At 37.6% G+C, this 288,358-nt stretch overlaps 13 protein-coding genes and 1 long non-coding RNA gene across 41 annotated transcripts in view; 10 read left to right on the forward strand and 4 right to left on the reverse strand.

Moving 5' to 3' along the window:
- Positions 1–330: 330 nt before the first annotated feature.
- LOC127497496 (B-cell receptor CD22-like) lies at positions 331–32,775 on the reverse strand. The gene is made up of 12 exons (XM_051866013.1): positions 32,694–32,775; positions 32,375–32,444; positions 24,461–24,621; positions 24,109–24,175; positions 23,384–23,725; positions 23,040–23,285; positions 22,035–22,289; positions 21,706–21,948; positions 4,041–4,128; positions 3,855–3,900; positions 2,260–2,510; positions 331–2,016 (listed from the first exon to the last, which is right to left on the reverse strand). The coding sequence occupies exons 4-12, from the start codon at positions 24,161–24,163 to the stop codon at positions 1,959–1,961; spliced, it is 1,584 nt and encodes a 527-aa protein (XP_051721973.1). The 5' UTR covers positions 24,164–24,175; positions 24,461–24,621; positions 32,375–32,444; positions 32,694–32,775; the 3' UTR covers positions 331–1,958.
- Positions 32,776–44,910: 12,135 nt separating this feature from the next.
- On the reverse strand, positions 44,911–66,892 carry LOC127497115 (B-cell receptor CD22-like). 2 transcript variants are annotated; one of them, XM_051865341.1, is made up of 11 exons: positions 51,024–51,730; positions 50,676–50,742; positions 49,935–50,291; positions 49,591–49,836; positions 48,574–48,828; positions 48,213–48,467; positions 47,884–48,126; positions 47,724–47,811; positions 47,539–47,584; positions 45,970–46,220; positions 44,911–45,710 (listed from the first exon to the last, which is right to left on the reverse strand). In XM_051865341.1, exons 2-11 carry the CDS (start codon positions 50,728–50,730, stop codon positions 45,653–45,655), a joined length of 1,854 nt encoding a protein of 617 aa, XP_051721301.1. In that variant the 5' UTR covers positions 50,731–50,742; positions 51,024–51,730; the 3' UTR covers positions 44,911–45,652. The 2 variants fall into 2 exon arrangements, with proteins under 2 accessions (XP_051721301.1, XP_051721399.1); XM_051865439.1 differs by lacking the exons at positions 49,591–49,836; positions 49,935–50,291; positions 50,676–50,742; positions 51,024–51,730 and adding an exon at positions 66,655–66,892 and having other exon boundaries at positions 48,574–48,626.
- Positions 54,709–63,032, reverse strand: LOC127500485 (B-cell receptor CD22-like). The gene is made up of 14 exons (XM_051871682.1): positions 62,276–63,032; positions 62,048–62,104; positions 61,502–61,843; positions 61,158–61,403; positions 60,554–60,808; positions 60,210–60,464; positions 59,846–60,103; positions 59,497–59,754; positions 59,177–59,413; positions 58,994–59,093; positions 58,844–58,889; positions 55,929–56,006; positions 55,781–55,836; positions 54,709–55,545 (listed from the first exon to the last, which is right to left on the reverse strand). Exons 2-14 carry the CDS (start codon positions 62,100–62,102, stop codon positions 55,512–55,514), a joined length of 2,220 nt encoding a protein of 739 aa, XP_051727642.1. The 5' UTR covers positions 62,103–62,104; positions 62,276–63,032; the 3' UTR covers positions 54,709–55,511.
- On the reverse strand, positions 63,235–68,567 carry LOC127498824 (B-cell receptor CD22-like). Its single transcript, XM_051868628.1, has 9 exons — positions 68,365–68,567; positions 68,013–68,079; positions 67,275–67,628; positions 66,931–67,176; positions 66,228–66,470; positions 66,068–66,155; positions 65,883–65,928; positions 63,862–64,112; positions 63,235–63,600 (listed from the first exon to the last, which is right to left on the reverse strand). The coding sequence occupies exons 2-9, from the start codon at positions 68,065–68,067 to the stop codon at positions 63,543–63,545; spliced, it is 1,341 nt and encodes a 446-aa protein (XP_051724588.1). The 5' UTR covers positions 68,068–68,079; positions 68,365–68,567; the 3' UTR covers positions 63,235–63,542.
- Positions 68,568–84,140: 15,573 nt separating this feature from the next.
- On the forward strand, positions 84,141–130,156 carry LOC127508350 (CMRF35-like molecule 8). 3 transcript variants are annotated; one of them, XM_051886191.1, is made up of 11 exons: positions 84,150–84,293; positions 84,415–84,717; positions 85,301–85,369; positions 86,707–86,784; positions 124,176–124,502; positions 124,624–124,713; positions 124,821–124,952; positions 126,010–126,059; positions 126,274–128,135; positions 128,218–128,535; positions 129,583–130,156. In XM_051886191.1, the coding sequence occupies exons 1-9, from the start codon at positions 84,254–84,256 to the stop codon at positions 126,598–126,600; spliced, it is 1,416 nt and encodes a 471-aa protein (XP_051742151.1). In that variant the 5' UTR covers positions 84,150–84,253; the 3' UTR covers positions 126,601–128,135; positions 128,218–128,535; positions 129,583–130,156. The 3 variants fall into 3 exon arrangements, with proteins under 3 accessions (XP_051742161.1, XP_051742167.1, XP_051742151.1); XM_051886207.1 differs by lacking the exon at positions 124,821–124,952 and having other exon boundaries at positions 84,147–84,293; XM_051886201.1 differs by lacking the exons at positions 124,176–124,502; positions 124,624–124,713; positions 124,821–124,952; ... (2 more) ...; positions 128,218–128,535; positions 129,583–130,156 and adding exons at positions 88,275–88,601; positions 89,036–89,143; positions 89,259–89,354; positions 91,615–91,667; positions 91,795–94,782 and having other exon boundaries at positions 84,141–84,293.
- Positions 95,208–148,641, forward strand: LOC127508426 (CMRF35-like molecule 7). 13 transcript variants are annotated; one of them, XM_051886330.1, is made up of 8 exons: positions 95,208–95,343; positions 117,375–117,698; positions 137,072–137,158; positions 137,483–137,560; positions 137,890–138,006; positions 138,095–138,129; positions 138,244–138,408; positions 139,686–140,293. In XM_051886330.1, the coding sequence occupies exons 1-8, from the start codon at positions 95,304–95,306 to the stop codon at positions 139,902–139,904; spliced, it is 1,065 nt and encodes a 354-aa protein (XP_051742290.1). In that variant the 5' UTR covers positions 95,208–95,303; the 3' UTR covers positions 139,905–140,293. The 13 variants fall into 13 exon arrangements, with proteins under 13 accessions (XP_051742290.1, XP_051742346.1, XP_051742355.1 ...); XM_051886321.1 differs by lacking the exons at positions 95,208–95,343; positions 137,072–137,158 and adding exons at positions 117,060–117,256; positions 118,029–118,115; XM_051886319.1 differs by lacking the exon at positions 95,208–95,343 and adding an exon at positions 117,060–117,256.
- LOC127508209 (GTPase IMAP family member 8-like) lies at positions 107,500–115,205 on the forward strand. 2 transcript variants are annotated; one of them, XM_051885984.1, is made up of 8 exons: positions 107,500–111,642; positions 111,744–112,052; positions 112,162–112,260; positions 113,248–113,481; positions 113,927–113,986; positions 114,348–114,464; positions 114,559–114,593; positions 114,708–115,205. In XM_051885984.1, the coding sequence occupies exon 1, from the start codon at positions 107,500–107,502 to the stop codon at positions 108,346–108,348; it is 849 nt and encodes a 282-aa protein (XP_051741944.1). In that variant the 3' UTR covers positions 108,349–111,642; positions 111,744–112,052; positions 112,162–112,260; positions 113,248–113,481; positions 113,927–113,986; positions 114,348–114,464; positions 114,559–114,593; positions 114,708–115,205. The 2 variants fall into 2 exon arrangements, with proteins under 2 accessions (XP_051741944.1, XP_051741942.1); XM_051885982.1 differs by having other exon boundaries at positions 111,016–111,642.
- LOC127508470 (CMRF35-like molecule 3) lies at positions 117,067–156,721 on the forward strand. Of its 10 annotated transcripts, XM_051886478.1 has the most exons (10): positions 143,194–143,237; positions 143,881–143,941; positions 145,967–146,430; positions 146,588–146,698; positions 154,554–154,781; positions 155,080–155,166; positions 155,434–155,511; positions 155,811–155,927; positions 156,010–156,044; positions 156,159–156,721. In XM_051886478.1, exons 3-10 carry the CDS (start codon positions 146,391–146,393, stop codon positions 156,489–156,491), a joined length of 1,029 nt encoding a protein of 342 aa, XP_051742438.1. In that variant the 5' UTR covers positions 143,194–143,237; positions 143,881–143,941; positions 145,967–146,390; the 3' UTR covers positions 156,492–156,721. The 10 variants fall into 10 exon arrangements, with proteins under 10 accessions (XP_051742445.1, XP_051742467.1, XP_051742422.1 ...); XM_051886485.1 differs by lacking the exons at positions 143,194–143,237; positions 143,881–143,941; positions 145,967–146,430 and adding exons at positions 117,067–117,146; positions 142,046–142,155; XM_051886535.1 differs by lacking the exon at positions 154,554–154,781 and having other exon boundaries at positions 143,195–143,237; positions 146,588–146,908.
- Positions 156,722–157,616: 895 nt separating this feature from the next.
- Positions 157,617–176,684, forward strand: LOC127508595 (CMRF35-like molecule 8). Of its 3 annotated transcripts, XM_051886708.1 has the most exons (7): positions 157,617–157,761; positions 165,329–165,439; positions 174,186–174,398; positions 174,527–174,616; positions 174,719–174,865; positions 175,038–175,087; positions 175,317–176,684. In XM_051886708.1, the coding sequence occupies exons 1-7, from the start codon at positions 157,722–157,724 to the stop codon at positions 175,509–175,511; spliced, it is 846 nt and encodes a 281-aa protein (XP_051742668.1). In that variant the 5' UTR covers positions 157,617–157,721; the 3' UTR covers positions 175,512–176,684. The 3 variants fall into 3 exon arrangements, with proteins under 3 accessions (XP_051742668.1, XP_051742660.1, XP_051742676.1); XM_051886700.1 differs by lacking the exons at positions 157,617–157,761; positions 165,329–165,439 and adding an exon at positions 170,221–170,390 and having other exon boundaries at positions 174,075–174,398; XM_051886716.1 differs by lacking the exons at positions 157,617–157,761; positions 165,329–165,439 and adding an exon at positions 173,695–173,917 and having other exon boundaries at positions 174,075–174,398.
- A 7,227-nt stretch (positions 176,685–183,911) lies between these two features.
- LOC127508231 (uncharacterized) lies at positions 183,912–202,238 on the forward strand. Its single transcript, XM_051885993.1, has 10 exons — positions 183,912–184,071; positions 184,240–184,563; positions 185,456–185,773; positions 185,870–186,196; positions 186,575–186,609; positions 194,657–194,867; positions 197,408–197,500; positions 200,898–200,993; positions 201,201–201,247; positions 201,343–202,238. Exons 1-10 carry the CDS (start codon positions 184,032–184,034, stop codon positions 201,652–201,654), a joined length of 1,803 nt encoding a protein of 600 aa, XP_051741953.1. The 5' UTR covers positions 183,912–184,031; the 3' UTR covers positions 201,655–202,238.
- Positions 202,239–250,855: 48,617 nt separating this feature from the next.
- LOC127511291 (polymeric immunoglobulin receptor-like) lies at positions 250,856–288,049 on the forward strand. The gene is made up of 7 exons (XM_051892082.1): positions 250,856–250,933; positions 251,021–251,314; positions 251,403–251,720; positions 251,824–252,138; positions 252,217–252,528; positions 287,237–287,588; positions 288,028–288,049. The coding sequence occupies exons 1-7, from the start codon at positions 250,891–250,893 to the stop codon at positions 288,047–288,049; spliced, it is 1,656 nt and encodes a 551-aa protein (XP_051748042.1). The 5' UTR covers positions 250,856–250,890.
- LOC127508781 (uncharacterized) lies at positions 252,827–257,548 on the forward strand. Its single transcript, XR_007928931.1, has 2 exons — positions 252,827–253,253; positions 256,959–257,548. It is a non-coding gene; the product is annotated as an uncharacterized LOC127508781 (long non-coding RNA).
- Positions 270,375–278,682, forward strand: LOC127508573 (CMRF35-like molecule 5). The gene is made up of 6 exons (XM_051886662.1): positions 270,375–271,166; positions 271,335–271,664; positions 272,884–272,967; positions 275,263–275,361; positions 275,585–275,637; positions 278,279–278,682. Exons 1-6 carry the CDS (start codon positions 271,127–271,129, stop codon positions 278,543–278,545), a joined length of 873 nt encoding a protein of 290 aa, XP_051742622.1. The 5' UTR covers positions 270,375–271,126; the 3' UTR covers positions 278,546–278,682.
- LOC127508636 (uncharacterized) overlaps positions 288,034–288,358 on the forward strand; it is a 47,728-nt gene continuing 47,403 nt past the window's right edge. Inside the window, exon 1 of the mRNA XM_051886764.1 lies at positions 288,034–288,333. Within this exon, the coding sequence (XP_051742724.1) occupies positions 288,324–288,333 (10 nt within the window). The 5' untranslated portion in view covers positions 288,034–288,323. The remainder of the gene's footprint in view (positions 288,334–288,358) is intronic.

The raw sequence follows: 288,358 nt of genomic DNA on the forward strand, positions 1-288,358 counted from the left end.
GACAACTGTCAAGTCAGTAGACTTCCCCATGACTGCTGTTGGGATTACTGACCTAAACCCAGTATTTATACCTTAAGAATGGTATGTAGGACCAAAATCAGCTCAAATGAAATAATTTATTGAAATATGAAATTAATTTATAGGGAATTATAAAGAGTCATTTAGTTTAAGACTGAGCAACTGAATCGTCCAGCGTTCATCTGCTCGGGCCGTAATAAGCTCTTGTAGCGGATATGAATATCCACTATCGTAAAAACACTGATTAGAGCCCGGTAACTTTAAGATCGACAGTTTAAGACATAACATTTTCGAGCACATAATACAAGACACTTTCTTTTAAAATCTACAAGAGACTTTATTGATTATTCTAACTAATCTAACACAAACACACACACACACAAACATTCATACACGTTGCAGAAAGAAAGGAAATGAGAGAGAAAGAGTTTTAAGAGAGAATGAAATGATGAGCAGGATTTCTAGCAAAATATGCACTTCAAAAGACCTGACCTGAACGAACTATGAATCATTAATTTAAGCACCAGTTCAACTTTAGAATCTGGAGGTACTTGCTTGTAGGCTTAAATGGGAAACTCCTCGTCCTTAGTTTGGAGAGAAGGGTTTTCCGAGTCGATGATTTGTTGCAGGGTCTTTTTAAGTCCGGATTGTGGTTAGGTAAAAACCAATCACGTTTGAGCGTGCTGGCAAATGAAATGAAGTCTCTTGTCGTGGCTGGAGTTAAAGTTGAGGCGGAAAAAGTCATTGCTTAAACTTTGCGGCAAATTTAGAACACGAGACTCTCAACGGAAAAGAAAGTTAAGTAAAAGAAACGAAAAGTGAGTAAAAGTTGGATGGCTTGAATGAGCTGCTTGTCTGTCCTTTGTCAGCTTGGTCTTGTCTTTGTTTTGTTCTTCTTGTTACTCTTTACTTTTTTGTTACTAGTTCTTTGTCTTGTGATGTGACTATTTAAACTTAGGTGTTTGTCCCACCTCTGTGAGGAGTTCTGACCAATTAGATATCGTCTTGTTTCAAAGGTGGATTTTCTCTGCCCCCAATCATAAAATAAGCGTTATCTCTGGTCTCTGGAATTGCCGGCTTTGGCAGAGTGTAGCGTTTTAGACATAATTTCTATTAAATGGAATATGATACATTTTACACAGATTTCATTCAAGCCATGATTTAAATGAGAAGAAGAGATTAAAACATATATCAAACACAAAATACTTTCATTCAACCATTCAATAGTTATACAGTTACATGACATGGGTGTTCTAAAACATAACTGGTTACATGTAGAATGTGTGAACATGATATAACATTTATGCAGTTGAAAGATGTTTGATCAGTCCGTTTTAGTTGTAGAAACCTTCTTTGTGGGTTTTTCTGTAAAGTTAGGAACAGTTAGAAACAGGCCTACATTGTCTCTCTGTCTCTTTTGATCTGGAGATCAAAGACGCTTTATCTTCCGGTGACCATTTGGTTGCTACAAATGGCTTGAGTTTTGTCACCTCTCCTTCAGTCAGGAAGCATTTGTGCCATAAAAATACCTAGCAGGGATTGTTCTGTAGACGGACTGGAGCCGAAAATTAGATTCTCTGAGCTTAGGTTTCTGGAATTATGTTTTGAAAGAATCATCTGAATGATTCATTTGTCTAGTTCGTCCATGGTTCCTACAGGTAATTTAATAGAACTTGAAATTAAATATTCTAATAATTTGAGATACTGTTTTTTTTTTTTGATTTTGATGAGCAGTAAGCTGTAATCATCAAAATGAAAACAAAAAAGTCTGGAAATATTTTACTTTATGTCTAATAAATCTAGAATATATTTAAGTTTTACTTTTTGAATTAAATTACAGAAAAAAAAAAAAAAAAATTACATGATATTCTAATTTATTGAGATGCACCTGTAATTATTATTTGTTTTGGTCTTTGTCTTCATGATGGTCTCTATTATCATCATTTGACACGGCTGTAGATCACAGAAGCCTCTTCCACAGATTCAACATTTGATCGCCTAAAGAAAATAAAATAAAATAAAATAAAAAATAGAAACAATGATCAGTCATTTTAAAAGTAAAGACAACTTGTATATCACGTTTCTGTAACCTCAGTGAGACACAAAGTTATTAAGAAAAATGTCCAGATTTAAAGAACTATAAATTCTCCTTTCATCACAATCATAAAAGTAACATGCGGATGAGTAGATGACAAATGTTTTATTTTGGGTGAACTGTCTCTTTAAGCTGGTTCTTCTCACCTCACAGCAGATTCAGGCTGGTGAATCCTGATATTGTCGTACTGGCTTTCGTTCTCCTCTGATCTCTTGGTCTGTTTGTTTTTGTGATGTTGTACAGTTGCGTACTGGATCTCCTCAGAATCTCTGCGATCAGGAGCGTTTCTGTCTCTTCTGGGTTTGCTGAAAGCAACAGTGGTGTACTGAGCGTCGTCAAAATCAGCTGATTCAGAAACATGAACGTCTCTCCCTGTTACGTCAGAGTACAGATTGTCCTGCAACAGAAGAAAATTAATTGTCTATTATTAACATTTTGGGTCAGTTCACACAGTGTTTTTTCGATTTCAGTTCACTATTTTTTCATTGTTTTCTATTGTTATGTAATATGCATAAGAATACAACCTGTCTCATTGTTTTGTTGTTGTTTGACATATTTAGCTAATGGTCTATATTTTGTTTATTTCCTTGAAAGACCTTATATGAGCAATCATGCAACAGTTATATGTGTATTTTTTCTTTATAATACAATATAATATTTGCATGTTTTATGGTATTCGCCCAGTCATAGAACTGAGGAGAACACATAAAACAGGCCTTTTAGAGGGGCGTTCCCAGTATGAATGACCTCATTTGAGGAGGTCAATAATTTTGATAAACTTTTGATATTTGGACTTTAACTTATAAAGTAATCGTAGAACATTTATACTGCTAGACAAACTAATTGTAATCAATAAATTGATTTTTATTTTTATAACAACGTCTGCCTCCTGGGGCATTGATTTATGATGTTGAGCCCGAACAAACCCTGGAGAAGTCTTCTGTCCGAATGTGAGTATATTAAAGTGCTTATAATTTAGGTCAGATTTGACTGATTTACCTAGCCTGAGAATACAGGAGTCAAATTAAGCCTGATTTATACTTTCGCCTGGCTCCGTGAGCCTCCGCTGACTGCGCACGCTCCTCCACAAATGGACGAGGTGTTTATAATTGACATGCTCGTAGTTGTACTATTCTTTCAAACAACAGGGGGCGACTCAGAGTAATTGTCCTCTAAACCATCAGGAAGCAGCGGTGAGAATATGTAAGGTACACACGACATGTGTTCACCAAACCCACGCTACAAAAGAACCAAAGAATCGTGTAAAATCCAGTAAACCTTCAGGTTATTACTTGTTACATTAGAACAAAATATTTGGAAATGAGAAAATATGTATAAAACTAAACAACAATCTCTTAAATATTTTGTAATTTCATTAAAAACATGTTCCATGAAACGCGATTGGGCAGGTTTTATTGTGAACACCTGGCAACCCTGTCCGCCAAGCCATGATGATGTCATTTTTGCCACACACACCCAAGCGAACTTGCCGACATGTCAAGTATAAATCAGACTTTATACACTGTAAACAATATGTAAACACATGCTAGATGGATGTGTTTGACTGTTGCACTCGTGATAAAACGTTCTATAAATGCTCAAACTAGAAGAAATCAAACATTAATAAAAACACTTCACTAAAACTTCTGTTTTTTGTTCCACTGTATCGTTCCACTAATATGTACCGTATGGATGGCCCTGTTTAATGAGATTATTCACATGTTGAGTCTGGATGATTTACCTGTTTCACTGTGAGGTCTTCAGTGTTTGCATCTCTTCGTTTTCTCCTGTAATAAAAAAACAATAAACTTAAGCGGCCTTTTAAAGACTAACTGCTTATCACATCACATGAGGCATTTCTAACAGCACTAGTCTGAAAGTGAATTACTGTACATGCACACACTCACTGTAATTGAGAATGACTTACATTATAAACAGAATGATGATGATGATGAAGAATCCTACACATGCCACTGAGATCCCCAACCAGACATGCCAACCGAGACGATGATGAACTGAAAGATGAAGAATCTGGGTTAAGATTAACTCTCAAAGCCACACAACTGTTGATAAAATAAAATCTTCACCTGTGACAGTTACAGCGTCTGATCTCTGAGATCCATGTTGATTGTGAGCCTGACAGTAGAAGCGTCCACTCTGTAGTGCACTGAAACTCTGTCCAGATCCAACATCTGAGCTTTCATTCTCCTTAAACCAGCTGAAGTTCAGAGCAGGAGGGTTTGAATCACTGCTGCAGATCAGAGTCACTGAATCTCCTGACACTATTTCACCAGATCCAGTTATCAACACTGAGACACTCCTGGGAGGGTCTAAAACAGAAAAAAACATATATAATCATTAACAATTACAATAAATTTTAAATGTAACGTCACAGTTACTAAACCATCATTAACTCACACATGACGTTTAAAGTCACAGCATCAGAGTATTTCTCTCCATGTTTGTTTCTGGATCTGCACTTGTATTCTCCACTGTCATCAGACCTGATCTTTGAGATGCTGTAGATTCTTCCAGATCCTACAAACGTTCTTCCTTTAAACCAGCTGAAGTTCAGAGCAGGAGGGTTTGAATCACTGCTGCAGATCAGAGTCACTGAATCTCCTGACACTATTTCACCAGATGGACTGATGGACACTGAGACGCTCTTTGGAGGATCTAATAGCAATTATCAGACTATTTATTTAAACTTTTTTAAATTACTAATGTGAAATAAAAATATAAAAACAGAGAATTAACATCTAATGTTTTATAATAAACTCACACATGACATTTAAAGTCGCAGAGGAATATTTATCTTCAAGTTCATAGGTGGACTTGCACTTGTATTCTCCACTGTCATCAGAGCTGATCTTTGAGATGCTGTAGATTCTTCCAGATCCTACAAATGTTCCTCCTTTAAACCAGTTGATTTCTGCAGGAGGGTTTGAATCACTGCTGCAGATCAGAGTCACTGAATCTCCTGACACTATTTCACCAGATGGACTGATGGAGATCACTGGATTCTCTGGAGGATCTACAGGAGAAATATGTAATATCAAGACGCCACATGAAAAATAAGAGTGTGAATAATATGTTCATGATATATGGCATTTTTTCTATTCTTAGTAATGTTTGAGCCTTTGTATGTTGATACTGTTTTCTTTGCCTTTTTAGATTATATTTATTATATTGTTATGTTAATTATTCATATTCTATTCATAATTTTATATGGTATTTAATTAATGTGTTTTATTCTTGATTCTAATTTTTAACATACTCTGGATTTGTCACAAGAGTAATTTTGCTGTGTCACACAATGACAATATATAAAGCGTTTGAACTTGAACATGCATGTACATTACAGTATGGCCTCAGAGTCAAAAATATGAATATTACATATATAAACGTGACTAGTTGGATTTTGCACACATGGTCTGAGTCTAGGAAATTTACATTCAATCATCATTGACCCCACCAATGTACTTTTATTTCTGTTTTTACAGAATTTCGCATAAACAACATGAATTCTTGGATCCAACATGAATGGGGACATAAAAGTGAAGCTTGTTATTTCATAGAATCATTTTTAATCATTCTTCCATTAAAATGTATGCATTATTTGAGCTTTAAAGGTGTTTAAAATCACATATATTGTTCACATCTTGTGCTGTGCTGTTGAAACAGTATTTTAACGTTGTTTTAATGATCAGCCCAGTTTACTTCCACTTTTAATCAAAAGGAGGGACAAATGAACTCTACTGGCTTTAGAAATAAAACTTCAAAGAATATACTTACATCTGATATTGAGTTGAACAGCAGGAGATCTGTAACTGTGTCCATCTACACCACAGCTATATCTGCCTGTATCTTCTCTGCTGACTCTCCAGAGGTTGAGCTGGTTTCCAATAATTCCTGTAGTTACTAGCTGTGAGTTTCTGTACCAGATGAATGTTGCTCTGTCAGTCAGAGTGCAGCTGCTTTTACATGTCAGACGGACTGAATCTCTCTCTGTCACTCTCTCAGGAGACTGAGACACCTGAAGATCTGAACACAACACACATTATATCTAGTGCTGCTGTCATACACTGATTATTATTCAACATAATGTACAGAAGAAGAGAGAAACCTCATGAAAGTCACCTGTGACAGCAAGAGTCACTCCTGGATCACCAATCCATCTACCATCAGGTTTATTAGTGGTGAATCTGAAATAGTACATGCGTGAATCCTTCAGTGTCACATGACTCAGTCTGATGGTGCAGTTCTTCTGTTTATCTCCCAGATACTGAAGCCTCTGACTGTATTCAGGGTCCTTAGACAGATCTGGATACTCATCATTTTTCTCCTTAATATTTGTTTTGGTCCAGAACACTTTCCTGATCTGATATCCAGTAGGGTATGTATAAGTGCAGCTCATTATCACTGATGAGTTCTTTAGTGCACAGATGTGTGAAGTACTGTACCACACACTCCACTGGCTACAAACTCCTGAAACACAACATTGACAAGAAAATAATGAAAATGCCCATCTATAAAACCTTTATTTTACAAAACTGGTGTTTATGTAAATGAAGAACTACACTTATGTGTAAACTCTACAGACAGACAGAAGGTGATGAAATACAGGAAGCAGAAGAGTAAACGCTAAACATGAAAAACAGTTTCAGCAGTCAGCATTATGTCAGCAAAAACCTAAATAATATAATTTTGTTTGGATGCAACAAATAAATTTCAACACATTTTTAGTAGATATTTTACTGGTGATCCACTAGGGCTAACAGCAGGACTAACTTGACCAGGCTGATCAGTCACAATCTTTGTTTCTAATATTGAGTTATTATCAGTCACACAACATTTACAGGAGAGACTCACCTGAAATCATGAGCATAAAAACCAGAAGAAGAGAAGGAGCCGGTATCTGTGACATCACTGCAGAAAACTAAATCATTCACAACAGCACAACACGTCATCTTTAGCTTCAAAAACACAATAACAACTTCAGTCTATTGTACTGTAAACACTGTAAAAAAACGATAAAACTACTTTAAAATCACGACTGTTAGTAGTTTTCACTGTTGAAACTCATGTAAAGACGACACTGGGCACACATGAGCTCTGGATGTTCAGAGGTTATTATGAAAGAAAATGTTTCTCAGAAGTTTCTTCTGTGAATGGAGATTCATTAGTTATTCAATATTCATCACTGAACATGTGTAACTCTTACCGTGTTGTAGTTTCAGACACAGCAAACAGACTCCAGGAGAGTGAACTGCAAATGCGAGCTGAAAACTTTCTCCTGCTGTTTTTGCAATTTTTTTCCTTCCTCTTTTTAAAGTCTATTTTAGTGACCGGCCCCATGCCAACACAGGAACAACCCAAACGAAACTACATGCAAAGAATAAAAAAGTAAAACATGATTTAAGAATGATTAAAAAAAAAAAAAAAAAAAAAAGTGTATGAATGCACGACAACAGAGCTTTCATAATAATATTCAAATGAAACTCTCAGTGTGAAGAGAATCTTCCTGTCATCATGATCAGTATTTATGAGGTTTCTGAATAGTCAGTGTTTGAAGAGGCGTGTCTGCTGAAAGAGACACACTGCTATGATTGGCTAACACTTGCATTTGAAATAAGTAGGGCTGCCTTCGACTAAAGATTTTTCTGGTCGACTAGTAGTTGTTCATTTTAACTGATTAGTCGACTAGTCACACTTTTATTAATAAACCATGTAAATCATAATAATGAGCCTTTAATTGCCTACATAGCCATCAGTGCTCAAGCACACGCATACTGAGTGACAGTTTAACATGAAGACACCGGTGCAATCACAAAAGCGGTTCCCTTCCGTCTAACTCAACTTGTAAAATGTCATCTAAGTTTTAGTAAGAGTCACACCAATGAACCTGATTTGATCTTAGATGGAATAAGTATATTTAACAAACAAACAAACAAACAAACAAAAATAAATAAAACATGTTCCTAAAGTCAAATTTTACTGGGAATCTCTTATTGAGTTTATAGACTGGACAGAAGTCTGGCTGTTACATCAGAAGTTTTGCATTCCCAATAAGACTAAAGTTGTTTATTTTAAGATCTTGCATAAAATATTTCCTGTGAATGATACTGTGGTAAAATATATGGATGTTGACAGTTATTGCTCATTTTGTGGGAATAAGGATGAAACACTGATCCATTTATTTTTTCAGTGTGACAAAACTCAAAACTTTTGGAATAGTTTATATCTTCATATTGTTAACACTTTGATTCTTCCAAATGCTTTCAGTTAAAAGATATAATCTGTTAATATAAAGGTACAACTAATACTCCAATGAATTACATTGTTATTATTTTTTATTTTGTTTGGAAATGTTTTTATTTATAAGCAAACAAACTCACAGACTACTTTTTCACATTTCTTAATTGAAATTGACATTTCTCAGATCTCTTAGGTTGATTAAATACAAGAAAAGTGACAGATTCTTGAAATATGATATTTGTTTGTTTGTTTGGTAATGCCACTGATGGATAATGTTTGTGTCTGTGATGACGCTGTTTGCTTCCAGTTCCTCACACACATACACCACTCGAACCTTCCGTAAAATAATCTTTCATTGAAGTCGGAAAGGGTGAAGCGAAATACAACGACATTCGCGGGCTTCACTGCACATGATGCTCTGTGAGAGACGCGCGCTTTGTTTGATGTTGCTGTGCGCGGTCTCGCCTGTCGGTATTTTCCTTACAAATGCTCTACTAAGTCATGTCGTTTGGAATGCAGTGGACTAATATATTTAAAATATGAAACTCTCTTACAGAAGGCTGCTTTCGATTTCAAATGCTGACGCTTTGTTTGTGAAGTGTGCTCGCGCAACTCCGTGTAAGTGGTTTAATGTACCTGCGTCTCAAAATGGTTTTATGACGCAAAAGTCGTTTATTTAATTATTTATTATACTCGTTATAATCACGGAAATTGAGAATCGTTATCATTTTGCGAGCAAAGTTGGAGTGTTTATTAATACTTCAGGTTATTTCCCGCTATAAGGTAAAAATATAGCCTATAATCATTCATAGCTGACTCATTCCATTTATACCGTCTTGTGACAGGGGCGCAGGAGACATTTTCAAAGTGGGGGGGAACAAACTGTAAGCAAAAGCCCAGATAGTAAGATCAGATTTCCAGATATTGGACCACCACTTCAGGCTCACCATCGGACCACCATCATATATTAAACTTGCTCTCTTCCACTCTCGTTACCCACAACTGAGGTGCCCTTGAGCAAGGCACCGAACCCCCAATCACTCTCCGGGCAGCGCAGCAAAAACGGTTGCCCACTGCGTGTGTGTGCACTTGGATGGGTGAAATGCAGAGGACAAATTCTGAGTATACTTGGATACACGTTCTGCTGTACAAGAAAGAAGATATTTTGAAGAATGTTTGTATAATTGTTTGCACAACTGTTCAGCAGAACAAAAAAAAAAAAAAATATATATATATATATATATATATATATAAGTTACGACGCTCAAAGTTCAATGCAAAGGGAGATATTTTCTTTTACAGAAATCACTTTTTACGGACTACAACAAACGGCTGGTAGGGACTACAATGAGCTTCTTCTTGGGTTACTGACATCACAAACCCTAAAATTTACATAAACCCCGCCCCCGAGAACACACAACAAAGGGGGTGAGGCCATGTTGGGCTGGGTTCTCCAGCTTTGTTGTTGTTGAGCAACCGAAGCGTGAGCTGTTAAAGCTCCGCCCTCTTCTGGAAAGGGGGCCGTGAGCAGCAGCTCATTTGCATTTAAAGGGACACGCACAAAAACTGTGTTTTTGCTCACACCCAAATAGGGGCAAATTTGACAAGCTATAATAAATGATCTGTGGGGGATTTTGAGCTGAAACTTCACAGACACATTCTGGGGACACCAGAGACTTATATTACATCTTGTGAAAGGGGCATAATAGGAACCCTTTATGCCAGGTTTACACTACAGGACTTTAAGCCCGATTTAAGCCCGATTTGCAACGAGCTTGCCGACAGGTTGGGTTGTGATCGGGGAAAATCAGCGAGTGATCGGCGCTTGCCAATCTTTATGTGTGAACTACTCATCAAAAAGGCTCGCTGACACGTCGCCGACACCTCGCAGACACCAGACAAATATCCAGCATGATAAATATCTGGAGCTGTCGGCCGACTTGATATCCTGTGGTGTCACGTGTCGCGACGCAACAGCCAATGAATATACATTGATGTCTATGGAAGCAGTAATAGCAATCCATTATTCATATCAGATAAACATTGTGTAAGTAACTATAAAGCTCACTCACTCTATTGTTCTCCTAGTTCACCGGCCACATGTATTTCAGGACAAATGGATGAATTCACGTTATATATATTAAGTTCAAGGTCATTACATAGGTTTTTAAATGACAAAACACTCACTTGCACATATTTGAGAATCGGAATATCAGATAGTTGATGACATGGTGAGAAAAGCAATACATCTGTCATACAGTGTGGCCGGCTGGCCGCGGTGTGTCACGTGACAACCATGGTGCGTCGTCTAAAACTACAGTCGCCTTAACTCTGGGAGGTCAGCCAGAAAAAAAATTAGACTTATGTGTGAAAGGGTTATTTTAATTTTAATTAAATTTAATTCAAAATTTAATCTAATTTTATCCCAACATCCATTTTCAAATAAAGTCGTTGGGTGACAGTTGTTGTCAACTCGTGTAGTGTGTAACCTCCTGTTGTGGATCATTTACGTAGTGTGAACACCACAATGACTTCAAGACTCCACAGCCAGTCATGTAGTCTGAACAGCACAGCTCTTTATTTTAATGTTTCTCTGGCTGCTGTAACTGTGTGTTTCTGAAGCAAATTTCTTATAGCAGCAACTAAAGCAAGCTCGTACCTCCATAACGGTGACTTCAAACTTTATTATTTTCAATAAAACAGCACTAAGGCTTCCTGGAGGCTAGCTGAGGGCTGCCCGTGCAGGGCCAGAGCTAAGGGGCCAATGTTTTGCCAATGAGCAAATTCCCTAAGTGGGCCCATAAAGGGCCAGTGCAGACTTGTTTGCAGGCTGATGTCATACGCCGATCGGTCTGCACAGCGCCGATGCCTCTCGAACAAGCCTATTGTCTTCTGAGGAAATGAGCCAAAAATATTACTGATCTGGCGATACACTGATGTTTGTCCAATCAAATGCTCTGATGAGTGAGAAAGTCCCTCCCCTAAACCACCCAACACTGACAAGTAGCAAGTAGCAAATTCATGTTCAAGACTGTGACGTAACTAAAAACTATTGGATATTTTTAAAATGGACAAGCCCATTGACGCGCCTCACCCAAACTTCCTGTTTCAAAAGAAATACACCAACATACCACAGAAAACTGCTCATTAATCACTAATTATACGATCCAAACAGGTCACAAACTTCAGAACAAAATGAAACACTCTTTATATCTAAATTAAACAGCAACTAGTTGCTTTAGTGCATCATAAGTTGAAATGAAACAGAGACTCACCGTGAATCATGAGCAGAAAGATCAGAGGAAGAGCAGGAGCCATTCTGACCAACATCAGCATAAAATATATATCTATAATACACCATAAATCATCACTCATATACTCATAAACAGTGTATGTTCATCACTCTAAACAGCTCTTAGTGTTAGTAAGATCTTTGAACATCTGAAGATTATTAATGCTCAACATCAGTGTGTGTAAATGAACTGATCATTAGATGTACAGAAGATATTTCTCATGTCAGGAATCATGTGTTATATGAGCTTCATCTATAGAAATAATCATCAGTTTTTATTTAAGTATGAATGTGTTTGTCTTACCGTGTTGAAGCTCATCAGATCAACAGCAACCAAATGACTGACTGTTTTAACAAAAGCACTTTAGCTTCACAGTGAAGGACTTCCTGTGGTTAACACTTTATTAATGACAGGGCTGAAAATATCAGTTTCCCTCCTCCAACACTGAACTATAACAAAAGAAAAATAAATATATTTTCTTTAAGTTAATTTAAATATAGTTACTCAATATATTTAGAGAAGAGGATTGTGTAACCACTTGTCCCACTGGATATTTCACACTTATTATGAAGGTTAGTTGATGTTTTTGCTTTCAGAAAGATTTTTGTCCTCTTTTGTCTGTCGCCCCCTACTGGACATCTTTGATTATTGTGTCACGTGATTCATGCTTCTGTACAGCATTAGAGGCAAGCAGGTGATCAGAGGATTTACTGATGTGCAGAACTTAAAGGGATAGTTCACCCAAAATGAAAATTATCCCATGATTTACTCACCCTCAAGCCATCCTATGTGTATCTTCTTTCAGACGAACACAATTGAAGTCCAAAAAAGGTGTCTTTAACTACTATGTACTTCCATTTAAATTAATAAATTGATACAATACACTTCTTGTGTATAATCATGTTTTTTACATTGTACTTATATTAAAAAAAAACCTGCATGTAATTACATCTGTACTTAATTTCTGTAATTATATTTATAATTACACTATTGACCCATCCTTTACACCTTAACCCACCCTTAAACCTACCCATACCACTAAACCTGTCCCTAACCTTACCCGTATCCACATCAAAAGCAGCAAAAGCGTACAATACAATATGAACACAATGATTACATTTGTTTTGAATGTATTTACAATGAGTGTATTTATTTTTGGATGTAAGTACACAGTAGTTAAGGCCACCTAATATAAAGTGGGACCAAAATATCCATATTTAACACTTTAGAAGCTAAAATAACTAGCTTCCGGTAGACGGCCTACATAAGTCAACTTGTGCCACGAGAGTAACTTCTGATGTGATGTATGATGCAGGATGTTGAGTGTTGTAAGCGGTTAAAACAAATAGGGCTGGGCAACAAACTCAAGCTCCTCTTCTCTTATATCGAAATACTCCGACATTTCTCTTTAAAATTTATCATTTTAGACTTCTAATTTGTGACCAGTGTTTTGTTTTGCTCTATCCTCTGTGCTTCTGATTCGTCAGTGCATCATGCGTCAGGTCAGAGATTACTGTTTTGGCGTAAGTCGATTTGCGTAGGCCACCTGCCGGAAGCTAGTTATTGAATTATTTTAACCACATTGCTTTGCTCCAGAAGGCCTTTATTAACCCCCTGGAGCTGTGAGGATATTATTTATGATGGATGGATGAGCTTTTTTAGAACAAAATCAGGAGCGCCATTCACTACCATAATAAAGCTTGGAAGAGTCAGGATATATTTTAATATAACTCTGACTGTGTTAGTCTGAAAGAAGATAGCTATATACACCTGGGATGGCTTGAGTGTGAGAAAATCATAGGATAATTTTTATTTTTGAGTGAACTATCCCTTTAAGACATATTTTATTAAAAAAAAAAATATATATTTGACTTTTCTGTAATTCGCTAAAGTCCAGATGAGATTTAACTATGCAAAGTCCTTCAGTATCTGTTAATTGTACATCAGACTCTTTTATTTATTTATTTCCCATTAAATGACCGATTCATAATTTGTCAACAACTATCAGTATTCTATTTTGAGGAGGTTTCTTATGATCAGATGTCGTGGAGCACTATAGACTCCAAAACAAAACTGACTGCAGTTCAACATTAATAATAAATCAAGCAAGAACAACTGAAAAGCAATGAAATAATGCCCAATGTTTAACAAAAGTAACGTCACTGAATGAAGTAGTTTTAGCATTTTTCATTCTCTCAGTCTCTCTTCCAGAAATGAAATGATGAAAACAGACCAAACAGAGGAACCAGGAAATCAGAGAAGTTTCATCATGAACTCTAAATGTTTAGCTGCTTCTTTATGTATCAAGATAATTGGATTAGAACAAAACCTTTCAAAGAAAGAAAGAAAGAAAGAAACTGACAAAGCAAACAACATTTCAAAACAATTAAATTAGACACAAGCCAAGAAAAACAGACAACTTGGAAATTCTGGAACAATTAAACAATAGTGGTGAGAACAGTTTTCTACACTATAAACCTCTAAACAGAATTCAGTGACATCAGCAGTCGCTTCTACAAATGTGAGAAGATTTACTGCACAATTAATGAAATCCACTGAAAACAATTAATATTACTTTGATTTGCAGTTAGGCTACTTATTTCCCTCTATGTTTAGGTTGACCAGGTGTTGGGAAAACCTCCCCATTTTACGGCAAACTCTAACAGTCTGCAAACATACTGCAGAAAGCCTGACCATCACAGTCTGCAGGTAACCAGAGCAATTGTGCAGTAATTATTTTCACCAGCAGAAGGCGCTGCGAGCTACACTGATTGCTTAAAGGATTAGTTCACTTCTGAATGAGAATTTCCTGATAATTTACTCACCCCCATGTCATCCAAGATGTTCATGTCTTTCTTTCTTCAGTCGAAAAGAAATTAAGGTTTTTGATGAAAACATTCCAGGATTTTTCTCCTTATAGTGGACTTCAATGGACTCCACTGTTGAAGGTCCAAATTACAGTTTCAGTGCAGCTTCAAAGGGCTTTAAACGATACCAGACGAGGAATAAGGGTCTTATCTAGCGAAACGATCTGTCATTTTCTAAAAAATTAAATGTATATGCTTTATAAACACAAATGATCGCTTCCGTATTCTTCAAAAAGCTTACGCTGTATGTCCTACGCCTTCCCTATTCGAATTATGGAATGAATGCGGCGCCAGTTCCATTTTTTCCGTAAGTAGAATAGGGAAGACATACATCAGGGTCCCGGGCCATACATGTGACAGGACATCCACCCCCAGCGGGGTTCTCCTGTCCTTGACTGAAAAAACAGTGGGCAGTGCATGTTTTCTGCAGATGTAAAAAGTTTCACATAAGCCCAGCAGAACCGATCCTATATCTGTGACACTATTACAGGGTGGAAGCGCTACTCCCTGATCTTCAATGCTCTTAAATGTTTGTTGCCCCATATTAAGAACATCTATGTCAATTGCAACAGGGAAAGAGATTGAGTAACTCCTTGCCTGTGAATGACACCACAGTTGCGTTGTTCTTTCAGACTAACACATGGGTAGGGTTTTGGTCCTAAAGAGCCGCTGTCCTGCAGAGTTTAGCTCCAACTCTAATCAAACACCGAACAAGCTAACCAGGATTACTAAGGCTTTAGGCAGGTGAGTTTTTTTTCAGGTTTGGAGCTAAACTCTGCAGGACAGCGACTCTCTAGGGCCGAACTTGTCTACCTCTGGACTAACACATTTCAGCGCCAGAAGGACCGCCTTCAACTCCAAATAATTTATGTGACGCTCTTTCAGTACTGACGACCACTCCCCTCTTACAGAGCTTTCATCGCACAGAGCTACCAATCCATGTCAGGATGCATCTGTCGTCACCACTATACAAGACGATTCCCTCTGCCAACAGATCCGAGTTTCCACAGGGGATCAGAGCTTGAACGATGACTGCTATCATCGAGGCCATAAGCCCTAGCAGCCACAGAACTGTAAGGAAACTCACTTGCCCAGCTGAAAAGGAGTCAATAGCTGCAAAAATCTGCTGCCCTCCATGCTGACAGCACAGCTGTGTTCTGCACTGAATCTATCTCTAAAGCAACATATAAAATCATCTGGCTCAGTACCAATGAAATCTTTAGAGAGATTTATTAAGAACACCAGAGCTTGAAAATGGGAGACAAGTGCTTGTGTTTGTTACACTGCTTGTTCCCTGCTGTCTGCTGAACTGCAAAGAAACTTGTACGCAATCCGCTCGGAGAAAAACCTTGGAAACTTTCTGCACCTTGTAACACCTGAGGTGCCTTGCTAAACAAAAAACTAGGATGTAGGACAAATCTTGGATAGGGTGCAAGCCCCCAATTTTCTTTGGGAGGAGGAAGTAACGGCTGTAAAATCATTTTTCCATTTTCCCCTGTGGAACCACCTGAAGGGGGAAGCGTGACCACTTGAAACATGTCATCAGAGAATTCCTCACTCCCAACAAGTGAGACAGAGTCCTCATGGCACTCAACGTCCTGATCAAAGTCAGGGGCAAATCAGGTCTTCCTTCAAAATCGGGTCTACATTAGGATCCCAAGTGATTCAAATGGCTCAAATGACTTTTAATAGGTACTCTCAGTGCCTGATTCCTATAAAATCACGTTATGATAAATGCTATTTGACCTGTTTTATAATGACTATTAATGTCTGTATTACTTATCTTATTTACTAGCATAGCATACAGATACCTGCTTAGCCTGATGGCTTAGTTTATCCAAAATAAATTGCCCAGCTGTTGAAGAAAATCACTCAACTGTCATTGCACAGTCACCAGTCAGAACTAATGATGGAGCAGAACTGTTGAAGGAGGTTTTCAAGGCTCTGCGATGGAGGAGTTACATAAGCGTTTGAGTATTCATACATTTTGTTATTATTATACAGAGTATATGAATGGTTATAGCAATGAATGCTGCATTTGTAAATTCTATTGTATGAAAAGGAATGGCAAAGTAAAACTGTTGAGAATCAGCTGAGGCTCTGTCATTTCTTAGTTTACTTTATTTAGCTCAGGAGTGTTTATTATGTGGCTGCGAGTGGGAAAGAAAGCGCACGAGATGAGACATTTCAATTGTTAAAGGGGATGTCAAATGCATTCTGACTTATAAAAGAGAAATGTCAAAAAATGAGTTGGGCATATGACAGAGTAATTCTGTGCCAAATACACTCTTTCAGGGTTCGTATTTTTTTAAGTTTTGGAAGGTTTTTTTTTTTTTTTTTTTTTTTTTTTGAGTATGGTCCTGTATGATGTCATAAAGGCAGGGATTCCTTGTATGGGTACTTCTCCCGGAAATGCACACACACACACATCAACCAGAGCGAGAGCAAGAGAACGCCCATCAATGTGCTTCATCTCGGGTTACGAATGTCATCGGCAGCGCTGCACAGGACTTGCTCGAGAAAGATTTGTCATTTTGTTTTTAGACCACGAAATCAACAATGTCACCAAAGAAGTGTGTTTTTGGCTGTGAGGGAAAGATAACATCACGGCATTTCGGTGACGAATGTTTTTTAAACAAGGTTCAGTTTGACATGGGATTTGCAGATCGTTTGAAACTGGAAGATGGAGCGGTTCCAGCGATAAAAGATCCCGGTCAGGAGTCAGGACCGCAAGCGGTAAGTAAAACTGCATCAAATGTCTGTGTTGTTGGCAATCGGTGCGTGAGTGCATCTAATGCTCGTGACTCTTTAGCTCCGTTCACGGCACGCTTCCAGGAGCTTGACTGTTTTTGGAAAGAAGTGGTACAGCGTATCTGTCTTTTATAAACCTGATAAAACTAAAGACTCTTCAGAGATATGAAGGATGCAATACTACTCTATACTACTCAAGATTCACATGAGATTGGCAGCAATTGTGTGTGTGCGTGTGTGTGTGTGTGTGTGTTATGTCCCCTTTAAGAGAATGAATTAAGAACACATTTATACATAGTTAACCAAACCATAATTTATTTTCATACTGCATGACAATTACAGTACAGCTTCAAATCTATTATTAATCAATCAATAGCTGCAATAGTCAAACAAGTAAATAATAAGCATATAAGTTTTGATTATATTTATTAGATTCATGTGCGTATATGTATTTGTATATTTTACATTTTAAAGTAAAGTAAACTAGTGGCAATGAAAGCTGACTGTGTTGTCTCCTCTCAGTGACTGCAAGAAGCTGAACAGTGTCAGCTTAGTTTGTCCTGTTCTTTTGATGATGGTGTAGGGTGTTCCAAATGAACAGTTATTGTCAGTGAAGTCCACTTCAACGGATATTCAGTGCTCAGGGAGCAGTGAACACTCAGTAGGGACCATGTCAATCAGAATGCACCTTTTGGTTGCTCATTCATCACATGGTCACACATGAACACAATCCATTACTATCTTTTACAAAAGTCACTTCACTGCAGAATGTAAACTCTATAGTGGTGTTTACACAAAGTCCTTAGTTTTTATTGGGAGTTGTGATGTGGGCGTGTCCAGTGCTGCGACAAAAGTTGAGTAAAGTTTAACTTGTGCTTTATCTTAACGTGATGTCTTACTATCGGTGCGTTCCAAACAGGATATTTTGCCCTCCGAAGGGTACTTTGGAGTGAAAACAATCATGGCCGCCATATTGAAGGGTCGTTCCAAACCGAAGTGCTCAAAACTGGCCACTTCAAAGGGCCCTTCGGAATGAAGGATTTCAAAAGGTACAACTGCTGGACACTTTGGGCCCCCATGATCCTTTGCACAGGGAAGTTGTTTGACGTCACAGAATAGGTAGGAGGTTAGGAGTTCGATTTTACCTATAAATGTATATATAGTATTTTTCTATACTACTGCAATATTTATATGAGTTAGCTTTGGTACATTAATATGGTCAAAATGACATTGTACTTCAACAAAAATACTTTACAGCTTCCTTTATCAGTCCATTCAAATGTTTCACATACATAGACACAATATACATTATATTAAAAGAAAACACCGGCAGTAGCTTATAATGTTACTACATTACATGAATGCGTATTAATGCAAAGAGTAATCTAGGGGAAAAAAGATGAAGGCGCCTCCTTGATTGTCTCGTTAAGATGATGCTGAAGTGTGTTCCAAAAAAAATAGTTTTTTTGACCCCTACACCCTTCATCCCTTGGAAGCTCTCACTCCGGAGGGTAAACCCTTTGAAGGGATTAGGGCATAGGGATGAGCCCTTCCGAACGGAATGCAGGGTATGTGTGGAGGAGCATTCATTTGTTGTTAGTTCTTATAGGTTATTCACTGTTACGGGTGCACTGATGATCAATTCTGTTTTCTCTATTTCCTGTGACGGATTGTTTGTAGAAAGAGCGATTAGCGGGAGCCTACTTTCTGTTGACCGTATTGCATCGATTTCTGCTGTATAGTGTTTCCATCAAATAAAATCAAATGTAAGCTAAGTTCAGCAGTAGCTCTTTTGATGATGACCGACAGCGAACGAGTCATGAAGGACTATCCCACTATCTTGCTCATATGTTGCGACTGGATGCTGCTTCAATGTGGCTACAACAGAAATAAGATGAGGGAAACACATTTACACAAACATTACAAAAAAAAAAAAAAAAAAACACATATAATAAATCTACAGTGCAACAGTAAAATAATTATTTCACTTTTTTATGATTTGATTACTGACAGCTAAATGACTGTTGCAACTGAAAGAAAATACTGTTTAAAATGTATTGACTGTATATTTTCTTCTTTACTGATTATAAAGAGAAGATCACATTGAGGATCTCACACTTACTGATTCTCATATTCAGAAGAGCCTGAATGGTGAACAGCAGGTCTGGGATGGACAGTCTATGTGAAAGACACATTGACTATTAGACAGATTACCTGACTTTGAAAGCACAAACTCTGTCACATGTGTAGTTTTTGATATTTTACTTACTGTGAGTGTGTTATATAGATCAGAAGATCTTGACTTCGGGTCAAGAGCTGCATATGTTCCTGTGCTGGGAGAATCATTCTACAGGGAAACAGAGAGAAGGACTTACAATACAAAACAAGTGTTTTTAAATAGTTACCATGACAGTAAGTGTCCCTAACAACACATACACAAAAGTGTCCATCTAAAACAACTCTGGACCTCGAGATCCACTTTTTTCTGCAGAGTTTAGCTCCAACCCTAATGAAACACACCTACCTGCAACTCTGTAGTAATCCTGAAGGCACTAGCTGCATCTGAAAACCTTGGCAGCTGATTGTTGCCCCGCTGCCCTATCAGGTAATGACTTAGCAGGCAGCATTTCCTCACACAGGTACCTCATGAAACTGATTTCAGACAGACTAATGAGGCAGCATAACGGTTAAACGATCAACAACAAAACAGAGGGAGCTTTGGTGACAACAAAGTGAGTATTTAATTACTACAATACTAATTTCTCACTAGAAATGTCATCAAAAGTGGAAAAGGTTGGTCAAAATGTACATTTTACGCACAAACTGGTCACCAACCTCTTCATTTTTTAGCTCATCTGCCATGGAACGCAACATGCAGGATTGTGGGATATTAAAGGCATGAAGGGATACATCTGTGCTGCCTTCAAAACTCGTTCAGATGAAGGTATCTCAGGAGACAGGATGTGGAACGATCATTGGATTCGGATGTGACTCGTTACCTTCCTACTTCCGTATCCTGCCTGCAGAGGCGGCATTTTTCAGTTTCCGGACGCAGACCTTGAGTAGCTTGTTCAGGTGTGTTTGATTAGGGTTGGAGATAAACTGCAGGAAAGTGGACCTCAAGGTCCAGAGTTGATCTAAAGTGTAATCACTCCACAGTCTCTTTCTCCTCACATTTTGACTACAGCAGTAAACACACGAGTGTGATAATACACGTGTTATACATGTAGAAAGAAGATCCAACTGATTTACTGAATTATTTGATCATCTCACCTCATACTCGTGTATTACAGATCTTCTGTTTTTCCTTTTCCTCTGACTGTTAAAAGACAACACAAACAAGCCATTTATTTTAATAATGTCCTTTTGTATTTATTTAAAAGCATTTTATTTCTACTCTTTATTGATCGATTTTGTTTACATTATGAATATGATGATTATGATGATGATGATAATGAATAATCCTCCAGATGTCGCTGCGATCACAATCACATTCCTACCAGCACCATGATGAACTGAAAGAGGAAGATCATCATGATTAATTCTCCAAACCGATGAATGATGTGAAGATACAGGAGTGTCTTAAAGGATTAGTTCACTTTCAAATAAAATTTTCCTGATAATTTACTCACCCTCATGTCATCCAAGATGTCCATGTCCTTCTTTTTTCAGTCGAAAAGAAATTAAGGTTTTTGATGAAAACATTCCAGGATTTTTCTCCTTATAATGGACTTCAATGGACTCCACAGTTTCAGTGCAGCTTCAAAAGGCTTTAAACGATACCAGACAAGCAATAAGGGTCTTATCTAGCGAAACGATCGTACATTTTCTAAAAAAAATAAAATAAAATAAAATAAAAAATAAATAAAATAATAAAATAATAATACAACTGTGTATGCTTTATAAACAAATGATCGCATTGCAAGTGCTTCTGCTTTCCGTATTCTTCAAAAAGCTTACGCTGTATGTCCTACACCTTCCCTATTCTACTTACAGAACGAATGCGGCGCCAGTTCCGTTTTTTACAAAAGTTGAATAGGGAAGGTGTAGGACATACAGCGTAAGCTTTTTGAAGAATACGGAAAGTGGAAGCAATTGCAAGGCGATCATTTGTTTATAAAGCATATACAGTTGTATTTTTTTAGAAAATGACCGATTGTTTCTCTAGATAAGACCCTTATTCCTCGTCTGGTATCGTTTAAAGCCCTTTGAAGCTGCACTGAAACTGTAATTTGGACCTTCAACTGTGGAGTCCATTGAAGTCCACTATAAGGAGAAAAATCCTGGAATGTTTTCATCAAAAACCTTAATTTCTTTTCGACTGAAGAAAGAAAGACATGAACATCTTGGATGACATGGGGGTGAGTAAATTATCAGGAAATTTTCATTCAAAAGTGAACTAATCCTTTAATAAAAGCTTCACCTGTGACAGTTACAGCGTCTGATCTCTGAGATCCATGTTGATTGTGAGCCTGACAGTAGAAGCGTCCACTCTGTAGTGCACTGAAACTCTGTCCAGATCCAACAGCTGAGCTTTCATTCTCCTTAAACCAGCTGAAGTTCAGAGCAGGAGGGTTTGAATCACTGCTGCAGATCAGAGTCACTGAATCTCCTGACACTATTTCACCAGATCCAGATATCAACACTAAGACGTTCCTGGGAGGATCTGAAACAGAAAAACATATATAATCATTAACAATTACAATAAATTTTAAATGTAACGTCACAGTTACTGAATCATCATTAACTCACACATGACGTTTAAAGTCACAGCATCAGAGTATTTCTCTCCATGTTCATTGATGGATCTGCACTTGTATTCTCCACTGTCATCAGAGCTGATCTTTGAGATGCTGTAGATTCTTCCAGATCCTACAAACGTTCCTCCTTTAAACCAGCTGATTTCTGCAGGAGGGTTTGAATCACTGCTGCAGATCAGAGTCACTGAATCTCCCTCCATTATTTCACCAGATGGACTGATGGAGATCACTGGATTCTCTGGAGGATCTACAGGAGAAATATGTAATATCAAGACTCCACATGAAAAATAAGAGTGTGAATAATATGTACATGGTATATGGCATTTTTTTCTATTCTTTGTAATGTTTGAGCCTTTTTAGATTGTATTTATTATATTATGTTAATTATTAATATTCTATTTATAATTTTATTTGATATTTAATGTGTTTTATTCTTGATTCTAATTTTTAACATACTCTGGATTTGTCACAAGAGTAATTTTGCTGTGTCACACAATGACAATATATAAAGCGTTTGAACTTGAACATGCATGTACATTACAGTATGGCCTCAGAGTCAAAAATATGAATATTACATATATAAATGTGACTAGTTGGATTTTGCACACATGGTCTGAGTCTAGAATTGCTTCACATTCAAGTAAATGGAAATTTACATTCAAGCATCATTCACCCCACCAATGTACTTTTATTTCTGTTTTTACAGAATTTCGCATAAACAACATGAATTCTTGGATCCAACATGAATGGGGACATAAAAGTGAAGCTTGTTATTTCATAGAATCATTTTGAATCATTCTTCTGTTAAAATGAATGCATTATTTGAGCTTTAAAGTGTTTAAAATCACATATATTGTTCACATTTTGTGCTGTACTGTTGAAACAGTATTTTAACGTTGTTTTAATGATCAGCCCAGTTTACTTCCACTTTTAAACAAAAGGAGGGACAAATGAACTCTACTGGCTTTAGAAATAAAACTTCAAAGAATATACTTACATCTGATATTGAGTTGAACAGCAGGAGATCTGTAACTGTGTCCATCTACACCACAGCTATATCTGTCTGTATCTTCTCTGCTGACTCTCCAGAGGTTGAGCTGGTTTCCAATAATTCCTGTAGTTAATGGCTGTGAGTTTCTGTACCAGATGAATGTTGCTCTGTCAGTCAGAGTGCAGCTGCTTTTACATGTCAGACGGACTGAATCTCCCTCTGTCACTCTCTCAGGAGACTCCACCTGAAGATCTGAACACAACACACACATTATATCTAGTGCTGCTGTCATACACTGATTATTATTCAACATAATGCACAGAAGAAGAGAGAAACCTCATGAAAGTCACCTGTGACAGTAAGAGTCACTCCTGGTTTACCAGTCCATTTACCATCAGGTATATCAGTGATGAATCTGAAATAGTACTCGTGTGAATCCTTCAGTGTCACATGACTCAGTCTGATGGTGCAGTTCTGCTGTTTATCTCCCAGATACTGAAGCCTCTGTCTGTATTCAGGGTCCTTAGACAGATCTGGAGGCTTTACACCCCTAATAAAGGCTTTTGTCCAGAACACTTTCTTGATCTGATATCCAGCAGGGTATGTATAAGTGCAGTTCATTATCACTGATGAGTCCTTTAGTGCACAGATGTGTGAAGGACTGTAACTCACACTCCACTGGCTACAAACTCCTGAAACACAACATTGACAAGGAAATAATGAAAATGCCCATCTATGAAAACTTTATTTTACAAAACTGGTGTTTATATAAATGAAGAACTACACTTATGTGTAAACTCTACAGACAGACAGAAGGTGATGAAATACAGAAAAAGAAGAATAAACTCCAACCATGAAAAACAGTTTCAGCAGTCAGCATTATGTCAGTAAAAACCTAAATAATATAATTTTGTTTGGATGCAACAAATAAATTTCAACACATTTTTAGTAGATATTTTACTGGTGATCCACTAGGGCTAACAGCAGGACTAACTTGACCAGGCTGATCAGTCACAATCTTTGTTTCTAATATTGAGTTATTATCAGTCACACAACATTTACAGGAGAGACTCACCTGAAATCATGAGCATAAAAACCAGAAGAAGAGAAGGAGCCGGTATCTGTGACATCACTGCAGAAAACTAAATCATTCACAACAGCACAACACGTCATCTTTAGCTTCAAAAACACAATAACAACTTCAGTCTATTGTACTGTAAACACTGTAAAAAATGATAAAACTACTTTAAAATCACGACTGTTAGTAATTTTCCACTGTTGAAAATCATGTAAAGACGACACTGGGCACACATGAGCTCTGGATGTTCAGAGGTTATTATGAAAGAAAATGTTTCTCAGAAGTTTCTTCTGTGAATGGAGATTCATTAGTTATTCAATATTCATCACTGAACAAGTGTAACTCTTACCGTGTTGTAGTTTCAGACACAGCAAACAGACTCCAGGAGAGTGAACTGCAAATGCGAGCTGAAAACTTTCTTCTGCTGTTTTTGCAATTTTTTTCCTTCCTCTTTTTAAAGTCTATTTTAGTGACCGGCCCCATGCCAAAACAGGAACAACCCAAACGAAACTACATGCAAAGAATAAAAAAGTGAAATATGATGTAAGAATGATTAAAAAAAAAAAAAAAGTGTATGAATGCATGACTGCAGAGCTTTCAAAATAATATTCAAATGAAACTCTCAGTGTGAAGAGAATCTTCCTGTCATCATGATCAGTATTTATGAGGTTTCTGAATAGTCAGTGTTTGAAGAGGCGTGTCTGCTGAAAGAGACGCACTGCTATGATTGGCTAACACTTGCATTTGAAATAAGTAGGGCTGTCCTCGACTAAAGATTTTTCTGGTCGACTAGTAGTTGTTCATTTTAACTGATTAGTCGACTAATCACACTTTTATTAATAAACCATGTAAATCATAATAATGAGCCTTTAATTGCCTACATAGCCATCAGTGCTCAAGCACACGCATACTGAGTGACAGTTTAACATGAAGACACCGGTGCAATCACAAAAGCGGTTCCCTTCCGTCTAACTCAACTTGTAAAATGTCATCTAAGTTTTAGTAAGAGTCACACCAATGAACCTGATTTGATCTTAGATGGAATAAGTATATTTAACAAACAAACAAACAAACAAACAAAAAAGTAATAATAAGCATTTTTGACAAATTCTTCAGAATAAAACATGTTCCTAAAGTCAAATTTTACTGGGAATCTCTTATTGAGTTTATAGGCTGGACAGAAGTCTGGCTGTTACATCAGAAGTTTTGCATTCCCAATAAGACTAAAGTTGTTCATTTTAAGATCTTGCATAAAATATTTCCTGTGAATGATACTGTGGTAAAATATATGGATGTTGACAGTTATTGCTCATTTTGTGGGAATAAGGATGAAACACTGATCCATTTATTTTTTCAGTGTGACAAAACTCAAAACTTTTGGAATAGTTTATATCTTCATGTTGTTAACACTTTGATTCTTCCAAATGCTTTCAGTTAAAAGATATAATCTGTTAATATAAAGGTACAACTAATACTCCAATGAATTTTTGGAGTTTATTTTTTTTGTTATTATTTTTTATTTTGTTTCGAAATGTTTTTATTTATAAGCAAAAAAACTCACAGACTACTTTTTCACATTTCTTAATTGAAATTGCCATTTCTCAAATCTCTTAGGTTGATTAAATACAAGAAAAGTGACAGATTCTTGAAATATGATATTTGTTTGTTTGTTTGTTTGTTTGGTAATGCCACTGATGGATAATGTTTGTGTCTGTGATGACGCTGTTTGCTTCCAGTTCCTCACACACATACACCACTCGAACCTTCCGTAAAATAATCTTTCATTAAGGTCGGAAAGGGTGAAGCGAAATACAACGACATTCGCGGGCTTCACTGCACATGATGCTCTGTGAGAGACGCGCGCTTTGTTTGATGTTGCTGTGCGCGGTCTCGCCTGTCGGTATTTTCCTTACAAATGCTCTACTAAGGCATGTCGTTTGGAATGCAGTGGACTAATATATTTAAAATATGAGACTCTCTTACAGAAGGCTGCTTTCGATTTCAAATGCTGACGCTTTGTTTGTGAAGTGTGCTCGCGCAACTCCGTGTAAGTGGTTTAATGTACCTGCGTCTCAAAATGGTTTTATGACGCAAAAGTCGTTTAGTCGTTTATTTAATTATTTATTATACTCGTTATAATCACGGAAATTGAGAATCGTTATCATTTTGCGAGCAAAGTTGGAGTGTTTATTAATACTTCAGGTTATTTCCCGCTATAAGGTAAAAATATAGCCTATAATCATTCATAGCTGACTCATTCCATTTATACCGTCTTGTGACAGGGGCGCAGGAGACATTTTCAAAGTGGGGGGGAACAAACTGTAAGCAAAAGCCCAGATAGTAAGATCAGATTTCCAGATATTGGACCACCACTTCAGGCTCACCATCGGACCACCATCATATATTAAACTTGCTCTCTTCCACTCTCGTTAACCACAACTGAGGTGCCCTTGAGCAAGACACCGAACCCCCAATCACTCTCCGGGCAGCGCAGCAAAAACGGTTGCCCACTGCGTGTGTGTGCACTTGGATGGGTGAAATGCAGAGGACAAATTCTGAGTATACTTGGCTAAACGTCACATCATTAATTTCTAATTTCTTTCTTAAATAAAATAAAACAGCGACAAACTTAAAAGATAGAAATAAAGTTAAATAACAAATATAAAAACATCTACAAAGAGAAACACATTTTACAGCTTTCTAATTTTTTAAACATAACTGTATTTAGGTATTGTTTAACTTCTGATTTAAATAAAAAGGCTTATTTCCTCTAAATTTACATTTATGAATACAAAATTTAGCTAAAAGAAGTTTCACATTTAAGTCTGAGTGTAACTTCACAGAGAATGACTGAGACCCCGTCCACACGAAGCCAGATATTTCCCTCTCCGATCTTTTTTTTTCCTCGTCTCAAGAAATATATGCGTACACACGAAACCACTGAAACCGGCTCAAAACGATGTAGTATACATGCCAGACCAGTATGTGGCGCTGTAATTCTGCCACAGAGATACACTTAAAACAGAGAATAAGACTTGGAGCATGCGCTTAAACCTTGCGCGCTGTATACAAACTTTAGTAAAGCTTAGAAATAACGCTTTATTTTGGCTCAGTAGCTTCTGCAGCACAAACACAAGCATCTAGAGTCTGCTATTGTTGTTGCTGTTTTGTGCTGTTAGGGCGTCTGACTAAGGTCCACATGTAGGGTGATGACATCATCGTTTCACAAAACATACGGATGGGCTGTACACACGAAAACACAAGGGCTGCATTTTCAGATTTATCCACTCTGGGACCCGGTTTCAAAAAATATCGGATTCACCTTCTGAAACCGCTGGATTCGTCTGGACGAAACGCCTATCCGATACAAAATTTTTGCGTATACACCTAAACGCGTCTCTGTGTGGACGGGGCCTGAGTAAACCAGGCTTATAGACAGAGTTAACAAGGCTAATGAGCAACAGCTGAATGCAATGAGTGATGATGAGTCCGGGCAAAGCATTATGGGGTATGTAGTCCATGACTGAATAGCAGCGGTCTGGGAGGAGAGCCCTCTGGTGGCTGTTCTGGGTACACCAGCTGGTGACTCTGACAACATGATGGACTATTCACTACTCAATTTTTTTTACTTTTTTTATTTTATTAACTATATTATTTTTACAATTTATATTATATATACTATTTGCTATTTTATTTATTATTAATAATAATAATAGTATGCTATACAATAAAATTACATCTGTCCTTATATTACACTTATATTTCATACAATTTATAGTTGTATAACCTGTATACATTTCTTTGTTCTGCTGAACAAGAAAGAAGATATTTTGAAGAATGTTTGTATAATTGTTTGCACAACTGTTCAGCAGAAAAAAAAAAAAAAAAAAAAATTATAAGTTACGACGCTCAAAGTTCAATGCAAAGGGAGATATTTTCTTTTACAGAAATCACTTTTTAAGGACTCCAACAAATGGCTGGTAGGGACTACAATGAGCTTCTTCTTGGGTTACTGACATCACAAACCCTAAAATTTACATAAATCCCGCCCCCGAGAACACACAACAAAGGGGGTGAGGCCATGTTGGGCTGCTTTAGAAAAGAGGAAGAGTTGTTGTAGTAGAGTGTTGTTGCCATGACAATCCTCATTTTGGCTGCATGAGATTCTCCAGCTTTGTTGTTGTTGAGCAACTGAAGCGTGAGCTGTTAAAGCTCCGCCCTCTTCTGGAAAGGGGCCGGGAGCAGCAGCTAATTTGCATTTAAAGGGACACGCACAAAAACGGTGTGTTTTTGCTCACACCCAAATGGGGGCAAATTTGACAAGCTATAATAAATGATCTGTGGGGAATTTTGAGCTGAAACTTCACAGACACATTCTGGGGACACCAGAGACTCATATTACATCTTGTGAAAGGGGCATAAGGAGCAACGCAACAGCCAATGAAATATACATTGATGTCTATGGAAGCAGTAATAGCAATCCATTCAAATATAATTTGCCGACGTTTATTCATATCAGATAAACATTGTGTAAGTAACTATAAAGCTCACTCACTCTATTGTTCTCCCAGTTCACCGGCCACATGTATTTCAGGACAAATGGATGAATTCACGTTATACAGGTGCTGGTCATATAATTAGAATATCGTAAAAAAGTTCATTTTTTTATTGTAAATTATTTTAAAAAATGAAACTTTCATATATTCTAGATTCCCTACATGTAAAGTAAAACATTTCAAAAGTTTTTTTTTTTTTTTAATTTGTTGATTAGAGCGTACAGCTAATGAAAGTCCAAAATCCAGTATCTCAAAATATTAGAATATTTACATTTGAGTCTCATTAAATGACCATCCCTACAGTATAAATTCCGGGTATCTTTTGTTCTTTGAAACCACACTAATGGGGAAGACTGCTGACTTGGCAATGGTCCAGGAGACAATCATTGACACCCTCCACAAAGAGAGTAAGTCACAGAAGGTCATTACTGAATGGGGTGGCTGTTTACAGAGTGATGTATCAAAGCATATTAAATGCAAAGTTGACTGGAAGGAAGAAATTGGGTAGGCAAAGGTGCACAAGCAACAGGGATGACCGCAAGCTTGAGAATACTGTCAAGTAAAGCCGATTCAAACACTTGGGAGAGCTTCACAATGAGTAGAATGAAGCCGGAGTCAGCGCATCAAGAGTCACCACACTCAGACATCTTCAGAAAAAGGACTACCAAGCCACTTCTGAACCAGAGACAACGTCAGAAGCATCTTACCTGGGCTAAGGAGAAAAAGAACTGGACAGTGAACAGTGGTCGAAAGTCCTCTTTTCAGATAAAAGTAAATTTTGCATTTCATGTTGAAATCATGGTCCCAGAGTCTGAAGGAAGACCGGAGAGGCACAGAATCCAAGCTGCTTGAAGTCTAGTGTGGAGTTTCTGAAGTCAATAATGATTTGGGGGGGGCGTGATGTCTGCTGGTGTTGGTCCATTGTGTTTTATCAAGTGCAAAGTCAATGCAGCCATCTTCCAGGAGATTTTGGAGCACTTTATGCTTCCATCTGCTGACAAGCTTTATGGAGATGCTGATTTCCTTTTCCAGCAGGACTTTAGCACCTGCCCACAGTGCAAAAACCACTTCCAAGTGGTTTGCTGACCATGATATTACTGTGCTTTATTGGCCAGCCAATATGCCTGACCTGAATCTATGGGATATTTTCAAGAGAAAGATGAGAAACAGTCGATCCAACAATATACAGATGATCTGAAGGCTCAATAGTGCCTCAGCAGTGCCACAGGCTGATCACTTCCATGCCACACTTCACTGATGCAGTAATTTGTGCTAGGAGCAAGTCATTTGCTGTAATATGTCCTGCCGATCAAGTATTGAGTGCACAAAAGAACATACTTTAAAGAACTTGAACTTTTCTGTTTTGCAAATCCATTTTTTGATTGATCTTAGGAAATATTCTAATATTTTGAAATACTGGATTTTGGACTTTCATGAGCTGTACGCTCTAATCATCAAAATTTAAAAAAAAAAAAAACTTTTGAAATGTTTTACTTTACATGTAGGGAATCTAGAATATATGAAAGTTTCATTTTTAAAAATAATTTATAATAAAAAAATGAACTTTTTGATGATATTCTAATTATATGACCAGCACCTGTATATATTAAGTTCAAGGTCATTACATAGGTTTTTAAATGACAAAACACTCACTTGCACATATTTGAGAATCGGAATATCAGATAGTTGATGACATGGTGAGAAAAGCAATACATCTGTCATACAGTGTGGCCGGCTGGCCGTGGTGTGTCACGTGACAACCATGGTGCGTCGTCTAAAACTACAGTCGCCTTAACTCTGGGAGGTCAGCCAGAAAAAATTTTAAACTTATGTGTGAAAGGGTTATTTTAATTTTAATTAAATTTAATTCAAAATTGAATCTAATTTTATCCCAACATCCATTTTCAAATAAAGTCGTTGGGTGACAGTTGTTGTCAACTCGTGTAGTGTGTAACCTCCTGTTGTGGATCATTTACGTAGTGTGAACACCACAATGACTTCAAGACTCCACAGCCAGTCATATAGTCTGAACAGCACAGCGATCTGCCGACGTTTAAAGTCCTGTAGTGTAAACTTGGCTTAAAGGATGATCTTATAGTTAGGGGTCCAAGCCATGATATTAATGTTGCCCACTAGAGGGAGCCACAGGATAAGGAATCATTTAAGCCCAATCCTTTTCCATCTGTTTCCATCCATTGGAATTGAAATAAATGTATTTAGTTCAGTTGTTTAACTATGGTGTACTGACAGTAAATCTGTGAAATACTTATAGATAATTAAATATTTATTGCTTTTAGACCCCAATAAAACACATTTTTCAAGTTGCCAGATACAGTTAAATATAATGCTGTCCATTTAAAATGAAGAGACAATTTTACGTCTTTTTTACTATAATTCAAAATTTCTATAAAGACATTTATTGTTGTGGTATGAATAATAAAACAAGCATTTGTGTGTTAAACTGCATGCATAAGGTAAAAAAAAATGAAAAGGGCCTTAAGATAAATACTTCAGATTTTGAGCTGCAAATTATCTTCAAAAGAGAAAAAGCTAAAGGCACAAGAGAAAAAAAAAATGTCAGCATGACATCAGAGCGAGTCGTACTACACTCGGACACATTTCTAACTGGCACGAATCTCACGGATGATTGGTTCAGCGCAGATTTTGCTCACCTCAAATGAGCCTAGTAGGCTTGTTCGAGATGAATGGGAACTGTGCAGACCGATCTGCGTATGACATCAAAGTACCACAAGGGCGATTCAAAAGCATAAGGAATCGTTTGCTCTCCTATCGCTCTCGTGGTACTTTGCCCTGCAAACAAGCCAACATTGAGAATTTGCTTATTTGCAAAACGTTGGCCCCTTAGCTCTGGCCCTGGACAGGGCAGCCCTCACTTAGCCTCCAGGAAGCCTTAGTGCTGTTTTATTGAAAATAATAAAGTTTGAAGTCACCGTTATGAAGGTAAGAGCTTGCTTTAGCTGGGCTCTTGACCCTTGACTTCTTTATTTTAATGTTTCTCTGGCTGCTGTAACTGTGTGTTTCTGAAGCACATTTCCTATAGCAGCAACTAAAGCAAGCTCTTACCTCCATAACGGTGACTTCAAACTTTATTGTTTTCAATAAAACAGCACTAAGGCTTCCTGGAGGCTCACTGAGGGCTGCCCGTGCAGGGCCAGAGCTAAGGGGCCAATGTTTTGCCAATGAGCAAATTCCCTAAGTGGGCCCATAAAGGGCCAGTGCAGGCTTGTTTGCAGGCTGATGTCATACGCCGATCGGTCTGCACAGCGCCGATGCCTCTCGAACAAGCCTATTGTCTTCTGAGGAAATGAGCCAAAAATATTACTGATCTGGTGACACACTGATGTTTGTCCAATCAAATGCTCTGATGAGTGAGAAAGTCCCTCCCCTAAACCACCCAACACTGACAAGTAGCAAGTAGCAAATTAGCAATTCATGTTCAAGACTGTGACGTAACTAAAAACTATTGGATATTTTTAAAATGGACAAGCCCATTGACGCGCCTCACCCAAACTTCCTGTTTCAAAAGAAATACACCAACATACCACAGAAAACTGCTCATTAATCACTAATTATACGATCCAAACAGGTCACAAACTTCAGAACAAAATGAAACACTCTTTATATCTAAATTAAGCAGCAACTAGTTGCTTTAGTGCATCATAAGTTGAAATGAAACAGAGACTCACCGTGAATCATGAGCAGAAAGATCAGAGGAAGAGCAGGAGCCATTCTGACCAACATCAGCATAAAATATATCTATAATACATCATAAATCATCACTCATATACTCATAAACAGTGTATGTTCATCACTCTAAACAGCTCTTAGTGTTAGTAAGATCTTTGAACATCTGAAGATTATTAATGCTCAACATCAGTGTGTGTAAATGAACTGATCATTAGATGTACAGAAGATATTTCTCATGTCAGGAATCGTGTTATATGAGCTTCATCTATAGAAATAATCATCAGTTTTTATTTTTAAGTATGAATGTGTTTGTCTTACCGTGTTGAAGCTCATCAGATCAACAGCAACCAAATGACTGACTGTTTTAACAAAAGCACTTTAGCTTTACAGTGAAGGACTTCCTGTGGTTAACACTTTATTAATGACAGGGCTGAAAATATCAGTTTCCCTCCTCCTACATGAGAACAACACTGAACTATAACAAAAGAAAAAGAAATATATTTAAATATAGTTACTCAATATATTTAGAGAAGAGGATTGTGTAACCACTTGTCCCACTGGATATTTCACACTTATTATGAAGGTTAGTTGATGTTTTTGCTTTCAGAAAGATTCTTTTGTCTGTCGCCCCCTACTGGACATCTTTGATTATTGTGTCACGTGATTCATGCTTCTGTACAGCATTAGAGGCAAGCAGGTGATCAGAGGATTTACTGATGTGCAGAACTTAAAGGGATAGTTCACCCAAAATGAAAATTATCCCTGATCTACTCACCCTCAAGCCATCCTATGTGTATCTTCTTTCAGACGAACACAATTAGAGTTAGATTAAGAAAAAAATATCCTTGCTCTTCAAAGCTTTATAATGGAGAATCAGGAATGGCGCTCCTGATTTTGAAGTCCAAAAAAGGTGTCTTTAACTACTATGTACTTCCATTGAAATTAATAAATTGATACAATACACTTCTTGTGTATAATCATGTTTTTACATTGTACTTATATTTAAAAAAACAAAAAACAAAAAAAAAAACTGCATGTAATTACATCTGTACTTAATTTCTGTAATTATATTTATAATTACACTATTGACCCATCCTTTACACCTTAACCTGCCCTTAAACCTACCCATACCACTAAACCTGTCCCTAACCTTACCCGTATCCACATCAATAGCAGCAAAAGCGTACAATACAATATGAACACAATGATTACATTTGTTTTGAATGTAATTACAATGAGTGTATTTATTTTTGGATGTAAGTACACAGTAGTTAAGGACACCTTATATAAAGTGGGACCAAAATATCCATATTTAACACTTTATAAGCTAAAATAACTAGCTTCCGGTAGACGGCCTACATAAGTCAACTTGTGCCACAAGAGTAACTTCTGATGTGATGTATGATGCAGGATGTTGAGTGTTGTAATCTTAGACGCCTCTCGCTGTTAAAACAAATAGGGCTGGGCAACAAACTCAAGCTCCTCTTCTCTTATATTGAAATACTCCAACATTTCTCTTTAAAATTTATCATTTTAGACTTCTAATTTGTGACCAGTGTTTTGTTTTGCTCTATCCTCTGTGCTTCTGATTCGTCAGTGCATCATGCGTCAGGTCAGAGATTACTGTTTTGGCGTAAGTCGATTTGCGTAGGCCGCCTGCCGGAAGCTAGTTATTGAATTATTTTAACCACATTGCTTTGCTCCAGAAGGCCTTTATTAACCCCCTGGAGCTGTGAGGATATTATTTATGATGGATGGATGAGCTTTTTTAGAACAAAATCAGGAGCGCCATTCACTACCATAATAAAGCTTGGAAGAGTCAGGATATATTTTAATATAACTCTGACTGTGTTAGTCTGAAAGAAGATAGCTATATACACCTGGGATGGCTTGAGTGTGAGAAAATCATAGGATAATTTTCATTTTTGAGTGAACTATCCCTTTAAGACATATTTTATTAAAAAAAATATATATATATTTGACTTTTCTGTAATTCGCTAAAGTCCGGATGAGATTTAACTATGCAAAGTCCTTCAGTATCTGTTAATTGTACATCAGACTCTTTTATTTATTTATTTCCCATTAAATGACCGATTCATAATTTGTCAACAACTATCAGTATTCTATTTTGAGGAGGTTTCTTATGATCAGATGTCGTGGAGCACTATAGACTCCAAAACAAAACTGACTGCAGTTCAACATTAATAATAAATCAAGCAAGAACAACTGAAAAGCAATGAAATAATGCCCAATGTTTAACAAAAGTAACGTCACTGAATGAAGTAGTTTTAGCATTTTTCATTCTCTCAGTCTCTCTTCCAGAAATGAAATGATGAAAACAGACCAAACAGAGGAACCAGGAAATCAGAGAAGTTTCATCATGAACTCTAAATGTTTAGCTGCTTCTTTATGTATCAAGATAATTGGATTAGAACAAAACCTTTCAAAGAAAGAAAGAAAGAAAGAAAGAAACTGACAAAGCAAACAACATTTCAAAACAATTAAATTAGACACAAGCCAAGAAAAACAGACAACTTGGAAATTCTGGAACAATTAAACAATAGTGGTGAGAACAGTTTTCTACACTATAAACCTCTAAACAGAATTCAGTGACATCAGCAGTCGCTTCTACAAATGTGAGAAGATTTACTGCACAATTAATGAAATCCACTGAAAACAATTAATATTACTTTGATTTACAGTTAGGTTGACTAGATGTCGGGAAAACCTCCCCATTTTACAGCAAACTCAAACAGTCTGCAAACATACTGCAGAAAGCCTGACCATCACAGTCTGCAGGTAACCAGAGCAATTGTGCAGTAATTATTTTCACCAGCAGAAGGCGCTGCGAGCTACACTGAGTGCTTAAAGGATTAGTTCACTTCTGAATGAGAATTTCCTGATAATTTACTCACCCCCATGTCATCCAAGATGTTCATGTCTTTCTTTCTTCAGTCGAAAAGAAATTAAGGTTTTTGATGAAAACATTCCAGGATTTTTCTCCTTATAGTGGACTTCAGTGGACACCACTGTTGAAGGTCCAAATTACAGTTTCAGTGCAGCTTCAAAGGGCTTTAAATGATACCAGACAAGGAATAAGGGTCTTATCTAGCGAAACGATCTGTCATTTTCTAAAAAATTAAATGTATATGCTTTATAAACACAAATGATCGCTTCCGTCTTCCGTATTCTTCAAAAAGCTTACGCTGTATGTCCTACGCCTTCCCTATTCGAATTATGGAATGAATGCGGCGCCAGTTCCATTTTTTCCGTAAGTAGAATAGGGAAGACATACATCAGGGTCCCGGGCCATACATGTGACAGGACATCCACCCCCAGCGGGGTTCTCCTGTCCTTGACTGAAAAAACAGTGGGCAGTGCATGTTTTCTGCAGATGTAAAAAGTTTCACATAAGCCCAGCAGAACCGATCCTATATCTGTGACACTATTACAGGGTGGAAGCGCTACTCCCTGATCTTCAATGCTCTTAAATGTTTGTTGCCCCATATTAAGAACATCTATGTCAATTGCAACAGGGAAAGAGATTGAGTAACTCCTTGCCTGTGAATGACACCACAGTTGCGTTGTTCTTTCAGACTAACACATGGGTAGGGTTTTGGTCCTAAAGAGCCGCTGTCCTGCAGAGTTTAGCTCCAACTCTAATCAAACACCGAACAAGCTAACCAGGATTACTAAGGCTTTAGGCAGGTGAGTTTTTTTTCAGGTTTGGAGCTAAACTCTGCAGGACAGCGACTCTCTAGGGCCGAACTTGTCTACCTCTGGACTAACACATTTCAGCGCCAGAAGGACCGCCTTCAACTCCAAATAATTTATGTGACGCTCTTTCAGTACTGACGACCACTCCCCTCTTACAGAGCTTTCATCGCACAGAGCTACCAATCCATGTCAGGATGCATCTGTCGTCACCACTATACAAGACGATTCCCTCTGCCAACAGATCCGAGTTTCCCCAGGGGATCAGAGCTTGAACGATGACTGCTATCATCGAGGCCATAAGCCCTAGCAGCCACAGAACTGTAAGGAAACTCACTTGCCCAGCTGAAAAGGAGTCAATAGCTGCAAAAATCTGCTGCCCTCCATGCTGACAGCACAGCTGTGTTCTGCACTGAATCTATCTCTAAAGCAACATATAAAATCATCTGGCTCAGGACCAATGAACTCTTTAGAGAGATTTATTAAGAACACCAGAGCTTGAAAATGGGAGACAAGTGCTTGTGTTTGTTACACTGCTTGTTCCCTGCTGTCTGCTGAACTGCAAAGAAACTTGTACGCAATCCGCTCGGAGAAAAACCTTGGAAACTTTCTGCACCTTGTAACACCTGAGGTGCCTTGCTAAACAAAAAACTAGGATGTAGGACAAATCTTGGATAGGGTGCAAGCCCCCAATTTTCTTTGGGAGGAGGAAGTAACGGCTGTAAAATCATTTTTCCATTTTCCCCTGTGGAACCACCTGAAGGGGGAAGCGTGACCACTTGAAACATGTCATCAGAGAATTCCTCACTCCCAACAAGTGAGACAGAGTCCTCATGGCACTCAACGTCCTGATCAAAGTCAGGGGCAAATCAGGTCTTCCTTCAAAATCGGGTCTACATTAGGATCCCAAGTGATTCAAATGGCTCAAATGACTTTTAATAGGTACTCTCAGTGCCTGATTCCTATAAAATCACGTTATGATAAATGCTATTTGACCTGTTTTATAATGACTATTAATGTCTGTATTACTTATCTTATTTACTAGCATAGCATACAGATACCTGCTTAGCCTGATGGCTTAGTTTATCCAAAATAAATTGCCCAGCTGTTGAAGAAAATCACTCAACTGTCATTGCACAGTCACCAGTCAGAACTAATGATGGAGCAGAACTGTTGAAGGAGGTTTTCAAGGCTCTGCGATGGAGGAGTTACATAAGCGTTTGAGTATTCATACATTTTGTTATTATTATACAGAGTATATGAATGGTTATAGCAATGAATGCTGCATTTGTAAATTCTATTGTATGAAAAGGAATGGCAAAGTAAAACTGTTGAGAATCAGCTGAGGCTCTGTCATTTCTTAGTTTACTTTATTTAGCTCAGGAGTGTTTATTATGTGGCTGCGAGTGGGAAAGAAAGCGCACGAGATGAGACATTTCAATTGTTAAAGGGGATGTCAAATGCATTCTGACTTATAAAAGAGAAATGTCAAAAAATGAGTTGGGCATATGACAGAGTAATTCTGTGCCAAATACACTCTTTCAGGGTTCGTATTTTTTTAAGTTTTGGAAGGTTTTTTTTTTTTTTTTTTTTTTTTTTGAGTATGGTCCTGTATGATGTCATAAAGGCAGGGATTCCTTGTATGGGTACTTCTCCCGGAAATGCACACACACACACATCAACCAGAGCGAGAGCAAGAGAACGCCCATCAATGTGCTTCATCTCGGGTTACGAATGTCATCGGCAGCGCTGCACAGGACTTGCTCGAGAAAGATTTGTCATTTTGTTTTTAGACCACGAAATCAACAATGTCACCAAAGAAGTGTGTTTTTGGCTGTGAGGCAAAGATAACATCACGGATAACATCTATTCAACAGTGCTTTGATCTGCCTGCATTGACACTATTCTTTAAGAGCTGCTGTGCAGCCAAATAATGTACCAGTTATCAATGTAAAGCTGCTTTGACACAATCTACATTGTAAAAAGCGCTATATAAATAAAGGTGACTTGACTTGATCACGGCATTTCGGTGACGAATGTTTTTTAAACAAGGTTCAGTTTGACATGGGATTTGCAGATCGTTTGAAACTGGAAGATGGAGCGGTTCCAGCGATAAAAGATCCCGGTCAGGAGTCAGGACCGCAAGCGGTAAGTAAAACTGCATCAAATGTCTGTGTTGTTGGCAATCGGTGCGTGAGTGCATCTAATGCTCGTGACTCTTTAGCTCCGTTCACGGCACGCTTCCAGGAGCTTGACTGTTTTTGGAAAGAAGTGGTACAGCGTATCTGTCTTTTATAAACCTGATAAAACTAAAGACTCTTCAGAGATATGAAGGATGCAATACTACTCTATACTACTCATGATTCACATGAGATTGGCAGCAATTGTGTGTGTGCGTGTGTGTGTGTGTGTGTTATGTCCCCTTTAAGAGAATGAATTAAGAACACATTTATACATAGTTAACCAAACCATAATTTATTTTCATACTGCATGACAATTACAGTACAGCTTCAAATCTATTATTAATCAATCAATAGCTGCAATAGTCAAACAAGTAAATAATAAGCATATAAGTTTTGATTATATTTATTAGATTCATGTGCGTATATGTATTTGTATATTTTACATTTTAAAGTAAAGTAAACTAGTGGCAATGAAAGCTGACTGTGTTGTCTCCTCTCAGTGACTGCAAGAAGCTGAACAGCGTCGGCTTAGTTTGTCCTGTTCTTTTGATGATGGTGTAGGGTGTTCCAAATGAACAGTTATTGTCAGTGAAGTCCACTTCAACGGATATTCAGTGCTCAGGGAGCAGTGAACACTCAGTAGGGACCATGTCAATCAGAATGCACCTTTTGGTTGCTCATTCATCACATGGTCACACATGAACACAATCCATTACTATCTTTTACAAAAGTCACTTCACTGCAGAATGTAAACTCTATAGTGGTGTTTACACAAAGTCCTTAGTTTTTATTGGGAGTTGTGATGTGGGCGTGTCCAGTGCTGCGACAAAAGTTGAGTAAAGTTTAACTTGTGCTTTATCTTAACGTGATGTCTTACTATCGGTGCGTTCCAAACAGGATATATCGCCCTCCGAAGGGTACTTTGGAGTGAAAACAATCATGGCCGCCATATTGAAGGGTCGTTCCAAACCGAAGTGCTCAAAACTGGCCACTTCAAAGGGCCCTTCGGAATGAAGGATTTCAAAAGGTACAACTGCTGGACACTTTGGGCCCCCATGATCCTTTGCACAGGGAAGTTGTTTGACGTCACAGAATAGGTAGGAGGTTAGGAGTTTGATTTTACCTATAAATGTATATATAGTATTTTTCTATACTACTGCAATATTTATATGAGTTAGCTTTGGTACATTAATATGGTCAAAATGACATTGTACTTCAACAAAAATACTTTACAGCTTCCTTTATCAGTCCATTCAAATGTTTCACATACATAGACACAATATACATTATATTAAAAGAAAACACCGGCAGTAGCTTATAATGTTACTACATTACATGAATGCGAATTAATGCAAAGAGTAATCTAGGGGAAAAAAGATGAAGGCGCCTCCTTGATTGTCTCGTTAAGATGATGCTGAAGTGTGTTCCAAAAAAAATAGTTTTTTTGACCCCTACACCCTTCATCCCTTGGAAGCTCTCACTCCGGAGGGTAAACCCTTTGAAGGGATTAGGGCATAGGGATGAGCCCTTCCGAATGGAATGCAGGGTATGTGTGGAGGAGCATTCATTTGTTGTTAGTTCTTATAGGTTATTCACTGTTACGGGTGCACTGATGATCAATTCTGTTTTCTCTATTTCCTGTGACGGATTGTTTGTAGAAAGAGCGATTAGCGGGAGCCTACTTTCTGTTGACCGTATTGCATCGATTTCTGCTGTATAGTGTTTCCATCAAATAAAATCGAAAGTAAGCTAAGTTCACCAGTAGCTCTTTTGATGATGACCGACAGCGAACGAGTCATGAAGGACTATCCCACTATCTTGCTCATATGTTGCGACTGGATGCTGCTTCAATGTGGCTACAACAGAAATAAGATGAGGGAAACACATTTACACAAACATTACAAAAAAAAAAAAAAAACACATATAATAAATCTACAGTGCAACAGTAAAATAATTATTTCACTTTTTTATGATTTGATTACTGACAGCTAAATGACTGTTGCAACTGAAAGAAAATACTGTTTAAAATGTATTGACTGTATATTTTCTTCTTTACTGATTATAAAGAGAAGATCACATTGAGGATCTCACACTTACTGATTCTCATATTCAGAAGAGCCCGACTGGTGAACAGCAGGTCTGGGGTGGACAGTCTATGTGAAAGACACATTGACTATTAGACAGATTACCTGACATTTGAAAGCACAAACTCTGTCACATGTATAGTTTTTGATATTTTACTTACTGTGAGTGTGTTATATACATCAGAAGATCTTGACTTCGGGTCAAGAGCTGCATATGTTCCTGTGCTGGGAGAATCATTCTACAGGGAAACAGAGAGAAGGACTTACACTACAAAACAAGTGTTTTTAAATAGTTACCATGACAGTAAGTGTCCCTAACAACACATACACAAAAGTGTCCATCTAAAGCAACTCTGGACCTCGAGATCCACTTTACTGCAGAGTTTAGCTCCAACCCTAATGAAACACACCTACCTGCAACTCTGTAGTAATCCTGAAGGCACTAGCTGCATCTGAAAACCTAGGCAGCTGATTGTTGCCCCGCTGCCCTATCAGGTAATGACTTAACAGGCAGCATTTCCTCACACAGGTACCTCATGAAACTGATTTCAGACAGACTAATGATGCAGCATAACGGTTAAACGATCAACAACAAAACAGAGGGAGCTTTGGTGACAACAAAGTGAGTATTTAATTACTACAATACTAATTTCTCACTAGAAATGTCATCAAAAGTGGAAAAGGTTGGTCAAAATGTACATTTTACGCACAAACTGGTCACCAACCTCTTCATTTTTTAGCTCATCTGCCATGGAACGCAACATGCAGGATTGTGGGATATTAAAGGCATGAAGGGATACATCTGTGCTGCCTTCAAAACTCGTTCAGATGAAGGTATCTCAGGAGACAGGATGTGGAACGATCATTGGATTCGGATGTGACTCGTTACCTTCCTACTTCCGTATCCTGCCTGCAGAGGCAGCATTTTTCAGTTTCCGGACGCAGACCTTGAGTAGCTTGTTCAGGTGTGTTTGATTAGGGTTGGAGATAAACTGCAGGAAAGTGGACCTCAAGGTCCAGAGTTGATCTAAAGTGTAATCACTCCACAGTCTCTTTCTCCTCACATTTTGACTACAGCAGTAAACACACGAGTGTGATAATACACGTGTTATACATGTAGAAAGAAGATCCAACTGATTTACTGAATTATTTGATCATCTCACCTCATACTCATGTATTACAGATCTTCTGTTTTTCCTTTTCCTCTGACTGTTAAAAGACAACACAAACAAGCCATTTATTTTAATAATGTCTTATTGTATACATTTAAAAGCACATCTTATTTCTACTCTTTATTGATCAATTTTATTTACATTATAAATATGATGATGCTGATGATGATGATGATGCTGATGAATAATCTTCCAGATGCCGCTGCGATCACAATCACATTCCTACCAGCATCGTGAGGAACTGAAAGAGGAAGATCATCATGATTAACTCTCCAAACTGATGAATGATGTGAAGATACAGGAGTGTGTTAATAAAAGCTTCACCTGTGACAGTTACAGCGTCTGATCTCTGAGATCCATGTTGATTGTGAGCCTGACAGTAGAAGCGTCCACTCTGTAGTGCACTGAAACTCTGTCCAGATCCAACAGCTGAGCTTTCATTCTCCTTAAACCAGCTGAAGTTCAGAGCAGGAGGGTTTGAATCACTGCTGCAGATCAGAGTCACTGAATCTCCTGACACTATTTCACCAGATCCATTGATCAACACTGAGACGCTCCTGGGAGAGTCTAAAACAGAAAAACATATATAATCATTAACAATTACAATACATTTTAAATGTAACGTCACAGTTACTGAATCATCATAAACTCACACATGACGTTTAAAGTCACAGTATCAGAGTATTTCTCTCCATGTTTGTTTCTGGACTTGCACTTGTATTCTCCACTGTCATCAGAGCTGATCTTTGAGATGTTGTAGATTCTTCCAGATCCTACAAACGTTCCTTCTTTAAACCAGCTGATTTCTGCAGGAGGGTTTGAATCACTGCTGCAGCTCAGAGTCACTGAATCTCCTGACACTATTTCACCAGATGGACTGATGGACACTGAGACGCTCTTTGGTGCGTCTAAAAGGACAACAATTAAATCATCTCATTCAAACACAATCTCTAGTGGTTTTTATTTTTTTGTGTGTGTGTGTTTTTTTTTAAAGTACAAATGAATCTGTACTCACACATGACATTGAGCTCAACAGCAGGTGATATGAGATTGTGTCCGTGTACAGCACAGCTATATCTGCCTGCATCCTCTCTTCTGACTGACTGCAGCAGGCGTTCATTGTTTCTGTCTCTTCTCTCAGTTAATGGCTGTGAGTTTCTGTACCAGATGAATGTTGCTCTGTCAGTCAGAGTGCAGCTGCTTTTACATGTCAGACGGACTGAATCTCTCTCTGTCACTCTCTCAGGAGACTCCACCTGAAGATCTGAACACAACACACACATTATATCTAGTGCTGCTGTCATACACTGATTATTATTCAACATAATGTACAGAAGAAGAGAGAAACCTCATGAAAGTCACCTGTGACAGTAAGAGTCACCCCTGGTTTACCAATCCATTTACTATCAAGAATGTAAGTGGTGAATCTGAAATAGTACTCGTGTGAATCCTCCAGTGTCACATGACTCAGTCTGATGGTGCAGTTCTGCTGTTTATCTCCCAGATACTGAAGCCTCTGACTGTATTCAGGGTCCTCAGACAGATCTAGATACTCTCCATCCTCTTTTACATCACCTTTGGTCCAGAACACTTTCCTGATCCAATATCCAGTAGGGTATGTATAAGTGCAGCTCATTATCACTGATGAATCCTTTAGTGCACAGATGTGTGAAGGACTGTAACTCACACCCAAATCACTCCACTGGCTACAAACTCCTGAAACACACATTAAAGGGATAGTTCACATAAAAATGATTCTTCCATAACTGACCTGACATGTTAATCTTTTTTTCTTTTTCTTTTTTTTGTTGCTTTACTGACATTCACTGAAATTTGAAAAAAAAAAAAAAAAAAAAAAAAAAAAAAGGGTTTTAACAGAGGGTTCAGTAGCTTTTGAACACTGTTGATTTGTAAGGTAGCCCAAATTAACAATTTCCTTTAAGAAATGACAAACAAAAATAATATTCTCCCGCAGGAGTGACTCACCGTGAATCATGAGCAGAAACACCAGAGGAAGAGGAGGAGCCTTTATCAGTGACATCGCTACAAGAACAATAATACAGTATAACACACACACACACACACACACACACATCATGAGAAAAACAAACTTTAGGTTTAAAAATATGCAAAATACTTTAATATATTGAAAGTATGAAGCATATTCATAGAGAATATGTCCTACTGAACAGGTCAGTGGTTTCTACAACAGTATTAATCAGACTATATTCACACAGTAACCAGAGTAACTCTTACCGTGTTCTGGTGAGTCTCTCCAGCAGATGTTGAACTGATGAATTTCTCAGTTAACACGGTTTATTTTAAAATGCTTCACAAACAGAAAATGTTTCTTCCTCTTTCTTGACTCCTGCCCACACATGCAACTTTTCATCATGATCCAGTGACATTTACTGATTTCTAAGAAAAAACAAAAAAACAAAAACATTTTGCTATAAGAAATTTGTCCACCAATTTGATTGATCAGTGAATCATGCACACAGATTTATTAACATATTGGACATATTTAGTTTCATTAATGCTTGCACATATTACAGTGTTTTCCATCTGCTTACACACAAAATCTTTACTTGTCACACAATTTCTGAAACCTGACACTCAAACAGCAGAACCACACACCAAATCTGCAAAACCATACACTAATTCTTGGCCTTCGACTCATTTTTCAATTTCATAAAACACTTTTTACAAAACACAACACACAATTCTCGATGTAACACACCAAAATCTAACCTGAAATATCTTGATTTCCTTTTTCAAACGCAGCCATTGTTTCTGTCCAACTACACATGCTTGATTTATTTCTTTTCTTTCGTACTGTGTAACACTGTATTACCAACCACAAATACAGTAAATAAAATAGTTTGGTTTCAATCTTGCTTTCATGTTTACTGTGAATTTTTCAACATCTCTCTGCCAATTACTTTTAATCTTGTACAGAAATGTTCACAGGAGCTCATGAAAGAAGAGCTTTAGGTTTTGAATAACTGTGTATTTACTGTAATATCAAAAACAGAATATTATGGCAAATGTGTTTGTGTTAGAGATGTTTGTGATATTTTGAATGCAGTGCTTCATTTTGCAAGAGATGTGAGGCATTTTGCATTTTGTGTGTGCAATTCTTAGATTTGTGTGTGAAGTTTTGAAAAAAAAAAAAGAGGCAAAGTTTTGAAAATGTGTGTGTCAGCAGTTGAAAAAAACTGTAAGATTGAAGGGATGTTCAGGAATATATAAAAATTAAACTGGGTTTTTAAAACCATAAAGCCTTTCTTCCTGGAAACATTTTCTGAAGAATTACTGAGAAAGACACTCAATACAGAAACTTGACTGGATGTCGACACTTTGACCACAGACAGACAAACTATATTTTGTAATTCTAGAGAGATTTTTTTTTTTTTTTTTTTGCCTTTAGTTTATTGGTGGAAAGAATAGCATCATGAAGTGGTGGGCAGTAGAGGTGGGTGGGACAGGAAATGACTTCATCCAGAATCAGCTGACCCACACATAAGCACCAGCCCATAATGAAGAACACACAGACAGTGTCTCAATATACGTCACCGATCAAATTCTCAGCTAATGTTGCTTAATACAAAGCACCTAAAAGGACATGTTGATTGAAAAAAGAATGAGATGGGAGGAAACATTATATTTCAAAGTTTTTACATCTGCTTACAAAAATTTCCCAGGAAAGAGAGAACACAAAAGCATTGAAAGCAAAAGCACATGTCCCTTTAGGGGCTCTGTAAAACGTTAGTATTTTCATTAAACCAACATTTTTTTAACACACTTGCACAGAAATAACCACTCTCAAGCTTGAATTTGGTAAAACTGATGTGGATTTTTTATTTGGTCACAGAAAACATTTGAAATCAAAAGTTTAAATCAAATTACCAGCCTCATTTAGTCTCATCAAACACTGTGTTGTGGGTTCTTGGCTCTTTCCTTTGTATTCTTCATCTTTTAAAAGATCATATTCACTGCATTCCTGTCATCTATTTACCTGAATAATGAATAAATAACTGAGCATGATGAATTGACAGGCCTACTTTCAGAACATTAATTATTATTTGTTTCGGCCTTTGTCTTCATGATGGTCTCTATTATCATCATTTGACATGGCTGTAGATCACAGAATCCTCTTCCACAGATTCAACATTTGATCGCCTAAAGAACATAAAATAAAATAAAGAAAAAATAGAAACAATGATCAGATTGTATGACGATACAGTCATTTTAAAAGTAAAGACACCTTGTATATCATGTTACTTAAACCTCAGTGAGACACAAAGTTATTAAGAAAAATGTCCAGATTTAAAGAACTATAAATTCTCCTTTCATCACAATCATAAAAGTAACATGCAGATGAGTAGATGACAAATGTTTTATTTTGGGTGAACTGTCTCTTTAAGCTGGTTCTTCTCACCTCACAGCAGATTCAGGCTGGTGAATCCTGATATTGTCGTACTGGCTTTCGTTCTCCTCTGATCTCCTGGTCTGTTTGTTTTTGTGATGTTGTACAGTTGCGTACTGGATCTCCTCAGTATCTCTGTGATCAGAAGTGTTTCTGTCTCTTCTGGGTTTGCTGAAAGCAACAGTGGCGTACTGAGCATCGTCAAAATCAGCTGATTCAGAAACATGAACGTCTCTCCCTGTTACGTCAGAGTACAGATTGTCCTGCAATGGAAGAAAATTAATTGTCTATTATTAACATTTTGGGTCAGTTCACACAGTGTTTTTCGATTTCAGTGCACTATTTTTTCATTGTTTTCTATTGTTATGTAATATGCATAAAAATACAACCTGTCTCGCTGTTTGACATATTTAGCTAATGGTCTATTATTTTGTTTATTTCCTGGAAAGACCTTATATGAGCAATCATGCAACAGTTATATGTGTATTTTTTCTTTATAATACAATATAATATTTGCATGTTTTATAGTATTCGCCCAGTCATAGAACTGAGGAGAACACATAAAACAGGCCTTTTAGAGGGGCGAATGACCTCATTTGAGGAGGTCAATAATTTTGATAAACTTTTGATATTTGGACTTTAACTTATAAAGTAATCGTAGAACATTTATACTGCTAGACAAACTAATTGTAATCAATAAATTGATTTTTATTTTTATAACAACGTCTGCCTCCTGGGGCATTGATTTATGATGTTGAGCCCGGACAAACCCTGGAGAAGTCTTCTGTCCGAATGTGAGTATATTAAAGTGCTTATAATTTAGGTCAGATTTGACTGATTTACCTAGCCTGAGAATACAGGAGTCAAATTAAGCCTGATTTATACTTTCGCCTGGCTCCGTGAGCCTCCGCTGACTGCGCACGCTCCTCCACAAATGGACGAGGTGTTTATACTTGACATGCTCGTAGTTGTACTATTCTTTCAAACAACAGGGGGCGACTCAGAGTAATTGTCCTCTAAACCATCAGGAAGCAGCGGTGAGAATATGTAAGGTACACACGACATGTGTTCACCAAACCCACGCTACAAAAGAACCAAAGAATCGTGTAAAATCCAGTAAACCTTCAGGTTATTACTTGTTACATTAGAACAAAATATTTGGAAATGAGAAAATATGTATAAAACTAAACAACAATCTCTTTAATATTTTGTAATTTCATTAAAAACATGTTCCATGAAACACGATTGGGCAGGTTTTATTGTGAACACCTGGCAACGCTGTCCGCCGAAGCCATGATGATGTCATTTTTGCCGCACACACCCAAGCGAACTTGCCGACATGTCAAGTATAAATCAGACTTTATACACTGTAAAATATGTAAACACATGCTAGATGGATGTGTTTGACTGTTGCACTCGTGATAAAACGTTCTATAAATGCTCAAACTAGAAGAAATTAAACAATAAAAACACTTCACTAAAACTTCTGTTTTTTGTTCCACTGTATCGTTCCACTAATATGTACGGTATGGATGGCCCTGTTTAATGAGATTATTCACATGTTGAGTCTGGATGATTTACCTGTTTCACTGTGAGGTCTTCAGTTTTTGCATCTCTTCGTTTTCTCCTGTAATAAAAAACAATAAACTTAAGCGGCCTTTTAAAGACTAACTGCTTATCACATCACATGAGGCATTTCTAACAGCACTAGTCTGAAAGTGAATTACTGTACATGCACACACTCACTGTAATTGAGAATGACTTACATTATAAACAGAATGATGATGATGATGAAGAATCCTACACATGCCACTGAGATCCCCAACCAGACATGCCAACCGAGACGATGATGAACTGAAAGATGAAGAATCTGGGTTAAGATTAACTCTCAAAGCCACACAACTGTTGATAAAATAAAATCTTCACCTGTGACAGTCACAGCGTCTGATCTCTGAGATCCATGTTGATTGTGAGCCTGACAGTAGAAGCGTCCACTCTGTAGTGCACTGAAACTCTGTCCAGATCCAACAGCTGAGCTTTCATTCTCCTTAAACCAGCTGAAGTTCAGAGCAGGAGGGTTTGAATCACTGCTGCAGATCAGAGTCACTGAATCTCCTGACACTATTTCACCAGATCCATTTATCATCACTGAGACGTTCCTGGGAGAGTCTAAAACAGAAAAACATATATAATCATTAACAATTACAATAAATTTTAAATGTAACATCACAGTTACTGAATCATCATTAACTCACACATGACGTTTAAAGTCACAGCAGAGTATTTCTCTCCATGTTTGTTTCTGGACTTGCACTTGTATTCTCCACTGTCATCAGAGCTGATCTTTGAGATGTTGTAGATTCTTCCAGATCCTACAATCGTTCTTCCTTTAAACCAGCTGAAGTTCAGAGCAGGAGGGTTTGAATCACTGCTGCAGATCAGAGTCACTGAATCTCCTGACACTATTTCACCAGATGGACTGATGGACACTGAGACGCTCTTTGGAGGATCTAATAACAATTATCAGACTATTTATTTAAACTTTTTTAAATTACTAATGTGAAATAAAAATATAAAAACAGAGAATTAACATCTTATGTTTTATAATAAACTCACACATGACATTTAAAGTCACAGAGGAATATTTATCTCCATGTTTATTTCTGGATCTGCACTTGTATTCTCCACTGTCATCAGAGCTGATCTTTGAGATTCTGTAGATTCTTCCAGATCCTACAAACATTCCTCCTTTAAACCAGCTGAAGTTCAGAGCAGGAGGGTTTGAATCACTGCTGCAGCTCAGAGTCACTGAATCTCCCTCCATTATTTCACCAGATGGACTGATGGAGATCACTGGATTCTCTGGAGGATCTACAGAAGAAATATGTGATATCAAGACTCCACATGAAAAATATATTTACGTGAATAATATGTACATGGTATATGGCATTTTTTTCTATTCTTAGTAATATTCAAGCTTTTGTATGTTGATACTGTTTTCTTATCCTCTTTAGATTACATTTATTATATTGTTATGTTAATTATTCATATTCTATTCATAATTTTATTTGGCATTTAATTAATGTGTTTTATTCTTGATTCTAATTTTTAACATACTTTGGATTTGTCACAAGAGTAATTTTGCTGTGTCACACAATGACAATATATAAAGTGTTTGAACTTGAACATGCATGTACATTACAGTATGGCCTCAGAGTCAAAATATGAATATTACATATATAAACGTGACTAGTTGGATTTTGCACACATGGTCTGAGTCTAGGAAATTTACATTCAATCATCATTGACCCCACCAATGTACTTTTATTTCTGTTTTTACAGAATTTCGCATAAACAACATGAATTCTTGGATCCAACATGAATGGGGACATAAAAGTGAAGCTTGTTATTTCATAGAATCATTTTTAATCATTCTTCCATTAAAATGTATGCATTATTTGAGCTTTAAAGGTGTTTAAAATCACATATATTGTTCACATCTTGTGCTGTGCTGTTGAAACAGTATTTTAACGTTGTTTTAATGATCAGCCCAGTTTACTTCCACTTTTAATCAAAAGGAGGGACAATGAACTCTACTGGCTTTAGAAATAAAACATCAAAGAATATACTTACATCTGATATTGAGTTGAACAGCTAGAGATCTGTAACTGTGCCCATATACACCACAGCTATATCTGCTTGTATCTTCTCTGTAAATTCGCCCGAGGTTGAGCTGGTTTCCAGTGATTCCTGTAGTTACTAGCTGTGAGTTTCTGTACCAGATGAATGTTGCTCTGTCAGTCAGATTACAGCTGCTTTTACATGTCAGACGGACTGAATCTCCCTCTGTCACTCTCTCAGGAGACTCCACCTGAAGATCTGAACACAACACACACATTATATCTAGTGCTGCTGTCATACACTGATTATTATTCAACATAATGCACAGAAGAAGAGAGAAACCTCATGAAAGTCACCTGTGACAGTAAGAGTCACTCCTGGTTTACCAATCCATTTACCATCAAGATTATAAGTGGTGAATCTGAAATAGTACATGCGTGAATCCTTCAGTGTCACATGACTCAGTCTGATGGTGCAGTTCTGCTGTTTATCTCCCAGATACTGAAGCCTCTGTCTGTATTCAGGGTCCACAGACAGATCTGGATACTCATCATTTTTCTCCTTAATATTTGTTTTGGTCCAGAACACTTTCCTGATCTGATATCCAGCAGGGTATGAATAAGTGCATCTCATTAACACTGATGAGTCCTTTAGTGCACAGATGTGTGAAGGACTGTAACTCACACTCCAATCACTCCACTGGCTACAAACTCCTGAAACACAACATTGATAAGGAAATAATGAAAATGCCCATCTATAAAAACTTTATTTTACAAAACTGGTGTTTATGTAAATGAAGAACTACACTTATGTGTAAACTCTACAGACAGACAGAAGGTGATGAAATACAGGAAGCAGAAGAATAAACGCTAAACATGAAAAACAGTTTCAGCAGTCAGCATTATGTCAGCAAAAACCTAAATAATATAATTTTGTTTGGATGCAACAAATAAATTTCAACACATTTTTAGTAGATATTTTACTGGTGATCCACTAGGGCTAACAGCAGGACTAACTTGACCAGGCTGATCAGTCACAATCTTTGTTTCTAATATTGAGTTATTATCAGTCACACAACATTTACAGGAGAGACTCACCTGAAATCATGAGCATAAAAACCAGAAGAAGAGAAGGAGCCGGTATCTGTGACATCACTGCAGAAAACTAAATCATTCACAACAGCACAACACGTCATCTTTAGCTTCAAAAACACAATAACAACTTCAGTCTATTGTACTGTAAACACTGTAAAAAATGATAAAACTACTTTAAAATCACGACTGTTAGTAGTTTTCACTGTTGAAAATCATGTAAAGACGACACTGGGCACACATGAGCTCTGGATGAAAGGTTATTATGAAAGAAAATGTTTCTCAGAAGTTTCTTCTGTGAATGGAGATTCATTAGTTATTCAGTATTCATCACTGAACAAGTGTAACTCTTACCGTGTTGTAGTTTCAGACACAGCAAACAGACTCCAGGAGAGTGAACTGCAAATGCGAGCTGAAAACTTTCTTCTGCTGTTTCTGCAATTTTTTTTCCTTCCTCTTTTTAAAGTCTATTTTAGTGACTGGCCCCATGCCAACACAGGAACAACCCAAACGAAACTACATGCAAAGAATAAAAAAGTAAAACATGATTTAAGAATGATTAAAAAAAAAAAAAAAAAAAAAAGTGTATGAATGCACGACAACAGAGCTTTCATAATAATATTCAAATGAAACTCTCAGTGTGAAGAGAATCTTCCTGTCATCATGATCAGTATTTATGAGGTTTCTGAATAGTCAGTGTTTGAAGAGGCGTGTCTGCTGAAAGAGACGCACTGCTATGATTGGCTAACACTTGCATTTGAAATAAGTAGGGCTGCCCTCGACTAAAGAATTTTCTGGTCGACTAGTAGTTGTTCATTTTAAGTGATTAGTCGACTAATCACACTTTTATTAATAAACCATGTAAATCATAATAATGAGCCTTTAATTGCCTACATAGCCATCAGTGCTCAAGCACACGCATACTGAGTGACAGTTTAACATGAAGACACCGGTGCAATCACAAAAGCGGTTCCCTTCCGTCTAACTCAACTTGTAAAATGTCATCTAAGTTTTAGTAAGAGTCACACCAATGAACCTGATTTGATCTTAGATGGAATAAGTATATTTAACAAACAAACAAACAAACAAACAAAAATAAATAAAACATGTTCCTAAAGTCAAATTTTACTGGGAATCTCTTATTGAGTTTATAGACTGGACAGAAGTCTGGCTGTTACATCAGAAGTTTTGCATTCCCAATAAGACTAAAGTTGTTTATTTTAAGATCTTGCATAAAATATTTCCTGTGAATGATACTGTGGTAAAATATATGGATGTTGACAGTTATTGCTCATTTTGTGGGAATAAGGATGAAACACTGATCCATTTATTTTTTCAGTGTGACAAAACTCAAAACTTTTGGAATAGTTTATATCTTCATGTTGTTAACACTTTGATTCTTCCAAATGCTTTCAGTTAAAAGATATAATCTGTTAATATAAAGGTACAACTAATACTCAAATGAATTACATTGTTATTATTTTTTATTTTGTTTTGGAATTTTTTTTATTTATAAGCAAAAAAAATCCCTAACTCACAGACTACTTTTTCACATTTCTTAATTGAAATTGACATTTCTCAGATCTCTTAGGTTGATTAAATACAAGAAAAGTGACAGATTCTTGAAATATGATATTTGTTTGTTTGTTTGGTAATGCCACTGATGGATAATGTTTGTGTCTGTGATGACGCTGTTTGCTTCCAGTTCCTCACACACATTCACCACTCGAACCTTCCGTAAAATAATCTTTCATTGAAGTCGGAAAGGGTGAAGCGAAATACAACGACATTCGCGGGCTTCACTGCACATGATGCTCTGTGAGAGACGCGCGCTTTGTTTGATGTTGCTGTGCGCGGTCTCGCCTGTCGGTATTTTCCTTACAAATGCTCTACTAAGGCATGTCGTTTGGAATGCAGTGGACTAATATATTTAAAATATGAGACTCACTTACAGAAGGCTGCTTTCGATTTCAAATGCTTACGCTTTGTTTGTGAAAAGTGCTCGCGCAACTGGTGATTTAATGTACTTGCGTCTCAAAATGGTTTTATGACGCAAAATTAATGTAAACAGAGCCAGTTTTGTCTTAAGGGATTAAATGGACAGGACAAACCGCATTACTGATTAGGGCTGGGTACTGACACAATTTTCACGATTCGATTTGATTACTATTCACATGCTTTCGATTCGGTTCAATTACGATCACGATTTGATTCGATTCAATATCGATTATTTTGGATGTAGTATTTAAGTTGGCAAATGGCAAATCTCTCAACTAATGATCAACTAATGCTGAGCATAATGATTGAGCTATTACACGAGACATGATACGGATTTAGGTAAGTTGTACTGTATATTTTAACATACCTTCAGATGTTTAGTCGTGTTTATTTCGCGCTGTAACTGGTATTAAAGCGGAGGAGAGGATGTTCACATGCGCTCCGTGCTGCCGTTTCTCTTTAACTGAGGCGCTAAAGCGATCTGTCACGTCACATTTAACTGCGCCAAAACGGTATTTATTTTTTGAATCTCATTATAAGATGGACGTCATTTGAAATCTGAGACTTTGCTTCATATCAAAAGTAACAAAGCACAAAGATTATTGTGATTTATTGGATGGGAGGCGCTACATATTCTGCTCATTCATCAACTGAAAATAGACTAGACTAATCGATTTAAGAGTAAGATTAAAATGAGAATCGATTAAAATCGAGAAATTAATATTTTTACCCAGCCCTATTACTTATTATATTTCAAAAGAGATCCGTGCGTGAATGCAGCTTATTAGATCTTCCGCTGTCTATGATATAACAATCAAACGACAGTAAACATGAGAAAGAAATCGTTCAGATAATCTTAAATACTGAAAGCACTCTTTGTTTTTTGCTTGTAATACATAAGCATGTGAGCATTCATACAATTAGTTATTATTATACAGAGTATATGAATGGTTATAGCAATGAATGTTGCATTTGCATATTCTATATTCTAATGACAAAGTAAAACTGTTGAGAATCAGCTGAGGCTCTGTCATTTCTTAGTTTACTTTATTTACCTCAGGTAATGTGGCTGCGAGTGGGAAAGAAAGCGCACGAGATGAGACCGCTACATTTCAGTTATTAAAGGGGATGTCTAATGCTATTCCGTGCATTCTGACTTATATCACTGATAAAGAGTTGGATTCTTATGCTAAACATGGCCAAAAGTTTAAAATGTATGACAGAGTATTTCTGTGCCAAATACACTCCTTCAGGGTTCGTATAAGTTTCAGAAAGTTTTTTTCAGGTATGGCCCTGTATGACATCATAAAGGGCGGAATTCCTTGTATGGGCACTTCTCCCGGAAATGAGCGCCACACAGCGCACAGCGGCAGCACTACACAGGGCATACTTGAGAAAGATTTGTCATTTTGTTTTTAGACCACAAAATTAAAAATGTCACCAAAGAAGTGTGTTTTTGGTTGTGAGGGAAAGATAACCTTGTTCAGCTTCCCAAAGAACCCCGTGTTAAGGGAACAGTAGAACTCGGGCAGCAACAGAGTTGTGCGAGTGTGTTTGTTAGTTCCCCACATTTCAGTGACAAATGTTTCATAAACGAGGCCCAGTTCGACGCTGGATTTGCAGATCATTTGAAACCGAAAGATAGAGCGGTTCCAGCGATAAAAGATCCCGTCAGGAGTCAAAACCGCAAGCGGTAAGTAAAACTGCATCAAATGTCTGTGTTGTTGGCAATGGTGCGTGAGTGCATCTAATGCTCGTGACTCTTTAGTTCTGTCCACGGCACGCCTCCAGGAGCTTGACTGTTTTCGGAAAGAAGCGGTACAGCTTATTGTCTTTTATAAACCTGATGAAACTAAAAACTCTTCCGAGATATGAAGGATGCAATACTACTCTATACTACCCAAGATTGACATGAGATTGGCAGAAATTGTGTGTATGTTTTATGTCCCCTTTAAGAGAATGGATTAAGAACACATTTACATAGTTAACCAAACCATAATTTAGTATATACAAACAAGTACAAACAAGTGTATAATAAGCATTTAAGTTTTGATTATATTTATTAGATTCATGTGTGTACATGTATTTATTAATTTTACATTTTTAAGCAAAGTAAATTACAATATTTGTGTTATATCATAATCTGTGTGACCCTGTTGCTTTTCTTTAGCCTGGGACACACCAAGCCAATGTCAAAAAACTAGTGGCGATGAAAGCTGACTGTGTTGTTGCCTCTCAGTGACTGCAACAAGTTGAACAGCCAGCTGATCGTTGGGTTAGTTTGTCCCGGGCTTTTGATAATGGATATTCAGTGCTCAGGGAGCAGTGAACACTCTGTAGTGACCATGTCAATCAGAATACACCTTTTGGTTGCTCATTCATCACATGGTCACACATAAACAAACCATTACTATCTTTTACAAAAGTCACTTCACTGCAGAATGTAAACTCTATAGTGGTGTTTACACAAAGTCCTTATTTTTTATTGGTAGTTGTGATGTGGGCATGTCCAGTGCTGCGACAAAAGGTGAGTAAAGTTTAACTTTTGCTTCATCTTAATGTGGTGTCTTGCTATGTGTGGAAGAGCATTAATTTGTTGTTAGTTCTTATTGGTTCAATGTCAGGTGTGCACTGGTGATCATTTCTGTTTTCTCTATTTCCTGTGGCAGATTGTTTGTAGAAAGAGCGAGTAGCAGGGACCTACTTTCTGTTGACCGTATTGCATCGATTTCTGCTGTATAGTATTTCCATCAAATAAAATCAAATGTAAGCTAAGTTCAGCAGTAGCTCTTTTGATGATGACCGACAGCGAACGAGTCATGAAGGACTATCCCACTATCTTGCTCATATGTTGAGACTGGATGCTGCTTCAATGTGGCTACAACAGAAATAAGACAAGGGAAACACATTTACACAAATGTTAAAAAAAAAACAAACACAATAAATCTACAGTATAAAGGCAAAATAATTATTTCAATTTTTTATGATTTGATTACTGACAGCTAAATGACTATTGTCTGTTGTAACTGAAAAAAAAAAAAAAAAAAAGATTAAGGATATTTTCTTCTTTACTGATTATAAAGAGAAGATTATATTGAGGATCTCACACTTACGGATTCTCATATTCAAAAGAGCCCGAATGGTGAACAGCAGGTCTGGGGTGGACAGTCTATGTGAAAGACACATTGACTATTAGACAGATTACCTGACATTTGAAAGCACAAACTCTGTCACATGTATAGTTTTTGATATTTTACTTACTGTGAGTGTGTTGTACACATCAGAAGATCTTGACTTCGGGTCAAGAGCTGCATATGTTCCTGTGCTGGGAGAATCATTCTACAGGGAAACAGAGAGAAGGACTTACACTACAAAACAAGTGTTTTTAAATAGTTACCATGACAGTAAGTGTCTCTAACAACACAGATGCAAAAGTGTCAATCTAAAGCAGGGGTCCTCAACTCTGGACCTCGAGATCCACTTTCCTGCAGAGTTTAGCTCCAACCCTAATGAAACACACCTACCTGAAACTCTGTAGTAATCCTGAAGGCACTAGCTGCATCTGAAAACCTAGGCAGCTGATTGTTGCCCTGCTGCCCTATCAGGTAATGACTTAACAGACAGCATTTACTCACACAGGTACCTCATGAAACTGAAAAACAACAGCAGAACTTTAGACCGTGCATTCCTCCCTGCCCTTGTTTTATCACGGAGGGAGATGCACACAAGTTTTGTGTTTGTTGTTTGGGAGCGGAGCATGCACAGTCAGCCCTTGAGAGTGCTGACTGCCCCATGTGTGAAGCATTTCCCATCAAAACGCTCCGCTCCTGGCTGGCCCTTTTTTCTGAAAGTGGCCAGTTTGGCGTTCCCCGCAGCTCAGGTCCCGCGGCTGCTGAGGCAGCTCGGCGTCTGCAGTCGTGGAGTTCGCAGATGGACCTGGCGGTGGGGGGTGAGATGGCTGCGGCCCCTTCTCAGCCCTCAACCGCTGGGCCCAGTGCTCAACATCGGGATCCGGAAGCCCGCTCTGCGGCTTCTTCTGCCCCGTGCAAGCCATTTGCTAGTCCGTCTGGTTCTGAGGAACTGGATGGTCTCAGCATTGACTGTGAGATGAGTGATTTGGGTGACTCGCCAGCCCAATCACCACAGTATGAGGAGCTTGTGGAGGTTCAACATTCGTGAGTCAAATTAAGTCCGAGGACTGGTTTGTCACGATAGACTTAAAGGACACGTATTTCCATATATTCATCCTTCCGGAACACAGGAAGTACCTGAGGTTCGCTTTCGGGGGCGTAGCGTACCAATATCGGGTCCTTCCATTTGGCCTAGCACTCTCTCCTCGCACATTCACAAAGTGCATGCTCTAGCACCTCTCAGACTTCAGGGAATTTGGGTGCTCAACTATATAGACGACTGGCTGGTGTTAGCTCAGTCTCAAGAACTGGCAGCACAGCATCATGATGTTGTGCTCAACCACATGAAACGCCTGGGGCTGAGAATGAATATGAAAAAGAGCATGCTAACTCCCGTCTAGAGGACGGCGTATCTAGGAGTTATATGGACTCGGTTACGATGCGGGCACAATTGTCTCCCACACGTATCACGTCAATTCTGGCGATGGTGTCCAGAATCAAGCTAGGCCAATCCATCACTGTAAAACAGTTTCAGAGACTGTTAGGGCTAATGGCAGCAGCGTCCAACGTGATACCTTTTGGCCTATTGTACATGAGACCCTTACAGTGGTGGCTCAGGACCAGAGGGTTTTCCCCGAGGGGCAACCCATTTCGTACGATCAAGTTAACGCGCAGATGCCTTCGTTCCCTGGTCACATGGAAGAAACACTGGTTCCTGTCTCAGGGCCCTGTATTGGGGGCGTCCTGTCATCACAAAATAGTTTTGACAGACGCATCCAACACTGGGTGGGGGGCGGTCATGGAAGGCCACTCTACCCAATGTCTGTGGAGCGAAAAGCATCTTTCTTGGCACATAAATTGCCAAGAGATGTTAGCGGTTTGGCTAGCCTTAAGGCATTTTCTCCCAGACCTCAGAGGCAACCATGTCCTAGTTCGGACAGACAATACGTCAGTGGTTGCCTATATAAATCACCAGGGAGGTCTGAGGTCACGCCCCTTATGCAAGCTGGTGCATCAGATCCTCCTTTGGTCTCAGGGAAAATTGAGAGCAATGTATATCCTTGGCCATCTGAATGTGGGAGCAGACGTCCTGTCGAGGCAGGGGCTGAGGCCCGGGGAATGGAGACTGCACCCCGAGACGGTGCAGCTCATTTGGAGGAAGTTCGGATAGGCCCAGGTGGATCTCTTTGCGAGCCAAGAGAACTTGCACTGTCCTCTGTGATTTTCCCTTGCTCATCCAGCTCCCCTGGGTCTGGACGCTATGGTACAACCGTGGCCGAGGCTGCGGCTGTACGCATTTCCCCTGATCGCTCTGCTTCCGGGAGTTCTAGAGAGAGCTCGGCAGGACGGGGTTAGGCTGCTTCTAGTAGCCCCGTGAGGCCATATCGATGGCATATGAGGTGCGTGGTTTGTCTTCACCTCTGCCTCTTATGGCCCATTCCACACGGAATATGGCATCGTCTTTTGTACTATGGTCGGGGGCCTCCCTCCAAGATATTTGTGATGCAGCGGGTTGGTCTTCCCCACACACTTTCATAAGGTTCTATAGTTTGGACCTGCTGGCCACGCCTGGTTCTCAGGTGCTTATGTCCTAGATTGTGCCATTTCTGCTTCACATCAGGACAGGCATTCTGTCAGTATGGCGACATGGGTATTCGTTCCCCAAAGCGTTGCCATGGCAACGCAGCGCGAGTTCCCTCGAAAGTAGCTGAAACAGCTGTGTTTGCCGGCTCCTTTATAGTTGTACACGTCTGAAGGTATTCACCAAAGCATTGCAATGGCGACGCAGCGTCTCGTCCCCCTCTCAGGGAACCATGGTTACATGAGTAACCTGAGACATTTCTCGCTAGAAATGTTGGAGCTAAACTCTGCAGGACAGTGGATCTCGAGGTCCAGAGTTGAGAACCCCTGATCTAAAGTGTAATCACTCCATGGTCTCTTTCTTCTCACATTTTGACTACAGCAGTAAAAAAACATGAGTGTGATAATACATGTACATGTAGAAAGAAGCTCTAATTGATTTATTGAATTATTCGATCATCTCACCTCATACTCGTGTATTACAGATCTTCTGTTTTTCCTTTTCTTCTGACTGATAAAGGGAAGCACAAACAAGCCATTTCTTTTAATAATGTCCTTTTGTAATTATTTAAAAGCACATTATATCCCTACTCTTTATTGATCGATTTTATTTACATTATAAATATGATGATGCTGATGATGACGATGATGATGATGAATAATCCTCCAGATGCCGCTGTGATTACAATCACATTCCTACCAGCACCGTGAGGAACTGAAAGAGGAAGATCATCATGATTAACTCTCCAAACTGATGAATGATGTGAAGATACAGGAGTGTGTTAATAAAAGCTTCACCTGTGACAGTTACAGCGTCTGATCTCTGAGATCCATGTTGATTGTGAGCCTGACAGTAGAAGCGTCCACTCTGTAGTGCACTGAAACTCTGTCCAGATCCAACAGCTGAGCTTTCATTCTCCTTAAACCAGCTGAAGTTCAGAGCAGGAGGGTTTGAATCACTGCTGCAGATCAGAGTCACTGAATCTCCTGACACTATTTCACCAGAGATGGACACTAAGACATTCTTTGGAGGGTCTAATACAGAAAACACAATCAATTTTTAGAGGACAATGTTTAGAGGATTTAATGTAAAAGTTACTGAATCATCATTAACTCACACATGACATTTAAAGTCACAGCATCAGAGTATTTCTCTCGATGTTCATTGATGGATCTGCACTTGTATTTTCCACTGTTATCAGAGCTGATCTTTGAGATGTTGTAGATTCTTCCAGATCCTACAAACGTTCTTCCTTTCAACCAGCTGAAGTTCAGAGCAGGAGGGTTTGAATCACTGCTGCAGATCAGAGTCACTGAATCTCCTGACACTATTTCACCAGATGGACTGATGGACACTGAGACGTTCCTGGGAGGATCTGAAATAGACAAAAGAAATTGGTTATGTTTTGATATTGTTTATCCACTACTTTGTTTGTTACTACGGTTACTGAATCATCATTTACTCACACATGACATTTAGAGTCACAGCATTAGAGTATTTCTCTTCAAGTTCATAGGTGGACTTGCACTTGTATTCTCCACTGTCATCAGAGCTGATCTTTGAGATGTTGTATGTTTGTCCTGATTTCAGATATGTTGTTCCTTTAAACCAGCTGAAGTTCAGAGCAGGAGGGTTTGAATCACTGCTGCAGATCAGAGTCACTGAATCTCCCTCCCAAATCTGACCAGACTGAATGATGGAGACTGAGATGCTCCTGGGAGGATCTAAAACAGAGAAACATAGATCTCATTAACAATCACTATAAAGCTGCCTTCACAGACTCTGTTTAGAGGATTTAATGTCAAAGTTACTGAATCATCATTAACTCACACATGATGTTTACAGTCACAGTATCAGAGTATTTCACTCCATGTTTATTTTTGGATCTGCACTTGTATTCTCCACTGTCATCAGAGCTGATCTTTGAGATGTTGAAGATTCTTCCAGATCCTACAAACTTTCTTCCTTTAAACCATCTGATTTCTGCAGGAGGGTTTGAATCACTGCTGCAGATCAGAGTCACTGAATCTCCTGCCCAAATCTGACCAGAATGAATAATGGAGACTGAAACTCTCCTGGGAGGATCTAAAAGACAAAAGAAATTGGTTTTGTTTTGACATTGTTAATCCACTACTTTGTTTGTTACTACGGTTACTGAATCATCATTAACTCACACATGACGTTTAAAGTCACAGCATCAGAGTATTTCTCTCCATGTTCATTGATGGACTTGCACTTGTATTCTCCACTGTCATCAGAGCTGATCTTTGAGATGCTGTAGATTCTTCCAGATCCTACAAACGTTCCTCCTTTAAACCAGCTGATTTCTGCAGGAGGGTTTGAATCACTGCTGCAGATCAGAGTCACTGAATCTCCTGACACTGTTTCACCAGATGGACTGATGGAGATCACTGGATTCTCTGGAGGATCTACAGGAGAAATATTTAAAATGTTATTGTCAATCCCCAATTCATCACTAATGGCATCAAAGTGTCAAGAAAAAAGTTGTAGCTTTTACATGGATATTGGATATGTGAACATGGTCATGGGTTGCCTGACCATGATTAATTTTTACACTAACTCTGATTCAATTAATCTCAAATATGTTCAGACACTATTCTAATCAAAATGTTTGGAGATTATATGACTGTAGATGTGACTGTGTGCAACAGAAAGTGTCAAAGCTATTAATACAAAGAAAAACCTACAACATTTTGCCCTCATACTTTATATTTATGAAACCTTAAAAAAAGGACATACAGTAAATAAAATACATACATCTGATATTGAGTTGAACAGCAGGAGAGGTGTAACTGTGTCCATATACACCACAGCTATATCTGCCTGTATCTTCTCTGCTGACTCTCCAGAGGATGAGCTGGTTTCCAGTGATTCCTGTAGTTACTAGCTGTGAGTTTCTGTACCAGATGAATGTTGCTCTGTCAGTCAGAGTGCAGCTGCTTTTACATGTCAGACGGACTGAATCTCTCTCTGTCACTCTCTCAGGAGACTCCACCTGAAGATCTGAACACAACACACACATTATATCTAGTGCTGCTGTCATACACTGATTATTATTCAACATAATGCACAGAAGAAGAGAGAAACCTCATGAAAGTCACCTGTGACAGCAAGAGTCACTCCTGGTTTACCAATCCATTTCACATCTTTATCAGTGATGAATCTGAAATAGTACTTGTGTGAATCATTCAGTGTCACATGACTCAGTCTGATGGTGCAGATCTGCTGTTTATCTCCCAGATACTGAAGCCTCTGTCTGTATTCAGGGTCCTTAGACAGATCTAGAAACTCTCCATCCTCTTTTACATCAACTTTGGTCCAGAGTACTTTCTTGATCTGATATCCAGCAGGGTATGTATAAGTGCAGTTCATTATCACTGATGAATCCTTTAGTGCACAGATGTGTGAAGGACTGTAACTCACATGCCACTGGCTATAAACTCCTGAAACACAAATTAAATGGATTGTTCACCATAGTTTTTATTTGTTTTTGTTTTCTTTAGCTTTACTGATGTTCACTGAAATTTGTTTGTGAAAAGGGTTTTAACAGAAGGTTCAGTAACTGATGGAATAAGATTAATTCCAAAATTAACAAATTTCTTTGAGAAGTGACTTAAAAAAAAAATTCTCCAGCAGGAGCAACTCACCTTGAATCATGAGCAGAAACACCAGAGGAAGAGGATAAGCCATTATCAGTGACATCGCTACAATAGTACACACACACACATCATGAGAAAAACACATTGTATTTAAAAATATGTAAAATTCTTTAAAATATTGTAAATATAAAACATATTTAGTGAGAATATGTCATAGTGGTTTCTACAACAGTATTAATCAGACTATATTCACACAGTAACCAGAGTAACTCTTACCGTGTTCTGGTGAGTCTCTCCAGCAGACGATAAACTGATGAATTTCTCAGTTAACACTGTTTATTTTAAAATGTTTCACAAACAGAAAATGATTCTTCCTCCTTCCCCACTCCTGCCCACATAAGTAACATTAGACAACTTTTCATCATGATCCAGTGAGTTACTGATTTCAAAAAAAAAAAAAAAAAAAAAAAGTCCCAAAGCATTTTGCTATAAGAAATTGGCCACCACTCTGATTGATCAGTAAATCATTCACACAGATTTATTAACATATAGGGCATATTTAGTTTCACTAATGCTTTGAACACATTAAGATTGAAGGGATGTTCAGGAATACATCACATAGAAAAATAAAACTGGGTTTTTAAAACCATAAAACCTTTCTTCCTGGAAACATTTTCTGAAGAATTATTGAGCAAGATTCTAAGTACAGGAACTTATATTGAGGAAGACTGGATGTCTTCACTTTGACCGCAGACAGACAAGTTATATTTTGAAATCCTTGAGATTTTATTTTGCTTTCAGTTAATTGGTGAAAAGAATAGCGACAGGAAGTGGTGGCGAGTAGAGGTGGGTGGGACAGGAAATGAACTGATCCAGAATCAGCTGACCCACACATAAGCACCAGCCCGTAATGAATCAGAGCACATGTACGACCCACAGACAGTGTCTCAATATACGTCACTGATCAAAATTAATTCTCAGTTAATGTTGCTTATTATGGAGCCCCTAAAAGGACATGCTGACTGAAAAAGAATGAGATGGGAGGAAACATTATATTTCAAAGCTTTTACATCTGCTTACAAAAAATTCCCAGGAAAGAGAGAACACAAAAGCACTGAAGCATAATTTTTCATACTTTTTTTTCATCACATGTCCATAAAACATCAGTATATTCAAACTCATACAACCAACATTTTTTTAAAACCAGCATTTTTTAACACTCATACAAGCTTGAATTTGATAAAACCGATATGATTTTTTTATTTGGTCACAGAAAACATTTGAAATCAAAAGTTTAAATCGAATTACCAGCCAGTGACATCACAAAAGGTTTTCTAGTCTCATCAAACACTGTGTTGTGGGTTCTTGGCTCTTTCCTTTGTATTCTTCATCTTTTAAAAAATCATATTCACTGCATTCCTGTCATCTATTTACCTGAATAATGAATAATAAATAACTGAGCATGCTACATTCACAGGTCTACTTTCAGAACATTAATTATTATTTGTTTTGGTCTTTGTCTTCATGATGGTCTCTATTATCATCATTTGACACAGCTGTAGATCACAGAAGCCTCTTCCACAGATTCAACATTTGATCGCCTAAAGAACATAAAAAAAAAAAGAAAGAAAAAATAGAAACAATGATCAGATTTTATGACGATACAGTCATTTTAAAAGTAAAGACACCTTGTATATCATGTTACTTAAACCTCAGTGAGACACAAAGTTATTAAGAAAAATGTCCAGATTTAAAGGACTATAAATTCTCCTTTCATCACAATCATAAAAGTAACATGCGGATGAGTAGATGACAAATGTTTTATTTTGGGTGAACTGTCTCTTTAAGCTGGTTCTTCTCACCTCACAGCAGATTCAGGCTGGTGAATCCTGATATTGTCGTACTGGCTTTCGTTCTCCTCTGATCTCTTGGTCTGTTTGTTTTTGTGATGTTGTACAGTTGCGTACTGGATCTCCTCAGAATCTCTGCGATCAGGAGTGTTTCTGTCTCTTCTGGATTTTCTGGAAGTAACAGTGGCGTACTGAGCGTCGTCAAAATCAGCTGATTCAGAAACATGAACGTCTCTCCCTGTTACGTCAGAGTACAGATTGTCCTGCAACAGAAGAAAATTAATTATTGTTTATTATTCACATTTAGGGTTCACATAGTGTTTTTTTTTCTTTCCATTTCAGTGTGCTACTTTTCCATTGTTATGCATAAGAAAACAAATACCCTGCCTCATTGTTTGACATATTTAGATAATGGTTTATTATTTTGTTTATTTCCATATATTTTACATTTTATATGTATTTTCTTTATAATACAATGAATACAACATTTGTATGATGTTTTATAGTATTCGCCCAGTCATAGAATGGAAAATACATAAAATTTGACTTTTTTAAAGGGGCGTTCCCAATTTGAATGACCTCATTTTTAAAGAAGTCAATAATTTAACTTTCAGTATTTGTGACGACAGTGACATCAGATGCTGCTTTATGACCACCCTTTAACTTATAAAGTAATCATAGAACATTTATACTGCTAGACAAACTAATTGTAATCAATAAAGTGATTTTTATTTTTATAACAACGTCTGCCTCCCGGGGCATTGATTTATGACGTTGAGCCCAGACAAACCCTGGAGAAGTCTTCTGTCTGATTGTGAGTATATTAAAGTGCTTATAATTTAGGTCAGATTTGACTGATTTACCTAGCCTAGTCAAATTAAGCCTGATTTATGAGGTGTTTATACTTGACACGCTCACTGTTGTACTATTCTTTGAAACGACAGGGGGCGACTCAGAGTAATTGTTCTCTAAACCATCAGGAAGCAGCGGTGAGAAGATGTAAGGTACACACATGACATATACACTTCACCAAACACACCCTACAAAAGAACTAAAGAATCGTGTAAAATCCAGTAAACCTTCAGGTTATTACTTGTTACATTAGAACAAAATATATGGAAATGAGATCATATGTAAAAAAAACTAAATTAAACAACAATCTCTTAAATATTTTGTAATTTCATTAAACATTTTTAATTTCAGGAACATTTTTATTAAACATGGACCTTTATTTTTATTAAAAAGGTGTATTTCAGCAATTGTAGGCTCATTTTGTCAATGTATGAAATTAATTTTGACAAGCGCACACTGGGTGCCTGTGAGATTCTGGTACAGACACACCTGCTCGGCCAGAATCACCTCAAAGTCGAGCATCTTTGGATAGGGGGCCGTGCGCAAAATTACAAAAAAATGCTGTGCACACCGCCACGCGAATTTGGTTCGCGCACTTCTGCCGACAGTGTTGCCAAGGTTTTTCCGCTGAATTGGGCTACTTTAACACTGTTGCCGCAGGTTGTTTTTTCATGTCCGCGGGTTGACGCGACCCCAAATAACATGATATTTAGCCCCTGGAATGAGAATTTTTACCAGGGGAATCCCACCAAAAAATGCAGATTTTATCCCCCAGAACACGATATTTACCGGCGGGGGACCCCCTGAAATAGCTAGTTTTTGGCTAGTTTCGAGTAGCAATTGGGCAGGTTTTATTGTGAACACCTGGCAACCCTGTCTGCCAAAGCTTTGATGATGTTATTTTTGCCACGCACACCCAAGCGAACTTGCAGACGCATCAAGTATAAATCAAACTTTATACACTGTAAACAATACGTAAACACATGCTAGATGGATGTGTTTGACTGTTGCACTCGTGATAAAACGTTCTATAAATGCTCAAACTAGAAGAAATCAAACATTAATAAAAACACTTCACTAAAACTTCTGTTTTTTGTTCCACTGTATCGTTCCACTAATATGTACGGTATGGATGGCCCTGTTTAATGAGATTATTCACATGTTGAGTCTGGATGATTTACCTGTTTCACTGTGAGGTCTTCAGTTTTTGCATCTCTTCGTTTTCTCCTGTAATAACAGACAATAAACTTAAGCGGCCTTTTAAAGACTAACTGCTTATCACATCACATGAGGCATTTCTAACAGCACTAGTCTGAAAGTGAATTACTGTACATGCACACACTCACTGTAATTGAGAATGACTTACATTATAAACAGAATGATGAAGATGATGAAGAATCCTACACATGCCACTGAGATCCCCAACCAGACATGCCAACCGAGACGATGATGAACTGAAAGATGAAGAATCTGGGTTAAGATTAACTCTCAAAGCCACACAACTGTTGATAAAATAAAAGCTTCACCTGTGACAGTCACAGCGTCTGATCTCTGAGATCCATGTTGATTGTGAGCCTGACAGTAGAAGCGTCCACTCTGTAGTGCACTGAAACTCTGTCCAGATCCAACAGCTGAGCTTTCATTCTCCTTAAACCAGCTGAAGTTCAGAGCAGGAGGGTTTGAATCACTGCTGCAGATCAGAGTCACTGAATCTCCTGACACTATTTCACCAGATCCATTTATCAACACTGAGACGTTCCTGGGAGGATCTAAAACAGAAAAAAGAAAAGAAAAAACAAACAAACAAAAAAAAACAGAAAGAAAACATATATAATCATTAACAGTTACAATAAATTTGAAATGTAACGTCACAGTTACTAAATCATCATTAACTCAGACATGACATTTAAAGTCACAGCATCAGAGTATTTCTCTCCATGTTCATTGATGGACTTGCACTTGTATTCTCCACTGTCATCAGAGCTGATCTTTGAGATGCTGTAGATTCTTCCAGATCCTACAAATGTTCTTCTGTTAAAATGTATGCATTATTTGAGCTTTAAAGGTGTTTAAAATACACATATATTGTTCACATCTTGTGCTGTGCTGTTGAAACAGTATTTTAACGTTGTTTTAATGATAAGCCCAGTTTACTTCCACTTTTAAACAAAAGGAGGGACAAATGAACTCTACTGGCTTTAGAAATAAAACTTCAAAGAATATACTTACATCTGATATTGAGTTGAACAGCAGGAGATCTGTAACTGTGTCCATCTACACCACAGCTATATCTGCTTGTATCTTCTCTGCTGATTCGTCCGAGGCTGAGCTGGTTTCCAGTGATTCCTGTAGTTAATGGCTGTGAGTTTCTGTACCAGATGAATGTTGCTCTGTCAGTCAGAGTGCAGCTGCTGTTACATGTCAGATGGACTGAATCTCCCTCTGTCACTCTCTCAGGAGACTCCACCTGAAGATCTGAACACAACACACACATTATATCTAGTGCTGCTGTCATACACTGATTATTATTCAACATAATGTACAGAAGAAGAGAGAAACCTCATGAAAGTCACCTGTGACAGTAAGAGTCACTCCTGGTTTACCAATCCATTTACCATCAGCCTTATCAGTGATGAATCTGAAATAGTACATGCGTGAATCATTCAGTGTCACATGACTCAGTCTGATGGTGCAGTTCTGCTGTTTATCTCCCAGATACTGAAGCCTCTGACTGTATTCAGGGTCCTCAGACAGATCTAGAAACTCTCCATTATCTTTTGCATCACCTTTGGTCCAGAACACTTTCATGATCTGATATCTATTAGGGTATGTATAAGTGCAGCTCATTAACACTGATGAGTCCTTTAGTGCACAGATGTGTGAAGGACTGTAACTCACACTCCAATCACTCCACTGGCTACAAACTCCTGAAACACAACATTGACAAGAAAACAATGAAAATGCCCATCTTTAAAAACCTTCTTTTACAAAACTGGTGTTTATGTAAATGAAGAACTACACTTATGTGTAAACTCTACAGACAGACAGAAGGTGATGAAATACAGGAAGCAGAAGAGTAAACGCTAAACATGAAAAACAGTTTCAGCAGTCAGCATTATGTCAGCAAAAACCTAAATAATATAATTTTGTTTGGAAGCAACAAATACTTTTCAATATATTTTTAATAGATATTTTACTGGTGATCCACTAGGGCTAACAGCAGGACTAACTTGACCAGGCTGATCAGTCACAATCTTTGTTTCTAATATTGAGTTATTATCAGTCACACAACATTTACAGGAGAGACTCACCTGAAATCATGAGCATAAAAACCAGAAGAAGAGAAGGAGCCGGTATCTGTGACATCACTGCAGAAAACTAAATCATTCACAACAGCACAACACGTCATCTTTAGCTTCAAAAACACAATAACAACTTCAGTCTATTGTACTGTAAACGCTGTAAAAAACGATAAAACTACTTTAAAATCACGACTGTTAGTAGTTTTCCGCTGTTGAAACTCGTGTAAAGACGACACTGGGCACACATGAGCTCTGGATGTTCAGAGGTTATTATGAAGGAAAATGTTTCTCAGAAGTTTCTTCTGTGAATGGAGATTCATTAGTTATTCAATATTCATCACTGAACAAGTGTAACTCTTACCGTGTTGTAGTTTCAGACACAGCAAACAGACTCCAGGAGAGTGAACTGCAAATGTGAGCTGAAAACTTTCTTTTGCTGTTTTTGCAATTTTTTTCCTTCCTCTTTTTAAAGTCTATTTTAGTGACCTGCCCCATGCCAACACAGGAACAACCCAAAAGAAAATACATGCAAATAATGAAAAAGTAAAACATCTTTCAAGAAGAATGATTTTTTTTTTTTTTTTTTTTTTTTATGAATGCATGACAGCAGAGCTTTCATAATAATATTCAAATGAAACTCTCAGTGTGAAGAGAATCTTCCTGTCATCATGATCAGTAATTATGAGGTTTCTGAATAGTCAGTGTTTGAAGAGGCGTGTCTGCTGAAAGAGACGCACTGCTATGATTGGCTAACACTTGCATTTGAAATAAGTAGGGCTGTCCTCGACTAAAGATTTTTCTGGTTGACTAGTAGTCGTTCATTTTAATGGATTAGTCAACTAATCACACTTTCATTAATAAACCATGTAAATCATAATAATGAGCCTTTAATTGCTTACAAAGCCATCAGTGCTCAAGCACACGCATACTGAGTGACAGTTTAACATAAAGGTGTGGTGCTATCACTTGCAAAAGCGATTCCCTTCCGTCTAACTCAACTTGTAAAATGTCATCTAAGTTTTAGTAAGAGTCACAACAATGAACCTGATCTGGAAAAAAGTAAAAAGCATATTTGACAAATTCTTCAAAAAAAAAAAAAAAAAAAAAAATCTTAAAGGCAACTGAGCATCTCTTATTGATTTTATTTTTGGTAATGCCACTGATGCATGTTTCCTCTATATGTGTGTATAATGTTTTTTTTTTTTTTTTTTTTTTTTTTTCTTATTTTGTGAAACTTTAAATGAAGATTTGATGTAATTTAATTCCTGTACAGAGGGCGCTAATTAATGCAGTTTTATTTTATTTTATTTTTTTTCACATAATTTTTAAATTGATTATTAAAATCTATCTGCATACACTCATGACATAAAAGCAAGAGAAAACCTTTATTTATTCTCATTTTCTCTTGCTTTCTCTTGCGTTTGTGTGTTGTAAAGTCAAATGTTTATGTGTGTGTATGGGTGGGCGTGGGGGATTTGGGTGAAAAAAAATCTGATTGGCTAGTTTAGTTTGGTCACTTTTTCCACACATGAACAATGACATCACAGATAGTTAATGTTTAAAAACGGGCTCAAAATGAGTAAACGCTCTCTAAAACAGCTAAATTCGATTGAAACATTTGCAAAAGGACTAAAACTATTGAGTTGGGATAAAGAAATGAAGCCTCTTAATGGGTTAGTTCATCCAAAAATGAAAATAATGTAATTTATTGCTCACCCTCATGTTGTTCCACACCAGTAAGACCTTCGTTAATCTTCGGAACACAAATTAAGATATTTTTGTTGAAATCTGATGGATCAGTGGATCAGTGAGGCCTCCATGGCCAGCAATGACATTTCCTCTCTCAAGATCCATAAATGTACTAAAAACATATTTAAATCAGTTCAATATTAATATTATAAAGCGACAAGAATATTTTTGGTCTTTATTTTTATTTATTTTTTATTTTTTGGCGCACCAAAAATATTCTCGTCTCTTTATAATATTAATATTGAACCACTGTACTCACATGAACTGATTTAAATATGTTTTTAGTACATTAATGGATCTTGAGAGAGGAAATGTCATTGCTCCCTATGAAAGCCTCACGAAGCCATCGGATTTCAACAAAAAAATCTCAATTTGCGTTCCAAAGATTAACAAAGGTCTTACGGGTGTGGAACGGCATGAAGGTGAGTAATAAATGACAGAATTTTCATTTTTGGATGAACTAACCCTTTAAGAGGCTTCATTTCTCCATCCCAACTCAATAGTTTTAGTCCTTTTGCAAATGATTCAATTGAATTTAGCTGTTTTAGAGAGCGTTTACTCATTTTGAGCCCGTTTTTATCAGATCAACAAAACAATACAATAAACAAAACAATAATTATAATAATAGCTACTAATGATACCTACTGCGGCAAGTAAATATAGGGGGATACCCTGGGGGAGATACCCTGAGATAAATACCCTGAGATAAAATCCTGCAGGCGCCCCTGGTTTGATGCACTATTAAAATAATATTAATAATAAACAGAAAAAATTTCCTGGCTCTTCCAAGCTTTATAATGGCAGTGAATGGGGCTTGAGATTTTGAAGCCCAAAAAAACTGCATCCATCCATCATAAAAGTAATCCATACGGCTCCAAGGGGTTAAGAAAGGCCTTCTGAAGCGAAGCCATGAGTTTTTGTATGAAAAATATCCATATTTAAACTTTTGGTTTGAGGGTGAGTAAATCATGGAATAATTTTTATTTTTGGGCAAACTAACCTTCTAACTGGCTTTAAACTAGTTTAATAGTTTAAATTAGAGACATAAGTGGTTTGTATCGGCGGACTCTAAACTCGGACGCTCCTCACTGGATCTCACTGCGCTGTTTAGTGCTCACATAGTGGAGACAGTCAGCATAAAACTGCATTTGCTCAGAGATCGCACTACGTTGTCATTCAGGCAGATGTTCAGTGCGGCACACGGCTCAAACGAGTAGTTTTGTGGATGAATGGATTGATGGATGGATGGGTTTGTGGTTTGGATTAATGGATGGATGATTTTTTGGATGAATTGATAGTTGGATGGGTTTATGTGTGGATGAGTGGATGAATCAATTTGTGCATTAACAGATGGGGTAGGAATATGCAATTGAATTCCCATATGTAAAATAATCAGGCAACAGTAGGATGGATAGATAGAGTAACCTTGAGGATGGCCAGACTTTACCTCCACTGTCCTGAAGAGGGAGCTGTTTTTCAGATCTTACTTCTGACACTGTGTTTGGGTTTACTTATCCATGTGCATTAGGGAAGAGTAACTCTATAAACACACACACACACAGAATATCTATCCATTATATATTTAGTGTGGGAACAGGTAGTGGGAGTCGAGGTTGAAGCAGGCAGTCATGAGAACCGTCACCTCCATCAGTTTCTCAGGTATACGGTATCTGTCATTACACTAAATCAGTAAGAATTTCACTTTTTACTTTCACTTTTCAATTTTATTGATAAACAACAATTCAGCATGATAACTCTGAATCGGTCTCTGTCAGCAGTGCTTGGTCTTTCAGTGCTGTGGCTGATGGAGAACTCACTGGCTCTTACCGTCACTGGATCTGTGGGAAGCAACATCTCAGTCACCTGCAGATATCCTGAAACGTACGAGAATAACAGCAAGTACTTCTGCCAGATGAGCGACTCGATTGCTCAGAGAGATCCTCAGTGTGTTCAGACGACCCGGAGAGAGACGAGGTCTGAACGAGGGAGACTGACAAATTAAGTTATTTTTCTCACACCTTGCGATTGTGGTTTAAAATCACTTGGAACTTTAAAATGGCAATGACTAAAAACACATGAACATGATAAACTTTCATGGCATCATAACACTGCAACATCACAGCAATGTAACTGTGATAGAGAAGATAATACAACATTATGACCTTTATGCTTAAGGGTGTTTTTACACCTGTAGACTGTTTGCTTTGTTCTGAAACAGGGACTTAGTATGTTACAATGTTGCATTTTCTTCATGGTTCGGTTCGCTTTCACAAAGCAGCATTTCAAAGTGTACCAATATTTGTTTATGCAAGTCACATGCGAGTACAACTGTCATCTTATTGGTCAGAGTTTCCTCGCGTCATCAGTCAAGATGATTGACAAGTAGGGCTGGCTATCATTCAAAATTTTTCTGTATCGATACTGATACTAGATACCTGGACTTCGATACTGGTTCCTGAACAATAATTTTTCCGACATCAATTTTATTAAATCTATTTTAACAAGATTACATTACCTCAAAAAACGGCATTTATCTCACCTAATGTTATTTGCTCATTCAGTGTATTTGTGTTTTTACAATGGGGTTACAATTGTTAGGTTTGAGTTTACACACAACACAAGAAAACTTGATTTAACCCGAGCCACCGCCACCTGGTGGCCTTAGGAAAACAGTGAACAGTGGGTAACATGCATTTAAGCGGGCAAATATAAGAGAAAAATAGCAGTCATTTTGATGTGCCACACTTCGTGCAGCCAGTAGGTGGCGCTTTGACTATAACTGAATAGGGATGGGTACCAAGAACCGGTATTTTTTTTGGACCGGTATGTAATTGGGTCGATACCAGAGTACCTATAAGCTTCAGGACAAACGATACTGTTATCGATACTTGTGCTGTTGTATCTCCGTATATTACGGTGTTATTGGTGAATTAGAAGCCGCTGCTTATCAACAAAGGAGGCAACACTAGTAATATAATGAATCATTTACAAACAAAACACGCCATCTACCTCAACCAATGAGCTGTACGTCTCCATCATCTCCCAGCTCCAACTCCCCTGCCTCAGACGAAGGTAAATTTCATTATAAAATAAGTCTTTAGTTAGTACAAGTTAGGGTTGGGAATCGAATACTTGAGGTCAGGAATCAGATATTTGTTATAAAATTAAAATCGATTCCTTTGTGTGCATTTCAATATGACTTTTACACCATTCAAGCTCGAGATGACTCGCACGCTGTTTTCTGTGCTGCGCGCTTGTGTAACAGTGTCTTAAAGTGACAGCACTAATATTCCTGCTGCCGTCTAATCAAACAACAAAAGACAAAGAGAAAATTCACTCGTTCTTGACTTAGTAACTTTTGTAACTATATTTGTAATGTATATTTTGTTTATAAAGTGCAGTGTTTATACAGTTTCTGTACTCAAATGGACTTATTCTGGACTTATTGTCCCTTTTTAATTACTGAGTGTTTTACTTGTATTTAATAATGCTTAAAAATTTACGTTAGGCTAGTTGTTTTTGCTGAGGTATTTTTAAACCATATAGGCAAAGGTTCCTTGTGTAAGTGTTCTTTAGCCTGTTGATTTTTGTTCATGACTTGCTCCCTGAGAAAGCGGAGACTCCAGAATTCTCTGTTACATTCTGTTGTGCTCCTGCACATGCTATTCAAATATGTTGTGCTGTGGAATGCTGAGGAAATCTCTCTCTCTCTCTTTGAAGGACATTTTATTTTAAAAATGTGCTTTATGTGCCTTTTTCTATTTGCTTAGAGGCATTTGTAAACTGCAATGCTAATAAAACTTATAACAATAAAATAACTTAAAATTGTCAACATCTTTTCACATTATGTCTTTTTGCACCAAATTATAGAGTAGTATCGATAACAGTATCGATAACAGTATCGATAAGTATCGGTATCGATAAGCAGTATTGGTATCGATAAAATTCAAACGATATCCCATCCCTATAACTGAATATTGTCTTGTAGACGTCTTCAGGCTAGGACTATTATCAAATGTGCAGTTTGGGACAGATTAGACATGAGTTACAACAACTTCCTGTTTCATGGCGAAACATCGAGTTTTGTCAGCCTGCCACAGACATGCCCTTCAACAAAAACTCAACTTCCTGTTTCGCGTTAAGGTTTAAGGTAGGTCTAACAGTAGCCTATTCAGGTACAGGAATATGTGAAGCCATTTGCGCCAGAAACCAAAATAACTAGTCACTATTTGTGAAATTACGTCTCACAGAAAGCATTACTGATCACATTACTGCTCTGATAATCTGTGTGGATTAATTTCCTCATGCAGTCCACAAACTATACTGAATAAATGTTTACCGGAATTTCCTGCATTATAAGCGCAAAACTTGTGGGAATGAGTAAAAATAAGAGCAATACCCACATCCTGCGCTGAAATGTGAGCCCAGTGCATGCTTATTGGCCTACTGAAGGCTCAGTGAGCTTATTGTGGTTTTAATTTAGAAAAACGGGGACACATGCAAATACTATACGAATGTAGCAATCATTTCCAATGTTAACTTTTGTACAATGTTCAAAAATAATACTGCGGCAAATTCAAACACGCTCTCTCTGGATCTCCCTGCGTTGTTTAGTAGGCTAAGGGGCCTTTCACATGTCTAAGAACGCGTGGAAAACCTCCTTCTTTCCCGTGGCGTCTGTCGTTACTAAGCAATCATGATCTGCGCACTCCATGACAAAATGGGTTTCCAGCACTGAAAATTACTTGCAGTAGCTAGATTTATTTAAAAAGAGCTATCCCTGTACAGCTGTGATCAGATATTCCTCCATCTTGGCTGAGCTTTTGATGTTGCTACAGAAATGGTGACGCTGATTGGATGGTTCTTGTCACATGACCTGCAGTGTGCTTGCAGCATTCTGAAGAGTTGAGAATTTTATCTCGCTGCAGCGTAGGCACGCATAAACATTTAAAATAACGAACTTGAGCTTGCAAAAGACATGACATGCGAACGTCCACTAGCTGTGTCGAGACACACACACACACACACTATACAAATGTTGTAATGCAGCTAGAGAGGGAACCGAGGCTTCGTCGGGACAGCGTTCTTGCACAGAGAAGCACAATTACACAACATTTTAAGATGAAGAGGCTCTCTTTGGTTTTCAACTGCAGTAACTAATGTGCTCACTCACAGAATCAGACACTGCTGCTGCTTATATAACACATTATAGTGTCTAGTTTGTTGGTGCATTGGGTCGGATTGCTTTTACACCTCAAGAGTTCACCCCAGAGTTCGTTTGCAATCGGGCCAAAACCAGGCTGTCTCAGAGCGATTGTTTTGTTGTGGATCTGAATGTGAATGCTGTGTTCATATATGCCAAAATGAACCAAACCAAGGAGAAAACGCACCAGGTTCTGAAACAAACGCTCAGGTGTGAAAGCACCCTAAGTTTGGAAGAGGGTGAGTTTGACCTCCTACTACTCATTATTAAATATTATTATTAAACATAAGTTAAACTTTGTGTGAATGCAGCAAGAGTCTAACTGCTGGAAAACATACCCTCATGCTCCATCTAAAACTATTTTAAAAAGCTTTTTTTTTTTACATTGTGCTTGTGGTTTTTCAGACCTTATGTAAATTGAGACATGACATATTTGTTGAAACAAACTACTGAAACCTAAAATCTTGATGATCTGTCATCAACCCATGTTAATATTATTTTTGCAATCCCAATTTGTCTGGCATCATGGAGAAACACTGACCTTTATATTTTTTGGTGTGAACTGGCCTTTACAAGGATTGTTGAGGTGTCACCGAGACTCACATTGGTTTCAGATGGGATGTGATACAGCATCGTCTTCCTCTTACACGTCTCATTATGAGTCAGTGTGAGAACTAAATTCACACGTGTGTGGTGAATGAATGCCAGCTGAGGTTTCAATATACTGAATGATCAACTATAGTCCTTTCACTTTTGTTTTCTGTGCAGGGGATCCCCAAGAACAAACCAAAAACCACTTCCTGGAAGAACGTGGCGGTGAGGTTAAGAAACACACACACACACACACACACACACACACACACACACACACACACACACACACACTTACAGCATGTGGTTTGGCTTTTTTCAGTGAACTCATTGTGGTCTTTGCATCAACAGAGTCTCACTACAGGTTCATGATGATGGTGGCTTTGATGTGTGTTTTTGACCTGTTTTTCGTGTGTGTGTTTTGGTCTGTTTCAAGTCTGGAGACAAGACCATTACAAAGAAAGAGCCCATGGATATTTCAATTAATCGATAATTACATCTTGTTTTGATTAGGTTCTGCTCCCCACCGAATAAGGACAATATCAAACTCAGTGCAGGTGACAAGACGTTAAAATCTATAATATAGTTTTTAATATCAATATTTAATATTTTTAAAATTAGATGTTAATTTAATTTTATTTAAAGTTTTAGTCATTTTATTGTGCTTTTATCATTTTTATTAGTTGTTATTTTTTAAAATCTATTTTTACAGCATTTATTCATTTTTATTTCATTTGAGTTATTTTGTTCTGTTAATATTTTTCTCAAGTATTATTATTTTTTTTTTTTTCGCGGTTCTAGTTTTAGTTAAAACTGATGCAGTTATCTGCTTTATAATATATATATATGATCAGGCATAACATTAGAGGCTGAGAGGTGAGGTAATCAACACTGATAATCTCTTCATCATGTTAGTGGGTGGATATATTAGGCAGCAAGTGAACATTTTGTCCTCAAAGTTGATGTGTTAGAAGCAGGAAAAATGGGCAAGCGTAAGGAAAGGTGTCAGAATACACAGTGTTTTGCAGTGCCCATGCTGACCTCTGTCCACCGCCGAAAGCACCAACAGTGGGCACGTGAGCATCAGAACTGGACCACGGAGCAATGGAAGAAGGTGGCCTGGTCTGATGAAACACGCTTTCTTTTACATCACGTGGATGGCCAGGTGCGTGTGCGTCTCTTACCTGGGGAACACATGGCACCAGGATGACCTATGGGAAGAAGGCAAGCCTGGCGGAGGCAGTGTGATGCTTTGGGCAATGTTCTCATATAAAAAAAATACATTAGTAATTTAATAAAATTTAGTGTTTTTGAACCATACTATAGTAAAGGTACTACAGTAAATTGTATTAAAATACTATAGTAATTTATAGTTAACTTACCATAGAAAATGTAGTAAGTTGTCTAGTAAATACTATTGTTTTTGAAACATACTAAAGTAAAGTTACTGCAGCAACTTGAATGAATTTGTTCTATATAGTAATAGTTGTTGTGGTAAATCTACTGTAGTAATATAAACAAATTACTTTACCCAATACTGTAATAAATGTTCTACTATAGTATTGTATTCTTCAATACACTGCAGTTTACTGTAGTAAAAACTAAAGTATACTACAGTATTTATACACAGTTTACTCAAACAGAGTGAACGGACACACAACTAGAAGTGTGCAGACACACACCAGACTCAACACTCTCACAAACCTGAGGGAAGATTCTGTAGAAAGAAGAAAACGGTCTGACACACCTCATGATTCATTTATGTGAAAGACAAAAATAGAGAGAGGAAGAGAGAGTGAGAGAAACACTGACAGATCTCTTTAGGACTGGTGACGACATTAGATCTGGTAATGAACGCTTGTGAGCTTTGTTGATTGTCATCTTGTGAGAAGTTTGTGTAATTTAAAGATAAGGATAGGATAAAATGACAAGAATGAACAATAGAACAAACAACAAATAGAGCAGATGATGGATGGAACAAACAGATGAACGATGGACTGAGTCAACGACAGATGGAATGAACGAACTAGAGAATGAACATATGACAGAATGAACAAACCACAGACTGTACGAACCAGTGATAAACTGTGTGAACAGTGGAATGAATGAATGAATGATCAAATTAATGAACAAATGGTAGACAAAATTAATGACACAATGAATAAACAAATGCTGGCAGATGATGATGGATAATGATGGCATCCATCCATAAAAAAAAAATGAATCCGACTCCAGGGTATTAATAAAAGTCTGAAGTGAATCAATGCATTTGTGTAAGACAAGTGTCCTTATTTAAAACTATTTAACGAGCTTCCAGCGTGACAGCCGTTCGCATTTGATGTACGTCCAAAAAACGTTAACTTCCACACCGTAGTACACAATGACATGACGTTCTACAATGTGCCATGACGTACGCTATGTTCTAAGATAGACAGAACAATATAGGATGAATGAATAACTGTATGAACAACTGAATGAAGGAATGAATGAACAAGAGATAAACATAATGAATCAGACAGAATGAACAGATAGTTGAATGAGTGAACAACTGACAGAATAAATATCAGAATGACTGAAAAGTCAAATTATAGACAGTCTGAACAACAGACAGAACAAATGATAAAAAGAACTAACCACAGAAGACCTAATGATTGTGAACAAATAAAGGAGAGAATGACAGAATGTTTGAACTCGACCGAGGACAGACAGATTACACCAGTGTTGCCAACTGCTTTCAATAGAAAGTAGCTAAAACTGGTCCCTAAATGTCACTAAATAACATCATAATGGCGAGTTCACTGATCTGGCTAGATTTGTCACTAAGCTTTTGAAACAACTCTCAAAAGGGGTGGGGAAGTGGCTAAATCTAGTGACAAAATTGATAAATTGGCAACACTGGATTAAACATATGAAACACAGAAGTTGGATCACCCTGATTTCTTGTCTTGGTCCAGTTCTGTGCTGTGATATTTGCAGGACTGTTTGTGCTGCTGACGATCACTAAAACACAACATTTGAACTAAGTTAATTAATATAATGTATGAGCAGTTATTTGTGAATAAATAAACATTCTCTTCCTGGTTTACTCTGGTACCTCGTGGTTAGGGGTGTAAGAAAATATTGATACACGTGAATATCGTGATATTATAAGAAATGGGTCCTAGCGATTGTAAATAAAAAAAATAAATAAAAAAAAAACTGTAAAATAATGGTTTTCTATTTTAATATACTTTAAAATATAATTTATTCCTGTGATCAAAGCTGAATTTTCAGCATCATTACTTCAGTCTTCAGTGTCACAACAGCATTTATTCAAAATAGAAATTCATTATAATATTAATATGTCTTTACAATCATGTTAAATCAATTTAACACATCCTTGCTAAATTAAAGTATTAATTTATTTCAAAGAGAAAGAAAAAAAAAAAAAAAGTACTGGCCCCAAACTTTTGAACGGTAGTGTATATTGTTACAAAAGGGTTCTATTTTAAATAATATATTCAGATAGAAAACCATTATTTTAAATTGTAATCATTTCACAATATTACTGTTTTTTCTGTATTTTGTATCAAATAAATGCAGGCCTGATAAGCATAAGTGTCACGTTGCTGGCAAACAGACAAGGAAGACGAATATAGTCAGGGGTCAAATTGGGATTTGTTATGTGGGGGGGCTCTGTGGTTTCAGGCTTTCGAGGCGTGCATGTGTATGCAAAGACTACAAAATCGTATCAGCTGACAAACTAAAATATAACAAGTTGAGAGAACCCTCTGCTATGAACAATAAAATGCTGATCAAAATCATTCTATAGATGCTTGTAGTGTGCAAAGCTGCATCTGATGACAATAAAATCTTTCTGTAGGCCTGTGCCTTCTCCTTTGTGTCAGTATCAAATATAAGAGTAATGCTACCATTAAAGGAGAGAACATAAATACAAAATAAAGAGTTCGACATTAAGCCTTGTTTTGTGCTTGTCCTTTGGACAACTAAACTGGTCATTTACTTAGCTTAAAAAAGTAGCTTGTCTGGGGGGTAAAAAATAGGATTTTTTTGTGTGTTGTAAATATAATTTATTCTGAAACAAGCAACATTCTCATCAGTGTTTTATCAGCAGTGACATATTTAAATCTACATATTTTTGCTAATTTCCCTGGGGGTATTTTATTACATTTACATTACATTTACATTTACTCATTTGGCAGACGCTTTTATCCAAAGCGACTTACAAGTGAGGAATGCAACAAGCGAGTCGTCATGACGAGGCAAATAGACACAAAAAGTGCTCACAATACAAGTCTTAGGTAATGCTCAGAGTATCATAAGCTACAATAGAGAGGGATTAGAGGAAGTGAAAGGATAGGTATAATTTTTTTTTTTTTTTTTTTTTTTTTTTTTATTAAGATGAGGTTAAGTGCTCACGAAAGAGATGAGTTTTCAGCTGTCTTTTGAATATTGCCAGGGATTCTGCATTCCGGATAAAGGCAGGAAGATCATTCCACCAGCAAGGAACAGTGAACGAGAATGTCCTGGAGAGTGATTTTCGTGCCTCTCTGTGATGGTACCACAAGCCTTCGCTCCTTTAATGAGCGTAGGCTTCTGGTAGGAGTGTAGACTCGTAAGAGTGAGTGGAAGTAGGAGGGTGCAGAGCCTGTGGCAGATCTGTAAGCAAGCGTCAACGCCTTGAATTTGATGCGAGCAGCAATTGGTAGCCAGTGAAGAGAGATGAAGAGAGGCGTGACATGGGCTCTTTTGGGCTCGTTGAAGACGAGACGTGCTGCAGCGTTCTGAATCATTTGTAGAGGCCTGGCAGTCCAGCCAGAAGAGCATTGCAGTAATCAAGCCTAGAAATGACCAGGGCCTGGACCAGAAGTTGTGCATGTTCTGTTAGAAAGGGCCTGATTTTCCTGATGTTGTATAGTGCAAATCTGCATGACCGAGTGGTCTTTGCAATGTGGTCTTTGAAGGTCAGTTGGTGATCAAGGATTACTCCAAGATTTCTGGCCGAATTTGATGGGGTAATAGAAGATGTGCCTAGCTGGATGCTGAAATCATGATTTAGAGTCGGATTGGCAGGGAAGACGAGAAGCTCAGTCTTTGCCAGGTTGAGCTGTAGATGATGTTCCTTCATCCATGTCGAGATGTCCGCCAGACAGCTTGAGATTCGTGCAGCTACTGTGGGATCATCTGGTTGGAATGAAAGGAAGAGTTTTGTGTCATCAGCATAGCAATGGTAGGAGAAACCATGTGCCTGAATGATGGGACCAAGTGATGTAGTGTAAATGGAGAAGAGGAGGGGTCCAAGCACTGAACCCTGAGGAACCCCTGTGGTCAGTTGATGAGCTTTGGATACCTCCCCTCTCCAGGCAACCCTGAAAGACCTTCCTGTGAGATAGGATTCAAACCAGAGAAGTGGAATACCTGTGATGCCAAGTGATGAAAGGGTGGACAGAAGGATCTGATGATTCACCGTGTCAAAGGCAGCAGATAGATCAAGCAGAATGAGAACTGATGATTTGGAACTAGCCTTTGCAATTCGCAAGGATTCAGTAACCGACAGTAGTGCAGTCTCAGTCGAGTGGCCACTCTTGAAACCAGATTGATTGACGTCCAATTGGTTGCTCTGTGAGAGGAAAGATGACAGCTGGTTGAAAACAACTCGTTCAATTGTTTTTGCTATGAATGGTAGGAGAGAAACAGGTCTGTAACCGTCTACAAGAGACGTGCTTAATGTGGGTTTTTTAAGCAGTGGGGTTACCCGAGCCTGCTTGAATGTGTTAGGGAAAGTGCCAGTGTGGAGGAATTAATATTCCTTACATTATAATAATAATAATTCCTATAATTCCTTAATTAATAATAATAATAATAATTAACCTTTATAAAGGGCATTAGTTTATTGAACTGTTGTATGAAATTAGTGTCAATTTCAATCAAGGTGATATTCAGGAATTCAGCACTTTCGGTCGTGTGATGCTTAACTTTATCATATGTCGTAAAAAGCTAGCTATAAAAAACCCACATATTGATTTTTTATTGCAACATGATAACTGAGTTTATTTGTGTGAGCAGAGCTCATTTGTTTTGAATTCTCCTCAAGAGGTTACGTGCGCCTCAACAGCGCAATAGGCTATCGCCGCCAATATACATTACATATATTACTGTCCACTATCAATCGCCACTTAAGCTAAATGAATCATTCTCGCATTTTGGTTGTTATTGACATTTTAATCAAGCTACTTATCTGGTTAGGCATGTAAAATTCTCTTTCACATCAAAAAATCCACTTGTCCCGCAGTCCCGGACAAGCGTGTCAAGCCCTGTGTAGCTATGTGCCGGGGCTCAGCCCCGGATGGCCCCGGCCCAATTTAACCCCTGAATATAGTCCAATATGAAGTTTTATTGACAATAATTCAACGGAGTGGCGAATGGGGAGCACACAGCAGCTGCAATTTCTCACAGCAGCTGCAATAATTAAACGTATCATTTTGATGACGGATTGTAATCCAGAAAGATCCAAATGAAAATCATCAGTGACAACTGGAGATTCAGCCGTGGTCAAAAAGCAAAGGACTTTGGACTGTGGAGTGGATACAGAAATTGGAATCTACTAGCTAATAAACACTAAATACAAAGTCACGCAATGCTGATGTTGTGAGAACAAAGTATAACAATAATAATAATTTGCACAGTTTGAAGCGATTTGAGCTAAGCGATCGTTAGATTTAATCACCATTGGCAGCACGATTTATTGTAGGCTAATGCTTTTCTCCAGTTGGTCAGAACAAAAGTGGCAGACATGTTACTTACTTGTTCAGATGACATTTTCCAGTGAAAATTCCTACTTTGGTCATACTTCAAGACTACAATCTGTGATTCTGAAGTACAGTATCCACACCGGTACGGTGAAAGACAGCAATCATTAGATTCATCCACGCTGACGAGCTGTGCCGATGCACAACCCATGTAAAGATGATAATTACACATATAACTGCAATAAAGCTCCGGAGGTTGACGTCACGCAATCTAAACTCCGCCATTTTGGCAGGCCATCAGGAGAGCGCTAGAGCGGCTGTAGCATTGGTATTGATAGTGGTCAATCAATAACTTAAAACCAGACATGTTTAAACCTTACAAACCTTACTATTTCAACATGCTGGACAGCTGCTGTGCTCCAGGATGCCAGAACAGGCGGGGGAAAGCAAAGGGGGAATCATTTTATCATATTCCTAATTATCCCGATAGATGACTGAAATGGTTCACTGCAATAAAATGTGCTAACCAACACAACAAAACAACAGATGGTTGTATTTGTATTTTTTATTTGTCTTATATCTCATTGTCTCAAGTGTTGTATAAGGGTTTTTATGTTTAATAGTAACCCTAAAATGATATAAAAGAGTTTAAGATGTGTTAAATAACTGGGCTCATAGGCTATATACGAATTTTTTGTATAATGTAGCGTTACACATTATTCCACCGGTCGAACATAAAACACAATTTTCACACACATTTTCATAAAAATGTCAAAAATAATTATTGATTTTTTCAAGGGGCAACTATGACACCTCATTTGGATACTTTCATGTCTGGGAAAAATTTGGGACTAAACGGGTTAAGATTTCATGACATTTATGATGTCTACTGTATGCACAGTGATATAACATTAGCTATGCTATATACCTACAAACAAGGACAGCTAGATGCCGATTACGTTACCTAACAACACAGTTGACTTACCCTTCCAATGACGACAAAGCAGGTTTTAGCCGGCAGACTCCAAAGTTGAATATTAAATCAGAAAATTAGATTGTGTCCATTTGCACCCCTCCAGGTTTTTGTAGGCTTTTAAAGAGTCTCTGGAGTAGGACAAGGGAAAGTTGATGAGGTAGTTGTACATATCAGGATACTGCAGGTCAGAAAAGCTATCCGTTCCTTTATTTATACACGTTAAAAGCACTTCGGGGACATTATAGGGATCTGTTATGTTTAATCTATTATATTTTGCTATGTACATGTCTATGTTTTTTTTAATTAAAGTGCTCAGTGAACTCTGTTACCTTGAAACTGATGCTGGCGCCATTCATTTCATATTTGCTCCCGGGTGTCGCTGTCTGCCAGCTGGTGGTGTAAACATAGTGGGTCACGTGACTGCCGGAGCTCTATTGCAGGTTTCAAACAGAGATGGCAACTAAGAGGCACAATCTTACGGACAGCAGCTTTAACATAGATGATACCAGACAATGAACTGAACACAGGCAGGAACTTAAATACACAGAGGTAAATGACGAACAGATTGTTAGTGGCAGTAAATGAGAACAGGTAACACATGTGACTAATGAAAACAAACAAAGGACCATGACAATAAGAGACTTAAAAAACATCAAAAATAGTAATGTGTCCAAACTTTTGGCTGGTACTGTATATGAAGAAAAATCACTGAATTGTAGTCTTGAATAAATAAACTTGAATGTCTAATAGTTGAAAACTGTAAGCGTGGACATTATTTAGCAGTGCTGAGATCAGCACGGAAGTGTGTGAGTAAAGATCTTGTTACGTCACGTCTGGATCACTGCAGATGTCTCGAGGATGGAGAGACAAAAGCAGAAGTAAATACTTTTATCATACCACAAAGAAGGAAGGCAAACTATACTGTAGATTTCACTGTTTTTAGCTTTTATGAACGTGCAAAGTATATGGTACTTTTTTCAGCATGTGGAGCTTTCTAGTTGTCCTGTCCTGCATATTTACAGGTGAGTCAACATTCACTAATCTTTTGTAAGATGACGAGCATATTCATGTTCATGACTCACTCACGATATTGATTCAGTTGATCATGTGATGTCACATCATGTGTGTCTCGTTCATTTCCAGTGGTTTCTTTGAATCCTGTAACTGCTCCAGTGGGAGGGAACGCCACATTTCGGTATCATTTTCTGGCCAGTGTAAACATCAAATATTTCTGCAGAGATTCTTGTGAGGATGAGTTTATTCTCATTCGATCTAATAAAAAACAAAACCCGACTCGCACAGACAGATTCACTCTATATGATGAAGGCTCAGACTTCACTGTGACCATCACACGCCTGCAGCTTTCAGACTCTGGCACTTACATTTGTGCAGTGGACAGACTTATTAAAGACACTTACAAACATGTGACTCTACATGTATATGAGGGTAAGTTATTCACTGAATAAATTTCATCAGAGTTTTATGAGGTGTTGGGTTCATATTGTATCTGCTGTACATTTCTAATTAGTTGTCGTCTATAGTTAAATGTTACACTCTAAAAAATGCTGCATTATGGAGTGCCACCAGTGCTGCACATTTTGTATGTCTCCCTATTTCTGACACCCATTTCAGGTCTTGCAGTCTCTACTAATGAGCTCATGAGTTGAATCAGGTGAGATACATGAGGGAGACACACAAAACGTGCAGGGCTGGTGGTACTCCAGGTTTGAGAACCACTGAACTAAATTATTTTGTTTGTGTAAACAGTACTTTGTGTTCTCAGTCAGTTTAGAAATGAATCTTTAAATCGAACTGCTGAATGAGGGCTTTAAGGAATTGAAGTTATCGTTACTGGAAAAGTCATTTACCTTTCATGCTATGTAAGACTTCATTAGAAGTTGGTTCAGACTACTGTAGAAATATGAACTCCAACAGCAATACCAGTTTCCTGTTATATCAGTATATTTCATGTTTATTTCAGGACATCCACTTATTTTTCATTTTTCAATAGTATTTCCATTATCCACAGTCTCTATATCAACACCTGTTCCATCAAGTGCATCCAGTCCATCTGCAAGAACAACTAGGAACACAATAGGTAATTGCCATCCATCCATCCATCCATCCACCTTTCAGATGAACACAATCTGAGTTACATTAAGCGGGTCATATAATGCCACTTTTACAAGATGTAAAATAAATAATCTCTGATGTCCCCAGGGTGTGTATGTGAAGTTTTAGCTCAAAATACCCCACAGATAATTTTTATAGCATGTTAAATTTGTCACTTTTTGATGGTGAGCAAAAACACTCAATTTTTGTGTGTGTCCCTTTAAATGCAAATGAGCTGCTGCTCCCAAGAAGAAGGCGGAGTTTCAAGAGCTCATGTTAGCAGCTCCGATTACCTCAGACTCACTGAAAATGTCAGAAACTGTTTAGCCTTTTGTGTTCAAACCGGAGTCGGACAATGATGGAGAGACTCAAGAAGTGGCAACATGTAGAATGCAACAGGACGTTTCTGATTGTTTGTTGATGAATTTATGTTGCTGATGTGGAGTTATTAACTATCTTAAACTTAATGATTTTTATGTGATTGTATATAACTTTGCAGATGTTGTTTATGCTCTAACAGCAACATCGCACACTAACTAAAGTTAAAAAAGTGAAATCGCAATGAACCACCCCTTTAAAAAATATACTGGCTCTTCTAGGCTTTATAATGGTAGTAAGTGGGATTCGAGATTTTGAAGCCCAAAAAAGGGCATCCATCCATCATAAAAGTAATCCACATGGCTCCAGGGGGTTAATAAAGGCCTTCTGAAGCTGAGCAATGGGTTTTTGTAAGACAAATATCCATGTTTAAACTATAATAACAAGCTTCAGTTATGGTGGAAGAGTAAACTTTGCAGAGGATAGAGCAAAACAAAACACCGGTCATGAATTAGAAGTCTAAAACGAGAATTTTTAAAGAGAAATGTCAGAGAATTTTGATATAAGAGAAGTGAAGCTTGAGTTTGTTGCCCAGCCCTATTTGTTTGAGCTGTGAGAGGCATCCAAGCTTATGTTACGCCTACGTTATACGTTACGTGTGAGGTTATGCTTTCGCCATAATGACTTGCATACAGGCCGTTTGCCGGAAAAAAGTTTTAAATATGGAAATTTTTCTTACAAAAATGCATCACTTCACTTCAGAAGGCCATTATTAACCCCCTGGAGCCGTGTGAATTACTTTTATGATGCACTTTTTTGGGCTCTCATCACTCCCATTATAAAGCTTGGAAGAGCCAGAATTTTTTTTAATATATCTCTGATTGTGTTCGTCTTAAAGAAGATAGTCATATACACCTAGGATGGCTTGAGGGTGAGTAAATCATGGGATAATTTTCATTTTGGGTGAACTATCTCTTTAAATTCATTCATGTTTATATATTTTAGAGAATAATGGAAAATCCGTGACGATGCAGTCGTCTGCAGACACATCACCAGAAACCATGCATGGATCAGCACTGTCTGGTAAAAGGATAAATATAGTACTACTCGAAAATAAGATTGGAAAGAAGGAAACGTTTCTTTTTATGTGCTCATTTCTGTCCTCAGGTCCTTTGTTTTATGTCGGAGTTGGTCTTGGTATTCTCGCACTGATTTTTACAGTCGTCATCTTCATATTTATCCAGCTGAAGTATAAGCAGAAGCTGCACAATCAGACAGTCTCAACTATTCCTCTGTGCTGTTTATCAGAAACCACAACTGCACTGTGAAGAACTGCGAGATGTTTGAAATGAACTTGAATGAAACACTTTATTCATCTGTTCAAAATTCACACCAATCAAACATCACTGATCCAAACTCAGTAATCTATTCCAGAGTTAGTAAAGGACTGTAGATTAGGTAGATCTGACAAGTGCGCTTTTAATTTATATTTTAAATAGCTTTCTGTTGTTGAAAATGCTGTATACTGTCTATTGAGTATATACAGTACAGTATAGAGGTGTTCGCTAGAACATTGTTTCACATCTACATGAATGGTTTTGTACAGTAGAAGTCAACTAAATGTACTTTAAATTATGGGTCAGTATATGACAGTTAAGGTTATTTAAATGTGTGGTTAATCGATTTTGGATGCTAAAATACATTGTTGTTTTCCAGTTAAAGTGCAGAGACTACAAATAAGCCAAACATAGTCTAACTTTTGCATAGGTGACTCAAATGGGATTATTTTTCCATTTGGAGAGACTTAAGTGTACAATGCACCTGAAAAGTAAATATTAAATTATTTTATGATTTATGATTCATCATGCCCTTGAGTTACTGTAATTATCTCTGTGCTTATGTTAGGGTTATATTAGTGCTTAAAATGGTTCACCAATGCTTTTGGATGAAAATATGGGGTTGTTTCTCTTAGAACTTCACTGTATTCATTATACAGTGATCGCACGACTTATACTTGATAATCTTTATAGTTAACAGTTAACAAAATATCAAGTGGCATTTAAGAAACATGCAAGTGATTAAATGAGTGAAATTAGTTAAGATCTACAGATTCTGCAGAGTTTGCTATTTTATCTAATGCATTGACATTAACACATTTTAGGTGTGAAGTGTCTAAATACTTTCTGAGACCCCATAAAAAATAACACTGACACATTGTTCTTAGGGCTGTGGTTATATTGTTTTGACATGCACTTAATGTTTTAGAGATATTTTAGGATGTGGAAATTAAAGGGAAAGGAGAAGTTAAGCGTTGCGCCATACTGTGTGTCAGTAAGGAAGAAAAAAACGTTTGTCAGTGTTTAAGGATTTTCTTTAATCAAAAAGTGCCGTAAAACTTCATCATGTGGAACTTTATTCTTCTTCTCTGGTCTTGCATTCATATCGGTGAGTTCAAGATTTGTATGTGTGACTGTATTATGAATTCTCTGATTTTCACTGGTCTTGTATTTTTACAGCAGTATTTCTTAATACAGCAAATATGCTAATAATGGCTAATGATATTTGTGTTTCAGCTGTTGTTGTAGGAGCTCCAGATACAGTTACAGGACACAGAGGAGAGAGAGTTGAGATCAGATGCTCATATGAATCTGGATATGAATCAAATTCAAAGTATTTTTGTAAAGGCAAGTGTAGCTTTGGATTTAAAAACATCATGGTTGAATCAGGATCTGCAGCTAAAGACGAGAGATTCTCTCTGACTGACGACACGACGAACAGAGTTTTCACCGTCACCATCACTGATCTGAGAACAGAGGATGAAGGACAATACTGGTGTGCTGTGAAGAGGGGGACTTTAACTACTGATGTCTATTCAGAGATTTTGTTGCTGGTTAAACAGGGTAAGTGATTAATGTGACTTCTACTAATTTATCTATTGTAGAAATGTACTTGGAAATCAGCAGCGGATATTAGAGGTCCCGCTGTGCACACAGAAACTTGCAATTTTTTTATTAATTTAATTTATTTTAATAAAGTAATTCATACACACACATTTCTCCCTCTTTCTCTATCAATAATTCTTCCAAGTAAATGAGTAATTAATTCAAATAAGTACAGTCTTGCTCTACTTCATCTGTGTGTGTCTGATTATCTCTAACCATAATTTTTATTCTTTTGGGCCAAATTTTGTGCTGCAAACATCAATCACAGCTTTAACTTGTCAGAGCTGGTCATGGTATACCTGGTGATTGTATAAATTTTAATTCAAATTAAGTGTGCTAATGTATTAGTATAATAACTGAACTCTCGTCCATCCTTATTGTCACCCCTTTAGATAAGAAGACGACTGAAGTTTCAACTATCAGCCCATTTTTATCTACAAGCACATCAGCTCCATTGACTCCTCAAGTCCCTTTACCCCAAACTTCTTCACTTGACACAGGTAAACGTCTCCACACACCTCACTGCTTTTTCTCTCACTCATATAAACATCTTTCATTTAATCCTGTGAACCAGTTGAGTAGTTTGTTTTGTCTTTTTTTTTTTTGCGTTTTCAGGTTCATTTGGTATCATCATCGCAGGAGTTTTGGTTTTTCTCCTGATCGGTGCTGTATTGCCTATTGTGGTCGTACGAAAGAAAAAGTTGACTTGTGGTAATATTTTTCAATCTCATTTATTTCTATAGAACACTTAATAACAACACATGTTGGCCGAAGTGCTTTACATACCAGGACCTAACAAATCCTACACCTTAAGAGCATAAGACATAAGTCAATAGCAAGACATGCATACATAAATTCCACAGATTAAACACAGTTAAATGCTAGCAAAAAACATTGAGAGTGGTACAGGAACTAATATAGAGAGGCAAGTTATTCCACAGATGAGGAGTTTCAGGAATAGTTAACTTAAGACTCTGTACTGATCTTAACAGTCTAGAATGTGTGTTTCTGAAGAAGTGAAGTAATATAACTGGTTGCCAAGCCATTCAAACCCTTAAAAACAAACAATAAAATCTTGCGCTGAATTCTGACTGGGAGCCAAGGTGGGGATGCCAACTGCAAACGTGATAATAAGGCATCAGAGACATCATAATACAACACCTGACAGTAGTCCAGTCTTGACGTAATAAATGCATGCATAACAAAGACAAAAAAGGTTTTTATCTTGCAGTAGCCCTTAGTTGAAAGAAGCCACCTCTAACTTCAGTTTATATGCTTATCAAACTGTAACTCGGCATCAAAAATAACACCAAGGGTCAGATTTATTAACAGCTTGCGATAGCACAAAACCTCTTTTGGTGTTAAAAAACTACCGTCAGGATTTACTAAAGACACAAGGTAAAAAATTAGTGCTGAAAAGGCATGGACATGGTTATTTTTGCAGATAACCTTATTGCGTACTATGCATTTGTAGAAGTTTCCCTTCAGATGCAAAATTTATAGGAGGAGAGTATTTAAATGAATCACGTAACATCATTTACTAAAGTTTACGCTAGTCAATTTACTGGTATTTGCACCCCCCCCCACCCCCCCCCCCCCAAAAAAAAAGTTTTGCGCTGTTCTTGGTAGATAATGTTGGTCATTATGGAAATTATCCGGCTGCATCTGTGTTCTTTAATGTGCACATTGTCAGTAAATCACCTGCAGAACTTTACACTCCCATCGGCGGTTTTATTGGATTATAGGGTAACTGTTTAGTAAATCTGGCCCTAAGACTCCTTACTTGGCTATGTATCTTAATTTTAAAGAGGCCTAGTTGATTAATTAAACTTGTTGGGCCAAAATGATACTTTAGTTATTGATTCATTCAAGTGGAGAAAATTGTCTGCCATCTACTCCTTAATATCATTAAAACAGTCAAAGAGTGAATGTAAAGCCAAAATATCGCTGTTTTAGAGGGAGATAATGTTGAGTGTCATCTGCATAAAGGTGACAGGATATACTGTGTTTCTGAGAAATATCGGCCAAAGGAAGCATATAAATAGAGAATAAAATTGGGCCCAATATAGATCCTTGGGGAACCTCGCATTTAATAGAAGTAGAAGAGGAAGAAAAGTTTCGCAATCCAACAGAAAGCATTTTCCCTTTAAGATAAGAAGCAAACCAATTAAGAACATTCCATTGAATCCCTGCCCACAATCTTAAAGTGTTAGTTCACCCAAAAATGAAAATTATTTCATTTATTACTCACCCTCATGTCGTTCTACACCCATAAGATCTTCGTTCATCTTCAACCACTGATTCAAAGCAGTGTTTTGAAATCGGCCATCACTAGATATTGTTGAAAAATTGTCATTTTGTTTTTTTGCCTCACAAAAAAGTATTCTCATCGCTTTATAATATTAAGGTAGAACCACTGTAGTCACATGAACCATTTTAAATATGTTTTTAGTAGCTTTCTGGGCATCTGAAAGTGTTAATTATCTTGCTGGCAATAGAGGCCTCACTGAGCCATCGGATTTCATCAAAAATATCTTAATTTGTGTTCCGATGATGAACAAAGGTTTTACAGGTGTAGAACGACATGAGGGCGAGTAATTAATGAAATAACTTTTATTTTTGGGTGAACTAACCCTTTAAACGTACTATCAGGATTTCATGTAAGTAAATCTAAGATTGCACACTTTCCTGAATCAACAACCAGAGACAAATAATATGAATGATATATGAATAGGTAAAATCAGATTTACTGATGTTGCACTGTAGACACTTATATACTGTTTCAGTCCCTAATGATGGAAAAACTGCATGAAATCACATCTAATCTTTCAGATTAAAAAAATTGGAATAAAAAATTATTTTCTTTCTAAACAAAACAATTGAGACATTGACACAAAGTCCAGATTCAAGCTAACATGAAGGACTGAATTTTTCTGAGTTTTGAAACTTACGTAACATTCATCTATCACAGGTCTGGTCTCCTCCTCCACTGAAGCACTTCGTCACACATTTAGAGGAGAAGAGGTCAGGAGTCAGGATCATCTTCATTGAACATTTTCTTCATGAACTGTAGTTCTTCTCATGTAAAAGTCAAGGTTCACTTTCTTGCTCAATGATGATTAAGCAATCATTTTCTTGTTCCAATTTACAGAATGACTATGAAGGGAACCCGACTGTCCTGCCGAACTCACACACAGCTCAAAGTGATAATATTTCTGCAGCAAATGAGTTTCACAGACCTGTGAACACAGAACCAGCCAACACTGACCTCGACTACACAAATGTTACTTCTGCAGCGACAAACAGTCAGAATCTGGATCAGATCTACACAGAACTCAACGCTAGTAGACAAAGTCACATTTATCAGTGTCTTAGAGCTGATTCTGCTAGAGAAGAGTCGATCTATCACAACACTGATTGAACGATTGACTGAACACAATTGAACAATCAAAACTCGAATTTTGCTTTACGCTGGGTTCACACTACACAATATTTTTCTCCGTTGTGATAGTCACTGTGTCAGATTATGCAATTTTGATTCCTAAATTCTTGTCATGGACAAGAAACATGTAAGACTACATGTTGCTTCCCCGCAAATCATCGCTTGCCGTCTTTAACAAGAGTGATATCAAGAAGTTGTGTATGGGTGTGTTTGCTGTGTATGGAAGAGCTTCTGTGCTGCTATTGGTCAATATTAGAGATGTATCAGAACTCGTCGTGGAGGACTGAAATAAATAAGCATGCTAGTCTTTCTGTGGGGACATCATGAAGAGTCTCAGACGCAGCGTTAGTTGTCGTTCACTGTGACACACTATATGGGGTAAAACGATTGATTCTTGCTCCCCGACTCCCATTGTCATTTACGAAACACCACAACACTCTACATCAAATAGATTGTGTCTGATATTGTGTAGTCTAAACCCAGCTTTTGTTGCTTATGAATGTTGCATATAATTTGAAAAATGCTACAGCAGTCTTAATATTCTAGGTCTGATAAATATAAATGGGTGTAAATATATTTTTTCTTTTCTTTGTCGTAAACTCAAGCAGTCATTGATAGTAAACGTACTATAAAGAGCGATGTTCACTAATTAGGGAGTGGTTAATCAGGACTATCACTTAATGATTGGCTGATGACTGATGACATCACAAGAAACAAAGCTTTCTCAAACTTTTCCTACACTCTAAAAATGCAGTTGTTTCAACCCAAATATGGGTAAATTATAGACAATCCCAACCGTTGTGTTAAATTTTAAAATGATTTTTTTTTTTTACGCAATGGTTGGGTTTGTCCATATTTTACCCAAATTTGGGTAGAAACAACCCAGCATTTTTTAGACTATAATGGCTTTTCTGAGCTGACACTTTAAAGATAGTGCACATCTACTGTAACATTATGAAAAATCTTCAATGTAAATGTTGCAAATGAAAAAAAAAAAAAGTGTATATGTATTTTATATATGTATAGGAAGCACGTTTTGAATGGATGTCAATGGAGAACGATACTTTACAGCCAGGTGGTGGGCTAATGAGTTCTTGCTAACCAGCCAAACCATGACCATTCGGCAAGAACAGGGTTAGATTTGACAAATTAGCTTTTGATCGAGAATTTAAGTGACTTTTAATTGAGTTGTAAGATGTGTGGAGATGCTGTATGCGTTATACATTTCTGACATGACAACTCTCGGAGCGTTTGGCATGGTAATGGGTATGTCCAAGTTGATATGTTTGTTCTTGGTGGAATAGATCTGCTGCTGCTGCTGAGCAAGTACAGGACTTTCTACTGCCAGTACACACATGACATGCTGCTGCTGTACAATATAGCGTACATGAATTACCCGTAGCAGATCTATACAGGTGGAGCTGGGGGAGGGGGAGGGTTTCTGAAAGCGCGCCGCACTGCTAAGGCAAATGCTACGAAGTGTTTGAATGTTGAGTATGCGAACTTAATGGCTACTGAAACAGCAGGAAGCAATCAGCTGTACCCTATAGAGAATGATGTGATTGTAAGCCGATTGAGTAAAGGACCTATTAGTCTGCGCCATCTAGAGGAAGTCTCCATGTTCAGTCATGGAGGGCCGATGTCGTGCAAAGTTTAGCTCCAACCCCAGTTAAACACACCTGAAGGTAATCAAGGTCTCACTAGGCATACAATGGGTGCTTCTCAATATCCCACCTCGCTCCTCCGTCCTCCATCCTATGACCCGGAAACAGATCAAGCTCAGTATACATTCTCCTCCCCCTTCATATCTGTCACAATAATTTAAATGTATGCTTTACTTTTGAAGTTTAAATAAACTTTACATCTCACGTATTTTAACGGGGCATCATGCTTTATTAACATATTATATATATATATATATATATATATATATATATATATATATTTTTTTTTTTTTTTTTTTTTTTTTTTTTTTTAAATAACCAAACTTTAACAACACGTGGGTAGATCCCTCGAGTACAGCTGATGACGCTTTGAAGTGACGCTAAAGGGAGCGAGGATATCATTACACTTGATTCAATTCCTCCATCCTCGAGTCTTTTCCTTGCATCCTTCCCTCACATCCTGAAAGGGTGGAGCTAAGACGCGAGGAAAGGAAACAAGGATGCACAAATAAGAATTGAGAAGCACCATATAAACTTTCAGGCAGGTGTGTTGGAGTTGGTTGGAGCTAAACTCTGCAGGACAGTGGCCCTCCAGGACTGAGTTTGGAGACCCTTGATCTTGAGCAGGGGTGCCCAACCCTGTTGCTGGAGATCTACCTACCTGCAATGTTTAGCTCCAACCCTGATAAAACACACCTGAATCAGCTAAGACCTTCAGGAGCACTTTATAATTACAGACAGGTGGCAGGGTTGGAGCTGAACTCTGCAGGGAGGTAGATCTCCAGGAACAGGGTTGGACACCCCTGATCTCGAGTTTCATGACAGAACTTTGTATTTATACCAAGCTTTTTCTTTTTCTTTTTTTAAACAACTACACATGTAAATGAATTAAAACGACAAAATCCAGGTTAGTTCATCTTTCATACGTACACATAGTCTGTATTATGTCATTATGAAGTCTAAAGCAATGTCACTTTGTCATTGTCTTGTGTCTGTAGCCTCCATGATTAAATAAAGATGGAAGTGTAATGCATTGCTTTGGTTCAATTTCATGTGTTGTCCATCAGAGGTCAGTGTGGAAAGGAATCAGTTGCTGAAGCATTTTGCGCTCTCAATTTTTCACTTCAGGCAGAAAGGAATAGGATTTCTAACTGGTGTTAGCATTTTCCATTCTTGGGTACTGTACTTAAAGAGCGACTCCAGTGTCATGAAAGAGTTTTAGACCAAAAGAGATGTAAAAATATCACATTCAGTGCATTTTATAAATTGTGGAAAAACTAATGCATGGATATATACATATTTGAGGTGATTGTAGTGAATTTACTGATGAACTCGAGGGAAATGCTGTCCCACGACTGAACTGTAACTGCCAAAAGTAAAACATCACAAATATCCTGCAGAGATTGATGCGGTTAGAGATACAGAAAGGGGAAGGAGATTGCATTTAGGTTGCTGATGCAACTGTTGTTCACTCAGTACGGGAGAGAACGACAGTAATGTTTGTCACACAGAATTTGGTCTTTTATTTCAGTAAATCGCTCGTCAAAGTTCATCATGTGGGACGTTCTGCTGCTCTTTTCCAGCATCTGTACAGGTGAGTTTGAGACTCTGAGCTCTTTTACACACAGTTTGACATAATCTCTTGATTTTCCTCTGTTATCACATGATCATCAGACTCATATGGATGATATTTGTAAGTTATTTTTCTGGCCTGCTGATGTCTCTTGCTGATATTTGTGTTTTCAGCTGTTGTTGTAGGAACTTCGGAGACATTTACAGGACACGGAGGAGAGAGAGTTGAGATCAGATGCTCATATGAATCTGGATATGAATCAAATTCAAAATATTTTTGTAAAGGCAAGTGTACGATTGGAAATAAAAACATCATGGTTAAATCAGGATCTCCAGCTAAAGACGAGAAATTCTCTATGACTGACGACACGACGAACAGAGTTTTCACCGTCACCATCACTGATCTGAGAACAGAGGATGAAGGACAATACTGGTGTGCTGTGAAGACGAATTTGCCTGTTGATGTCTATTCAAAAATTTTGTTGCTTGTTAAACAGAGTAAGTGATTGTGAAATTTATCTTTTGTAGAAATAAATATGGAAATGGGTCAGCAGCTTCATATTACTATATAAAGGTCAATCTACTGCTTAATACTTTAATGCAGTTTTCAGATGAGTGTGCAAGTGTATAAATGTAATAACCAAATTCAGGTTTCCTTTCAACCTTCAGAAATAACCACTGAGGTTTCAACAATCAGCTCATTATCAGTTGCACGTACATCTGAAATGAATTCGTCCAGCAGAATCACAGACCATCAGATCTTACCTAACACAGGTGAGCATCTAACCACATCTCACATCCTGTCAGAACAGGAAGTGAAAGGTCTGACAGACGGTTGTCATTTTAACATAACTTTTAATAAGCCTCATATCTGTCTTTTTTAAATGCAGCAGTCATTCTGTGAACCAAACTTTATTCTGATTCCTCTGACCTTCCTCTTGTGTTTTTCATCTTCAGTTGTGAATATCATCAATGCGGAGGCTTTAGCTTTACTCCTGATAGCAGTTCCACTGATTATAGTGGCTGTAAGAAAGAAAATGAAGAATAAAGGTAATATTTTACACTACATACTCAGTTGGATTTAGCATGACATGCGTGAGCACTGAATTCAATTGAAAGATAATTATAATTTTTCAAAGAAGTATAACGTTGATCTGTTGTCAGGTCTGCTGTCGTCCATCGAAGAGTTTAATCCAGTGTTTTATGAACAGGTGAGTCAGCAGAAACTGATGATTATTGTACAGTTTCACTCAAAGACGTGCATGAATTGCATGTACGGTTTCTCTGAAACACTTTTATTTCTTGGCTTTAACACCGTAATGATACTGAAATACGACTAATTGCAGTGATCTACTACTTTGACATTGAATCTCTATCAGCTCATGTCAATGATGTGTTAAAACTGTAAATAGATTCACATTGATTTAGTTATTTTCTCTATTGACGAACTCTTGTTTCCTGTGACTGTAGATCAAAGACGCTGGACGTCACTGCAATCCAGAGGACAGAGACACAATTACAACTGTTGTTTTTAGATGTGTTATTATGTCATATGAGAGTCAAGCACTCCACAAACTCCAAAACATACACAAGTTCATTATAATAATATAATATAATACAATATAATATTTATCCTTCCTCCTTCCTCATTATTTTATGTTCTTCATTATACTATATGGACAAATGCATTGTGCCAAAATCAGGCTGATATCATGTAGTCTGAACCCGGCATTAAACATTTGTTGCATATGAATGTTGCAGTTTTTTTTTTTTTTTTCTTTCGTAAACTCAGTAAATGTATTGTAAAGAGAGATGTTCACTAATTAGGGAGTGGCTAATCAGGACAAAGTCACCATGATGCTACTGATTAGCTGAGTTGTGACATTAAAGACAACACACAACTGTAATATCATCAAATATCTTCAAATTAAATGTTGCAACTAGAAAATACATGCACTTTGTTTGTTATATCAGTCATTATGAAGACTTCAGTAGATTAATGTTAGACTGTGCATCACTTTGCCATCATATGTTGTTTCTGTAACCTCAGTGATGTAATAAAGATGTATGGAAGTGTAATACGTTGCTTTGGTTCAATTTCATATGTCCATCAGAGGTCAGTGTGGAAAAATATCAGTTCAAGTTTATCTTCAGGCAGGAATATGCTTTCTAACTGATGTAAACATTACCATTAGTAGGTTATGTACTGTACCTTAAAGAGTGATTTCTGTCAGATTTAACCCATAAAACATTGTTTTGTTGGTATCCATCAATTTATTCAGCTTGATTAAATGACACTGAATATTTTAGACCTGTTAGATGTTACGTTTTTTTTTTTTTTTTTTTCATTGTAGGCCTATTGACACCCCAATATCATGAAAGATACAGTATTCAACAAAAAGAGATCTAAAATATTGCATTCAGTGCATGGGGTTTTCATCAATTGTGTAAATGGATTTTTAAATACATATTTGAGGTGATTGTAGAGTTTCCTGTCCTGTGACTAACCTTTATGCCAATAGTGAAACGTCACAGATCTGAAGATGTCCTGCAGCTGCACAGAAAATGTTCATTTTAGTTGCTGATGCTACTCAATACGCAAGAGAAAGACAACGTTTGTCACACAGAATTTGGTCTTTTATTTAAGAGAAACTCTTGTCAAAGTTCATCACGTGGGACGTTCTGCTGCTCTTTTCCAGCATCTGTACAGGTGAGTTTGAGACTCTGAGCTCTTTTACACACAGTTTGACATGATCTCTTGATTTTCCTCTGTTATCACATGATCATCAGACTCATATGGATAATATTTGTCTCTTGCTCACACATAACAGCTCTATATAATGATATTTGTGTTTCAGCTGTTGTTTTAGGAGCTCCAGATACAGTTACAGGACACAGAGGAGAGAGAGTTGAGATCAGATGCTCATATGAATCTGGATATGAATCAAGTTCAAAGTATTTTTTTTATAAAGGGGAGTGCATCATATGGTATATAAAGCATGAATGCTTTATATCTGGATGATGTAATTTCCTCACCTGACACAGGTAAATGTTTCTCCACATCTCACATCTTGTCAGAACAGGATGTGAAATGTGAGGCAGTTTTTTCGATAAGCCTCGGCTCATATCTGTCTTTTTTCATGCGTTAGTCTTTGATATGGTCATTCTATTAAACCCATTTTCATTTTGATTTTCCGATATTCTGATTCTTCTGGCCATGTCACCTTGTGCTTTTTAGGTTCAATTGCGATTCTCCATCACTGCGGAGGCTTTGGTTTTACTCCTAAGACTTCCATTGATTAAAGTGGCTGTGAGAAAGAAAGACTAAAGGTAATATTTTACACTAAACACTCGATTGACATGCATGAGCATTTAAATAAATTCTAAGATAATTATAAATTATTTTGTATAAGTATCTGTGTTTCCTAAACTATTATGTCATATGAGACTCAAGTATTTCTTCATCAACTCCTCAACACAGCTGAGTTCACTTCAACTAATATAATATACTATATTGTAATATACACCGATGAGCAAGAGATGATCACCTAATATGCTGTTGCTCCTCCATATGCTGCCAAAACAGCACTGACCCACCGAGGCATGGACTCTACAAGACCCCTGAAAGAGTACTGTGGTTTCTGACAACAAGACATTAGCAGCAAATCCTTCAAGTCCTTTGGATAGCAAGGTGGAGCCACCATGGATCAAATTCCTTACCATTTAATCTGCCCGGGTAACCATGACAAAAAACTATTACAAAGAGAGACTTTTTGGATTTTTGAGCTGAAATCATTAACCCCTACTAGATTGAATGAAGAGATGGGTCTTGCATGTTTTTTTTTTTTTTTTTTTGTGTTTTATTAATTTATTTATGTATTTATTTATTTGTAATTGAATTGGTTTTTGGTAATCACCTACCACCTATTAATTAAGCTCAGCTCGTAACAATTTGTAATTGTGCCTGTAGAAGAGTGTTGTTGCTATTTGTTTCATGAGCACTGAAGAAAGCATGAGCTGAAACATCTGCTCTTTGCTCTGTTTTTGAAACTTTTCACTTTTTTGCACTTTTTTCACTTTGCATATGTTAAATTAAAGAAATATTTTTGATAGACCCTTGCTTTGGTCTAATTGTATGTTTTTCACTGTGCGGACAATTTTGGCTATTTGACGTATAACTGAGTGAAACAGCTTCTGGAACAAGAAGAAATGTTGGGTGGGGCTTGATTTTGTTCATAAGGAATTGATTGGATGGTTGTGGTTTCCTATTGGTGGAACTCATGTGAGTGACAGGTTGGCCCGCCCTCGTGCCAGTAAACACGTCATCAGAGAAGAGATTTCGCTGCAGGAGGATGGGGAAGTTATTTTGATTCAAGATTACAAGGGAAAATTAAAAAAAAAAGAAAAAAAAAGGAAGTGCACGAATGAATCATTTATAATAAACACTGCAATATTCCTTAAAAAATAAGAATTATAGTGACTTTAACTGTGATGGGGAGTCGCACATAATTTTTATTTTTTAATATAGAAAAAATAAGTTTTTTTTATTATTATTTCAGTGTCACAACAACATAGAAAAGATGTATTTATACACAATACACAATCAAATTCAAAACATCAAAAATTACCACCTTTATAAGTGTTTTTTTCTTTTTTCTAAAAGGCTGATATGACTATTTACAAAACATATGAATGACGGTTGTCAGGATTTTTATGTACATGGTATTTTTACATTAAAATAATAGTGTGTATAAAGTTGTACAGCCAATGAGCAGCACTGAGATGATATTCAAGGGGACAAAGTTCATAGTTCACTATATTCATTTCTAGTTTCCTTCTAGACTTTTTCAGACCATACAGTCAGACAAAAGTAGAGACTCTGAATGACAATAACAAACTGCAAGAGACATAATGGCATCAGCATATGAAGGTCAGTCTAAATTAATTAAACGAACATGATACTCACAGCTAGTTTAATACAATACTGAGAACTGAATTATATAATGTCATTGTTGTTTGTAGTATTGACAAAATTAAAAAGTAAGACAGGTAGTATAAAGTGTAATATCCATTAGTATTCAGTGGTCATATTACAAAGCTTCTGATTTACAGCTGTTCTATACATTCAGAATTTACAGGTATTTCATTATACATTAGTTTTAACAGAATTATTGTCACTGTCCTGATGCTGCTGTCGTCATCACATCAAAGATCTATCTATCTATCTATTATATATATATATATATATATATATATATATATATATATATATATATATATATATATATATATTTGATATGCTGCTTCTGGAGGGATTAAAACACAATGTCTGTGATTTTCAAGTAAAACATTAGCTATATGGCTCAGGTAATAATTGGATCCAAAAATTACTTTATTGCATGTCATTCATGCAATTCATTTTATATAAGTTCAAAGTTAACCAACAGCTCACTATCATGTTGTTAGGTCAAAGGGTAATAAGCTGATGGAGCAACAAAATTTGTGCTGTTCGAAGCTCTAAATCTATAAACATATTTCACATTTGAAGCATTGGAGCTCGATTTGTTTTTGTCAAAGTGATTAAAGACATCCGAAGCTGAGAAACACATGACTGCATCATTATCTGGTTCAAAAGAAGTGAACCCCAGTGCTGTTTATTTTTTATTATTACATTGAAATGTTTTAAAGGGTCATGCATTGTTTTATTATGTTTCCTGATGTGCACTTATAATGTTAGTATGCTTTTTACATCAAAAATTGTCATAATTTAGAAATGAAAGGCATTTTTCCTACCCTGATTTTAGCCCTCTGGTTTGAACGCTCTGTTTTAAGGGGCATGTCTGCTGTGAGACTTTAGTGTAAACGCCCACTGCTGTGATTGGCTAACGTCTTTCCATTTGAAATAGCTAAGTATGACTCTCTCGAAAACTTTTAGCACGTTTTTACTAGCATTACATTTAGATCTATAGCATTATATTTAGATCGTGGCATGAAAGGTTGCAGTGATGAAGACTGTAGCCGGTCGCATGAAAGCAGTGATCTCGTCATTGTAACTCAATTTCTGCACACTAACGAATGTTTTCACCATAACTAACAGTGCAAACACAATGCAGTGCAAACTAAGAAATTCTTTTAATGAAACGGGAGTTTTGGCGTGAGTCTAGAACTGATAAACTCACGCAGTTGGATTGACAGCTCCAGCGCGCTGTTTGATTGACAGCTCCAGTGATTATAAAGGGAGCGTTCTTTGATCTCTTTCTTTATTTAATTTAATCACCGTTTAAATAACAGATTATTTTCATCCTACTAAGAGAAACAAGGTGAAGTTGACCGTTTAGTCACGGGTTTGATTTACTGACACACAGACAAAGAATATCTGACTGTACATGAATCATATCAGATCAGGCATTAGAATTAATAAAATTACTTACATGTTGTTGCATTACTGTCGAGTCCATATTGTAAAAGTCTATTTGCAAAGCCTGCGCCGAAATGCGATTGATTTACCAAAGAATCCAAGGAGAATTTACCGAATACAAATAAATAAAGCTCAACTGAGACATTCTCCTCATCATCTCACTAACACGACAGTGGGCGGGGCTAACGCTGTAATTGTAAGGCCGGCCCAACTGGCCCAACAACCGTTTCCCATAAGGCGGGGAAGATTTAAAGCGTGTTCGGTCTTTTCGGTGTGGCAAAGAAGTTTAATTCCAATTAAACTTTTATCTGACATTTTGTTATGACCCTGATTGATTATGCCAATTGATTATTGGTCATTTGTATAATAGGTAGCTACACATTTGATTATTCTATTTAACTCTTTATTGAAATTACACTCGTTCATTCAGATTCCTATAACTTTTTGACTCTCGCACCGGCCGGGGAATACGATCTCCTAATCACAAACTCGTCAGTCTTGGTCATTAGACAGCTTATTTCTAAAAGTATGTTATTCAGTCCCCACAGATCTGTACACACTTAATTAAAGTAAGACTATATCTAACCAGAAGTCGTGACCATTACCATAGAACCAAGCTGACCAATTTAACTTCCTCTAATGGTAACTTTATATAATCATGCCGTGGTTTCCCCTGTACACTTAGTTAGAATAATATTACAATAATAAGAGGTTGAGACTCACCCTATTCAGATTAGTCCAACAACACTCTGTTGTTCTGAACAGAAAACCCATTATTAGCCTATACAGTCTAAGTATACATGACTAATGCCAATGTGCTAGTCTAGATCTAAAACTTTAGTTGGCATGGCCCGATACTCCACAAACTGAGCTTTAGTCCGTTACTAACCTGAGCGTAGATTTGTGGTGTTATGGACTTAACGTAATCTACTAGAGTTATTAATTTCAGAGTAATTTAGAATAAAATCAAATGTAACAATTTATTAGTCAGGTAAATGTATCATGCCAATTACATAATCGATTAAAAGATAATTGATACAAAATATCAAATGCTCAGAAATAAAGAGTAAAAGATGAATACCTGACATCAGAAAGATACATAATGCTGAGTGTCTGAAGGACAGAAAGCATTACGGGCCGACAGAATCGTGCCCTGAGCCTCCTGCAGCATCTCTTTAAATACTCAGACCAAGCTAGAAATCTCTTTCAAATGGAAACATGAGTTCACAATGGGAATTTGCATTACTCAAGTCCAGACCCCATCTTTTGAGGACAGAAGGTAATTTGCATGAAAGACCAATTGGCCCTCCACAGAAAGCAAAATATTTCTAAACTCTTCAAACCTTTATTACCTTTTGGTTTACTTCTGTGGGAATGAGACCTTTGTACCAGTCGCACTGAGACATTTCAAATGATACCAAACATGTATAGCATTGTGTGATAATTATTCACATTAAACCATATAGATTTTGGGTGAATTTTAGGTCATTTCAACATGTGAGATGTGAGAAATGGGTGAAGGGAATGAGATGTAAACTGGGACAATACTGAGATTTGTTTTGGATGGGGATGCTAATTTTGCAAGACAGAGTTCAAATGTTAATCTCCTTTATTTTCTCAGAGAGTAGCCCTCTCTTGGTCCAGACAGTCCAGCATACATAATGATAAAGTAGGCGTTGATTTCTTCTGCGAAGGCGGCGTTTCACCTATCTATGATAGGCACATTCCAGGATCAGTCGTTCGCTGGGCCTGGTGTCAATAAAAGCTTTTATTGGAATAACAAGAAATTTTTCAGAATATCAACTTACATAATATTCTTATAGTACAATGACCTCTTATATATCAAAAGCTCAAGGAAAAGTTGATTTCTAAATTCATGACCCCTTTAATAGGCCTATAATAATGCAAATACAATCCAACGACATAATCCCTTTGAAATAAAATATATAAAATAAAACACAAAATGCAGGACCAGATGTGAAACCAGCAGCCGTGATGGGACAACATTTTAGTAGATGGTGTACAATGTGGGCATATGCTGGTCAAAACGATGATATTCATGTTGAAAAGCTTCAAGCAGGCTGATGATTCTGCTTACAGTTAAGGGGGAAAGCATCATTTGAAACATTGTTTTTTTTATGTGCTTACTCTTTCGCATTTAAAACCATTTTGGACAATAGAATCTTGTTCAGGTTAGTCACATTTTCTCAGCAGCAATATGAAGGAACAGCTTCAGGCTGTCCACACTGAACACATTGCAAATCCACTTGACCTTTGAGTCAGAAACAGTGCGAGCACATTACGTCAGAATTAGAATGAGGCATCTATTTCATGTCAGCGATTCCCCAGGTGCAGACAGTGTCACTGAATATAATGTTTTCTATTTGCTTTTGGCACAAAGTGATGCACCGCATGCCTTCTCTGTAGAGTTTAACAGACTTAAAAGCAAAATGTGTTACAACCATATCTGGTCTCCATTACTCATAATTAAGTTTCCAGCATTTTATTCTGTATTTGTCTAATTCTTACATGCAGTTTCGATGACCTCAAATACTGAAAAACAAATTCTAAATTGTGCTACACTGTGGCAGGAGCCTGAGTTCATGTTATTAACTGGGTCTGACAGAATACAAATCAATAATAACTCAAGCTAATGGCTTGAACTGTTTGACAGGTGATTCTCAGGATCTGAGGATTGTGCTGCTGGGAGTCTCTGGAGCTGGAAAGAGTTCAACAGGAAACACAATACTGGGTGGAAAGGCGTTTAAAGAGAGCAGAACCAGAGAGAGTGAGATACAGACAGGAATAGTAGAAGACAGAAACATCTCCATCATCGACACTCCAGGATTCTTCAACCCTCACCTGACTGATGAAGAGATGAAGAACCAGATGATAAAGTGTCTGTTTCTCTCTCATCCTGGTCCTCACGTGTTCCTGCTCGTCATCAACCTGGAGAACTTTGAGGAGGACGAGAGGAACATTGTGACGCAAATTCAGGAGAACTTTGGAGCTCAAGTGTTTAAGTTCACTCTGGTTCTGTTTACTGGAAGAGAACAAATGTCAAGGAAAGAATGGATGCTTTTTATTCTTAGTGCAAAATTTCAAGAGCTAGTCAGTCACTTCAGAGATAATTATCATGTGATCAACAGTAAAAATATGGTTAATGAAGCTGAAATCACAGAGCTTCTACAGAAGATTGATGAATTTATCAAACAGAATAATCATCAGCATTACAATAATGAAATTTACTCAGTGTCTCGAACAAAAAGCATAAGAATAAAGAAAAAACAAGAGGAAGAAAGAAAACAGCCAGGGTTGAAACAAAGTCAAACAAAAATAGCATGCGAGACTTTTACAGCCCATGGTGTAATGAAAGAGAAAATAACACATACTGTGAGTGAACAAGAAAAGGAAAGCATAAGGGAAAAGAAACAACAACAACAAGAAAATACATACAGGGAAAATAAGCAAGAGAAAGAGGTGAGACAAGAACGAGCAAAAATAAAGTCAGAGATTTTTGAAGTGGAAAATGCAACAGAAGAGAGAGCAACACATGCTCTTTCTTATGTCAGACAAACAATGAAATCAACTCACATATATGAAAACCTGGATAATTATTCATTAGACAGATACTATGAATTCTCTAATGAAAGAATGAGAGACAAGACACCAGGAAAAATATGGGGAATGAGCCATAAGAACACATACAAGACACTGTCAGAAAACGGTAAGAAGATTACACAAAACTCTAAACACATAAAAACTAATGTCAAAGGTGAATTCACTAACAGTGGCACTACAATAATAATAATAATAATAATAATAATAGTAAACATATTTATAAATAAAAAACTATCATGCTATTGATATATTCTTTTTAAATTAATACATTTTTTTTTTTGGAAAATATGTTGTAATAGTGAAAATTAAAGGGGTGGTTCATTGCGATTTCACTTTTTTAACTTTAGTTGGTGTGTAATGTTGCTGCTTGAGCATAAACAGTATCTGTAAAGTTACAGCGCTGAAAGTTCAATGCAAATGGAGATATTGTCTTTTAAAGTTATGGCAGTTTAATGCCTACAAAAACGACCGGTTTGGACTACAACGAGCTTCTTCCCGGGTTGGCGACATCATAAACCCTGCAATTAACATAAACCCTGCCCGCGGGAACACGCAACAAAGTGGGCGAGGCCATGTCACGTGGCATTATGGAAGCAGAAGAGTTGTCTACACAAGACATGTTAAACTGCGCCCCATAAACACAATCAAGCCTAGAAAAAAAACAGTGAACCACCCCTTTAAACGACAATCTTATTTTTGTTCTCTAAAACTGTTACGTCTCAGAGTTCAAGATACATAAACTTGAATGCAGAGATGTCTGATTTACTCAAGTAAAATATTTCATGTTAATTCCAGATATTGACAATGTTCACAAGCCACTGAACACTTTGCTATCCTCTAGATTTAAAGTGTTGATGTTTATGGAAAGATTGTTCCTTTAGTTACTTGTTTAAAAACAGGTATCTATCAACAAGCAGACTTAAAGGGTTAGTTCACCCAAAAATGAAAATTTTGTCATTTATTACTCACCCTTATGTCGTTCCACACCCATAAGACCTTCATTAATCTTCGGAACACAAATTAAGATATTTTTGTTGAAATCCGATGGCTCAGTGAGGCCTACATAGCCAGCAATGACATTTCCTCTCTCAAGATCCATAAAGGTACTAAAAACATATTTAAATCAGTTCATGTGAGTACAGTGGTTCAATATTAATATTATAAAGCGACGAGAATATTTTTGGTGTGCCAAAAAAAACAAAATAACAACTTATATAGTGATGGCCGATTTCAAAACACTGCTTCAGGAAGCATCGGAGCACAATGAATCAGCGTGTCGAATCATGATTCGGATCGCGTGTCAAACTGCCAACGGCTGAAATCACGTGACTTTGGTGCTCCAAACAGCAGATTCGATACACTGATTCATTATGCTCCGAAGCTTCCTGAAGCAGTGTTTTGAAATCGGCCATCACTAAATAAGTCGTTATTTTGTTTTTTTTGGCACTCCAAAAATATTCTCGTCGCTTTATAATATTAATATTGAACCACTGTACTCACATGAACTGATTTAAATATGTTTTTAGTACCTTTATGGATCTTGAGAGAGGAAATGTCATTGCTGGCTATGTAGGCCTCACTGAGCCATCAGATTTAAACAAAAATATCTTAATTTGTGTTCCGAAGATGAACGAAGGTCTTACGGGTGTGGAACGGCATGAGGATAAGTAATAAATGACAGAATTTTCATTTTTGGGTGAACTAACCCTTTAATTATCTAATTTCTAGATAATGTCTAGATAAAAACTGTTGTGAATATGGACTCTTGTATATATCAAAATCTAAATTTGCCACTTGTGGTCATTTTCTTCAGTCACACCTACTTGGACTAATGGTACTAAATGATTTGGACAACAAGAGTGATGACCTAAAGGTGGCGATATAATGATAGGCACATTCTAATATGTAAATAAAAAAATAAAAAATAAAAAAAGTCAGAATTGCAAAAATAAGAATTTCATAGTCAATCATTTTAAGGCTGATGATCAAATTAATGTTTTTGTTTACAATTCAGGAAATGTAATATCCTGTGCTATTGGTCCGATTTGCATAAAATTTGCTCATTTTCTAGAGAAAGTCTAGAGTCTATAAATCTTTAGTAAATGTTTACAGCTGTCCTATATATATTTTTTCTTGATCATGTCAGATCTCAGGATCGTGATGGTGGGAAAAACTGGAGCTGGAAAGAGTGCAACAGGAAACACCATCCTGGGAAATAGGGTGTTTAAAGAAGAATTTTCTACTGACTCTGTGACTAGGAAATGCAAGAAACATCAGAGGATAGTTTATTGTCGAAAAATCTCAGTGATAGACACACCAGGACTGTACGATACGTCAATCGGAAATGAGCAACTGAAGAAGGAAATAGAGAAATGTATAGAGATGTCTGTTCCTGGGCCTCATGCGTTTCTGCTGGTCATTCGACTGGATGTGAAATTCACAGAAGAGGAGAAAAACGCAGTGAAATGGATTCGGAAGAACTTTGGAGAAGATGCTGAACGTTACACCATTGTTCTGTTCACTAGAGGAGATCAGTTAGATAAACCTATAGAGGAGTTTCTGGCCAAAAACAAGCAGATTAATGAGCTAGTCAAACAGTGTGGAGGCAGGTATCAAGTTTTTAATAACATAGATGGAAAACAAGCACAGGTTACTGAACTGTTAAATAAGGTCGACAGCATGGTGGAGAAGAACAATGGAGAGTATTACACTAATGAGATGTACAAGGAAGCTCAGAGAAAGATAATGATGAAGAAGGTTCAGGATGCAGCTTTAGTGGGAGCGAGTGTGGCAGGTGTAGGAGCAGCAGTAGCTGGAGGTGCAGTACTGGTTGCTGCCACTGGAGGAGTCGCACTGCCTGCAGTTTTAATGGCAGGAGGAGCAGTTCTAACAGGAGGATTGGGTGCTGCTAAAGCTATTGCGAATAAAGTTCAAGGGAATGAAATGAAATTCCGTACATCAGGACATGGAACTCATTTCGGAAAATGAGGGGGGAAAATATGTAAACAGGAAAATACTCTTGAGTGACTATTATCTGACAATGTCAGATTCTCATTGCTGATCACATCTGAAACCTTGTCACTGATTTTTGAGTTTAGTGTTAGTAGAGCCTCTAAACTTTCTACTGATCTTGTGATACTGCAGCGTTTGCTCCAGCAGTGTCACAATCTGATCATTTGAAGAATTAAAATCATTCTGGACAGTAAGTTTTGAGCTACAGCATCACTCACACACACACTGACATCAAGAATCAGTGTATGAATCTCAACAATGATGACAATCAACAAAAAGCTTCATGCTGCAGTGCATTCTGGGTGCACCAAAACTCATCCATGGCTCCCAGCATGCATTGCGGCATGAATTTAGTTGTTTTGTCACTGTGATGGAATTTTGAATTAATCATAACTAACATTTCCTTTTCCTTGCAGGAATAACATTTATATGCTTTTGAAACCTAAATGTCCTCAAACTTTGGGCATAAGTCAGTGTGTGTCTGAATCACGTCCAAATATAAGAAAAGGGGAAATGAAACTTAGGGACAGCTAGACAACCATGTAAATACAACCATGATAGCCCCATGATATTGAGTAACCAACGAACTAATAAACACATGATTTGGGCAGATATTGCTTTACCTAGTAACATGAGGGTTTGACATATGAAGAACCAATCATATTGTAGGATGCTTTGCCATGCTCCTACCCTATATGAACTGTTGTATTCTTTTTGCTGGTGGGATTCTCTGTGATTGATACGAGGTCCTCCGGCCGTGATTAAAGCATATTCTAAGGCATAGTCTGGAGTCTGTTTGGATTTAGGCTGCGCAGCAGACTAGGCACTAGAGATCTTCCACACCCGTAAGACCTTCGTTAATCTTCAGAACGCAAATTGAGATATTTTTGTTTAAATCTGATGGCTCCGTGAGGCCTACATAGCCAGCAATGACATTTCCTCTCTCAAGATCCATTAATGTACTAAAAACATATTTAAATCAGTTCATGTGAGTACAGTGGTTCAATATTAATATTATAAAGTGATGAGAATATTTTTGGTGCGCCAAAAAAAACAAAATAACGAATTATTTAGTGATGGCCGATTTCAAAACACTGCTTCAGGAAGATTTGGAGCGTTATGAATCAGCGTGTTGAAATCTTTTTTCAAACAATTTCCATAAAAAAATAAATAAATAAATAAATAAATAAATAAAAAACATTAATTAGAGCTAAAAGAAATAAAGTCAAATTGGTGTGTAATAAGTGAAGCATCTACACCAGTGAAGTGTTTGTGGAGTTGTCTGATCATCCTCTGCTCAGATTTTGAGAAATGTCATTGATTTGATTTGCAGTTGATGTTTCAGTGGCTGACATCAGATCAATTATTATTTGCAGTAGAAATGAATTGAAATAAGAATAAAGTTCTCAACCGAAACATGGCTAAAACAGTTGAAATAAAAGAATTATTTACAACTGACAAGAACAATTTAAATAATTATTTATTTGGTTGAATTATTAAAATAAGCCACATTAGGTTACATGAACATTAACTTTGGTATTGAAAACTATTGAACTGTAAGTTTAAATAACTAAATTTGTCAAGTTGAAAATACTTAATATTCTAAGTAGTTAGAACTTAAACAAGTCAGTGGAAATTATCAAAAACTTAAGTTGAGTGAACAAATAAACAATTTACAGGGAATGTTTGTACGGAAAACTTAAAGTTCACCTCACTTTCATAAAGTTAATCCAACTAAACTTTATAAGTTCAAACAACATTCAATTTGGCAAGTTGAACATACTTAATATTCTACGTAAATACAAACATGACTGAGTCAGTGCAAAAAGATAACACAAAGAGTAAAAAAAAGAACACAAAAAACTTTTTTTTGTTTTTACGGTGTATGTAATATGAGACTCAAGTATTTCTTCATCAACTCCTCAACACAACTGAGTTCACTTCAACTAATTTAATATACTATATTGTAATATACACATATGAGCCAGAGATGATCACCTGCCTAATATGCTGTTGCTCCTCCATTTGCTGCCAAAACAGCGCTGACCCACCGAGGCATGGACTCTACAAGACCCCTGAAGGAGTGCTGTGGTTTCTGACAACAATTTATAATGTTTTGGCTCTTAAGTGTATACTACATTCATAAGCATATTAAGAACCAGGAGAAATCATCATCATCATCTTTGTAATTTTCATTGTGAGCACGAGTCCTAATTAAGCTTGTTTTGTCTGGCAGTTTTAGAGTTGATGCCATTATGAATATATTTTAGTTCATTATTTTGTATTTGTGTAGTTTTTAATGTATAGCATTTCCTTGTTGGATGCTCAGTTCAAGGTTTATCAGGTTAGTTTCATCTGTTCACCCCTGTTGGTAAATGTTGTAACTGCAATAATCCGCTGCCAAAGAGCATCTTTCTCCATTGAGGACCATTCAAAAATAGTTGTACATTCTGATAAATCCTTGCAAGCAACTTAAAAATGGCACATATTTTTGGAGACTCTAATAATAATTCATAGCTTATTTAACATAACACTTGAAAGCCTTTTGCTTCAGTTTAACATGATATGCTGCTGTATGAACACACATTTGCCAAACAGGAAGTGAAACTACAGCCACAGAAACAGCTTTGATGCTTCTGCTAAACTCATAAACTTCATGCAGCACGGCAAGCAGAGGATGCGGAGAAGATCTGAAGGTTGCCCGTTCAGTGGTGGTAAAGTTGCAATTTTCTTCCAAGTTGAAATAAAGAAATTACAGTCTGACTCTGTTGGGAGATTTCTCTCTCCCAGGAAGACAGTATTCTGTGGTCAAGGCCTGCCGGGCGATGGTCTAACACATAGTTTGTTGGGAGTGTGAGTTTGCATATATAATGATTAATTTGTGTGTCTGATTGGTCCAGCCGTTACAACGTTTTTTTTCATAAGTGGATGATGTAATTAACATGGTCTAAAATATTACAAAATGTCATTTTGTAGCATAAAAGGAACAGAAAGTTACTTAAACATATCAAACACTGAACGGAAACAGAGTGGACGGGAAATGGGTTGTGGTTTGTGAGTTCACAGCTTATTTCCTGGTCAAAACTGAGAGGCGTTTTCACACCTAACCCATACATGGAAACACAGACACACAGTCAGTGAACAGTAGAGTTTGACTCTCAACACGTGAGATGAGCAGCGAACAAAACTGAGAGTTTTGAACTGATTTTCTGAACTGAACTGATGAAGAAATGAAGTTTCCACTGACAGTTTGTGTGTTTTTGCTGACGGGTAAGAGCTCAAGATCTGTAACACAAGTGTTTATTATCAATTATTATGTCGTGTTTTATCAGTGTACATGAGTAAAGCAGTGTGTGTGTGTGTGTGAGCAGTGAGCAGGTCACTGTCTGTGGACATTACAGTGAGAGGAACGGAGGGAGAACCAGTGAGCATTAAGTGCCCTTATCCAGGAGGATATGAAAACTCTTACAAATACTTCTACAAAGGAGTTTACAGAGAGAATAACATTATACTACAATCTCATGGAAAAAAGTCCTCACCCAGATTCTCACTGAAGGATGATCATAAGACCAGATCATTTACAGTGACCATCAGAAACCTGAAGATGGAAGATGCTGGAACATACGGCTGTAGAGCTGGATGGGGAGAATATAAAATAATCAAGCTGATTGTGAATAAAGGTGCCTGATGTTCATTATTAAACAACAATCTGCTTCATCATTCATGTTTATGCTTCGTGCTGTTATTAATATTTTTGTGTCATTTTAATGACGTGGCCTTGTTTCTCAGCTCCTCAGAAGCCAAAACCTGTCCAGATCTCAACATCCACCTTTCGTCCATACACAAACACCAGCACTGAACACACCAGCACTGAACACACCAGCACAGGTACCTGTACTCATACAAAACACTAGCTTCAACCTCAGACATCTACACTCACATGCATTTTGGTGAAAATATTGTTAATGTGAAGTTACTGTGTTTGCATACATAAGTCATAACTTCAATAAAACATTAATAGTCTGATTATACTGAATACAGAGATATCAAAGCTTCTATACACAAATCTAATGCTGCATTCATGATCATGATGCAATTCATGTAATTACGAGATTAAAGCTAGTTCCCACTGCACAGTTTGTGTTTTCCTCAAACTTGCATCAGCTTGGAAAGTCACTATTTCATCAAATCTCCAACTTCTGTCATTTGACATCATGTAAAAACAAACTAAATGGCAGTGGCTTTGATTGTCAGAGATTAACACCCTGTTTACACATGGTATTATTCGTTGTTCCGACAACTGGAATGTTTTGAGCTTGTCCAATTTCAACCACTTCCAGAGGTAGTTGAAAACACATTCGACTGGGTTGTGTTCATGGTGTAGATGCTCATGTGGTCGAATATGGTTGAACAGCCAAAACTCTCCACCTACTGACCTAATGTGTAAACATTATGGGAAGCGCTCTAGCCAGACGGGATTAAACTTTGTCAGCTGAAGACCCAAATTTGGTTTGAAAATGAAACACGTACCAAGCGCAATGTTCTCTCACCATTCCTGATTTCTAACACACGCTCACAGCGTTCGGCTGGCAGAAATGAAAGCTGCTGCTCTCCGTATGTTTTCCGTCATCTCCGGTCTCATTCATACATAAATTACATGAGCTTATTTCATCTAATAGATCGAAAGATCTGAAAAAGCCCATACATTTACCCGCCCATAGACTCTCCCCTCATAGAAATCAGGACAGAAATGGTTGAAATTGAACATAGGAATGAGTCTCCCTCGTCTACTTGTGAACCGATCAGCCAAAATGCATCTTAATACCAGGTGTAAACAGGGTCTAAGATGCTCCTCTGCACTTCATTCAAATGTAGAACAACTGAGCCTCAGACGTCACTCCCACAAACCGTTGGCTGAACATCTGATGCATATAGCACACTTAACTGGAAACACTTCAGGAGTTTCGAAGTCGTCATGTGTTTGGTTGAATTTTGGCCTGGAAACAAATGCTGTGATGGTAAACCCCCTCATGGAAGAAGAACGCCACCATGTTTACAACTGTGACAACGAGCGTTTTCCAGGATCAAATAGACGCTGGATTTTCAAAAGTATGTGAAGTTCGCCACTCCATTAATACAGAACCAAACACAACGTTCTTGAATGAATATTTTATTAGAAGCACGGCTGCCTGTTATTGTAGGGACATCAACTTTACATTTTAACGCCCCTAAACATGATGCGGAATAAAACGAACTGTGATTGGCTGCGTTACATGTCAGTCAAATGTCCTTTTGGGCGGTCCTTGGCCACTGAAAGCTGCAATAGAGTCCTACTGCGATAGAGGCTACTGAACATTTGACATTTTACAGCCAGTGTTTTCTTTAGCACTTTATTTGTTCTACAGTTTCTGATGGTTTCTTTATATTCTTAGGTTTCTTTATATGCAGCAATAATATGGGGCAAACAATGTTATTTGCTTGTTTATGTCTTCATTTCGTGAGCGGAACATTCACACGTCACTGGTGTTTTTCTCTCTGTCAATGACTCAAACAGAAAGTGAGACAAGAACAGCAACAGGAAATACTACAGTTGAACTCCGTCAGCAAACCGCTAGTAAGCACAAACTACACTACCCATAATGCAACTCACATCACATGATCACTCTTTGAAAGTAATTGGTGTGAACATTTGTGGAGACACATTTTATCTCCTGTATAAACAAAATGATGCACATATCAGCTTTCATGTGGTTAATTGTGTTTGAAATCAAGCGTAAAGAGAAGTGTTTTCTTCTGAGGAGTCGAGGTTTACCATTGCAGTTTCACTTCAGTTACACAATAAAACAACTATATACAACAACAATATTTTTAATAGAACAGTAAATAAAATGATTTATAACAATTATTAGATCGTTATTGTTCATTTAACAGTATAATCAGAATCAGTGTTGTTTTATGTAATATCACATGTTTAGTGATGCGTTCAGACCTGCTTTCTGTTGCTGGCGGTCTGGGTTCGGTTCTGCTGGTTCTGACTCTGTGTTCTGGAACGTTCCTCATCCTGAAAAAGAGGAAAAGGAAAAGTGGGACAGGTAATGCTTCGTTTGTGATTCTTCTTCTTATTATTATTATTAAAGTCCTGTTTTAGTGTATGAATTGACTTAGTCCTTCTCTGTTTTCATGCAGCTTTATTTCAGCAAAATGTGCAGCACAATACAGAGGTGGGTGTTCAAATCTTTACCTGTAGAAGTTCAGAAATACATGTGAAATGATTGTTTATTGATTAACAGAGATTATTATCTATATAAACTGGTAAATTATTGATTGTTTTTCAGACTGACCGCATGTATGAAGAGATTCCAAACAGTGACGTCGCCGCGGTAACATCTTCATCCAATCAGACGCCTGCATCACACCTCAACAACCGCCCAGTGGTCTCTACTGTTTACGCCACAGTAACTAATCAGCAGCCTGATTCAAACCCTGGTCACACCCACTCAACCAATCAGGTGACAGATTCAGACTGTGATTATTATGCCAATATAAAGTCACCTGACCCAACACAGGACAGCAGGACAGAACTGATCTACGTGACAGCAACACATCCACAAAACATCACAACAAACGAGGGACCGATATATTCAGTGATCACCCATGCTTAAAAGACTTTACACAGACATTGTGAATGATAAAAATAAAATCTGTTAATCTACATTTCTTTACTGAATCGATTTTTTGACACTATTTTCTTTACTGTTATCAGTAGTGAATAACATTACTAACCAGAAAAGTTACTAACAACTAAAAATAATGTAAATAAAATGTAAAAATAACATGAAATGTGATATTCTTTGTAATTAGTACACCACATCCACAGTTCAATAAAGCCTAAAAAAAAATATATATATATATATATATATATATATATACATATATGAATGATGAAATATAGCTGCTAGCAGATTATGGGGCCATACACAAAAGAGTCAAGGGAGAATGAGAGCATGACCATGACCATGCAAAATGCAGTAACCTTGCCAATATATTGCATAAAACACTACACAGCTCCTTCAGGATGGGGTGCTGATGACACAGATCAAGTTTTGTAATGATATGCTATTGTGTTCATAAAATACAGCATATTACTACAAAATTCTGAATGGCCGACATGGTAAAAATGGGTATCATTTGACTCGATATGTCACACTGAATGTAAAGAGATCAATCTTATGATCTTTGGTCATACATTTCAGAAGTTATAGGCAAAAATATCAATGTTCCATTATTCAGCAACACTAGGTGGCGCTGTGCCGAAACTCCTCACGTACCCTCAGAGAATGATGGCTATTAAAGGAACACTCCACTTTTTTTGAAAATAGGCTCATTTTCCAACTCCCCTAGAGTTAAACAGTTGAGTTTTACCGTTTTCGAATCCATTCAGCCGATCTCCGGGTCTGGCGGTACCACTTTTAGCATAGCTTAGCATAGTTCATTGAATCTGATTAGACCGTTAGCATCTTGTTAAAAAATGATCAAAGAGTTTCAATATTTTTCCTAATTAAAACTTGACTCTTCTGTAGTTACATCGTGTACTAAGACCGACGGAAAATGAAAAGTTGTGATTTTCTAGGCCGATATGGCTAGGAACTATACTGTCATTCCGGCGTAATAATCAAGGAACTTTGCTGTCGTACCATGGCTGCAGCAGGTGCAATGATATTACGCAGCGCCTGTGACCCCCTGCTTGCACAGGGAGCGTGCCTTGCAACCATGGAGACATTTGTAAGAGACGCTGCGTAATATCATTGCGGCTGCTGAAGCCATGGTACGGCAGCAAAGTTCCTTGATCATTTCGCCGGAATGACAGTATAGTTCCTAGCCATATCGGCCTAGAAAATCGCAACTTTTCTTTTTCCGTCGGTCTTAGTACGCGATGTAACTACAGAAGAGTCAAGTTTTAAATAGGAAAAATATTGAAACTCTTTGGTCATTTTTTAATGAGATGCTAACGGTCTAATCAGATTGATTGAACTATGCTAAGCTATGCTAAAAGTGGTACCACCAGACCCGGAGATCGGTTGAATGGATTCGAAAACAGTAAAACTCAACTGTTTAACTCTAGGGGAGTTGGAAAATGAGCCTATTTTCAAAAAAAAAGTGGAGTTTTCCTTTAAGTGTACCATTTTTTTTTTTTTATATATATATATATGTCAAAATACGGCCCCATCTGATGGACACTTTACTATCCCATGAGGCCGCGGGAGAGGATTTGTGAATGGAGGTGAAGCGACACTGGTAGGTCACATGATAATGACAGCATGGCGAATATAGTATATCCAGATTAGATTCATGGTACACACATTCATTCTATAAAGTAATTACTTACGCAAAATAAGTACCTGCTCAAGAGAGTATGTGATTATGGACGTAGCTAGAGTATGTACTTGCTTCCAGAAGATTGAACACAAAATAACATAAAATATCAAATATATGCCATACAATGCAGTTATAATATTCAGTAAGCAACATGACTGGAGTGTAAAACACATTTTACATACTGCGTAAATGTCACACATACTCCTTCCCCCTTCTGAAGAAATGGATCATTCCTTCCTCCATCTCTCTCTGCAAACACTGCTTAATAAAGTTCTGTTTAATAAAGTTTGGTGAATTGGTAAAACATTGCAGATGTCATGCAGAGCTGATGTGGTTAGAGATACAGAAGGGGAAGTAAGTGTTCATTTTAGTTACTGATGCAACAGGTTGTTCAATCGGAAGAGAACGACAGTAACGTTTGTCACACAGAATTTGGTCTTTTAAAAGAAACGCTTGTTAAAGTTCATCATGTGGGACGTTCTGCTGCTCTTTTCCAGCATCTGTACAGGTGAGTTTGAGACTCTAAGGACTATTACATGTTTATTTGTCTTTTTTTCTCACATCATCATTAGTCCCATATGAATAATATGTATAAGTTATGTCTCCTGTTCACATTTGTGTTTCAGCTGTTGTTGTAGGAGCTCCAGATACAGTTACAGGACACAGAGGAGAGAGAGTTGAGATCAGATGCTCATATGAATCTGGATATGAATCAAATTCAAAGTATTTTTGTAAAGGCGAGTGTACGATTGGAAATAAAATCATCATGGTTGAATCAGGATCTGCAGCTAAAGACGAGAGATTCTCTCTGACTGACAACACGACGAACAGAGTTTTCACCATCACCATCACTGATCTGAGAACAGAGGATGAAGGACAATACTGGTGTGCTGTGAAGAGGACTTTAAATACTGATGTCTATTCAGAGATTGTGTTGCTTGTTAAAGAGGGTAAGTAATTCATTTTGTTAATAGCAGAAATAATAAACTGCAAGGCAACAGGTCAAGAGTGATTGACCAAGTCATTAATCTTGTAAGTTCACTCATATTGTTCTGTTGAGTTAATGTCTGCTTAGACTCGAGTTTGTTGAATATGAAATACAGCAATAATCCACCAGTGGTTGTGTGTTACAGTGACTTTAATTAATGAGCACAACACAAAAACAGAGTGATAAAAACAGAAATTAAATGTAAGCTTATATGTACTTCAAACTGAATTCAGTGTTTTTAAGTTAAATTCAGTGTCAGTGTTTTAAATTGATCTTTCCTGTGACACTTCAGATAAAAACACCACTGAAGTTTCAACCATCAGCTCTTTTTCAAAAACACAGTTGTATTTCAGCACAACAGAACTGAATCCACAATCAGGTCAGTTCATCAGTCTGTCACACTATATGACTCTTTTTTCTTGAATATTGTGCATCTAAATGTACTTAAAGTATTTAAATATGTTACATGATTCCTTTGAGATGAAATGTGTGTTAAAGGTATGTCCTAAAGACTAAAGATTCAATCCACAGACTTTTTCTCCCTGTTGTTAAAAATGTACAAGTTACTTAGGATAAGAAAGTGTCTTTACAATGAACATAAAATGTAAATGTGGAGCTTCGTTTATGTGTTCATGATCTTACTGCATGAGCGGCTCGTTCACACGTCACTGGTGTTTTTCTCTGTCAGTGTCTCATTTAAAGTTAATCAAATAATATCTAGGATCAAAATATTAAAGAATAATAAAAAGGAACAACAAATCAAATCACTGTTGGAAATGGGGTTTGTGGAGTTGGGAATACAAAATCTCAACTCAAAAACCAAAAATGAGAGAGAGAGGCAAAATCCATTAGCCTCTTAAATAGAGTGTCATAATCAGCACTGGAGTCCCACCCATCAGGGAGGAGCCTCTGTCCCTGCAATCTCACAACACAATACAAAGGAAAAAGGGGCAGGGCTGTAACAATCACATGATCACTGCTTTGAGAGGAAATGAGTTTGATGTGTAGAGGCACATACTGATACTACACATACTACAACTTGCTTTGACATCAACCATAGACAGAAGTGTTTCCTTCTGAAGAGTCGAGGTTTACCATTGTGATTTCACTTCAGTTACACAATATAATGACAATAATACAACACTTTATTATTACTGTGTTTCAGTGCATAATTTAAAACCTTCACCTTATTTTTATTATTCTCAGGTTAGTTAGGTCAAATCTGACCTAAATTTTAAGGATTTTAAAATAAATTCTGTCATTTATTACTCACCCTCATGCCGTTCCACAACCGTAAGATCTTCATCCATCTTCAGAACACAAATTAAGATATTATTGATGAAATCTGATGGCTCAGTGAGGCCTCTATTGAGAGCAAAGCCATTCAAACTCTCAAGGTCCATAAAGGTACTAAAAGCATACAAACCCGATTCCAAAAAAGTTGGGACACTGTACAAATTGTGAATAAAAAAGGAATGCAATAATTTACAATCTCATAAACTTATATTTTATTCACAATAGAATATAGATAACATATCAAATGTTGAAAGTGAGACATTTTGAAATGTCATGCCAAATATTGGCTCATTTTGGATTTCATGAGAGCTACACATTCCAAAAAAGTTGGGACAGGTAGCAATAAGAGGCCGGAAAAGTTAAATGTACATATAAGGAACAGCTGGAGGACCAATTTGCAACTTATTAGGTCAATTGGCAACATGATTGGGTATAAAAAGAGCCTCTCAGAGTGGCAGTGTCTCTCAGAAGTCAAGATGGGCAGAGGATCACCAATTCCCCCAATGCTGCGGCGAAAAATAGTGGAGCAATATCAGAAAGGAGTTTCTCAGAGAAAAATTGCAAAGAGTTTGAAGTTATCATCATCTACAGTGCATAATATCATCCAAAGATTCAGAGAATCTGGAACAATCTCTGTGCGTAAGGGTCAAGGCCAGAAAACCATACTGGATGCCCGTGATCTTCGGGCCCTTAGACGGCACTGCATCACATACAGGAATGCTACTGTAATGGAAATCACAACATGGGCTCAGGAATACTTCCAGAAAACATTGTCGGTGAACACAATCCACCGTGCCATTCGCCGTTGCCGGCTAAAACTCTATAGGTCAAAAAAGAAGCCATATCTAAACATGATCCAGAAGCGCAGGCGTTTTCTCTGGGCCAAGGCTCATTTAAAATGGATTGTGGCAAAGTGGAAAACTGTTCTGTGGTCAGACGAATCAAAATTTGAAGTTCTTTTTGGAAAACTGGGACACCATGTCATCCGGACTAAAGAGGACAAGGACAACCCAAGTTGTTATCAGCGCTCAGTTCAGAAGCCTGCATCTCTGATGGTATGGGGTTGCATGAGTGTGTGTGGCATGGGCAGCTTACACATCTGGAAAGGCACCATCAATGCTGAAAGGTATATCCAAGTTCTAGAACAACATATGCTCCCATCCAGACGTCGTCTCTTTTAGGGAAGACCTTGCATTTTCCAACATGACAATGCCAGACCACATACTGCATCAGTTACAGCATCATGGCTGTGTAGAAGAAGGATCCGGGTACTGAAATGGCCAGCCTGCAGTCCAGATCTTTCACCCATAGAAAACATTTGGCGCATCATAAAGAGGAAGATGTGACAAAGAAGACCTAAGACAGTTGAGCAACTAGAAGTCTGTATTAGACAAGAATGGGACAACATTCCTATTCCTAAACTTGAGCAACTTGTCTCCTCAGTCCCCAGACGTTTGCAGACTGTTATAAAAAGAAGAGGGGATGCCACAAAGTGGTAAACATGGCCTTGTCCCAACTTTTTTGAGATGTGTTGATGCCATGAAATTTAAAATCAACTTATTTTTCCCTTAAAATGATACATTTTCTCAGTTTAAACATTTGATATGTCATCTATGTTGTATTCTGAATAAAATATTGAAATTTGAAACTTCCACATCATTGCATTCCTTTTTTATTCACAATTTGTACAGTGTCCCAACTTTTTTGGAATCGGGTTTGTATTTGAAACAGTTCATGTCAGTTCAGTGGTTCTATCTTAATATTATAAAGCGACAAGAATACTTTTTGTTTTCCAAAAAAACTAAATAACGACTTTTCAACAGTATCTATATGGGACAATTTCAAAACACTGCTTCATGAAGCTTCTGAGCTTTATGAATCTTTTGTTTCGAATTAGTGATTCGGATCTCCTATCAAATGGCTAAACTGCTGAAATCACGTGACTTTGGTGCTCTGATCCACTGATTCGATTCATAAAGCTCTGAAGCAGTGTTTTGAAATCGGCCCATATAGATATTGTTGAAAAGTCGTTATTTTGCTTTTTTGGCGCACAAAAAGTATTCTCGTCACTTTATAATATTAAGGTAGAACCACTGAACTGATTTAAGTACGTTTTTAGTACCTTTATGGACCTTGAGAGTTTCAATGGCTTTCCTCTCAAAAGAGATCTCACTGAGCCATCGGATTTCATCAAAAATATCTTAATTTGTGTTCTGAAGATGAACGAAGGTCTTACGGGTGTGGAACGACATGAGGGTGAGTAATTAATGACAGAATTTTCATTTTTGGGTGAACTAACCCTTTAAGGTCAGACAGGGAGACTTCGCCCTGGTTTGTTCTTGCTCCAATGTTCTGGGAGGCAGACTTTGTCATAAAAATAAAAGTAAATATATATATATATATATATATATTAATCAAGGCAATATCAGCCATGGTTCTGATACTCTTCAGGTGGTCACAAAGCAACATGTTATATTCAAATCTTATATTCATTGGATTATAAATAAAATACTTATGTAGCAGTTACATTGTTACATCACATACATAGCCTACTATATTAGCTAAATACATCAAACAATGAGGCAGGGTCATTGTATTACTATGCATATTACAAATATTACAATAATATATCAATGATCAATGATCAATGATCAAAAAAGATTATTGTTCATTTAACAGTATAATCAGAATCATTACTGTGTAATATCATGTGTTTAGCATTGCGTTCAGACCTGGTTTCTGTTGCTGGCGGTCTGGGTTTGGTTCTGCTGGTTCTGACTCTGTGTTCTGGAACGTTCCTCATCCTGAAAAAGAGGAAAAGGAAATGTGGGACAGGTAATGCTTTGTTTGTGATTATTATTTTATAAGTCCTTTTTTAGTGTATGAATTGACTTAGTCCTTCTCTGTTTTCATTCAGCTTTATTTCAGCAAAATATGCAGCACAATACAGAGGTGGGTGTTCAAATCTCTTTTAGAAGTTCAGTAAATATGATTGTTTATTGATCAATAGAGAGTATTATCTTTGTAAACTAGTAAATTATTGACTGTTTTTCAGACTGACCGCATGTTTGAAGAGATTCACAACAGTGATGACGCCTCGGTAACATCTTCATCTAATCAGACGCCTGCATCACACCTCAACAACCACCCAGAAGTCTCTGCTGTTTACACCACAGTAACCAATCAGCAGCCTGATTCAAACTCTGGTCACACCCACTCGACCAATCAGGTGACAGATACAGACTGTGATTATTATGCTAATATGAAGTCACCTGACCCAACACAGGACAGCAGGACAGAACTGATCTACGTGACAGCAATACATCCACAAAACATCTCGACATATCCACAAAACAACGCAAGAAATGAGGGTGTAATATATTCAACAATAAAACACAAATAAAAAGAGACTGGTAAAATCTACATGGGTTTAATGAGTCAATATTTTTACATACTTTTGTGTACAAAACAGTTAATAAAGTGTATAATGTATTAAAAAAAGGTCATAATTATGCTTTCACAAGCTGCTAACAACAACAAATAAATGAATATAATTTTAATATTTTTTGTAACTAACCTTATTTGCAGTTAAAGCAAATCAAGTCTTTTTAAGTCTCCTCTCCTGTAGCCGCTGTGTGAAGTGATTCTGTCATGTTATGGAGCATCGGTTTTTGTATACATTTCAATCAAAACTCCACAAAGAATCCTATAGATTTACTTTTGCTGTAATATTGTGCTGTCCTATTGAGGGGGCCACAGAATAAGAAATCTTTGAACTCCACTTTTATGTCTTTGAATTGGGATGCAGCTAATATTAAATGCACATTTGAAACAGTTTATTGTACAGGTAAGTTAAGTGTAATCCTAAACAAATGTGCAGGTGCATTGTAAAACATGCAAATACAGACAGCAGCTCGCACACCACATGAAGAAACATTCAGTGCAGAAACTTGCGGTCAATGCTGTCCTGTGATTTATTAAGAAAATAGCTTAAAAATGGAAAAGTTCTAGCATATTTTCCTTTCTGTTTTTGAAGTAGCTTAAACCCACACTATTAGTAGAGAGATGCTGCACAGATAATTCATACATGCTTTTTCACTAATGCATTCAAATAAATGTAATCTTGTCTGATTTAGAACAGACCAGAAATCTGTAAGAAATATAACAACCCATAGACAAAATAATTGGTAAATATAAGCTGTTATGTTGACTCCGACAGCCTCGTCAACAGCACGCGACATGTGGCATGGTTGCAAAGCATTCCCATCTCATGTTTTTTGTGAATTACGTCATCAGTGATTGGTCGCCGTCAACATGACTTTATTTACATAAGAGTCGACTTGAAAAAATCTGAGGTCTTTCAACCCCTAATACACATGCATTCACTAACTATAAATTCCACTGTCAAAGGTGCTCAGCTGTTTTAATCCTTAAATACCTTCATAACATCTCGCCCTCTACAGGTGATGTCAAAGCACTACACAGAGCTTCATAAATCTCCAAGTAAACGACTCAGTTTGACTGAAATCAGCTGAAAAGAGACGGTGAACTCACAAAAAGACTCTTATAGTTTCACTATCAATGTATGGCCTTGGTCACGTCAATTACACTCTTGTTTGCTTGATAAATAACTTCATTCTCAGGTGAATGTTCAGGCAGATTTCATATTGACCTGTCCTGTGGTGTGATGTTTTATACTCCATATGAAACTATTTTGAACAGCATTTTGCTCATTACATTAATATTTAAAGATAGTTCAGGAGCATTTAAAATGAACTAGTGAAGGTTAGAAGGGATTAAAACTCCAAAGAAAATCATATTCAGTTTGTCAGAGTAAATGTGCTCTTTTATGATGTCCTGTAGAGCTGATGTGGTCAGAGAGGCAGGAAGCGGAAGGAAATGTTAATTTTAGCTGCTGATGCTGCATGTTGTTCACTGTGAGAACGACAGTAACGTTTGTCACACAGAATTTGGTGTTTTATTTTAGCGAAACGCTTGTAAAAGTTCATCATGTGGGACGTTCTGCTCTTTTCCAGCATCTGTACAGGTGAGTTTGAGACTCTGAGCTCTTTTACACACAGTTTGACATGATCTCTTGTTTTTCCACTGTTATCACATGATCTACATAATCATTCTGTTTCAGCTGTTGTTGTAGGAGCTGCAGATACAGTTACAGGACACAGAGGAGAGAGAGTTGAGATCAGATGCTCATATGAATCTGGATATGAATCAAATTCAAAGTATTTTTGTAAAGGCGAGTGCATCATTGGATTTAAAAACATCATGGTTAAATCAGGATCTGCAGCTAAAGACGAGAGATTCTCTCTGACTGACGACACGACGAACAGAGTTTTCACCGTCACCATCACTGATCTGAGAACAGAGGATGAAGGACAATACTGGTGTGCTGTGAAGAGGACTTTGTCTTTAACTGATGTCTATTCAGAGATTTTGTTGCAGATTAAACAGGGTAAGTGATTAATTTTATTAGAAGTGTAGCTAGAAGACAACAGAACAAATTAATGTAATATGTATTTTAAACTGAATTTAGTGTGACTGATTTTAAGTTGATCTTTCCTGTCATCCATCAGATAAAAAGACCACTGAGGTTTCAACAATCAGTCCATTTTCAAAAACTTCATCATCATATTTCAGTACAACAGAACTGAATCCACAATCAGGTCAGTTCATCTGTCTGTCGCTCTTTATGACTATATTTGAATATGATGCATGTATATATCAGTTTAAAGACATTAAATGTGTGTTACATGTCATGTCTCACATTCAGGGTCTGTCATCTACGTCTGTGTTGGGTTAGTCATCATGGTGATCGTCTTCCTCATTGCGCTGACGGTGTTGTGCAAACAGAAAAAGAGCAAGAATTTACCAAAAGTTACACAATTAGGACTTCCCCAGCATGGTCAGCATGGATCACACACAAACACACACTCATTTACTTAGAGATTCTAAATGGCAATATGCCATAGGCTTTTAAAGGTGCTGTATGTACATTTTATTTTTATTTTACTTAAGCATAAAAATGACAAAATACATTTGCAGATATTTAGGAAACATGCCAAGTTTACATACTTGTTTCTCTGAAAAAAAAAAAAAAAGCAATGCTACAGCCAGTTATTTGAAATGTGCCTGCCATGTCTGTTCCTGTCTTTCTGATCCCGCCCACTAACAGTTTACCCAATAGTATTTTGACACCCTGGGTTGCCAAACACAGCATATTTCAGTCATGCAAGCCAGCAGATGAACTGGGTCAGAGACAGATTCAGAGATAGATTCTTCTCATAGATTCTACCCAACATAAATTTATTCGCATCCATCTAAAAAGCTATTTTAGATAAATCAACTCCTTAATTTACAATTACAATTATAATTGAATGAGTTACAATTTACAATTGCACTTGTTCATGTCCTCAATCTGGCAACCCGCGTGAACGTAGAGTCTGAGGAGGAGGGGGAAAGGGAAATAACTTCATCTAATATTTTGAATGTGGACTGCAGTACCCATTTAAACCACAGTCTGTCAATATTACATACTGCTCCTTTAAATGCAGCTATAAATACCATCTTAATCCCACTACAATAAAACATCCTAATGCCAACAGAAAATGTTGTAATACTTTGTTTTAACTAGATCTCATGAGAACTAGATCAGATTGATCTAGATTGTTTCAGATCTCATTTTTTTTTTTTTTTTTTTTTTTTTAGAAATAATGTAAACGTAAACATAAACTTCAGCCAGCAATTTACCAAAATGTAAAATAGTTACAAATTGCCATGAGAGTGTGTTTTTACAAATAAGGTAATCATGGATGTCCAAAATAGGAGGATTTGACAGGTTTATCTCACTTTATTTAGGGGACCAAAATCCCCTAAAAAATGATTAAGCAGTTAACACAAGTTTCTCTCTTCACTTTCTAACATTTAATGTTTGAATATTAATTCTTCCCATGTTTTGACAGTCTCCGTCGGGCTTTTGCCTTTGAATACAACCGCTGAGAACACTGCAGAGGTGAGTGATGATGATCTTATGTTTATGAGCTCCTGAAAACACCTGCCTGAAGGTCTTTATGATTGTTGCTCATTGGTTTGGAGCTGCCGACTCTGGACGTCTTTCTCCTGCTCACCAGCATCCAAAACTCAACATATATCTTCTAGTGATAACAAATAATGTTGCGGTGTACAAATGTGTCAGGGTTTGGAAGATAAAATTAATTCTTTTGCAGGACATTGACTGGAATGACCATAATTATCAGGAAACCAGCGAGTTTCAGTGCAAGAACAAAGACATCTCTACTATCTACACTACAGCAGAAAGTCCAGATGATTCTCATATCTACTCCACTGCAGATGCACTAGATGATTCAAATAAACCAGATTATTCAACAATCTACTCCACTGCAGATAATCCAGAAGATTCAACAATCTACTCCATTACAGATAAACCAGATGATTTCACAATCTACTCAAATGCAGATAAACCAGACTCAACCGTCTACTCAACAGTAGATAAGCCAGTTTCAACCATCTACTCAAAGGCAGAGTCCAGATGATCCAAAGATCTTCTCAACTTCAGAAAGTCCAATGATCCAATGATCTTCTCAACTTCATACTGACCAAATGATCCAATGGTCTTAAACTTCAGATGATATAATGATCTTCTAAACTTAAGATTGGCCGTATCATCCAATGATCTTCTCAACTTCAAATTCACCAGATGATCCAATGACCTTCTAAACTTAAGACTGACCAGATGATCAAATGATCTTCTCAACTTCAGAAAGTCCAGATGATCTAATGATCTTCTAAACTTAAGATTGATCGTATCATCCAATGATCTTCTCAACTTCAAATTCACCAGATGATCCAATGACCTTCTAAAGTTGAAATTGACCAGATGACCCGATGATCTTCTCAACCTCAGAAAGTCCAGATGATCTAATGATCTACTCAACAGTAGATCGACTGCCTCTCAGCATCTTAATGTAGTGGAAACTGAACCCACAATGCAACAGTGATGGGACAAAAAAATCCCAAATTTTAAGAAGACATTTTACATATATCAGGGTTTAAATAATGTCCTCATCTGCTTGACTTTGATATAGACAGTCAGTCCATATCTATGTTCTTCAGCTTTTGTAGGTTTATTGTGAATTTATTTCATTCTTTTACTATTATATTGTTTGTTACACAATGAGCAGTAGCAAAAGTTGTATGTTATATTATGCACATTACATGTGTTATTTGTTTATTTATGTGAAATACAGACAATGTTGTATTTTATCATATGGGTTTACAGGGATATAGCTCAATGAATTTAATTAAACATAATTAAACAGTATGTTTATGGCAGTTGTCTTACACTGGAGTGACACACAATGAAGTGTTTTGACTTATTACATGACAAGGAAATAGACACAGAGAGACATAAACTCAAAAGATCCTCACAGCTCTTTTCAAGTCAATATAGATGAATCTTCAGTATATGGACAAATGACTTTATACTTTATTTCTCTTCAGGTAAATGTGTCTTCTTATTGAATAAATGTAATTAATTCAACTCTAATCATTAACTAAAAACATGAGCTTAATGGTCGCTTGATTTTTAGCATGCATGCTGTAAAGTGTGAGTGTGTTTTCTGTAGTTTCTGCAGAACTGAAACAATCCATGTGGAAATTGAGGGTTTTCTTTGAATACGAGAGACGGGAAGTAAACTGAAATTGTGAGAAGTGTGTTCGGTTAACTACTTCATGTTACTAATGAAGGTTTTTTCATTCAAAAGCCACAAGGAATAAAGAGGAACTCGTGCCACATAGCTCACAGTATGAGATGAGTCTTTATCAACAAAACACTTTATAAGTCAATAGTTCTGTGTTCTGATTGCTTCTAAAGCTGTTTAGTCTGAACCTGACACAGAGCAGCAGAAGACAAAAGCAGAGGTCACAAGAACACAAGTCTGCATCTCATCACATTCATGACAAAAACACAACCAGAAACTACCTGAAACACACCAAAAGCTTCAACAGATCATTTAATAAGAGAGAAGAATGAAGATCATCTCAACATTCACACTACTGATGATTCCTGGTAAGTATCTGAAGAAATCAGCTGGTCTCATTTAAGCCTCATAAGGGAAATTTTTAATACATTTTATTTTGATCTGTTGTAGGAGTCGTGAGCTCCATCAGCGTGACAGGATATCCAGGAGGAAAAGTCAACATCACATGCAAATATGATGAAGAGTATACATTAAATATAAAGTATTTTTGTAAAGGTCGGTGGGCAACATGCTCTGACCGCATCAGAAGTGATAAGAAAGATAAATGGGTTAATTCTGGAAGATTCTCTCTGTATGACAACACAAGATCAGCAGCTTTCTATGTGACCATCAGAAATCTGAGTCAATGGGATTCTGGAACATACTATTGTGCAGTCGATAAATATGGGATAGATTTCCACACCGAAGTGAACCTGAAAGTTGGAACAGGTGAGTAACTGAAATGCACTTAACCCATATTCTGACCATGACCATCACAAATGCTGTTATTTTTGTAGGTAATTTGGTGCACAAATTATACTTTCTGACCCTATTGGCTGATATTTGCTCTTGTTTACTTACTTAATTTTAAGATTTTTCATTTTGCATCTCAAGTAAATGAATCTTGAATTAAGAATGTCAAGTCTCTTTTTTATTTCTAAAGCCCTTTATACAGTAGAGATCGTAATAATAGATTATATAATAGTAGATTCACAGAAATAAACAGAAAAGCAACAGAATCAATGATGCAAACTTCATCAAATATGAGACAAATTCAAATTCTGTAAAACGGCTATATAAAGACAATAGTGTCATTATTCAGCTAAAGTTAGTGTTGGTTCAGATTCAGTACAATGTAAAATTAATTGCAAGCAGCTCTACTGAAGACACTGGTGTTGTTATCAAGTTCAGACGTGTAGATATTTGTGTTGTCAAACAAAAAAGATACTGAGGAAGAACAACTATTATTTTAAGCGATTTGGTGCACAAATCACATTAAAGTGCAAATGTCGGCACTAAGATAAAGACTTTATTAGTCAAAATGAAATTCAGAACAAATATAAAGTTCAGTCATGAAACTCTAACAATCGCTGATTGGTTCTTTCAGTACTGCGACACCAACCAAACGGAGGTACTTCCTCATTTACGTAGCTTTATTTATATCATATCCTAGCTGCGATCAGCACGCTGCACAATATGAGAACCATCCAAACCTCCTCCCCGGTGCCACCTGTAGAGATCTGCTAAGGGGGTTCTATCATTCTTCAGCAGCCTTTCCTTTGTTGTTATTTTGACTAAACTGAACAATTATGTATTTGCTCAGCAGCAGCAGCATAGCAGACCTCGTTCGCCAAAATCAAGCCTATGTACATTCCGTGCTCCATGCTAATACAATGCTGGTTGAAATCTGTTCACCCCGAGAGTTGTCATGATTGAACTGCAGATACAATATTAGCTCAAATGTGTTTCAGATGTTTTGATCTTCTGTTTTCTCAGATCCGTTTTTGATCATCGGTCTGTCTGTCGCTCCAGTTTTGATCATCATGTCATGCAAAGTGATTCACTGCAAGAAGCGTCAGACTCGAGGTCTCTCCACAAAGCCCTCTGATCCTCTGGTTTATACTATTCCAGAATTACCCATAAACCCCTCTGATTCTTCTAACACGGTTTAATCTACTACCGCAGAGGTCTTCAACCCTACTCCTGGGGACCCACTGTCCTGCAGAGTTTAGCTCCAACCCTAATCAAACACACCTGAACCAGCTAATCAAGCTCTTCTGGATTGCTTGAAAATCACAGGCAGGTGTGCTGAAGCAGGTTGGAAATAAATTTTGCAGGACAGTGGGTACCCAGGAGCAGGGTTGAAGACCTCTGTACTACCAAATTACCAATAAACCCTTCAGAGTCTGAATGAAGAAGGATGTTCAGATTGTAAAATGGTGAGCGTCAGTCAGTGATTACAGCAAATACATGTTAGTGATAAACCGTTTTCAGATTGTTATTTGCTCAATAAACACAACTTCTTACTAGTGATTTATGTAATTAGCTCAATAAACTTATCCTAAATTTGCATGTATTGTTTGTGTATAACTAAGAACAAAATTTTCAAAAAAATCACTTTCGCGATCAAAGGGGCAGGGGCTCAAGCCCCCAGGAGTTGGGCTTGGCCCCTTAGTTCCAGTGAAAGGAACTCTTAATGCTTCAGCATACCAAGACATTTTGGACATTTTCATGCTCTTAACTTTGTGGGAACAGTTTGGGGATGGCCCCTTCCTGTTCCAACATGACTGCGCACTAGTGCACAAAGCAAGGTCCATAAAGACATGGATGAGCGAGTTTGGTGTGGAGGAACTTGACTGTCCTGCACAGAGTCCTGACCTCAACCCGACAGAACACCTTCGGGATGGATTAGAGTGGAGACTGCGAGCCAGGCCTTCTCGTCAACATCACTGCCTGACCTCACAAATGCGCTTCTAGAAGAATGGTCAAAAATTCCCTTAAACACACTTCTAAACTTTGTGGAAAGCCTTCCCAGAAGAGTTGAAGCTGTTATAGCTGCAATGGATGGGCCAACTCCAAATTAAACCCTACGGATTAAGAATGGGATGTCATTGAAGTTCATGTGCATTTAAAGGCAGGCGTCCCTAAACTTTTGGCTATATATAAAAGGGAGGCCAGCTAGTAGTTGCTGTGCGAGTAAACCTCACTCTTCTGATCTCAAGAGATGCTATAGCAACTCACGGTAGAGGTGCAGCCTTTAGCCTCCTTGTTAGAGCGTCCAACTCCCACGCTGGAGACCCAGGTTTGAGGCCATCACAAAGCAGGGCGAGTAAGACCTGGGTGAGGGGTTACATATATATCAGTGTGCAGGGAAATTTCTCATACCCATTCTTTTGAAGTGTAGTCCCGAAAAATCTTCATTTGAAGGGCTATCTGGCCCTTCCCCTTACCCCTCAGCCAAAAGAGAATCAAGACACCCCTACCCTTTCATGTGAGCGTGCAAAACAAAGGGGTAGGGGACAGAGAAGGAGTAAAATGGGATTGGGCCTTAGTACATTGATCAAAGCAAAGCTGTTTATTGTTGAAGATCATTATTTTTCACAAGTGTATTGAAGGATTACGTTTGTGTTGCTAGTTTGGAGTTATGATCACTGTGGGGTATCTGTTAGAATGCACGAGTCTTTGTTCTCCATTTATGTTCACTTTATTCCAGCTTGCTTCTTTCAGGTTACAGGTGGACAGACATGTGGTTCTACATAAGGAACTAATAATAAATAATAGATTTTCTTAGTACAGTCAAAACAAGCATTACTCAGTAACAAAAATACAGCAAATAGTTATTAGATTGTCTTGTAATAGAAATATTCAATAGACAATAATATGCTCTTAAAGAAAACTATATGCAAGCATCAAACTGTACCACACGTCCTCACTTGTAATAACAGTAATAACAGTAAATAGTCCTACTTCTAGAGCAAAACAACAAATACTTAACGATACTTAATGATAATTACAATACAAGGCGTAAATGGTAGAATTAACTGTATACATCGCATTTATTCTTTTTTTTTTTTTTTTTTTTTTTAAACTGGTTATGTCTGTTGTACTTCCCTACATGCTCTTTTATTCATATATTTCCACTCCCACACCCAGTTACACTTACAGTTACACACACACACACACACACACACACACACACAAATCTTACTGGCTGTTATGTATGTTTTGTTGGTCTTTGTATTTTGCATTTAATTTCTCGTCTGTAAATATTGTAATTGTCTGTTTGCATAATAATAATAATAATAATAATAAAAACTAAAAAAAAAAACTTAAAAAAAAAAAACTATACATCGCAAACTGACAGTAAACAGAAAATGCTGCGTCATTCAGTCATCCAATGGCGAACAGTAAACGGCCTGAATGCACAATAAAGTTTCTCATCCTCACAAAACATTATATATATATATATATATATATATATATATATATATATATATAATGTATAATTATAATGATACTTACAGTTTTCTACACGCACAAATCCACCAAAGCAAGATTTAACAGTATGAACAACACTTAAAGAGCTGGTTTCCTTCTGCCTGTCGCTCCACCACAAACTAAAAACAACTTTTGTCTGAACGTGAGTAAAGGCGGGTGCACACTGTACGATTTATAATAGTCCTTTACGATTGTTCCTTGTCAGACTGTACGAACATGATCGTCATGTCACACTGTGGGATCTCAGCTGTCCTACAGACCTTAATGCACCAGAGAAACAAGCGCGCCTCCATCTTTATAATATTGTCTTTGAACTTCCGTTTTTGCGGTAGCTCTGTATATTTCTATGGCATCGCTGTTGAAGAATAATTAGCTGGTGAAGTGTATTTACTTGTTGTAGAGTTAATTAAAGTTGTCGTGAGCATTGTAATATTTAAAGCAGATGTCTTAACAAATGTCAGTAGACCCAGAAGATTTTAAAACGAGCAGTTCATTTATAAATACGTAAGATCGCTGTGGAAATACAAACCGGAAGTCAAAAGACAACGAGCGCAGCGCTGAAAAGGGGCGGGGCTACATAAGGTCTATATGTCAGACTGTAGGACAGTCAAGACCGGGTGTGCCTCATACGTCGTGAAAAGTGAAGCTGCGGGCTCTTTGATCGCCCCCTGGTGGCTGGATGGAGTACAGGTCATAAACCTCGCCCTCTCCATTCAAACGAATGGGAATGAGTCAAAACAAAAAAATAAATTACGCTTTAAATAAAGTTTTCCGAAAGATGGTTTTGGTAATTTAATTTAGTTGTTATCATGCTGATATATATTCAATTGTTTGTTTTTGTGATAAGTTTGATTTTAGCTAGGAATTTGATGCTATAGAAACAAGGCGTGTCGTCATGATTGACAGTTGTGACTGACAGTTGTGACTGACAGCTTCTCTGAGGACTGTCGGAGCTTCGAGGGGAGATTGAAGATATATAACTATTAATTTTTGATTTCTGTGTTGTTTCACACCAACAAAATGAGTTGTTCAGCAGTAAACTGTCCTGACCGACCTACAGGATCTGACGGATCACTAAACTTTTTTCGGTAACGTTAAATGTGGGCGTTATAAGCTAATTAATAAATGTTATTAACTAAGATAACACACTAGCGTTAGCCATGACGGGAAAAAGCAGGTGATCATTATCTGGCAGTTACTAATTATTTTTATGGGTATAAAATAATAATTAGCAGGACAAAACTAATGATAGCCTACTCTAATTAATTATAGAGCACTGTCTACAGCAATCGATCTCCTGTAACGTTAGTTCAAAATTTAAAAAGGCAGGACCGTTTCTGGCATTTTAGAGTTGTTTCTAGTGGCATATTATATTGAGTTTATCTACTCAATTTGCTGTTTCAAAAATATTATTGCTCTAGAAACAGAATAGCCTATTATTTTATAGGTAGAATTTTAAATTGTGTATAACTTATATAAATTTTATATTATATAAAAGCCTATTTAAAATACATAAATGATGACGCAGTCGTCTAGGCGGAAGTTTGATACCGCGACCGCCTCTTGAAAAACGAAGACAATTTGACGTTCGTCGTAGAAGACAATTTGACGTTCGTCGTAGAACTCACACTAGCGATCAAAGACTACAGATTTTTGTCTAGGATTATAGGAATCTTTTAGGATTCTCAAAATTTGTCTCAGATGACCAAATCGTGGCCAAAATCACAGTGTGCACCCGCTTCAATTCAGGCAGGTATACAATAACAGTCAGTCGGCGCCCTGACTTGCACTTTCCTTTCCGACAACATGCATCTGCTTACATATGGAACTGCTCGATTTTGCTGCTTCGCCTGTTTTGATCAGGAGATTCTGTACTCATTCAGAAGATGTGTAATAGCATATAACAGTGAAAATGCAGAAAGGCAGAAAATCTCGCAGGGAAGCATTTTCTCATAAGTCGTCAGTGGCAGGGAAAGAAATGTAATTGTTGTTAAAAAGGATCCTGTGAATTCATTGATGTTAACTAACTTATGATATACTAATTAAATTAGTATGTGAATGATGTGTAAATTAAGTCTTCAATTTGTCTCTGTTAATGTGATGTTTGGAGTTATTAAAAGTTCACCTTAAAGTGTAATTGAGATCTTACTGTAACGTATAGCCTACCAGTATGGCTGAAAATTTTGTTTCTGGGCCTTACAGTTCAAAAGTTATTAGCATAAACACAATTTTGAACTTTCCAGTGAATGGTTTTTATTGGTTGCTTTAGATTCCACAGCAGAAGAAGACTAACAATAACAATAGATGCCAAAATTAGCCCCTGATTAGCCTTCTGTTTAGTTCAGAGAGCTATGCTATACTGCGCCCTCTAGAGTTGATGTTCAATTGTTCAACACTACAGGTCACAGTCTACATTGGCCTGTTGCACAAAGCCGGTTTCAGTTTCTACCCAGGTAAGTTCAAGATTAATTTGAGCAAACTCTGTTTTTTTTTCGGGCTTATGAAGGTGGATTGTTTTTAGCGGGTTTCATTGCTATACTTACGCTACATGGCTGACCAGCTCCGGAGCAGGTTTTATTCTGAGTTGGAGATCACAAACCCAAACTCGACCAATCAGCTGTGAGTAAAGTGACATGTATCTGATGCAATAAAGCCACTCCCCCTGTATCTCTCGCTCCAAATTAAATCAGTTTATAGTGAAAACATTTTAGAGACAAAATTGCTCAACATTTGCTGTTATTCATTATATTTATATTACATAAACTTATGAATAATTCATTACATATTCATATAATTAGGCCTATTATGTTAATTGAGAATATTAAACTTTGCTTTTAAATTAAAATAAATATAATACATGCATAATATATAAAGCTTTTAAAAAGATTAAGCATACATGTATTCTTTTGAGCTCTTTGTGAAACTATATTAATTATTTGGTCTATTTGTTTGATTCACATGCATTGATATAGTCAGATATTTTCTTTCAGCTTCCTTCTCAAACTTTCACTGCAGCACCAGTGTTTATTCCTGCTTTGTAAATGCGTTTAATTTCATATTTTTCATAACGATCTCTTAGTCTTCGGAAGAGACATGAACGAGAAGTGAATCAAACTGTTGTTCTCCTTGTTCCGTGTGTTTGGCTGGATTAAACCTGAGTTGACAGAGAAAGTTTATACCGAGCGTTGTGCAACAGTTGATCCTGATCTAAACCAGGTTGGATTTATCTGGATTTGTCAACTCCAAACCTACTCTGAAACTCAGAGGTTGTTCAACTAGCTTCATGCAACAGGCCACATGTGTCTTTGAATCTTATGTACTGTAGCAAATCTTAATCTAAAAAAATGACTGAAATTTGTTGTAAACAGTGAACTCAAGAAAAATATTTTATTTTTGTTCATTCATATTAATAATGTAAACATAGAGAACATGCTTTTTGTCAATGTAATGATTTCCAGGGCCCGTTTCAATAAGGAGGTTCAACCAACTCTGAGTTAAAACTTGAACTCTGAGTTAGAGTTTCCCATCTCAGGTTAAGTTGAGTTTTCGGTTTCAGAACAGCTGAATTGAGTTAGTTCAGTCAACTCTGAGTAGATTACTCTGAATTAAACATGTGCACCATGACTATGAAAAGACATGATCAATGGAGCTCCAATATTATGATTAACTTATTATATTATTAAGTTTAATTCTTAATCACTGTTATAATATCAGAGGTGAAAACTGGCAGAGCAGAAAGTTATTGAACTAATATTAATTTCCATGGTATCCCACGGTCCAAAAAAAAAAAAAAAGTATAAAAGTATAATTCAATCAGGTAAAGCTTTAAGCATAAAAGGCTAATGGATGTAGGCTACATGACATTACATACATTTGACATATTAAATAAATGTTATTCAGTATCTATGTTACTTCCAGAGGACGCAGCAAGATCAAGTAAATGTCATTCATCAGATTAGCCTCATTTAAACTGATTTTTACACCACAGTAGAGTTGGATGTGGTTAAAGATACAGAAGGGGAAGGAAATGTTAACATCAGTTGTTGATGCCACATTGTTCACTCAGTACGGAAGAGAACGACTAACGTTTGTCACACAGAATTTGGTCTTTTATTTTAGCGAAACGCTTGTCAAAGTTCATCATGTGGGACGTTCTGCTGCTCTTTTCCAGCATCTGTACAGGTGTGTTTGAGACTCTGAGCTCTTTTACACACAGTTTGACATGATCTCTTGATTATAACATGATCATCAGATTCATATTGATATTTGTAAGTTATTATTCAGGCCTGCTAATGTCTCTTATTCAAACATAACAGCTCTATATAATGATATTTGTGTTTCAGCTGTCGTTTTAGGAGCTCCAGATACAGTTACAGGACACAGAGGAGAGAGAGTTGAGATCAGATGCTCATATGAATCTGGATATGAATCAAATTCAAAGTATTTTTGTAAAGGGGACTGTAAATATGCTCGAAATAAAAACATCATGGTTAAATCAGGATCTCCAGCTAAAGACGAGAGATTCTCTCTGACTGACGACACGACGAACAGAGTTTTCACCGTCACCATCACTGATCTGAGAACAGACGATCAAGGCAAATACTGGTGTGCTGTGAGAGGGGGACTTTAACTACTGATGTCTATTCAGAGATTTTGTTGCTGGTTAAACATGGTAAGTGATTAATTTTGAAATCTGTAATAGAAATTATGTACCACAGAGTGAGTGAACAGTTAGTCATTAAGTCATCTTGTAAGTTGACTCATATTGTACTGTTGATTGTCTACTTAGACTCGAGTGTGTTGAGTGTAAAATACAACAATAAGCTATTACAGGCTGTGTGTTACAGTGATTTTACTGTGGTTAAAGGGTTTTCTTTGGCACAACATGAAACGGTGATTAAAACAGAGCCTAAATGAAAGATTGTATGCATTTTTAAGTTAAATTCAATGTCAGTGTTTTAAGATGATCTTTCCTGTGACACTTCAGATAAAAACACCACTGAAGTTTCAACCATCAGCTCTTTTTCAAAAACACAGTCGTCTTTCAGCACAACAGAACTGAATCCACAATCAGGTCAGTTCATCTGTCTGCTGCTCAATATTACTAATTATTATTTCTTGAATATTGAATCTAAATATCTAAATCTAAATGTAATTGAGTGTATTTAAATATGTTAGATGATTCCTTTGAGAATAAATGTGTATTATAGGTCTGTGCTGAAGTCTGAAGATTCAGTCCACAGGCGTTTACTCCTTTCTTAAAAATGTAAAAGTTGCTTGGGATAAGAAAGTGTCTTTACAATGAACGTAAAATGTAAATGTGGAGCTTCGTTTATGTGTTCATGATCTTACTGCATGAGCGGCTCGTTCACACGTAACTGGTGTTTTTCTCTGTCAGTGTCTCATCAAACTGAAAGTGAAACAACAAGAACAACAACAGGAAATACTACAGTTGAACTCGATCAGCCAACCACTAGTGAGTACACAAACTACACTACCCATGATGCAACGGCTCACTCCTTGATCACATGATCACTCCTTTGAACAGAAATTGCTTTGAACATTTGAGACACACACTGATGTGGTTAATTTGGTTTGACATCAACCATAGACAGAAGTGTTTCCTTCTGGAGAATCGAGGTTTACCATTGCAGTTTCACTTCAGTTACACAATATAATGACAATATAGTACAATGTTTTATAGCACAATGATAAAAATGATTTATAGCAGTTATAAGATTGTTGTTATTCATGTAACAGTATAATCATCATCAGTATATGTTTTTTTATATATCATGTGTTTAGTGATGCGTTCAGACCTGGTTTCTGTTGCTGGCGGTCTGGGTTCGGTTCTGCTGGTTCTGACTCTGTGTTCTGGAACATTCCTCATCCTGAAAAAGAGGAAAAGGAAATGTGGGACAGGTAATGCTTCATTTGTGGTTATTATTATTATTATTAAAGTCCTGTTTTAGTGTATGAATTGACTTAGTCCTTCTCTGTTTCCATTCAGCTTTATTTCAGCAAAATGTGCAGCACAATACAGAGGTGGGTGTTCAAATCTTTACATGTAGAAGTTCAGAAATACATGTGAAATGATTGTTTATTGATTAACAGAGAGTATTATCTATATAAACTGGTAAATTATTGATTGTTTTTCAGACTGACCGCATGTATGAAGAGATTCCAAACAGTGACGTCGCCACGGTAACATCTTCATCCAATCAGACGCCTGAATCACACCACCCAGAAGTCTCTGCTGTTTACGCCAGAGTAATCAAACAGCAGCCTGATTCAAACCCCGGTCACACCCACTCGACCAATCAGGTGACAGATCCAGACTGTGATTATTATGCTAATATGAAGTCACCTGACCCAACACAGGACAGCAGGACAGAACTGATCTACGTGACAGCAACACATCCACAAAACATCACAACACATCCACAAATCAACGCAAAAAATGAGGGTGTAATATATTCAGTGATCAACCGTAAATAAAAAAGACTGTCAAAATCTGTTAAAATCTACATTGCTTTAATGAATCGATATTTTGACACACTTTTATGTACAAAACACAGTTTATAAGTGTATAATGTTCATTATGCTTCACTAACAAGATAACCAGCTAACAACAAATAAATAAAAATTGTGTGATTTTTAATGTAATTGGTACACCTCTTTTACAGTTAAAGCATATAAAAAGTCAGCTTAATCTTCTTAACCTTCTGTGTGAAGTGATTCATGTCTCAGATTCAGGGTTTCCAGGGGCCTGTGTCATGAAGCCGGATTAGCTGGCTAGCCAGGTAAGTTTCAGATTAGTTTGCACCAATCCTGGGTTTTAAGTACCATGAAAGTGAATCTTTCATTTGAAGGCCATGTTACTAGCATCTGTAAAACCGCATTCTTCCATCTTAAAAATATATCTAAACTACGACATATGCTCTCAATGACAAATGCAGAACAGTTAGTTCATGCGTTCATGACCTCAAGGCTAGATTACTGTAACGCTCTACTGGGTGGTTGTTCTGCTCGCCTGATAAATAAACTACAGCTCTTACAAAATGCAGCAGCTAGAGTTCTTACTAGAACCAGGAAGTATGACCATATTAGCCCAGTTCTGTCAACACTGCATTGGCTTCCTGTTAAACATCGTATAGATTTTAAAATCTTGCTTATTACTTACAAAGCACTAAATGGTTTAGCTCCCCAGTACCTGAGAGAGCTCCTAATTCATTATAGTCCTTCACGTCTATTGCAATCTCAGAATTCAGGCCAGCTGATAATACCTAGAATATCAAAATCAACTGCAGGTGGTAGATCCTTCTACTATTTGGCACCTAAACTCTGGAACAATCTTCCTAGCATTGTTCGGGAAGCAGACACACTCTGTCAGTTTAAATCTAGACTAAAAACGCATCTCTTTAACCTGGCATACACATAACACATTACCAATTTATATTTCCAAATCCGTTAAAGGATTATTAGGCTGCATAAATTAGGTCAGCCGGAACCGGGAACACTTCCTATAACACCTGATGTACTCGTTACATCAGAAGAAGAATGGCATCTACGCTAATATTAGTCTTTCTGTTTATCCCGAGGTTCACCGTAGTCAACCGGATCCGGGCCGTATCCAGGTGAGACCAAGGACCTGCACCTTGACACGACCACAACGCAGCCCTGAAGTATCAGCAGAGATTGAGTCAACTAGATCATCCCCTGTGAAGGCCTCATCGACACGACAGCCACGACACAGTTCCTCAACAACCGTCCATACCGGCGTGATGAATACGATCCTCAATTGGATGGAACTGAAATAAATACTTTTAATGTTGCGATCCTATTGGACTTATGATAGCAACCTGAATTGTAACAAAGCACTGTTGGCCAGAGGAGAACTGGCACCCCGACTAAGCCTGGTTTCTCCCAAGGTTTTTTTTCTCCATTTTAACACCAATTTGCCACTTGTCTGCCACCTGATGTCACCTGATGGAGTTTGGGTTCCTTGCCGCTGTCGCCTCTGGCTTGCTTAGTTGGGGACACTTGACTTGACATTTGATATTCAACAGTGCTTTTGATCTGCCTGCATTGACACTATTCTTTAAGAGCTGCTGTGCAGCCAAACAATGTACCAGTTATCAATGTAAAGCTGCTTTGACACAATCTACATTGTAAAAAGCGCTATATAAATAAAGGTGACTTGACTTGACTTGACTTGGCTTTTAGCGGTGTTCATCACCATAGTAACTTACGCTCCACGGCTAATCTGCTGCAGGGCAGGTTATGTTCTGGTTCAGAGATCTCAAACCGAAATTGGTCCAATCGGATGTGAGCTAAATGAACTGACGCATCCAACGCAATAAAGTCACTCCCCCAGTTTCTATTCCGCCAAATTAACGGTCACTATATAGTAAAAGAAATATTTAACAATGAAATTGTCTGGCTTTAATGATAATTACTTAGAATGATTTTATGATTTATGTATGATTTATATAATAGTTCAATGATATATATTATTATTAATCCATTACACAAGCAATTTTAGTTTAACAGTTATTAATTATTTAGTTTTAATGAATATTAATATATACAGATCATATGTAATATAAATAAGATATAAATAAACTTTAAATGACTACATGTGACCTTACATGTTTGAGTCTCTATCGTTATATATTATCGACTAAATAAACTAACTTCACAAGTTTCACTTGCACTGATAGAGCAAAATAATTTCTTTTATTTTCATCAGTGTAAATGAGTTTAAATTCTTCATTGTCTTCAATCTCTTAATCTTCAGCAAAAGAGTTTTGAATCGCACTGGCTGTCTCACGAGAAGAGAATCAGAGTTTCTCTCTGTTGCAACGCATCTGATTGGCTGTTCACCACTGATGTCACACATTCATGTGCACACGCTCCACAAACTCAGGATCAAAGCCTGAGTTGACAGAGAAAGTTGATGATAAGCATCATGGTACCAACAAAGCCGGATTGGAGTGGTTTGGTTTTGTCAACTTGAAACTAATCCTACAACCCTGAGTTTGTTCAACTACCATCATGGTACAGGCCCCTGAGCTAAGTAACAAAACTAACCCAATGATCCTGATCCAAACATCAGCACTCAAAATATGACTCTCCCATACCTGATACAGATATTTCACAGTCAATGTTATGCAGTACATTAAAACACTGTATGTTCTCATCATCTAATACTGTTTTATCATTGGTAGAACATAAAATGGGTAAAATATTTCAGTCAAATAATTTATGCAATGTCAAACCTTCAAACTGCGGGGAGAAAAACAACCCACGTCAAGTTTAAAAGTAACTCAATTCCATGTGAAAACGACACACTTGGCAACCCTGCTGTGTATTTCAGAGAGCTGAGCTCCATCTCGCCCTCTACAGGTGATGAAAAACACTACACCGAGATTCAACACACTCCTGTCACTGTTATGTAGCAAATCTCCATCTGAAACAACTCAGTTTGACTGAAATCAGCTGCACAGAGACAGTGAGCTGATGAAGGACTCTTATAGACACTAGTTTCACTGTGGTGTATGGCCTTGTTCACTTCAGTTACACTTCTTCATTTACTTGATAAATAACTTCATTCTCAGGTGAATGTTCAGTCTTCAGCAGATTTCAAACTCACCATCCTTACATTCATGGAAATATTGACCTGTCCTGTGCTGTGATGTTTTATACTCCATATGAAACTCTTATGAACAGCAGTTTGTTCATTACATTAAGATTTAAAGATTATATGGAATATTATTTGTATACTTCTTATTTATACTTTTAGAACTAGTGAAGGTTTGAAGGGATTAAAACGCAAAAAATCATGTTCAGTTTGTCAGAGTAAATGTGCTCTTTTATGATGTCCTGTAGAGCTGATGTGGTTAGAGATACAGGAAGCGGAAGGAAGTGTTAATTTTAGTTACTGATGCTGCTCACTACAGAAGAGAACGACAGTAACGTTTGTCACACAGAATTTGGTCTTTTAAAAGAAACTCTTGTCAAAGTTCATCATGTGGGACGTTCTGCTGCTCTTTTCCAGCATCTGTACAGGTGAGTTTGAGACTCTGAGCTCTTTTACACACAGTTTGACATGATGTCTTGATTTTCCACTTTTATCACATGATCATCAGACTCATCTTTATTTGTTATTTAGGCCTACTAATGTCTCTTGTTCAAACAGCTCTATATAATGATATTTGTGTTTCAGCTGTTGTTGTAGGAGCTCCAGTTACAGTTACAGGACACAGAGGAGAGAGAGTTGAGATCAGATGCTCATATGAATCTGGATATGAATCAAATTCAAAGTATTTTTGTAAAGGCGAGTGCATCATTGTATTTAAAAACATCATGGTTGAATCAGGATCTCCAGCTAAAGACGAGAGATTCTCTCTGACTGACGACACGACGAACAGAGTTTTCACCGTCACCATCACTGATCTGAGAACAGAGGATGAAGGACAATACTGGTGTGCTGTGAAGAGGACTTTGTCTCCTGATGTCTATTCAGAGATTTTTTTGCAGGTCAAACATGGTCAGTGATTATATTTATTAGAAGTGGAGCTAGAAGGCAACAGAACAAATGAATATTAATGTATTTTAAATTGAATTCAGTGTCACTGACTTTAAGTTGATCTTTCCTGTCATCCATCAGAATCAAAGTCCACTGAGGTTTCAGCCATCAGCCCTTTCCCTAAAACACCATCAAATTTCAGTACAGCAGATCTGAATCCACAACCCACCGATATGAAACCCACATATCATCACGTCTCAGCAGGTCAGTTCATCTGTCTGCTGCTCTGTATCATTCTTCTTTCTTGTATATTGTGCATCTAACTGTACTTGAATATTTCTATACGTGTTAGATGATTCCCTCTGAGATCAAATGTGTGTTAAAGGTGAATGTCTTTACTGTACATGCAGGCTCTTAAACCTACTTCTGTGTTGAAGATTGAAGGTTCAGTCCCTAGAGGTTTTCTCCAACGGGAATGAAGAGATTACAAACAGTATCATTTTTATCCAATCAGACGCCTGCATCACACCTCAACAACCAGCCGAAAGTTTCTACGGGTTACCTCACAGTAACCAATCAGCAGCCTGATTCAAACCCCAGTCACACCCACTCGACCAATCAGGTGACAGATACAGACTGTGATTATTATGCCAATATGAAGTCGCTTGAAGCGACACATGACAGAAGGACAGAACTGATCTATGTAACAGCAACACATCCACAAAACATTTGCAAAACACAGAATATTTCAGATCGCTAGCCTGTATTTTTAATGTTTCTCTTCCCTTATAGCCAAAGTTAAATCACAACGCAGTGTTTCATTTCGTAATATTAAAAATGTAGAATTTAATGTTGTGTATGGAATGATTGATCACTCTGTAACTCAGTGTTGTTTTAATACTTCTACATCAGATTTGGTACATTTTTACAATGACAGTTTTCCCAAATATTGACATTGCGGCACCTGTGAAAACTGAGGAAAACAGCTTCTGATCTCTGGATTTACTAAACACTTAAAAAACACTTGTGTGTTCTCTAAACATTGCAACATTGCATTTCTAATCAACTCCCGATGAGCATTAATACTATTTTTTTTAATGATCACTCAGAGAGTCATTTAACCATATATTACTGTCTTTGGAAGGCTTTTTCCTTTCAAACCCATTAAAATGTACAAATTTATGGTGTTTCATATTTACAATGCAGGGACTTTTTTGTCAGTTGAACCTGTTTTTGACCTAATATTTACATGAAATACCCTCTAGATCAATAACAAAATGAAGTTCACGGTTCTCTGAATCCGGTTAGTGGTCACATGACATGCAGGTAAGCAAATATATTTTTAAATATTTTTTAGTATTTATTTATATTTTTAGTTTATTTTTGTGTGTATATATATATATATATATATATATATATATATATATATATATATATATTCTTTTTTGATAGCTTTTCATTAAACTCATGAACCCATGGCAGTTCCATCACAAACCCCAGTCTGCATGTTGTTGAAAACAAAGAATGGATGGAATGTTTTCTTTTGCTTTTTTATATTGATTTTTATATCAGTGTGGTACAAGAGTATCCTATTAAAAAAAACAATCAAAAAGAAACAAAAAAACAAATTAGGTCAAAAGTAATCAAAAAATATATTACCTAAAATGAGCAATCTAGACAGTCTCTCCAGGATTTTGTGATTCTGTGATCGCTGAATTTATCGCAAAATCAAGCAGACTTCACAATTTTCAGAGGATTTTTTTTTTTTTTTTTTTCATAAATTGCTGCACATTTTACCGTTACTGGTGCCCTCGAATAGTCTGGAGGCCTGCCGTGGTTCTTGAGGTCAGAAAAGTAACAACAATGTTAGAAGAAGAATGTTGTCTGTGGTGTATTTTCACTGCAAAACAACAAGAAATGCCACAAATATCGCTACAAATTTTGAGAAAAGCCACAGCAAATTCATTTTAGGCCACAAAAATCTGAAAAAAAGTCCTGTGAAATTTGTATTTTATTATTAATATATCACCTAATGTCCAGTAAAGCTGTTCTTGTTTGCATATTTCCTGACAACACGACAAGTCTGATGTATAGTGACTGTCGTAAACCAGGAGCCCAAAATGTTCCTATAGATTAGTCGCTTTCACATCGCCGTGTGTTCTTGTAGTGTGAGCGATGAAACAACAACGTTAACCTGCTGTGATGATATCATGCACCTTAATGTACATGAATGCAAGAAACAATTTGATCATTATTTTTTTTATACTAATAAACTAACAAAAATAATATTTTTAAAATTTAAATAAATGGCCTTTGCACTATACTTAAAGGGTTAGTTCACCCAAAAATGAAATTAATGTCATTAATTACTCACCCTCATGTCGTTCCACACCCGTAAGACCTTCGTTCATCTTCAGAACACAAATTAAGATATTTTTGATGAAATCCGAGAGGTATATGATTCGTCCATAGACAGCAATATAAATAAAAACACTTTCAAGGTCCAGAAAGGTACTAAAGACGTCGTTAAAACAGTCATGTGACTGCAGTGGTTCAACCTTAATGTTATGAAGAGACAAGAATACTTTTTGTGTGCAAAAACAAAACAAAAATAGTGACTTTTTGCACACAAAAAGTATTCTTGTCTCTTAATATCTTAATTTGTGTTCTGAAGATGAACGAAGGTCTTACGGGTGTGGAACGACATGAGGGTGAGTAATAAATGACATTATTTTCATTTTTGGGTGAACTAACCCATTGACATTATGATATATTTTATTTACCATCAGTTTTCGCTCTCTGATATCTCGTGTGAATTCATGTGAGAAAACGCCTTCCGTTGTTGAGTGTTGTATTGTTATGTGCGCTGCTATGACAAGATGGCGACAAATTACAAAAAAACCTTGTGTATTGTGAGCACCACAGTGATTCAGGTTACAGTCCTGAAGTGTGAGCTGCCGTTAGCAAATCGAGGAACAAATTAGTAAATCGAGCGCACTATTTACTTTTCCCCCCTGCATATGTCATGTGTGGCGCTCTGTACTTTCAGCTTTCAGTCAGTGAAAAGAGTGCGAAAAGTGGATAATCTAGCAACAAAGTCTTTAATTTATTTTAAAGAAAAACCCTCTTCCTACTTGTGACAATAAACACAGGAAGTGAACAGACACATCAAATGTTGTACAATTCCTAAAATATGATACAATAATCATATTATTGAAACGTCTATACAGTGTATTTAACATGAGTAAACCTTAATTTAATAAACCTTCATATTTTATTTCAATCTCATCATTTAATACTCTAGGATCTGTCTGAGTTGTTCATTAACTGAGACAGTGTTTGCTTCAGCAGATTGAAGAGAGAGAGAGAGGGGAAACCAAACTGCCAACACAGAAGGACATGAAACATCTTTCTAATCATATGCTGTAAACAGCAGTAGTGCACTAACAATATTCAAAAAGCAACAAGACTGGAGTGCTGTGTAAAATACTCACATTGTACATACTGTGTAAATGTCACACACTCCTATCATTCCTTCCTCCATCTCTCTCTGCTCCAGGTCAAACACTGCTTATCTGTTTAATATAGTTTGGTGAACTGGTAAACCATTACAGACGTCCTGCAGAGCTGATGTGGTTAGAGATACGAAAGGGGAAGGAAATGTTCATTTTAGCTGCTGATGCTGCTTGTCGTTCACTCAGTACGGAAGAGAACGACAGTAATGTTTGTCACACAGAATTTGGTCTTTTAAAAGAAACTCTTGTCAAAGTTCATCATGTGGGACGTTCTGCTGCTCTTTTCCAGCATCTGTACAGGTGAGTTTGAGACTCTGAGCTCTTTTACACACAGTTTGACATGATCTCTTGATTTTCCACTGTTATCACATGATCATCAGACTCATCTTTATTTGTTATTTAGGCCTACTAATGTCTCTTGTTCAAACAGCTCTATATAATGATATTTGTGTTTCAGCTGTTGTTGTAGGAGCTCCAGATACAGTTACAGGACACAGAGGAGAGAGAGTTGAGATCAGATGCTCATATGAATCTGGATATGAATCAAATTCAAAGTATTTTTGTAAAGGCGAGTGTACGATTGGAAATAAAAACATCATGGTTAAATCAGGATCTCCAGCTAAAGACGAGAGATTCTCTCTGACTGACGACACGACGAACAGAGTTTTCACCGTCACCATCACTGATCTGAGAACAGAGGATGAAGGACAATACTGGTGTGCTGTGGAGGGGATGATTTATGATGACTATTCAGAGATTTTGTTGCTGGTTAAAAAGGGTAAGTGATTAATTTTGAAATCTGTAATAGAAGTTATGTACCACAGAGTGAGTGACCAATTAGTCATTAAGTCATCTTGTAAGTTGACTCATATTGTACTGTTGATTGTCTGCTTAGACTCGAGTGTGTTGAGTGTAAAATACAGCAATAAGCTATTACAGGCTGTGTGTTACATTGATTTTACTGTGGTTAAAGGGTTAAATGGTGATTAAGATAGAGACTAAATTAAAGATTAGATGCTTTTTTAAGTTAAAGTCAGTGTCAGTGTTTTAAGTTGATCTTTCCTGTGACACTTCAGATAAAAACACCACTGAAGTTTCAACCATCAGCTCTTTTTCAAAAACACAGTCGTATTTCAGTACAACAGAACTGAATCCACAATCAGGTCAGTTCATCAGTCTTATTTCCTGAATATTGAACATCTAAATGTACTTTAATTTTTTTAAATATGTTACATGAATCATTTGAGATGAAAATGTCTGTGCTGAAGTCCACAGGCGTTTGCTCCTTTCTTAAAAATGTAAAAGTTTCTTGGGATAAGAAAGTGTCTTTACAATGAACATAAAATGTAAATGTGGAGCTTCGTTTATGTGTTCATGATCTTACTGCATGAGCGGCTCGTTCACACGTCACTGGTGTTTTTCTCTGTCAGTGTCTCATCAAACTGAAAGTGAAACAACAAGAACAACAACAGGAAATACTACAGTTGAACTCGATCAGCCAACCACTAGTAAGCACACAAACTACACTACCCATGATGCAACTCTTTGATCACATGATCGCTTTGAACATTTGACACACACTGATGTGGTTAATTTGGTTTGACATCAACCATAGACAGAAGTGTTTCCTTCTGGAGAATCGAGGTTTACCATTGCAGTTTCACTTCAGTTACACAATATAATGACAATATATTACAATGTTTTATAGCACAATGATAAAAATGATTTATATCAGTTATAAGATTGTTGTTATTCATGTAACAGTATAATCATAATCAGTATTGTGTTTTTTTTATATATCATGTAATATCATGTGTTTAGTGATGCGTTCAGACCTGTCTTCTGTTGCTGGCGGTCTGGGTTCGGTTCTGCTGGTTCTGACTCTGTGTTCTGGAACGTTCCTCATCCTGAAAAAGAGGAAAAGGAAATGTGGGACAGGTAATGCTTTATTTGTGATTATTATTATATAAGTCCTGTTTTAGTGTATGAATTGACTTAGTCCTTCTCTGTTTTCATTCAGCTTTATTTCAGCAAAATGTGCAGCACAATACAGAGGTGGGTGTTCAAATCTTTACCTGTAGAAGTTCAGAAATACATGTGAAATGATTGTTTATTGATTAACAGAGAGTATTATCTATATAAACTGGTAAATTATTGATTGTTTTTCAGACTGACCGCATGTATGAAGAGATTCCAAACAGTCACGTCGCCGCGGTAACATCTTCATCCAATCAGACGCATGAATCACACCACCCAGAAGTCTCTGCTGTTTACACCACAGTAACCTATCAGCAGCCTGATTCAAACCCCAGTCACACCCACTCAACCAATCAGGTGACAGATACAGACTGTGATTATTATGCCAATATGAAGTCACCTGACCCAACACAGGACAGCAGGACAGAACTGATCTACGTGACAGCAACAACAACACATTCACAAAACAACGCAAGAAATAAGGGTGTAATATATTCAGTGATCAACCGTAAATAAAAAAAAAAACTGTCAAAATCTGTTAAAATCTACATTGCTTTAATAAATCGATATTTTGACACACTTTTATGTACAAAACACAGTTTATAAGTGTATAATGTTCATTATGCTTCACTAACAAGATAACAGGCTAATAACAAATAAATAAAAATTGTGTGATTTTTAATGTAATTGGTACACCTCTTTTACAGTTAAAGCATATAAAAAGTCAACTTAATCTTCTTAACCTTCTGTGTGAAGTGATTCATGTCTCAGATTCAGGGTTTCCAGATCTGAGTAACAAAACTAACCCAATGATCCTGATCCAAACATCAGCACTCAAAATATGACTCTCCCATACCTGATATAGATATTTCACAGTCAATGTTATGCAGTACATTAAAACACTGTATGTTCTCATCATCTAATACTGTTTTATCATTGGTAGAATATAAAATGGGTAAAATATTTCAGTCAAATAATTTATGCAATGTCAAACCTTCAACCTGCGGGGGAGAAAAACAACCCACGTCAAGTTTAAAAGTAACTCAATTCAATGTGAAAACGACACACTTGGCAACCCTGCTGTGTATTTCGGAGAGCTGAGCTCCATCTCGCCCTCTACAGGTGATGAAAAACACTACACCGAGATTCAACACACTCCTGTCACTGTTATGTAGCAAATCTCCATCTGAAACAACTCAGTTTGACTGAAATCAGCTGCACAGAGACAGTGAGCTGATGAAGGACTCTTATAGACACTAGTTTCACTGTGGTGTATGGCCTTGTTCACTTCAGTTACACTTCTTTATTTACTTGATAAATAACTTCATTCTCAGGTGAATGTTCAGTCTTCAGCAGATTTCAAACTCACCATCCTTACATTCATGGAAATATTGACCTGTCCTGTGCTGTGATGTTTTATACTCCATATGAAACTCTTATGAACAGCAGTTTGCTCATTACATTAAGATTTAAAGATTATATGGAATATTATTTGTATACTTCTTATTTATACTTTTAGAACTAGTGAAGGTTTGAAGGGATTAAAACGCAAAAAAGTATGTGCAGTTTGTCAGAGTAAATGTGCTCTTTTATGATGTCCTGTAGAGCTGATGTGGTTAGAGATACAGGAAGTGGAAGGAAATGTTGATTTTAGTTGCTGATGCTGTTTGTTGTTCACTCAGTACGGAAGAGAACGACTAACGTTTGTCACACAGAATTTGGTGTTTTATTTTAGTGAAACTCTTGTCAAAGTTCATCATGTGGGACGTTCTGCTACTCTTTTCCAGCATCTGTACAGGTGAGTTTGAGACTCAGAGCTCTTTTACACACAGTTTGACATGATCTCTTGATTTTCCACTGTTATCACATGACCAGACGACTCATCTTTATTTGTGATTTAGGCCTGCTAATGTCTCTTGTTCAAACAGCTCTATATAATGATATTTGTGTTTCAGCTGTTGTTGTAGGAGCTCCAGTTACAGTTACAGGACACAGAGGAGAGAGAGTTGAGATCAGATGCTCATATGAATCTGGATATGAATCAAATTCAAAGTATTTTTGTAAAGGCGAGTGCTTCATTGGATTTAAAAACATCATGGTTGAATCAGGATCTGCAGCTAAAGACGAGAGATTCTCTCTGACTGACGACACGACGAACAGAGTTTTCACTGTAACCATCACTGATCTGAGAACAGAGGATGAAGGACAATACTGGTGTGCTGTGAAGAGGACTTTGTCTTTAACTGATGTCTATTCAGAGATTTTGTTGCTGGTCAAACATGGTCAGTGATTATATTTATTAGAAGTGGAGTTAGAAGGCAACAGAACAAATGAATATTAATGTATTTTAAATTGAATTCAGTGTCACTGACTTTGATTCTGATGGATGACAGGAAAGATCAACTTAAAGACCACTGAGGTTTCAGCCATCAGCCCTTTCCCTAAAACACCATCACATTTCAGTACAGCAGATCTGAATCCACAACCCACCGATATGAAACCCACAGATCATCACGTCTCAGCAGGTCAGTTCATCTGTCTGCTGCTCTGTATCATTCTTCTTTCTTGTATATTGTGCATCTAACTGTACTTGAATATTTCTATACGTGTTAGATGATTCCCTCTGAGATCAAATGTGTGTTAAAGGTGAATGTCTTTACTGTACATGCAGGCTCTGAAACCTACTTCTGTGTTGAAGATTGAAGGTTCAGTCCCTAGAGGTTTTCTCCAACGGGAATGAAGAGATTACAAACAGTATCATTTTTATCCAATCAGACGCCTGCATCACACCTCAACAACCAGCCGAAAGTTTCTACAGTTTACGTCAAAGTAACCAATCAGCAGCCTGATTCAAACCCCAGTCACACCCACTCGACCAATCAGGTGACAGATACAGACTGTGATTATTATGCCAATATGAAGTCGCTTGAAGCGACACATGACAGAAGGACAGAACTGATCTATGTAACAGCAACACATCCACAAAACATTTGCAAATCACTGAATATTTCAGATCGCTAGCCTGTATTTTTAATGTTTCTCTTCCCTTATAGCCAAAGTTAAATCACAACGCAGTGTTTCATTTCGTAATATTAAAAATGTAGAATTTAATGTTGTGTATGGAATGATTGATCACTCTGTAACTCAGTGTTGTTTTAATTCTTCTACATCAGATTTGGTACATTTTTACAATGACAGTTTTCTCAAATATTGACATTGCGGCACCTGTGAAAACTGAGGAAAACAGCTTCTGATCTCTGGATTTACTAAACACTTAAAAAGCACTTGTGTGTTCTCTAAACATTGCAACATTGCATTTCTAATCAACTCTCGATGATCATTAATAATATTTTTTTTTAATTATCACTCAGAGAGTCATTTAACCATATATTACTGTCTTTGGAAGGCTTTTTCCTTTCAAACCCATTAAAATGTACAAATTTATGGTGTTTCATATTTACAATGCAGGGACTTTTTTGTCAGTTGAACCTGTTTTTGACCTAATATTTACATGAAATACCCTCTAGATCAATAACAAAAACAAGTTCACGGTTCTCTGAATCCGGTTAGTGGTCACATGACATGCAGGTAAGCAAATATATTTTTAATATTTTTTAGTATTTATTTATATTTTTAGTTTATTTTTGTATATATATATATATATATATTCTTTTTTGATACCTTTTCATTAAACTCATGAACCCATGGCAGTTCCATCACAAACCCCAGTCTGCATGTTGTTGAAAACAAAGAATGGATGGAATGTTTTCTTTTGCTTTTTTATATTGATTTTTATATCAGTGTGGTACAAGAGTATCCTATTAAAAAAAACAATCAAAAAGAAACAAAAAAACAAATTAGGTCAAAAGTAATCGAAAAATGTATTACCTAAAATGAGCAATCTAGACAGTCTCTCCAGGATTTTGTGATTCTGTGATCGCTGAATTTATCGCAAAATCAAGCAGACTTCACAATTTTCGGAGGATTTTTTTTTTTTTTTTTTTTTTCTAAATTGCTGCACATTTTACCGTTACTGGTGCCCTCGAATAGTCTGGAGGCCTGCCATGGTTCTTGAGGTCAGAAAAGTAACAACAATGTTAGAAGAAGAATGTTGTCTGTGGTGTATTTTCACTGCAAAACAACAAGAAATGCCACAAATATCGCTACAAATTTTGAGAAAAGCCACAGCAAATTCATTTTAGGCCACAAAAATCTGAAAAAAAGTCCTGTGAAATTTGTATTTTATTATTAATATATAACCTAATGTCCAGTAAAGCTGTTCTTGTTTGCATATTTCCTGACAACACGACAAGTCTGATGTATAGTGACTGTCGTTAACCAGGAGTCCAAAATGTTCCTATAGATTAGTCGCTTTCACATCGCCGTGTGTTCTTGTAGTGTGAGCGATGAAACAACAACGTTAACCTGCTGTGATGATATCATGCACCTTAATGTACATGAATGCAAGAAACAATTTGATCGTTATTTTTTTTATACTAATAAACTAACAAAAACAATATTTTTAAAATTTAAATAAATGGCCTTTGCACTATACTTAAAGGGTTAGTTCACCCAAAAATGAAATTTCTGTCATTTATTACTCACCCTCATGTTGTTCCACACCCGTAAGACCTTCGTTCATCTTCAGAACACAAATTAAGATATTTTTTGATGAAATCCGACAGATATATGACTCGTACATAGACAGCAATATAATCAACACTTTCAAGGTCCAGAAAGATACTAAAGACATCGTTAAAACAGTCATGTGACTGCAGTGGTTCAACCTTAATGTTGTGAAGTGATGAGAATACTTTTGTGTGTGCAAAAACAAAACAAAAATAATGACTTTTTGCACACAAAAAGTATTCTTGTCTCTTCATAACATTAAGGTTGAACCACTGCAGTCACATGACTGTTTTAATAATGTCTTTAGTACCTTTCTGGACCTTGAAAGTGTTTTTATTTATATTGCTGTCTATGGACGAATCATATACCTCTCGGATTTCATCAAAAATATCTTAATTTGTGTTCTGAAGATGAACGAAGGTCTTACGGGTGTGGAACGACATGAGGGTGAGTAATAAATGACATTATTTTCATTTTTGGGTGAACTAACCCATTGACATTATGATATATTTTATTTACCATCAGTTTTCGCTCTCTGATATCTCGTGTGAATTCATGTGAGAAAACGCCTTCCGTTGTTGAGTGTTGTATTGTTATGTGCGCTGCTATGACAAGATGACGACAAATTACAAAAAAACCTTGTGTATTGTGAGCACCACAGTGATTCAGGTTACAGTCCTGCAGTGTGAGCTGCCGTTAGCAAATCGAGGAACAAATTAGTAAATCGAGCGCACTATTTACTTTTCCCCCCTGCATATGTCATGTGTGGCGCTCTGTACTTTCAGCTTTCAGTCAGTGAAAAGAGTGCGAAAAGTGGATAATCTAGCAACAAAGTCTTTAATTTATTTTAAAGAAAAAGCCTCTTCCTACTTGTGACAATAAACACAGGAAGTGAACAGACACATCAAATGTTGTACAATTCCTAAAATATGATACAATAATCATATGATTGAAACGTCTATACAGTGTATTTAACATGAGTAAACCTTAATTTAATAAACCTTCATATTTTATTTCAATCTCATCATTTAATACTCTAGGATCTGTCTGAGTTGTTCATTAACTGAGACAGTGTTTGCTTCAGCAGATTGAAGAGAGAGAGAGAGGGGAAACCAAACTGCCAACACAGAAGGACATGAAACATCTTTCTAATCATATGCTGTAAACAGCAGTAGTGCACTAACAATATTCAAAAAACAACAAGACTGGAGTGCTGTGTAAAATACTCACATTGTACATACTGTGTAAATGTCACACACTCCTATCATTCCTTCCTCCATCTTTCTCTGCTCCAGGTCAAACACTGCTTATATGTTTAATATAGTTTGGTGAACTGGTAAACCATTACAGACGTCATGCAGAGCTGATGTGGTTAGAGATACGAAAGGGGAAGGAAATGTTCATTTTAGTTGCTGATGCTGCTTGTCATTCACTCAGTACGGAAGAGAACGACAGTAGCGTTTGTCACACAGAATTTGGTCTTTTAAAAGAAACGCTTGTTAAAGTTCATCATGTGGGACGTTCTGCTGCTCTTTTCCAGCATCTGTACAGGTGAGTTTGAGACTCTGAGCTCTTTTACACAGTTTGAAATGATCTATTGATTTTCCACTGTTATCACATGATCATCAGACTCATCTTTCTTTGTTATTTAGGCCTACTAATGTCTCTTGTTCAAACAGCTCTATATAATGATATTTGTGTTTCAGCTGTTGTTGTAGGAGCTCCAGATACAGTTACAGGACACAGAGGAGAGAGAGTTGAGATCAGATGTCCATATGAATCTGGATATGAATCAAATTCAAAGTATTTTTGTAAAGGGGACTGTAAATATGCTCGAAATAAAAACATCATGGTTAAATCAGGATCTCCAGCTAAAGACGAGAGATTCTCTCTGACTGACGACACGACGAACAGAGTTTTCACCGTCACCATCACTGATCTGAGAACAGAGGATGAAGACAAATACTGGTGTGCTGTGGAGAGGACTTTTACTGATTTGTCTTTAACTGATGTCTATTCAGAGATTTTGCTGAAGGTTAAAAAGGGTAAGTGATTAATTTTGATATCTGTAACAGAAGTTATGTACCACAGAGTGAGTGAACAGTTAGTCATTAAGTCATATTGTAAGTTGACTCATATTGTACTGTTGATTGTCTGCTTAGACTCGAGTGTGTTGAGTGTAAAATACAGCAATAAGCTATTACAGGCTGTGTGTTACAGTGATTTTACTGTGGTTAAAGGGTTAAATGGTGATTAAGATAGAGACTAAATGAAAGATTAGATGCTTTTTTAAGTTAAAGTCAGTGTCAGTGTTTTAAGTTGATCTTTCCTGTGACACTTCAGATAAAAACACCACTGAAGTTTCAACCATCAGCTCTTTTTCAAAAACACAGTCGTATTTCAGCACAACAGAACTGAATCCACAATCAGGTCAGTTCATCAGTCTTATTTCCTGAATATTGAACATCTAAATGTACTTTAATTTTTTTAAATATGTTACATGAATCATTTGAGATGAAAATGTCTGTGCTGAAGTCCACAGGCGTTTGCTCCTTTCTTAAAAATGTAAAAGTTGCTTGGGATAAGAAAGTGTCTTTACAATGAACATAAAATGTAAATGTGGAGCTTCGTTTATGTGTTCATGATCTTACTGCATGAGCGGCTCGTTCACACGTCACTGGTGTTTTTCTCTGTCAGTGTCTCATCAAACTGAAACTGAAACAACAAGAACAACAACAGGAAATACTACAGTTCAACTCCATCAGCAAACCACTAGTAAGTACAAACTACACTACCCATGATGCAACTTTTTGATCACATGATCGCTTTGAACATTTGACACACACTGATGTGGTTAATTTGGTTTGACATCAACCATAGACAGAAGTGTTTCCTTCTGGAGAATCGAGGTTTACCATTGCAGTTTCACTTCAGTTACACAATATAATGACAATATATTACAATGTTTTATAGCACAATGATAAAAATGATTTATATCAGTTATAAGATTGTTGTTATTCATGTAACAGTATAATCATAATCAGTATTGTGTTTTTTATATATCATGTGTTTAGTGATGCGTTCAGACCTGTCTTCTGTTGCTGGCGGTCTGGGTTCGGTTCTGCTGGTTCTGACTCTGTGTTCTGGAACGTTCCTCATCCTGAAAAAGAGGAAAAGGAAATGTGGGACAGGTAATGCTTTATTTGTGATTATTATTATATAAGTCCTGTTTTAGTGTATGAATTGACTTAGTCCTTCTCTGTTTTCATTCAGCTTTATTTCAGCAAAATGTGCAGCACAATACAGAGGTGGGTGTTCAAATCTTTACCTGTAGAAGTTCAGAAATACATGTGAAATGATTGTTTATTGATTAACAGAGAGTATTATCTATATAAACTGGTAAATTATTGATTGTTTTTCAGACTGACCGCATGTATGAAGAGATTCCAAACAGTGACGTCGCTGCGGTAACATCTTCAGCCAATCAGACGCCTGCATCACACCTCAACAACCACCCAGAAGTCTCTGCTGTTTACACCACAGTAACCAATCAGCAGCCTGATTCAAACCCCAGTCACACCCACTCGACCAATCAGGTGACAGATACAGACTGTGATTATTATGCCAATATGAAGTCACCTGACCCAACACAGGACAGCAGGACAGAACTGATCTACGTGACAGCAACAACAACACATTCACAAAACAACGCAAGAAATAAGGGTGTAATATATTCAGTGATCAACCATAAATAAAAAAAAAAAAAAACTGTCAAAATCTGTTAAAATCTACATTGCTTTAATGAATCAATATTTTGACACACTTTTATGTACAAAACACAGTTTATAAGTGTATAATGTTCATTATGCTTCACTAACAAGATAACCAGCTAACAACAAATAAATAAAAATTGTGTGATTTTTAATGTACTTGGTACACCTCTTTTACAGTTAAAGCATATAAAAAGTCAACTTAAGCTTCTTAACCTTCTGTGTGAAGTGATTCATGTCTCAGATTCAGGGTTTCCAGATCTGAGTAACAAAACTAACCCAATGATCCTGATCCAAACATCAGCACTCAAAATATGACTCTCCCATACCTGATATAGATATTTCACAGTCAATGTTATGCAGTACATTAAAACACTGTATGTTCTCATCATCTAATACTGTTTTATCATTGGTAGAATATAAAATGGGTAAAATATTTCAGTCAAATAATTTATGCAATGTCAAACCTTCAACCTGCAGGGGGAAAAACAACCCACGTCAAGTTTAAAAGTAGCTCAATTCCATGTGAAAACGACACACTTGGCAACCCTGCTGTGTATTTCAGAGAGCTGAGCTCCATCTCGCCCTCTACAGGTGATGAAAAACACTACACCGAGATTCAACACACTCCTGTCACTGTTATGTAGCAAATCTCCATCTGAAACAACTCAGTTTGACTGAAATCAGCTGCACAGAGACAGTGAGCTGATGAAGGACTCTTATAGACACTAGTTTCACTGTGGTGTATGGCCTTGTTCACTTCAATTACACTTCTTCATTTACTTGATAAATAACTTCATTCTCAGGTGAATGTTCAGTCTTCAGCAGATTTCAAACTCACCATCCTTACATTCATGGAAATATTGACCTGTCCTGTGCTGTGATGTTTTATACTCCATATGAAACTCTTATGAACAGCAGTTTGCTCATTACATTAAGATTTAAAGATTATATGGAATATTATTTGTGCTTTTAGAACTAGTGAAGGTTAAAAGGGATTAAAACTCAAAAAAGCATGTGCAGTTTGTCAGAGTAAATGTGCTCTTTTATGATGTCCTGTAGAGCTGATGTGGTTAGAGATACAGGAAGTGGAAGGAAATGTTGATTTTAGTTGCTGATGCTGTTTGTCGTTCACTCAGTACGAAAGAGAACGACTAACGTTTGTCACACAGAATTTGGTGTTTTATTTTAGTGAAACTCTTGTCAAAGTTCATCATGTGGGACGTTCTGCTGCTCTTTTCCAGCATCTGTACAGGTGAGTTTGAGACTCTGAGCTCTTTTACACAGTTTGACATGATCTCTTGATTTTCCACTGTTATCACATGATCATCAGACTCATCTTTATTTGTTATTTAGGCCTGCTAATGTCTCTTGTTCAAACAGCTCTATATAATGATATTTGTGTTTCAGCTGTTGTTGTAGGAGCTCCAGATACAGTTACAGGACACAGAGGAGAGAGAGTTGAGATCAGATGCTCATATGAATCTGGATATGAATCAAATTCAAAGTATTTTTGTAAAGGGGAGTGTACGATTGGAAATGAAAACATCATGGTTAAATCAGGATCTCCAGCTAAAGACGAGAGATTCTCTCTGACTGACGACACGACGAACAGAGTTTTCACCGTCACCATCACTGATCTGAGAACAGAGGATGAAGGACAATACTGGTGTGCTGTGGAGAGGATGATTTATGATGGCTATTCAGAGATTTTGTTGCTGGTTAAACAGGGTTAGTGATTATATTTATTATATTTATCAGTGTAGCTAGAAGACAATTGAACAAATAGATGTTTATCTGTATTTTGAATTCAGTGTTGATCTTTCCTGTCATCCATCAGATAAAAAGACCACTGAAGTTTCAACCATCAGCCCTTTTTCAAACACATTATCATCATATTTCAGTACAACAGAACTGAATCCACAATCACCAGTATGAATCAAACATATCATCACATCTCAACAGGTCAGTTCATCTGTCTGCCGCTCTTTATGACTCTTATTTCTTGACTATTTGAACAGGCCCAGCTAATCTTTGTTATTGTAAAGCTGAATCCCCATACGGAACCATACCACCAAACCAAATGTTGTATATTAATAACAATAAATATGTTTCATTGCCAAAGTGGTCCTGACTGAACTGCAGATACAATAAGAGCTCAAATGAAGTGTCATTCTCAAGCCCACACTATTTCCACAAACCTCTCTACACCCCTGAGCTAGAGCAGCCAACCAGAAATATTGAGTAATTATTTACACTTTGTACACAATAACACAGACACATGTGTACATGCGCACATGCGCACACACGGGGTCTGATGAAAACCCGGAAGCGAGTTAGCATTTTAGGACTTCCGGTTCCATCGCACTAAAGTCAATGGGTTTTTTGAATGGGTTTTTGCTAAATCGTCTGAAAAAAGGTCTGTGGTTAACAAAGCCTCTAAATATTTTCATGTTTTGATCTATAACATAAAACACACCAGTTATAACCCGCTTTGTTGTAAACCTTTGTTGTGTCTTAAAAACGGCGGATGCTAACAAGTTGCTAAAAGGGACTATTTCCTTTGGCGGGGACTTTAGATGTCATCATGACAAACAGGACATTTGGACAGCATTTCTCATGAAAAAGTGGAAAAGTATTCATACACAGCGCAGATCATAATCAGCAAGCATGTTTTTAAAAAAAGTTGTTTTTTAAATAAAGTTTGAGGAAGCTTGGTGGTGGTGACATTGATCCACGACCATGGTGTGCTGTACTCCGTTTATAGCCTACTGTTAGCTTTTTATATCTGACCACTTTATTTAGGCTTCAAAATGTATAAATGTTGTGTTAACTTGTAAAGATTATCTTGATAGACAAAACGTGTAAGTGTCATAACCCTTTGTTAAACACAGAGCTTATTTTTTGCGATTTTCCAAAAGTCTATGGGAAAAATGCATAGGCTTTCGATCGAGGGAACCCGTGCGCCGCTAACTTCTGGGTTGGCCTACAAAAACACGTCATCTCTGAGGTACTCTATAGAGAATTGAGTTTGATTTGACTGCGTTTACGCTGTCCCGTTCTACGGAGGAGTTTAATCGCTGTAAGAAAAGATGATGTGATCAAAATAGCTGATTTCTTTAAAATATCTGTTTCACGTCATGCTACTAAAAAGGAAATTAAGGCCATGTTGCATCGAAAATTAGTAGAAAATCAGATATTGCCCGAGGGAACTGTTACAAGTGATTCAGAGGAAGGAGGGGTTGCGTAAGGTGTAGAAGAATAACCTTCCCAAATTGCGCAGCCTTTCAGTCCTCTCTTTGTACCTCCTGATCCAACTTTAGCGGTTCGATTGAAATAGTTGGAGTTAGAAAGTAAGGCGGCAAGAGCATCAAAATAAACTGCTACGTTTAAGAGAGTTAGAAATGGAGATGGAGATGAAAAAAACGGGGCATTGATATTGGTGAGCATACACTTATGCAATCTCCGGGGTTACCTTCTTTCGCTTTCTGGGGCGCCTGTCACTTCAAGTCCTGCAGCCCCTGTGGCAGATTCATATGCAGTTCCCGTTTTTGATGTAGGGAATCATGTTAAATTAGTACCACCTTTTTAGAGAGGCTGAAGTAGACTCCTACTTTATTGCATTTGAACGGGTAGCAGTGGCCCTTCGGTGGCCAAAAGAAATGTGGGCTCTTCTTTTACAGTGTTGGAAAGGTTCAAGAGGTATATGCATCCCTGCCTGTTGATACCAGTTTAGATTATGATGTAAAAGCGGCTGTGTTGCGTGCATATGAGCTAGTCCTCGAGGATTACAGACAAAAATTCTGAAATCATAAGAAAGCAGTCGCACAAACATTTGTTGAATTTTCAAGGGAAAAACAGGCTTTGTTTGATAAGTGGTGAACTGCATGCAAAGTGAACACGTTCCAGCAACTCCATGAATTGATGTTGTCAGAAGATTTTAAGGGTTGTCTTTCTGATAATCTTGTTATTCATTTGAACGAGCAGCAAGTATCTTTTTGTTATTTGGGTTTTCCCCCATGTTGTTCGGCACGAGAAAGTTGCGGGCTTGTTTGCTGCAGTGCAGGGGAAAGATGTTGCTGATGCTGTTAAAGCTGTATGCAGAAGAGCACAGGGAGGCCATCGACCTCCACCAGTTCAAGCAGCACAAAAAAGAGTGTGTTTTTACTGTCTTGATTCGGGTCATCTCATTGCGGATTATGAAGCATGGAAAAAGAAAAACCAGGCTAAGTCTAAAGGTGTTGCTTTTGTAAAATCCGTCTCAAATATGCATGCTGAGTCGACTAAGTTGTCGATATGTATGAACCTTTTCTGTTAACTGGATCAGTAGCGTTATCTGTTGATTCAGGTTTTAAGCCAATAACTATGCTCCGTGATACAGGATCCGCTCAGACACTTATGTTGAGTACAGTGCTGCCGCTATCTAATGAATTATATACGGGAGCTAATGTGTTGCTCCGAGGTGTGGAACTCGGCTGTATTAAGGTTCCCTTATATACTGTGTGTTTAAAATCTGAACTTGTTTCAGGATGTGTGCAGGTGGGCGTGCGATCTCAGCTTCCAGTGGAGGGGGTGGACCTCATACCGGGCAATGATTTAGCTGGAGGTAAGGTTTTTTTGCAGCCTGTCATTGTGGACACCCCTGAGGTGTTGGGTGAATTGACAGAAAAAGCTGAACAGTCTCCTTGTGCATTTCCAGTTTGTGCAGTAACGCACACTCAAGCTTGTAAGCTCCAGGATGTTGTTGACCTGTCAGATTTTGTAAGTGAAAGAGTAGAAGCTAAAATTATCGTTCAGCCTGAGCTAACATTACCTGTAGGTGTTCATAAGTCACTCCAGGTCGGAAGAAAGCAATTGGCCATGTTGCAAGAATCTGATCCTTCACTGAGTGCATGTGTTGCAGCTGGAATTGACAAGGATAGTCTTCCCGAGTCTGGAGTTGCATTTTATTGGGATAACGAAGTGCTTATGCGTAGGTGGAAAAAGGATGACACCTTTTGTCAAGTTGTAGTTCCCTCAGCGTACCGCGCACAAACACTTAAACTTGCTCATGATCATGTCCTGTCTAGTCATGTGGGCATTAGGAAAACATACGAGCGAGTGCTCCGCTACTTCTTTTGGCCGGGGATGAAGTCCGATGTCTCCGCTTACTGCCGTTCGTGTCATGTATGCCAACTGACCGGTAAGCCCAATCAGACAATACCACCTGCTCCTTTACATCCAATACTTGTATTGGGAGAACCTTTTGAGCGTATTATTTTAGACTGTGTTGGCCCACTCCCAAAGTCAAAAGCCAGGCATCAATACATTCTCACCATGATGTGTGCTGCGACTCGCTATCCGGAGGCGATTCCGTTGCGCACAATTAAAACGAAAAAGGTGTTCCAAGAATTGGTTAAGTTTTGCTATGTGTTTGGGCTGCCAAAAGTGATCCAAACCGATCAAGGATCAAATTTTACATCGAAAATATTCACCCAAGTTACTCGTGAATTGAACGTGAAACATATACTGTCTAGCGCCTATCACCCCCAAAGCTAGGGAGCGATAGAGCGTTTCCATCAGACATTGAAAACACTAGTGCGTAAATTCTGTGTGGAAACAGGAAAAGAATGGGATGAGGGACTACCTGTGCTGATGTTTGCAATTCGTGAAACCACACAAGAATCCTTAGGATTTGCTCCTGCTGACCTGGTGTTCGGGCATACTGTTCACTGTTCACGGAATGTTACGCAAACAGTTACTCAATGAATCTGTTTCCCCCATGCCTGTTCTGGATTATGTAAGAAACAAAATGAAATCTCAAGTGTCAAATGAAACTTTCAGCCTGGAGACTTGGTGTTGGCCTTTCTTCCAGTCCAGGGTTTGACAATGCAGGCGAATTTTGGTGGTCCATATGAAATTGAAAGTCAGCCTAGTGAAACTGACTATGTTGTGCGTACTACAGATTGCCGAAGAAAAGCACAGGTCTGCCATGTGAATATGCTGAAGCCTTACTAAAAAAGAGCTAGTGCTGCTGAGGATGTCCCGTCTGTTGCTGTAGTAACACCCATTGGTCGCGTCAAAAAAGACGATGCAGTCAACAGTTTTGAACGAACTACAAGGCTGAAAAATTCAGAAATTCTGTTAAACATTGAACAAATGTTGTCTTATCTTCCTGATCAGCAGCGTCAAGATATTATGTTGTTAATTAAAGAATATCCTTCTTTATTTGCAGATACTCCCTCTCAGACTACTGCAATAGTGCACGATATTGAAATTGAGGGATCAGCTCCCATACGTCAACATCCCTATCGTGTAAATCCTGTAAAACGGGAAATAATGAAAGAGGAGGTAAAGTATTTGCTGGATCAGCTCCAGCCCGTGGAGCTCACCTTGTATTCTTGTACCTACTCTTAAAACAGATGTGTTAAAAACAACACAACCTGTGTTATATCTTACACACCCGTGTGTCTAGTTAAGGACAACACATTTTGTGTTACTTTTAACTCAACCAGTGTGTTATTCTTCTTAACACAGGCAATGTGTTTAAAATATGTAACACACTAATGTGTCATAACTCACACAATTTGTGTCATAGATGTGCTATTTTTGACCAGTTAAAATGAATGCAATACAGTAAAAGCAATTTTTACTCTCAAAAAGGATGTGTTCATTAATAACACATTTTTTTGTGTTATGGCTATTTTGACACATTTAGTGTTGATCATGTGTAAAAGAAAGAGAGAGAGAGAGAGAGAGAGAGAGAGAGAGAGAGAGAGAGAGAGAGAGAGAGAGAGAAACAACACTGTGTCCACTGTGTAACTATCATCCAATCACATTGCTGCTACATCACTCCGTAAGCCGTTAAGCAAGTTCGCGCCTCTTTCTTCATCGGTGGATGTCTTAAGATATAACACAAGTTGTGTTAAAAACAAGGCAACCTGTGTTATATCTTAACACACCTGTGTGTCTAGTTGAGGACAACACATTTTGTGTTACTTTTAACTCAACCAGTGTGTTATTCTTCTTAACACAGGCAATGTGATAAAATATTTGTGTCATAGATGTGCTATTTTTGACTAGTTAAAATGAATGCAATACACACTCTTAGAAAGGATGTGTTAACTACTCAAAATGTTCTTACACATCAGTGTGTGAGTTTAGGGACAACACTTATTGTGTTAATTCTGACACATTCACTGAGTCAATGATTTTAACACAGTGAATGTGTCAGGAAGGTAATCTGCTGTTAACAAGCAGAATCAAAGGAGAAAATCACAAGTTTTTTCAGAACAACTTTTAAGAAATCCTTTGGATTATATTGAAAAAGTTGATCTTCTGCTGTAGAATCACAGTGCTGCTGTAATCAATAATGTAAATCTAACTCAGAGATTGGGCTCTGAATGAGTTCAGTGATTCAGATCAAATAACGATCATGTGAAAACATAACCAACACCACCTGATCATCTTTTCTCTTTGCTTGTCTGGCTGTTATAACGCAGTTACAGCAGTCAAACAAAATCTAAAATTAAAAAGTCAAGGGTGAAGAGCCCAACTAAAGCAAACACTGATCTCCATGATGGTGACTTAATTTTGATTTTCTCCTTTGATTCTGCTTGTTAACATCAGATCACCTTCCTGACACATTTACTGTGTTAAAATCAATAACACACTGAATGTGTCAAAATGAACACAAGTCATCCACCGATGAAGAAAGAGCAAACTTGCTTAAAAGTTGTTCTGATCTCAAAAAAAAAAAAAAAAAACCTCTTTCATTTCGAGACACAGACATCAAGAATCAGCCTGCGAATCTCAACAGTGGTGAGGATAATAAAGCATGTTGCAGTGCATTCTGGGTGCCACCAATCAAAATTCATCCATGACTCCCATCATGCATTGCATGATGAGACCAGAACAGCTGAACTGAGTTAGTTCAGTCAACTCTGAGTAGATTACTCTGAGTTAAACATGTGCACCACGACTATGAAAAGACATGATCAATGGAGCTCCAATATTATGATTAACTTATTATATTATTAAGTTATTAAGTATAATTCAATCAGGTAAAGCTTTAAGCATAAAAGATTCATTGGTGTAGGCTACATGACATTACAAACATTTGACATATTAAATAAATGTCATTCAGTATCTATTTCAATGTGCAGCAACTTTTAACTTTTTCCACATGGTCTAATGCTCTTTTCACATAATTAAATGTTCTCTAATCCAACCTGTTATATTTCTTAATTAGGGTAATGAAATTAACATTTAACTTCTACTCAGGCAACAGCGAGAAGGCAGAGGCTCGCAAAACACCAGCACTGACAGATGAAGAGGAGATGGACACAATACCAAGTATTGGAAGAATATTAAAATCCAACAGGAAAAATAATAACTGTTAAAGATGACCAAATAAATGAATAATTAGTGTTTATTTAACAGCTGTGGTGGTGGTTACGGCATGTATCTCGGACTACCCTTTTTTACACCTCTATAGAGCTGATGTGGTTAAAGTTACAGAAGGGGAAGGAAATGTTAACATCAGTTGTTGATGCCACATTGTTCACTCAGTACGGAAGAGAACGACAGTAACGTTTGTCACACAGAATTTGGTCTTTTATTTAAGAGAAACTCTTGTCAAAGTTCATCATGTGGGACGTTCTGCTCTTTTCCAGCATCTGTACAGGTGAGTTTGAGACTCTGAGCTCTTTTACACACAGTTTGACATGATCTCCTGATTTTCCTCTGCTATAGCATGATCACCAAACTCATCTTTCTTTGTTATTTAGCCCTACTAATGTCTCTTGTTCAAACAGCTCTATATAATGATATTTGTGTTTCAGCTGTTGTTGTAGGAGCTCCAGATACAGTTACAGGACACAGAGGAGAGAGAGTTGAGATCAGATGCTCATATGAATCTGGATATGAATCAAATTCAAAGTATTTTTGTAAAGGTGAGTGTGAATACATTGGATTTAAAAACATCATGGTTGAATCAGGATCTCCAGCTAAAGACGAGAGATTCTCTCTGACTGACGACACGACGAACAGAGTTTTCACCGTCACCATCACTGATCTGAGAACAGAGGATGCAGGACAATACCGGTGTGCTGTGAAGAGGACTTTAACTGATTTGTCTTTAACTGATGTCTATTCAGAGATTTTGTTGCTGGTCAAACGTGGTCAGTGATTATATTTATTAGAAGTGGAGTTAGAAGACAACAGAACAAATGAATATTAATGTATTTTAAATTGAATTCAGTGTCACTGACTTTAAGTTGATCTTTCCTGTCATCCATCAGAATCAAGGACCACTGAGGTTTCAGCCATCAGCCCTTTCCCTAAAACACCATCACATTTCAGTACAGCAGATCTGAATCCACAACCCACCGATATGAAACCCACAGATCATCACGTCTCAGCAGGTCAGTTCATCTGTCTGCTGCTCTGTATCATTCTTCTTTCTTGTATATTGTGCATCTAACTGTACTTGAATATTTCTATACGTGTTAGATGATTCCCTTTGAGATCAAATGTGTGTTAAAGGTGAATGTCTTTACTGTACATGCAGGCTCTGAAACCTACTTCTGTGTTGAAGATTGAAGGTTCAGTCCCTAGAGGTTTTCTCCAACGGGAATGAAGAGATTACAAACAGTATCATTTTTATCCAATCAGACGCCTGCATCACACCTCAACAACCAGCCGAAAGTTTCTACAGTTTACGTCAAAGTAACCAATCAGCAGCCTGATTCAAACCCCAGTCACACCCACTCGACCAATCAGGTGACAGATACAGACTGTGATTATTATGCCAATATGAAGTTGCTTGAAGCAGCACAGGACAGAAATGATCTACGTAACAGCAACACATCCACAAAACATTTGCAAAACACTGAATCTCCTATTTCAGATCGCTAGCCTGTATTTTTAATGTTTCTCTTCCCTTATAGCCAAAGTTAAATCACAACGCAGTGTTTCATTTCATAATATTAAAAATGTAGAATTTAATGTTGTGTATGGAATGATTGATCACTCTGTAACTCAGTGTTGTTTTAATTCTTCTACATCAGATTTGGTACATTTTTACAATGACAGTTTTCTCAAATATTGACATTGTGGCACCTGTGAAAACACATACTCTATAATTTGTTCTCTCTTTCCCTTGGTATCTCTTTTCTTAGTTTTTCAAATCTAATGTCGACCATATACACCAAGAACTACTTAACTATGTTTCAATGTCTAGTGATTATCAAATTGGATACAATCTTTGTTGTAGACCAGCCACTATTCAAGTGCATATCACTGAAAACTGAGGAAAACAGCTTCTGATCTCTGGATTTACTAAACACTTAGAAAACCCTAGTGTGTTCTCAAAACATTGCAACATTGCATTTCTAATCAACTCCCAATGAACACTAATAATATTTAATATTATTTTAATGATCACTCAGTGAGTCATTTAACCATATATTACTGTCTTTGGAAGGCTTTTGTCTTTCAAACACATTAAAATGTACAAATTCACTGTGTTTCATATTTCCATGCAATGCAGGGGCTTTTTTTGTCAGCTGAACCTGTTTTTGACCAAATATTTACTTGAAATACCCCCTGAGATAAGTTAAATCAAAAATAAAATTAAGATGCCGGTTAATGGTCATGCAGGTAAGCAAATATATATGTGTAATATTTTTTTGTTATTTATTTATTTATTTTTATGACTTAATAGCTTTTCATTAAACTTATGAACCCATGGCAGTTCCATCACAAACCCCAGTCTGCATGTTGTTGAAAACAAAGAATGGATGGAATGTTTTCTTTTGCTTTTTTATATTGATTTGTATATCAGTGTGGTACAAGAGTATCCTATAAAAAAAAAAAAATAATAAAAAAATAAAAAAAATAGGTCAAAAGTAATCGAAAAATATATTACCTAAAATGAGCAATCTAGACAGTCTCTCCAGGATTTTGTGATTCTATGAATTTATCGCAAAATCAAGCAGACTCTGCAATTTTCTGAGGATCTTTTTTTCTTCTTTTTCTTAATTGCTGCACATTTTACCATTACTGGTGCCCTCGAATAGTCTGGAGGCCTGCCATGGTTCTTGAAGTCAGAAAAGTAACAATGTTACAAGAATGTTGTCTGTGGTGTATTTTCACTGCAAAACCACAAGACATGCTGCAAATATCACCACAAATTTGAAAAGCCACAGCAAATTCAGTCATTTTAGGCCACAAAAAGCAGAAAAAAAGTAATTTGTATTTTAATATGAATATATCACCTAATGTCCAGTAAAGCTGTTCTTGTTTACATATTTCCTGACAACAGGACAAGTATGATGTATAGTGACTGTCGTTAACCAGGAGTCCAAAAAGTTCGTATAGATTTATTGCTTTCATACGGAGCCCCACAGATGACATAAAGGAAAAAAAATAGTAGGCTAAATCATTCGCACACTTAATAAATTGAGGCAATGAATTAGTAAATCGTGCAGACCACTTAAGGCAAGCTCACACTACAGGATTTTTGGCTGGATTTTGCTGTCGTGGACAGATTTCCAAGGTCTGCGACAAAACCCCCTGATCGCGGGCAAATCGGTGCTCATTGTGGTCAGCGAAGATTGTCAAGTATAATCAGGTCAGTGAAATGATCTGAGCCTGTCTCGAGCAGTCACAGACGGTGCCATATTTTCAAACCTGTTTGACCTGTTATATAGGACTTGATGTTGGTATCCCTTAATGCATACTTGAGGCACCGATGAGACTCCGTGGGATGGTCCATTGAGTGATGGCACTGTCGTCAGGAATGCATCCCTTAATGCATACTTAAGGCTCCGATGAGACTCCGTAGGATGATCAGTTGAGTGAGGGCACCCTTTGGGTAGTCAAGTGGGCGCCCTCCTTCCTTGGTGTTTCGCTGATAGGCCCACGACACCTCCAGAGGGTTCAGCAGTGAATCCCAGCGTCCCAGGTTTACTCCCTATTTGCCATCAACTCATTTGAAGACCCAAGCAGAGTCTTTTCTCTTCACCCATAGCCACTGGCTTCCCTTTTCCGCAGCCGCGGAGAGGTCTTTGACTGCCTGCCGATGGGCCTTTCCTCGCACTCCCATCTCCCTGAGTAGCCTGGACGTTGAGGTGGCTACAAACCCTCTGCATCCTACTTCCACTGGGCGTACCTTCACGTTCCAGCCTTGTTGTTGCGCATCGGTTGCAAGTTCAGCGTACCTCAACCTTTTCCGTTCCCAGGCCTCCTCCACTGCATATTATCGCTGTGTTCTTGTAGTGTGAGCGACAAAACAACAATGTTGAACTGCTGTAATGATATCATGCACCTTAATGTACGTAATGCAAGGAGACAATTTGATCATTATTTTTTTATACTAATAAACAAGAAGTATATTTTTAAAACTTAAATAAATTGTTGAAGCTTGGCAAAAGATCTTGTAGTGTTGTATTGTTATGTGTGCTGCTATGACAAGATGATAACAAATGACAAAAAACCTTGTTGTGTATTGTGAGCACCACAGTGATTCAGGTTACAGTCCTGTAGTGTGAGCTGCCGTTAGCAAATCGAGGAACAAATTAGTAAATCGAGCGCACTATTTACTCCCCCCCACCCCATGTGCGGCGCTCTGTACTTACAGCTTTCAGTCAGTGAAAAGAGTGTGAAAAGATGATAATCTAGTCTTTAATTTTTTTTTTTTTTTTTTTTTTAAAGAAAAGGCCTCTTCCTACTTATGACAATAAACACAGGAAGTGAATAGATACATCAAATGTTGTACTATTCCTAAAATTATACAATAATCACATGGTTGAAGCATTTATACAGTGTATTTAACATGAGCAAATCTTCATTTAGCTTCAGCTGTCTGAGTTGTTCATTAACCGAGACAGTGTTTGCTTCCAGCAGATTGAAGAGAGAGGCGTAAACCAAAATGCCAACACAGAAGTACATAATTGACATTCGCAAAGACCCGCCCCCTTTAGTTACTGTTGCTATGTCCGACAAGCCATGCCGATCTCTCGCCACACATCATATTCTCACAGTGAAAAATACATTGCGGAGCAGAGAGGACACTGACGTGTCGACAGACAAGACAGAGCAGGTTACTTCTGATATGAAACAAAGTCTCAAATTTCAAATTTTGTCATTTTTAAGGAAATTTAAACAATAAATACCGTTTTGTGGCTCTTTAATGTGTCGGGACAGATCGCTGTAGCATCTCAGCTCAAGCGGCTCATGAACTGATCATCTCTTCTTACTAGTTCATTATAGCATCAAATAAACATGATTGAACATCATAAGAAATGTTTCAATCGCGGAAATACGTCAGTACACACCATTTTACAAGTTCAAGTCCACCTATGTTAATCTGCTGTTAACTCCCCTAACTGCTTTGTCGGACAAAATGGCAGATTCAGCGTTATGATTGGTTAGATCGCCTGTCACTCAAACTCTTGGCAAAGGGTCAATTCTAAACAAGTATATGCTGTAAACAGCAGTAGTGCACCAACAACATTCAAAAACCAACAAGACTGGAGTGCTGTGTAAAATACTCACATTGTACATACTGCTTAAATGTCACACACTCCTATCATCTTATAATGAAGTGGATCATTCCTTCCTCCATCTCTCTCTGCTCCAGGTCAAACACTGCTTATCTGTTTAATATAGTTTGGTGAACTGGTAAACCATTACAGACGTCCTGCAGAGCTGATGTGGTTAGAGATACGAAAGGGGAAGGAAATGTTCATTTTAGCTGCTGATGCTGCTTGTCGTTCACTCAGTACGGAAGAGAACGACAGTAACGTTTGTCACACAGAATTTTGTCTTTTATTTAAGCGAAACGCTTGTCAAAGTTCATCATGTGGGACGTTCTGCTGCTCTTTTGCAGCATCTGTACAGGTGAGTTTGAGACTCTGAGCTCTTTTACACACAGTTTGACACGAACTCTTGATTTTACTCTGTTATCACATGATCATCAGACTCATATGAATGATATTTGTAAATTACTATTCTGATGTCTCTTACTCACTCATAACAGCTCTATATAATGATATTTGTGTTTCAGCTGTTGTTGTAGGAGCTCGAAAGACATTTATAGGACACAGAGGAGAGAGAGTTGAGATCAGATGTCCATATAAATCTGGATATGAATCAAATTCAAAGTATTTTTGTAAAGGTGAGTGTGAATACATTGGATATAAAAACATCATGGTTAAATCAGGATCTCCAGCTAAAGACAAGAGATTCTCTCTGACTGACAACAAGAAGGCCAGAGTTTTCACCGTCACCATCACTGATCTGAGAACAGAGGATCAAGGCAAATACTGGTGCGCTGTGAAGAGGGGGACTTTAATTTCTGATGTCTATTCAGAGATTTTGCTGAAGGTTAAACAGGGTAAGTGATTCATTTTGATATCTGTAACAGAAATGATGTAGAGTGAGTGAACAGTTAGTCATTAAGTCATCTTGTAAGTTGACTCATATTGTACTGTTGATTGTCTGCTTAGACTCGAGTGTGTTGAGTGTAAAATACAACAATAAGCTATTACAGGCTGTGTGTTACATTGATTTTACTGTGATTAAAGGGTTTTCTTTGGCACAACATGAAACAGAGTGATTAAAACAGAGCCTAAATGAAAGATTAGATGCATTTTTAAGTTAAATTCAATGCCAGTGTTTTAAGCTGATCTTTCCTGTGACACTTTCAGATATCAAGACCACTGAAGTTTCAACCATCAGCTCTTTTTCAAAAACACAGTCGTCTTTCAGCACAACAGAACTGAATCCACAATCAGGTCAGTTCATCAGTCTGCTGCTTTATATTACTCTTATTTCTTGAATATTGAATCTAAATATCTAAATCTAAATGTACTTGAGTGTATTTAAATATGTTAGATGATTCCTTTGAGAATAAATGTGTATCATAGGTCAGTGTTAGAGGCTGAAGATTCAGTCCACAGGCGTTTGCTCCTTTCTTAGGTGTCTTTACAATGAACATAAAATGTAAATGTGGAGCTTCGTTTATGTGTTCATGATCTTACTGCATGAGCGGCTCGTTCACACGTCACTGGTGTTTTTCTCTGTCAGTGTCTCATCAAACTGAAAGTGAAACAACAAGAACAACAACAGGAAATACTACAGTTCAACTCCATCAGCAAACCACTAGTAAGTTCAAACTACACTACCCATGATGCAACGGCTCACTCTTTGATCACATGATCACTCCTTTGAACAGAAATTGCTTTGAACATTTGAGACACACACTGATGTGGTTAATTTGGTTTGACATCAACCATAGACAGAAGTGTTTCCTTCTGGAGAATCGAGGTTTACCATTGCAGTTTCACTTCAGTTACACAATATAATGACAATATATTACAATGTTTTATAGCACAATGATAAAAATGATTTATAGCAGTTATAAGATATAATCATAATCAGTATTGTGTTTTTTTATATATATCATATAATATCATGTGTTTAGTGATGCGTTCAGAGCTGGTTTCTGTTGCTGGCGGTCTGGGTTCGGTTTTGCTGGTTCTGACTCTGTGTTCTGGAACGTTCCTCATCCTGAAAAAGAGGAAAAGGAAATGTGGGACAGGTAATGCTTTGTTTGTGATTATTATTATATAAGTCCTGTTTTAGTGTATGAATTGACTTAGTCCTTCTCTGTTTTCATTCAGCTTTATTTCAGCAAAATGTGCAGCACAATACAGAGGTGGGTGTTCAAATCTTTACCTGTAGAAGTTCAGAAATACATGTGAAATTATTGTTTATTAACGAACAGAGAGTATTATCTTTGTAAACTAGTAAATTATTGACTGTTTTTCAGACTGACCGCATGTATGAAGAGATTCCCAACAGTGACGTCGCCGCGGTAACATCTTCAGCCAATCAGACGCCTGCATCACACCTCAACAACCACCCAGAAGTCTCTGCTGTTTACACCACAGTAACCAATCAGCAGCCTGATTCAAACCCCGGTCACACCCACTCGACCAATCAGGTGACAGATACAGACTGTGATTATTATGCTAATATGAAGTCACCTGACCCAACACAGGACAGCAGGACAGAACTGATCTACGTGACAGCAACAACAACACATTCACAAAACAACGCAAGAAATAAGGGTGTAATATATTCAGTGATCAACCATAAATAAAAAAAAAACTGTCAAAATCTGTTAAAATCTACATTGCTTTAATAAATCGATATTTATTTTTATTTACTTTTATGTACAAAACACAGTTTATAAGTGTATAATGTTCATTATGCTTCACTAACAAGATAACCAGCTAACAACAAATAAATAAAAATTGTGTGATTTTTAATGTAATTGGTACACCTCTTTTACAGTTAAAGCATATAAAAAGTCAACTTAACCTTCTTAACCTTCTGTGTGAAGTGATTCATGTCTCAAACTAACAAAAACAAAACTAACCCAATGATCCTGATCCAAACATCAGCACTCAAAATATGACTCTCCTGTACCTAATGTAGATATGTCACAGTCAATGTTATGCAGTACATTAAAACACTGTATGTTCTCATCATCTAATACTGTTTTATCATTGGTAGAATATAAAATGGGTAAAATATTTCAGTCAAATAATTTATGCAATGTCAAACCTTCAACCTGCGGGGGGAAAAACAACCCACGTCAAGTTTAAAAGTAGCTCAATTCCATGTGAAAACGACACACTTGGCAACCCTGCTGTGTATTTCAGAGAGCTGAGCTCCATCTCGCCCTCTACAGGTGATGAAAAACACTACACCGAGATTCAACACACTCCTGTCACTGTTATGTAGCAAATCTCCATCTGAAACAACTCAGTTTGACTGAAATCAGCTGCACAGAGACAGTGAGCTGATGAAGGACTCTTATAGACACTAGTTTCACTGTGGTGTATGGCCTTGTTCACTTCAGTTACACTTCTTCATTTACTTGATAAATAACTTCATTCTCAGGTGAATGTTCAGTCTTCAGCAGATTTCAAACTCACCATCCTTACATTCATGGAAATATCGACCTGTCCTGTGCTGTGATGTTTTATACTCCATATGAAACTCTTATGAACAGCAGTTTGCTCATTACATTAAGATTTAAAGATTATATGGAATATTATTTGTATACTTTTTATTTGTACTTTTAGAACTAGTGAAGGTTTGAAGGGATTAAAACGCAAAAAATGATGTTCAGTTTGTCAGAGTAAATGTGCTCTTTTATGATGTCCTGTAGAGCTGATGTGGTTAGACAGACAGAAAGCGGAAGGAAGTGTTAATTTTAGTTACTGATGCTGTTCACTACAGAAGTAAACGACAGTAACGTTTGTCACACAGAATTTGGTCTTTTATTTAAGAGAAACTCTTGTCAAAGTTCATCATGTGGGACGTTCTGCTGCTCTTTTCCAGCATCTGTACAGGTGAGTTTGAGACTCTGAGCTCTTTTACACACAGTTTGACATGATCTCTTGATTTTCCACTGTTATCACATGACCATCAGACTCATCTTTCTTTGTTATTTAGGCCTACTAATGTCTCTTGTTCAAACAGCTCTATATAATGATATTTGTGTTTCAGCTGTTGTTGTAGGAGCTCCAGATACAGTTAAAGGACACAGAGGAGAGAGAGTTGAGATCAGATGCTCATATGAATCTAGATATGAATCAAATTCAAAGTATTTTTGTAAAGGCGAGTGCATCATTGTATTTAAAAACATCATGGTTGAATCAGGATCTGCAGCTAAAGACGAGAGATTCTCTCTGACTGACGACACGACGAACAGAGTTTTCACCGTCACCATCACTGATCTGAGAACAGAGGATGAAGGACAATACTGGTGTGCTGTGAAGAGGACTTTAACTTCTGATGTCTATTCAGAGATTTTGTTGCTGGTTAAACAGGGTAAGTGATTATATTTATTATATTTATACATGTAGAAAGAAGACAACAGAAAAAATAGATGTTTATCTGTATTTTAAACTGAATTCAGTGTGACTGATTTTAAGTTGATCTTTCCCGTCATCCATCAGATAAAAAGACCACTGAGGTTTCAACCATCAGCCCTTTTTCAAAAACTTCATCATCATATTTCAGTACAACAGAACTGAATCCATATACAGGTCAGTTCATCTGTCTGTCACTCTTTATGACTCTTAATTCTTGAATATTTGAATGTGATGCATCTATATATCAGTTTAAAGGACTTAACATGTGTGTTACAGGTCACGCCCCACATTCAGGGTTTGTCATCTACGTCAGTGCTGGATTAGTCATCATGGTGATCATCTTCCTCATGACACTGATGGTCTGGTGTAGGAAGAGAAGCAAGAAACCACCAAGAGATACACAAACAGGACTTTCACACCAAGGTCAGACAAAACACACACACACATACACACACACACACACACACACACATTTACTTACAGTAGCTCTCTCAATGGTGATATGAAAACAGTCCCTGAGTTTATGAAGAAACTTTAGATTCCGATGTTTGCTGTTTGAGTGTTACATACTTTAATCCTCCTCATTTTTTGACAGTGTCTGTTGGGCTTTTGCCTTTAAATACAAGAGCAGAAATCACTGCAGAGGTGAGTGTTTATAATGATTATGATGATGATGTTGATCTTACATGAACTCTTGTAATGTCAGAGCTGGTGAAAACTGATTGTTGCTCATTGGTTTGGAGCTGCCGACTCTGGACGTCTTTTTCCTGTTCACTAGTATCCAAAACTCAACATATATCTGCTAGTGATAACAAATACTGTTGAGATGTTCAAATGTGGAAGGGTTTGGAAGATAACATGAGTTATTTTGCAGGACATTGACTGGAACGACCATAATTATCAGGAAATCAGCGAGTTTCAGTGCAAGAACAGTCAAACCACCACTACTATCTACTCAACAGCAGAAAGTCCAGATGATCCAATGATCTACTCCACTGCAGAAGAACCAGAAGATCCAATGATCTACTCCACTGCAGATAAACCAGATGATACAACGATCTGCAGATAAACCCAAGTGTGTCCGACTGTGTCCTGCAGTACTACAAATCATACAGATTATACCCTCTACCCTCTAGTTATGCTCCCTACAATGAATCTGCAATCCAGGATGTCATCAGAGTCCCTCCCTATGGAATCGTTGATGATGTCCTGCTGTGTTTTTTTTTTTTTTTCCCTAAACCAGTTCAGCGGAAATCCCGCTCTGGAGCCTATTCTAAGGATTTCATTGGCCATGTCAATCACACTAACGATTGCCTACACCAAACACTGATCCCTAAACCAACCCATCACTGTAACCTCAGCAAATGAAAGTGGTTGCAGGGCGGGATTTCCGCTGAACTGGTTTGGGGGAAAAAATCACGCTGTCACTACTGCACTTCTTCTACTTCAGTTTCCTTGATTTTTAAGCTTCACTATTGCCACCTGGTGATAAGGCATATAGCTCATATACAGTTGCAATCAAAATTATTCAGCCCCCCCTATCCTGCAAGACATTTTGCTGCTGAGAACAAAATTTTATGTAAACAATTCATCAAAGGCATCAGTAAACCATTATTCAAAGTTTATTAATACACATTTGAGTGATTCCGAGAATGTAAAGTTGATGAAAAATGAAAATAATCAAACTGTCTCTAAACATACATGTACAAAATTATTCAACCCCCAAAAGTCAAATGTTGTGCAGAATCTTTTACTCTTTATAACCTCCAATAAACACTGTCTGTAAGTGCTCAGAAGCTTCTGTCACCTCTCTACTGCAATCTTGGCCCATTCCTCACTTGAAAAAGCTTCCAGATCACTGATAGTCTTTGGTGTCCATGTTACCACTGCTTTCTACAAATTCCACCAAATATTTTCAATGAGATTTCAATCTGAAGACTGTACAGGCCACTCAAGAACATTCTACAACTGATCCCTGAACCAAGCTTTAGTAGATTTGGATGTATACTTTGGGACGTCTGTCCTGCGGGAAAGTCCATTGATCATCAAGCTTCAGTCTCTGCACTGAAGGCATCACCATCTTTGCCAAAATGGCTTAATTGCTGCTCAAAATGAACTCTCAATGTGTCTGTTACTCACACCCTGACGAAGGCGAAACCAGCCGCAACGCGTAGGTGTACAGTCTGTGTACGTGTCACCTGTTTTTAAGATTCTGCCAAGATGAAATAAAGGCTTTTTAAAATAGTTTCTTTATTCGAGTGCCTTGGATCATCCTTAAGTTTACAGCTCAATATATTTTGCATAATTAATCAGTCATTGTCCAGGCAGCTGAATTGATGTACAGGATGAGATGCTTTTGTAGTAGGGCAGTCTAGGTACCGCCCTATTAAACGTGGTTGTCACCTGAATGACAGGTGCGACAGCCTATTGGCTGCTGTCCCGGGTGTATTTAAGGCGTAGTTTGTCACCTGGGTGCGCATCGTACAATCATTGTTGTGTGTGGGTGTGTGCGCGCAGATCTGCGTGAGGTTATGGTCAGGATTGGTGCGACGTTGCTGTTGGGTACAGGCTGTCTTTCACCTCAGTTTGTGTGTGCTCTGATGGAACGCCTGCATATTTGCCGTTCGTTGATTACGGATAAAGCTGTGAGTAACTGAACCCGTGTGTTTAGCAATCTACTTCTGGTGGGGCAATTGCTCGTGAGCACTTCGTTACTGTGGACTGCAGAGCAAATGCTCCTTAGACAACGTTAAGACTGCACTGTTTGTTCTGCTGCTATTTTGATGACTGTGTGACCATTTGTATTTGATTTATTACTTTCTGTTTTTGTTTTGTTGCTCTACACTCATGCTGGTGGTTTAGGTGAAGGGTGGCTAGTTCGAGCCATCATTTGAAGTGAGATGTGCCGTTAACGGTGCACGTTTAGCCCTACCGGTTATTGCCACCAGCAGTGTATTCGTTTTGTGTATTTTTCTTTTGTTTCCCTTGATCTGCGCTCTTCCGGCATGGAAAAATATCTAATATCTTGTACCTGGGAAAATTAAGTGTTTTTTTTGTTTTTGTTTTTGTTTTGTTTAATGTTTTGATTTGAGTATTACTGAAAGCCCCTTCAGCTTTAAGTTTTTGTTCTTTATTAAATTGTTTTTGTGTTTTTAACTTGAAACCTGATTATTTGCTGTTTTCATTTGTATTGTTTGCTCCATTTTTTTCCTTTCTGGTTTTGTTCTTTTCTTTAACCCCTTGTTGCTCTATGGCATGTCTAGGTTCATGAGCCTTTGGTACGAACCTAGTTGAGCATCTATACCTCCCTGTCTGACCCGTGTGGCCAGTAAATTGTTTATTGTCCTCCTTTATGGTTTAAACTTATTCTAATGCAAGTTGTTGAATTGAATGTGTCGGATTAATTGTGTTTTTACATTTTTTTTTGACTTTTTTTTTTTTTTTTTTTTTTTTTGTTTGTTTGTTTGTTTGTTTGTTTGTTTCAGGAGCTGAAGGCCCCCAGTGAGGGAAGCTAGCTGTCTTGGCCCTGTGGTGGTGGTGTTTCTCTCACAGAGTGTTGTTTGTCATTGATCATTGCATCTCTCTCACTTAGAGTGTGTGTGGTGTGAGTGTGAGTATTTGTGCGGCGCATATTTGGGTGAGAGGTGTGTCTTAGGATACTCACTGTGCAGCTAGCCGCCCTACTGGTAAGCCTCAGCCTGAAAGTGCCTTGTTTTCTTTATTTCTTTCCTTTTTGTCTGGTCAACAGTGTTTTTTTTTTTTTTTTACATTTTAACTAATTATTATTGTGAAATAAAAGCACTTTTGTATTTATATCCACGTCTCTTGTGTTCAGTGGTAACGAACCTGTGTGCTCTATTTTGGGTATAAATTTCCCCGTTCACAGAAACGGGGTGGCGTAGTCTGCTCTATTTTGTTCTAGTTGTACACTAGTGTCAATTCTTGCCCTTTACTGCCCTGCCACACTTTGACTATATGACAAGCAGAGCAGGAAACAGACTCAAAGAGACATACAACTAAATATTAACAAATAGTATTGCAAATATTTCAGAGAGTTCAATAAAAAAAAAAAAAAAAAAAAACTTTGTTCTACAGTTTCACTTCTGAGTGAGAAGTGTGTTCACTTACTACTTCATATTATATTTATTATATATATTTTTCATTCAAAAGTTGGGAGTGTAATAAAGAGGAACTCATGACTAATGATTACAGTTTCACGGTGTGATAAATATGCTCATCTTCATCTAAACTCTCTATGTATCAGCAGTTCTGTATTATGCTTTCTTCTAGTTTGTTTTTATGATGATGATGATGCATTTTTTCCATGATCTCTCTCTGTGTTTCAGTTTAAGTTGTACCTGTGTCATATACCGTACAGCAGCAGAAGACAAAGGAAGTGGAAATCTGCATCTCATCACATTCATGACGAAAACACTACCAGGAAACACTGAAACACCCAGAGAGCTTCAGAAGAACTGAATCTACTGACAGAGAAGATCATTTAATAAGAGAGAAGAATGAAGATCATCTTGACTTTCACTCTGATGATGATTCCTGGTAAGAAACTGATGAAACTTTTGAAAGCAGTTTGAATGCTTAAGCCTTATAGTAAATGTATTAAAGTGTTGTATGAAGATGTTGGTTTGTTGTAGGTGTCGTGAGCTCCATCAGTGTGACAGGATATTCAGGGTCTGAAGTCATGATCAAATGCATGTATGATAAAGGATATAGAACAAATGCAAAGTATTTTTGTAAAAGACAGTGGCGAGTATGTTCTGACCTCATCAAGACTGATATTGAAGATAAATGGGTTGATGATGGAAGATTCTCTCTGTATGACGACACAAGATCAGCAGTTTTTACTGTGACCATCAGAGATCTGAGTGAACTGGATTCTGGGACGTACTACTGTGCAGTTGATATTCCTTATGGAATAGATTCCTCCACTGAAGTGAATCTGAACATTATAACAGGTGAGAAACGCAGATGTATTTTGAACTTGACCATCAGCAATGCTGTAATATTTTTTGGCAATTTAATATTAATTTGTAAAAATAGTTTAACAACTGAAGTTACAACAAGAGCTCAAGTGAATTTAGTTGTAGAACTTATGATGTGTTTGTATACATGTATGGCTAAATGTCCCCATGAAGTAGACAACAAATGAACGAAAGGAGGAGGAGAAGTGTGTTTTGAGTGTCTGTTCTATTAGAGACATTTAAAAATATGAATACAATCCCAGGTTGTATTGTATGATATTTATAGTTGAAGGTGTAGTAAGATCAAAATGTGAGGCAGGATGTTTGCCTAGTAATTTTCATTTTCAGTCTCATATAATCCTCTGTATCAAAATGAGTTCTCAATAAACTGAAGGTTTTATAAAAATCAAACTTGATGAGCAAAATTTACCATTTACAAAAAGGAAACTTTATGGGGTTTTGAAGGTATTTATAGCTTGAAAGAGTGTACATTGTTTGTCACAGCCATGCCTTTTTCTGTTTTAAGAACAAAACACACTTCCACCGTCCTTGTCAACTTCATCATCACCATCATCGATCCAAACTACACTTGTTTCACTAAATTCCCAGCCATCATCAGCATCTGGTTTCACATCAGCTCCTCCATCTATCTCGAATGGTATTCTCATTCATTTTAATACATTTGCCTGCAGACATTAGAGAGAATCCGATTCTCATTGTTTTCATCTGTTTTCTCAGGCTCGTCTCTGATCATTGGTGTTTCTGTGATTCTGCTTCTGATCATCACTGGATTCGTATCATGCACAGTGACTCTTTACAAGCGTCAGACTCGAGGTAAAATAGCTAATGATGTTCTCAGAACTTTGGCTAACATCCTGACAAGGTTCTCGCAAAGTTCTGAACAAACGTTCCTCCAGTAACATTAATAGAACATTTGTTCAAAGTTATCTGTTTTTTAATAATTTTCTTAAAATGTTGGAACAAAATTGCTATTTATTCATCCTTCATGGAGATTTTTTTTTTTTTTTTTTTTAATGTTTAGTTTGACATTCATATAACTTTTTAAAAATGTTACTACTTGTTTCAGAATGTTATGAGAATATTCAGAAGTAACATTCTCATGTGGTTTGAAGAATGATAAAATGGAACGTTCTCTGAATGTTCAAATAACCCAGAATTTGTGCTAGAACATTTTAAAAACTGGACAGTTTGAACAATCGGAGAACTGTAACGGTGGCTGTTTCAGAGTAATGAGAGTAGGATCCAAGTGCAGTAAACATTTATTCAAACAGACATACTAAAAGTAAATCCAGGCAAAGCTGATAAATCCAGAAACGGGCAAGGAAGGCAAAACAAAACTGACAACAAGCGCACACACGTAACATCCATGGAAGGACAACACCAGACCAGGAATATGAGAAACACTGGGGTATATATACACAAGGGAACAATCAAAGATCTAATCAACAAGAAAAACTACAAAGGACTACAAATCATGCATGTATAAAACAGGAAATAACATAAAAGGCCACACAAGATCAGGGCAACACAAGACAGGAATCATGACAGAGCCCCACCTTTAAGGAGCAGATTCCAGATGCTCCTTAACAGACGGACACATGAGACCAGGAGGGAGGTGGAGAGGAGGCGGAACAGAGGGAAGGATGGAGGGCCTGGCCCATGTCGTGGAGAAGGACCGGAGACTGAGGCAGATTGGTAAGCCAGGGCGGTGCAGGTGGCCAGGGCGACGCGGCACAGGCGAGAAAGGCGGCCAGTGTGACTCAGGCTGGACGGGCACTGATGGGACTGAAGATCCCCATGACAGAGCAGAAGACCACCACAGCAGCGTAGATGGGACCGAAGACCTCCGCTGCAGACCAGAAGACCACCACAGCAGCGTAGATGGGACCGAAGACCTCCACGGCAGACCAGAAGACCACCACAGCAGCGTAGATGGGACCGAAGACCTCCACAGCAGACCAGAAGACCACCACAGCAGTGTAGATGGGACTGAAGACTGTGCAGAAAGGTCTGGAGACCACCACTGTGGATCTGGCGAGGCTGGCTGAACTACAACAGAGAGCTCAGAGAGGTTAGTGATGGCCCCAGAGGCCAAACAGAGACAGGTGGGGGATTCAAAATCTTCCTCCTTGGCCAAAGCAGGGCTGGCAGGCAGTTCAAGAGTGATCTCCGTGGTCCTGTCCAGGAGAACAGGATGTTCAGGGGTGACCTTCGTGGTCACATCAGTGCAGACAGGCAGTTCAGAAACAACTGCGGTCATGTCAGGGCAGACAGGAAGCTTAGGGACAATCTCTGTAGTCACACCAGGGCAGACAGGGGGCAGGAGTGGGCTCTGGAGCGGACTCATGGGCCCAAACACAAATGGCCACAGGTATAACAGGCAGCACTGAGGAGAACGGCACAGCCTCAGAAACAGGCAGCGCTGCATTAGACAGATTTAAGGGCGCAGGCTTTAGAACGCCAGTTGCTCTTGCCAAGATCAGCTGTGGGTCCACCGAGTTGGAGATCAGCCTCTGATAATGTTTGCAGTTTGTCAGTGATTTACATTGTTGTCTGTGAAATGTGTGAATAGAAAGATGTTGCTTCCCCCTGCTGGTCACAACTAGTCAGTGCACTGAGAAACACGTGCAAGTCTGATATCTTGAGTGTCACTGAAACATTACATATTATTATTGTGAATTATTATTATTATCATTATTACTATATTTAATGTAGTATATTTATTTTTTACAGACCCTGATTCAGCCTCTGAAGTATCTGAACCTGGAACAGAAAACAGTGAAGTGGTTTGTAAAGTCACATTGTTGATAAGAGTGTGTTTGAATGAATGACTTTAATCAAAAGCTGTGAACAATTTCTCATTCTCAGGTTCATCAAACGCTGTATGAGGAGATTAAAGACACCAGACTTCACACTGACTGCAAAACCAGCCAGTTACCCATAAAACCCTCTGATTCTTGTAACACTGTTTATAATACTGCCCAATTACCCATAAACCCTGCTGTGGAGTGGCATAAACAGCACAATAATCAGTTACCCACAAACCCCTCTGACATTAGCACTGTTTATGCTACTCCACAATTACCCACAAACCCCTCTGATTCATCTAAAACTGTTTATGCTACTCTACAATTACCCACAAACCCCTCTGATTTTTCTAACACTGTTTATGCCACTCCACAATTACCCACAAACCCATCTGATGCTAATACAGTTTACGCTAACATTTAACAGTGCAGAAGTTCACGCTCCATCATCCTGTACTGAATGACACAGATGGTCCTGCTGATGTTCATCTTCAGTGTTGATCAGGATCAGAGTCATTATATGCAGTTATGAGTTAATGATTACAGCAGACACATGTTAGATCTCACCCATTTGTTATTTGCTCAACAACTATTGTTCCTGCTCATGTGATGTAACTTGCTTAATATACTTAAAATGTGTGCATTTGTGTATGACTAAAGATAATTGTTTATTATAACAATAAAGTGGACCATTATTCAGTGTTATAAGATGTTTCCGAAGTGTAATTTCATGTCTATGAGAACAGGAGATCATCAGGACAGGCCCTGTCCCAAATGGCAGACTTCATGTGCACTTTCGGTCTTGTGGACTTACAATGGCCGCTGCGTGCGCGTGTCCGTTAAGTCCACAAGACCGTAGGGTGTCCCATTCGTCATTTACGCTTAAAGAAGGGTGCTCGTGAGCGCCCCCTTTGCGGCTGCTATGCACCCTCGATGCGCACTCCTGCTGAGCCCAAATGAATCTTAGTCACGTGATCGGCTGCTCTCCATGGTGCTGAACATCATCTGAACACTAGAGGGAGCCGCTTCACTCCTCCAGACTTCCACACTTCAGTTTCAGTTTTGTGTCACTCTTTCGCGGTTTGTGGTTCCAGCAGGTTTTATCTGATGTGTTTCATGTGTGTCCCTGTGGAGACCAGATTCACTGAAGCAGTAAAAGAGTCATTCAAACAAAGATACGCTGGAAAACTCAACAGATGGTGAGGTTTATGAATGAGAATTCAGTCAATTCACTTATATTTAATGATATTGTGTTTGACGTAATATTCTAATAAGTAAACAAGTGTGTAAATTATCGTTTGAGTCTTAAATTAGTTTCCATTTTAATGTTTAGACGATTATCAAAATGTAAAATGCAAAATATTTACCATATTAATCAGTCAGAAATGTGCATCTATCTCTTGTGAAGTGCCATTTGTGTGTGTGTCCATCAGGTGTCACTGTCAAAGCTTTATTCTCTCTCTCTCTCTCTCTCTCTCTCTCTCTCTCTCTCTCTCTCTCTCTCTCTCTCTCTCTCTCTCTCTCTCTCTCTCTCTCTCTCTCTCTCTCTCTCTCTCTCTCTCTCTCTCTCTCTCTCTCTCTCTCTCTCTCTCTCTCTCTCTCTCTCTCTCTCTCTCTCTCTCTCTCTCTCTCTCTCAGGAAGTGGGTGTCTCCGTCACATTCAGCACTTCATGTTAAACATGTAACCAGGAAAGAAACACTCAAAACTCATCTGAACACACATCGAGAGCTTCAGAAGGACTGAATCTACTGACAACAGAGATCATTTAATAAGAGAGAAGAATGAAGATCATCTTGACTTTCACTCTGCTGATGATTCCTGGTAAGAACAATCAGATCACAGAAGAACTACAGCTGTGATCAAATGATGAACAAAACTCTGTATCTATAACTAATATGGTGAAATTACCAATTAAGTCAATGAATCTCTTTAAAATAAATCTCGCTCCAGTATGTGTTAGTGTTGTATTAAGATGCTGGTTTGTTGTAGGTGTCGTGAGCTCCATCAGTGTGACAGGATATTCAGGAGGAGGAGTCACGATCACATGCAAATATGATGAAGGATATACAGCAAATATAAAGTATTTTTGTAAAGGACAGTGGAAAACAACATGCTCTGACCTCATCAAGACTGATATTAAAGATAAATGGGTTAAAACTGGAAGATTCTCTCTGTATGACGACACAAGATCAGCAGTCTTCACTGTGACCATCAGAAATCTGAGTGAAGAGGATTCTGGGATGTACTACTGTGCAGCTGATATCTCTTTAGCTGAAGATTTCTACACTGAAGTGAATCTGAAGGTTATACGAGGTGAGTAACTGAGAGCCTCAAACCCATGATGATCTCCACAACATCACGATACTCAACACTGACTGTAATTACTGCCGTTCACTCGTCAAACTCATAACAGACGCCATCAATAACCTTTTGATCTCCTAGTTTAACATTTACACTCATAAATTAAATAGAATACTAAATAATAGCAATTAATAGTCTCAAATGTGCTCAAGGTATGCTTTTCAAACCCTTATCAGTGTTAGTCTCAAAGGAACCCACCATATTATGTTTCAGCGTTTCCACATGGACAAAATGCATTGAACTCAATATAACATAATACAGCTCAACATGGAAAATCTATGAAAAATATATGTGATTGTTTCACATCTCCTAATTACGCATCACATTTTTAAGAGTATTATGATCTTTGAACTCTGTTTACTCTTGGAAATTGCAACGATTGAATTGCTAATAAAATAATAATTTGAAAACTCAACAATCATCTTTAAACTGGACATACATTATCACTAAGCATTCATGAATATTTGGATATTGGTCAATAAAAACCATACATACACACCTGTAGAAAATGATGAGATCAACACAGTCTGCAGCGTTCTGGTGTTTTCTTTAAATGCTTTGAACCTTTTACCTGAACATAACTTCCTCATCACTCTAACGTAATGTGCCACCTACAGGCATCTTATAGAAGACACTTACATCTAAGTAACATTTAAACACTTTTAAAGATTCTCTTAAGTATTTTAATTGAAGAAAGAAAAAAATATGCATTTTGGGGTACCTATTATTACTTAATAAATTTTGTCTTTCACCATCATATTTCCAGTCTGTCACACATTCATAAATGTTGCAGCAAAGTGACCAGATCATAAAATGACAAATTATCTGGGTTTGTGTTTAACAGGTCAACAAATCAGATCTGTGAAAGGATATATTGGAGGAAACGTCATTATAAACTACAAATATGAGATGAAACACAAGAACCATGTGAAATATTTCTGTAAAACTGCAGCAGATCAATGTTTCACTGTAATAAACTCTAACAGAGCAGCAGAATGGAAACAGGACAGACGATTCTCCGTTCATGATGACAGATCTGCAGGTCTCTTACGTGTGTTTATCAGAGAGCTGAATGAGAACGACTCTGGAGAATATGAGATTACAGTCAAAGTTTCTGAAGACTACAGTTTCTTCTCTGAGTTTAATCTGGACATCAGAGACGGTGAGACACTTTCATTCATTTCTGCATTATTTGACAGAATCCATGAATATATCTGGTAATTGTAACATTGCTGCACTTGATTTGGATCTGAAACAGATGGTTGTTGTGTGAAGAGCATCAGTCTATCAGCTGCTGCAGGAGCATCTGTGAACATCAGCTGCAAATACCCACAATCCCACATTAGTGATGTGAAGTTTCTCTGCTGGAGATCTGGAGCTGATCTCTGTGCTGAAGAGACGTCTGTGAAGGAGAGCAGAAGATGGAGTCCTGAGGGAAAGATCCAGCTGTATGATGACAGAGAAGAGCAGCTCCTGACGGGAAGCATCAGTCATGTGACTGAACAACATTCAGAATACTGGTGTGGAGTTCAGTCTGATCAAGGACACAAGAGCTTCATCACACGAGTCCTGATCAGCGTTACAGGTACGGGTGATTTTCTCACCAATATTAATCAATTAAAATAATTAATTTGTATTATTACAGTGTTTAGTATTGCAGCATTAGTGTGGTAATTGAACACAGTATGTTTGAACTGCAGTTAATGGTGTTCATCCAGTAACTCTGCTGTAGTGTATTATTCAGTGTGAAACCACAGGCTTAAGTTCCAGAAACTCAAACAAACAGCTCACAGTTCTATTTTCTAAGTGTCTGTGTGTCACCAAGCGTGAATTCTGGGTAGTGAGTGTGTGAATGACATCAGTAACAAGTGTCTGTATCATGAGAAAAGAGATGACAAGTTCTGGGTGTGAAAAAAGCATCACTTAGAAATTTATTGTTTCATTTTTATATACAAAATTCCAGAAACATCATCATCATCATCATCATCATCATCATCATCATCATCATCACCACCACCACCACCACCACCATCATCATCATCATCATCATCAGTTGAATCTCCACATCAGAGAATGTGTATAAAATGATTTGGTTTGGTTTGGTTTGGTTTGGAATGGTTTGTATTGTTTTTAATTTTTGCTTAATTTTTTTTGCTTTAATTTTTGTAAATGACTGGTCACACAGATTCCTCTGTAGTTATTAGGGTCTGTTTTGTCTCCACTATTAAAGATGGGAGAGATGAGCCTTGTATTCCAGACCTCTGGAAAAACACCTGAACTCAGAATCAAGTCAAAGACTTTGAGCAATGCATTCTGAAGTTCAATTTAAGCATCTCGGTTTTTTTTATGTTGTCAGGGTCACAGGATTTATTAGATTTGAGGGACTTCAGTTTTCCACTAAGTTCTTGTTGGATTATTAGATAGTGGATTTCGGTTGTTTTTGATGCATGACTCAAGAACGTTCAGGTTGGGATTATTTAAAGGGTCAGTTTGATGGTATAGAGGTTCTCAAAATGATCATCGTGTATGGCTGGTTCGTGTGGCTTTGAAGTGTTCAAACTGTTCCACATGCTCCAGAACTGGCCCTGACCAATTGTGTTTTTTTTTTAATCTTTTGAAGCGTGTTGTTATAATAATCGAGTTTCTTCTGTCTCAGTGTGTTTTTGTATTGTTTCAGAAGTTCTGAGTGTTTTAAGCGTAACTCAGTGTTGACTGGATCTGTGTGTTTTTTTTAAATGAACCGTAGCTCTTGTCTAATTGTTTTACAGTCATGGTCAAACCATTTTTCAGAAGGTTTTTGTTTAGTGCAATTTTGTGTCTATATGGTGTCATGTTATTTAAGAGTTTTTTTTTTTTTTGCTATATTTTCAAAAATGTCATTAATATGTTTAATTGCTAAATCAATTCCCTTCTGATTATTATCATATGTTGAATTGCTGAACAATGTTATGGAATTGACTATTTCGTTTGACTTTAATACATGAATATATGTTTCAGCAGTGCTATGAGTCCATCTATATGATGTGTTAAGTTTACATACAGTTGCATGAAAAAGTGTGTGAACCTACTTGCAGAATCTGTGAAAATGTGAATAATTTTAACAAAATTGAGAAATCATACAAAATGCATGTTATTTTTTATTTAGTACTGTCCTGAGTAAGACATTTTACATAAAAGATGTTTACATATAATCCACAAGACAAAAAAAAAAAAAAAAATTGCTGAATTTATTAAAAATGGCCCTGTTCAAAAGTTTGTGAACCATTGATTCTTAATACTGTGTGTGGTTACCGGGAAGATTTTTTGTGATGGTTGTTTATGAGTCTCTTGTTTGTCCTGAGCTCTGTTCTTCAGAAAAAGCCTCCAGGTCCTGCAGATTCTTCAGTTTTCAAAGATTTTTTGCTTTCCAGCAGTGACTGTATGATTTTGAGATCCATATTTTCACACTGAGGACAACTGAGGGACTCAAACACAACTATTAAACAAGGTTCAAAAATTCACTGATGCTCCAGAAGGAAACACGACGCATTAAGAGCCGGGGGGCAAAAACTTTTGAACAGGATGAAGATGTCCAAAATGTTCTTATTTTGTGGATTTTTTTTTTTTTTTTTTTTTTTTTGTAATACTGCCCTTCGGAAGCAACAGAAGATACTTGCATGTTTCCTGGAAGACAAATTAAGTACAATTTACCTTGATCTTCAAATTTAAAACGTTTTCACCCCCCGGCTCTTCCCACGTCTACTGACTCCAGTTCCTGGTTATTTCTTCTAGGTAGGGTATTAAAGAGATCTTGGGGTATTTGTGTGAACAGATGTTTATCTCCTGAATCATCAATGTAGTCTGTTTGAGCATTTAGATCTCCACATAGTAAAATTTTCCTGAGTTTGATATTGATGAATTTCTCCTCGTAAAGTGTGAAATATTTCACTGTCATAGTATGAAAAATCTGATATGAATTCCACAGATAAAAAGGTCTTTATCCAGAATGTCAAAGTTTGTATCCAGTTTTAACCATGTGTGATTTTAATCCAAATGTTTTAGAGCACAAACCCTTAATACTCCAAAAGTTAGTGTTTAACATTTTTATATGATCAGAGATTAAAATACTGCTGTTTATCTGAAGGCAAAACTAAGAACCTATTATATATATATATACAAATAAATAAATACACCATAAGAAGAAGAAGAAGAAAATAAGGAAAATAAGTACTAGGTAACAGTAGAGCAGGTATAACAGTAGTAAACCAATTAAGTTAAAAAATAATTTAAATTTTATGGAGGGTAATTAAACACCTTTACCTTATTCTTTATTATGCTCAGGGTAGGTAAGTAAGTGAAATCTGATATAAATTATGAGCACTTTAAAATACTCGCAATCAGACAGAAGACTTCTCCACGGTCTGTTCGGGTTCAGCGACTTAAATTAATGCCACGGGAGGCAAACTTTATTATAAAATACAAGTCAGTTTATTTACAACTGTTACTATTCCTAGCAGTACATGTAATCTACAAACACTCTATACAAGTATTAAATAAAGTATAATATCAAAATGCTCTTCATTCAAGGCAATATCAGCGATGGTTCTGGTGCTGAAGAAGCTCTTCAGGCAGTAAGCTCTTCACGAAGCAGCATCTGCCGTAATATTCACACTAGATAATCTGAATACTTGAGGTCATCATCTTTGGAAATCCCCTCATTATTTATTGGTGTTTTATAGACAATTTGTCAAATCCGAACTCTTGAGGTATCGTGAGTTTTTGGGGATCCCCTCAAGACTATATATTAAGCCTTTTGCATCTTTGTTCTCCTTCTTCGGACTCTTCTTCTTTGCTGCCTCCTGCGTCTCGTCTGCAACACATCATCCAACAGTAATGCTTGCTTTTTCTTCTTGCATTAGCAAAGCTCTTTCTAATGCATGTTTTTTTCCTCTCTACCAACATGCTTTTATTAAATGCTTAAAACATCAAGTGTGTAGTCTTTTCTTAATAAACCACTATCTTAATAAAACAATACAACAACAGGTGTGGTGTCTTTTCTTAATAAAACATATTCTTAATAAAAGCTTTTACAACAATAAAGTGTGCTGTTTTCCTTTTTTCTTTGACCTTGAATTCAACTTTGTACAGCCACAACTTCTGCACACACATATGCTCTGCAACACTTTCCAGCCATTCACAGCACTCCTGGGTGAATACTATAAGACATCATATGAATGTTATATTCATTGTATTATAATACCTATGTAATAGTTACATAATTGCCCATATAAGGCTTTTCCAGGAAATAAACAAAATAATAAACCATATTAGCTAAAAACGTCAAACAATGAGGCAGGGCATTGTATTCTTATGCATACTGTACAACAACATGAATAATGATTACAAATAAATAAACAAATGATAATAATAATCACAGTTAAATAATCATTGTGTTGTGAATGTTAATGCATAAAATTAAATACTCAAAAAAATGGGGTCGTCTCTCTTGTTGTCTGTGAGACCATTGTAAAGTCATGGGTCGTCTCTGGAGGTCTTGAGAGAGATGAAGGTCCAGATGGATCAAACGGCCTCATTCTCATCTGATTTCTTTTTGTTCCTCTATAGCCAGTTGTTGGGAAGCGTCCAATGGCAACATTCTTGATAGCTTTGGCAAAATCCTGATAATCCTGGTAGGACTGGAACAGGTGTGTCGGACGTCTTCATTGATCTGATCAATCACAGCCGGAGGGACGTCGAGCCGTGGGAGCAGAGTGGAAACCAGCACACGTGTAGCAGGGGAATGTCTGTGAGGCTTTCTCTGCATTCTCATACATAGCCTTGGTTGTGCCTTCCCATGGCCATTCTCTGTGTCTGGAGGTGAAGACCTGTGTGATGTTACTTCATGATGGGGTTGTGAATCACTTTCAGCCTTAAAGGGTTAGTTCACCCAAAAAATTAAAATTCTGTCATTTATTACTCACCCTCATGTCGTTCCACACCCGTAAGTCATCTTCAGAACACAAATTAAGATATTTTTGATAAAATCTGATGGCTCAGTGAGATCTCCATTGCCAGCAAGTTAGTTTCCTTTTCCTTTTTCAGTGCCCAGAAAGGTACTAAAAACATATTTAAAACAGTTCATGTGACTACAGTGGTTCTACCTTAATATTATAAAGCAATGAGAATACTTTTCAGATCACCCATCAGATATTGTTGAATTAAGTCGTTATTTTGTTTTATTATCTCATTCCCGCCAATAGATGGCGCAGTTTATTGTTCTCATGTATGAGGGGGATATTGGTGACCTGTTTACTGTCTGCACTGTTTATACAGTTACCATGGGAACCGCTGCTTGTTTTACTATCTTTGACATGAATGTGATGCTCTGAAAAAACACTTCATTTAAATCTTAAATCAGTTAAAAACATTAAATATTACGATTCTGGAAAAACATAAAACTAAGGCTTTGAAATTGAATCATTCTGTGAAAACCTCTGTAAAATAACACTTTTTATGAGTTTTATCTGCACATGTCTGTTCTGCAGCTGTGCTCATTAACCATGTATGAAGAACTAGTTTCACTTCCCTCTTCTCTCTCTCTCTCTCTCTCTCTCTCTCTCTCTCTCAGAGGAAGTGGGTGTCTCCGTCACATTCAGCACTTCATGTTAAACATGTAACCAGGAAAGAAACACTCAAAACTCATCTGAACACACATCGAAAGCTTCAGAAGAACTGAATCTACTGACAACAGAGAAGATCGTTTAATAAGAGAGAAGAATGAAGATCATCTTGACTTTCACTCTGATGATGATTCCTGGTAAGAACAATCAGATCACAGAAGAACTACAGCTGTGATCAAATGATGAACAAAACTCTGTATCTATAACTAATATGGTGAAATTACCAATTATTAAGTCAATGAATCTCTTTAAAATAAATCTCGCTCCAGTATGTGTTAGTGTTGTATTAAGATGCTGGTTTGTTGTAGGTGTCGTGAGCTCCATCAATGTGACAGGATATTCAGGAGGAGGAGTCACGATCACATGCAAATATGATGAAGAATATACAGCAAATGAAAAGTATTTTTGTAAAAGTGTTCAGAAAGTGCTTAGAAAGTGCTCTGACCTCATCAAGACTGATATTAAAGATAAATGGTTTAATAATGGAAGATTCTCTCTGTATGACGACACAAGATCAGCAGTCTTCAATGTGACCATCAGAGATCTGACTGAACTGGATTCTTGGACGTACTGGTGTGCAGTTGATAAATCTGGAATAGATTCCTACACTGAAGTGAATCTGAAGGTTATAAGAGGTGAGTAACTGAGACCCTCGAAACCCATGATGATCTCCACAACATCACGATACTCAACACTGACTGTAATTACTGCCGTTCACTCGTCAAACTCATAACAGACGCCATCAATAACCTTTTGATCTCCTAGTTTAACATTTACACTGTTCAATTAAAAAGAATACTAAATAATAGCAATTAATAGTCTCAAATGTGCTCAAGGTCTGCTTTTCAAACCCTTATCAGTGTTAGTCTCAAAGGAACCCACCATATTATGTTTCAGCGTTTCCACATGGACAAAATGCATTGAACTCAATATAACATAATACAGCTCAACATGGAAAATCTATGAACAATATATTTGATTGTTTCACATCTCCTAATTACGCATCACATTTGTGATTATTTACTCTTGGAAATTGCAATGATTGAATTGCTAATAAAATATTAATTTGAAAACTAAGCATTCATGAATATTTGGATATTGGTCAATAAAAACCATACATACACACCTGTAGAAAATGATGAGATCAACACAGTCTGCAGCGTTCTGGTGTTTTCTTTAAATGCTTTGAACCTTTTACCTGAACATAACTTCCTCATCACTCTAATGTAATGCGCCACCTACAGGCATCTTATAGAAGACACTTACATCTAAGTAACATTTAAACACTTTTAAAGATTCTCTTAAGTATTTTAATTGAAGAAAGAAAAAAAATATGCATTTTGGGGTACCTATTATTACTTAATAAATTTTGTCTTTCACCATCATATTTCCAGTCTGTCACACATTCATAAATGTTGCAGCAAAGTGACCAGATCATAAAATGACAAATTATCTGGGTTTGTGTTTAACAGGTCAACAAATCAGATCTGTGAAAGGATATATTGGAGGAAACGTCATTATAAACTTCAAATATGAGATGCAAGAAGCGAGTCCTTTGATAAACATCTGTAAAACTGCAGCAGATCAATGTTTCACTGTAATAAACTCTAACAGAGCAGCAGAATGGGAACAGGACAGATTCTCCGTTCATGATGACAGATCTGCAGGTCTCTTACGTGTGTTTATCAGAGAGCTGAATGAGAACGACTCTGGAGATTATAAGATTAAAGTCAAAGTTTCTGAAGACTACAGTGTCTTCTCTGAGTTTAATCTGGACATCAGAGACGGTGAGACGCTTTCAGTCATTTCTGCATTATTTGACAGAATCCATGAATATATCTGGTAATTGTAACATTGCTGCACTTGATTTGGATCTGAAACAGATGGTTGTTGTGTGAAGAGCATCAGTCTATCAGCTGCTGCAGGAGGATCTGTGAACATCAGCTGCAAATACCCACAATCCCACATTAGTGATGTGAAGTTTCTCTGCTGGAGATCTGGAGCTGATCTCTGTGCTGAAGAGACGTCTGTGAAGGAGAGCAGAAGATGGAGTCCTGAGGGAAAGATCCAGCTGTATGATGACAGAGAAGAGCAGCTCCTGACGGGAAGAATCAGTCATGTGACTGAACAACATTCAGAATACTGGTGTGGAGTTCAGTCTGATCAAGGACACAAGAGCTTCATCACACGAGTCCTGATCGATGTTACAGGTACGGGTGATTTTCCATAACATGCTGTTCATCTTATTTCTCATGCTGCTTAAAATCACTGAGGTTTGAAGCTGATTCTTTTTAAGCAAGTTTAACCACATGGTTATTTTTAATTTAGATGTTCTTTCTGATAAATAAAGCAAAACCACAAACTACAATTGAAAGAGGAAGTATAAAAACAAACTGCAGTTCACATGATTACAGTCTATGCAGGTCAAAGTGCAGCTTTGTGTAGATAAACGGTGCTGTTGGGGCAGTTGTGGCCTAATGGTTAGAGAGTCGGCCTTGTAACCAAAAGGTGGAGGGTTCAAGTCTCAGTGCTGGCAGGAAACAGATGACCTTGAGTAAGACACCTAACCTCCAATCGCCTGTGTGCGTGTGTGCACTTGTTAAAATGCAGAACACAAATTTCTAGTATGGGTCACCATACTTGGCCACGCACCACGTTCACAATGAGAAACTGCGCTGCTCACATAGTGAAGCAATGATCAATGTTTGTGTTTGACCGATTTAATCTTCATTTCATTCTATAAACGTAACCGCTCTAATATTGTTATACAGTTATAGTTATTTGTTAATTTCATATTCATGTACTCATATCTTACTGTTAATGAAACTGACAGTGTCTCTCTTAGCATCCGCAAATGCTGTTTTTTTTTTGTTTGTTTTTTCACTTGCAGTTTGAAAGCGTTTAGTGTCTAGTTCTCTGTGTTAATCTTGTATTACTACAGTGTTTGGTGTTGCAGCATTATTGTTGTAATTTGGACACAGTATTACAGCAGCAGTTTTTAACTGTAGTACAGGTGTGTCATCTGGATACAGTAAAAGTGCAGGTTTTAGTGCTGCTGGAAGTCCTTTTACCACACTTGTACTATAGTTAACTGCAGTTAAGGGCGTTCACCCAGTAACACTGCTATGCACTATATTGAGAAACCACAGGCTTAAGTTCTGGGAACTCAAACTAACAGCTTTCAATTCTATTTTCTAAGTGTCTGTGTGTCACCAAGCGTGAATTCTGGGTAGTGAGTGTGTGAATGACATCAGTAACAAGTGTCTGTATCATGAGAAAAGTGTGTCAAGTTTGTGAAAAAAAGCATCATTTAGAAATTTATTGTTTCATTTTTATATACAAAATTCCAGAAACATCATCATCATCATCATCACCACCACCACCACCTATCATCATCATCATTATCATCATCCTCACCTCCATCATCATCATCAAGAACATATTCACCAACATCATCATCATCATTATCATCATCCTCACCTCCATCACCATCATCAAGAACATCATCATCATCATCACTATCATCATCCTCACCTCCAGCATCATCATCATCATCTGCTTCTTCTTTCTCATCAGTCAGACCTTCACCGTTCACAGGTATTTCCAGATCTTCTTCATCACTGGCGTCTCTAAACACATCAGCAGGTGATCTTGTGCTGAAATACAAACATGATCAATGGGTGTAGCTTGTGAAGAGGCCTGACCCCCCTAGCGGCTGACATATATTACTAAACATAAAAATAAATTATATTTTCAACTGTAAAATAATAAATAATAATGAATAAATATATTAAAAAAAAAACTAAAATAAATGAATACATAAATAAGTATACAAAGAAATGTAAAAAATAAATAAATAAATAAATAAATAAGTGTACTTATCCTTTTGTTTCCTTATTTATGTATAATTGTATTTTCCCCAAATTTATTTATTAATGTATTTATACATGTATTTCCACTTTTATTTATATCCTCATTTATTTATTTTATTTATGTATGTATTATTTCCACATTTATTTAATTCCTTGTTTATTTATGTATTTATATACTTATTTATTTTCATATTTATTTATTTCTACATTTCTTTTTCTGTATGCTAATGAGTGGGGTGTATTTTATAGCTCAGAGTAGCAAGGATGAAGCTCTGAGGCCACAGCGATACATTGTGGTGTGAACAAACAAAATGCAGGAGGTGTGCGGACATGCCTTTGCAACTTACACAACACAGTAAATTCCCCAGTGTTAAATTAACACCCCTCAGTGTTCATATGTGAACCACCAGCAGGGTATTAAAGTAACCCTGAAGCAGTGTAGAGGTCTGCGCGGGACTGTTTTTTCGTCCCGCTCCTGCAAGGTTCTATTCCTCACGCACCCGCTCCCGCCTAAAATTCACTCTGTGTTCACCTGCTATCCGCATATAGTGATTTTCTTCCCGACCCGACGGGTCCCGCTAAATTTAGATCGTTTCCAGAATCTCGCGTTTAAACTTCCCCTAGAGAAAGAGAGTGATTGGGGATAACAAATACAAAATGTTGCATAGCAAATACAAGATTTTCATGTGTTATTTGTCTTATGATGCTGTCAACACACTAAAAATGTCAGAGAAAAAATGTCCAAAGAATAATAGGCTAAATATCACAGAGAAAAATAGGCTAAATTAAATAGCCTACAACATGTCCCTCAAAACTATAGGCTAAGCCAAAAATACATAAACGAAAACTGAAATATTTTTTAACATCCACACAAGAACAGAATGACGCTGACTGACAACCGTTTCAGAACGTCTCTCCTCTAAAATCCGATCACAAAAGTTGAATGTTCTCTGAAGGTGCACTCGTGCAGACCTCTAATGCAAAGAACATATCTTGCCAGTTTTCTCAGGACAGGGAACTGGTGACTGTGTGAACGCCACCACTGCAGAAAGTTTTGTTCACTTCAAGTTCAAGCACAGATGCGCTGATGTCAGAGCATCTCGGGAGCGACCGGGTTATTGTCAGACCGCCCGCTCCCGCCTAAAGTACACTAAAGTTACTGACCGCAATCCACCTTTCATTCAAAATTGAAACCCGCGCAGCAAGAAATCTTATCGGGTCCCGTGGTTCCTGCGGGAAAGTCGCGGGAATGCAGACCTCTAAAGCAGTGTTAGAGTAAATTAGATACTTTAGTGATTAATTAAGTGATGATTGTTTGATTATTGAAGACACCTGATGATAATGAGCAGAATCACTGAAGAAAAGAAAAACACAAGAACTACAACTGACTTCAGCCACAGCCTTAGATGAAATCAACTGAAAATACTTTAAATCTCTCTTATTACAAACCAGACTGGCTTTATTTATGTCAGTTGTCTTCAGTTATTTTTGAGAATGAACAGGTTTAGTTTTTTTTGAAAATGTTGGTCACCATTATGGTGATCAGTGTCTCCTTTAGTTGGGCAGTTCCCTTGGCTTTTATGTCAGTTTCTGTTTTTTGACACAGTGTTTGCCAGAACACATAATTTGTTGAACAAAGATGATCAGGTGATATAGTTTTTATCATCATATGGCATTAATTATTTATAATACTTCATAATAATTTACTGCCTCATTCTGTGAAAAGATCCACTTCAGATCCCAAAATGGAATTTATTTCAAACACTCGACTGACTTTCTGAAGTGAGTTTGGAGTAAAAACATCTAATGTTTGGCGCTTTTTGCTTTTCAAATGCACATCATAAGTGACTCAAACTCGCAACGCTTACAGAGACCATTTACTCTATGACACATTATTGTTTAGTACATTATAAACATCTACATTTGAGCAGATATCCACAAACACAATATTTCACAGTAAACACTGGCCTAAACATTCTAATATTCATCGTGTAAACACTCATATTATTTTTATATTGTACTGTGTTTAATATCATAGAGCAGAAAAACATCCTAATGTCATACATTTATATTTATTTAGCATTGCCGACCTGCCTATGTTTTATATTTCTACATGTTTCCGTCGATTTCACACATATTAGTTTGGCAATAGTTCAACTAGTACAATGTGTACAAGTTTGAAAAATGTTAACTAATGTAAGAAATAATAACTTAATTAACTCCACTGGATTAATCGCATTCTTCTTCTTCTGAGGTGAATTCAAGGTTTATTCCTCACAGCGCGTCTTCAACTCAGTGAAAAGAAGAGGAATGATGAAGATGATGCTTTGTTTATCGAGGTGATGGGAGCGTTTACAGGTTAGCATGGCTAACACGTGGACGATTAGAATCGCTTGCATAGTGTGTTAATATGATATAGGCCTGCTGGAAAGCAGATGAGCCCAGAATATAAACGCAAAGCACTGTTTCGTTCATATTTTGGCATCATCTGCTTGCCTGCAGTTTGCTTTATCAATAAGATAAGCTGTACTGAATTTGGTCTTTTAATACTGTCTTAATGCATTAAGCCACGTTAAACGTTTTCTTCATAACGGTTTTCTATGGGAGGAAAATGTTTAACATGCAATTAACCTCGTTGCTTTCATATTCTGGGCTCTTCTGCTCATCTGCTTTATTAATAAGGTGTGTGCTGAATTTGGTCCTCCAATATCACTGTCTTAGTACATTAAGCCACATTCAGTGTTTTAGAATGTCCTTCAACGTGAGTTTCGTATTTTCCTTCATGTTGTTTTAGATCACATAAAAGCCAGATGCAGTTTTATTGGTTATGAATAAAGTCATCTGTGATTTGTCAATGACAAACAGCTGCTGCGAAAAGATTTTTTTTTTTTATGCTGTAACAATGCCACTGTAACGATGGACCAATCATGATAAAAACTTGCAGCTCGGCAACTGAAAGCCGGCTTAAAGGCACACCGTCATTCATCTTGAAATCATATGATTTGATTCATGTCTTCTGATTGGTTGTTCTGTGGACTTAGAGGCTTTTGCTGACAAAGGGAAGTGACGTTTAGCGGTTTCTGCCAACAAACCAGTATTTGTGAATGGGCTGATGCTGGGATTTAGCGGATTTGAAGCGAAAGTATTTGATGAACGTACACAATGTACGGAGAGCATTCACTCAGTATCATATCTCATTTTTGATGGAGGTGGTGTTTAGCGGCTTTTGCATCTGAACTCTTCAAATGTTGACATAAATACATAGGCATACATTTACATAAATAAACATGTAAATAAATAAATGTATAAATAAAAGAAAAAAAATAATAAATGTAGAAAAAATACAATTATACCTAAGGAAATAAAGGTATACATATGCATTATTTTTACATTTCTTTGTTTATTTAGTTTACATTTCTTTCTATATGTATTTATTTATTTCTTATTTCGACAGCTTTGGCATTCCATAGTGGAAAATGTGTTGATTTTAGTAAAGAATAATTCCATTTTTACATACAGTACTCACTGTTACATATGGTTCAACATGTCTATTTATGACAAACTGGCTGGTACATTTAGTAATATACAAGAGCAACTGATGCACATGTGCGAGACAATTGTTATTTAAATGGTTCGCATGAATGTACAATGTAAAACCTAGAAACAGGTTTGATTTTTTCCCCCACGGGTTAAAAGTTTGACATATTGCATAAATTGTATTTGACTGAAAAGCTTGTATTAAAATATGAACCTGTGCTTGATGTGAAGTTTAGTGAAGGAGGGCCTCTGGTAGGAGCCTTTGAGTTTTTAATTTGCATAACACTGACTGTAAAATATGTATTTTAGGTATGGGAATGTTATATTTTGAGTGATATATGAAATACGGTCATTGGGCTACTTTTGATTGGCCATTGGTCTTATTTTTTTTACGCAGACCTGGCAATCTTGAAATCCATTATCATGGTCTGGTCAATCCTATTCCAAACGTAAAGCAATGCCCATGATCTGATCTGATATTTAGCTGTGTAGCAATTCTGTACAGGTATTTAATTAATTTATGGGTGAAATATATGAATATAATAAATAATAAAGCTTTATGATTAATTATAATACATATACCGACCCGAGAGGGAATTATACATATATTGTGAATTAATTACAACGAATTATAATCAATCACATATATGATTAGTTCTGGTTTGATACTAATTTAGAGAAACTATTAGTTTGTCCAGCAAACCGTTAGCTCTTCATAGCCGATTATAAAAGGAAGGTTTTTCTCTGGCCACGAGAAAGACTTCCTATTCTAGCATCAATGCGTAAAGCAAGGATACTGGATCGGAACGTTAAAGTGACCTGGGTTTGTTGCATGAGCAAAAAAAAAACAATCGAACATGAATATAATGTATTTAATATATGAAACTACGGATACAGAGACTATACTACTAAACATACACAAACAATACACATATATAGAAAGCGAAAGTAAAGTCAAGAAAACAGAGGTGATCAAAGGAATGGCAACTTACTAACAGTTAAAACCTTTGAGAGCCAGCAAGGAAACTCAGCTTACACATCGAGCTTAAAACGCTTTGGAAAGAATGGTTCTATACTTGCATAGGTTCAGGTGCTGTGGTCATTTCGTGTTTCTGCAGGAGTTTCGGTGCGTGCGGCTGAAGCGATTGGTCCTTTTCCGAGAAGGTGTTCTTCGGCGGGATTTTCAAACAAGGGTTTAACTTAAGAGTAAGATAACCGGAAAATAAAGAAAAAGAAAAGAGTCCGTCTCCTAGGCGATGAAGAGTGAAGACTTCGGGCGACGGATGAAGAGGGTTTGACAAAGAAACTTGTTGCCAAAAAGATGGTCGTCCCGAAGAGAGGGGGCGCGTGATGGAAGCGCGGTCGCCGAGACGTCCGGGAGAGACGGGTGTTAAATGGCGAGAGACAATCGAGAGACAATCGAGAGACAATCGAGAGACAATCGAGAGATGCGTGTCATTGTGTTTTAAGGACAACAGACCAGAACGCCTCCTGGGATACATCAGCCAATGATGAGGGTGCGATTTTGGCGGGCAAACTCTTTCTTTGTCTCCATTTATGACCTAATTTGCATGGTTTATGAAGTGTCAGATCTGAGTACATTTTCTTCAAAGTACCATTAAAAATAGAAGAATGCATTTTACAGTCATGTGACATACATTTTCAATTAGAGCATAACGAAAGCTTTACAATGAGACCAAACTTGTCAGATGGCGAAGACATAGATGGGGAGAGACAGTTTATACTTGAGTTTTATCGTTTAGAAGAAAACTAATACAACTACAGTCATAGCTAAGCTTATATACTAGGGATAAATACATGCACCTTTAAATACAGCGACGGGTACACTTTGGCACAGTCATATTTGGAGGATAAATGTACATTCACAATCTCCATGCGTGTTTGTGAGTGTCTGTATGTGTGTGTGTATTGGGGTTGTGGCCAGTGTCTGTGACCACATGACCCTTAGCCCCACCAGGGTGACTCTTTGAAGTTCCTGGAGCTGGTGAGAATATGTTCTGTTTTTCTTTACTGGGGTAACAAAGGTGCCAATGGGGCAATTGGTCCCGGACTTGCCTGAGCCGATTCGTGATTTACACGCACAGTTCAGGAGGCTAAAAGCATTCTGAAATTTCCAAAGTTGATTGACTACGCCGGATCTATCCAGACGCTACAGCTGAAAGTGATCAGATTCTAAGATTATTTCTCTTGTTTTCAGGATCTTCTCTGATCGTTCCTCTGGTTCTGGTTCTTGTGGTTCTGATCATCGCTGGACTCTTATTACTGTTTCTCTCTAAGAAGCATCAGTCTCGAGGTAAAACTTCTTCTTAATTTTTTTTATATGCAGAAACTCTTTATACTGAGATTTTCTTGATCTGTTTTCCCACTCTCTGTCGCCACCTATAGGTTACAATGAGACATGAGCAAAATACAGATATTTGATGATGTGTGAAAACATTCACACAAGACTTCAGTGTTGAAATGTAATATAATGTCATTAATTTAGGATGCTTGTTTTTAGCAGATGGTGATTCGTCATCTCAGACTGGACCAGAAAAACATGAAGTGGTGAGTCCAGTTACTGTATAAAATGAGATTAATGTCTAATGCCTTCCATCCTGAAGATCTTCAGAGCTGTAAATAATTTCTCTGTCTCTCCTCAGGTTTCTCACGCTGGTTGTGATTATGAGGAGATTAAAGACACTCTCAAAGAGTTACCCACAAACCCCTCTGATTCTTTTGACACTGTTTATGCCACTGCCCAATTGCCCACAAACCCCTCTGTTTCCTCTAACTGTGTTTACGCTTCAGTTGAGAAAGCCACTGGAGACTCTCAGCGCTGCATCACATCTGCTGAGGATCTGAATTACGCAGTGGTGAATTTCCACAAGGAATCAGACTGTCCTGACAGTGTCAGTATCAGGAATAACCAGGATTACAGTGAATACGCTGCTGTCAATCATCTCACTGCTTGATGAGCCACAGCAGAGAATATAAATGAGCTGAATGTTTTTATCACCTTGTCTTTGGCGTTAAGTTTGTGTGTTTGGTGTTTTTTTTTGTTAGTCTTTAGATATGCTTCTTTGCTGTGTATTTTAGTCATTTGACTGTTGGCATGAAGTCTGATGAATGTTTAAATTACAGCACAGCGTTTTGTTCTGCAGATGACACTGAAAGAAATGATCAGAAACTTCTGGTCAGAGTTTGATGTAAATAAATACTGAATAGTTCAGAGACAAAAGTGTGAAATTAAAGCAGAATATGCAGCTGTGCTCAATTTTATGAACAAACTTTAGCAAATACAGCAACTGTTGTTTTTTCTCAGTTCTCACTTTAACAGCCTGATTTCTTAAAAAAAAAACAGATGAGGTTGTGATATTGTTCTCAAATGTGATATGCATGGATTATGGAAAGATGAAATGCACATAAAAGCACAACATCTGAGCTTTTTGAGTGTCTGTTATGAAGCCTGAAGTCTTTTCAGCTTTTAATAATATTTATTTCAGAACATTGACTCTCCACTGATGTAATAAAACATGAAGATTTTGTTTCTGACAAAGATCTTGTATAATTCTTGTGAAAACTCAGCTGAGCTCCTTTTTAAGGAGGACTTTATCACACTTTCAGCCTTTCTTTAAATTTCTTACCAAATTATAACATATTAAATTAAAAATTAATTAATAATAAATTACATGTAATCAACAGATCAGCACACAGCTAAATGATAATTGACAATAATATATGCTGTATCAATCAGCAGTGTGCTTATTTGGTTGCCATGGGAACTGCTGCTGTTTGCACGTGTGTCCACTAGATGTCACTGTCTATTTCTAGTCTTTGAGATTTTAGTAGTCTATGTCACTTCCTGTCCCTTGTGACAGGCGGACACATACTGTGCTGCTAGAACGCAGCCGTCCGCACATTCCCCTCATGGTCAGTTTCTCATTGTTTGACAGAGGCTCAGCACTTCCAGGTTCTACGTCAGAACGCTGACTCATTATTGGCCGGCTCCTGCGTCAGCATCACACGCATGCATCATGCTGATCACGTGATAAGTGTCAGCCAATACTAAGCCGCCATTCTGACGTAGAACCTGGAGGCACTGAATGTAAAAAGCGAATGAGAATGACACAGAAGAGAAGAAATTGTTGAATAAAGTTATTTTTGTTTTGTTTTTGCACACAAAAGTATTCTCGTACTTCATAAAATTAAGTTTGAACCACTGCAGTCACGTCGACTGTTATAACGATGTCTTTAGTACCTTTCTGGACCTTGAAAGTGTCGATTATATTGCTGTCAATGGAGTCACATACCTCTCGGATTTCATCAAAATATCTTAATTTGTGATCTCTATAAAGCTGATGATATTCTGTGGAACAGATAAATGTTTTTTTTTTTTTTTGTTTGTTTGTTTGTTTTTTGGACAGGACTAAAGGGAAAAAGGTAGATATTTTTTTCCCTGATGAGGAAAAGTTTGTGGCTTCTGTAGTGTGGACACGTAAAACGTAAAATCATACTGTTATCACAACAGAAACAGACTTAAGAAGTATCGATTTGTATTGAAGGAAGAATTGGAGACCTGTTGCATTATTGCATATGGATTATAAAAGTTGCCAGTAGACTAAATAATTATATGAGTGTAATAATCATGAAAGAACAATCATATTGTGTAAAGAGGCGAAGTATTAGGGATCATTTATTTTTAATGAGAGATATAATAGATTATGATATTATATTATAATAATAGATAAAGTATAATGATAATGATTTGAGGTTAATATCTCTTGATCAAGAATTTAACAGAGTTAACCACACTTATTTGTTCAAGTTACTGGAGGCTTTTGGTTTTGGAGATGATTTTACCTCATGGGTTAATTTATTGTACAATGAAGCTAAATGTATGGTCAAAGTAGCTGCTGGAGGTTTAAGTGTTCCCATTAAAGTACAGAGGGGAATAAGACAAGGATGCCCTCTTTCAGGGCCAATTTATAGTCTTGCAATTGAACCCCTACTGTGGAAATTAAGAGAACAGTTGACTGGTTTATACATTGAAGGGTCAAATATTTTAAATGATGTGAAATTATCCGCCTGTGCTGATGATGTAACTGTAATAATCATGAACAGTAATGATATTAAAGTGGTTTTAGAAAATCTTAAATGAAAATCTTAAATGAAAGAGCATCATCAGTGAATATAAATTGGACAAAAAGTGAGACCTTATGGCGTGGTTCAGAGAGATAGAATGTCCTGCATTTACTTAATAATGTCATGTGGCGAAAAGATGGTTTTAAGGAGTGTTTTTAGGTTCTGAGACATACAAGAAAAAGAACTGGGAAGGACTATTGGAAAAAGTGTGTCTCCGGTTATCTATTTGGAAATGGCTAATTCCTCAGCTGTCCTATAGGGGAAGGGTCTTAATAGTCAACAATCTTGTTGCTTTAACTCCAAAATGACTGTATTGGACCCTCCTGCTGCTGTCATTAAGGACATTCAGAGATGTCTTGTTGACTTCTTTTGGACAGGTCAGCATTGGTTGAGATCTGCGGTACTTTACTTGCCTCTTCATGAAGAGGAGCAAGGTGATATATATACGGAGCCCCGGACATGACATGCATGAAAAAAATAGTAGGCTAAATCATGCGCACGATTTACTAATTCGTACCCTCGATTTACTAAAACGCGCGCACGATTTACTATTTCGTTTGTGGGTAATTGGGCAGTGGCATAAACAATGTCAGAAGAATCAGAGGGGTTTGTGGGTAATTGTTCGTGAGTGTCTTTAATCTCCTCGTAATCACAACCAGCGTGAGAAACCTGAGGAGAGACAGAGAAATTATTTACAGCTCTAAAGATCTTCAGGATGGAAGTACATATAAATCGAGGGAACGAAATAGTAAATCGTGCGCACGAATTAGTAAATCTAGGGAACGAATGTTTAATGCGCACGATTAAATGTTTTTTCTTGCATGTCATGTGCGGGGCTCCGTAGATTTAGGATATAGGATGTAGGATTGCTGTTTTTAGACTACAAGCTGCCCAGAGACTTTTGAATGGGAAAGATGTCTGTAGACTGATGTGGCTTGTGGTATTTTGAGGAGAGGAGGACGACCGGGACTAGACAGACAATTGTTTTTAATGAATTTAAATGATGTGGTTAATTTTAAATAACTCCTTTTTTTATAAGAGAGTTCTGAAATCATGGAATGTTTTGAGAATTGTTCGAGAACAAGGTATTGTGAGTGGATCATGGATTAAAGAGGAACCACTTCTTTACAATCCTGCATTACCTATGAAAATCTAAGGACAGCTGTGGAGACATGGCCAGAGGATGGTTGTTGAAGGAAAAGTTGTTGAGTTTTAAAACTCCAGAGACTAAATTTGTTTTGTGATAATGAAAGAGAGCACTGTATCATATTTGCGTAAAAGTGATGCATTTTGAATTATTAAAATGTGTTTCAGACTCTAAATGCCAAGGAACAGAGGGATTTGATGTATCCCTTAAAGTTAGCTGGAGGATTTTATATGAACTTCCTATTGATAAGAGAACTGCTGACCTCCAATGGTGGATAATACATGGAGCAATAACTACTGATAGACATAGGACACACATTGATCCAACAATAAGGAATGAATGTCCATTTTGTTTTGAGTCTGAAGATATGAATCAATTATTCTTGCAGTGTGAATGACTGAAGCCAATGTTTCTGTTGTTGGAAAATTTGAGTAAAAATTTAGAATTTACATTACATGGCTTTATTTATGGCCTGAAATATAAGTATCAAAATAAAAAAAAAATAGATGTGTTAGCTGAAACACAATGATAAAGACATAAGGCAGTCTTTAATAAATCCACAGGCAGATAAATCCAAACAGAGAGAACAGCTTACAACACATGTAACACAGACAAGACCCGACAGAAAATGAATAGACACAGAGGAAGGATTAGTTCACTTTGAAATAAAAATTAGCCCAAGCTTTACTCACACTCAAGACATCCTAGGTGTATGTGACTTTCTTCTTTCTGATGAACATAATCGCAGAAATATTAATAAATATCCTGAAGCATCCAAGCTTTATAATGGCAGTGAACAGGGATCAATGAGTTTGAGCTGAAGTAAGTTTCTCCATCCACATCCATCCATCATAAATATGTGCTCCACATGGCTCTGGGGGTTAATAAAGGCCTTCTGAAGCAAAGTGATGCATTTGTGTAAAAAAAAAAAAAAAAAAAAAAAAAAAATCCATATTTAAACAAGTTATGAAGTAAAACATCTCGCTTCCGCACGAGCCGCCTTCCATATTGAAGCTACGAAGAAAGTGTAAACTGGCGTCGTGTCAGTTACACTTTTTCCGTATGTTAAATAGAGAAGGCTTAGGACGTAGCGCAAGCTTTGTGAACTGCAAGAGTTTTACACTTTCTGCGTACGTTGAATACGGAAGGCGGCTCGTGTGGAAGCAAGATGTTTTACTTCGTAACTTGTTAAATATGGATATTTTTTTACAGTAATGCATCACTTTGCTTCAGAAGGCCTTTATTAACCCCTCAGAGCCATGTGGAGAACATATTCATGATGAATGGATGTGGATGGAGGCACTTTCTTCAGCTCATACTCATTGAACCCTATCACTGCCATTATAAAGCTTGGATACATCAGGATATTTATTAATATTTCTCTGATTGTCTTCATCAGAAAGAAGGAAGTCATATACACCTAGGATGGCTTGAGGGTGAGTAAAGCTTGGGCTAATTTTCATTTGAAAGTGAACTAATCCTTTAATATACATACAAACAAGGCTAATTAAATACACACACCTGAACTAAATGAGAACTAATCAGAAACCATGACTACTTACTCAACAGTGGAAAACGGTGCAAACTGAAAACGAAGTTCAAACTAAGTGAGACTGTGACACTAAGAAGAAAAGCAAAAATGAATAGGGTTGTTTCTACTGATGTTAATATGACTTTAAGAGGTTTGATATCTGACCGGCTTACTGTTGAGCTTACATGTTATAAAATGGTTGGATATCATGATACTTTTAAATGTATTTTGGGTTTGAATGATGTTTTATGTAAATTGGAAGATGGAATTTTACAAATCAATGTATGAGGTTGTGTATGTAAGGTATTTTTAATATTTGTTTCTTTTGGGGGTTTTTCTCCTTTTTTGAGCATGTATATGTGTATATTTATGTATTTTTTTTTTATGTCTTGATTAAGTTGCATGTAATAATTGTTAAAATAAAAAAAAAAGAGACTAAAAGTCAAAAGTCTCTCTCTCAGAGGAAGTGGGCGTCTCCGTCACATTCAGCACTTCATGTTAAACACGTAACCAGGAAAGAAACACTCAAAACTCATCTGAACACACATCGAGAGCTTCAGAAGAACTGAATCTACTGACAACAGAGAAGATCATTTAATAAGAGAGAAGAATGAAGATCATCTTGACTTTCACTCTGATGATGATTCCTGGTAAGAATCTGAACTCAAGCAATTGCATCAGATGAACTAGAACTGCAATTAAATAGTGACCAAAACTCTTTATCTTCAACTAATATGGTGAAATTTGAATCTCACTTCAGTATATTAGTGTTGTATTAAGATGTTGGTTTGTTGTAGGTGTCGTGAGCTCCATGAATGTGACAGGATATTCAGGAGGTGAAGTCAACATCACATGCAAATATGATGAAGAATATACAGCATATATAAAGTATTTTTGTGGAGGACAGTGGTTCACAACATGCTCTGACCTCATCAAGACTAATATTAAAGATAAATGGTTTCAAAATGGAAGTCTCTCTCTGTATGACGACACAAGATCAGCAGTCTTCATTGTGACCATCAGAAATCTGAGAGAACTGGATTCTGGGAAGTACTGGTGTGGAATTGAAAGATTTGGAATAGATTTAAACACTGAAGTGAATCTGAAGGTTATAAGAGGTGAGTAACTGAGACCCTCAAACCCATGATGATCTCCACAACATCACGATACTCAACACTGACTGTAATTACTGCCGTTCACTCGTGAAACTCATAACAGACGCCATCAATAACCTTTTGATCTCCTTATAAGATATACACTATTAATCCTGACTTGAATTCATAAATGTTGCAGCAAAGTGACAGATATGTTTATATTGAGAACAAAATGACAAATCCTCTTTGTGTGACTGATTTATTCTTCATTTCATCCTATAAATGTGACCGCTCTACACTGTAAAATCCAACAGTTGTTCTAGCTAACAGTTAACTTTACTTAACATCTTAACTTAATTGTAAAAATCTAGTAATCTGTACTATTCACATACTATGCCTTGTTTACTCAGAAAAAACCCAAGTTAAAATTAACTGATTGGTTTGTGGCATTTTGTCAAGCAAAAAAAAAAAAAAAAAAAGTTTTTGAGGTGGGGCAGTTCTTAATACACTTTACACTTCCTCTATCTCTGTAGTTATCTTTCTATAGTTGCATTCAATCATTTCCCAAAGTCATCTTGAATGTTTAATTGTCAGTACATGTTTTTGTTTGAATTCGCCATTATGGTGATTAGTGTTGTTTGGGCACTTGAACTTCATTTATATTATTGTAATTCTCTTCCTATTGATGCAGTGATGCAACAAGAAATCAGTTATTTGATTTCAAAGCAAGAGAAGTAATAAATAGGTTGCTTTTAAAAAGGTGACCTAACTTTTAATTAAATCATTAACTAGTCTAATTTTCATGTTGAATGATGATCTTTTAAAAATGTACACACCTTGTGAAACTTTAATTGGGTCGATATAATCCCTCGATATTGTGAAAATATCTTGCAATTGATCATGCTTGAGTCACACACAGACTATCAACATTCAGCACACAACACACAACAATGGTAGCTATACTAAGTCAAGAGTAAATCTAATCTCTACAGTTCCTTCCCAGAACTCTTGTGTAAGTGAAATATACTAATTAATAGGGGTGTAACAGTACACAAAATTGATGGTTTTTAAGTCACAGTTCAGTGCGGGTTTGGTACAGCAGGGGGAGAAATCTAAACATAATGTAATGCTACGTGATATTCTCAAGCTGATTTATTGATGTCTTTCTGTGGTTGAAAGATTAAGCGTTTGTCAGTACAACGTACTATTTCACATAGTTTTTGTAAGGTAACCAGTTTGCATGCTTTTTAAGTAAGTCTAACTAATTAGATTTTACAGTGTAATATTGTTATACAGTAAAAGTTATTTGTTCATTTCATATTCATATACTCATTTCTTACTGTTCATGCAACTTACAGTATCTCTGTCAGCATCTGCAAATGCTGTTTTTCATTCTATAACAGTATGGGAATGCAGGACCTGGAGATCTGGATGCAGTTTGAAAGCAGCAGAAGTTTTTAGTTCTCTAATATCGTATCACTACAGTGTTTTGTATTGCAGTATTATTGTGGTAATTTGGACACAGTATTACAGCAGCAGTTTTTAACTGTAGTACAGGTGTGTCATCTGGATACAGTAGAAGTGCAGGTTTTAGTGCTGCTGGAAGTCCTTTTACCTCACTTGTACTATAGTTAACTGCAGTTAAGGGCATTCACCCAGTAACACTGCTATGCACTATATTGAGAAACCACAGGTTTAAGTTCTGGGAACTCAAACTAACAGCTTTCAATTCTATTTTCTAAGTGTCTGTGTGTCAGCAAGCGTGAATTCTGGGTTGTGAATGACATCAGTAACATGTATCTTCACCATTTGAAAGTGATGTTATGTTCTGGGTGTGAAAAAAAAAATCATCATTTTGAAATTAATTTTTTAATTTTTATTTTAATTTTTATTTATATTCCCAGAAACACCACCATCACCACCACCATCATCATCATCATCTGCTTCTTCTTTCTCATCAGTCAGACCTTCACCGTTCACAGGTATTTCCAGATCTTCTGCATCACTGGCGTCTCTAAACACATCAGCAGGTGATCTTGTGCTGAAATACAAACGTGTGATTAATGGGTGTAGTTTGAACTATAGAACTAAACATAAAAATAAATTATATTATAATATATAATAATAGTACATTTAATACATTTTAAATAGTTAATATGTAAAAATAAATAGCAATAATAACCCGATCATTCATGTTTGCATATTAAATTTGCATTTTCGTGGTTCGTAGCCTATCAAGAAAACATGTTATGTGACATAAATGGATATTGAACTTCCAGTGACTCTTCACAGGTCGAAAGTATTGTAAATCTTAGGTAGGATACTGATCTCCATCCTCAGGAACAACATTTTGTGTAATGTTTCTTTTCACACTTAACCTCGGGTTACTGTCTCTTTAAACCCAGATAGTGACACATTTGCAGGGTTAATGCTTCATGCGGTGCCACAGCGATACAATGTGGAACAATGTATCATAAACTTGCTTTGTACAATCACGGAAACTTTCACACGCTGTATTTTGTTTATTTTAGGGGGAAATCATGTGGGAAAACGTGTGGTCAAGTGTGGTTTTCCCACGGGATTAGGCCACTTTTGAACTTGTCGCGGGTTGATTCCCCCCCCCAATTTATTGCATAAATTGTATTTGACTGAAAAGCTTGTACTGAAATATTTTACTACTAATGATAAACCTGTGCTTGATGTGAAGTTTAGTGAAGGAGGCCACTGATAAGAGCCTCTGAGCTGTGTTTATAATCACTACAATATAGTTGTTTCTAATTTGCATAACACTGATTTATAGCTCTCTTAGCATATTTAGCTGATTCTAAGATTATTTCTCCTGTTTTTTTTTTTTGTTTTGTTTTTTGTTTTTTGTTTGTTTGTTTGTTTGTTTGTTTCAGGCTCTTCTCTAATCGTCCCACTGCTTCTGGTTCTTCTGGTTCTGATCATTGCTGGACTCTGATTACTGTAAGAAGCATCAGTCTCGAGGTAAAACTCCTTCTCAGAAAGTGGGAAACCAGATCAAGAAGATTCTAAAAGAAGTTTAGATGCAAAAACTTTTATACTGAGTTTAAAACAGATAGATTTTCTTGATCTGTTTTCCCACTTTCTGTCACCACCCATAGGCTGCAACAAGACATGTACAAAATACAGATATTTGATGATGTGTGAAAACATTTACACACGACTTCAGTGTTGAAATGTGATATAATGTCATTAATTTAGGATGCTTGTTTTTATCAGGCAGTGATTCGTCATCTCAGACTGGACCAGAAAAACATGAAGTGGTGAGTCCAGTTACTGCATAAAATGAGATTAATGTCTAATGCCTTCCATCCTGAAGATCTTCAGAGCTGTAAATAATTTCTCTGTCTCTCCTCAGGTTTCTCACGCTGGTTGTGATTATGAGGAGATTAAAGACACTCTCAAAGAGTTACCCACAAACCCCTCTGATTCTTCTGACGCTGTTTATGCCACTGCCCAATTACCAAAAAAGTTTGAAGTCTGATGAATGTTTAAATTACAGCACAGTGTTTTGTTCTGCAGATGACACTGAAAGAAATGATCAGAAACTTCTGGTCAGAGTTTGATGTAAATAAATACTGAATATTCCAGGGACAAAAGTGTGAAATTGAAGCTGTGCTCAATTTTATGAACAAACTTTAGCAAATACAGCAACTGTTGTTTTTGTCTCAGTTCTCATTTTAACAGTCTGATAACCTAAAAAAAAAAAAAAAAAAAAAAAAAAAAAAAAACAGATGAGGAAATGTGATATGCATGAATTATGGAAAGATGAAATGTCTGTTAACTTTTCAGCTTTTACTCTAATAATGTTTATTTCAGAACATTGACTCTCCACTGATGTAATAAAACATGAAGATTTTGTTTCTGACAAAGATCTTGTATAATTCTTGTGAAAACTCAGCTGAGCTCCTTTTTAAGGAGGACTTTATCACACTTTCAGCCTTTCTTTAAATTTCTTACAAATTATAACATATTAAATTAAAAATAAATTAATAATAAATTACATGTAATCAACAGATCAGCACACAGCTAAATGATAATTGACAATAATATATGCTGTATCAATCAGCAGTGTGCTTATTTGGTTGCCATGGGAACTGCTGCTGTTTGCACGTGTGTCCACTAGATGTCACTGTCTATTTCTAGTCTTTGAGATTTTAGTAGTCTATGTCACTTCCTGTCCCTTGTGACAGGCGGACACATACTGTGCTGCTAGAACGCAGCCGTCCGCACATTCCCCTCATGGTCAGTTTCTCATTGTTTGACAGAGGCTCAGCACTTCCAGGTTCTACGTCAGAACGCTGACTCATTATTGGCCGGCTCCTGCGTCAGCATCACACGCATGCATCATGCTGATCACGTGATAAGTGTCAGCCAATACTAAGCCGCCATTCTGACATAGAACCTGGAAGTGCTGAGCGTAAAAAGTGTATGAGAGTGTATGAGGTTCTTTCAATACCAACAAATTAAATCCATAATTAAATCAAAGATCAATATAACTAATAATCCACTTAATTCCTCTCAGTTAATGGAAGACATATTAAAAATCACAACATTCAAAAAATTAATATCCAAACTCTATAAACTTATATTAAACAATAATGACATAATAGTAACACCGATGGCAAAATGGGAAAAAGATTTAGATTTCTCTCCCAATACCGATCTCTGGAAAGAAATCTGTAATAACACTTTTTCTATGACTACCAATACAAATCTCCAACTTATATAATACAAGATTCTTCACAGGACACATATCACTGAAAGAAAACTGTTTAACATGGGTTTGAGGGACACTGATATTTGCTCACAGTGCACGTCGGGAAGCACAGATGACTACTTTCATGCCACATGGTCCTGTCAACATGTTCATTCATTCAGGATATCTGTCATTAACAAACTCTCTAGTATTTTGGGCTCTATCTCCATCACTCTGTTTACTTGGCAATAGTACAGAAATCGATAACTTCCCAACCAAATATAAAAATACTCTTCTTATTGCTCTAACTATTGCCAAGAAAATAATTCTAATAAATTGGAAATCTAAAAATTGCTTGCATATTAACCATTGGATCAACACCCTTATAGAATACATCACATTAGAAAAAATCACATCCACCAGTAAAAAAAAAAAAAAAAACTATGCCCTCATTTACCAACATCTGGAACCCATTTCTTCAATATTTTAATATATTAGACGCCTGAAACTGGATACACACACACTCTTCCAACTATATAGTTTTAGTTAAGCTTTTTTTTTTTTTTTTTTTTGGCAGAATTATAAAATATTGGAACAAATGGAAAGAAGAAACGGAAGTATGAATCTATATATGTCTGTATATATATGATATATTATGTCTATATATGTATATAATGATATTGTCAATACATTAGTGTATAAATATATGATCATAATTTATATTGTTAATTACTTAACTATTATTATTACCATTATTATTATTATTATTATTATTATTATTATTATTATTATTATTATTTATTGGAATCTATACACATCCTTATACTCTCCTCACTCATCTAGTTATTTAATTGTTTATTTTGGATTATATAAAAGACTATTTCTATTATTGTTACTTTTGTTTTGCTCTTTTCTTTATTTATTTGATAAATTGCATTTATTTATTTATTTTTTCTTGTCTATCTTTTTTCCCCCATCTTATATATATATGTATATCATTTTTTTTTTCTCTCCTTTTTCTCCGTCCCTCTTCTCCTTCCGTCCCCCTCCCCTCTTCCCCTGCCCTCTTCCCCTTCCCCTTCCCCCCGAGCCGGGACTTACCGTGGGGCTCCCTGCGAGTGGACAGCCTTGATAGATCAGGCTGAACATGTAGCACTACATGGAACTCCTTGATGGACTGACTCCCCCCGGGGTTTGGGTGAGGCTTTGTGTGAGTTCGTTGGTTGATGCGGCCGCCACCTGTGTGGGGCTCGCTGGGGGTGGACAGTGTGGATGAACCGGGCTAAATGAATATTATTTTATCAAACTCCGTAATAGACTGACTCCCCCCTCAGGGCTTGGGAGAGCTTTTGTATGAGTACCTTAGCCTTGGAATATGCCCTAGTGATACCTCCTGAGCAGTGGACAGATTGATCTGTGCCGCCTGAGCATCGAATGGCCCCATGTAAGCCCCCATCGGGTTTGTGAATGACACAGAAGAGAAGAAATTGTTGAATAAAGTCATTATTTTTGTTTGTTTTTGTACACAAAAGTATTATCATCACTTCATAACATTAAGGTTGAACCACTGCAGTCACATGACTGTTTTAATGATGTCTTTAGTATCTTTCTGGGCCTTGAAAGTGTTGATTATATTGCTGTCTATGGACGAGTCACATACCTCTCAGATTTCATCAAAAATATCTTAATTTGTGTTCTGAAGATGAATGAAGGTCTTACGGGTGTGGAACGACATGAGGGTGAATAATTAATGACAGAAATTTCATTTTTGGGTGAACTAACCCTTTAAATTAATACATTGCTTGAATTAATACATTGTTAGCTAACTGCGTGATTTGAACATGTACATTTCTGAAATGACATAATTTGGACACAGTCACCTCTGATAACAGATCACTCTAAATTGTAATGTTGACATGCATTTTCTGTAAAGCTGCTTTCAATCGATATGTACTGTGAAAAGAGCTATACAAATAAATGTGAATTGAATTGAATTGGAGGTGAGTGAGATAGTTGTGAGTAACTTAAACATGTCAATAATGAAAATCCTAGTTGTAGCAGTGTAAATGGTACTGCCGTTGTAAAAGAGCAAATTGTAGTTAGTCATGTAGGCCTACACGTCAGTGGTGTGCAGTGTGCTAGTATGGTGGAGGAGAAGCTGTTTCTGATATTATGACAGTCAGGATGACAGTCAGGATGACAAGAGTTTGTCAGATTTGTCAGATCTCTATAAAGCTGATGATATTCTGTGGAACAGATAAATGTTTTTTTTTTTGTTTTTTTTTTGGACGAGACTAAAGGGAAAAAGGTAGATATAGGAGATTTTTTTTTCCCTGATAAGGAAAAGTTTGTTGCTTCTGTAGTGTGGACACGTAAAACATATAATCATACTGTTATCACAACAGAAACAGACTTGATTAGTTCACTTCTGAATGAAAGTTTCCTGATAATTTACTCACCCCCATGTTATCCAAGATGTTCATGTCTTTCTTCAGTCGAAAAGAAATTAAGGTTTTTGAGGAAACTCCACTGGGGTTCAACAGGTTGAAGGTCCAAATGTCAGTTTCAGTGGAGCTTCAAAGAGCTCTACATGATCCCAGATGAGGAATAAGGGTCTTATCTAGAGAAACCATCGGCCATTTTCTAAACAAAATAAAAATGTATATACTTTTTAACCACAAATGCTTGTCTTGCACTGCTCTGTGATCTGCCAGAAAGGTCACGCGTGACGTAGGTGGAAGTACCGCGGTAGGGTGAAAAACTCCATGTCATTTTCTCCTCCAACTTCAAAATCATCCATAATCGTTGTATTACCTTTTTTTTGTAAAGGTCGTTTGACTTAGTCTTTGCAGGGTTGATTTCTCCTGGAAAACTATTAGAATTGTTATTGAATATTAAATGGAAAGATTTTATTGAACTATTATTATTATTGGATGTTTTGTTGTTGTTTTATATATATTTAATATTGTTATATGGTTGTACTCAATTAATTGATTTTTTTTTTTTTTTTTTTGATTTTTGTAAATTTTGTTACTCTTGAGTTTGCCATGAATATAGCCTTTGATACTGACATGGTGTTAAATGATACATAAATACGTTATTATTTTAAGTTATAAACATCCAGAAATGCAGTTTAAGGTCATAATGATCAGCATGAAAGACAAGAAATGTTATTCTTTCTGCAAAAGAGATCTGAGTCTGAAATATAAATAATTTACTTTATTTAGTTATATTTTCACTGATTATATATTCACATTTAATAGTCATTTAAATGGCCATTTAAATTCTGAGTATTACATTTTGTCATTATTCTAATATTCAAAGATTCAAACACTTTTTTTTGTTTTTGATCTTTGTCTCAAAGTTTCTCACGAGCGCTGGGGGTGTTTTTTGTGCTGGCGTGATGAACAGGCTGTTTTTTCCGTCCAGCTCAAAGCCACAGAAAACTGGTGAAGGTTCAGGGTCTCAGTTCAGTTTAATTAAACAGACTTACTCAGGAAACCCACAGTGAGACACATGAGACTGAACAGAGAGAGACAGAAGATCAACATCCATTGAGAGCAGAAGACAATAAAGACTATCTCTAGGCTAACATCAAAATATCAGGGAGTAGCTTTATATGGCATTAACTTTAAGAGTCATATGCTAATCTAGAGATGTAACAGTATTACTGAATGTGATTTTGTGATCATTATCAGACAACAGACAGACGATAATCAGTGACATGATGAGTCTATAAAATTGTGATTGAACATTTGCTAGAATCTTTAAAATAAACAAGTTTGGTTATCTTTATTTTTTAATATAGGTGTGTAATTTCAAAATAAAATGCTTTTTTTTTACAGTATTGGTTACTAGGTTGAAGAGACTTGCCTGCAAATGTCTCAGGTCTTCATGTTTGCAGGTTTGTACTGTGGTCAGAGTGCTCTAAACATGAGATGCTCTTCAGCTTGTGGTTTTGTTATTTGGGTCAAACCAAGAAGCCCTTCAGCCTCCTGCAGGTGTGATAAAAACAGGAAATGCTTTTTTTTTTTTTTTCATTACTAATGGTCACAGATTTTTCCACCCAATAATAAATTACTATAAAAAATAAAAATCTTATTTATAACAGCTGTTCACCCAGAAAGTTTTATTCTGGTCATTTGCTCAAACAGTCGAACCCAATACAGTCATTAATCAACAAGTGTGCATCATAATATATCTGCTTGCTTTTTAAATGTTAAAAGTCGAACCTGGTCTTTGTCACACTTCATATTGTTGTACATTAATCTTAATTAGAAGGCCTGTGTAAGACTTGATTTTCCTGCTAGACAAAAACTGAGAACAAGAACCCTGCAATAAAGCTTATCTGGAGAGAAGATCTCAAAGAAATAGCATAGGACAACACCTTGCCCTCACACATCTACAGGATGCAACAGTCACATTGGTGTAGATTGTAAATACAAAAAGCAGTTTTATTTTTGATGCTTTTAAGTGTGTTCGTGTAACCTGTGTGGACAGTCTCTTTCTCTGGATTTAGTGTTTGTAATTTCTTGTTCATATTTGCATTTATTATTTTCGTTTTGTAATAAAAACAACCAGATATGTTTTTAAATCTTACATTCATAAATCTCTGGCTCCATCTAGAGGCAAATTTGAGTTAATGTTAAATTTCTGTGAGTAAACTGTTACTGTTTTGTTTTATTGAAAATAGTAGTTGTATTGTGTGTTAGTTGATACAGAACAGAGAATGAGGGTTGTTTACACGACACCGCTTTCAACAAAAAGCGGAAAACTTTTTATGCTTTTTGCCCATTAATTTACACGACAACAGCATTTGGTGGCCTGAAAACACAAACTTTTGAAAATGGGTTTGAAAGTGCATGTTTTTGAAAACGATACCGTTGTCATCTCAGTGTAAACTGAAAAAACGTGAATATGTGAAAACGGTGACGGCATGCGTATTACACACATGCGTATTATGTGTTTAGTCTACCCACCTTATTTTTCAACGCAAAGGTAAGGTGTTTTCTGTGAATGTGTGAGACTTCTGATTTATTAACCGCTATAGGGAAATAATGAGAAGAATATCAAAGTGCAGTAAACTGTAAAATAAGGTGGATAGGCATGCGCGAGGCGAGAGCTCTGTAAAAGAATGAGTATGTGCGCAGGCGCGTAGTCTTTCTTTACAAAGTGACATCGCCACCTACTTGTCTGGCATGTGTAATACAGAGTTTTTAGTCATTTTCACGGATCCGTGTGAACGGGGATAGCTTTGATAACGTCATCTGTACAAAGATTTTTGTAGATCAGAACCTTTTCCATTTTAGTACATTGTTGTTGTGTAAACATACCCTGAAACTTTTTTTTTTTTTTTTTGATGGTATAAATTACACTTGTTTACTTGCCTTTTGTTAATCTGGACTAATTAATTATAAAAATATTTTATAATTACCAGACACAAATTTTGCAAAAATTTGTTTCATGCAAATGTTTGTTTGCAAATGTCCACAGTGAAGGAAGCAGATAAACTTAAGTTGTAGTGATTTACTCTGTTTGTTCAAATGAAGTTTGACTGATATCTGCTGTCTGTGGTGCTAAATCCACAGTCAGATCTGGCTATTAATATTTCTTACAAAACTCCTTGTAGCAAATTCGTTTTTTTTTTTCCCCCAGGATTTCTTTTAATTGGCTCCAGGGCCCAGTTGTTCAAAAGGTTTAATCTGGATCAGAATGATCTGGATTTGGAAATCCTGTGTTTTGCTATCCAAGATTGGGTAATCCATCTTACTTTTGTGCTGGTTTTTCAAAGCAAAATTAGAATAGATCACCCTGATCCAGATACACACTTTTTCAGATTGCCAAATCTGGATTACTAGTGCTCTGTGGAGCCCCTAAAGGGACATGGTATTTCACTGCTTTTGCATTCTCTCAGTAAAGCTCTGTGTAGCATTTACCAGAGAAACTTTGCGTTTGCTCACAAAGAACTTTTGACTCATGAATGTGCCAATGTAGTTTACGAACAGTGATCAAAAAACACTTGGAATTAAAATTGTTTGATATTTGCAGCTTTTTGGGGATTACTTTATGGCACCAAAATCTCTTTTTTAATTTACAGTAGAGGTTAAATATTAGGCGAAATATGTAGCCTAATGCCTACTTCTAATTTATTACTTTAACATTTAAACTAATCAAAAGCAAAATAAAAACATATGTGTGTATGTATATTACATGATGAAAAAAAAATATTTTTTGTCCAGTTTTATTACATTTTTGTTCCTGAAATCCACCCTTCTGATGGGATCAGTATAATCCCGTTTTTTTTTTTTTTTTTTTTTTTTTTGGATCAAAGGTATCCCAATCTTACTAAAAAGTTTTGAACAACACAAACTGATGGTTTTATCCAGATCGAAACTAAGATTGGATTTTGTGATCTAATTTCAGAATTCCTTTTTTTCCTTTTGAACAACCCATTTTCAACATTTAATCCAATCCGATAGCCGAAATCCGATCAGATTACTTTTGAACACTGGCCCCAGGGGACCTCAGTGAACTGAGGACCTCAGTGAATTTACATGTACGCCCTCTAGTGGAATATTTAAATAACTCTGATCAATTATCTTCAGTGTCATTAGTCCTTATATAGAGAAAATTAAACCTGTATGATCTCTCAGTATCAGACACTGTAACCTCCACTAGGTGGCGCTCTTTCAGTGTGATTAATGTAATATTCAGGCAGTGCTGATGGTGGGAGGGGCCAATAAAGCTGCTCATTGCTGATAAAGAGCTGAATAAAGAGGAAGTAACTAAAGCAGACAGATGTAGAGACAGAGAGATTCACACAGAGAACATTCAGCATAAAGAAGACTGAACTCAACTCACAATGAAGATCCTCCTCATCTTCTTCACTTTCTACCTGATCTCAGGTCAGAGCTTTTCTCTTTCATCACTGCAGTAATGATGCTGTTTTCTGTTCATGAGGTTTCTGATCACAGTATCAATCTGATTGACAGGTGCAGTGAGATGCTTTAGAGTCACTGGATATTCTGGAGGAAGTCTTCTTGTTGATTCTGGAAGGTTTTCACCCAATAACAGTCAATATCTGCAAAAACAAAACACCCAGGGAGGGTGGGATAAAATAATAGAGAAGAATAGAAAAGATAAATGGATTAATACAGGAAGATTCACTCTGTATGTCAACACAAACAGACACATCATGCTTTTCATCAGAGAACTGAACCTACAGGACTCTGGGAGATACCGGATTGGGCTTTCAGGTTCAGAGGATATTGAAATACATTTGAATGTGAAAGTTGGTGAGTAATTTTGACATATGAAATACAAATGGGGCAGAATATAACATTTAATGAATAGACTGTTTAGCACTATTTACAGTAAAATATCAATTGTAGTGTTAATGTGTGTATATATATATATATATATATATATATATATATATATATATATATATAGTAGGGCTGGGAATTTAATGCGTTAATTAATTAATTAAAATTTTTAATGCATTTAATGCACTTGCCCCACCCCTATCTGACATTTTATACAGTTGACGACTGATGAATGTAATGCAGGGCAACATCTCACTGCGTGATATAGCTTATATAATGCAGGTAGAATGCCCATAAAGATATGAAAGGCGATATATTTGAACCCTTTAAAGCGTATGACAACACCGGTAAGATCAAAACGTTCACTGCTAAATTCAAACTTGCTTTCGCGCTTTGGCTGCGGTGGCAGCACCCATCGTTCGTTATAGATCAAATGATATTATTTAAACGACAAATCACATTAAAATATTAGGCGCCGATTTATGTTTCTGTCGGGTGGTGCCAACAGCCGAACCGTCCATAACCGAGCGCGCGCACGTAATATCTGAGCCAGAGTAGAGCCATGTGGACACTATATTTGAGCGCGCGAGTTTTGTGGAGAGATTCGTCCTGCACATTACATTGATGCGCTTTCTACATGCGTCGTTAAAAAAAAATGCCATACATAGTAACTGCCTCAAGTGAACTATAAAAATGATAAGAACGTCACTTCTGAAAGCTGCAGTCGTTTTTTATTGGTTAAAATGAATGGAGAATATCTCATGTTTTTCCATGGGTGCTTTAGCGCTTATATAATGCATGATAGGCTATAGTTAACAAGTTTGTGAATATGTTGAATAAAAAAGGAAAAACGAAATAAAAGTGATAGGTTACATCTGTCATACAGAGCTATTGTGCCTGCGTGACTTGTCGCCCCCCACATTAATAATAAATGTGCACATATTGTGAATTAATTTAATAAACTTAGCACTCTAGCTTTCTTGGTAGCCTTCAGTAAATTAACTTCTCTAAGAAAATAATTCATAAAACATTAGTTGACCATATTTTTACTTTCAATTTCATATTTCCATATTGATAAAAAAAAATAAAAAATAAATAAATAAAATCAAGATATAGTTCACCCCAAAATTAAAATTCAGTCATTATTTACTCAACCTCGTGATTCTGTTGAATCAAATACATTTCTTTCTGAATCTACTTTTTTTGTTATACATACATTAACTGATGCTAATTTATAAAGCTTGAAATGCTAATAACATATTTGGAGAAGTATACGTAAAAATAGGATTAATCTAGATTTATAATTGCTGGAAAAACAGTATTGTTAATTGTTATCTCATTTAATGCATTAACTATGTTAACAAATTAACCAGTTAACTTAGGTGACAAACATTCTTCTTTGACTGTTGTTTTGTGCTTTGTTGAACTAATATCATGTGCATCTAAAGCGCACCTTTATTTGCATCTATGTAGTTCCCTTTCGAGGGAACTCGCACTGCGTCCTGAAGGGGGCGCTATGGGATAAATCCGGAAAGACCGGCTTCAGCTTTTGTGCCTCAGCAAAGCGCTCTGTGTGTAACTGTCTCTGTCTATTTATTGTTGTTTGTCCTCAAGCACTATATATATTCTAGACAGGAGTTTATTGGCAAGCAAATAGCAACTTGAGTCGTGTGTGCTTCCCTGCCCTCGCTACTATACGAGTGGGGATACACGCGATTCATGTGTTGTTTGTTTGAAAGCAGAGCATGAACGTCAGCTCTTGTATTGGGATCTGACAGTGTTCATTCTTAAATTTCCTGATGTGATGCACTATCGAGACTTTTAGCTCTGCTCCTCTTGGCTTTTTTTTTTTTTGAGGGAATAAAGTCTTAAGCAATAAAGAATCTATGGCTTGGATCGCGCGTTTGCTGAGGCGACACGTAGATTACGACGTTGCATCAGGCTCGCACCCTCTGAATGAAATCTAAGGGCAGCCCCACACGGGATAGAGCGGTGTACACCTCAGTATACGGTGCCCGCCCCACTTCATTGTCCTTAGGGGGCCGTTCTGCCAACCCTGGCACCCTTGGTGCTTCAGGGCGCAGCGGTTTCCAGCAAGCTATGATTCAGCATTCACACGACGCTGCATCAGGTTCGCACCCTCTGAGGAGGGTCGAAAAGCAATCAAATGGGTTGTTTCCTGACAGTGTGTTTCAGGTCACCAAAGTGGCTGCTCTAGGTATACCAGAGACCAGCCTTGAGAGGCTGGTTCCGTTTGGTGGATTTTCTGGCAGAGTTGAGGCTTTTGCCAAATTTATCTCAATGGGCAGGCTCTGGTAATGGAACAGAAAGTAAACTCTTTTGCGAAAGGAGCTATAAAACGGGTTCCTCCTCCCAGCAGAGAGTTAGGGTTTTACGGCCGCTACTGTTTTGTTCCAAAAGAGGATGGAGGGTTGCGTCCTATATTAGATCTTAATCATTTGAATCATTCAGTCAGGAGACTTAGGTTCAAAATGTTGACGTTAAACCAGATCCGAGGACTGGTTTGTCATGATAGTTCTAAAGGATGCATACTTCCATGTCTCTATCCTTCCACAGCATAGGAAGTTCCTCAGGTTTGCTTTCAGGGGTAAAGTATACCAAAATTAGGTTCTTCCATTCGGTCTAGCTCTATCACCCCACACGTTCATGAAATGCGTAGATGCAGCTCTGGCCTCGCTAGAGGCTGCAGGGCATACGCATTCTGAACTGATTAGATGACTGGCTAATATTAGCGCAGTCGGAACAGATGGTCAATTCGACATCGTTCTTGCTCATATAAAAATTGGGGTTGTGGCTGAACGCCAGGAAGAGTGTGCTTTCTCCATTACAGAGAACCACCTTCCTGGGCGTGGTATTGATTCAGTGACGCTGCGGGTCGTTCCGTCGCCCACTCGTATTGCTGCAATCTTTTCAGTCACACAGGAGATATAACTAGGCCAGTCACTCACTGTAAAACAGTTTTCTAAAACTGTTGGGTCTGATGGCAGCTGCGTCCAACGGTGATACCTTTTGGCCTGCTGTACATGAGACCCTTACAGTGGTGGCTCAGGACCAAGGGTTTTCCCTGAGGGGGAACCCACTTCGTATGATCAAGATCACGTGGCGGTGTCTCCGCGCCTTGGTTACATGGAAGAAAAGTTGATTCCTGTCCCAGGGCCCTGTGTTAGGAGCTCAATGTCATTGAGTCACTCTCATGATAGACGTTTCTCTCACAGGCTGGGGAGCGGTAATGGAAGGCCGCTCAGCTCAAGGGCTGTGGAGGAGTCATCATCTTTCGTGGCACATAAATTGCCTGGAGATAATGGCGGTCTTCAATGCGTTGAAGTTCTTCCTCCCAGACCTGAGAGGTCATCGTGCTGTCTGGACAGACAATGCATCAATGGACTCTTATATAAATCGACAGGAGGGGTCTGCATTCGTGTCCATTATGCAAACTGGTGCACCAGATCCTCCTGTGGTGCCTGGGGAAGATGCTCTCCTCAAGTCAAGTCAAGTCAAGTCACCTTTATTTATATAGCGCTTTTTACAATGTAGATTGTGTCAAAGCAGCTTTACATTGATAACTGGTACATTGTTTGACTGCACAGCAGCTCTTAAAGAATAGTGTCAATGCAGGCAGATCAAAAGCACTGTTGAATATCAAAATGTCAAGTCAAGTGTCCCCAACTAAGCAAGCCAGAGGCGACAGCGGCAAGGAACCCAAACTCCATCAGGTGACATCAGGTGGCAGACAAGTGGCAAATTGGTGTTAAAATGGAGAAAAAAACCTTGGGAGAAACCAGGCTTAGTCGGGGTGCCAGTTCTCCTCTGGCCAACAGTGCTTTGTTACAATTCAGGTTGCTATCATAAGTCCAATAGGATCGCAACATTAAAAGTATTTATTTCAGTTCCATCCAATTGAGGATCGTATTCATCACGCCGGTATGGACGGTTGTTGAGGAACTGTGTCGTGGCTGTCGTGTCGATGAGGCCTTCACAGGGGATGATCTAGTTGACTCAATCTCTGCTGATACTTCAGGGCTGCGTTGTGGTCGTGTCAAGGTGCAGGTCCTTGGTCTCACCTGGATACGGCCCGGATCCGGTTGACTACGGTGAACCTCGGGATAAACAGAAAGACTAATATTAGCGTAGATGCCATTCTTCTTCTGATGTAACGAGTACATCAGGTGTTATAGGAAGTGTTCCCGGTTCCGGCTGACCTAATTTATGCAGCCTAATAATCCTTTAACGGATTTGGAAATATAAATTGGTAATGTGTTATGTGTATGCCAGGTTAAAGAGATGCGTTTTTAGTCTAGATTTAAACTGACAGAGTGTGTCTGCTTCCCGAACAATGCTAGGAAGATTGTTCCAGAGTTTAGGTGCCAAATAGGAGAAGGATCTACCACCTGCAGTTGATTTTGATATTCTAGGTATTATCAGCTGGCCTGAATTCTGAGATCGCAATAGACGTGAAGGACTATAATGAATTAGGAGCTCGCTCAGGTACTGGGGAGCTAAACCATTTAGTGCTTTGTAAGTAATTAGCAAGATTTTAAAATCTATACGATGTTTAACAGGAAGCCAATGCAGTGTTGACAGAACTGGGCTAATATGGTCATACTTCCTGGTTCTAGTAAGAACTCTAGCTGCTGCATTTTGTACGAGCTGTAGTTTATTTATCAGGCGAGCAGAACAACCACCCAGTAGAGCGTTACAGTAATCTAGCCTTGAGGTCATGAACGCATGAACTAACTGTTCTGCATTTTTCATTGAGAGCATATGTCGTAGTTTAGATATATTTTTAAGATGGAAGAATGCAGTTTTACAGATGCTAGTAACATGGCCTTCAAATGAAAGATTGGTATCAAAGAGCACACCTAGGTTCCTAACTGACGACGAAGACTTAACAGAGCAGCCATCAAGTGTTAGACAATATTCTAGGTTATTACGTGAAGAAGTTTTTGGTCCAAAAATTAGAATCTCTGTTTTTTCTGAATTTAGTAGTAGGAAATTACTGGTCATCCAATTTTTTATATCAGCTATGCACTCCGTTAATTTTGTGAATTGGTAAGTTTCGTCAGGGCGCGAAGAAATATAGAGCTGAGTATCATCAGCGTAACAGTGAAAACTAACGCCATGCTTCCTAATGATATCTCCCAAGGGTAGCATGTACAGAGTGAACAGTAACGGTCCTAGTACTGAGCCTTGTGGTACTCCATATTGAACTTGTGATCGATATGACATGTCTTCGTTTACTACTACAAACTGATAACGGTCAGATAAGTATGATTTGAACCATGACAATGCAATTCCACTAATGCCAACATAATTTTCGAGTCTATTTAAAAGAATATTGTGATCAATAGTGTCAAATGCTGCACTAAGATCCAGTAACACTAATAGAGAGATACAACCACGATCTGATGATAAGAGCAAATCATTAGTAACTCTAATGAGAGCAGTCTCAGTACTATGGTACGGTCTAAATCCTGACTGGAAATCCTCACAGATACCATTTCTTTCTAAAAAGGAACATAGCTGTGATGATACTGCCTTTTCTAGTATTTTTGACAGAAAAGTGAGATTTGAGATCGGCCTGTAATTGACTAATTCTCTAGGATCAAGTTGTGGTTTTTTAATAAGAGGTTTAATAATAGCCAGCTTAAAAGTTTTTGGTACGTATCCTAATGATAAAGATGAATTGACGATATTGAGAAGAGGGTCTATGACCTCTGGAAGCATTTCTTTCAATAGCTTAGTCGGTATAGGGTCTAACATACATGTTGTTGATTTTGATGATTTAACAAGTTTAGACAATTCTTCCTCTCCTAAAGCAGTAAATGAATTGAATTTTTCCTCAGGGACACTACAATGCACTATCTGACACGATACTGTAGTAGACGGTTGCATGGTTATTATTTTTTCTCTAATATTATCAATCTTGCAAGTAAAGAAGTTCATAAAGTCATTACTGCTGTGCTCTTTGGAAACATCAGAAGTTGAAGCTTTATTTCTTGTTAATTTAGCCACTGTATCAAATAAATACCTAGGGTTGTGTTTATTTTCTTCTAAGAGTTTTGAAAAATAGGCAGATCTAGCAGATTTTAAGGCCTTTCTGTACTCAATCATTCTCTCTCTCCACGAAATACGAAATACTTCTAGTTTTGATTTCTTCCAGCTGCGCTCCATTTTTCTGGCTGCTAACTTTAGGGCCCGAGTGTGGTCATTGTACCATGGCATTGGATTAATTTCCTTAATCTTTTTTAAACGCAAAGGAGCAACTGAGTCTAATGTGCTGGAAAAGACAGAGGCAATAGTTTCTGTTGCAACATCGAGGTCTTCTAAGCTGTCTGGTATGCTAAGGCGATGAAAATGATCAGGAAGATTATTTATAAAGCAATCTTTAGTGGTAGAAGTGATGGTTCTACCATATTTATGGCATGGAGGCAGTTTAGCCGCCTTGACTAAATGTAGTATACACGAGACTAGATAATGATCTGAGATGTCGTCACTCTGCTGCAGAATTTCAACAGCATCAATATCGATTCCATGTGACAATATTAGATCTAAAGTATGATTATGACAATGAGTGGGTCCTGACACATGTTGTCTAACACCAATAGAGTTTAGAATATCTGCAAATGCCAATCCTAATGCGTCTTTTTTATTATCTACATGAATATTAAAATCACCAACAACAAGGACTTTACCTACAGCTAGTACTAACTCTGATAGAAAGTCAGCAAATTCTTTGATAAAGTCTGTATTGTGTCCTGGTGGCCTGTATACAGTAGCCAGCACAAATGTCAACTTACATAATGTTACGTAAAGTACCATAGTTTCGAAGGAATTATATTTGAAAGACTTCTGACTAATACTGTAAATATTACTATAGATTACAGCAACACCTCCCCCTTTGCCTTTCTGACGGGCATTGTGTCGATAATCATAACCTTGAGGACTAGACTCATTTAAAGTAATGTAATCGTCCGGTTTTAGCCAAGTTTCTGTCAAACACAGCACATCTAGATTATTATCTTTGATAATATCATTAACAATAAGTGATTTTGAAGAAAGGGATCTAATATTTAACAACCCGAGTTTTATCATTTGTTTAGCATTATTATCTCTATTTTTTATTTGTTGAACATCAATTAAATTTTTACCATTAAATGGGTTTGGAAGTTTTTTGTTTTTACTAATTCGGGGTACAGACACAGTCTCTATTTGAAAATATCTAGGTGTAAGAGTTTCTATGTGTTGAGAGTTATCTGAATTTTCTGACTTCTGTAACGTGAGGCAGCTAGCAGACGGTCGGTTTAGCCAGTTTGTCTGCTGCTTTCTGACCTGGGCCCCAGTTTGTCATGTTTCAGTTCTAAGACTATGTGCCATATTACTAGAGAGAAGAGCAGCACCATCCCGGGAGGGATGAATACCATCTCTTTTTAACAGGTCAGGTCTGCCCCAAAAACTTTTCCAATTATCTATGAAACCTATATTATTTTGCGGACACCACTTAGACAGCCAGCCATTGAGTGATGATAATCTGCTAACTATCTCATCACTCCGACGAACAGGAAGGGGGCCAGAGCAAATTACTTCTCCTGACATTGTACTTGCGAGTTCACACACCTCTTTAATGTTAATTTTAGTGATCTCCGACTGGCGAAGTCGAACATCATTAGTGCCGACGTGAATAATAATCTTAGAGTATTTACGATTAGCATTAGCCAGCACTTTTAAATTTGCTTTGATGTCAGGTGCTCTGGCTCCCGGCAAACATGTGACTATGGTGGCTGGTGTCTCTATTTTCACGTTCCGTGTAATAGAATCGCCAATAACTAGGGCACTTTCAACAGGATTCTCAGTGGGTGTATCACTGAGTGGGGAGAACCTGTTTGATGTTCTTATTGGAACGGAAGAGTGGTGTTTTTCGCGGCTAGGCCGCCTCACCGTTACCCAAGTGCCCTGCTGCACGGGCTCTACAGCCGGAACCAAACAATGTACAGAGTTCACTAAGCTAGTCGCATCCAAAACAGTATCTGAAGCCCTTGCATTCTTACTATCCTCGATTAAAGTTTGGATGCGTGTCTCTAATTCTGAGATTCTCTCTGTCAGCCTGACTATTTCCCTACATTTATGACATGTAAATCCCTCATCACTGACAGAGAGAGCTATGGTAAACATGTGGCAAATGGAACAGGTAGCAATGCTGGGAGAGGATGACATGACTCACCGTGTTTGTAGACTGATCCGACTTACCACAGCTGTTTGAAGAACGCGTTGAAAAAGGAGCGCGCGAGCGACTGTTAACAAGTTGACAAGCTAGCGCTGCAAATGCAAATGCGTTGTAACAGCGATTTAGATTCAAATATTACAAGCTAGCGACGTCAGATTAGTGTGGTAGGCAATATTACATATACGGTAATAAAAAAATAAGCAACAATGAATAAAAGTAAGAGATTCAAAACAAAGCTATACGGAGTTACAGACGCAAACCAATCTGAGCAGCGAGGCAGAACAATCTTATTCCAGGGACCTAGAATATAGGAGCAGACGTCCTGTCGAGACAGGGGCTGAGGCCAGGGGAATGGAGACTTCACCCCAAAGTGGTGAAGCTCATATGGGAGATTTATAGCCACGTGGAAGTGGACATTTCGCGTCTCAGGATACGACGCACTGTCCACTGTGGTTATCCCTCACACGTCCAGCTCCTTTTGGACTGGATGCCATGGTACAGACATGGCCGAGGCTACGTCTGTACGTTTTTCCCCCAATTGTTCTGCTCCCAGGAGTTCTGGACAAAATTCGGCAGGAAGGGATAAGTCTACTGCTAGTAGCGCCTTACTAGCCAAGTTGGATATGGTTCTTGGACCTTGTGTCTCTCCTCAATGGCTCTCCCTCTGAGATTCCGATCAGGAGAGACCTTTTATCTCAGGCGAAGGGCTTGATTTTTCACCCCGCCCAGAAGTATTGAACCTGTGGGTTTGGCCCCTGAGGGGGCCCAACTCATAGTATCTGGTCTCTCAACCGAGGTTGTGGAGACCATACTTTACTCCAGAACTCCAGCCACAAGGAAACTATAGGTCCTGAAGTGGAAACTTTTCACTTCTTGGTGTGATGTGCGACAGCTAGATCCAGTTAACTGCCCAATTGGTACAGTACTAGAGTTCTTGCAAAGTTGTTTTTCATCAGGGCTATCCTTGTCCACCCTAAAGGTCTACGTATCAGCTATTTCTGCATGCCATGTCCCTGTGGATGGTACAATTGTGGGGTATAACCCTTTGAGGTATCGTTTCCTGAGGCTGAGGCCTGCAACATGCACTAGGGTTCCTGCTTGGGAGCTGGCCTTTGTGTTGGAAGGCTTATCTGCAGCTCCATTTGAGTCGCTTGATTCTGTCTCAGAAAAATTTCTGACGTTGAAAACTGTTTTCCTCCTTGCCATTTCTTCCCTAAAAAGAGTAGGAGGCCTTCAGGCCCTATCTGTATCCCCTATGTGCCTTGAGTGTGCACCAGGGATGGTCAAAGTGTTCCTTTACTCTCCCGGGTTATATACCTAAGGTTCTGAACAATATGGGGCTGCCCTGTGGAGAACGTCAGATCAACTATTTGTTTGTTTTGGACCACTCAATTTAGGGTCTCCCTGCGTCCATGCAAATGGTAAGCAAGTGGATAGTTGAGACTATATCGCTTGCTTATGAGGTCTCTGGTCAGCAGTATCCACTGTCTGTCAGAGCTCATTCTACTAGGATTATGCGGCCTCCAAGGCCTTGTTGTTGGGGGTTTCCTCAAGGAGGTCTGTGATGCGGCAGGCTGATCCTCGCCACTCACGGTGACATTCACTCTCGCCATTGGACTAGTTGACACATGTGCATCAGATGCATTTACGCTGACGGCGTTCCCATAGCGCCCCCTTCGGGACACAGTGTCTCGTTCCCTCTCTCAGGGAACTATGGTTATAGTCAACCTGAGACGTTTCTGTTTCAAGTCGATCCCAACCTGAAGAAGCACAGGATTTTTTGTGCAATTCATCCATAAATTTACATTTTCACCATAGCACTGTAAAGAGATCAGCTATTTGTTCCTGTACCTGATGCTGTTCGGCTCTTCTTTTAGAGAACAGTTTACACTGAATGCATTTATGCGGGTAAAAAAGAGGCACAGGAAAGAAATCACTTTTTTAAAGAGGTTGTATAGTCACCTAAGTTAACTGTAGCTCTGCCCAACACCCTCCTCAAAACTACTACACAAAATATCATTATATAAAAATGTTCTATTATGTGTAAATGACAGATTCATGTTGTAACAAGACAAAGAGAGTGGAGGTGAAGAAGGGAAGGGCTGCTGTCTTCAAATGTGAATATTCACAGAATCATATTAATGATGCCAAAATAATCTTCAAAGAAGGAAAAGACTCTGTTGATGAGATTATAAACAGAACATGGAAAAAGAACAGGAGGTTCAGTATGTCTGATAGAAGAGATCAACAATTTATGACTGTGATGATTTCTGCTGTGACACCAGATGATGGAGGAGTTTATTTATGTGGAGTTTGGATCAACAGTCACTTGTACAGTTACTTTAGTTACTTTATTATTAATACAGTTTATCTGCATGTTATTGATAAGTATAAAGTGGGCGTGTCTAGAGTGAGCGGATACTCAGGAGGTCGTATAATGATCAAGTGTGAACATCCTCAATACAAAACCAAGACAAAATACATCTGTAAAGAATCAGATGGATGTTCACAGAGGAAGAATCCAGGAGTTCAGGATGAATGGATGGAGAATGGAGATGTTTCTTTATATGACGACACCAGAGCAGGAGTCTTGATGGTGTTTTTTAGAGAGCTGAAAGCTGCAGATGCAGGAACATACAGGTGTGGAGTGAATGTGTCTCACTATACTGAGAGCTTCACTGAACTTCAGCTGAAAATCACAGATGGTGAGGAACACGAAATACTTTATCTTGCATGTCTGATGTATCTGATCTGATTTTTATTTAATTGTTTTATTTTATAGATGCAAAATATCCAAAGACAGAGACTAAATCTGCTCATCTTGGTGGAGAAGTCAACATCAGCTGTCAGATCCCAGAGGAACATAAAGTTCATTTCTGCAAAGAGGATGATAATCACATCTGTCAAAACATCAGCACATCTACAGTGACAGAAATGAGTCCTTCATCTGAGAGAAATGAAGAGAGAGTTTTTACAGTGAGCATCAGTAATGTGAGCGTGAGAGATGCTGGAGTTTACTGGTGTGGAGCAGAAACCAGAGACACACATTTGACTTTCATCTCCCTGACCACCAAAATTCAGATCAACCTCATCAGTGAGTGAATTCAGATGATTTCATTGTTTTCAGAATCATGTGTGTTAAATGTATGTGTTTGTTTGACGTAAAGGAGAAGGAGGAGAATCTCACATCTTCACTAAAATGAATGTCATCAAGGATAAGAGTAAGAAAGTTTACTTTGTTTCCATTGTCAAATATAAACAATCGAACAATCGCTCAGGGTGACAGCGAGAGGGTTGTTTTAAAGTCATTCTTGGCGACTTTAATATATTGCTTTTGTTGCTTTTAAATTTGATGCACTGAAACTTTAATTATTTTGCATAACAAAGTATAAATATAATTTTTCCTCACTAGATAAAATTACTGCTGTTCTACTGCACATGGAACCTTATTTCAAACATGTACTATTTTCTGCAGACTTCCCAGTTTTATGTGTTTTTGTGATTCCTGGTAATCTCATATTTAAAAATTCAATTGAATTTCTTTATTGCGCATGAACTTCTCATTGCTCATGAATGCAGGGGGTGTTTAGTGTTTGTGGTGAAGAGGGTGTCGTCATTTAACATCAAAACCACAGAAATGAGCTGAAGGTTCAGAGTCTCAGGTTAATTTGACTGTGAAGAATTAATGGTTTTTATTCAGGAAACCCACAGACAGATGAAGCAGAACATAGATTACATGTAAGTTTGCAGGAAGAGGGAATAAAATGTGCTAAATCTTCCCATGATTTAGTTTAATTCAACCAAGCAGTTGTCACAGACACGCCAGGCTCTACAATCACAACGCACTCCCTCTCCTGAGTATTAACCAGCCACACCTGACACTCATCAGCACTCATCACCACAGCAGCATAAAACACACTCCTGAGCACTCACTCTCTGTCCAGTCTCGTAAATGCATACTACCTGTTATGCTTACCTCCAGGACTCCTCTAAACGACTACTTACCTGTCTCCAGCGTCTCTCGTGATCCCTTGTGTCTCCACGTCTCCTGTGAGTTCCAGTGTGTTCGTCTGCTCCACGTCAATCTGCATCCACGCTCCCTGAGGAAACAAAGACAAGCATCAGATCCAGTATCACGTCCCGTCAACACATTCATCTGCTTCAACTCACCTGCACTCTGCCTGCACGCTCTGTTGTTCTTCAATAAACCCTGTTTACACTTACCAGTGTCTCCGCTCCCTTCTGTACGTAACAGAAGACCGGACCATAACCGACTGAAGTAACAACATGAACACTCCGGACCCGATTCAAGACCTGGTCGATACACTTCGTCGCACTTTCACCAGCACTTCCACGGTAACAACACCAGCGAGCACTTCTGCATTCACCGCTGCATCTCCTTCACCATCTGCGGTCGCCAGTCCCATGGCCAAACTGGCGCCCTTCACTGGTCTGGCGGAGGACTGCAACGGTTTTCTCTTGCAGTGCACGCTGGTCCTGGAGATGCAACCGCACTTGTACCCGGATGATAGATCTAAGGTGGCTTTCATAATCTCTCAACTCAACGGAAAAGCGCTTCGATGGGCTGAACCTCTCTGGAATCTGAACAATCCGGTTGTATCATCCTTGTCGAGTTTCATTACCCACTTCAAAGAAGTTTTTGGAAAACCCGCTTGGGATTCATCAATTGGTGAGAGATTATGTAAACTAAAACAAGGTTCACTAACTGTGTCTGATTATGCCCTCCAGTTTCGAACCCTAGCTGCTGCAAGTGGCTAGAATGAACAAGCCCTAATCACCACCTATCGTCAAGGCCTCGATCCACGTGTGCGGTTGCATCTCGCTGCATACGAGGATTCCATCGGGCTCGAGAAATTCATCCAGTTATCCATCAGGTTCGCCACTCGTATGCAGCTGTGCCTTGAAGAGCACCAGGGCCAGCCGTTATTTCCTTCAAACCTCCGTCAGCCAGAATCCGTCAGCTCCCCAGAACCAGCTAATGATTCCATGCAAATTGAAAACTCTCGTCTTTCGTCGGCTGAGCGACAGAGGAGGCTGGCCCAGAATCTCTGTCTGTATTGTGGCGGTGCTGGGCATTACATCTCTGAATGCCCCCTTCGTCCAGTTCGGCCACTGGTGAGTGTCATTCCGCCCACAATGAATAAGATGAAACCACTCACAATTGTTGTAAAACTTACTGCCGCTGATTTCTGTCTTCCAGTCAGTGCGCCCCTCGATTCTGGGTCAGCTGGGAACTTCATCTCCGGAGCCCTTTGTCGCCAGCTTAACCTCAAAACAACCCCCACGCCAAAGATCTACCAGATCCACGCGGTAACTGGAAAACCTTTGCGGAAAGTACGTTACAGCGTGGGGCCCCTTCTTCTCCAAGTAGAAGTTCTCCACATGGAGGAGATCCAGCTGCTGGTTCTGGAGGATTCAACATCTGACGTGATTCTAGGGCGCCCATGGCTTGAGCAGCACAACCCCACCATCTCCTGGAGGACAGGAGAGATCCTGAAGTGGGGTAACCAATGTTTCCAAGACTGTTTTCCTGAGTTCCCCGTGCTCAGTTCTCCAAGCTCCAAAGAAATCCAAGTCTGTGCTACTACAGTGGAAAGTCCACTCGAGAAACGCTCTACTGATATTCCTGCCTGTTATTCCCACTTCAGTGATGTCTTCTGTCCGAAACAAGCCTCCAAGCTGCCTCCCCACCGGCCATGGGACTGTGCCATCGACCTCATCCCAGGTGAGCCAGTGCCCAGGGGGAAGATATATTCCCTATCCGTTCCGGAGGAGAAAGCCATGGAGGAGTACATCAACGAGGCTCTTAAACAAGGCTACATCCGACCGTCCACTTCCCCTGCTGCTTCAAGCTTTTCCTTCGTGGCGAAGAAGGACGGAGGCTTGCGGCCCTGCATTGATTACAGAGCTCTCAACCAAATAACCATCAAGTTCCGTTACCCCCTTCCTCTCGTCCCAGCAGCTCTGGAACATCTACGCGGCGCCACTGTGTTCACCAAGTTGGACCTCCGCAGCGCATACAACCTCATCAGAATACGTGAGGGGGACGAGTGGAAAACAACTTTCGTGACACCTACTGGCCATTATGAATATCTCGTCATGCCGTATGGACTGGTCAACGCCCCCTCCATATTTCAAGACTTCATGCATGAGGTGCTCTGGGAGTTCCTGCACAGGTCTGTCCTGGTCTACATTGACGACATTTTGATCTACTCCCGGAGCCTGGCCGAACATCGCCAGCACATTGCGGAGGTCCTCCAACGCCTGAGGGACTACCACCTTTTCCTAAAGGCCGAGAAATGCACTTTCCATCAGCCCTCAGTGCAGTTTCTCGGTTATAACATTGACTGCAGTGGCGTCTGCATGGACGAGAGGAAGGTTACTGCAGTAAAGGAATGGCCCATTCCCACATCTGTCAAAGAGTTACAAAGATTCCTGGGGTTTGCAAACTTCTATCGACGATTCATCCAAAATTACAGTTCCATCACCAGTCCACTCACCAACCTCCTCCGTGATAAGCCCAAGTCTCTGTCCTGGACTCCAGCTGCCACACAAGCTTTCAAAGCCCTCAAGACTGCGTTCACAACCGCTCCCCTCCTGGCTCACCCTGACCCAGATCTCCCCTTCGTCGTAGAGGTCGGCGCCTCAACCACCGGAGTGGGAGCGGTGTTATCCCAGCAGCAGGGGAATCCCAGTAAACTCCATCCGTGTGCTTTCTTCTCCAGGAAACTCAACCCAGCGGAGGTAAATTACGACATTGGCAACCGAGAACTTCTCGCCATCAAGCTCGCCCTGGAAGAGTGGAGGCATTGGCTTGAGGGAGCGAAACACCCCTTTGTGGTCCTGACTGACCACAAGAACCTGGGGTATTTACGGGATGCCAAGAGATTGAATCCCCGCCAAGCAAGATGGGCTCTGTTCTTTACAAGATTCGATTTTACCATCTCCTATCGTCCTGGATCAAAGAATGTAAAAGCTGATGCCCTGTCCCGCATTCACAGTCTGGAAGAAAGCAACGATGACCCAGAGCCCATCATCCCCGAGAAACTCTTCGTTAGTCCCATTTCCTGGTCAGAAGAGACGCTCCCCGAGTCCAATGCCTCCGCCAACATCCCGCCGGGTTGCCCCCCCGGATTGAAGTATGTACCACGGACACGACGCACCCCTCTGATTCACTCTGCGCATACTTCACTGGGCACTGGCCACCCAGGGGTCAACGAGACCCTCTCGCTTCTGGTGGCCTAATATGACATCCGACGTCAGGAGGTACGTGCAAGGGTGCAGGGAATGTGCCATCTCCAAAACTCCACGCCATCTTCCCTCCGGAAAACTCCAACCTCTGCCCGTTCCCACTCGTCCTTGGTCACACCTAGGAGTGGACTTTATCACTGACCTTCCAGTCTCCAACGGATGTACCTGCGTGCTGGTTATCGTAGACCGGTTCTCCAAGTCCTGTCGACTAATTCCCCTGCCTGGACTGCCCACTGCTATGGAAACTGCGGAGTTACTGTTCAACCACGTGTTTAGATACTATGGATTACCAGAAGATATTGTATCTGACCGTGGATCTCAATTCACCTCCCGAGTCTGGAAGGCGTTCTTCAAACTCCTAGGTGTGGCCATAAGTCTCTCCTCTGGCTACCATCCACAGACGAACGGGCAGACGGAGAGGAAGATACAGGAGATTGGCCGTTTCCTACGTACCTTCTGTCACGGCCACCAGGACTCCTGGAACCAGTTCCTGTGCTGGGCCAAGTACGCCCAGAACTCTCTCCGTCAGCCCACCACAGGTCTTACTCCTTTCCAATGCGTGCTCGGCTATCAGCCCCCACTGTTCCCCTGGGATGGGGAACCATCAGACGTCCCGGCGGTAGACTACTGGTTCCGGGAGAGCGAGAGGATCTGAGACTCAGCACATCTGCAACTCCAACGAGCCCTACGCAGGCGCAGGTTGACAGCCGACCTTCGACGTTCCCACGCACCCAACTGCCAGCCAGGACAGAAGGTTTGGTTGTCAACCCGGGACATCAGGATGCGCCTGCCCTGTAGGAAGCTGAGTCCTAGATTCGTTGGCCCCTTCACCATCATCCGGCAACTCAACCCTGTCACCTATCACCTGCAACTCCCTCCTGAGTATCGCATTCACCCAGTTTTTCACGTTTCACTTCTGAAGCCTCACCATCCCTCTGTTCTTCCCTCCACAGAGCCTGGTGACACCGAAGATCCCCCTCCTCCACTCATCGTAGATGACGGAGTAGCCTACCAAGTCAAAGACATCCTGGACTCCCGGCGTCGTGGTGGGTTCCTAGAGTACTTGGTGGACTGGGAAGGATACGGTCCTGAAGAACGTTCATGGGTTCCTAGGAATGATATTCTTGATCCAAGTCTCCTTGACAACTTCCATGCCAGACATCCCAACAGACCAGCTCCCTGAGGCAGAGCTCGACCACCACGACGTCGGGGTCCGCGGTCCTCAGGAGCGGACCGTGGAGGGGGGGTAATGTCACAGACACGCCAGGCTCTACACTCACCCAATCACAACGCACTCCCTCTCCTGAGTATTAACCAGCCACACCTGACACTCATCAGCACTCATCACCACAGCAGCATAAAACACACTCCTGAGCACTCACTCTCTGTCCAGTCTCGTTAATACATACTACCTGTTATGCTTACCTCCAGGACTCCTCTAAACGACTACTTACCTGTCTCCAGCGTCTCTCGTGATCCCTTGTGTCTCCACGTCTCCTGTGAGTTCCAGTGTGTTCGTCTGCTCCACGTCAATCTGCATCCACGCTCCCTGAGGAAACAAAGACAAGCATCAGATCCAGTATCACGTCCCGTCAACACATTCATCTGCTTCAACTCACCTGCACTCTGCCTGCACACTCTGTTGTTCTTCAATAAACCCTGTTTACACTTACCAGTGTCTTCGCTCCCTTCTGTACGTAACAGCAGTAGTGTCAAAAGTGTTTCCTAATGTCTGAAGATTAGTTAATATGTGTTTTATTTTCAGATTCCTCCATGATCATCATTATTTGTGTGTGTGTGATTCTGCTGCTGATTGGTGGATTCACTCTGACTGCGTGTAAAATAAGACACAAGAGACGAGGTTTGATCATTTATTAATAATTAGTTATTGTAGTGTCTCTGAGCTGCTTGAATCTTCTGATGGTCAGCAGCAGTAAAATCTCACTGACTCAATGAGTTTCTGTCTCAGATGCTGCTGTTCGTCTCCAGTTTGATCTAGTCTGTCTTTCTCTTACTGATCAATTCATTTTGTTTTGGGTTATTAGGAAGAACCTTGACATCAGACAAGAGAAATAGAAAGAAAAATACAATGGTGAGTTACAGTGTGTGTGTGTGTGTGTGTGTGTGTGTTGTGTTTTGTCTTTTTAATGTACGTATTCTCTCTATTTTCTCCATGTTCAGTCATCATGTGCAGATAGCCGACATGATTCTCTCACAGATCCTGGATCAGCTCAAATTAACAGTCATGATGAACTACCCACAATCCTTTCTGATGGGCTCATGTACGCGTCTGTCAGTTTCCAGAAGCATGAAGAGTCTCTCAGTGACGCTACAGTCTCCTTCAGTAAGGACCAGATTCACTCTGATTACACCACGGTCAGTCACCGCATGAGACTCAACTAACGTACAGAACACTAGCACACATACCTGTATTCATTCAAAAAAATCATTCATTCATTATTACAGTTTATTCATTATATTTAAAAAAAAAAAAATGGTAATAAAATATGTCAACATCTCAGAGTTAAACTGTGTCAGAAAAAAATTAATATTGATAATGTCAGATAACGCTTAGGAAAAACATGGTCAGGTCAAAGTGTGTGTGTCCTGCACCCACTAGTAAAAATATATCAAAAATTATATCTAATGTCTGAATAATTTTTGGTTTGACTCTCTCTCTCTCTCTCTCTCTCTCTCTATATATATATATATATATATATATATATATATATATATATATATATATATATATATATATATATATATATATTCATGCTTATGCTCACAGAGTTTATTGATGTACTTAATTAATTTAGTGTTAAACAGATGTTTTATTGATCAGGGTCGTTCAGTCTGTTGAATCATGAGACATTTTAAAGTTTCCACTGCTGCTCATGTTTCTTCTTTCACATGTTTAAAATAGCAGGTGTGTCATAGGTTTACTGGTGTGTGTACAGAGTTTGTCATCTCAGTTTATCTGAGGTTGTGATGAAGACAGGAAATAAAACCACTGAGTGACACTTATATACTGTAAAGTTTCCACTCTGAATGCAGAGACACGTGTAGTTAATAAAAGCTCTTTAACGGCAGCTCTTAAAGCTTTTTAAATTTCTGTTATTTGTGCTTTCAAGTTTGCTAATGTTGTTTTCTTAGTTCATTCTTGTTTTTGTTGGTACTGGCATGATTTTTCTGATGCAAGAGATTTATAATAAAATCATATATTTTTATTCAATGAAAAATAAACAATTTTTTGCTGTTATTTCTTGTCTATTGCCCAAAGCTGTTGATTATTATTTACGTTTTACTTTATAAATATAATCATTGTCATGCCATTGACTAAATCTAGTTTTTACCCTGATGAAATCAACATTCCCAGAAATACAGCATAAAAACATAAAGGTTTGTACTTTCTGCAAAGGAGAATGTCTGAGTTTGAAATCTGAATAATCATTTAATGAATTGTATTTTGTATTACCTTCAGGAATGACTGAAATACTCACATATAAACCGCCAACAATCAAGTCAAAACAGTAATAGCTTGCATTTTTTTATTAATTAATAATTATGCTGGAGGTGTTGTTTGTGTTGGCGTGATGAACAGGCTGTTTTTTTCCGTCCAGCTCAAAGCCACAGAAAAGTGGTGAAGGTCTCAGTTCAGTTTAATTAAACAGACTTACTCAGGAAACCCACAGTGAGACACATGAGACTGAACAGAGAGAGACAGAAGATCAACATCCATTGTGAGCAGAAGACAATAAAGACCAAGAGCTGATCGATCACCAATTCTATATCGCAATATGTGTGTGTGCGTGCGTTTTTGTGATTTATGAGGACACAAATTTGTATAATGACATGGGTATTACACTGGTATTACAACATAAACATGAAATATGAGGACATTTCATGAGTTCTCATATTTAAAATAGCTTTAAAAACATACTAAACAATGTTTTATTAAAAATGTAAAAATGCAGAAAGTTTTCTGTGATGGGTAGTTTTAGTGGTAGGGGTAGTGTAGGGGGAGAGAATGTACAGTTTGTACAAAAAACCATTACGCCTAATGGAGAGTCCTCACTAAGATAGCAAAACAAACCTCTGTGTGTGTGTGTGTGTGTTTTGACAATGACACAGAATGTCCGTTGTAATCCTTTAAATGTCATACATTTGTATTATTAGTGCATTTGTGTCAATTCCCAAGCAACATCTCCAAAATATACTTTGCATTTTCCAGTTTTATTTAAGATTTTTCATCATTATCTCTCTGGTTAAATTCAATATATCATGGCATGGCATAATAGTGAGAGTCATATGCTAGTTTGCCTTTCTGAATTTTTACTAGGATAAAGTAACTTGCTTGTACAGTAAGTGTCTCAGGTCTTTGTGTTCACAGGGTTGTTTGATAATGTGGTCAGTGTGTTAAAGATCAACAGACATGCTCTTCAGCTTGTGGTTTTCTTTTGCTCAGTTTATCGTCTGTGGGTCAAACCAAAACCTGTCAGCTGCCTAAATATGTTTAAAAAAAGAAATGTTTATTTTGCCAATGGTGGACACATACTTTCCACTCTCTAAAAAGTAAATTTGTTTAATATATGAAAACAATAATATTATTTAGAATATATCCCAGCTATTCACAATACATTTCATCTATTCTGCTCCAAATGGTTTTAGTCAGGTTATCTAAAATTACCTGCTAGAGGGAACTGAAATCTCAAAACTATATTTGCTAATAACCAACTGCAGTCATAAGTGTGCATAATAAAAATTGTACTTGCTTTTTAAATGTTAAAAGTCCATCTGTTCAGCCCCCTTTAATTCTACACTACTGGTGTATATTTTACATTATTTTGTATTGGTGTTCATCTGTGATGATAGGACAAAGGCACTCAGTAGAAAAGAGCTTGTGAATAAACCCTGAGCCGCATTTGCATCTCTGCCTATGTGTCTGACCCTCCAATCCTAACCACCCAAACCCAGTGTTGCTCACATGAGAAGCGGGATCAAAGCAGCCTCCTTGTCTGTTTTCAGGCCTTCCCACTTAGCTCTCTCCAGCGCTGGAAAGCTTTTCTAATATTAATGCGGGTTCTAAAGCGCTTGCCCAGTCATAAACCTTCATTCCAGTGATATTCTTTTGAGCTCTTTTGTATTGTGTCTCATCATCTCTCTTTCTGCAATTTTTTTTTTTTCAAATCTCCCTCTTGCTCATTTTCTCTCCTCGACCGTCATACGCCCCCTAATGCTGACTGGTTAGACATTTGTTGTTGGTGTCAGCCCGACTAACTCCCAAACAGTGTTGTTGAAAAAATACATACCCCACCTTTAACTGGAAACACTTCAGGGTTTTCCGTCATCTGGTTGGTTGAATTCTACAGGATATCCGGGAGATGTGTGTGTCACGTTTTTTAATGGAAACAAACGCCGGGACGCCAAACCCCATTGTGGAAGAAGAACGCCATCATGTTCACAACTGTGACAATGAGCGCTTACCAGGATCAACTAAACGCTGGATTTTCAAAAGTATGTGAAGTTTGTGGCTCCACTGTTTCAATAAACTTGCACAACGCTTTTTAATGAATCATTTATTAGAAGCATGCCGGTCTGTTATTGTAGGGACATCAACTTTAAATTTTCACGCCCCTAAACTTGACGTGGAACAAAACAAACTGTGGGTTGTGTTACATGTCAGTCAAAGGTCCTCTTGGGCGGTCCTTGGCCGAAGTCTGCGATAAAGTCCAGACCTTCTGCCATCAGTCTGAAGGTCTGGCTACGCGAGACTAATCATGAACTGATAGCTCAAAATGCTAAAATGCACATCACTAAGCATAAGAATGACTTTTATGGTACTTTATTTGATCTTGACAGCAGTTGTTTGACTAACAGTCATGCAGAGGCTCGTGAATCTCACAATATCTTTACATATGCAAACAACAGTGATAAATAACTATAATAATTTATTAAATGGCTCATTATACATTATATCATTAGTAAATTAAACATAATTGTAAAACTTGACTGTAACAGTAGGCCTTTCAAACTATATACATATTCTGAAAGAAAATAACAGGAAATTTTGTGAAATTATTTGAGGGAGAGTATAATTTATGTACAGACAACAAAGGCATTGAACTAATCTGTGAAAAGATTCCTTGAGAGCATCAACTTAAATGAGACTGTAAACCAGGGATGGGCAACTTCAGTCCTGTAAGTGTAAGGCCACTTTCAGGGCCCCAGACAAAAAAAAAAAAAAAAAAAAATTGGCGTCATGTTTATTCTTTTATTAAAAGAATAAACATGTTTTAATTTCGTCATGTGGTCACTGGTCTGTGTTCATATGGGAGCCACCAGCAGGGTGTTAAAGTAACACCGAAGCCGTGGCATCTGTAATCGTAATCACGATTAGAAATTCGATTAATTGTGCAGCCCTACTTAAGTGGTTAATTGAGTGATGATTGTTTGATTATTGAAGACACCTGATGATAACGAGTAGAGTCACTGAAGGAAAGAGAAACACAAGAACTACAACTGACTTCAGCCACAGCCCCAGACAAAATCAACTGAAAATTAACTAAAATAAACATTAAATGTCTCTTATTACAAACCAGACTGACTTTATTTCTGTCATACATCTACAGTTATTTTTGAGAATTAACAGAGGTTGATGTTTATCGCCATTATGGTGATCAGTGTTTCCTCTATTTGGGCAGTTTACTTTCGACTTTTAATCAGTCATTAAGCTAATCAGTCATTACTAGAAAGATGCAAGCAGCTGAGTTGTTATCAGGGTTGTCTTGTTAAAACCTCTGCCTCCCTCTAGTGGCAAATATGAGTTAATGCCTGTTAAAATTCTTGTTTTTACTGAAATGATCATTGTGTAGGTTATAGCTTATGTTTATGATGATACTGAGAATGTCTTAAATGCTTTCATTCATGTTTCGCTGTAGGCTATATCCTATGTTTTTATTTATAATTTGGGTGTATTTTATTGTTAATTTTTGTGTGTTTTTGTAAATAAAGGAATTGAATTCATTTTGAGTCTGCATTCATCATTCACAGCTGTTGAAATAGCCTTTAAATTAGTTTGGGCAAATTAGGTCATTAGGATAAACCCCATAGAAAAATAAATAAATAAATATAAAAATTACCAACAAATATGATTACCAACACAGAACTATTGATTCACGACGTTGTCACAATGTCACAGTTACTAACTAGCTTTTTTATGAACACAGTCAGAGATAAAGGAAGCAGATGAAGTCAAGTCTCAGCATTTCACTCTTTGTTCAGTTTGTGTTGTTAAACTGTCATCAGTGATACTGAAATTTGATTGACAGCTGCTGTCCGTGGTGCTGAATCCACAACTGCCTGTTAAAGAGACAGAAGCAGCAATCAGACACAGTATTTGCTCTATATCTTGTGTTTTTAGCATTTTCAATATGTTAAGCCTTTTTAAATCTTAAATAGTTTAACAACTTTTATTTTTTAAGTCACCTTGTACAAGGTGCAGGACCCTCAGTGAACTTACATATATATTTTACTGCCGCCCTCTAGTGGAAGATTTAAATAATGCTGATAAATTATCTTCAGTGTCATTAGTCCTTATACAAAGATGATGAAACCTGTATGATCTGTGAGTATCAGACACTGTATCCTCCACTAGGTGGCGCTCTTTCAGTGTGATTAATGTAAGATTCAGTCAGTGCTGATGGTGGGAGGGGCCAGTAAAGCTGCTCATTACTGATAAAGAGCTGAATAAAGAGGAAGTAACTAAAGCAGACAGATGTAGAGACAGAGAGATTCACACAGAGAACATTCAGCATAAAGAAGACTGAACTCAACTCACAATGAAGATCCTCCTCATCTTCTTCACTTTCTACCTGATCTCAGGTCAGAGCTTTTCTCTTTCATCACTGCAGTAATGATGCTGTTTTCTGTTCATGAGGTTTCTGATCACAGTATCAATCTGATTGACAGGTGCAGTGAGATGCTTTAGTGTCACTGGATATTCTGGAGGAAGTCTTCTTGTTGATTCTGGGATGGTTTGGCACAAAGACAAAGCTAAATACATACATAAGTTACCTGAGTGGAAAACAATAATGTATTATAAGAAACATGATAAATGGATTAATGAAGGACGATTCACACTGTTTCCCAATAATGAGGGAAAACTCATGATCTACATCAGAGAACTGAACACACAAGATGTGGGTGGATACCGGATTGGTGTTCTTGAGGACTGGGGTATATATATGACTTTGAATGTGCAAGAAGGTCAGTCATTTTAAGATCACAGTCTTTATGTAGTAGTTACTGATCATTTCAAAGCTTTTATATTCATGCAATATATTTTTATTATGTGAGTTGCAGATTCATGTTGTAAAGTGTCAAAGAGATTGATGGTGAATATTGGAGAAACTGCCACATTCAGCTGTGAATATTCACAGAATCATATTAATGACCCCAAGATCATATTCAAAGAAGAAAAAGACTCTATTGAGACGATTTACAGCACAAGGAAGAAGAAAGAAAGATTCAGTATTTCTGATGACAAACATAAAAACTTCTTCAGTGTGAGAATTACTGCTGTGAGACCAGATGATGGAGGAGTTTATTTATGTGGAGTTTGGATCAGAGAACAATCGTACAGTTACTCCATTATTAATGCCGTTCATTTGCACATCATGGGTGAGTAAAAGGAGCAATAAAATGTATTATTTCACTTGTTTCATGTTTTTATGAAGACTTTGAATGTTGACAGATTTGTGTTGCGGAGCATCAGAGATGGTGAACGTAAATAGCACAGAAACTGCTACTTTCAGCTGTCAATATTCAGGGGATCAAAGATATGATGGGAAGACTTTATTCAAAATCAAAAATGACATCATTGATGAGGTGATCTCCACTACTAACACATGGGATAAGAAAGAAAGATTCAGCATTCATGGTGACAGAAATAAATACAACTTCAGTGTGAGAATAAGTGCTGTGACACCAGATGATGGAGGAGTTTATTTGTGTGGAGTTTGGGTTTACAGACATCCATACAGTTACTCCATTATTAATACTGTTCATTTGCAGATAACGAGTGAGTAGAAAATATCTGGTATAAACGTTCCTGAAGTCTTTTTTAATGGCAGAATTGATTGGATGTTGATACTCTTTTGTGACAGATAAATTAGGCATGTCTAGAGTGAGCGGATACTCAGGAGGTCGTATGATGATCAAGTGTGAACATCCCCAATACAAAACCAAGACAAAATACATCTGTAAAGAATCAGATGGATGTTCAGAGAGGAAGAATCCAGGAGTTCAGGATGAATGGATGGAGAATGGAGATGTTTCTTTATATGACGACACCAGAGCAGGAGTCTTGATGGTGTTTTTTAGAGAGCTGAAAGCTGCAGATGCAGGAACATACAGGTGTGGAGTGAATGTGTCTCACTATACTGAGAGCTTCACTGAACTTCAGCTGAACGTCACAGATGGTGAGGAACACGATATACTTTATCTCTCCTGTTTGAAGTATCTGATCTGATTTTTATGTAAACTATCTTGGTTTGTAGATGCAAAATATCCAAAGAGTGTGACTGAATCTGCTCATCTTGGTGGAGAAGTCAACATCACCTGTCAGATCCCAGAGGAACATAAATTTCATTTCTGCAAAGAGGATGATAATCACATCTGTCAAAACATCAACACATCTACAGTGACAGAAATGAATGGTTCATCTGAGAGAAATGAAGAGAGAGTTTTTACAGTGAGCATCAGTAATGTGAGCATGAGAGATGCTGGAGTTTACTGGTGTGGAGCAGAAACCAGAGACACACATTTGACCTTCATCTCCCTGACCACCAAAATTCAGCTCAACATCATCAGTAATGGTATGGAAGTTTTTTTTCTTTTTTTTTTTCTAAACTCCTCTTTAGAGATATTTCTCTAAAGTCACTGAATGACTTTTATGAGATAAATGTTAAGTTATGTGACAAACTGTTTTATTGACGTCTTTCCACGGTTAAAACTCTGAAGACTGATTCCATGAGAAAAAAATAATCTATATCATCATCTTTAAAATTAAGTTTTTCATGTTTTTGGGATATCCCAAGTAATCACAGCCTGCTTATTTAATGTCCTTTTCGAAGAAGCCTTGACATTGCTAATAAAACCCTGATGTTTTTTTTTTGTTTTGTTTTTTTCAATGTATGTGTTTGTGCCACAAATTTATGAGCCTGATGGGCAGTCAAGGTAAAAGGAGATGTGCAGGTGAGATAGACCTTGGTCAGGGTAGCACCATGTTTTATTTTACAGGAATTAAAATGAATACAGTGTGTTCACCGGATGGTAGAATTGTTTGTAGAACAGCATGGCAATTGTTCAGCTGACAAATATTTTTGCAAAACTTAATAAAAGTGTTTTGAAAGTTCTGAAGTCCCTCATGACCAAATTTTTATCCACACAAAATTCAATGTGGTGTCTACACTGACAAAGGTATATTCTCCATCTGGTGGCTTTTTTCTATACCATACTGTATATGTACACTATGATATCTGTAAATTTTATACCATGAAATACATGCTGCAACTTTTTCAGGGAACGGATTATGATGATTTAATTGTAGTAAATACAGTCTATTCTAAATCATGTGTGTTTAAAGTCTGTTTGTTTGCAGTGGCTCCAGTAGTGAGATGTGAAGGAGAATCTGCTCAATCTATAATGAATGCAGATCATCTGATTCAATCTATAAATCAGGTCTCTCTGTATCAAAGTATTTCTGTGTTTCTCTTTTATTATCAATGTTTTTGTGTATTTTCAGATTCCTCCATGATCATCATTATTTGTGTGTGTGTGATTCTGCTGCTGATTGGTGGATTCACTCTGACTGTGTGTAAATTAAGACACAAGAGACGAGGTGATGCTCACACTCACACATTTATACACATTTAATTTATAATTAAACGTTTTGTGTTTCTGAGCTGCTTCAATCACACTTTCAGCAGACATTTGATTTTGATCTAGTTTGTCCTTGTCTTACTAAGTGATTCTTTTTTGGGTTAATTAGAAATAACCTTGACATCAGACAAGAGAACAAAGGATAAAAATATAATGGTGAGTGTGTCTTGTGTGTTTGTACATAGCTCCTGCAATGTTTTCTCCTTTTAAAGTATGTTTCTTTCTATTTTCTCCATGTTCAGTCATTATGTGCAGACAGCAGATGTGATTCTCTCACAGATCCTGGATCAGCTCCTGATGAATTACCCACAATCCCCTCTGATGGGCTCCTGTACGCGTCTGTCAGTTTCCAGAAGCATGAAGAGTCTCTCAGTGACGCTACAGTCTCCTTCAGTAAGGACCAGATTCACTCTGATTACGCCACGGTCAGTCACCGCATGAGACTCAACTAACTCACTTATAACAGATCACAGATGACCATTTTTTTTTTTTTTTTTTTTTTGCCACGTCATTTATAAGTCTCTTTACAATCCATAATTTAGTGAAATCCCCTGAGTGAAATTTCTACTCCAAATGCAGAGATACATGTGTTTAAAATGCAGCTCTTGTTATATAAAACCTCTAGCAGTCCTTTAACAGACACAAGTTCAACCAATCTAAGATGAGACACATGAAGCTTAACAACCTGAGCAGTTAAAATGACTGTTTTCTCTTTCTCTTCTGTCTGAACATTGACTCTTTGACCTGCTTTAGATTTGAGATACTAAAAGAGAGAATATGAACGATCATTTTTAATAACATCACTCTTTTAGCACATCTGAAATTTAGCATTGCTTTATGTATTAACTTTTTGATTCAGTACTTTTACTGATGATGTTTTATCAGTTCATTCCTGTTCTGTTGGTTCATGTTTCTGATGGAACAGCTGCTTATACATTTATTGTAGAATCATATTTTAATTCACTGAAAAATAAATATTTTTTTTGCTACCTTATCTTGATTATTTCTCCAAATCTTACATTGAGAGAGATTATTATTTTATTACAATATGCCTTTATGTGGTTTTTGTAAGTATTCCTTGACAATGAAGCATATTTTATTGGAATGTCCTGCTTTAAATGATATTAGGCAACGCTCTTATTCAGAAAGTACAATAATAGACATTTTTAAAAAAGATTTCTCCTGGAAAACTATTAGAATTGTTATTGAATATTAAATAGAAAGATGTTATATAACTGGTATTATCATTGGATTTTTTGTTGTTGTTTTCTGTCACTATTTACATCCAGAAATGCAGTTTAAGATCATAATGATCAGCATGAAAGACAAGAGATGTTATTCTTTCTACGAAAGAGATCTGAGATCTTATTTTCACTGATTTAAATGTTCACATTTAATCTGACTACAGTCAGGTCATTTAAAGTCTGAATATTTATACCATTTTACACGTTTTGTCGTTATTGTATTACTCAAAGATTCAAAAACTTTTTTTGTTTTTGATCTTTGTCTCAAAGTTTCTCACGAGCGCTGGAGGTGTTGTTTGTGTTGGCGTGATGAACAGGCTGTTTTTTCCGTCCAGCTCAAAGCCACAGAAAACTGGTGAAGGTTCAGGGTCTCAGTTCAGTTTAATTAAACAGACTTACTCAGGAAACCCACAGTGAGACACATGAGACTGAACAGAGAAAGACAGAAGATCAACATCCATTGAGAGCAGAAGATAATAAAGACTATCTCTAGGCTAACATCAAAATATCAGGGAGTAGCTTTAATGGCATTAACTGCCATGTTAATTTGCTTTTCTGCATAACATTTGTCAACCTAGACAGTGACGTAACAGTACTGAATGTGAATTTGTTTTCTGATTTTGTGTTGTGATATCATGAGTGAGATCATTATCAGACAACAGACAGACGATAATCAGTGAAATGATGAGTCTATAAAGTTGTGATTGAACATTTGCTAGAATCTTTTAAATAAACAGAAGTTTGGTTATCTTTGTTTTTTAATATAGGTGTGTAATTTCAAAATAAAATGCTTTTTTACAGTATTGGTTACTAGGTTGAAGAGACTTGCCTGCAAATGTCTCAGGTCTTCATGTTTGCAGGTTTGTACTGTGGTCAGAGTGCTCTAAACATGAGATGCTCTTCAGCTTGTGGTTTTGTTATTTGGGTCAAACCAAGATGCCCTTCAGCCTCCTGCAGATGTGATAATAACAGGAAATGCTTTTTTTCATTACCACTGGTCACAGATTTTTCCACCCAATAAAAAAAATAAATAAATAAAAATAAAAAAATAATGTACATTTCTGTAATATATGAAACATGAAAATCTAGTTTATTTAAAACAGCTGTTCACACAGAAAGTTTTATTCTGGTCATTTGAAATATTTACCATAGGGACAAAGCTCAAACTGTTTAGCAAATAAGTCCAACCCAATACAGTCATTAATCAACAAGTGTGCATTATAAAATATCTGCTTGCTTTTTAAATGTTAAAGGTCGAACCTGATCTTTGTCGCACTTAATATTGTTGTACATTAATCTTAATTAGAAGGCCTGAAATAATACATACATTTTTGTGTCTGTACTCTGTAATCAACGTTGGCACAATATATATATATATTAAAATAGCACAACGACGATACACTCGAGAACCAATGAGGTTTAGGCGCAGTTTCGACTCCTCCCTTTTCTCCCAATGGCTCTGCGCCTCCGTTTGAATGAAAACAAAGTTCGCGGGTCAATCGAAATTTGTTAGACCAGAGAAAAGAAGATTTTCTGTAAGTAATTAATTAAATTTACAACTATTCCTCACGAAGAGCCGATCTTTGCCCTGAGAAGACAGTTACAGAGGATAGCTGAGGCTCGTGAAGCACTAACAATATCTTTACCATCTTAAACAACACTATTAAATGACTATGATAAATATTAAACATGCATAATTATACATTATGCATATTGTTATATTAATCACCATTCTCCAAAAGATGTCAAAATGTCAACTTCAAACAGTATATTATCAAACTAGATTTGTACATTTTCAGAGTGACTGTACTGCATGTTCCTCACTGTGGAATGGAGTGGTTGCCAGGTCTAAATGGTAAAATAACGTGCAGTAAATTTATCCCAAATGCCTCTTTATTAAACTGCAACTTTTTAGAATAAATAAGCAGGATGAATACTACAGTTTTGTGAAATTCGTTTAAGGAAAAAACAGCAAGGACGCTAAACTTCATAGTTTGTGAAAAGATGCATCAAGTCACCAGCTTGGTGTAGATTGTACATACAAAAAGCATTTTTATTTTTGATGCTTTTAAGTTTGTTCATGTAACCTGTGTGTGCGATCTCTTTCTCTGGGTTTAGTGTGTGTAATTTATTGTTCATATTTTATTTTCGTTTTGTAACAAACACAACCAAATATGTTTTTAAATCTTACATTCTTAAATCTCTGGCTCCATCTAGAGGTAAATCTGTGAGTAAGCTGTTGCTGTTTTGTTTTGTTTTATTGAAGGTAGTAGTTGTATTGTGTGTTAGTTGATACAGAACAGAGATCAAGAGGCTGTTTACACGACACCGTTGACAACTAAAAATGGAAATCTTTTTATGTGTTTTGCCCATTAATTTACATGACAACAGAGTTTTGGTGGCCTGAATATGCAAACTTTTGAAAACTGGTTTCAAAGTGCATGTTTTTGAAAACGATACCGTTGTCATCTCAGTGTAAACTGCAAAAACGCGAATCTGTGAAAACAGTGATGGCATGCGTATTACACACATGCGTATTATGTGTTTAGTCTACCCACTTTATTTTTCAACGCAAAGGTAAGGTGTTTTCTGTGAATGTGTGAGACTTCTGATTTATTAACCGCTATAGGGAAATAATGAGAAGAATATCAAAGTGCAGTAAACTGTAAAATAAGGTGGATAGGCATGCGCGAGGCGAGAGCTCTGTAAAATAGTGAGTATGTGCGCAGGCGCGTAATCTTTCTTTACAAAGTGACATCGTAATACAGCATTTTAGTCATTTTCACGGATCAGTGTGAACGGGGATAGTTTTGATAACGTTGTCATATGTACAAAGGAAAACTTCTCCGTTTTTTTTTGTTTTTTTTTTGTTTTTTTTTGATGATTTGTAAATTACACTTGTTTACTTGCCTTATGTTAATCTGGACGAATGAAACTTTGGCCTAATATTTTTGTTTTATGCAAATGTTTGTTTTATGACCACAGTGAAGGAAGCAGATAAACTCAAGTTGTAGTGATTTACTCTGTGGTTTATATGAAGTTTGACTGATATCTGCTGTCTGTGGTGCTAAATCCACATCTGTATATGACATTTTTTAATGCTTAAACTATCCCTAACCCTAACCTATCCAAATAAATCAAGCAAACAGACAAACAAAAACTCCTTGTATCAAATGTGTTTTTTTTCCCCCAGAACTTCTTTGTATGGGCTCTAGGGGACATATATGGATATGTATATGTACATATACACCCTCTAGTGGCACTTTTAAATAATGCTCAATTTCCGCCAATGTCTTTTGTCCTTATATAGAGAAGATGAAACCTGTATGATCTCTCAGTATCAGACACTGTAACCTCCACTAGGTGGCGCTCTTTCAGTGTGATTAATGTAATATTCAGTCAGTGCTGATGGTGGGAGGGGCCAGTAAAGCTGCTCATTGCTGATAAAGAGCTGAATAAAGAGGAAGTAACTAAAGCAGACAGATGTAGAGACAGAGAGATTCACACAGAGAACATTCAGCATAAAGAAGACTGAACTCAACTCACAATGAAGATCCTCCTCATCTTCTTCACTTTCTACCTGATCTCAGGTCAGAGCTTTTCTCTTTCATCACTGCAGTAAAGATGCTGTTTTCTGTTCATGAGGTTTCTGATCACAGTATCAATCTGATTGACAGGTGCAGTGAGATGCTTTAGAGTCACTGGATATTCTGGAGGAAGTCTTCTTGTTAGTTCATGGAAGCCTTGGCATATAGACAATGCTAAATACATGCAAAAGCTACAGAGCACAACAATAATAAATAATGTGAAACAAGATCAATGGATTAATGAAGGAAAATTTACTTTATTTTGCAATGATTTTGAAAACCTCATGATCTACATTAGAAAACTGATCACACAAGATGCTGGAACTTACCGGATTGGGGTTCATGGCGAGTGGTCCATCGATATGACTTTAAATGTGAAAGAGGGTCAGTCATTTTAGAATCAGAGTTTTTGTGTAATTTTTTCACAGCTTTTATGTAAGTAAAATATATTTCTTTATTTTGTGTATCACAGACTCATGTTGTAAAGTGTCTAAGAGAGTGATGGTGAATATTGGAGAAACTGCCACATTCAGCTGTGAATATTCACAGAATCATATTAATGATCCTAAAATCATATTCAAAGAAGTAAAAGACTCTATTGAGATGATCTACAGCATATGGAATAGGAAAGAAAGATTCAGAATTTCTGATGACAGCCATAAAAATCTCTTCAGCATCAGAATTACTGCTGTGAGACCAGATGATGGAGGAGTTTATTTATGTGGAGCTTGGATCAATGGACACTCGTACAGTTACTCCATTATTAATACTGTTCATCTACATGTTATGGGTGAGTAGAACAAACTATCAATGTCGTTTACTATTGTTGTGTGCTAGATGTCACATTTGAATCGATAAAAACACTAATTCAGTCAGATATTTGTGATTGACAGCTAAAGTGGGCGTGTCTAGAGTGAGCGGATACTCAGGAGGTCGTATGATGATCAAGTGTGAACATCCTCAATACAAAACCAAGACAAAATACATCTGTAAAGAATCAGATGGATGTTCAGAGAGGAAGAATCCAGGAGTTCAGGATGAATGGATGGAGAATGGAGATGTTTCTTTATATGACGACACCAGAGCAGGAGTCTTGATGGTGTTTTTTAGAGAGCTGAAAGCTGCAGATGCAGGAACATACAGGTGTGGAGTGAATGTGTCTCACTATACTGAGAGATTCACTGAACTTCAGCTGAAAATCACAGATGGTGAGGAACACGATATACTGTGTCTTGCATGTTTGAAGTATCTGATCTGATTTTTATGTAAACTATCTTGGTTTGTAGATGCAAAATATCCAAAGAGTGTGACTGAATCTGCTCATCTTGGTGAAGAAGTCAACATCAGCTGTCAGATCCCAGAGAAACATAAAGTTCATTTCTGCAAAGAGGATGATAATCACATCTGTCAAAACATCAGCACATCTACAGTGACAGAAATGAATGGTTCATCTGAGAGAAATGAAGAGAGAGTTTTTACAGTGAGCATCAGTAATGTGAGCGTGAGAGATGCTGGAGTTTACTGGTGTGGAGCAGAAACCAGAGACACACATTTGACTTTCATCTCCCTGACCACCAAAATTCAGCTCAACCTCATCAGTGAGTGAATCCAGATGATTTCATTGTAGTAAATACAGTCTATTCAGAATCATGTGTGTTAAATGTCTGTGTTTGTTGGTTTGCAGTGGCTCCAGTAGTGAGACGTGAAGGAGAATCTGCTGAGATCATCTGCCCTTATGATTCAATCTATAAATCAAAGTCAAAGTCTCTCTGTAAGGGGAAGTGCTCCACTAGAGATAGAAATACTCTCAATGAAGAGAAAGAGACCAAGACTGACAGATTGACTCTGAATGATGACGCCACTGCAAGTGTCTTCACTGGGACCATCATGCTGGGAAATACTGGTGTGCAGTGACATTAGAGAGAGACGTGAATTATCTTTACACTCATCTGATCGTCATCATGAACGAGGGTGAGGAAGGTTTATCATCTGAATATGTGAAACTATGGCTGTGAATTGATGTTCTTATATTTCTAATCATTTCCAGAGCTGAACTTGACTAAGTATGAAGGAGACGACATGTCAATCCAGTGCAAACATCATGATGAACATCAGAAACTCTTCTGCAAAGCACATGAACCCTCCATGTGTGTGAAGGATGGAGTTTCATTGGAGACGATCAGAGATGATCGATTCTCTTTCAGTGATGAAGCTTCTACTGGAGTCTTTACTGTAAACATCACTGATCTGAGAGAAGAGGATTCTGGGATATACTGGTGTGGAGCTCAAATCACCACTAAAGTCAACTTCACTGTTAAAAAGGGTAAGACATATTTTTTTATATATATTTAAATAGTTTAGGACTTACTTAAAAAAATAAATAAATAAAAGATTACGTGTGTCTTTTGACACTGTTCATTACCATCACATAAACAACTGAGAATGTCTCGGGTTACGACTGTAACCCTTGTTCCCTGAGAAGGGAACGAGATGCTGCGTCATCTTGACAACACTTTGGGGAACGCCCTTAGCGTAGCACGTCATTCATGAAGTATGAATGAAACTATTCCAATCCTGATTGGTGTTGCATCGAGACGCCCTCAGTGATGTGGCATGTGATGGCATACACGGAAACTATAAAGAGATGCCGGCACACAGTAGTGTCAGCTTTTGATAGCTCAAAGCAAGTCGCTCTCAGACATGCGAAGGCATGGCAAAGGCACGCAGTGTCTTGTTCCCTTCTCAGGGAACAAGGGTTACAGTCGTAACCTTCTCAGGGAACAAGGCTTACAGTTGTAACCCGAGACGTTCCCTTTTGAGGGAATTCGCGCTGTGTTGTATTGACGACACTTTGGGGAACATAATGCCCACTGTGCCATGCCAGGTGATGTCTGTCCTAGTGTGAAACTGTCCAGGCACAGCTTAGGACAAGAGGACCTGTGTGCCGGGCGTGGAAGGAAGATGCAGACTATAAAACGTCATGAATGTTTGCGAGGTAGCCCAGCCCGCCGGATCACATATCTCTTGCAGGGAGACCCCCGAAAGCAGAGCTTTAGAAGACACCATGCTTCTAGTCGAATGAGCTCTTACGTCCAGAGGTGAAGGCATCCCACACCAACCTTGTAGGCCAAAGAAATTGCCTCGACAGTCCAGTTGCTGATTGTGTGCTTGGAGGCCGGGGATCCTTTCCTGGGTGACCCAAAACATACTAACAGCTGGTCTGACTTCCTCCAGTGAGAAGATCTCTGAACAAAAACTCTAGAGCCTGCACCGGGCACTCGTCTTTTGCTGACACATGCGGGAGGATGGAAGTCCTGAAGAATAGTAGATCCAGTCACATTAGAAAGATCACCTTAGGCATGTAGCCAGATGTAGGGTGTAAGATATCCTTCACCCTCCCTGGAGAAAATTCTAAGCAGGGAGGGGAATAGACAGAGCATTGAAGTTCCCCAACTCTCGTGAGGGACGTTATGGCCAGTAAAAAGGCTAACTTTAGTGTGAGAATCTTCGCAGATGCTGACTAAAGTGGTCGTCGTTCTCATCTTGCCTATTTTCAAGGTTAAGCTACCACACTAAGATCATGGGGCTCACGAGTCAATCTGGCTGAGGAGCAGGAGACAGGTCTGTCCCTTTCTCTCGTTCTCTCTGTCCTCATGCCGGCTTCTTCGGCTCGGGCAGAGGACGCTGCATCTCTTGTTTATGGCGAGATGGGTTTCAAGAGCGCCGCAAGAGGAGTTAAACGAGGTGATAACTTGTACACTGACCACAGGAACAAGAGGGCTTCCAGCCATTACACATTATTGCACTCACTAACCAGTTATAATATATAAGGTGTTTGAACACAGATGTGTGTCCACAGTGTGTGTAAACAATCAGCCTATAATGTAAAAATCCACCCACTCCTATTTTTAATCCCCATAAATCATAAACAGTACAAAAAAACATTACATATGTTCTGTTATTGGATGTACCAACGAACATAAGAGTCTCAGATCTGTCTCAACAGGCTAATGCAACAGGTTCTGCTTTGGGCTCAGGACAAGTTCCTGTCCCTCAGGGTGATTTACATCCATGGGCATTTGAATGTGGAAGCAGACTTACTGTCCAGGCAGACTGTGACACACGGGAATAGAAAAGTAGTCAAACAGATTTGGGAAAGATTTTACGAAGCATAGGTCGACCTATTTGCCTCCCAGGAGACAGCACAATGTCCCCTCTACTTCTATCTGAATCACCCACCCCCCCGTGTCTGGATGCCAATGCGCATACATTGCCCAGGCTGCATCTGTATGCATTTCCACTGATCGATCTGCTCCCGGCAGTCCTGGCTAAGGTCCATCAACAAGGGTCAGTTGATAGTGCCTCATTGGCTTACCACAATTTGGTTCTCGGAGATAATATCCCTCCTCGACGGCTTGCCTTTTGCAATTCTGATCAGGAGGGACCTTCTGTCTCAGGTGCAGGGAACAATAATTCATCCCCGGCCCAAGCTGTGTAACCTTCACATTTCGCACTTGAGGGGGACTAACTGAGAGATGCTGGGCTTCCAGCTGATGTCGTACAGACTATTCTGAGTGCCGGGGCTCCCTCCACAAGAAGAATCTATGCCCTTAAATTGAGTTTCTTTGAAAAGTGGAATACTGCACACAGTGCAGACCCAGTACACTGCCAGTTTGTTTCAGTGCTGGAGTTTCAGCAGGAAAAGTTATCAGCAGGCACATGTCCCGCTACTCTCAGGGTATTTGTGGCCACCATATCAGCTTGCCATGCCCTGATTGAAGGGGCTCCAGTGGGGAAACCCCCTTGGATCACCCGCTTCATCTGTTGAGCGAGGCAGCTGAGGCCTCCTGTTACAGTGAACATCCCTTCATGGGAACAGTCACCTCGAGTTGAAGAATGAGAAAAATGCTGCGCTCATCACTGTCCATTTTTAGCTAGCCGTCCAATCAGAGTGGAAATACAACACCTACTAACTGTCACAAAGTTCTTGTTGTACAACAACATCAGCAAGCAGAGAACAGAACAAAATGGATAAGAAATTAATATTGTTGGTCTCCGAACATACAGAGCAAGTACTCTACGTTGTGTTGACGTTTTTGGTCTGAAACAAATTATCTGCAAAATCAGTTAGTACAGTGCCACGGATATTCTGTATCATAGGAACAAAGCATCTCAACTGAAAAAAAATAAAATAAAATAAATGCTGCGATGCCGAAGCGCTCACAGGCATTTTCCGCAGAACGTCTAGCGTTTTCAGCTGGTGGACACACAGGCTAAAGCCCCAGGTATACTTCACCTTCCGCGCCCGGATGTGTCTCGCGCGCAGTCGCGTCCGCGCATCTTTCAAAGTATACTAACCACGGATGCGCGCGGATGATCGAGTTCGACACATGCGCAGTACAATTTTTTTTCTATGCTTTTACCAGACATCGTGTCATCAACCAGACATTCGCTGGGCAGGATCGGAGAAGAAAAATAGTGCATCCACCATTGCAACATAGTTCAGAAGATACACCAAGAGAACAGTAATCAAAAACAATGGAGAAAGCATGCTTCTGAGTTTACTCGTCTTGTTTTTGAATCGTTCTTTACATACACTTCTTCGACGACTGCACATTGTGCTCAGTACTGTGAGTATTGCCACCTAGTGGGCTCTTCTGTCTTGCTTGCGCATGGGCTGTTGCACGCGCACTGTCCGCGCGGTCTCGAAATTTGGGCTGCGTGCGGATGGGGTGTGCGGCCGGCCGCGAGCCCTCCGCATGACGAAAATTACGTCATGTGGACGGTGCACGAACGCGGACGGCCTAAAACGCAGGGCTTAACGATGTTTTTTCTCACGGCTATTACATGGCTATTCATGATGAAAACGGCAACATTTATGTTCAAAACTTCTTTGTAATGCTACAGCTCAGATTTAACTCTGATTCATTCACATCTGTGTATATTTACCATGAATTTTGTATGTTTGTAATGTCTGCAAATTATTCCAGTCCATTTCTCTCTAATCATCACTTTTTGTATTTTTCAGATTTCTCTTTGTTAAACATTATTTCTATGTGTTCGACTCTGCTGCTGATTGGAGGATTCACTGTGACTGAGTGTTTATTAAGATGAGGTGATGCTGTCCTTCATGAACACACACTGATTATAACTACTACAGACTAACACAAAAACCGTTTATGAATAGTCTTTTTCCAAATGAGGACATCCAAAATGTCTTCAAAGGGACGTTTTGTCAGATGCAGGTCACAAACAAACATACTTTTAATCTTCATTTTTCTTAAAATGTGATAAAACATTAAAAATATAAGTCTTTTAAAATCTTTTTGGTCACAGAATTTCTCATGAACTCTGTAGGTGTTTTTTGTGTTTGCGTGACGATCAATCCAGCTCAAAGCCACAGAAAACAGATGAAGGTTCAGAGTCTCAGTTTAGTTTCCTGAAAAGATCAAAAGACTCACTCAGGAAACCCACAGAGAACAGAGAGAGACGCTGAACATCGTCTGTGGTCAGAAGACAATAAAGTCTAAGATTTGCCTTGTTATTACTGAAGATGTTCTATAATTAAAATATAAATAATTACTTTTGCTTATTTAACTATTAAACAGGCTGAACCACTTTCATGATTCACAAGTTGTTTGTGTGTGATTAGACTGTTTTACTTTAAACAAAATAATAAAAAATGACAATGACACATAATGTCTGTCAAATAAAAAAAAAAAATACAATAAATGGCATCATTTGTAATGCTAAACTATGTATATCTGTGTTCATTCTTTTATACAAACAACAACTGCAGTTTTATCACTGTAAGTATTTTGAATTTTCTTTGTGTGTGTGTGTGTGTGTGAGAGAGACTAAAGGTAATGCTCCAAAGGTAATGCTCTCGTCCTTGTGGTTTTTGCTCTTGCTCTTTATATTCTGTTGGTCAAACCAAGAAGCTCGTCAGCCACCTGCAGCTGTGATACAAACAGGAAATGTTTTTTGTTTTTTTTAGCAACAATGGATGCAGACTTTCCACTACATAAAAGAGACACTGTGAATTTTTGTAATATATGAAATTATTATAGTATATATAAGTCTTCTTCCTGAAGGGTTTATATATATATATATACAACATTAGGGACTAACAAGTTCTAAACTATTTTTGCTGCCAACTGTCTGCTTACTTTTCAAATGCTAAATGTTCTAACAGCACGACTGGACTTTTTTTTCCCCTCTCTCTGCAGGAGTAATTCATTGGTGATTTGTCCTCATCTGTTTCTGAAAATTAGCTTTTTAGTTTTTTTTTTTATTTTTTTAATTAGTCTAGTTATTGGATCTGTCATTTAAAAAAAAAAAAAAAAAAAAAAAATCTTTCTAGAAATGGTAATTTCCTGTTCATGATAAACGTTCTAACTGAATCCTTTGGCTCCATCTAGTGGCAAATCTGAGTTAATGTCTGGTTTACTGGTTTTATTGCAGTGAGATTTAATTGTATTTGATACTGTAGGTTTTTTATTATTATTATTATTATTATTATTATTAATATTCTGTTCTGTTTTGATGAATTACAAATTGCACTGATGTACACGCTTCCTTTTACACAAAGTTTGAAATGAAAGAGTCAATCTGAAGGAATGAAACTTTGGTTTTAAATATGTCTGCATTAACAATGAGTCCATGTAATTATCAAATATTATACCAAAGTCAGAGATGAAGGAAGGGAAGCAGACTTCAGCTGATGAAGCCTCTTATGATCTGAAATCTGTATGATCTTATTTGTATATATTTCACGCTATATTTTGTATCTTTAGCACTTCCATTATGGTACATTATTTCAATCTTCTGTTTTGAATTATTACCTTATTATCCACCTTTATTTGCATTGCTGAAGTAAGCTGTTTTCTGTGAATGTGCGAAACTTCCTCATTCACTCTTATGTGTTAAAAATAAGGTGGATAGAGAGCATGAAAACCTGCGTGAGCTTTCAGTATCAGACACTATAATCTCCACTAGGTGGCGCAGTAATTTTAGAACAGCTGAGAGCCTTTATACACGCGGCACTGTTCTAAAATCACTGTAAACTACGGCTTCACAGGACTTGTTGCTTTTATACAAAGCTGTTCACTACATAAGACTTATATCTGTTCAAATAAACTGATTTATAATTTATTGATTTATGTAATGTGTTACCGAAGGTCAGTAATTCAGCTTTTCTGAAGTGTAATTTGATGTAGGTGGAAACCCAGCTAACAATGTTCTCATAACTTTGGCTAACGTTCTGGCAAGGTTCTCTCAATAATGTTGCGAGAAAACGTTCTTAGAACAACATTATTCAGTTGTCCTTTAAATATTAAGGATCACTAAACTTTTTGGCTAATAAAATGGTGGGATGCTACACAGCAAAATATTGTTTCATGAACAGCACTCAGTGTTCATATGTGTCCACACTACAGAGTGTTAAAATAACACTTTGAGAGTTTATTAGATAATTAAGTGACCATTAGTGATGTGTCACAGTTCCCTTCATTCCCGGACTCCATTTCCCATGATCCTCCTGTTTCCTCACCTGCACTCACTTCCTCGTCATCTCCCCATCAGCACTCATCACCTGCACCTGGACCTGATCATCCACACACCCTTTATAATGGACTCACTCCCTGCACTCCTTGTCTGTTCTTAATGTTAAGCTATGTGTGTTTTGGTTATGTTCTGCTCCTTCGTGTAATAAATACCCTGTTTTGTGGATCTCCGTATACGCCTCATCTCTACTACAACCATACACCATAACATGATGACACACTGAAAGAAAGAGGAACAAGCATTTGAAGTCACCATTATGGCAATCAGTGTTTCTGTAGTTGGGCTCTTGACTCTTGGTTGTATTATTAGTTTTACTCTGGCCACTTTAACAGTGTGTTCAGACACTTTTACTGCATCAGAGGAAGTGAAGGAGACAGAACAGCAGCAGGTGATGTTGACTGTTAGTTAATGTCGTAGTGTTTTGATTCACTGATCACATTTTAAGTCTAATCACTCAGAAGTGTGTTTTGTTAATTCGTTTGAATATTGTGCTACTGACCTAATTCTGAAAAATTATGAAACCGTATTATGAGCATAAAGCTAAGAACTATGGTGCCGTTTAGACTATAAATTTTGCAGCTGAACTGTTAATATTTAAATTTGAATATTTTTTTATTGTCACTGTTGTTGAGGTTTGTATGATGAGTGTTGATGGCTAAGTGTGTCTCAACTTTTACACAAGAGCTTGTAGTGTTTCTGGAAGATCTCGCACAGAGCAAATACTCTTCACCATCATGGTGACTTCAAACAAAACTTATTTTCAACCAAACATCAACATTTAAACCTCTGTTTATCTCAATAAGAACTTTTTGTACGTTTAAAAGTTGTTGTTTTTTTTTTTTGTTTGTTTTTTTTATCTTCAGTTGATTTAATCTAAGGCTGTGGCTGAGGTCAGTTGTAGATTCTGTTCTTGTTGTTTCTCTGTCCTTCAGTGATTCTGCTTATTAACAAAAGGTGTTCAAATGATTGAAAGAATGTTTCAGGAACATCATACTAACCTTTACATAACATTCTATTTACATTAAAGAAAGTGGTTATTTTTATGTTCTTGGAATGTTACAAATCAATGTTCCTATAATGCTGAGTTGGTAGTAAAAATTCAATTGAAAAAACATTTCAGGAACATTTTAATGTTTCCATAACAAAAACTGAACTTTTGGAAAACGTTCTTAGAACAAAAAAATGATAGCTGGGAAGACTGTGAATGTGTTTGTGTGTGGTGATGAATCTCAGTCATGTGCTGCAGATCAGCTGCTGTCCGCGGTGCTGAACATCTGAACGACTCTCTTCCACCAGCAGGAGATCACACTGACATTTTACTCTTAAAAATATGGTGAATCTGTTTTTCCTCTCTGGCTGTTGACAGTATTTTCTGATTTATGGATGATAAAAAGAGAAATCCAAAACAAATTATAACTAGATTATAATCCCTGTGTCCTGTTCTGTCTTCAATCTTTAGTTTTTCGTGTTTATTTCTCCTTGATCGTCTCCCCCAGGTGTGCCCTGTTACAACATTACGTTGTTAAGCTTGTTATCTCCTGTGTATATACATTTTTGGCGGTGGGGGGACAGTGCTCCTCAATCTCTGCACAGCCAGCACACCCATGGGGGCCCAAATGGGTTTGACCTGGCCTATCCAACTGGGGCCCTGCCACACTGTAAAATCCAACAGTGATTTCAGCTGATACTTTTTAGGTAACTTTACTTAGTCTTAAATTAATTGCCAAACTCTAGTAATGTACTATTCACATACTATGCCCATATTTTGGATACTTTGTTGTTGTGTGTTTTATAATATCCACTACTCGTTACAACAATATTAAAGATGATAAATGATGCATATTTACAGGTAAACATTTAGTACGTCATAAACCCTCTGTCTGCCGTCACGGCCAAGAAGGCCGTCTCTGAAACCTCTTCCTGCCCTGTTACGGCCAAGGAGGCTGCCTTTGGACTCTCTGTACATCCTGTCAAAGCCACTAAAGTCATCCCTGAACTCTCCGTGCCCCCCATCACCTCTGTTACAGCCTTTAAGCTCTCTGGTCTCTATCCCTTGGCTCTGCTGTGGTCTTCAGCTCTACTGTGGTCTCTGGCTCCCTGCTTTTCCTCAGTCTCCAGGCCATCTTCCACTACACGGGCCTGGCCCTCCATCCCTTCCCTGTTCCACCTCCGCTTCACCACCCTCCTGGACTTTTTTTTTTTTTTGTGAAGCATCTGGAATCCTCTCCTTAAAGGGGGCTCTGTCATGTGTTCTCTGTGTTTATCCCTGGACTTTATTATACTTCCTCTTTCCTGTTCTCTCTGCAATATCTTACTGTGATATAAACCTTATTAGTCAAACCTGCACTTATAGTTACAATGTGAACCTCTGCTGTTTGCGTGTGTGTCCATCAGATGTCACTGTCAAATAGTGCACCTGTGAACATTAGTTTCACTTCCTGCTTTATTAATCTCTCTCTCTCTCTCTCTCTCTCTCTCTCTCTCTCTCTCTCTCTCTCTCTCTCTCTCTCAGAGGAAGTTGGCGTCTCCGTCACATTCAGCACTTCATGTTAAACATGTAACCAGGAAAGAAACACTCAAAACTCATCTGAACACACATCGAGAGCTTCAGAAGAACTGAATCTACTGACAACAGAGAAGATCATTTAATAAGAGAGAAGAATGAAGATCATCTTGACTTTCACTCTGATGATGATTCCTGGTAAGAATCTGAACTAAAAACAGCACAGGTTTGATGAGGAGAGTCTTTCACTTCAGTTCATGATGTTGAATTGATTTTAAGAAGCAGTAGCCTAATTTAATCTGAAAGTTGCCTTCGTTCAGTCCCATAGAAGATATATTAAGATGTTGGTTTGTTGTAGGTGTCGTGAGGTCCATAAGCGTGACAGGATATTCAGGGTCTGAAGTCAACATCACATGCAAATATATTAAAGGAGATACAGCAAGTGCAAAGTTTTTTTGTAGAGGAAAGAAGCCGGATAAACCAAAGACTGAGTGGTGCTCTGAACTCATCAGGACTAATGAGAAAAATAAATGGGTTCATTCTGGAAGATTCTCTCTGTATGACGACACAAGATCAGCAGTCTTCAATGTGACCATCAGAAATCTGAGTGAACTGGATTCTGGGACGTACCAGTGTAGAGTTGATAGAACTAAAGGAAAAGATCCCTCCACTGAAGTGAATCTGAAGGTTATAAGAGGTGAGTAACTGAGAGCCTCAAACCCATGATGATCTCCACAACATCACACATAATGACAGTAATAATACTGAACACCTCTAGATGATGAAAGATAAAATCAATAACCACACTCTTAAAAATAAAAGTAAGGTTATACCATAGAGGATCTTTTTACATTTTTTTTTTTATTATTATTTTTTTTATTATTATTTTTTTGGTTCCCCAAAGAACCTTTTCAGCGATCAGTTCTTAAAACATTTTTTTTTTCTTACTATGAAGAAGCTTTTAATAATGTAAAGAATCTTTTTCCACCATAAAGAACCTTTTGTGCAATGGATGAACTCCATGGATGTTGAAGGTTCTTCATGGAACCATCAATGCCAATAAAAAAACCTTTATTTTAAGACTGCAGAGCAAACATGAGATCTTTATCATTATAATGTCACTTGAACTCTGAGCTTTTGAACTCATGTTAAAATCTTCCATGGACAATTCATTTGTATTATATTCCATTTGTTCCTGATTTAATGTGCTTAGGTTCTGTTTTCCTTGGTCTCCATGGTTGGTTTTTGTTTATTCCCACATTGGTTTCAATTTTAGTTCATTATGTGTGTGTGTGTGTGTGTGTGTGTGTGTGTGTGTGTGTGTGTGTGTGTATGTGTGTGTGTGTGTGTGTGTGTGTGTATATATCATGTTGTTTGTTACTTATATATATATTTTGTCATAATAACATAATACTTTATTCTCTAGACCAAACTGTAGGATTTGTTAATCATTGTTTTGCTGATAACAGAAAGCATGTTTTCATAGTTTTTTCAGTAATAATAAATAATGTCAGGACAACAGTTTCTTCTGACTGTACTGCTAATCAAGAAAGATGATGTAAGCTTATTGTAATATTTAAATGAACACAATCACAATTATTATATTCATCATAACATCTATTGCCAGCATTTGTTATGTCTTTATTCACACACTGTAAGAAATTGCTGTAAATTTTATGGCAACTTACTGGCAATTTTGGTTGCCAGTAAGCCTGTAAATTAACAAGAGTATTGTAAGTCATCAACTACAATTTTACTGTAATATACAGCAAAACAAGAGCAGCTGTGAATTTACAGTTAACAGCAGCATGCATGTGCTAAAGTACTGAGCAGAGAGATCATCACTGCATCAGCAACACTTTCAGTCCTCCTGACAGTTTCAAGATGCTCGAAGACGACAGTTTGTGGTTTTGTGTGTGAAACATGTCTGATGGTTAAGTGTGAAAAACATCAGCGTCTGTGAGTCAAGGGAAGTGAAGTATGTGTGAGTGAAGAAGGTAATAAAACACTTTGTTTGTGACACTGACTTCTCTGTGTTTCAGAGACAAACTATCACAGAACAACATCATCATCATCATTGTCATCAGTTGAATCTCCAGCGATCAGATCTGCGTCTCCTGTAACAGGTACAAACTCTCTGAAACACAAACACACTCATTTGTATGTGTGGTTCAGATTGAGAGTCTCTGGTGTTTTCAGGCTCTTCTCTGGTGGTCAGTGTGTCTGTGGTTCTGCTTCTGATCATCACTGGACTCGTGTTCATGATCTGGACTCTCTGCAGGAGGCGTCAGTCAAACAGTAAAATTCTTCCATTTTTACTTTAAAAGGACTTTTATGACATTGATCAAAATTATACATTTACATTCTTATAGACATTTTATTTCATAAAAACAAATTTGTTGCCTCCTGCTAGCTACAGCTAAAGATGAGGGGAAAAATAGAGAAATATGAGAATGTGAAGAGATTTACCAAACAGTTAATTTTCTTGTTTTTGACAGACGCTGATTCCTCCTCCAAAAGATCTCATGCGACTCCAGCAAACAATGAAGCGGTTAGTAGAATTACTGTGATTTAGAAGAAGATATTTGTTTTGATCAATAATGAGAATGAATTATATTACCTGATGATTTAAAGACTGAGGATCTCCAGAGTTGTTAATATTATTAAATATTAAAATTTTTATTATTAAATACATATATGTTCTGTCTCTCATCAGGTTTCTGGCACTGGTTGTGTTTACGGTACAGTTGAGAAAGCCACTGGTGACTCTCAGCGCTGCATCACATCTGCTGAGGATCTGAATTACGCAGTGGTGAATTTCCACAAGAGATCAGACCGTCCTGACAGTGTCAGTATCAGGAATAATCAGGATTACAGTGAATACGCTGCTGTCAATCATCTCACAACTGCAGAGAATGTTATAAACTGATGCATTTAAAGATACGGACTGATTCACAGTAAACAGGGTTCAATCTGAGCACCATATGAGACACGTACTGTCTAAACACATCATATTTAGCATATATAGATTGATTGTAACGTCAGATGAGTCTGGTTCCTCTTTTCCTCTGCTATATTTAAATGTCCTGACTTTTGTAAGAGTTCTTAAATGAGTCAGGTATTTTTTTGTGTGTGTGAGATATATAATTTTCTTAGTTTTATAAGTTTGTACTTAAGCGTGTAGATCTAATCTGAGGTAAAATAATTTTAATTTTCTGAGGTAAAGGTAAAATGTGTATTGTTTTTTAAATGCATCATTAAATAGAATCACAAAATAATGACTGTTTTCAGACAAATTTCAAATACTCCCACATTTCAGAAAAAAATGACTGGTTGATTAATGTGATTTTGTCAATCCCAGTAAGGCTGCTCAAATAATTAAATCATACTCTCATTTATATTCCAGTGGTTTCTGAATACTTTGTCCAGTTCAGTTTATTTGATTTGATTTTTTCACAGATGACACTAGTTTATAAAGCAGATCCTGGACAAGTCTGATCTTCTTCAGTGGTTTTCAGTCCTGGTCCTGGAGATCCATCACTTGTCTCTCTTCTCTGACTCGCTGCGTCTGAAATCACACACTGTCTGAGTAGGTACTACATTTGAGTTTGAACTTACTTCATGACCATTAAAATATATTCTATATAGTAGTAATCTGGATGTACTATATCCACCATATTGCCATTATCATGTGACCTAGTTGCGTCACTTCACCTTCATTCATAAATTCTCTCCCGTGGCCTCATGGGATAGTAAAGTGTCCATCAGATGCACAGTAGTAGGTCATCCGGGTACTTTTCGCCTCGTTTTTCGAATATATTTGGAGATGCTACTCTCTTGGTGTACAGTTCTCACCTAATGAACTGATGATCTGAATCAGGTGTGTTAAATAAGGTTAAAGGTGCAGAGCGATGGGTCCATATGGGACCAGGACTGAAAACCACAGATCTACTGTGTTCAGAGCAACTTATTAAAAGATCTTGATTTAAAAAAGTATATAAAATAATAATTTTGGTTTTTTTTAAAAAGTTAATATTTTTAACAGTTTTCATTTTTAACAGCTTATAACAGTTTTTTTATATATATATTCAAAGACCTGAAAATTATTATTTTTTTTAATCTGTGATTAATTTTCTGTCTCAAAGTTTCTCACGAGCGCTGGAGGTGTTGTTTGTGTTGGCGTGATGAACAGGCTGTTTTTTCCGTCCAGCTCAAAGCCACAGAAAACTGCTGAAGGTTCAGGGTCTCAGTTCAGTTTAATTAAACAGACTCAGGAAACCCACAGTGAGACACATGAGACTGAACAGAGAGAGACAGAAGATCAACATCCATTGTGAGCAGAAGACAATAAAGACTAAGAGCTGATCGTTCACTAATTCACCTCCAACTTTTACTGAGAGATGAACTTTTCGCATCAAAAATAAAAAAATAATAAAAAAAATATCCTTGTGGGAACTGACAATGTCTTTAATAGTTCTTTAAATGTCATGCATTTATATTGTTAGTACATTTATGTCAACACCACTTTAAACAAGTAACATCTTTAAGATTTACTTTGAATTTCATTGCGTTTTAAGATTTTTTTCATCACTATCTTTCTGGTCTGATTCTAAATATCAGCATATCTTTGTATAGCAGTAACAGTGAGAGTCGTATAATAGTGCATTTTTTAATTCATTTTGAATTCACCCCAGATTTTATATATATATATATATATATAATATATAATAAACTAGGATGAAGAGACTTGCTTGTAAGTGTCTCAGGTCTTTGTGTTCACAGGGTTGTTTGATACTGTGGTCAATGTGGTAAAGATCAACATGAGATGCTCTTCAGCTTGTGGTTTTCTTTTAATCTATTTATGTTTGTTGGTCAAAACAAAAAACCCTTCAGCCTCCTGGAGGTGTGATAAAAAAAAGGAAATGTTTATCTTAGTAATGATGGACACAGACTTTCCACTCCATAAATAGATGCTGAGAATTTATTTAATATATGAAAAATAATAATATTATTTATAATATATCCCAGCTATTCAGAATCCTATTAATCTATTCTGCTCCAAATGGTTTTAGTCAGATCAACTAAACATATTTGCTAGAGGGAGCTGAAATCTCAAAACTGTATTTGTTAATAATCCAAACCAACTGCAGTCATAAATAAGTGTTCATTATAAAAGATCTGCTTGTTTTTCAAATGTTAAAAGTACAACTGTTCAGATCTCTTTAATTTCTGTAGCACTTTACGTTGTTTGATTTTGGCATTCAGCTTTATTCTGTGATGATAAGACAAACAACTCAGAAGAAAAGAGGATGTGAATCAACACTGAGCCGTATTGTGTCTGACTCGCACAGAACCTTCTCTTCTTATTTACATAGTAAATAATAAAATATGACGTGACAACCCAAGCGAGAGCCAATGAGATTTAAGCGCAGTTTCTACTCCTCCCTTTTCTCCTTATATGGCGCTGAGCGCTGCGCTTCCGTTTGAATGAAAACAAAGTTCGCGGGTGAATCAAAATTTGAACTGACAGATCAGAGAAGAAGATTTTCTGTGAGTAATCAATTACATTTAGATCTGTTCCTCACACAAAGCTGATTTATGTATTCAGAACACTTAAAAAACGCCAAGAAGTGTATGAATGACTTTTATGGTACTTTATTTGATCTTGCTTTAACTAATGGTACAGATTCAAACAACACTGTTACTGACTGTGATAAATTATGAAATGCCTCATCATACAGTGTATACATTAGTATATTAAACATTTCACTCTAAAACTTGTGAAATATAAAAAGGACTCGAACATTAGGCCTATATCAAACTATATGTACATTTTCTGAAAGAAATGTGAATACTGCATGCGAAACTTGCCCCCACAATGCAATGGGATGATTGCCAGGTTTTTAAAATTGGTAAATGTTATAATTAACTCATTCCATAAATAGATTTATTATGCAAACTGCAACGTTTCAGAAAAAAACTACCATTTTGTGAAATTCCTTAGTTTCATTTAAATAGAGACAACAAAAACATTGAACTAATACATGGTCTGAAAAGATTTCTTGAGAGCATCAACTTGTCTGAGACTGAAAACACAAACACAAATGTCTTATTCAAACCTCTGGCTCCATCTAGTGGTAAATATGTGTTAATGCCTGTTAAATTTCTTGGTTTTTGTAAACAGTCTTTGTGTAGGTTATGGTGTGGTAGTTGATAGAGCAGATGCTTGTTTCTTATTCTTCTGTTCTGAATAATTGTAACTGATTGACATTATGACACTGATTTACACACCTGTGAATCTGAAATGAAAGAGTCAATCTGGAGGAATTAAACACCGCCATAATATTTGATAATTACATGGACTCATTGTTCATGTAGATGTTTTTAAAATCAAAGTTAAAGAAGAAGGAAGCAGATGAAGTCAAGTCTCAGCATTTCACTCTTTGTTCAGTTTGTGTTGTTAAACTGTCATCAGTGATGCTGAAGTTTGATTGACAGCTGCTGTCCGTGGTGCTGAATCCACAGCTGCCTGTTAAAGAGACAGAAGCAGCAATCAGACTCAGACTTCAGCTGATGAGCCTCTGATGATCTCAAATCTATATTATCTTATTTGTATATGATATATATTTTGTATCTTTAGCATTTTTGTTATGGTACATTATTTCAACCTTCTGTTTTGAATTATTACCTTATTATCCACTTTATTTTGCAGCACAGAAGTAAGCTGTTTTCTGTGAATGTGCGAAACTTCCTCGCTCACTCTTATATGTTAAAAATAAGGTGGATAGAGAACATGAAAACCTGTATGAGCTCTCAGTATCAGACACTATAATCTGTTCTCTACACAACCTTTCCAAATAAACTGATTTATAATTTGCTGATTTATGTAATGTGTCACTGATGGTCAGTAATTCAGCATAAGAAGTGTAATGTGATGTCTATGAGAACAGGAGCTCATCTGAACAGACTGTGAATGTGTTTGTGTGTGGTGATGAATCTCAGTCATGTGCTGCAGATCAGCTGCTGTCCGCGGTGCTGAACATCTGAACGACTCTCTTCCACCAGCAGGAGATCACACTGACATTTTACTCTTAAAAATATGGTCAACCTGTTTTCCCCTCTGGCTGTTGACAGTATTTTCTGATTTATGGATGATAAAAAAAGAGAAATCCAAAACACACTCTGTAAAAACCTTTAACTTTTGGAAATATATGCAAATGTGTGCATATTTAATTATATAATACTCCATTTGCATATTTAAAAATTTCAGAAAACTTGTAATACAAAATAACTTTCACATTGTACTGTTATTAATCATGTCATGTTCTCTGTGTTTGTCTGTCTTCAATCTTTGTAGTCTGTTGTAGTTTCTCATGTTGATTTCTCCTTGATCGTCTCCCCCAGGTGTGCCTTGTTACCTCATTATTTTGTTAAGCTCATTCGCCCCTGTGCATATACATTTTTGGGGGTGGGGGGCAATGCTCCTCAATCTCCACATCCCCACCCCCCACGCTGAACGAGACATGGAAACGCCGCCTCAACCAACTGAACTGATCAGAGCACTGTCATTCACTGCCTATTATTGTGTGTACATGTGACAGTTCTCAACACCTTTGGATCAGAGCACTGTCATGCTTTGGCAATATAAATCCTCTTTACCATGTCAATAAAGCTACTTGAATGTGAATTTGTCAATTGCTGACGGATTTGTGATGGAGAGTTTTTCAAACAGGAGAGACATGACTCGACCACAGACCACGTCTCTGTTCATGGTATGTAGGCTAAAGACTCAAATATATTTTGAAAATCAACAAACACAAGACAAGAAAAGAAAAAACTCAACTAAAAGTAGTCTTTAACAATGCATAATATATCCAAATGCAAAACCTTATACAAGTAAGTTATGTCTTGTAAATTAGGAAACACACCCTCTGTTTATATACTGTATATATAGAGCTATACAGTCATCTAGTGGTTACACTACTCTTGTGTTTCTGTTTGACCTAGTTTCCCAGTGTTTCATTGATTGATCCTGTTCACCTGTTGTCTTGTTAATGAACTCATTAGCTCTTTTGTTTGCTCTGTGTACTTCAGCCCTCAGTTTCAGCTAGTTCTTTGTCCTGTATAGTTTATGGTAGAGTGGTTGTGTTTCTCAGTTATTTCCCCTGTGAACTTCCACTTTGTGTTTGATTTCTTTTATAAAAAAGTATTTTCTTCTGGATACTTTGTTGTTGTGTGCTTTATAACAGCCACTACTCGTTACAACAGTATTAAAGATGATAAATGGTGCATATTTAGAGGTAAACGTTTAGTATGTCATAATCCGTCACTGGTAATGGGAACTGCCATCTTGTGCGTTTGGGCTGCACGCTCTTCTTCTGCTCGTCCCGGGGCAGCGGCGTCTGCTCCTGAACCCTCTGTCTGCCTTCTCTGAAAGCTCTTCCTGCCCTGTTACAGCCAAGGATGCCAACTTTGGACTCTCTGTACACCCTGTCAAAGACACTAAAACCATCCTTGAATCATCCCTCTGCGTTCCTCCTATCACCTCTGTTACAGCCTTTAAACTCTCTGAGCTCTATCTCTTGGCTCCACCATGCACTCTGTCTGCTTCACCTTAGTATCTTCCACTACACGGGCCTGGCCCTCCATCCCTTCCCTGTTCCACCTCCATTTCACCATACTCCTGGACTTTTTTTTACTTTTTTTTACTTTTTTTTTTTTTGTGGAGTGCCTGGAATCCTCTCCTTAAGGGGAGCTCTGTGTTTATCCCTGGACTTTATTATACTTCCTCTTTCCTGTTCTCTCTGCCATATCTCACTGTTATATAAACCTTATTAGTCAAACCTGCACTTATAGTTACAATGGGAACTGCTGCTGTTACATGTGTGTCCATCAGATGTCACTGTCAAATAAAGCATGTGTGAAGCATTAGTTTCACTTCCCGCTTTATTAATCACTCACTCACTGTGGCAGATACAGAGGAAGTGGGCATCTCTGTCACATTCAGCACTTTATGTTAAACATGTAACCAGGAAAGAAACACTCAAAACTCATCTGAACACACATCGAGAGCTTCAGAAGAACTGAATCTACTGACAACAGAGAAGATCATTTAATAAGAGAGAAGAATGAAGATCATCTTGACTTTCACTCTGCTGATGATTCCTGGTAAGAATCTGAACTCTGAGTAAATCACTAAAAACAGCACAGATTTGATGAGGAGAGTCTTTCACTTCAGTTCATGATGTTGATTTGACTTTAAGAATCAGTATTAGTATCTGAAATTTCACTTTGTTCTCATAATATGTGATATATTAAAATGCTGGTTTGTTGTAGGTGTTGTGAGCACTACAGGATATTCAGGGTCTGAAGTCAACATCAAATGCAAATATAATAAAGGAGATACAGCAAATGCAAAGTATTTTTGTAGAGGAAAGAAGCCGGATAAACCAAAGACTGAGTGGTGCTCTGAACTCATCAGGACTAATAAGAAAAATAAATGGGTTGATGATGGAAGATTCTCTCTGTATGACGACACAAGATCAGCAGTCTTCACTGTGACCATCAGAGATCTGACTGAACTGGATTCTGGGACATACCAGTGTGGAGTTGATAGAACTAAAGGAAAAGATTCCAACACTGAAGTGAATCTGAATGTTATAAGAGGTGAGTAACTGAGAGCCTCAAACCCATGATGATCTCCACAACATCACACATAATGACAGTAATAATACTGAACACCTCTAGATGATGAAAGATAAAATCAATACTCACACTCTTAAAAATAAGTTAAAGTTAAAGTTTTTTTTTTTTTTTTTTTTTTTTTTTTTTGCAGTGATGCCATTGAAGAGCAATTTTTTGGCTCCCCAAAGAACCCTTTCAGTGATCAGTTACAAACTATAAGGAACAATAATGGGCTATATATACACACACACACACACATAATGAACTAAAATTGAAACTGATTTGGGAATAATCAAAAACCATGGAGACCAAGGGAAACAGAACATAAGCACAGGAAATGAAATCAGGAACAAATGCAATATAATACAAACTAAGAGTCCATGGTAAAAATTTAACATGAGTTCAAAAACATAGAGTTCAAGTGACATTATGATGATAAAGATCTCATGTTTGCTCTGCAGTCTTAAAATAAAGGTTCTTTATTGGCATTGATGGTTCCATGAAGAACCTTCAACATCCATGGAGTTCATCCATTGCACAAAAGTTTCTTTATGGTGGAAAAAGATTCTTTACATTATTAAATGGTTCTACGAAAAAAAAAAATCATTGTGTTAATAAAACCTTGTACATTCATCCTCACCTCAAATGTAAATCATAAACTAAAACTGTACTGTAAAAACACAGCATAACTGTCAAAACAGCAAAACAAGAGCAGCTGTGAATTTACAGTTCTTTACTGTAATCTACTTTACAATGTTACTGTAATAACACCCTGCACTGAATTAAAACCTGTGTTAACTCACTTCATTTCAGGAAACGGATTGTCTTAAATTGGTCAATTAGCATTTAATATGTATACTGTGTTAGTAATGTGAGTATATACTGAGAGTTCACTAAAAAAGTGTTTCTTAAAATGTCAATATAACTCAAATCTCTCACAGATAACTGCTAGTTAACAACAGCATGGATGTGCAAAAGTACTTAGCAAAGAGATCATTAATGCATCAGCAACACTTTAAATCCTCCTGACAGTTTCAAGATGCTCGAAGACGACAGTTTGTGGCTTTGTGTGGGAAGCATGTCTGATGGTTAAGTAATGTGTGAAAGACATCAGCATCTTTGAGAAAAGGGAAGTGAAGTATGTGTGAGTGAAGAAAGTAAGAAAATATTTTGTTTGTGACACTGACTTTTTCTGTTTTAGTGACAGACTATCACAGAACAACATCATCATCATCATTGTCATCAGTTGAATCTCCAGCGATCACATCTGTGTCTCCTGTAACAGGTACAAACTCTCTCTGAAATACAAACTAGTGCTGTCAAAATTAGCGAGTTAATGCGTGCAATTAATTTTGTCCAGTTTAACGCGTTAAAAATATTTAACACAATCAACGCGGCATCCATTTTTTTTCTGTCATCCTTTGGCTAGCGTTACATTATATGATCATGCTTTTTAAACCATTCAAGCTCCACAAGACGAAAGAGAACGCACTGTCTGTGAATGTTGCGTCTGCGTGACCCACACACACAATGCACAGAATATAAAAGGACAAAAGGTTCAAAAACGTGAATTTTAACATGCAAACAACAGGTCAAATATGTGTATTTCACGCATATTTTTATGTAACGCTTGAAATTTCGTGTTAAACACACGTTTTATGTGTTGTTGACGTGTTAAAGTTAACATGTTTTTGAACCTTTTGGCCTTCCGTAATAGAAAGACGCACACAAGTATTGTGTGCAGACAGCGCACCAGAACTGAGTTCTCTTTCGCGCTTGAACAAACAATAACACACAGAATTATGCCAAAATGCCAGTTTGTCGAGTATCCTCATCCCAGATAGCAACATTGTGTTGGCCCAGATCCGGCCCACATCTGGCACATGTGGCGTGATGATCTGGCCCACATGCTGCAATGAATTACGGTCCTTGTGTGGGCCGCTTCTGTTTGCCAGATCTGAGCCACAAGCAAGCCATAGCAATGCCACATGTCAGCCAAGAGCAAGAACCGGACCTTATCTGAACCACAAAATCTGATGTCTTTCATCTTCAGTTGATTTCATCTAAAGCTGTGGCTGAAGTCAGTTGTAGTTCTTGTGTTTCTGCTCGTCTCTTTTTCTGTTCTCTTCTTTCCTTCAGTAATTGTAAACAGGCTTATTAAGGCTGAGATGACTCTATACTTAATATATACATATACTGTGGCTCAGATAAGGTCCAGTTCTGGTTTATTTCTTTGCTCTTGGCTGACATGTGGCATTGCTATGGCTTGCTTGTGGCCCAGATCTGGCAAACAGAAACGGCCCACACAAGGACCGTAATTCATTGCAGCATGTGGGCCAGATCATCATGCCACATGTGCCAGATATGGGCCGGATCTGGGCCGACACAATGTTGCTATCTGGGATAAGAGCAGTCTTAAATGAATTTAAACAACATCTTAAATGAATTTAAAGGCTGAATCCGAAATACCCACATTCACTTTAGTTCACTAATTCTGTTCACTTGAAGGAGTGGCTGAAAATTGGGACACTGAGAGCACTGGAAGGGCTGCGGCTTTTGCATAGTTTGTGTTTGCTGTTTAATAATCATTTGAAACTTAGCAAACTGGCAGCTCTAGTAGTAAGATGAAAGGATTTGTCTTGAATTCTGTCATGGAAATTATGTATAAACCTTACATAAACAATGTATTAATCAATTAAAAATTAATTTATAGGTCTACCTGTATTATTACGCTGTATGCCGCGGACAAGCAGTTTGTAAAATGAATGAATGATTGATGAATTAGTTGTGGGCGCCATCTTTTGGCGTGACATGGGAGTTCCTTCGGCACCCGACTCTCACAGTGCATTATGGGTATTCTCTAGCATCAGTTGTGCACTTAATAATGTCCACTAAGGTTTCGGACACCACTAAAAATGGCTGTTTAAGGATATAGGGGCGATTTCGGACACAGGGAAAGAGAAAATGAGATGCGCGTCAGATTCGCGTCATGTTCAGCAGCGGCAGCTCTTAAAGTCACAGCAGCCTAATAAACCAGTTGCTAACATTAATGTTAATCAAAGAACGAAGGTAACAGAGAAAATTGTACTTTTATAAGGATTAATCTATATTTCATTTATAATTTATGCAGTGAAGACTGTAAAGTGTTTAACAAAAACAGGTAGGAGGGCCACAGTTAAATATGACATTTATTATAATGGGTTTTGATTGTTTTAAATTCACCTAAATTAAAAGTTGTTATTTTTTAAAGCCTAATAAATGTTGAAATTGATAGCTTTCAATTATACTGTAATGTTGAATGTTTATCGTTGATGTTATAATCAATTTCATGGAGACATCAGTAGCAGTATTAGAATCACTGGCCTGCATTCATTTAAGTTGTTGCTACATTAATTTGGAGAGTAACTGTCAAATTATTACAATATAAAAATACAAAAATCTCCAATGTTTTTAATTGCGATTAATGACAGAGAAAACAATGTGCGATTAATTAGTTAATTTTTTTAATCGATTGACAGCACTAATACAAACACATTCATTTGTGTGTGTGGTTCAGATTGAGAGTCTCTGGTGTTTTCAGGCTCTTCTCTGGTGGTCAGTGTGTCTGTGGTTCTGCTTCTGATCATCACTGGACTCGTGTTCATGATCTGGACTGTCTGCAGGAGGCGTCGGTCGAACAGTAAAACTCCTTCTTCTGTCAATAATTTTACTTTCTTTACAAGGACTGTGTCTGATTTTCCACATTGATCAAACTGATACATTAACATTCTTAGATATGTTTTTTTTCTTTCATAAAATTAACTTTGTTGCCTCCTGCTGGCTACAGCTAAAGATGAACAAAATAGAGAAATATGAGAATGTGAAGAGATTTACCAAACCATTAATTTTCTTGTTTTTGACAGACGCTGATTCCTCCTCTAAAAGATCTCATGCGACTCCAGCAAACAATGAAGCGGTTAGTAGAATTACTGTGATTGGGAAAAGATATTTGTTTTGATCAATAATGAGAATGAATTATATTACCAGGGGCCAGCTGTTCAAAAGTAGTCTGATCGGATTGGATCAAATCTTGAAAATGGGTTGTTCAAAAGGAAAAAGGGATTCTGAAATCAGATCAGATCACAAAATCCAATCTGGGTTTTGATCTGGATCAAATCATCAGTTTGTGTTGTTCACAAATATTTAGTAAGATTGGAATATCTTTGATCCAGAAAATCTGGATTATACTGATCCCATCACAAGGGTGGATTTCACGAACAAAAATGTAATACAACTTTAAAACTGGTCAAAAAATGCAACATTTTATCATGTAATATACATACACACATATTATTATTATTATTATTTTATTATTTTGCTTTTTATTAGTTCAACTGTTAAAGTAATAAATTAGAAGTAGACATTAGGCTACATACAGGTGCTGGTCATATAATTAGAATATCATCAAAAGTTGATTTATTTCACTAATTCCATTCAAAAAGTGAAACTTGTATATTATATTCATTCATTACACACAGACTGATATATTTCAAATGTTTATTTCTTTTAATTTTGATGTTTATAACTGACAACTAAGGAAAATCCCAAATTCAGTATCTCAGAAAATTAGAATATTACTTAAGACCGATACAAAGAAAGGATTTTTAGAAATCTTGGCCAACTGAAAAGTATGAACATGAAAAGTATGAGCATGTACAGCACTCAATACTTAGTTGGGGCTCCTTTTGCCTGAATTACTGCAGCAATGCGGCGTGGCATGGAGTCGATCAGTCTGTGGCACTGCTCAGGTGTTATAAGAGCCCAGGTTGCTCTGATAGTGGCCTTCAGCTCTTCTGCATTGTTGGGTCTGGCATATCGCATCTTCCTCTTCACAATACCCCATAGATTTTCTATGGGGTTAAGGTCAGGCGAGTTTGCTGGCCAATTAAGAACAGGGATACCATGGTCCTTAAACCAGGTACTGGTAGCTTTGGCACTGTGTGCAGGTGCCAAGTCCTGTTGGAAAATGAAATCTGCATCTCCATAAAGTTGGTCAGCAGCAGGAAGCATGAAGTGCTCTAAAACTTCCTGGTATACGGCTGCGTTGACCTTGGACCTCAGAAAACACAGTGGACCAACACCAGCAGATGACATGGCACCCCAAACCATCACTGACTGTGGAAACTTTACACTGGACCTCAAGCAACGTGGATTGTGTGCCTCTCCTCTCTTCCTCCAGACTCTGGGACCCTGATTTCCAAAGGAAATGCAAAATTTACTTTCATCAGAGAACATAACTTTGGACCACTCAGCAGCAGTCCAGTCCTTTTTGTCTTTAGCCCAGGCGAGACGCTTCTGACGCTGTCTGTTGTTCAAGAGTGGCTTGACACAAGGAATGCGACAGCTGAAACCCATGTCTTGCATACGTCTGTGCCTAGTGGTTCTTGAAGCACTGACTCCAGCTGCAGTTCACTCTTTGTGAATCTCCCCCACATTTTTGAATGGGTTTTGTTTCACAATCCTCTCCAGGGTGCGGTTATCCCTATTGCTTGTACACTTTTTTCTACCACATCTTTTCCTTCCCTTCGCCTCTCTATTAATGTGCTTGGACACAGAGCTCTGTGAACAGCCAGCATCTTTTGCAATGACCTTTTGTGTCTTGCCCTCCTTGTGCAAGGTGTCAATGGTCATCTTTTGGACAACTGTCAAGTCAGCAGTCTTCCCCATGATTGTGTAGCCTACAGAACTATACTGAGAGACCATTTAAAGGCCTTTGCAGGTGTTTTGAGTTAATTAGCTGATTAGAGTGTGGCACCAGGTGTCTTCAATATTGAACCTTTTCACGATATTCAAATTTTCTGAGATACTGAATTTGGGATTTTCCTCAGTTGTCAGTTATAATCATCAAAATTAAAAGAAATAAACATTTGAAATATATCAGTCTGTGTGTAATGAATGAATATAATATACAAGTTTCACTTTTTGAATGGAATTAGTGAAATAAATCAACTTTTTGATGATATTCTAATTATATGACCAGCACCTGTATTTAGCCTTTGGTGACCTACTGTAAAGTACAAAAAAGAGATTTTGGTGCCATAAAATAATGTACTGTAAATACCAAACAAAAATACTATATTTAATATAAAGTGTTTTTTTATCGCTGTATGTAAACATTGGCACAATCATAAGAGATGAACAAGTCAAAAGTTCTTTACGAGCGAATGCAATATTTCTCGGGTGAACGCTATGCTAAACATTTCTGAGAGAACCTAAAAGCAGTGAAATGTTTTTTTTCCCTCATCCCATATTCCTTCTATCACCATGTCCCTGTAGGGGCTCCGTAGAGCACTAGTAATCCAGATTTGGTCATCTGAAAAAGTGTGTATCTGGATCAGGGTGATCCAATCCAATTTTACTTCGAAAAACCAGCACAAAAGTAAGATGGATTACCTGAACCTGGATAGCAAAACATGGGCTTTCCAAATCCAGATCATTCTGATCCAGATTAAACTTTTAGAACAACTGGCCCCTGATGATTTAAAGACTGAAGATTTGTTAATATTATTGAATATTCAAATTATTATTAAATACATATATGTTCTGTCTCTCCTCAGGTTTCTCACACTGGTTGTGATTATGAGGAGATTAAAGACACTCACAAACAATTACCCACAAGCCCCTCTGATTCCTCTGCTACAGTTGAGAAAGCCACTGGAGACTCTCAGCGCTGCATCACATCTGCTGAGGATCTGAATTACGCAGTGGTGAATTTCCGCACAAAATCAGACTGTCCTGACAGTGTCAGTATCAGGAATAATCAGGATTACTGTGAATACGCTGCTGTCAATCATCTCACAACAGCAGAGAATGTTATAAACTGATGCATTTAAAGATACGGACTGATTCATGTAGATCTAATCTGAGGTAAAAATGTTTTAATTTTCTGAGGTAAAGGTGAAATGTGTATTGTTTTTTAAGTGCATCATTAAATAGAATCACAAAATAATGACTGTTTTCAGAAAAGTTTCAAATACTCCCACATTTCAGAAAAAAATGACTGGTTGATTAATGTGATTTTGTCGATCCCAGTAAGGCTGCTCAAATAATTGAATCATACTCTCATTTATATTCCAGTGGTTTCTGAATACTTTGTCCAGTTCAGTTTATTTGATTTGATTTTTTCACAGATGACACTAGTTTATAAAGCAGATCCTGGACAAGTCTGATCTTCTTCAGTGGTTTTCAGTCCTGGTCCTGGAGATCCATCACTTGTCTCTCTTCTCTGACTCGCTGCCTCTGAAATCATACACTGTCTGAGTAGGTACTACATTTGAGTTTGAACTTACTTCATGACCATTAAAATATATTCTATAAAGTAGTAATCTGGACATACTATATCCACCATATTGCCATTATCATGTGATCTACCAGCATCAGTTGCATCACTTCACCTTCATTCATAAATTCTCTCCCGTGGCCTCATGGGATAGTAAAGTGTCCATCAGATGCACTGTAGTACGTCATCCGGGTACTTTTCACCTCGTTTTTCGAATATATTTGGAGATGCTACTCTCTTGGTGTACGGTTTTTCATATATAGTAGGGAAGTATTTGATTTCAGACGCAGTGACTCGGTTCAGATCATGTAGTTCTCACCTAATGAACTGATGATCTGAATCAGGTGTGTTAAATAAGGTTAAATGTGCAGAGCGATGGGTCCATATGGGACCAGGACTGAAAACCACAGATCTACTGTGTTCAGAGCAACTTATTAAAAGATCTTGATTTAAAAGTATATAAAGTAATAATTTCATTTTTGAAACAGTTTATATTTTAACAGGTTATAACAGTTTTTTTATATACATATTCAAAGACCTGAAAATTATTATTTTTTTTAATCTGTGATTAATTTTCTGTCTCAAAGTTTCTCACGAGCGCTGGAGGTGTTGTTTGTGTTGGCGTGATGAACAGGCTGTTTTTTTCCGTCCAGCTCAAAGCCACAGAAAACTGCTGAAGGTTCAGTGTCTCAGTTCAGTTTAATTAAACAGACTTACTCAGGAAACCCACAGTGAGACACATGAGACTGAACAGAGAGAGACAGAAGATCAACATCCATTGAGAGCAGAAGACAAAAAAGACTAAGAGCTGATCGTTCACTAATTCACCTCCAACTTTTACTGAGATTCAAAAGACTGAAAATGTTTATGATCAAAAAATTATCTGTGTGATTTGACAATTTTACTTCTCAGATCAAACTAAATAAAAAAAAAAAAAAAAAAAAAAAGAGAGCTCACAAATCAAGAGACCGAGTTTAAGTTGGTAAATTTAAGCCAGTACCACTTTAAACAAGCGACAACTCCAGTTTAAATTTTATGGTTTTATTTTGATGATCATTATCAACATTATTTTCTCTCTGGATAAAATCAAAGTATAAAATCATAGTGTTTCTTTATATGGCAGTAAGAGTAATATGCTAGTTTGCTTTTCTGAATTCAGTAAAAACATAATTGTCAGTCTAGACAGAGATATAACTCTCTATATCACTGAATGTGAAATGTCAGTGATGTCGTGTTGTGATATTACGGGTGAGATCATCATCAGACAGAAAACAGGTGATAAACGGTGAAATGAGTCTGTACAATTTGATTTTGGTAGCATTTTTAAAAATCAAAAGTGTGTATTTTCAGATAAATGCTCTTTAACCCAGTATTTTATATTTTTTACTAAGATAAAGAGACTTGCCTGAAAAAGCTTTTTGTGTTCACAGGGTTGCTTGATACTGTGGTCAGTGTGTTGAAGATCATGAACATGAGAGGCTCTTCAGCTTGTGGTTTTCTGCACTATTTATCTTTTGTGGGTCAAACCAAGAAACCCTTCAGCCGTCTGCAAGTGTGATAAAAACAGGAACCATTTATCTTAGTATCGATGGCCACATACTTTCCACTCCATAAAAGATACAGAGAATTTTTCTGTAAGTTGTGGTGTGGAGTTTGCTGTTATATTTAGAATGATTTTTAGACCTACATCGTTTTCGTTATCTTTATAATTATTGTTCTTTTTATTCAGTGGCAGAAACAAGCTTCCAAGTTATTAGTAATGAACCGTATTTGCAGCTGTGTCTGACTGTATCTCACATTGAACCTTCAGTTCTTATTTCAAGATTCTGAACATTCAAATATGACACAACATCATACACTAGAGAACCAATGAGGTTTAAGCACAGTTTCTATTCCTCCCTTTTCTCCTTATATGGCGCTGAGCGCTGCGCTTCCGTTTGAATGAAAACAAAGTTCGCGGGTGAATCAAAATTTGAACTGCCGGATCAGCGAGAGGAAGATTTTCTGTGAGTAATCAATTAATTTTAGATCTGTTCCTCACACAGACATGTTTTATCCCATTAGAAAACTTAATTACACATCACAAAGCGTATGAATGACTTGTATGGTATTTTATTTGATCTTGACAGCAGTGCTTTAACTAACCGTCGCGCTGAGGCTCGTGAATCTCACAATATCTTCACAACAACACTGTTACTGACTGTGATAATATGAAATGCCTCATGATACATTATATAAATTAGTATAATAAACATTTTACTCTAAAACTTGCTGAAATAACAAAATTAACGTTATTCCAAAAGTAGGCCTATAGCAAACTAGGCTCTGTGTACATTTCTGAGGGAAAATAAAGGTACATTTTGTAAAATTCCTTAAGTTATGACATAATTTAAGTACAGATAACAAAGACACTAACTAATAGTCTGAGGAAAAAAATACCTTGAGCAGAGAATCAACTTTTCTGAGACTGAAAACACAAACACAAACGTCTTATTCAAACCTCTGGCTCCATCTAGTGGTAAATATGTGTTAATGCCTGTTAAACTTCTTGGTTTTAGTGAAATGTGTAGGTTATGGTGTGGTAGTTGATAGAGTAGATGCTCGTTTCTTATTCTTCTGTTCTGTTTTGATCAATTAAAAATAACTGTTTTACATGCATTCCTTATTTTGAAATAAATGAGTGACTTTGTAGGAATGGAAATTTTCATATAATATTTGATAATTACATGGACTCATTTGTTCATGCAGATGATTTTAAAACCAAAGTTGAAGATGAAGGAAGCAGATGAAGTCAAGTCTCAGCATTTCACTCTTTGTTCAGTTTGTGTTGTTAAACTGTCATCAGTGATGCTGAAGTTTGATTGACAGCTGCTGTCCGTGGTGCTGAATCCACAACTGCCTGTTAAAGTGACAGAAGCAGCAATCAGACTCAGACTTCAGCTGATGAGCCTCTGATGATCTGAGGACTGCATCAGGCGTGCATTTGAATGGAATGGAAACGTATGATATTATTTTAATTTATTACCCTTAATTTAATTGAAGGAAATTTTTACACACAATTTTTTACATTCAAATTAAATCATTTGGGTCAACACAATTTAGTTGGATTAGGTCAAATGAATTTGCCATAGTCGGTTTAACTTAATTACAGTTTTCTTACAGTATGTTGATCCAACTTAATTTGATTTTTACTATAGTCAAATTTCTGAATATTTTATGTTACATATGGATTCATTTAAGGCAAAGTGTGCAAGAGAATGTTAATGCAGGAGATCACTTGCAGTTTTATTCATCATGCAAACAGAATGAACAAATAAGAAAAGAGTGTTGTCAGTGCTGACATTAGTAGTATTACTCACTGAACACAAGCGCCACTCTTCAGCACAACCACAAAATTCAAAGACATTACAGAAACTCCTTCAAATGCACAACATAACAGAACATTAAACACTATCACGTCTTTCCTGCTACTAAAAAACAAAAAATAAAACTTAATCATTAAATTTACTCTCCTTATGCAGATATTGCAAAGCATGCTGGGAACTACAGATCCACTGCCCATTTAGTTGTCAACAAAAATCATTAATGTAGTTTAAACATAAATAGGATTAAGTATACTTCTGTTTTATAACACAATGCAATTATGTAATCATGTTATCTTAGCTCATTTTAATTAAATAAACTGAACAAGAGGCAAAAATCATTTTTTGAGCTCATAAATTATTTAACCTGCAAGTCTGTTTCCTCCTAAAAACTGTTAATGTTTCTTACAGCATTTTCCTATTTTCCTGTTTAAAGCTGCTTTGAAAAAAAATCTTTATTGTATAAAGCGCTATATAAATAAAGCTGACATGACTTTACTGCTGATAAAGATGTCAAAAACTCAAATTAATGTCAGAACCCAAGTATTCAATGCATTTTTTTTAGATGCATCTTCACAAGAAGATGATGCTATTTAATAAAGACATGAAATCACTCAAGATGTTTCTGTATATGAGAGTGAATCAGCCTTTGTAACTCAACATATCGTGTTATTAGGGTTGCCCAGTATACCGTTACTTGGAAAATATCTGTACATATTTTATTTCAAACTGTACAATATCATGATTTTGCTCACTTTGGTACTGGATAAGCTGCCACCAATAGGTGGCAGTGTGTCGCCCAAACTGACATCAAACCGTTAAATGTGAAAATATGAAGGAACAAAATAGATAAAGTAGGTGAATCTCACTCAACACGGCCAAAACTAATTAACAAAGAGGCCAGTAGAAGTGAAATGTGGAATTATTTTGCTTATAAAACAGATGAAAAAGGCAAACCAACAGACCCTACCACACCAGACTGGAAACGTTGCTATAAATCACCGTGTTTATTGTGAATACTCACCAATACGGACATTTTGACATAATTTTGTGTGTATTTGACTGTTTAAGCTCAATAAGCTATGAAAATATGACACATCATTATGTGTCAGTTTGTAGCTGAAATAAGAAATGAGGGGCCTCTCTAGTGGGTAAGTTCAGCTCTTTGGTGATATCCAGTGCCTTCAGCTCGATGACGGCTCTGGTAATGGGCAGCCCCTCATTTCTTTTTTCGGCTATGTACTGGCACACTTGCCTGTCAATTTCTTCAAAGAGGCTGCTTTTAGGACCACGGTAAGCTTTTCTCTGACTGTTAGCATTTTTAAGACTGTTTACACTCTGCAACACCATGTTTCTTGTATAATGAGAGATGTTTGATGACTCCGTTGCGTTTATCACCATGAGCTTAAAGTTTGCATCATAACCTTTACACATTTGCTGGTTCACTTGCCCCACTTTTGAACCGCTTGGTTCTGGATGTTCATTCACCATCATGAGGTTCCCTGTAAACTAACTACCATTAGTTTACAGGGGCGGGTTGCTTCAGTCCTGGGGAACACACTCGTTTTACACATATTTGGTGCTGCCTATTGTTGTGGGTGTATTATTGACATGTAAAAGTCTAGACCCTGAATATAAGACGATCCCATTTTTTCGGATGTATTTCCAAGAAAAAATCACTGTCTTATATTCAGAACAATATGGTGATAAATGTTTATAGTATTTTCCTGCATTATAAACAAAAAAACCTGCTGAAAATTAGTAAAATTATGCAGAATACCTCTGCCGAAATTCAGACCCTGTATAATATTGATTTAATATTAATAATGTAGTACCGTACCAAAGCCAAAATTGTGGTATCGAGCCAGCCCTACATGATATATGAATTATGTCAGTTGTATATGGTATATTTTGCACTACAGTATCTTGCATTTTTACAAACCTGATTCCAAAAAAGTTGGGACACTGTACAAATTGTGAATAAAAAAGGAATGCGATGATGTGGAAGTTTCAAATTTCAATATTTTATTCAGAATACAACATATATGACATATCAAATGTTTAAACTGAGAAAATGTATCATTTTAAGGGAAAAATAAGTTGATTTTAAATTTCATGGCATCAACACATCTCAAAAAAGTTGGGACAAGGCCATGTTTACCACTGTGTGGCATCCCCTCTTCTTTTTATAACAGTCTGCAAACGTCTGGGGACTGAGGAGACAAGTTGCTCAAGTTTAGGAATAGGAATGTTGTCCCATTCTTGTCTAATACAGGCTTCTAGTTGCTCAACTGTCTTAGGTCTTCTTTGTCGCATCTTCCTCTATATGATGCGCCAAATGTTTTCTATGGGTGGAAGATCTGGACTGCAGGCTGGCCATTTCAGTACCCGGATCCTTCTTCTACGCAGCCATGATGTTGTAATTGATGCAGTATGTGGTCTGGCTTTGTCATGTTGGAAAATGCAAGGTCTTCCCTGAAAGAGACGACGTCTGGATGGGAGCATATGTTGTTCTAGAACTTGGATATACCTTTCAGCATTGATGATGCCTTTCCAGATGTGTAAGCTGCCCATGCCACACGCACTCATGCAACCCCATACCATCAGAGATGCAGGCTTCTGAACTGAGCGCTGATAACAACTTGGGTTGTCCTTGTCCTCTTTAGTCCGGATGACATGGCGTCCCAGTTTTCCAAAAAGAACTTCAAATTTTGATTCGTCTGACCACAGAACAGTTTTCCACTTTGCCACAATCCATTTTAAATGAGCCTTGGCCCAGAGAAAACGCCTGCGCTTCTGGATCATGTTTAGATATGGCTTCTTTTTTGACCTATAGAGTTTTATCCGGCAATGGCGAATGGCGCGGTGGATTGTGTTCACCGACAATGTTTTCTGGAAGTATTCCTGAGCCCATGTTGTGATTACCATTACAGTAGCATTCCTGTATGTGATGCAGTGCCGTCTAAGGGCCCGAAGATCACGGGCATCCAGTATGGTTTTCCAGCCTTGACCCTTACGCACAGAGATTGTTCCAGATTCTCTGAATCTTTGGATGATATTATGCACTGTAGATGATGATAACTTCAAACTCTTTGCAATTTTTCTCTGAGAAACTCCTTTCTGATATTGCTCCACTATTTTTCGCCGCAGCATTGGGGAATTGGTGATCCTCTGCCCAGCTTGACTTCTGAGAGACACTGCCACTCTGAGAGGCTCTTTTTATACCCAATCATGTTGCCAATTGACCTAATAAGTTGCAAATTGGTCCTCCAGCTGTTCCTTATATGTACATTTAACTTTTCCGGCCTCTTATTGCTACCTATCCCAACTTTTTTGGAATGTGTAGCTCTCATAAAATGAGCCAATATTTGGCATGACATTTCAAACTGTCTCACTTTCAACATTTGATATGTCATCTATATTCTATTGTGAATAAAATATAAGTTTATGAGATTTGTAAATTATTGCATTCCTTTTTTATTCACAATTTGTACAGTGTCCCAACTTTTTTGGAATCGGGTTTGTAGCATTTTCTTTATGTTTTGTTATTTTAGCCCTTTATTTTAAATTATTTTAACCTTAAAGCTGCCTTGTAAGTTTACTGATGCCCCCTATTGACATATTACAAGTAAATTATACTGTTGCCCTCTAGTGGAAGATTTGAATTATGCTGATACATTATCTTAAGTGTCATATGACCTTATATAGAGAAGATGAAACCCTTTATGATCTCTCAGTATCAGACACTGTAACCTCCACTAGGTGGCGCTCTTTCAGTGTGATTAATGTAATATTCAGGCAGTGCTGATGGTGGGAGGGGCCAGTAAAGCTGCTCATTGCTGATAAAGAGCTGAATAAAGAGGAAGTAACTAAAGCAGACAGATGTAGAGACAGAGAGATTCACACAGAGAACATTCAGCATAAAGAAGACTGAACTCAACTCACAATGAAGATCCTCCTCATCTTCTTCACTTTCTACCTGATCTCAGGTCAGAGCTTTTCTCTTTCATCACTGCAGTAATGATGCTGTTTTCTGTTCATGAGGTTTCTGATCACAGTATCAATCTGATTGACAGGTGCAGTGAGGTGCTTTAGTGTCACTGGATATTCTGGAGGAAGTCTTCTTGTTGATTCACGGAAGGTTTGGCACAGTTACTTTGCCAAATATATGGCCAAATTACCTGAGTGGAGAACAATAATAAATTATATGAAACATAATCAGTGGATTACTGAAGGAAGATTCACTTTTGTTTGCAATGAATATGGAAACCTCATGATTTACATTAGAGATGTGATCACACACGATGCTGGAACTTACCGGATTGGGGTTCGTGGCAAATGGTTCATTGATATGACTTTACATGTGAAAGGTGGTCAGTCATTTTAAAATCAAAGTCTTAGCACACTTCCTGATCATTTCAAAGCTTTTATATATGTGAAATATATTTCTTTATTTTGTGAATGACAGATTCATGTTGTAAAGTGTCAAAGAGAGTGATGGTGAATATTGGAGAAACTGCCACCTTCAGCTGTGAATATTCACAGAATCATATTAATGATCCCAAGATCATATTCAAAGAAGGAAAAAACTCTATAAAGATGATCTACAGCACAATGGATAAGGTAGAAAGATTCAGAATTTCTGATGACAGACATAAAAATATCTTCAGTGTGAGAATTACTGCTGTGACACCAGATGATGGAGGAGTTTATTTATGTGGAGTTTGGATCAGAGAACAATCGTACAGTTACTCCATTATTAATACTGTTCATCTACATGTTGTTTGTGAGTATAGCAAACTATCATGGAAATCTGGTATAAAAGTTTCTACAAGTTCTCCAAAATAATTAGATGTGATATTTGTGATTAACAGCTAAAGTGGGCGTGTCTAGAGTGAGCGGATACTCAGGAGGTCGTATGATGATCAAGTGTGAACACCCTCAATACAAAACCAAGACAAAATACATCTGTAAAGAATCAGATGGATGTTCAGAGAGGAAGAATCCAGGAGTTCAGGATGAATGGATGGAGAATGGAGATGTTTCTTTATATGACGACACCAGAGCAGGAGTCTTGATGGTGTTTTTTAGAGAGCTGAAAGCTGCAGATGCAGGAACATACAGGTGTGGAGTGAATGTGTCTCACTATACTGAGAGCTTCACTGAACTCCAGCTGCACGTCACAGATGGTGAGGAACATGAAATACTTTATCTCTCCTATTTGAAGTATCTGATACGATTTTTATGTAAACTGTCTTGGTTTGTAGATGAAAATTTTCCCAAGAGTGTGACTGAATCTGCTCATCTTGGTGAAGAAGTCAACATCAACTTTCAGATCCCAGAGGAACATGAAGTTCATTTCTGCAAAGAGGATGATAATCACATCTGTCAAAACATCAGCACATCTACAGTGACAGAAATGAATAGTTCATCTGAGAGAAATGAAGAGAGAGTTTTTACAGTGAGCATCAGTAATGTGAGCGTGAGAGATGCTGGAGTTTACTGGTGTGGAGCAGAAACCAGAGACACACATTTGACTTTCATCTCCCTGACCACCAAAATTCAGCTCAACATCATCAGTGAGTGAATTCAGATGATTTCATTGTAGTAAATACAGTATATTCAGAATCATGTGTGTTAAATGTCTGTGTTTGTTTGTTTGCAGTGGCTCCAGTAGTGAGACGTGAAGGAGAATCTGCTGAGATCATCTGCCCTTATGATTCAATCTATAAATCAAAGTCAAAGTCTCTCTGTAAGGGGAAGTGCTCCACTAGAGATAGAAATACTCTCAATGAAGAGAAAGAGACCAAGACTGACAGATTGACTCTGAATGATGACGTCACTGCAAGTGTCTTCACTGGGACCATCACTGGACTGACAGCAGAGGATGCTGGGAAATACTGGTGTGCAGTGACATTAGAGAGAGACGTGAATTATCTTTACACTCATCTGATCGTCATCATGAACGAGGGTGAGGAAGGTTTATCATCTGAATA

Source organism: Ctenopharyngodon idella, chromosome 1 (genome assembly GCF_019924925.1).
Source record: "Ctenopharyngodon idella isolate HZGC_01 chromosome 1, HZGC01, whole genome shotgun sequence".
Taxonomy (NCBI): domain Eukaryota; kingdom Metazoa; phylum Chordata; class Actinopteri; order Cypriniformes; family Xenocyprididae; genus Ctenopharyngodon; species Ctenopharyngodon idella.

Coding starts and splice junctions, on each gene's coding strand:
- LOC127497496 (XM_051866013.1), bottom strand. CDS start 24,163: ATGTCACAGATACCGGCTCCTTCTCTTCTTCTGGTTTTTATGCTCATG. Junction 4,129..21,705: donor AGACGCTGTAACTGTCACAG/GTGAAGCTTTTA, acceptor TTCATCTTTCAG/TTCATCATCGTCTCGGTTGG. Junction 3,901..4,040: donor ATCATCATTCTGTTTATAAT/GTAAGTCATTCT, acceptor TTTTTATTACAG/GAGAAAACGAAGAGATGCAA.
- LOC127497115 (XM_051865341.1), bottom strand. CDS start 50,730: ATGTCACAGATACCGGCTCCTTCTCTTCTTCTGGTTTTTATGCTCATG. Junction 48,829..49,590: donor TGTTCAACTCAATATCAGAT/GTAAGTATATTC, acceptor TTTCTTCTGTAG/ATCCTCCAGAGAATCCAGTG. Junction 47,812..47,883: donor AGACGCTGTGACTGTCACAG/GTGAAGATTTTA, acceptor TTCATCTTTCAG/TTCATCATCGTCTCGGTTGG.
- LOC127500485 (XM_051871682.1), bottom strand. CDS start 62,102: ATGTCACTGATAATGGCTTATCCTCTTCCTCTGGTGTTTCTGCTCATG. Junction 59,755..59,845: donor TGTGACTCTAAATGTCATGT/GTGAGTAAATGA, acceptor TGTCTATTTCAG/ATCCTCCCAGGAACGTCTCA. Junction 58,890..58,993: donor AGCATCATCATATTTATAAT/GTAAATAAAATC, acceptor TCCCTTTATCAG/TCAGAAGAAAAGGAAAAACA.
- LOC127498824 (XM_051868628.1), bottom strand. CDS start 68,067: ATGTCACAGATACCGGCTCCTTCTCTTCTTCTGGTTTTTATGCTCATG. Junction 67,177..67,274: donor AGTGACTCTTACTGTCACAG/GTGACTTTCATG, acceptor TGTTGTGTTCAG/ATCTTCAGGTGGAGTCTCCT. Junction 66,156..66,227: donor AGACGCTGTGACTGTCACAG/GTGAAGCTTTTA, acceptor TTCATCTTTCAG/TTCATCATCGTCTCGGTTGG.
- LOC127508350 (XM_051886191.1), top strand. CDS start 84,254: ATGTGGAGCTTTCTAGTTGTCCTGTCCTGCATATTTACAG. Junction 85,370..86,706: donor AACAACTAGGAACACAATAG/GTAATTGCCATC, acceptor TATATATTTTAG/AGAATAATGGAAAATCCGTG. Junction 86,785..124,175: donor GCATGGATCAGCACTGTCTG/GTAAAAGGATAA, acceptor ATTCTGTTTCAG/CTGTTGTTGTAGGAGCTGCA.
- LOC127508426 (XM_051886330.1), top strand. CDS start 95,304: ATGTGGGACGTTCTGCTGCTCTTTTCCAGCATCTGTACAG. Junction 137,561..137,889: donor ACTCGATCAGCCAACCACTA/GTGAGTACACAA, acceptor TCATGTGTTTAG/TGATGCGTTCAGACCTGGTT. Junction 138,409..139,685: donor ACACCCACTCGACCAATCAG/GTGACAGATCCA, acceptor GTTTATCCCGAG/GTTCACCGTAGTCAACCGGA.
- LOC127508209 (XM_051885982.1), top strand. CDS start 111,603: ATGAAGTTTCCACTGACAGTTTGTGTGTTTTTGCTGACGG. Junction 111,643..111,743: donor TTGTGTGTTTTTGCTGACGG/GTAAGAGCTCAA, acceptor GTGTGTGAGCAG/TGAGCAGGTCACTGTCTGTG. Junction 114,465..114,558: donor GAAAAGGAAAAGTGGGACAG/GTAATGCTTCGT, acceptor GTTTTCATGCAG/CTTTATTTCAGCAAAATGTG.
- LOC127508470 (XM_051886485.1), top strand. CDS start 142,116: ATGTGGGACGTTCTGCTGCTCTTTTCCAGCATCTGTACAG. Junction 146,699..154,553: donor TTCAAAGTATTTTTGTAAAG/GCGAGTGTACGA, acceptor ATTTTTGTAAAG/GGGACTGTAAATATGCTCGA. Junction 155,512..155,810: donor ACTCCATCAGCAAACCACTA/GTAAGTACAAAC, acceptor TCATGTGTTTAG/TGATGCGTTCAGACCTGTCT.
- LOC127508595 (XM_051886708.1), top strand. CDS start 157,722: ATGTGGGACGTTCTGCTGCTCTTTTCCAGCATCTGTACAG. Junction 174,399..174,526: donor TTTGTTGCTGGTTAAACAGG/GTAAGTGATTAT, acceptor GTCATCCATCAG/ATAAAAAGACCACTGAGGTT. Junction 174,866..175,037: donor AACAGGACTTTCACACCAAG/GTCAGACAAAAC, acceptor ATTTTTTGACAG/TGTCTGTTGGGCTTTTGCCT.
- LOC127508231 (XM_051885993.1), top strand. CDS start 184,032: ATGAAGATCATCTTGACTTTCACTCTGCTGATGATTCCTG. Junction 185,774..185,869: donor TAATCTGGACATCAGAGACG/GTGAGACACTTT, acceptor GATCTGAAACAG/ATGGTTGTTGTGTGAAGAGC. Junction 194,868..197,407: donor CAGACCTTCACCGTTCACAG/GTATTTCCAGAT, acceptor GGTGAATTCAAG/GTTTATTCCTCACAGCGCGT.
- LOC127511291 (XM_051892082.1), top strand. CDS start 250,891: ATGAAGATCCTCCTCATCTTCTTCACTTTCTACCTGATCTCAG. Junction 250,934..251,020: donor CACTTTCTACCTGATCTCAG/GTCAGAGCTTTT, acceptor TCTGATTGACAG/GTGCAGTGAGATGCTTTAGA. Junction 252,139..252,216: donor TCAGCTGAAAATCACAGATG/GTGAGGAACACG, acceptor CTTGGTTTGTAG/ATGCAAAATATCCAAAGAGT.
- LOC127508573 (XM_051886662.1), top strand. CDS start 271,127: ATGAAGATCATCTTGACTTTCACTCTGCTGATGATTCCTG. Junction 275,362..275,584: donor CAGGAGGCGTCGGTCGAACA/GTAAAACTCCTT, acceptor TGTTTTTGACAG/ACGCTGATTCCTCCTCTAAA. Junction 275,638..278,278: donor CTCCAGCAAACAATGAAGCG/GTTAGTAGAATT, acceptor GTCTCTCCTCAG/GTTTCTCACACTGGTTGTGA.